The sequence below is a fragment of the Myxocyprinus asiaticus genome, chromosome 47 (assembly GCF_019703515.2).
Source record: "Myxocyprinus asiaticus isolate MX2 ecotype Aquarium Trade chromosome 47, UBuf_Myxa_2, whole genome shotgun sequence".
NCBI classification, from domain to species: Eukaryota; Metazoa; Chordata; class Actinopteri; order Cypriniformes; family Catostomidae; genus Myxocyprinus; species Myxocyprinus asiaticus.
The window spans coordinates 6692203-6954229 of NC_059390.1; the positions used below are offsets into that span (position 1 = coordinate 6692203).

At 39.0% G+C, this 262027-nt stretch overlaps 3 protein-coding genes and 1 long non-coding RNA gene across 4 annotated transcripts; 1 reads left to right on the top strand and 3 right to left on the bottom strand.

Moving 5' to 3' along the window:
- Nucleotides 1-12507: 12507 nt before the first annotated feature.
- On the bottom strand, nucleotides 12508-15759 carry LOC127436666 (probable G protein-coupled receptor 85). Its single transcript, XM_051690957.1, has 2 exons — nucleotides 15512-15759; nucleotides 12508-14342 (listed from the first exon to the last, which is right to left on the bottom strand). The coding sequence occupies exon 2, from the start codon at nucleotides 14172-14174 to the stop codon at nucleotides 13038-13040; it is 1137 nt and encodes a 378-aa protein (XP_051546917.1). The 5' UTR covers nucleotides 14175-14342; nucleotides 15512-15759; the 3' UTR covers nucleotides 12508-13037.
- Nucleotides 15760-62558: 46799 nt separating this feature from the next.
- LOC127436652 (uncharacterized) lies at nucleotides 62559-69949 on the bottom strand. Its single transcript, XM_051690931.1, has 4 exons — nucleotides 68631-69949; nucleotides 67772-67824; nucleotides 67588-67688; nucleotides 62559-65803 (listed from the first exon to the last, which is right to left on the bottom strand). The coding sequence occupies exons 1-4, from the start codon at nucleotides 69422-69424 to the stop codon at nucleotides 63956-63958; spliced, it is 2796 nt and encodes a 931-aa protein (XP_051546891.1). The 5' UTR covers nucleotides 69425-69949; the 3' UTR covers nucleotides 62559-63955.
- Nucleotides 69950-72187: 2238 nt separating this feature from the next.
- LOC127436653 (forkhead box protein P2-like) lies at nucleotides 72188-223090 on the top strand. The gene is made up of 19 exons (XM_051690932.1): nucleotides 72188-72355; nucleotides 85819-85879; nucleotides 86287-86343; nucleotides 136548-136725; nucleotides 166724-166813; nucleotides 180076-180213; nucleotides 182883-182972; nucleotides 186622-186796; nucleotides 188168-188381; nucleotides 191379-191483; nucleotides 197522-197609; nucleotides 202392-202475; nucleotides 208826-209036; nucleotides 209636-209712; nucleotides 209841-209942; nucleotides 213695-213816; nucleotides 213914-213983; nucleotides 215370-215584; nucleotides 220456-223090. Exons 4-19 carry the CDS (start codon nucleotides 136558-136560, stop codon nucleotides 220598-220600), a joined length of 2094 nt encoding a protein of 697 aa, XP_051546892.1. The 5' UTR covers nucleotides 72188-72355; nucleotides 85819-85879; nucleotides 86287-86343; nucleotides 136548-136557; the 3' UTR covers nucleotides 220601-223090.
- On the bottom strand, nucleotides 123065-126409 carry LOC127436682 (uncharacterized). The gene is made up of 3 exons (XR_007896449.1): nucleotides 126282-126409; nucleotides 125119-125288; nucleotides 123065-124309 (listed from the first exon to the last, which is right to left on the bottom strand). It is a non-coding gene; the product is annotated as an uncharacterized LOC127436682 (long non-coding RNA).
- Nucleotides 223091-262027: the final 38937 nt, after the last annotated feature.

Genomic DNA, 262027 nt, shown 5'->3' on the forward strand with positions numbered 1-262027 from the left:
AACATAATCAAAGCTGTGTGAGCTCCGAAACACAATCATTTGGGATGAAAAAAGTGTAGTGCTCTAATTTTGGTGAGGTTTATAAAGGTGACACTGTGATAATTGCCTAATTTGTGTCAGATGAGGAATGCCATCGCCATTGAACTAGTTTCTCAGGAAGCACGAAAATGCAAAAAAATATGAGCAGCCTGAGTGAGCACTCTTGAGACATTTTTTTTCTTCACCGAGCAATGATGGCTGTATTCGTCACAACAGAGAGCTTCCAGAAATAAAGTGGGATGCGCAGTGATGGACATGTCATTCATAAAGAGTACATGGTTATGTAAACCATATGGTTTGGATTAGCCCTGTAGACCTACAATTCAAAAGATAATAATAGTATAAATGCATTTTTCAAAGAATAGCCCTTTATAGGTAATTCATTTTAAAGGTATGTAATTTCTGAATGCAGTGTACTATGCACTGTATGCTGCCTACTATTTGATAAAACAGTATACATTATGTAAGAGTAAACATTTTAAACAGACTGTAGTATGCTACAGTACACTGATGTCACATTAGTTCATGTTTAACAGTGAGTGCCATACAGTTATGTCAGAAATAAAAACTTTGTGTGTGTGTATTTAACTGGAATTGGAGAAAACATTTTAACTTTGAAATAAAGTAAAAATCACATATCAACTTGAAATATTGAAAACATTTAAATGCTAAAAATCCAATGTAATTTCACATTATTGAGGCATACTGTACTGTAGTTCACAACACGAGCCACATAACACAAACTCTTATTGGTACACAATATTGGCCATATAGTATACACAAATGCATAGAAAGAGTTTGAAAAATCAGCAGTTTTTTAAAAGGAGGAATTTCATCCTTTCCTCAAAAGAAAATAAGGAATCTGAATTTATCCCCCCTGAGTGGCTTCTAAATATTTCATACAGCAAAGAGAAAATATTTGCAGTGGACAGTTTCATCCTGCTAGCGTTTGAACACATCGTTTTAACCAACAAAACCAAGGCCATGTTTGTTGGTTACCGAAGAGCTTCTGGTTAGCCACAATCAAAGCTTCCCATTCAGTTTTCCTGTGACCTTAATATTCCTCTTGCGTTCTGCCCTGCACTTCATTCCCATCTGCCAGGCATGAATCCATGTGTTTTACAGCCCGGATTATAATCTGTTCAATGAGAACACCATGTAAACTCCTCGTATTCCAGCTCAATCTAAAGATACTGGGTTATTCCAATTAACTTCCATTGGGTAATTGATAGTGGTGATGGTGTATATATTGATAGTATAGAGATTACTCAGATATACAGTATTTAGAACCATATAGCTCTTTCACTGAGAATAGAAGATGGTAAGTAATCCATATTTGGGATTATCATCCCAATGTCCATTCCAGCCTTTCAACACGTGTTGGCCCAATCCATGTTTGAAATAGCCTTCTTTCTTTAAGTGAAACCAACAGCAGTGATTATACTTCAGCTATTAGCAGTAGTCTATTTTTACTCCAGGTACAGATTTTTCTATAATCATGGGCCTAAAAAGTACTTGGACACTTTAACCACACTTAAAAATGTATACATGTCAACATTTATCAAATCAATTATAAAATCAAGTGGCATTTATTTTAAAGAAACATAACACAAGCACACTTTTCAAGCAAAACTTTTTACAAAAAGAAGTTTGTTAGGTTTAAATCATACCATATGATACAATAAATTATTCCATTCAGAAATTAAGACAAACATTTTTTAGACTTCATGGTTATCAAACGTTAGTGGAATCCAATATGTCCATAGTTCCCACCTTTGTGGGAACATGAGGGGAACAGACTTCATACCCACTAAAAATGACTGTAGGAAAAATCTTTAAAAAAAAAAAAAAAAGAAGAAAAAAGGTCTAGCATCTAGAAACAGATGCCACTTATTTTGTTGGCTTGGCTTTCTCAAGCTAGTATCAAAGTCACAAGCTTTGCCTATCTAGTCATATTATGTTTTCTAATTCAATGACATGAATGGCTTAATACTTTTTGGGGCCACTGTATGTCCTCTCCTTGTGGTCTTGATAATGATAATTGATGCTGGGTCACTGTAACCGCAAAGAGATGACATGATGAAAATGGCATGCTGTTTTCGCATTTCAAACATGTCAGCTTGTTGTACAAGTGCATGAGGCTGGAAATGAGATGACATGACTTTCTTACCATTAAACAGTATTTAACATATTCACCGTGGGCATCAACATCCTTATATAAAAGCTCTACAGCTGAGATTCTTAAAGGAATATTCCAGGTTCAATACAAGTTAAGCTTTTTTTTTCTCCCCTTTTCTCCCTATTTTGGAATGCCCAATTCCCAATGCGCTCTAATTCCTCATGGTGGCATAGTGACTCGCCTCAATCCAGGTGGTGGAGGACGAATCTCAGTTGCCTCCGCGTCTGAGACCGTCAATCCGTTACCGCGGAGACGTAGCGTGTGTGGAGGCTTCACGCTATTCTCCGCGGCATCCACGCACAGCTCACCACGCGCCCCACCGAGAACGAGAACCACATTATAGCGACCACGAGGAGGTTACCCCATGTGACTCTACCCTCCCTAGCAACTGGGCCAGTTTGGTTGCTTAGGAGACCTGGCTGGAGTCACTCAGCACGCCCTGGATTCGAACTTGCGGCTCCAGGGGTGGTGGTCAGTGTCTTTGCTTGCTGAGCTACCCAGGCCCCAATACAAGTTAAGCTTAATTGACAGCATTTGTGGCATAATGTTGATTACCACAAAAATTAATTTTGACTTACTCCTCCTTTTCTTTATAAAAGGCAAAAATCTGGGTAACATTGAGGCACTTACTATGGAAGTGAATGGGGGCCAATTTTTCAACAATAAATTACTCACTTTTTCAAAAGTATAGCCACAAGACATAAACGATATGCATGTAAACATGATTTTAGTGTGATCAAATCACTTACTAACCTTTTCTGTGTAATGTTATAGCCAATTTTACAACTTTGTTGCCATGACGATGTAATGTCAACAAACCCTAAAACCCTGAAATAAACCAGCTTTTAAAAAAGAGGTGAAAAATGCTTCCAATATCTTTTGTTGTAGGATGTTCATCAAATCAAACTCCTGTTTGGGTAGCCACTAGTTGTCCAGTGTAAAATCTGACTGCTGACGCAAAACCATTTGAAAACCAAATATCATCTGGTAAATTGCTTTGAAACACTTACAAAAGAGAATATTAAGTATATCAAAGAACATTGTTCATTGTTAATTTGTCTGTGTTTTAAAAAAAACAAAGTGCTTTACAAAGCTGACTCATTATTTATTTTATGCCATTAGCCATCACAGTCTGAGACCTGAAAATGCTGCATGCACAGAAGCAGCTACGGTTGAGCGTTCATTCGTTGACTAGTCACCCTAAAGGGGTTTTGAGGGCACATTGTATGAAAAAAATAAAAATGAATGCTGACTGAGACTAACATTCTGCCTAACATCTTTTAATGAAAATTAAGTCAGAGGGGTTTTGAATAACATAAGGGTGAGTAAATGATGACAGAATTTTCATTTTTGAGTAAAATAGAGTATCCATTTAAAATGCTTTGGAACAGAGCAAATGTCTGAATTCCTTAGGGATTGTTAAATGTAACTTGGGGGTTTGGTATGGCAGGATCTGTGTTGCTAGATGGAGAGTATCTTTTCAATCCTCTTCAGTCCTTTATTCAAAAGAGAAATGATACACTTTGAATAAGCTGAAGTGAACATTTGAAGCTTGTGCTATTTATATCCTGCTATTTAATCAGTTAATATTTAAAAAAAAAGCTGGTCTTTTTTTTTTTTTTTTTTGTCAAAGCCAGCAGCATGACAGACAGATAAAAAGAAATTCAGAATTTTTTTTAAAGACAAAAATATAATCTTTCCAAGCACAAATACTTCAGGTCCAGTCAATCTGACCATTTGTATTCATAAGCCACGGTAGCCTGTAACAAGGATGAGAATGACGATAAATACAGCAACACAGCGGGTCCCAAGGGAACGACCATCATCATCTCGTTTTTATTGGCCTTTTATTCAAGCACCACCATCTTGTACTCACTGTTTGTTTTTTTCTCCCAGATAAAGGGCATTCTAAACCCATCCAGGCATCTTCCAACTAGAGCCCACGTGGCTTTTTCTGGACAGCTTGTCAACAAACCAGTTTGCTTGTTGTGCAGCTGTTTTCATGTACTGCTTGTGTAGAAATCCAGCTGGACATGTTCTAATTTCCGTTAACTCACTCTCCGATTGCTGTGTCATAAAATAGTATTGCTAATATTTTGACTTTAAAAGGAATAATTCACCCCAAACTTAAAATCCTGTCATTATTTATTCACCCTCATGTCATTCTAACCCAGTATTTTCATTCTTTCATGACACACAAAAGGAGGGGTCAGGTAAAATGTCCAAGCTTCTGTTTTACATACAGATGGTACTCAACCAGAATGGGCTTTTTTTCTGCTGCGGTTGCCACGGCAATTATGCATTAGCAGCTCTTAACCACTAACTGGCACTATGACCATAGTAATAAAAATGGCCAGAACCAAATGCTGTGGCATCATTTTTACTAAATGATATTACGGCTGTGTCCGAAACCAGGAAAGTGCTGTTTATGGAGGTAGGAAGGGATCAAGGCACATCTGAATCCAATGTTCACGTCAAATCCTGTCCACTGAGATACCTTCATCTGATCGATTTTTGAAGGCAGCAAACATATATCCTCCGCTGCATTTGAAATCTCACAATCCTGTGTGTGCGGTTCCTCAACGGATGAGCTGAGAAAAAAAATTACGGCCGATGAGGTGGTTGATTTTTTTTTCCCCACTTTTCCAACTTTTGATTCCATTTCTAGCAAGAAATTAATATTGTAGTAATGAAATATACACTTGGTTATCACCCAAACTCTCTTGATTTTTGTTTAGATTATTAGACCATTGTGGTTAGTTGAACTAAATGAAGCAGACATGTTACCTTTAGTGGACACCAGATGGCGATAATCAGTTGCTTGTATCCTAGCAACGATGTGATATTATACTGCCTCAGTAGCCTGTCCACTAACCAGTTTCTGGAGGTACCTAAACTGTCTGTTGAGTCATTGACTGATTGGGCAGCCTTTGGTTTCGGATCCAGCCTACGTGGTTCCTTGCAAGTCAGTGCAGCAGTTCTGAGGTGAAATGTCCACTGTGTGCCGCTTAAAGTTAGTGAAATGTTCTCCCAAAGAGATGTTTAATGTTAATTTTCGAGTTTTAAATCAACCAAACCAAACTTTCTACCCTAAACCTAAACGATAGTGTGATAAAAAGCAAATGTGAGATGAAAAACAATGGGTAATGCAAACACATCATTTTGCGGTGCTTCTATGACCCTTGGCTCATGTGTTGACTTGCATCGCAGTTGAGCTACCGCGCAATATGATTGTGTGCAAACAGCTTGTAAATGTATTTGGTTATGTAATGCAAATGCTAAAATGTATCATCTTAGAAGTCATATGCTATTGTAAAAGTGTTTGTCATAAGATATCATTGTGTAAGGAACAGTGTGAAAAGTAAGTGTTTATGAACTGATAATCTGACGTTTTACTCGTGATTTGTAAGGAAATTAAAGTAATTGTTGTTGAAGCGCCTCTAGTGTTCATTTCACCAGGAAATTGCTGTGATACGTAGCCTACAAGACATGAGAAAATAATTTTGCAAAAATGTTGGTATAGTAACCTGATTCTATGAGACCCGATTTGCCACATCCCTCTACTGTAGTAAGTATCGAGTCAATTTTCTTTGTAGGGCACTAATTCAACAACCTATTACAATGACTTCTGCATTATTTTTCACTTTAGGTACTGATCTGCCAGCCTTGCATTCGAGGTGTTCTGTGCCCACCCGGAAAGCTGAATAACCCCCTGTTGTTCCGGCTCTGCCTCAAAAGCACCAGGCTTCTCCTGAAACATTGATAACTGTTAGCCGCCTCTGTGATATTTCACCAGGGATGCTGAGAGACGTGGGGACCTTGTGGCTCCAATTGTGCTTTACAGCTCAAGCTAACAGTGTGGTAATGAACTCCCCCCGCCTGTCCCCGTCCACTCCGCTCCACCTGCCTCGTGCTCGTTTGGTAATGAACTGATGGAACACATGCATAAAGCCAGTGCAGTCCATTAGCATGTTGCACTCTGCATACATTAACGTGGCCTGGTTTGTCAGCCATGTTATGGACTACCGCCACTCACAGAAGTCTGTTTGAGGTTTATTTGAAGCTGAAGGCAGCAACACAAAAGGCAGAGAACAATTGTTGTTTTTTCCAATTTACAAATTCAAGCAGAAGCCTGCGTCAGATTTGATAACTAGAACTCATTTTGCTGTGGTCACATTGTGCTTTGAACAGAAATGTCATCCACTGTAACTGTACGTCTGGAATACGTCATGAACTTGGCAGAGGTATTAGACATCTGCGTTTTGAGTGTTCATTGGAAGCACACAGAATTCTCATTTTTGTTATGCATTGTTACATTCCCTGATGAATAAAAAGAACATTTCAACAATCATGACGTATTTCTGAGTGTATAGGATTTTCAACGAGAAAAAAAAAAAAAAATGGGTGACACTTTACAATAAGGTTCAATTTGTTAACATTAGTTTCTGCATTATGTATCATTAACAAACAATTAATAAAATATAACATTTTACAGCATTTATTAATCTTTGTTAATGTTAGTTAATAAAAAAAAATGTTTTCATTGTTAGTTCATGTTAGTTCATACTGTATTAAAAGTGCACTCAGTACCTTTTTGCTTGTGTCATCTTAGACTTACAGTGACACCTAGTGGTGTGGATGCAGCATCATTCAAAACCAATACTTTTCAGTTACAGATGCCATTGTAGAAATTCACTATTCACAATCAGCCATGATTAATTTAATAGAAGAGAGTAAGTCTCCAATAACAATTACTGAAATTAAGCGAGTAGTATTCAGCTGGTCGTGTGATTCTAAAATGGCAGCCCCCATGAGGGCACCCCTGCCCCATGTAGAATAAAAAAGCTTTTATAAGGTTACTGATATGCCTAGAGTCTTCATCTCATGTGAGTGGTCATGATTTTATACATGTTTCAAAATTACAATTCATTTCTTTAGGAGTAACACTTTTTAATGGGGAGTGCACCTTTAACCAATGTTAACAAATTCAACTTTTTATTTTAAAAATTAGTACTAGTATGTTGAAATTAACATTAACCAAGATTAATACATGCTTTAAAAGTATTCTTCATTGTTAGTTCATGTTAACTAATGTTAACAAATGTAACCTTATTGTAAAGTGTTACCAAAAAATGTAGGGCGGGACTTCACATTTCCTGGTCTGGAATGCGTAAGTATTGCAGGGTAAACCTCTAAAGCGGTGAATGGGAGACCAGAGCAGATATTATTTTTGTGTTCAAATATCATTCACTTTATCTCAGTCTTTATCTCTTTATCCCACCATACTTTTGGTTGCAGAGTAATACTGTAGGTAATATTTAGGCTAGCAAAACATAAATAAAAAATGATATAGTGCACTTAAAGCAGGGATGGGGAAGGTCAGGCCTCAGGGCCGTATAAAGCCTATGAGACCATTTTGCCCAGCCCGCTAGGCCATTTGAGGCAGAATTTGAAAAGCAAAAAATGGCCTTGATTCCATTAACTGTAAAAAATAAAAATGAAAAATAAATAAATAAAGAATGTTTTTTTATATATATTAAAAATAATTGTAAATAATAACGCAAAATACTTTATAGTGTGTGAGCACGTAACAGAAGTGTACGTTAATTTCAAAAACGTTTTTATTAATACTCGAATGGCCCTTAATGGGAAAAAGTTTCCCTACCCCTGACTTAAATGGAAAGTTCACCTGAAAAGTTAAATTCTCTCATCATTTACTCACCCTAATGTTGTTAAAAATCTGTTTGACTTTTTTCTTCCATGGAACACAAAAGGAGAATATAGAAGAAGTATAGAAAAATGATGCAATGAAATTGAATGGTATATGAGGCTAAAATTTAGCCTAAATTCTCCTTTTGTGTTCCACAAATGAAGGAAAGTCATATAGGTGATGACAATTATCCTGTACATGATGACACAATTTTCAATTTTGGTTGAACTGTCCCCTTTAAGTAAAAAAATATTAAATTAATACAGAGACAAATGATACATCATTCATTCTAATTAGCACCCTTCAGAAAACAGTTAATTTAAAGAATTCTCATTCAGTCATCTCATAAGTGAGCCATCCACATATGCATACATCCAGTTGTGCTCATAAGTTTGCATACCCTGGCAGAAATTGTGAAATTTTGGCATTGATTTAGAAAATATGACTGATCATGCAAAAAAAAAAAAAAAAAAAAAGTCTTTTATTTAAGGATAGTGATCTTATGAAGCAATTTATTATCACATAGTTGTTTGGCTCCTTTTTAAATCACAATGATAACAGAAATCAGCCAAATGGCCCTGATCTAAAGTTTACATACCCTTGAATGTTTGGCTTTGTTACAGACACACAAGGAGAAATACAGGCTGCTCTGGAAAAAGACAGTGTGGTTGTTTCAAGGAGCACAATACTTGTTGACCCCTCTCCAAACATAGCGTTTATGGTTGTGACCATAAAGCTATTTTGGTCTCGTCACTCCAAATTACAGTGTGCCAGAAGCTATTGAGGCATGTCAAGGTGTTGTCGGGCATATTGTAACCGGGCTTTTTTGTGGCACTGGCGCAGTAAAAGCTTCTTTCTGGCAACTCGACCATGCAGCTAATTTTTTTCATGTATCGTTGTATTGTGCTCCTTGAAACAACCACACCGTCTTTTTCCAGAGCAGCCTGTATTTCTCCTGAGGTTACCTGTGGGTTTTTCTTTGTATCCCGAACAATTCTTCTGGCAGTTGTGGCTGAAATCTTTCTTGGTCTACCTGACCTTGGCTTGGTATCAAGAGATCCCTGAATTTTCCACTTCTTAATAAGTGATTGAACATTACTGACTGGCATTTTCAAGGTTTTGGATATCTTTTTATATCCTTTTCCATCTTTATAAAGTTCCATTACCTTGTTACACAGGTCTTTTGACAGTTCTTTTCTGCTCCCCATGGCTCAGTATCTAGCCTGCTTAGTGCATCCACGTGAGAGCTAACAAACTCATTGACTATTTATACACAGACACTAATTGCAATTTAAAATGCCACAGGTGTGGGAAATTAACCTTTAATTGCCATTTAAATGTGTGTGTGTCACCTTGTGTGTCTGTAACAAAGCCAAACATTTAAGGGTATGTAAACTTTTGATCAGGGCCATTTGGGTGATTTCTGTTATCATTATGATTTAAAAAGGAGCCAAACAACTATGTGTTAATAAATGGCTTCATATGATCACTATCCTTAAATAAAAGACAGTTTTTTGCATGATCAGTCATATTTTCAAAATCAATGCCAAAATTTCACAATTTCTGCCAGGGTATGCAAACTTTTGAGCACAACTGTACAACAAAACCTAGAAGGAACTTTGATAGATCTGCATGCATATCAGCTTCAGACCCATGGGAAACAGTGTAGTGTAATCAACATTATATTTGTATCTCCTGTTAATGTATTTTGATAATCTAAAAGACAAGTTTCATTATGAATCGTAGAGACAGAAAATGCCCCAATTGAGCACTAAACATACTGTTCTATAATCATAAGGCAAAAGACAGTTTTGACATTTACAAATGAAACCACTAAACACACACACACACACACACACACACACGTTGGTGCAGCTGAGGACTCTCCATAGACATTATGGTTTGTATACTGTACGAACTATAGATTCTATCCCCTCACCCTGACCCTACCCCTAAACCTAACCCTCACAAAAAACTTTCTGCATTTTTACATTTTCCAAAAAACATTGTTTAATATGTTTTTTAAGCGACTTGAATTATGGGGACACTAAAAATATCCTAATAAACCACATTTATAGCATAATACCGTTGTAATTACTAGTTTTTAACCTAAAAAAATGTCCTCATAAACCACCCAAACCCGCCCACACACACAATGACTTTACCAAGCCTAGTGCGGGAATCTCCATAGCGCTCTTTGGAAGTGCAGTTTCCCTTGTAAAATGAATATTCAATAAATATTTAATTTATAAATAATATATGTGTAAATGAATACTTATATATTAAAATCAATAAATAAATAAAATTCACAGTTCACACATTTGGTCAGATCTACCCAGAGGAAAATATTATTGCAGAGGAAATGATCAGACGTTGCTCTTTCATAGCACAGGAGGTTTTATGGAGTTCTCATACTGTCTATGTTTCATTTCAGTATTAACACTGTCCTTAAATTTCTTAGGAGCGCTATAAATAGACACAAAAGAAACAATTGTTGACAAAAAGTAAGAGTATAGAGCTATAAAATGAATGTGAATAGCATAATCTTTGAGGAATTTTATGAGTCATAACAAAATCTTTTGATTGCAGACTTTTATATCATGGAAATCTTGGAAAGCACAGTTTGTGACATGGTTGAGATCTCTTCTGAAACTCTAGAGTGACCCTTTTTCTCAGGAGAAAAATCTGAGAAGCAGAAGACTTCATTAAAAGTCTCCATTTGCTCTCCATTTAATCTCATTGATGCCTAGAAGAAAAATTGAGATATTAAAGAGATCTCATCTGCAAATTCTGTTTCCTGTGGGTATTCTTACTAGCATCCTATTTAGTGTTAACAGACTCAAATGAACGCGTAGCAGGTCGCCTACGAAATGTAAATGGATTTAGACCAAGTGTGCAGTTAAATGAAGAACTTCTCAGCAATATTAATGACACTTCTCACAATATAACAGTGTGTGCTTTGTTGCAAATGCATGCCTGCTCAAAGCCTTTTTTCAGGTCAGCTAGAAATATGCATTGAAATTATACCATTTAACAAAGGAAAATCTCTGTAATATTGTATTGCAGAATGCAGAGATAATAAATCACTTTGAACACAGAGCTCACAAGGGAAAAACTGCATCAAAACAAACTCCACATAGCCTGCAATTACCCAAAACTAAAACAGAGAGGATGAAGAGGTAAAATGACAGAGCAAAAAGCACATAATTGCTAAAGCGAGTCTTGTTTCAGAGAGAAATATTAAAAGAGAGACAAGTGGACATTTTTAACAGTGATTAAACAGAAACACAAACAGGCCATAGAAACATATTAGCGGGAGACTAATCACGAAAGTTCAATGCAAAACGATCATTAATAGCAAAGATAAGCTTGTTACGCTGCCTGGTCAATATTTATAATTTTTCCTGCTAATTGAGCTTTCTTTTTGCTTTGGGGCTGCTAAACCAGCCGTAGAAGGGACATAGGTCCACGTTTTGGAGTGACGAGAAAGAACAGGCACTGCAAAATGTAAAATTTTATTTTCAAAAATGTAAGCAGATTACACAGTTAACTTTCAGCAATTGCAGTCCTAACTTAAACAGTACTCACATTCGGGACTTCAAAATGAAAGACTCACAAACTTACACACTATCTACCTAGAATATACAAAAAGAATACAGAATAAATATTAAAATGGCCACAAGAGAAAAAAGTAAGGAGTTCAAAACAATTAGTAGAGAGCAAATGTTGGGAAAGTAGAAACAAGACTCTGTGCCTTAAATACAATGTTTTTTGTTTTTCCTAGTACATTTTTTACAAATTGTGCAAGATTTCAGACTAAGGCTCTGGTCTTTACATGACAGCTGTTCACCTAAACACACGCACACACACACACACTCACACATACATCCACACACACATGCTCCCTGTGCTCTGTGCACTCAGTGGCATGTAGCAAACATTACAGGATAAGAAATGGGCTTTCGTTGCATGATCAGTAATGATGTGATCGTGGATATTCTTTTTAAGATGAACATGCACTTGACCCTGATGTGATACCCTTCCTATTTGACTACATGAGACATTTTAGAGGAGTAGATTAAGAAACCCTCGCCTTGCAAATGAATAATAATGAACAAACAACATCAGAACCATTAAGGCAAGAACAGCTGGAGTGGTATCAGCAATACTGTAACAAAATGTGAGCGTTCGGGTACATGGATATGACAAACTGAAGTTAGCTTAACTGGTTCTCCACTGTCAATTTAAGTACACGGTTCTCAAGAGCAAGTTTTAAAATTCAAACATTTCATTTTAGACTTAGAAAAATGAGATAAGAAAATAACATTGCCAGACAACAGAGACATACCATATGGATCATAAAACTACAGGAAATAATTTAAGTTGCAATTCCGGAAACCGCACAACAGTACCGCCCCTTTAGACCCGCCCCGCCCCGCCCGAGCCCCACCCAAACCCACCCTAGAAGAAAAAAAAAGATATCACTTACATTTAAACCAATTTATCCTCCTGTGAAGGTATATTCCAACAGAGAAAAGTCACCCCACATGTTTTGTTTACTTACAGTGAAAGAAGTCTGTTGCAATTTAAAGCATTCGTATTTCAGTTAGAGAAAACACAAGACATCCTTTCAGTGTAACTTGTCTTCTCTTTAGTGCAACTTTAAACACACCAAACAATTCCAGTGATTCCTTTAGGTAAGGTAAGCGTTTATTCATTTTCTTTACACCCTTGAGTCTTTGAAATATCCAAAGCAAATTTCAGTTCCTTCTTGATGTATCCATTTTTTCTTTTCTTTCATTTTTTTTTATTTTTTTGTAGATTTTTTTGTAGATTTTTATTTATTTATTTATTTTTGCTTATTGGGTTTCAAATGGCCTTTCGCATTGGTTGTTTACTAGAACATAAACACAGGTGTCCTCTGTCCGTGTATCATTTTATTCCATTCAAGCTCCACGGTTTAAGCTGACGATTCAACTACAGGCCTCAAAAAGGTAGAAGAAGAGGAAGAGGAGGAGAAGGAGAGAGAGAGAGAGCTGTACAACAGAACACATCCCCGATTGACCAGGGCATCCAAATAAAAACCACATCAAAAAACCCACAGAGCCTTCATATAACACAGTAGGGTTCCCTAGGTAACCTGGATTTTCTGCAGTAGAGGAGTGTGGTGCTGAAGCATCTTCTGAGCTCCCTGTTGGAGAAGATGCAGATGAAGGGGTTGACTCCTGCCTGAGCGAAGCTCATCCACACAGCAGCCGTCAGGTAGCCTCCCGGTATCACCGGGCCCCTGGCGAAGACCCTCCAGTAACAGGCGACCAGGTAGGGTCCCCACAGGCTCAGGAAGAAGAATGTAATGATGTAGAACATCCTGCTTATCCTCTTTTCAGTCTTAAACTCGTCCAGCACCAGCAGACGCCTGCGGCCCGCCGCATTGCTGTTCTGCCGGATTCCCAGCAGGGTAGGAGGTGTTGGGCCTCGACCGAACCCGGCCAGCCAGTTCGCCGCTGCCTGGCCGCTCGCCCCCGGGCCATGGAAGGTCCAGTTCTGGCTGACGGCGGGCACAAACTGGACAGGCTTCATCTTACGGCGGTCATGAACGAAAAATATGAGCTTGAGGTAGACGAGCTGGGTGGCCAGGAGGATGAGTGCAAGGAGCAGCATGAAGCCCAATGAGTCATTGGCACGGAATGAGCGGTGCTGGAACGTGCACTGGTCCTCCTCGCGGATGAAGGAGTAGGTGCCCACGTCCAGCACTGGCGGAAACGCCATGGCGACCGACAATGTCCATACCATGCATATGACTGCCAGGCAGGTCCAGAATGTCAGCCGCTTGGTGTAAAAGCGATGGTGGGCGATCGCCAGGTATCGCGTGACGCTAACACAGAACAGCATGAAAGCAGTGTGGAAACAGGAGAGCACGCCCAGGAAGGCGATCACTTTGCAAGTCAGCGTCCCGTACGTCCAGGCCGAGCCATTTTTGACAGATGTGAACACAAACGGGAAGCAGATGGCCGAGCGGAGGATGTCCGAAGCACAGAGGTCCAGCAGGAAGTAGTAGGGCGCTCGATGGAGGCTCTTGTCTTTGACAAGCAGTATGGAGATCAGGAGGTTTCCAACCACGCCGACACCGATGATGAAGCCCAGGGAGGTCAATTTAAGGAACGTGGCGAGCGGAGAGACATTCTGCAAGATGTTGTTGTGGTCCCCTGCATGGCTATAGTTCGCCATAGATGGAGAAGGGATCATAGAGAATGCTTAAAACTTTAGCCAAGTATCATGATCTGGATGGAGAGGGGAGCGATAGATCCATCTGCTGTGTATGCTTTGAAGCAGGTCCCAGCAGCTTGTTCGTAGCTGTTGCCTTGCTTCTAAGGCATCCTTTGTTCCTTTGTCTCATCACACCTAAAAAGATCCCTGAAAAACACGATCCACCCATTAGGACTCGCTCACACAAAACAAACCAGGGGCTTTCCGTTGCATCGCTGGCTATGTGTGGAGCCATTGCATGAGAACCATTCTTTTGTCATTGAAATTCCTTTTTGCTAATTGCACATGAAATTGCAGCTGCAATGGTATGCAGTCATGAGCAGTAGCTTAATTCAGCAGAGGGATTCAGCATTAGACAAAAATATAAATCCTGGTTAAAATGATACCGCCAAAAAAAACAAAACACTACCCTTTTCCAAAGAAAATAAAATAAATAAATGAAAAGAACGAGAGAACGCTAGACAAGAGGCATTTGTCTGGAAATTAATTTATCTGTGGTGTCATCGAAAAGGATTTGAAATCTATAGATTTGTATTGCGTTAAAGCGAATGGAACATTTGTCGAAATGCTGCAAGAAAAGCTGTTGATCACACCCAAAGATCCTGCACAATCTACCCGTGTTCTTTCACTTATTTTATCATGCTACTGTTGAAAACATATCATGCACCCACAAATCCATATTATATGATCGACTGTAAAAAGGAATATTGAGTTTTATCTCACAAATATAAAGTATATAGCCTATTGGCTTTAAACAGTGACGTTCGGTGTGCATCAACAGTCGCGCGATTAACACAATTTAACGCAAGTCATATGAAAAAAAAAGAAGAAGGGAAAAGCACCTGCTTTAGATTTAAACGACGGAATTTCTCTTTAATAACCTAGATGTATTAATATGAGCTATTTGTGTGATGACAAATTCGAGTAGGTAAATGCAAAATAAACAAACAATGGATTGCATCTACAAACCGACTCCGTTGTGCATTTCCCGCGTGCATTTCCCTATATTAACCTATAAAATAATAAACATTTGTGCCTGCAATATTTACAAAATGATCCATGACTGCATGATGTTTCGGTGTGTTGGATCAAAATAAGCAGTTTATACAGGATCTTAAGTGTGATTGCATGCTATCTCAGCATACAAACAGTAGTTAGATTTATTTTTATTTTATTTTTTTAAATAACGGAATGATTTTCGGATGGCTCTGGCCAAGATGCGCGTCCATTATAGGCACAGCAATTCCTCCAAATACATGCATGCAAATAACGAGTGCAATAGACACAACGGTACGAAATATCAATTAAAAGCATACCTGTTGATATACCCCCTTTGTTTCCCTGGCGGTTATTTACATAGTAGCTGTCACTTTGCCGTAAAAAAAAGGTTTAGTTTTGTTGCCTGCTCTTTTTCCCCACACTGTGATTATACAGTAAACGGTGCGGACGGCGCATGCGCACTGGCGCTATTTGTGATCCCAGCCGCGTCTCGAGTCTCTTGTTGCAGCAGCAGCAGCAACATCATCTGCACTGATGGGTGCAGCAGCATCGCGGATCCCTTTTGCCCTTCATCAGTGTGAACTAGTGTCTTATGCACCATCACATGAAGGATGATAAATGCACATTGTATCTGAGTAGCAGTTTCTTCTTCTGTGTAGCTATATTGTGTCTGTGTTGTGTAATATCTCTGTATGGTGTAAATATTGTGGTCTAACTCATGCATATGTAGTGTAAGTGTCTATCTATCTATCTATCTATCTATCTATCTGTCTATCATCTAACACTTGACTCTTCTGGTTTGCAACATTTTTTTTTTTTTTTTTTTGTAAATTGGAATTCTTTATTCATTGTACTCTTATGGAGGGAGGAAGTAGCCTACATTATATGTTACATATGGGTCAGCTTAGGATAAACTTACTCATCATACTGTACATAATTAACACCGCCTAATGCCTATTGTGTTTTATTCACCTCATTGCCCTCAATAGGAGCTCATACAGAAATATGATATATGGCAATATATGCAAACGTATATGAAATATATGTTCATTTATTGTTTTCAATTATATAAAAAAAGTTACATACTTGTACATATATGCAACACATATTTAAAAATACTACAAAATAGCAGTTTCATACATGTAGCATATATTTTCCCAAATACTTGTGGAATTTTAAGTTGTGCATATTTCCACAACTATATTAAATATAAATGTATATACATGTTCATTTATGGCCATATGTCAGATTTCTGTATGGGCAGTTCTCTAGTTCTGTTGTACTGGCTCTGGACATACAAAGGCCTTAGAAAGTATTTAGATGCTTATTCTGAAATTTAAAATCAGTGATATGTAATTGCATTAGATAATATTATAAACCAAGTGGAATCTGCATATGATGCAAGACACTTGCATCTACATATAATCTGCATACATGAGCTATACTTTTTTTGCCTACTTGTCTAATCAGCAAATAGGATATTATGCATGTAACTTCTAACATGATGCATTCAAAATCAATACATCTAATGTCTCGGACACAACAGGTACATAAAGATCATAAAGTTTATTACATTTAACATATAATGTCTGCAGCATCAACTCCATTTGCAATACAGCGGCATTGACATAAAATGTCTTATTAGCAAGTGACAGATGAGGAATCAGCCTTTCAACAATTTCAGTAGTGACTTCACTGAACAATGTTGATAATGAAGATTATCAGAAGTCATGGAGTGATTATAACATGACAGTAGACCAACACAAAGCACACAATGTCCAAGTCCACAGCAATGTTTCAAAGATCTTTTGCATGTTCTTTGGGTCTTGTTCTGATGCAGTAACAAACTACTGGACTTTTAATAACGTTGATAATATTGCAGAAGCTTCCCAAATGGTATACAGGGGCTGACAGGTACTTCCTATTGTACCATAAGTGGCATGAATGTAGGTCCATCCTCTCCATGCATTTCCAAAGGAGATTGGATTGTGATTTTCACTGCAAATGCATGACAGTCAATATGCATTCAGGAACATTGCCGGATGGGCCCTTGGTCATCAAAACTGGCCGTTTCGTCTGCGCGCGTACCAGCCCAGGCACGCGCAGAAGCCCACGAGCGTCACGACCGCGCCCAGCAGAAGAGCCAACGCATCGCCTCCGTCAAACGCCTCAGCGGTCCGGACAAGCATCAAGAGGAAAATAATAAGCATCGTGTTGGTATTTTGGTCATTGGAAGCCATGTTGTCGGTCGGCTGTAGATAGGGAAGCGCACCGGTTATGACGACGCGTCATATGATCTCGCTGCATTTCCTGCTTTTAAGAATCCTACTATGCGGAAGATTTGGTAAGTAATATTCATAAGCTACGACGAGCCATTGGAAGATCACGACGCCACGTCTGTATCATGTAAGCAATATTTATGACCTAGATTTTCGCAATTGGACGGCAACCGGCAAAGTTTACAAAGACTAATTAATATTTATGAGACTAAGTCTTTGCCATAGTAGGATTCGCAATTTCGCAACTCCATACTGCATTTTCTGTGTAACAACAGGTGCATGGATGTTTGGTAAATTTGTTTTGGTTGTGTCACACACACACACACACACACACACACACACACACACACACACACACACACACACGTTGATGCGGCTATCCTTATGAGGACTCTCCATAGACATAATAATTTTTATACTGTACAAACTATAGATTCTATCACCCCCCCCCCCCCCCCCACACACACACACACACAAACAAAACCCTCATCATCATCATGTGTCTTTTAATGTGTTTTTTACAGACATTGTCAGAGTTGAAACACAGTACACTGAGTTAAATTCACCATAGAGAGACTTCACGCATGTTAAAAATGTAAACTTAAAGATTTTTTTTTTTTTTTTTTTTTTTTAAGGTTTAAAGTTTCAAACAATTATGAAGTATGAAACACTGAGTTTAAGTCTCAGATTAACTGAGTTGCAATTAGTTTAAAAAGACATCAAAGACATTAGTCTTATTAAGTCGGAAATTTCATACTTCTATTAACTAACTCAGGCCAAGAAAAAATCTTCACAATCCATCACTTGGTTGTGTAATAAGGTAATTAGCTTTTGACTGGATTTTAAATTGAATTGCATTAGTAGTTCCTTTGGAAACAGACATTCTGAATGGCTCTTATGGGGAGAGCCATGAAAATAGTAATTGGGACAGGAAATTCAGATAAAAGTATAACAGATTATTCATGAATGCTTAATGTGAAACCATTATTGTGGATCTAGAACCAAGATAAATTGTCCATACAGCTGATAGTAGACTGAGAGCTCACTCTTATTTAATACAATACATCTGTGATGAAACCCAAGTAAACCCAACAACTCATTAGTAGCTTAATGTCTGTGTTTATAAAGCCAAACAATATCTAAAGCAAATGGGCCAGACAAGAACATTTCCAGCAAGGAAACCTCTGATACACAAAGTCAGGAATGGTAGCCTAATATGACATTATACTTTAATAATGAAAATAATGTGATTAATGCATACATTTAGACATAATTTCATAGACATCCATACGCATAATTTCATAGCAGAAGATCTTACAGTGCATGAAAACATTTCCAGTGCGCATTTCACACTGTGCTGATTGAAATTAAATGAATCAGGGCACAATTTAACATGGAGGGTATGATTTGAGTAAACTGCTTGATTGAATTCTGATAGGTTTCTGAGGAGACCTCTTGGTTTGAGGTTATGGAATGACAAAAAAAGACCTACTTTTGTGCTAATAACATAATCCCCAGTTATTAAGTTGTTCACAATGGACCAGTGCAGTGGTTCCCAACCCTGTTCCTGGAGGCCCTCCAGCACTGCACATTTTGTAAATCTCCCTTATCTTCACACCCAATTCAGGTCGTGGGGTCTCTACTAATGAGCTAAGGAGTTGAATCAGTTGTGTTTGATTAGGGAGATTTCCAAAATGTGTAGTGCTGGGGGGCCTCCAGGAGCAGGGTTGGGAACCACAGGACCAGTGCATGCTTAAAGGTGAAGTGTCATCAAAATGACCCTAAACATTTTAAAACAAGATTAATTACTCAAGTTCTAAATGTTATTTGCTTTAATGTCATGCCTACTGACCTACATGTCCCTTCTGACCAATCTTTTTATACAGTTGTAGAGGCGGAGGCGTGGCTGAGCGCTGTACTGTGGAGAGTGAAGCAGGGGAGATGAGTGTTGAATGATTACCACCTGTGCTTAACATCTGTCTTGTGTTTCAGTGAGGAGTAATTGGGGCTTTTAAGGAGAGGAGACAGTGGCAGTCGGGAGAGAGAGTCCAGCTGAGAAGCTGCTTGTGTGTTGGCTGCTGCCGTTTTTCATTAAAGAACTTTGAGTTATTTATCTGAAGCTACACCGTTGCACACTGAAGCAAACATGTTTTGTTGTTCATAAAAAGTGACATTCCTGAGTTGGAATCACCGTCTCCCGCTTTCTCATTCCTTGAACCTCATTACACTGGTGCCGAAACCCAGGACTGAGGGAGATACATTGTCATGGAGTCCTCGCCGTCCTGGCCTCCAGCCAGACATTGCATATACTTGCATATCCGTACTTTTCTATTATAAATGACCGGTTGTATTGAGTGACGCAGGACGCTCAGACAAAAGAAGATGCAACCCAGTTGTTGATACCAAAGAGCCCTCGGGAAATGTTATTCCAGGCAGCTCATCATAATCCGATGGTGGGTCACTTACGGAGAGAAAAAACACTGAGCCGTCTAATGGCACATTTCTATTGGCTGGGCATTCACGGAGATGTTCGCAGGTTGTATGCGGCATGCTGTGAATATCAGCTGGTAAATCTGCCGGCCACCGCAAGAGCGCCTTTGCGCCACTTCCTTTGATCGAGGTCCCCTTTGAAAGAATTGGTATGGACCTCGTCAGGCCATTAGAGCGGATGGCACGTGGACATCACTTTGTGTTGGTTCTGGTGGACTATGCAACACGATATCCGGAAGCAGTGCCTTTATGCAACATTTCAGCATGTAGTGTTGCAGAGGCACTCTTCAGAATCATCTTTTAGCACCATATTTTAGAGCGTGTCATTGCCTCTCAGTTGTACAATAATCTCACTGCCAATAATCTCTTTGATCCACTTCAGTCTGGTTTTTCAGAAATTCCAAAGTACAGAAACGGCTCTGGTTAAGGTCACCAATGACTTATTAATGGCATCTGATGCAGGATCTCCTTCGATCCTTATCCTCCTTGACCTTAGTGCCGCATTTGACACTATTGACCATAATATTTTACTCAACCGCCTTGAAACTGTCTTTGGTGTTTCTGGGACAGTTTTGAATTGGTTCAGGTCTTACGTTTTTAGAGCGTAGACAGTTTGTTATTTTGGGTGAGCACAGGTGGGTGGACGGTTCCCCAGCCTGAGTCGGGCGGTAGGGGTATGTGGAGGCGGAGGCGGGGCCGGGCGCCATGCTGTGGAGAGTGAAGCAGGGGAGATGAGTGGTGAATGATTTCCACCTGTGCTTAACACCTGTCTTGTGTTTCAGTGAGGAGTGATTGGGGCCTTTAAGGAGAGGAGACAGCAGTAGTCGGGAGAGAGAGCCCAGCTGAGAAGCTGCTTGTGTGTTGGCCGCTGCTGTTTTTCATTAAAGAACTTTGAGTTATTTATCTGAAGCTACACCGTTGCACATTGAATCAAACGTGATTTGTTGTTAATAAAAAGTGACATTCCTGAGTTGGAATCACCATCTTCTACTTCCTCATTTCTTGAACCTCATTACAACAGAAAAACACTCTCTTATTCGATATTTGGTGATTTGAACACTGATCGATGATCAGGGAGCCTGCGGGATGTACATAGCCAGGTGGGATGGCAGGATTATGGAGAACACTAAAATAAAGACAGGTAGGTGGTACAAGAGAAATATGCGAGTAGGAGCTATGTGATTATGAGGGTATATCTTCGAAAAAAGATAAGCGGTAGAATGACAAATAGCATGAAACGGGTGGTGCTGAGTGACCCAGAAGTTGTCTCTATTAGTCACGTATGATTGGTGTATTATTTCTCCTGATTTAATAGGGCATAGTTCACCCACCCCCCCAAAAAAATATGTCATCATTTACTCACCCGAACTCGACTTACTTTCTTCCTCTAAACACAAAATTTAATGTTTCATACAATAAAAGTGAATGGTGAATGATGCTGTAAAGCTCCCAAAAATGACAAAAGGTTTCAGCATTGTGGAATGTACTGAACTCTATGATCCCCATTGGTGCTGACCATTTGAATCATTGGTAAATTTGCATATACACAAAGTCTATCTTTGCAATTACAGGTCCAACTTCATACCTGTAACAGCTGAGCGGTCTCCCGTCCACCAGAGGGAGCCCTCACCTGAATTCTGAACTGTCACTTCCTGTTTCCTGCCACATCAGTTCCTGCCATGTCACGTCCTGTTTGCCTTGTATATAAGCCATGCATTCACACTCCCATATTGTGACGTATTGCTAGTTCACCTGCCTTACCATGTGTTTATCAAGTGTATTCCCGTTCTGCCTCTTTATTGGATTCATGTTTCTGGATTACCCTTTCTCTCTTGTTGACCTTATTGGATTGTTTGCCTGTTACCTACCTCTGCCTGTTGTATTGACCACGTTTGAGCCTTCTGATTTGGATTTGTTCATCAAACTCTTCTGCATAATGGATTCTAACCTGACCTCCAGTCTGAGTTCGTTACAATACCAAAGGGATTTTCACACACATTTTTGCCTCACTAATGATGTCTTTCAGTGTATAGGGTAACAATAAATATTTTAAAACTCTCAAACTTTATGAAGAGATATTGAATGGCTCATTATTTTTTTATACATATTTACCTTATTGTTTACCAGCATCCAGAGACAGTTGTGTGTGTGTGTTGACGCCCTTGTGTGAGTCAACTAAAAGCCCCTTAAAAATACAATTAAAGTAGTCCATATGAATTGTACACCATATTTCAAGTCTTCTGAAGCTATGCAATCGCTTTGTGTGAGGAACAGAGCAATATTTAAGTCATTATTATTAAGTCCTCCACTGACTATTGTGTGTAAGGCACGATCTTTAAGCCTATTCACAAAAGAAGGTGTGTTTGCAATAAAAAGAATGACAACAACAATATTAGCGCAGATAGCACTTGGTTAAACTGAATTGTGGGTGGATAGTGCATATGGTGAAGGTTTTTGCATTGAAACATTGCATGCAAAAGTGGCTCAACTGTTTAGTGAATTCACCAATGAGTGTTTAATTACCATCATCCACTGTGACTACAGACCAAACCACCTGTGTTGGACCACAGCAAAACACACGCGCTCTCTCTCAAGATTAATTGCCAGCTGAAATAGGTTTCTTAGCACAGATGAGAAAAAGCTTTGGAAATGATGGCTGCCTTTATACTGTATATATACTGTAATACATATATATATATATATAACTTTTGGTACATCCATTATGAATTCCTTTGAGGGGACATGGCAAATGGATTGTCCTGTGGCTTTTGTGCTGATGTTCTGGGTGTTAAATACTTAACAGTGCTCAGATGCTGGCAGAGACGAAGGGCGACTGGTCTCACTGATTCATTGGCTGGACATCTGATGGAGGGCTGCTGTGATCAGAAATGAATTCAATGTATGCTTCTTCCTCAAAGCATGTTGTTGCTCTGTGATGACTTTGCTTTTTCGTCTGTTATTCTGCTCCAACTGTCTGATGATGAATATGTTAAAGGGATAGTTCACCCAAAGAGAAAATTCTGTCATAATTTACTCCCCCTTATGTTGTTCCAAACTTGTATGACTTACTTTCTTATTTTGGAACACAAAAAGAGATGTTTGGCGGAATCCTAGACAAAGTCACTATTCACTTTAATTGCATTTGTATTCCATACAACGGAAGTGCTAAGTTACTGAGGCTGTCAGTCTGTAACATTCTGCCTAGTAAGTAAATGCTGACAGAATTACAATTTTGGGGTAAACTAACACTTTAAACAGCTATTATTTTCACTAATAATCTGTGAGGTGCTGGTTTATAATCAAGAAATCAATTCATCATAGAGTAGTTTGCTTGCCTTTTTATCCAATTATGTCTCTAATTTCACTTCTTTACTCCATATTGTTCCATCTTTAGGTGCAAGAAGCTCTCTGCCCTAGTTCCAATCCGGTGCGCTGTCAAATCTTAATGGATTTTATGATCAATGGTTTTGAGACAAACCACTTTATTTTCTTGTTTTGTTTGTGTACTGTCTGGTGTTTTTTTTTTTTTTTTTTTTTTATTTATTTATTTATTTATTTATTTATTTATTTTTTTAACAAAGATAAATTACTCAGAAGCTATTGTGCTCCTTTTTCTTCTGCGGCTTCTAAATTCACCCCTCGAGTGCAGCAGGCCTTAAAGACAAAAATCCAAAATCATTTCATGAGCTAATGCCTTAGTGTTACAACAGGACCTTTTTGAATCTTAAATGCTAAACTGTGTGGATGCTCAGGCAAAATGTCTTAGTTTTCCATCTTTATAATGTATACTGTGTGTGTATAATATATATATATATATATATATATATATATATATACTGTATACTGTGTGTGTGTGTGTGTGTGTGTGTGTGTGTGTGTGTGTGTGTGTGTGTGTTAATATATCAGCTAGAACTGTTTGGTTTAGGCTGTACATGCAGATATATTGACATGTTGTAAAGGCTTAGTACTACAGTGCTAAGTCGAGATCATTTAACCTACCCTGACTTTATATGTGTCAGCATCACTTTATCTGAATTTCTTTGACAGTGGGACTGTGGGAAGCCATGGCATTCTCCACACTGGGAAACTTAATCTAGTGTCAGAATCGCTTAACGTGGACTATCCAGATTATTTCCAAATACCATATTTCTAGCAGCGCAAACTGTTTTTTTTTTTTATTTATTTATTTTTTTCCCTTGATTACTGTTTGTTGTTGGTTGACGAGTGAGATGAAATGAAGAAAAAAAAAAAAAAAACATGACATAATTAAATTCCAGGAATGCTTCTTCAAAAACATATGCAGAACACAGGTCTTGTGTCAGTTGTTTTACTAGTGGTATGGAAGTTTTGAGGAAATCCCACTCCAAAACAGATGCAAACTGAAGATTTGTCATATTTATTTTTTTTAGAAACCTCTCCTTTAGTCCTTATTGTCTGCTTCATGTACTGTACAGTATTTACCCCTACTGATTGGTCAACATTGAAGCTAGATCTGAAAACAGCTAGTCAGTGGGAACTAAATACTTCAAAACACCAACATAAAAAAGCCTTTTGGCTCTCTAAAATATAGTGTTATACCCAAGTTGCTTGATAAACCGAGGAGGCAAAAACAGCCATCAAATTGTTAGCATAAATGCTTCCATCATGTAGTGATTGAATGGAGTGTATTTCTGTTTGCAGGGTAGAGAGAGGTAACATTTCAACGGTTTCACTGTTTCCATGGTGATGCAAACTAAAGCCTCGCTCTCACTGTTGTCATGAAGCTCTTTGCCCTCACTCTGAGTTCACAGTCCATATGAAATCATCAGTAGAGGATTGTTGGCTGTTTTGGAGTAGGATGTCAACAGACTAATAATCGGGCCATCACGCCCTGGGTGAACACATGCAGGCAATATCCTCAAAGCAGATTACATAAAATATTCTCATTGTCATATGGATTCACTACAGTGACTATTGTAGCTGTCAAAATGTTACATGTGGTTGCAAGCCACAGTTTTGTACCATTACGAATGCAATGTCATAAGTGCTGCGCTTTCCCAGAACTAGGGCTTTCAACACAACTACTCATTTACTAGTCAATTAAATATTACTCATAATGCACCATGTAACATGTGTTGATGGAGAGTATGTAAGTGGAGTGAATGTTAGACATGGAGCTGGAAACGGAAGTTTGCATATGCTCATTGTCAGATTAATGTTTTAATATCCAATCGCTTTTTATTTCAGTTAGCATCTGGGCAATTCTTATTAGTTTCAGGGTTGTTGGAACCCAGAGAACTCCAAATGAACTTTGATGTCTGCAGCGCATGCAGCATGGTACCCCTTAAAAAATGCTTTATGAGCACGATGCACTCCGGGATCACTTTATTTTCACTTTTGCATTATTCTAAATATATCTGGCTGTTACAGTGTACTACAAAAATGTCGCGCAACTAACTGGGATGCAGTCAAATAATCAACTAGTGTAATGCCTGCCCACAATGCTTCACCATGCTATGCTATGTTATGTCATAAATGCTAATGCTACCCCAGAATGCCACTTTACTCTACACTATCTCATGTGATAAATGCTATGCTATCCCAGAAGGACACACTACTCTACACTCCTCATGTCATAAATGCTACACTACCCAGAAGGCCATATTAGTCTGCGCTATCTCATATCGTAAATGCTACGCCACCCACAATGCTTCACCATGCTATGCTATGTTATGTCATAAATGCTAACACTACCCCAGAACATCATCTACCCTACACTATCTCATGTGATAAATGCTATGCTATCCCAGAAGTCACACTACTTTTCACTTCCTAATGTCATAAATGCTACGCTACCCAGAAGGCCACATTAGTCTGTGCTATCTCATATCGTAAATGCTATGCCACCCCAAAGCGCTATGCTATCTCATATCATAAATGCTATGCGATCCCAAAATGCCAAATTATCCTATGTTATCTCATGTTATAAATGCCATGCTACCCCAGAATGCCACAGTACACTATCCTACACTACCTCATATCATAAATACTACACTACCCCAGAATGTCGTTCTACCCTACGCTATCTCATGTTAGAAATGATATAACCACAAAGTTATGCTACCCCACGGTATCTCACATTGTAAATGCTACGTTATCGCAGAACGACATGCTACCCTACGCAATGTCATGTCATAAATGCTGTGCTTCCGCAGCACTCCACGCTACTCTATGCTATCTCATGTCATGAATGTTACATGATCCCAGAACGCTACACAACTCTATGTTGTCTCATGTCATAAAACGTTATGCTACCCCAGAACACCACACTACTCTACACTATCTTATGTCGTAAATGCTACGCTATCCCAGAACACCATGGTACTCTACGCTGTCTCACATCATAAATGCCACACCATCCCACAGCACTACCTTATCCCATGTCATAAACACTAATTAATTCCAGAATTCTCTCTGCAGCCCAGTCCGCAGACATCTGGTACTCTCCCTTCCATGAATCATGTCCAAGTGTGGTAAACAACCTATTAAGTGACCTATATGTCCATGGTCAGTTTTGCTAGCTCACTCACAGCAATTACTTTGGCTGAATGTCTGCGGCAGAGCACTACAGAATGCTTTGCTTTCAAATCGATGACAGCCCTCCTCCGTCGCAGCGCCTCTTTTCAAGCATGAGCAGTCTACTGTAATATTAAGATTATGTGGAGTGGTCCAAGACTGGGAGGGGAAGGTAATTGCTGTGTAGATCAAGACTATGCAGTCAAAATAAAAGAGATTCATTGGCTTAGACTCAAAAGCATTACATCTCTTTGACTTGACTACGCAAAGTTTTGACTGGTAAATTCCATCGGGGTTTGACGTCTGTATTACTTTACCACTTCAAGACTTGCTGTAGAGTCCATAGCAGGTGATCTTTTAGATTAAGTCTGATGGATACTGAACTGATGCTTAGCGGTCAGGTGTCACATGGTGGAACAATCTCATGGTTGCACTGAGAGGTGCATGACGTGCACGTACATGTACTGTAATTGAGCCGTCAGCGCTTGTCAATCAGGGAAATGAACAACACTGCTGATTGCACCACTGGTAATTACAGAGTGCAGGGTAACTGTTGCTGTGTCAGAGAAGTGGGTTATTTTTAAGTAGGCATTTCTCGCATCCTCAAATATTCATAGGACTTAATGCACAGGAAAGGACAGGAAGTTACGTCTTCGAGAACATAGGCAATTATTATCGTTCTTCACAAAAGCAAAAAATATTTATTGGGAGAATTAAAAATAAATAAATAAACAGTATAAATATGCACAAATGTAAACTATTTATGTTTTTTGGCCAGGACAGTTCGGAGGGATTTCTTCAAAACATATATATTGGAATTATTCATAAATGTATTATAATATTTATAATGTAATATCATTATATTTATTATATCTATTAATAATATTGTTAGTAAATTATATTACATTATAGTAGTGACCGAGCATGAAATTGACTTATTAATCTCTTGCTATGGAATAATAAATGGACTTTATTAATATTGGCTCAAAAAAAAAAAAAAATAAATAAATAAATACATGGCAGCATGCAGTTTGCATACGGAGCTTGTAAACTACCTGCCAGGCCAAGTCTCTAACATTTTAAATGTTGGAATCTTAATGCTACACATTAAATGTGGGACTCATGTTGAGTACCAGAAAAAGTCCTTGGATAATTATCGGGATTGTGTTAGTAATTCTCCTACTTTATCAACTAGGAACTGCAGGGGGAGGATGAGGAAAAAGTAGAAAAAATAAAAACAAAAATAAACATTATATTTTATTTAGTGGTTTGGAAAGACTGGAACTACATAGCTGTGCCCAGTAAAGAGGCAGACAGTTATTTAACACTTGCTTTAGGACAAAACCTATCCTATCAGGCATAAACTGAAGGTCTGCTGTGTTTGACTATTCAAACATGTTTTCCACATTTCTGATTTATTTTTGGCAGAAATGTATGACATGCTGAGTCACGTTTCTAGCACCACATGGGCCTCTGATTAATCAATGACTCAGTCCAATCTCCAGAGCTCTCGATCCAAGAAGACTCAGTCCATTGTGTGCTGCTTCTTTTATATGACAGTACAAGATTCATTCTCATCAGTTAGTCATTTTAATAGTGCATGAACTGCATTACAATTTGCATTCAACAGAACATGTGAATGTACTGAAGTTATTGGTCAGTGGTTTATCAACTGCCTCATGTGTTGCAGTCAATTAAACATCAAATCCAAATTGACCCTATTTACTTTGTTTAAACATGTTCCATATTCCACTTCTTTTTCTCTCCGAATATTCAGTGTTACATGTAAATATGTCACATTACAGAAGTGAAATTGGATGTGTATGCCGTTTCATATTGACTTTAAAACAGGTAAAAGACACAGACACACACACTATTTGAGATGATAGAATCCTTTGTTTTGCCTCCTGAGAGACTCTTGGTGTCATCAACACAGGAAGAAATTGTGGCTACCAGTCATCCTAATGCAATTAGCATGTTTTTTTAGCCATAATTTGATGTTTAGGTGCCCTATTAAGCAAAAATTCCCAAACTTTGCTGCTCGAAAATGGAAAGAAGACCATTTTCCTCCCAAGGTTTTCCTTCTTGATTATCTTTACCATCTGCACAACTAGTTACTGCAAAGTAATCCCAATCAAAAGCTCTTTTTGTTAATGAGTTATTACGGAAAAGAGTATGCGTGCCACATGCACATATTCAAAGATAAGAGCTATCAAGACCCATGTGTCATTTAGTATGTGATATTAAGTTTGCATTAAAATTCCTCCTGGAATCCCTCTCAAGACATTCAAGTGAGGTACTTAAATCCATAAAACAGCTCTGTCCATTAGAACAGTGATTCTTCAACCAGCAACTTTATCTAAGAGTTCTACATAAAATCTGATTAAAATGGTGGTACCATCTAAAACTCATTTATATTCTTAAAGTGCTTCATTGAAACTTCAACAAAGAGGTCTTGAAGATTTTTCATAGTAATCTCAAAGTTTACATCAGGCCCTCTTAAAATAACTCTTTAAATTATGATAGTTTAATGGTTCTGTCTATAACAGTTGGCAGAGCTTTTTTTTTAAATCCATTATTTTAATTTTTATTTATTTTTTTATTTTTTGCAAATAACAAAAGCTCTATGAAGTATACAGAAGGTTTTACAAAAAAGAAAAAAAAAAAACCTTTAATTTCCCAAGGGTTCAGTCGAGACCAATGATGCCTTTAAAAGATGGTTTTAAAAAGGTCTCCAATAAGTTTAACCACTAAAGAGAAAACTTTTTGTTCAGTGAAAAAAGGTTTAGCTGGTTAGCGTTAGCAGTTGGCCCCTGATGGTAGTCGTTGTAACTGTACCATTATGCTAGCAAAAAGCATCTTTCTGCATTGACAGCCATTCAAAAGTATCCAAAAATGTGTCATTATATTATCGTAGATGTTTCACAAATAAATTTACAGTGCAAACAATGTACTGTATACATTTAGCCAGTAGGCATGTCCCCTGGGAATTGAACCCACATCCGCTTTTCATTGCTGGCGCCATGGCCAGTGCAACTACAGGAACATTTAAATTTATCATCAGCAGACAAATTATAAATAATTATCAGTAGACACAACAAAGTTTAATGACAACTCGTAAGAATTTGTGTGAGATGGCAAAATCGTAGTATTTTGTATAGACACCAACCAATCAACATGCATTACATTTTGGCTTACCTCCTATCCAGCACTTTATTTTTAGAAAGGAAATGTCTGTGAACAAATTTGGTTACACATTCCATATTTATTTGTGCAATACAAATGACTGACATTTCAATGACCTGTAATAAGTTTCCTTCGTCTTGTTCTGAACCCTGTTGCTCTCTTTTCTCTGTGGTTCACAAAAGTGATTTTCCTAATAAATCATTGATAGGTTTAGGGTTTGAAAATGGTGTTACACTTTATGGTTAGATTCTATTTAGGGTTAGTAAGCATCTCAAGCATTTTTAGAAAACTTAACGTCATACTCTATGAGAAAAAGCAGTGATAACACTTAATCACATGATGAGTTTCCTAAAATTGTTGGCATATCCACATGCCGCCGTGGGCCCCCGTCATCGTGTAATGACTCTCTTAGATTGCTTTCTGTGTTCGGACAGAGTAGTGTCAAATTAATGAGGTTGACCAGCTGTCAGCATCTGTGTTTTTTTGTATGTATGCTACCGGCTGCGTTTGATGCTGCTGTGTCACATGGGGACACGTAAGGAGGAGTAATCCCTTCGGATTTAATAATTTAATCCAGCCACCTCATTAGAATAGCAGAGATGTCTTCAGCCTCAAATTTAGCTAGGCGAAGAAGAAATATTTTTTCCTTGTTTTCTAATTGATATTTATGGCTTCCCCTGATTTGTATGTCTACAGAGCACGATGCCCGGCAGATATATTTGTAATGCAGAGAATTATCAGACAAACATTGGTGAATTACAGCAGCGATCTGTTTATAAGTCCCTGGCTTAATCTATAAAAACATGATTTTGTACACAAGGCTTACATAGATTTTCCCCAACGTTGCCATTGATTTCACTTCAACCATAAAGCTTTCTCCTGTAGGTGATTTTGTGTAGTGAATGGTCTTAGCTGCTCAATGGTTAAACAAACAAGAAAAATGAAAAATCACATAAAAATGTAGAGAGTGGGTGGAAGATATATTCACAAATGTCAATTTTCAGCTTTTACAGTAAATGGTAATATCATACTGACAAAGACTAGATGCGCTGCAGTGGCGGAAATCTTTTTTCTCTCAGTGAAGGTAGAGGACATGAATAACAGCAGAGTACAGGGAACATTTGACGTGCTCAGAGGAAGAAAGCAATTCTAGGATTACGCAAGGTGTTTGGAAACCCTAAACAATACTCCATCACCCACAATACATTGAAAATGTGTTCCTGTGACAAATATTGCACAGGTGACAAAGGTATGCCAACGAATCTTACATAATGATCTCTTGACGCACAGCAATATCCAGGGCCAGTTTTACGAAGGCACGGAAAGGAAACGACTCTTTTATTTTTATTATTATTATTATTATTATTATTTTTATTATGATTATTACTCAACGGTTGTCCTTTCATAGCTCATTCTCAGAAAGGTTATTCCATGTAAAATCAACCAAATTTCAGAAACGTCCCCATATGAATTTTTTTATTTTCTGAAGAAAGATAAACATAAATGATCATTAAAACCAAAATATTAAATGCCATGGATCAATATTTATTTATTTATTTATTTTTACAAAGTATTTACCATTATTTTGTTAAATTTGTTTGCATATGAATTTGGAGAAAAAGGTTAAAGAAAATAACCTTAGAAAGGTTGAAGCATCATTATATATATATATATATATATATATATATATATATATATATATATATATATATATATATATATATATATATATATATACATATATATAATGATGTTTCTGATCAGAATCAGAATCAGAATGAGCTTTATTGCCAAGTATGCTTACACATACAAGGAATTTGTCTTGGTGACAGGAGCTTCCAGTGTACAACAATACAAAAACAATACAAAAACAGCAGCAAGACATAGATAATAATAAATAAAATAAAAAATAGTTATACACATACGTACAGACACACACAGACACACACACACATACATACACACATACACATACGTAGTGCAATCTAATACAAATCTGTTATCTGTTATGTACAGTGCAAATACAAATCTGTTATGTACAGTGCAAATGTTTTTTGTTTTGTTTTTTCCCAGAGGAATGAAATGGCAGAAGAGGTTGGATGTGTTGGATAAATATAAAAAAGACTAAACTGTGTATTGCACATAGTTATTGCTCAATGGGGCAATTTAACTGTTCATGAGATGGATAGCCTAAGGGAAAAAACTGTTCCTGTGCCTGACGGTTCTGGTGCTCAGAGCTCTGAAGCGTCGGCCAGATGGCAACAGTTCAAAAAGGTAGTGGGCAGGGTGAGTGGGGTCCAGAGTGATTTTTCCAGCCTTTTTCCTCACTCTGGAAGTGTATAGTTCTTGAAGGGGGGCAGGGGGCAACCAATAATCCTCTCAGCAGTCCGAATTGTCCTTTGTAGTCTTCTGATGTCTGATTTCATAGCTGAACCAAACCAGACAGTTACTGAAGTGCAGAGGACAGACTCGGTGACCACTGAGTAGAACTGTATCAACAGCACCTGTGGCAGGTTGAACTTCCTCAGTTGGCAAAGGAAGTACAACCTCTGCTGGGCCTTTTTCACAATGGAGTCAATGTGTGTCTCCCACTTCAGGTCCTGTGAGATGGTAGCGCCCAGGAACCTATATGACTTTACTGCTGCCACAGTGCTGTTTATAATGGTGAGGGGGGTCAGTGTTGGGGTGTTCCTCCTAAAGTCCACAATCATCTCCACCGTTTTGAGCATGTTCAGCTCGATGTTGTTTTGACTGCACCAGACAGCCAGCTGTTCAGCCTCCCTTCTGTATGCAGACTCATCGTCATCTCAGATGAGGCCGATGACAGTGGTGTCATCTGCAAACTTCAGGAGCTTGACAGACGGGTCCTTGGTGATGCAGTCATTGGTGTAGAGGGAGAAGAGTAGTAGGAAGAGCACATATCCCTGGGGGGCACCAGTGCTGATTGTACAGGTGGTGGAAGTGAGTTTCCCCTGTCTCACAAGCTGCTGCCTGTCCATCAGAAAGCTGGTAATCCACTGACAGATAGACAGATAGACAGGGAACAGAGAGTTGGTGTAATTTATTCTGGAGTATAGCTGGGATGATGGTGTTGAAAGCTGAACTGAAGTCCACAAAAAGCATCCTTGCCTATGTCCCTGGTCTGTTCAGATGTTGCAGGATATGATGCAATCCCATGTTGACTGCATCATCCACAGACCTGTTTGCTCGATAAGCAAATTGAAGGGGATCTAGAAAGGGTCCAGTGATGTTCTTCAGGTGGACCAACACCAGTCTCTCAAATGATTTCATGACCACAGACATCAGGGCAACAGGTCTGTAGTCATTAATTCCTGTTATTTTTGGTTTCTTTGGGACAGGAATAATGATTGAGTGTTTGAAGCAGCATGGGACTTCACACTGCTCCAGTGATCTATTGAAGATCTGTGTGAAGATGGGGGCCAGCTGGTTGGCACAGGATCGAAGACACGCTGATGAGACGCCATCTGGGCCTGAAGCTTTTCTCATCTTTTGTTTCCGAAAGACGCGGCTCACATCATCTTCACAGATCTGCCGGGCTATGTGCCCAAGGTTCCCACAACCCCCTTCAGGGATCAGGTGGTGAACCGCAAGCATTGTCCCAGGAGGGGGCAGACCCAGCCCTGTCGTTGCTGTGTCTGGTGCGTACTTTACGCATCTACTTGGATCGCATGCAGAGCTTTAGACGCTCTGAGCAGCTCTTTGTCTGCTTTGGCGGACAGCGGAAAGGGAACGCTGTCTCCAAACAGAGGCTTGCCCACTGGATCGTGGATGCCATCGCTATGGCATACCAGGCCCAGGCCGTGCCCGCCCCTTCGGAAATATGAGCACACTCCACAAGGAGTCTGGCATCATCGTGGGCACTGGCCCATGGCACCTCTCTAGCAGACATCTGCAGGGCAGCGGGCTGGGCGACACCCAATACCTTCGTGAGATTTTACAATCTCCGGGTTGAGCCGGTCTCGTCCCGTGTTCTGTCAGGTACGAACAGGTAAGTTTGGGAATACGAACAGCTGGCCGAGTGTATCGCTTGCATATAGCACCTTTCCCCTCCAAAGAGGCAAAGATGTGCGCTTCTTTTCCAATGCGAGTTCACGAACCCGTGAACCCTGGATGTCCTTCCTCCCTAGCCCTGTGGCTCGCGAATTCAGCGGAGGAATTCACAGCCGGAACCAGTACGTGTGCTAATATGCCCTTACTGAGGTAGGTGCTCCACAGGTGCCAGTTACTCCGGTAACCCCCTGTGATGTATTTTCCGCAGTACGGTCTCCCTGTCGGCAGACCTGCGTCTCCCTTCGACAGAGCCCTCTCTGTCCCGGTCGCCATGTTTGTAGAGCTCCTCCCCTTTCAGGCAGGACCTACCACCGCGCATCTTCCATGTGCGGCTCTGAGCCCACATGACGTGCTTGCCACATGTTACCTCCCCTCCAGGCAGCATGTAGTCTCCGCGGGGTCTTTTCCTCCTGAAAGAATAGGATAGGAATAGAACACCTTCCCCGGTGCATATATTGAGCGTTAAAATGGCCCCAGCCGAATAACTGAATACTCTGTGGAGAGAAAACATAGAGAGAAAAGGCCACGGCTGGCACGGCCTGCTCCCATACTAGATACGTCCCCCCCCCCCCAGGGATGTGGGGAACTATACAATGTTTTCTGGGGCACTGGGGGAGGCTACATGCAGACCGGTGCACCTGATATTACGCACGCAGCAGCTTGCTTGCACCTGCACCGGCAGTCCACGTAACACAGTTCAGCTAGTTGTGGCATTTTGTATAGGGACCCCTAGTGTCACTACATCAACACAACATCGAGTGAGTGACAGAAAGGGAACGTCTCAGTTACTGTCGTAACCTCCGTTCCCTGATGGAGGGAATGAGACATTGTGTCCCCCCTGCCACAACGCTGTACTACCCGCTGAAATTGCCGGGACCCTGTCTCGACTCCTCAGCACAAAACCTGAATGAGTGGTTGCGATCCAGCTCCTTTTATAACCGTATGTCCGGGGGGAGTGGCATGCAAATTCCACTCGCCAATTCTCATTGGCCTTTTCTCAAAGATCTGAGGTGTTTGGGGCTCCCAAGGGCAACCCCTAGTGTCACTACATCGACACAACGTCTTGTTCCCTCCATCAGGGAACGGAGGTTACGACAGTAACTGAGACATTAGTGCAATACCTATATCTAATTTGTGGATATCAGAATGCTCTGGAATAAATCATAAGGGGCCCAAGCACCAAAGATGCTGGAACCATAATGTTTCCTGTAGTGATCTTGTTCAGATGCTTCTCTTAAATTCCTTGGGGGAATAACAATAAATAGAAACGAGATAATTGTTGACACACAGTAAGAGTATATAGAGCTACACTATATTGCCAAAAGTAATTGCTCACCCATCCAAATAATTGAATTCAGATGTTCCAATCACTTCCATGGCCACAGGTGTATAAAATGAAGCACCTAGGCATGCAGACTGCTTCTACAAACATTTGTGAAAGAATGGGCCGCTCTCAGGAACTCAGTGAATTCCAGTGTGGTGCTGTGTTAGGATGCCACCTGTGCAACAAGTCCAGTCGTGAAATTTCCTCGCTACTAAATATTCCACAGTCAACTGTCAGTGGTATTATAACAAAGTGGAAGTGATTGGGAATGACAGCAACTCAGCCACGAAGTGGTAGGCCACGTAAAATGACAGAGCGGGGTCAGCGGATGCTGAGGCGCATAGTGCGTAGAGGTCGCCAACTTTCTGCAGAGTCAATCGCTACAGACCTCCAAAGTTCATGTGGCCTTCAGATTAGCTCAAGAACAGTGTGTAGAGAGCTTCATGGAATGGGTTTCCATGGCCGAGCAGCTGCATCCAAGCCATACATCACCAAGTGCAATGCAAAGCATCGGATGCAGTGGTGTAAAGCACGCCACCACTGGACTCTAGAGCAGTGGAGACGCGTTCTCTGGAGTGACGAATCACGCTTCTCCATCTGGCAATCTGATGGACGAGTCTGGGTTTGGCGGTTGCCAGGAGAACGGTACTTGTCTGACTGCATTGTGCCAACTGTGAAGTTTGGTGGAGGGGGGATTATGGTGTGGGGTTGTTTTTCAGGAGCTGGGCTTGGCCCCTTAGTTCCAGTGAAAGGAACTCTGAATGCTTCAGCATACCAAGAGATTTTGGACAATTCCACGCTCCCAACTTTGTGGGAACAGTTTGGGGATGGCCCCTTCCTGTTCCAACATGACTGCGCACCAGTGCACAAAGCAAGGTCCATAAAGACATGGATGAGCGAGTTTGGTGTGGAAGAACTTGACTGCCCTGCACAGAGTCCTGACCTCAACCCAATAGAGTACCTTTGGGATGAATTAGAGCGAAGACTGCGAGCCAGGCCTTCTCGTCCAACATCAGTGTCTGACCTCACAAATGCGCTTCTGGAAGAATGGTCAAAAATTCCCATAAACACACTCCTAAACCTTGTGGAAAGCCTTCCCAGAAGAGTTGAAGCTGTTATAGCTGCAAAGGGTGTGCCGACATCATATTAAACCCTATGGATTAAGAATGGGATGTCACTTAAGTTCATATGCGTCTAAAGGCAGATGAGCGAATACTTTTGGCAATATAGTGTATATATACAGTATATTGCAGTAGCAGTTCAGATAATTAAATCTTGAAAGAATTTAATGAAAAATACAGGTATTTAAGTTCACATTGAAATCTTTGACTTTTTTTTTTTTTTTGTGTGTATTTTTATTTATTTTTTCTCCTACAGGTACAGGTCATTTCCCATTCAGTTCTATTTTTAGCAGGCATCTGCAGGGACTGTTGTGAGAATCAGTTGACTTGTGGAGGACTGTCTCAGAATTGTATTAAATGGCTGAGGTTGTTCTTGCTTTCTGTTGGTTTGGTGATGGAAATCATTTGCATTTATTATTACTCCATAGCAGAGCAGCTATGGTGCACAAACACACATTTACCAAAGGACTACACAGAATAAGAATGATTTTGTCCCCTTTGTGTCTTTTAATGCTAGATGTGAGTCTCTCTCTCTCTCTCTCTCTCTCTCTCTCTCTCTCTCTCTCTCTCTCTCTCTCTCTCTCTCTCTCTCTCTGCTTTTAAATAAGGACTTTAAGCAAAAGCTCCCTACAGTACGGTAACTGCATTCTTTGTTCTTGTGCACACTTGTTCCTGGTGGTGTATTATTGCCCGTGCACCAGAGAAACTAGCGCGTAGCCATCTTGAAAAGTTTGTCTTTGTACTTCCGGTGTAGTGTTTCTATATAGATATCTATGGTGTTGATGTCAAAGAGTAATTAGCTGGTAAAATGGATTTATATATTGTAGAGTTGCTAGAAGTTATCATGAGTATTGTAATGTGTTTAGGGGATGTTATAACAACTGGAATTAGAGGTGAAAGAAACTCTAAAACAAGACTGCTTCATTCATATTTAGTTTAAAAAAAGTTTATTTTCCTTGAATGTCATGAAATTGCATGTATAATATTTTGATCTGTTGTTGTTTGAAATTTCATGTCAGCTACACATTTTAACACAAATTATTAACAAGTTGGAACCTGAAAAAATAAAAATAATTCCACGTATAACAATTAAATGCTTGTATCATGAAGACAGTGCAGTGTGTCATAGTTGTCCGAATGTGATCAGTGATCCAGATCCAATTCACCTTAGTGAATGTCAGAAAACAAACTTTTACACTGACAGCAAAACACCTCACTAGCTTTTTCATGTCACACTGGGGTTCACCTCTTGGTGGAAAATATTTTCTGTGCTTCCAGACGTTTTGCATTTTGATTGGCTGTTTTCAGTAGCTTCAATACAAACCGGAATTTAGAAGACAAAACCAGGAAGAACAGCGCACTGAAAAGTGGCAGGGCTGAATAAGGTGAATAACTGTCTACTACGGGACAATCACTACTTTGCCCTAGTCGATACTACATGACAGATTAGGTAGGAAAATGTTATGTTTCATAAGAGATGCTGTAAAGTGAGCACAGAAGGAAGCCTAACATCATCCTCAAACATAATGTACTGTTGGTTAGAATAAACTTACAAGAAATACATAGAATACAAAAAAAAATCTATAATATTATTAATAAAATTATAAGAGTAAAAATGTCCTGGTTACTTGCGTAACCTCCGTTCCCTGATGGAGGGAGCGAGACATTGTGTCGATGTAGTGACACTAGGGGTCACTCTTGGGAGCCCGAGACACCTCTGGTCTTCGATAAAAGGCAAAAGAAAATTGGCGAGTGGTGTTTGCATACCACTCCCCCGGACATACGGGTATAAAAGGAGCTGGTATTCAACCACTCATTCAGGTTTTGTGCTGAGAAGCCGAGACAAGGTCCCGGCCATTTCAACGGGTAATTCAGTGTTGTGGCAGGAGGGACACAACGTCTCCTTCCCTCCATCAGGGAACGGAGGTTACGCAAGTAACCAGGATGTTCCCTATCTGTCACTCACTCAACGTTGTGTCGATGTAGTGACACGAGGGGTCCCTATACAAAACGCCGCAACTGGCTGAACTGTGTTACGTGAACTGGCAGTGTGTGACAGGCAGACCACTGTGTGCCTCGTAGCCAGCACACCAGGCTGACACATAACCTCCCCCAACACTGTTATGAGTGTCGACCGGCCCTTTGGGGACAAGTCGATTGCCCAAAAGACAGAGACAGGCAAGCCCAGTCATGGCCTCTTATCCTCTTTTTTCTCCTCTCTCCCCCCAAAAAAAGGAATTAACCGACTGGGGCCACCAGGTCTAGTCACTCCCAAGGGGAAGACACCGCGGATACCACACCCTGCCCAAAGGGGGGGGGGGGGTATTGCCAAGCTTTGTCGGAAGTATGTCATGTGGAGAAGTCCCATGGCAGGTCCTACCCTGCGGGGGAGGAGTTTCTACAAGCATGGTGACTGGGGCAGAGGGGGTTACCTACGGGGAACCACCACATGCGGAGCACCTACCCCAGTACAGGGCTTAGTTAACACGTGTACTGAGCCGGCAGCGAGTTTCTCAGCAAACTCGTCTGCCACAGAGCTTGGAGAAAATCAACCAGGGAACACAGTTTGTGAACACTACTGGGAGTCAACAGAGCACGTCTTCAGCTCAGGGGAGGTGAAAGGTGCTATGCACAAGGGATACACCCGGCCAGCTGTCCCGGACTTACCTGCTTGTGCGTGCCACTACACGGGACGAAACTGGTTCCACCCAGAGATTGTAGAATCTCGCAAAGGTGTTGGGTGTTGCTCAGCCCGCTGCTCTGCAAATGTCTGTTAGAGAGGCGCCACTGGTCAAGGCTCAGGAGGCCACTACACCCCTGGTAGAATGGGCTCGTAGCCCTACCAGGGGCGGCACATCCTGGGTGTGATATGCCATTGTTATGGCGTCAATGAGCCAGTGGGCGATCCTCTGCTTGGAGACAGCGCTTCCTTTCCGCTGTCCACCAAAGCAGACAAAGAGCTGCTCAGAGACTCTAAAGCTCTGCGTGCGATCCAAATAGATGTGTAAAGTGCGCACCGGACACAGCAACATCAGGGCTGGGTCTGCCTCCTCCTGGGGCAGCACTTGCAGGTTCACCACCTGGTTCCTAAAAGGGGTCATGGGAACCTTGGACATGTGAGAGTAGCCTGGACCGAATTCCAGGCACGTTTCGCTGACAGAGAACGCTTGCAGGTCTCCTACCCTCTTGATGGAAGTGAGCGCAGTCAGGAGAGCAGTCTTCAAAGAGAGTGCCTTAAGCTCAACTGACTGCAAGGGCTCAAAGGGGGTCTCTGTAGACCCTGAAGTACTACAGAGAGGTCCCATGATGGAACGAGGTGCGGTCTGAAGGGATTCAACCTCCGAGTGCCTCTCAGGAACCTGATGATCAGGTTGTGCTTCCCTAAGGACTTACCATCCACTGTGTCATGGTGTGCTGCTATAGCGGTTACATACACCTTCAAGGTGGAGGGGGACAGCCACCCTTCCAACCTCTCCTGCAGGAAGGAAAGTACTGATCGAACTGTGCATCTCTGGGGGTCTTCGCGTCAGGAAGAACACCATTTAGCGAACAGATGCCAATTAAAGGCATACAGGCACCTCGTAGAGGGGGCCGTAGCCTGAGTGATCATGTCTACCACCGCGGGTGGTAGACCGCTTAAGTCTTCCGCGTCCCGTCCAGGGGCCAGACATGGAGATTCCAGAGGTCTGGTCGCGGGTGCCAGATGATGCCCCATCCCTGAGAAATAAGGTCCTTCCTCAGGGGAATTTGCCGGGGGGGGGGGCTGTCGTGAGGAGCATGAGGTCCGAGAACCACATCTGGGTGGGCCAGTAGGGTGTTACCAGGATGACCTGCTCCTCGTCCTCCCTGACCTTGCACATGGTCTGTGCAAGTAGGCTCACTGGAGGAAACGCATATTTGCGAAGTCCATGGGGCCAGCTGTGTGCCAGCGTGTCTATACTGAGAGGTGCCTCGGTCAGGGTGTACCAGAGCGGGCAGTGGGAGGATTCTTGGGAGGCAAACAGGTCTACCTGTGCCTGCCCGAATCAACTCCAAATCAGCTGGACCACCTGAGGGTGGAGTCTCCACTCTCCCATGAGGGTAACCTGCCGTGACAGCGCATCCGCTCAATGTTGAGGTCGCCCGGGATGTGAGTGGCTCGCAGTGACTTGAGGTGCTGCTGACTCCAGAGGAGGAGACGGCAGGTGAGTTGTGACATACAACGGGAGCGCAGACTGCCTTGATGGTTGACATATGCTACCATTGCCTTGTTGTCTGTCCGAACTAACACAAGCTTGCCCTGGATCAACGGCCGAAACCTCCGCAGGGCAAGCAAAATTGCCAGCAACTCGAGGCAGTTGATGTGCTAAGGCAGCCGCGGGCCTGTCCATAAGCCGGCGGCTGCATGCCTGTTGCATCAGGTCTACCGGCGTGAACCAATCTTGATCTAGAATGTGTTTTTGCATCAGCATCTTAAACGGGAGTCTGTGTTAAGCCCGGTTCAGTACTCGCAGGTCCAAGATTGGCCGCAACCCACCGCCTTTTTTCGGTACAATGAAGTAGGGGCTGTAAAACCCCTTCTTCATCTCGGCCGGAGGGACAGGCTCTATCGCATCCTTCCGTAGGAGGGTAACAATCTCCACGCACAAGGTAGCAGCATTCTCGCCCTTCACCGAGGTGAAGTGGATACCGCTGAACCTGGGCGGATGCCTGGTAAACTGAATCGTGTAGCCGAGTCGGACGGTCCGGATCAGCCATCATGATGGATTGGAAAGCACAAGCCACACGTCCAAGTTCAGGGTGAGGGGGACCAAGGGGACAATCTCGTTGGACGTACCGGTGGGTGGGGCCTCGCGGCGGGGTGGAGCCTGAGGTGCCACGCCATGTTGTGGCCTTGCTGAGTTTAGGGACATCAAAGCACTTACCTGGCTCCTTGTGACCACCCCCGGAACAGCCTGGGACAGGGGAGGAAGAGGCATGTCCTCGTGACCCGTGGAGACTGTCACATCGGGGGCAGATTTGTGCCACAGCTGGGTGCGCAGTGGCAGGGAGACCGCCGCTGGAGCGCCAAACCTGCCAAAATGGAATGGTGGATGGTGGTCACGATGACGGCCGTGCACACAGGGTATGTGACCCAGGGAACAAGGAAACCACTCTTTTGCTTAACTGTTGGGTACCGCAGCCACTTGGGCATGCAGCAAAATTAAATGAAAAGGCAACAAAAGATTTTCCTCCCGGCCCTCCACCGGGGGATGGAGTGGTCTGCTTACCAGATCCAAGGCAGTGGGTTTCGTCATCCCTGGGTTGCCCGTCAGGGATGACGTAAACCTACAGGCCTTGGACGGGAGCTTTGGGCGCCAGCGCCAGGTGGCAGCGCTCTGCGGGCATAGGTGCACCGCGAGCACCTTATCCACCGGGGGAATCTCCGAATAGCCCCTGGCCGCCCCACCATCGAGGGTAGTGAGGGCGGGGGAGCTGAAAGATCGGGACCGGGCAGTAAAAGGTGCCTCCCACGACCTTGTCAGCTCCTCGTGCACTTACGGGAAGAAAGGAACTGGAGTGGGGCGTGGCTGTGAGCGGCACCACGAGCCCAGGAACCAATCATCGAGCCGCGAGGGTTCAGGGGAGAGCGGAGGGTTCCACTCTAGCCCGACACTCGCGGCTGCCCGGGAAAGCATGTCTGTCATTTCCACGTCAGCCTGTGACTGGGTGACCGTATCCGAGGGGGGGAGCCCAGCTGAGGCTTCCACGTCCGACTGGACAAGCCCGCTCTCTGATGCTGTGCTCAAGAGCTCATCAGCTTTGCGGGCTCCGAACAAGAGGTCGAAATCGCCGTGAGACGAGCCGGCAGACACATCCAGAAGTGTCACTACATCGACACAAGGTTGAGTGAGTGACAGATAGGGAACTCTTCTTCTGACAGTGTGTTATCATCTAACACTAAAACAAGCATTCATTTGCTGTTTTCAATGAATTTTTGTACTTGAATGATTGAATGCTCTGTTCCACCGTCCTGTAGGATAGTGCAGCTTAATGATTTTTGCGTTTATTGTCTACGACGGTTGAGCAGTTTACTTCCGATTGCCTTAGCCCATCTGCAGCTGTTGCTTAAAGTCCCTAATTACATCTTTTAAGCACACTCACATTTACACCTCACAAACTAGCTTTTTGCTTTCCCATGCAGAAGTTGCTGCCACAATGCTAGGCAGTTCTGGGTGGTTGCAAAAGTATTACTATGCAGTTGCTAGGGTGTTCTGGGTAGTTGCTAGGTGGTTGCTCACTGGCCCAAGTCAACCTCCAAGTCTCCATGATATTCAGGTTCCTACTGTAGAGATGGCTCAAGTTCCTCTTTCAATGTAAGTCTAAGGGAATTTTATATCATGGTTTTACAGAGTGCTAGTCATGTATTTTCAATGAAAGATAATGCCTTATCACCTAACAATTTATAACACAATTACTTGCATCATTACTGTGTCTATTTCTGTCTAAATAATGTTTCTTGGAACCGTAATTGCACAACAAGGATGCCAAAGATGAGCCTATTTGCTAAATTTATCTCTCATTTTGTCAAGCCAAAGATTCTACAGTGGAGATAATGCAAGCCAAGACTGCTTTGATTAAAAGTCTAAAGGATTTGTCAGGCAAAATCATTTTCACTGAATGGAAAAAAGATACAATAAAAGTAAATGGTGACTGAGACTAACATCTTGCCTAACATTTCCCTTTTTTGTTTCACAGAATAAAAGTCGTATGGGTTTGGAATGAAGAGGTTGAGTAAATGATGGCAGAATTTTCATGGGTGAACTATCCTTTTAATATGCTGTAGATCACAGATGACAAAGGCACACAGAGGGTTATGTGCTGATGGAGTCATTCCTGTCGCGTTTATTAGCTGTTTGACATTCACCCAGAGGCAGTGGAGATGGTGGGAGGGGGTAGCCTTGGAAACCCTTCGCATCGCCACACATGTGAGCTGCCATTGGTGGAGTCTGTTGTGATGTGTTCGGTGTCTCTGAGCCGCTGATAAGTATTCATTGTGTCTGTGCACAGCGGAGGACATCCCTACTCTCTCTCTCTCTGTCTCTCCCTGAAGACACTTTGTGCCTGTTTAAACAGGAAATGAGGCCAGGTCCATTTCTGGCTTCTCACAAATAAATGTGGAGTATGGATGCAAATTTTGACCACTCACCGACCATTAATAATCAGTATAATGCACCCTTAAAATGGATTTGGAAATATCATAATAGCGCACAACACATGCATGCCCACTTTTTCATCCCTCTTGGTTCCGGAAGTATTTTTTCCCATTATTTTTTTCCATAGGAATTTCATAAAACAGTTCTAAGCCACCATCCAAACCAATCAGCTCCAAGGTGAATCACACCATAAAAAAAACTTTGATTTGAAGCAAAAAAGTTTTTGAAGATCAGACAAAAAGACAACGTTACAATACTGTGTTCTAAATGTCTTTAATGAGGAAATAAAGTAATCAAATTAAAAAGGATGGAAAACCAGACTATTGCACTCTAATGTGAGTTATGTGCACATGAATGACTAAGCAAAGTCGAATTTACCAATCAGAATACTCAATCAATACAATAATATTTTTAATCGTTAGCATAGACCTTTTTCACAGACTATAATGACGCGTTTCCACCTTATTTAGTAACGTAAATCTAGCAAACTTTTTTATATTATACATTTTTTAAATATTGAGTGCAAATTTAAAACATTATGCTTTGTGTTATATTACCCTGGCATTAGTTTTAAAAAAACGAGTTTCCACAGCTGCGAGGGGGTTTCTATTATAGCTGCTGCGAGAGTGACAGTAAATTTGGCATCATCTCCCTTCTGACTGTTGTAATCCACAACAAATTTTTGTCCTCCTTTGTAAAGTCATTCAAATGTAATAATGTATTTATTTATTTATATATTTGCTCTTGGAGCAAATGGGTAATTGAAAATAACAATTGCTGTGATCTCCCATTCACCGTTGTCAAAGGTAACCCTGCAATCATTTACTTCCACATTCCAAAACCCGGAGTGTGAAAAAGGTCTATTGCACGAACAAATTGTCAATCGTCAGTTAATGATTAATCAGTTAAATGTCTGCATGCCTAATGTGGAATGAGTGTAATTTTACTGACATTACAAGCACAAACCATTCTGCCTTTCAAGGCCGAAAACAGCCGGGTGTTTAATTTGGTAATTTTGGTAATGACTGAAAGCCAGTGTTTTCCTCGATCAGCTCGGCCGGAAATGTGAACATCACCCTGACAGCAAGGTGATCGCACTGCTTACTAAAACAGCTTTGACGAGCATTAGCAAAATCACTTGTACAGCAGCTCTACTAATCCTGTGTTTTTTTTGTGTGTGTGTGTATGTGTGTTGATGTAAAATTCCTTAATGCTCGTTAGCACAATATTTCACAGAGCTGAAAACTTAATAGATTTTGATGTCTTTCATGGGGAGGACGTTCCACTTGGCCAACCTATAAAAGTGGCACCTAGCCAAAAATGCCCCAATCTGACACATACACAGTTGTGTTTAGTCCATCCCCATCACAAAGAAAAATCACAACTGTGATCTCAAATGTCTCACATGTGTCTCCTCTAGTTTCAGAAGAGATCTCAATAGTTTCACAAACTGTGCTACGATTTGTCAAGACACTAAAGTCAGAGATTTCAAGATTTTGAACTCAATCAAATTCCGAGACTAAATTGTCTGAGATATGCTATCCACAATTATTAACAACTGTGTGCTCTTATGTCAACAACTGTCTGAAACAAAGTTGATGCATTTCTGTACATCTCTCTGTAACACAACAAATCCAAATGAGAATTATTCAAATGCCATTTGAATATTACGAGCAAACAGTCATATTTACAAATCAAGCTAAATCTCTTGGGCAGGCTGGAATGTTTCAGCAGATTTTCTGGGCTACAGCTGAATCGCATGGCTTTTTTTTTATATACATATATTGATTCAATGCAAAGACAGTCGCTATGGCAACCTATCGGGTCTGGAAGGGAGCTTTTCCGCCCCCTCATACACTTATGCCAGGCATAGGCCATGGAGATGTGATGTGTGATGGCTCCTATAGCTCAGTGCCAGCTGTGAAAACCATCTGATTGGACAGCTCCCATCTCTGCCATCATTACCTGCCTGTATGGGGTCCAGGAAACTTAGGAATTGCATGAACCAGCCTGGGGGAAGCTTGTGTTATCCTGTGTGATTAAGTACAGTATATGGGGGAAGCAAGAGTAGGTTGGGTTTCTATGCAGAAATGGTGTGGTTGGACCATCCTTCCAACCACACACTCTAACTATGTTCAAAAACCTAGTGAGGTGCCCATCTAGCCAACATTTTGAGGCATCAGATTAACTCTTGCTGTGAAGACGGTTCTCAACTGTTGGCAGCACAATTATGCTGCCTTCTAAGAATACTTGTTTTGGCCAAAATATAAAGCAGCACTACATGTATCCTTTACAGATAAGGCAATCCCACAGCACATAGCGGCAAACAAAGTCGAGAGAAATGTTTATTTTAAATATATTTTAGTCAGTACTGAAAATGCTATAAAACAGTTCCAGACAACAGGGATGGGTGATACCACTTATTTTCTTTTTGATCCAATACTAAGTACTATCAAGGTCAATATTGCTGATATTAATTCTAATACCTATACCTCTATTAAATTGATTTTGTTTGCAATTTCTGACAAGAAAATTGGTCATTTGTTTGCCATTTATTATTATAATACCATTGTTTAGCCATTCAATATTATATTTTATTGGAGCATGTATAGGCCTAAACTGCAAATTATTAGACCACCTTTTTATATATAATTTATTAACAACAATTAGAGAACAATAAAAAAGTTTTAACAATATTTAATTTACAGTTTATAAGCTTTCTTTAAAGTTATAGTACTATAAATAAATTACATTGCCCAAAATAAACAAACTTTACAAAAATGGCCTACATTTAGCTTTGTCGTTAACTGTTTGATTTAACTCCAGATGATGTTTCTCTGTCTTTCTGTCACAATCTGTCTTTCAGCATTTCTGTGTGTTAAGAAGGGTGGAAGAAGGGTTCAAAACAGTGTTACTATGCAAACTTTAATACAGTGAAAAAGACACTCTATTAGCATAACATAAATATATATAAATAAATAAAAATGTCCAACATTCTTTTGAATGTCCATGCACTAAAATAAAATATTTTATGCCATGAGTGTACCTTCATTTACTATTACTATTATTTTGAATGGCCAATGGAAAATGAAGCAATGTAATAACAATTTTACCTGGTTGCAAAAAGTAGTCCGTTAATTTACCTGATGAACTTTCACCTTTTGCTGACCCTTTATGCTTGGCAGAGCTAATGTGTGCTTCTAAATCACTTGCACCTTTATTAGCAACTAACACATAAGTGCCAGCTTTACATGTCATACTTTCTGCTTCCCACGGATCTCGACCTGGACGAAAGCATGGGAATTTTTTGTGCAGATCTTCTGCAAATTTGCACTTTTGTTTGGGCATTGTTTCCACTCAGCTGTCATTTGCTGCTTCTGTCAAGCAACTGTTTGATGCTGAACACAACAGCGCTTCACACATTCGCAGAGAGATTGACAGGCAGGAATTTGGCCAATAGTTGCTGCAAGCCTCTTATAATCGACCAGTTGGTGTGCGAGAAGGCGGGACTTACAAAGACGGGTTAAAGCAATGCAAATATGCATGCACACAATGAAGTATTGACCAGATGCACATCATAATGCAACTAAAGCCGAATCCCGGACATTTTCGCAAATTTAGAAAACCCAGCCGAATGCTTTTTTAAGGTCCGAAAAAGAGGACATGTCCGGGAAAAAGAGGACATATGGTCACCCTAGTTTAATAGGCTATACCTAAAATATCAAGTCGTTAGCTTAGCAACATGCTAACGTCAATCTATAAGGATGTTTGCACTTAAATTCATTTTTAACAACAGGTTAAAGTAATCCTGGGATGTCTTGTTCCACACTATAATTTACCCTGGGTTAGTCATTTATCCTGGGTAGTCAAGTTTCAAGATTTCAAACTGTACATTTGTAAACCCTGGGTTATCATTTGCATATTTTTAATAACTTCTTGTTTATCTGTAGTAGCGTCACCTTGTAGATCAGCTATACAGTAGTTGCCTTAGGTCTTCTGAAACATACTACAAAAATAATACTATCTCTTCTTAACTCCAGATAACTCATTGCTGTTTTCCTCTTATATGGAAACTAAACATGCACATGCAAGTTTCTGCGATAGTACACTATCCATCTTTTTACTGAATACGGAAGTGTTCCTCAATGTATAATGGACACCTGTTTTCAATTTACGGTCTCCAGTGTTTTCACTTGCATGTTTAGAGTATTACATTTAAGAACAATTGTCTCTATAGTGTTGATCGCTTGTTTTGGTAGTTTTTACTTGCTTCTTGAGACCAGAAATAGAAAACAGGCAATTAGAATAATCATGGTGCCACCCAGTGGTTGCTCAGGAAAACTGTGGAAAATTGAGCATTGTTTACTTTGTGATTGGTTATCTGTTGCTAAACAACAACACGCCCTAACATTCTAGCACTACATCATTTTACACTGTATCTTTAGCCCTATAATTCAGGGTTAGCAAGTTTTCTGGAGCATTGATTTATAACACTGGGTTATATATATATTCTTGTTGCACTCTAAGCTGTCTTGGATACTACTGTTCTGGTGTGAGTGAAACTTTGTAATGAAGCACTTTTCATACCACTTTCTCCTTAAGATGAATTGTTTATGATGTATTATTCCTCTTTTGTAAGTCACTTTGGATAAAAGCGCCTGCCAAATGAATAAATGTAAAATGTAAATGTAACCATCTTTTGAAATTTCAAGTGTGAAATGTTGCTTAACCCTGGTGTACCCGTAAAAGAGCAACACAGGATACAAAAATATATTTGGGGTTTTTTATTTAGATGGCTGTTTTTTTTTTAAAAAAAACAGCGGTCGATGGGGCAGTATTGTAGAACAGAACCTGAAATACGGTACAATGAAATACGGTAGAGGCTAATGTCCAAATCAAAGGAAAAACAGGGCATTATCTTACCCATAGACTTCAACATACATAATCTTAATACATGCTTATATAATTCACAGCATTTTATAAATTTAACACATGCTTAAACACACAGTATTTTATGCATTTAACACATGCTTAAATCCCTCAAATAATTTTATGCATTTCTAACCAGGCTTTAAGGACATTTTCAACAATTAATTGGAAAAAACTCTGGGCTATAAATCATTAAATAAGATATGATCAATACTAAATTTACATACCCAGTCCTCATATGTGTGTAAAAGTGGTCAAACTCCACACATGCAATCCACATGCATCCTTCAAAAATGATCCATGACAAACACTTAATTTTAACATACAGCTCTTCTGAACAGATATTTAATGCATTTTATAAGCAACTTGTGTGAAGTTTTATATTTACCCAAAGAATTCTCAAATGATGAGCAAAACCGGTAGCTCTATTTTGCAACGTATCTTCTCAGGTCTCTAACACGAGAGAGTGCAAGAAAACGGGTGCTGCAAAACTCCAGTGTCGCAAAACTCCAGTCTTAAAGGGGCCACGTCCAATTTATGTTAAATTACATGACATTTCTCCACTTGACTACACTGGATTAAAAGTAGCCTTAACCAGGGGATAAAAAAACATTAACCCAGGGTAAAGAATAATGTGAAAAGCATACAATATAGTAGAATAAACTGTTTTGCTGCCCATGAAGAACATCTCAAATCAGTCACTTATGAGTAGCGGTAGACCAATGTGTCGATTTTACCTATTAATCGGTGGCATTACGTTTTGGAAAGTAGTGAGTTTTTTCAGTTTTTTTCCCCCTTGGTGTTCCTTTGTGGCTGTAGATGGAGGATTCTACAGTTAGAACGGATTGGTTTTACAATATAACAGCGACTGCTAGAGGTTGAAATAAATAGATTTTCAAAACTATTGGCTGATTAATTGGTTATAGGTATCGGCAAAATCCACTATCGTTCGACCTGTACTAACGAGGTACAATTTTGGTTAGGATACTACCTAGGTAGCTGCATATGTAGAGAGCAGCCGTGTCTCTACATTAGGGGCAAGTGGGGCTAAGCCCCACCAGAGGTGCCGCTGTTGTTCAAATTGCATGCGTTGACATGAGCATCGGAAGTTACCGAGTGCAGAGTAGACCTGCGTATTGAACTTTATTGGTAAGGTTTAAAAGCAAATTTTTTCTAATGTGCTGCTGGTTGGATTAGTTAAAGTGCACTGTTCAACATTTCATTGAATTGTATGCCATTGTGTTGAGGTGTTGTGCTGTTGGTGCATTGATTTTTATTAGATTACAGTGACTGATAAATATTGGAAGTCTGTCGTTGTTTTGAATAGTTTTGTTATGCTGTTCATTCGAGTTAGTGTGATAATATGCACAACCCTTGACAATTTGCCTGTTTGTGGTTTACTTTTACGTTCACTTGAGCTTTTTGACGTGGATGTGCACGTCTTAGTGGTGTTTTGTGGTGAGATTAAATCATAAGGGATTTTTGTGTGGCATCATGTTCAGAGATTGCACTAGAAAAAAGTCTTTATTCGTCACTCTCTGTAAATTTTCTGTCATGATCTATTTTTATCATTCATACTTGTTTTCATTTTATAAGTACTAGGACATTGAGGGACGTAGCATCCATTATAATGGCACATAAATTACAGTAGATAGGCTTTTGTGATACATTTTTTGACTCCCCTTGTTTGAGTCTGGTGAAACCAATGAGTTCTAGTGTGAAACTTCTACTTGTCAATCAAGAGCTGCGCTAAAATGAGGTTTTTAAACTTTGCCGGTTGAAGCGCATACACACATGCACAAGTTCACAGAACTTCATAGTCCCTGATGTGAACATAAAGTGTAACATCTGAAGCACATCTGTGAAAGAATTTGGAATTATTCGTCAATGTTTCAAAGGTCGGTCAAATAATTGATTGTTAATTGATTGTTTTTGCCCCACACTAAATAATGACCCTGATACGCCACTGGTAGATATCATGGCAGCTGACTATGGTTTGCAACAGAGCTTCTCACACACACACACACACATACATAAGCAGGTGGACCACATCCGAGCTGTTGGCAGTAATTCTCAAGAGCTGACAGCTACAGGCAGAGGTGCTGTTTGTCTACCCTGCCATTCAAGGTAAAATCAATCACAGTGAAGCCGTGTAAGGAAATGTACCTTTTTCTCCCCTCATGCATACTAAGCATTAAACCTCCAGCAGAGCAATAAAAACAAGCCCACCGGTTTAAGAAATCAAGGACAGGTCCAAGTTGTGTCTACAGTGGAAGTCACTTTCCAGCATATGAGCATGCGCTCGTCAACGGAGGTGGAGTGTTAGCTGCAAGCGCTTGCAGAGGTGAAAGTCAGGGCTGTTGCCCTAGTTTTTTTTTATATCCTTTGGAAGCTGCGTACCCTGTTTCAGCAGCTTTCTGCTACCATTCAGCTGAGGTGAAAGAGATTGATTGCTTTTTTTTTTTACACAAGATCTCTTATTCACAATATCCACAGGATTTTATTTTGTTTCTTTCTATTCTAGACTTCAAATCTGTTATCATCTTAACAAAAAGGGCTGTGGCGTCGGTACCATGGTACAGTGAGGATTTCAGTTGGTAATACCATGGTACTTAGAGAGGATATATTATGACTGAATGATTAGCATATTCATATAGCATTATACTGTATATACTGCATATGGAACTTCAAGGTAGTGACAGACCGATAAATTGGCTGCTGAAGGATATTTGACCACTTTGAGATACTGTAACGATGCCTACTGAAGAAATGTTAGCTGTCACTTGTGTCAGTTCTAAAAATCTACTAACAGCCTTCTAAATGGATAATGCACATTTTCTGTTTTCTGCTAGTGAATATTTTTAAAGTATTTCTGTACATATCAGCATTATATCGGTCATCAGAGACCCAGCTTCCTAGATATCATCTGTCAAAAAACAAATAATAAAATATGATATTTCCATGGTACATGTCCAAAAAACATGGGAAAAAATATGGATTTTCTTCATTTAAATTGTTCTGATACAGATTCACAAAATCCCAAGATCGATCTTTTACTTTGAAGTTTAATTTGTTTTAGTTGTGTTGATTATGTATGATACTATGTCTGTTATTAGCAATTGAACTGCATAGTTAGGGCCCTTATTTATATTTTTGTGATGTACCAAATTAGAATGTTCCCTGCATAATTTAAAGCATAAAAGGGTTAGTTCACTCAAAATTTACTCACCCTCATGCCATCCCAGATGTGTATAACTTTCTTTCTTCTCCAGAACACAACTTATGATTTTTAGAAGAATATTTCCACTCTGTAGATCCATACAATGCAAGTGAATGGGTGCCAAAATTTTGACTCTCCAAAAAGCACATAAAGGCATCATAAAAGTAATCCATATGACTCCAGTGTTTTAATCCATATCTTCAGAAGTGATATGATAGGTGTGGTGAGAAAGACAGAACAATATTTAGGTCCTTTTGTGATTTTTGGAGCGTCAAATTTTTGGCACCCACTCACTTCAATTGTTTGGACCTACAGAGCTGAGAAATTCTTCTAGAAATCTTCATTTGAGTTCAGCAGATGAAAGAAAGTCATACATATCTGGGATAGCAAGAGGGTGAGTAAATGATAAGAATTTTCATTTTTGGGTGAACTATTCCTTTAACTTAGAGATATTTTTTTTAATATGAAAGCAAATTGACATGAGAACTGAAATACTTAAATGAATTACAATCGAATCAAATATTAAAATCTGTATCAAATCAAATGGTACCATTTGAACTTTTTTGTACAGTGTAAACCTTGAGTTCTGACATCCTAGTAAGAATTCCAAAGAGAAAGTCAACAAAATGTCATCTTCAACAATAATTAACATTGCTGATGTAATCATCAGCAACCTTAGCTTGTTTACAACATGGTTCAGTTCTTTACACATGCACGATGCGACACAATTCTTATTAATGTAACCAATTTTCTACCAAGTTGTTAGTATTCCATATGTCCCCTTTACCATTAGATGTGTTGAATTGAAATCTCCCTATAGTCTGATGTCTCTGTTGCATATTGCTGTAACATATGCAGCCTCAGGACCGTGTGATGTGACCCCATGTGAATCATTGCCAATGTTTTCCATGCTGTATGGAATGGATAAGGGTAGTGTGTATGTGTGTGTGCATCAAAAGTAGAAGCCAGACATCTGAGCCCGCCTAAAGCCTTTAATTCTGATTTTGTGCAACAAGACAGTCGTTGACGGCACTAGGGACAAAATGCACAGGAATAACGTCTCACCCAGGACGTCTCTACACTTCATCATTATTGTGAATCCTTGGGTGCTTTGTCACAGCGGGGATGTGTGTGTGGCCTCTGCTGTCGGGATATGCTAAAATATATTTTTAGCCAGTATAAATACAGTGAGTTTTTCACACAATGACATTTATCAATATAGTGTAAGCTTAGTTTCAGTCTCAACAGACCAATTAATACATATTGCACACAAAAATGGCAAGAATTTTCTTGATCTGGAAAGCTCTAATGTGATTGGCTGGCTGGATGTGTTTACAAAGTCATGCTTACAGTATAAGGTACCGTGTTGCGACAATGAGCAATTTTGAGGAAAAACAAATTACTGGATTTTTATTTTGTTTTGGAAGTTTGTGAAGTTAATGGCATCAAATCTTGAAAAATAAACTAAAAGTAAACTACACATCCACAAGCAGAATGGTATATTTTGCTTTGTGTACCGAATTATCTGTGAAATTATCTGTAATTTTTACTTTTGGATGAACAAAACTTCGACACACATTTCTGCATCTAGTAACAGACCGAGACTAAGACTGGGTAAAAATATCGAATTTCCATTTAGTCACGATTTCCATTTGAACAATCCCGATATTGATTCTTCATCTGTTAAATAAATAACTACATAAACTACATGGTTCATAATTGAACCCTGTTTATAATTTTCCATTTTAAATCTGTGATTTTAGCCATTCTGGAACTTCTATGAGACTGAGCCACTGAATTAGACATGCCCCACCTTTCCAAACCATCACCCTCCAACGACAACATTGAGATCGTCACTGCAGCCTGCGGTCACATTATTGTTTGCTGTCACAAAGACATGAAATATTCCAGGACACTTATTTCAGTGATGTCTTTCAGATATCTTACAGCACCTTTAACATTTTCGTAATGTACCAAGTTCCCAGTAATTTACCATTTTTGCCAAAAGAGAAGAAAATGTAAGTAAATAGACATTATAACTGACATATACCCACATGAATTAAATCTAAAGCCAGTGAAATGAACTCAAATCTAGAAGTCTGTATGGAATTTTATTCATGATGGTTGATTATTGTGATATCATTTCAGTTAAACCCACCCCTAAATATCACATAAAAACAAATTAAATAGTGATTGGTCACTTTACATGTCAGTCTTACAATCTCTGTCTAAATGAGTGGTTCTTGGCCAGAATAATCAATAAAGTGGGGTCAGACTTTATGCCAATAATCAAAGCCTGGCTACACAAGACTAGGCTTAGCATCAATCCCAGGGTGTATTTGTGTGTGTATATGTTTTAATCAAATCTAATCAGTGCTAATCTCCAGACGGTTCCACAAAATATGCCTCAGTTTACAAACACGCCACTTCTTAATTTAAACCGGCTGTTTCCACCCACACCCCTACACCAAATATACCCATCACAAACTAGCCATTATTATCCAGCACACCACCTCTTCATCTCTACACACAAATATCTTGCTGATACCATCCTTTCAGGCTGGACTGATAAGCCGCACAGCACCTCAGATAGACAGTGCCATCCTTTTCGCCTTCAACAGGGGAAATGATGGCAGAGCGCCTGTTTACACCGAGTCTGAGCACTTGTCAGGCAGTGAAAACTGCAGTGCAGGAGATGGATGTCATGTTGGAGCTCATGTGTTGGATGGGGAGGGATAATAAAGCGTTATTCGATGGCTGTGGAGCCAAGTGCTGACACAGAGTTGGGCTTGGAGCAGGTGATTGAAAGCTTTGAGGCTGGTGCACGGAACAATCCACAGAATTCAGTGTCACATCGTCTATAGATAGAGGAGACATTTACTTAATCCTTTTCCCTCCTTCTTTCCCTATTTGTACACTCTGTAGATGTGTGCCAATGTGTGTGAGCAGATATGTGACCCTAAAGAACCTGTATCAGTGGAGAAGACCTGTGATTTCACTAAAGAAATACCACAAAGTCCTGTAGTATTAGAATGTTATTTTGAATATGGCACTATAATACCACGTTTTCTTTATTATTTTTTATTTTGTACATTTTATGGTACTGTCATTTCTTTTTACATGTATCATGGTAATACTATGTTCTTTGGATATGTACCATTGTAATATACATATATATATATAGTAATAATACCATGTTTTTGGGATATGTATTATGATAAATTATAATTTTTTTGTATGTGGTACTATGATGTTTTGAACATGTACCATGGTAATACAATGGTATTCTTTGAAATACCTTGGAATGTCATTTAAATACAATGGTATTGCCATATTTTCTTGTACACATACCCAGTTAATACCATGTTTTTGAAGTTGTAGGCTACCACAACAATTTTAGGTTTTTGGACATAGTACTGAATTATTTCCACCGTGTTTTGGACATGTATCGTAATAATACCATGGTAATTATACCTTGGGACATCAAGTAAATATCTTAGCAAACAGGCATGTGCAGAGGGCCTTTGCTGAGGTGCCTCTGGAATGCCAAATGAAAGCTTGCAGACCCAAATAATAATAATATTTTTAGGGGTGTAAAAATGCGTCAATATTATGCTAACATTTCAATGCATTAATTACAAAATTTAATAATCAATTATAATGACTGTAATTGTTACAAAGGCCATCTCAGATTACATGCGCACTCTCGCAACAGATGCGGGGCGCGTGACTGAGGAAACAAATGCTCACTTTAAATTCAGAAAGTTTAGTTCGGTTTCTGCCTTATTGTTCAGAAATGTGCTCGTATATAAAAGCAAAATAAGTTCATTGTTATTCTTTTCTTCCCCAATAATGATATATTATGCATATTTTGGAATATTTGGAGAATACGCTTTGAAAGGCGATACTGTAGGCTACTGGGCCTTTACTCGCCATCATTATTTGTCCTTAGCGTTATTTGTTACACGCCATTATGTTTTTAATTCTGTGAGCCTGCTTGGTTTAAAGATCAGACTTATCTGCCTGTATAGATGACAGATTTTATTTATATTTCAGTTGTTGGTTCAGTAAATGTTCCTGTGCTGAAACGCAAATCTATAATCAGCAGTCTACTTACCATCTGTTTGTGTAAGTCTGCATAAAGTCAGACATGATATTATCCTTTATTTATATTGGCTCAATAATTAACTTAACAACAGTATTATTTTTATTTTATTTTATTATGAACCAAACCTCCCTGTCCTCTATAAGTACAATGAATGTTTGGAATATATTTTGAATCTTCTTACAGTTGTCATAAAACACAATGCATTATGCATTTATTTGTTTTCCACAATTAAGTTTTTGAACCAGTGAATGTAAACAAAACCCAGAAGTTTGTTGTTGTTGTTGTTTTTCCATCAGTTTTCCTGTATTGTGCAAATTATCCCACCATTCATATTTTCGTCTTTAGCATATTTTGGAAAATAAATATGAATACAAAATTATTTAATCCAATTTTATGACTAATTATTGATTAATTAATTAATTAAGCATAATATTTTTGTAATCATAATCATACATTAACAGGCTCACCTGCTCCATTTATAAAAGTGTCATTAATTTGTTTAGTTAAGGATTAAAACGTGAAACAGGGTTAAAAAAATAATTATAGCGAAAAAGAAATTGAGGTCACTCACTCACCCACCCAGTCCAACGGACAAATCTGAAGCGACTGCCCCTCAAAAAGGTTAAGAGCCCCTGCCCCTTAAAATGCCTGTGCATGTCCCTGCAAGCAAATAAAAATGATTCAGTATCATAATATAAATCAAAGTACCATGGTATTACCATCTGATACCATCACTACAAGATGGTACAGCCACAGTACCTATTTTTAAGTGATTGGCTTTGCTTGTGCTATCCAGTCAGGTATGTGTATAATCATATGTCACTGTGCGTACATCCACATTGCTATTGAGGTTAAGTAAGAAAGAGATAGAAAATGAGAGAGTGTGTAACAGAAAGAGCACTAGAATAAAAGAGAATGACACACTGAGACATAATCATCTGACATTCACAATCTCACAGTGTACATGTGCTCGAAACAGAGACTGAGAATGAGAGAGAACATTCAGAGTAGCGGGGGAGTGAAACACTCTCTCGGAACAGTTGGTATGAATCATCCAGTTTTCACCCCGTTCCAGCCCAAAACGCTTAGAGTCTTGCAGTAAACCGCTCCTATAATGAAACATAGTACACGGTAATGTTAACACCACTTCCTAAACAAGTGTGATGCGTTTCCAGCGACAAGTAATTTGTCTGTTCACACTGGCTAAATTCACACAGAAGCAGAATATGGTTATCAGTCCTGTTTGGAGTGCTAAATATGGTTCAGTTCATACACAGTTTTGATCTGAAAAAGAAAGACGACTTTATGTTTACTATAGTACATTATTGCTATTGTTGGAGCACAACTAGTACCATAGGGCTGGTTTTAAGCACTTTTTTTTAATGGGGGTGGGTGCATATTGACCTTTAAGGTGGGCATGTTGTTATGTTTTCATTGGACTGGAAGAGGGGTGTCCAAAGTTACTAAGTTAAAGGGGGGTGTCCCACCACTAGCTGCCCAGCCCATCTTGATTCATTCAGCGGGAGCTACTGCCATCAGGCACCACAGAGGCCTCTAGGGGTCCTTGGGCACACTTCCAAACACAATCAACACTTCAGCTCTCTCTCAACCCAAACTCTTTCTCTCTTTTGCCCTCTATTCTCAGTCAGCATTGACCTCATAGATGGGGTTTGGATCCACAAGACAACGTTGGTACTGGTCTTTTCATTTCTGCGGATACAAAGAGCGGAAATTATTGTCAACATTACCATCAGTATTGAATCAGATTCTGAAAGTAATCTGTGGCAAAGTCTTCCTAGCAAGTCAGTCCTCTGTTGGCCATCTTTGGAATGCTCTCGGGAGGCTATTTCCAGTCTTGCCAGTGCAGCTCCTATCTACTTGAATGGGGGGACACCGAAATCTCAAAAACGGTTGGTCAAGATTATGATCAAAGAACATATTTCAAATCAGCAATGAAATGTTATAATATTAGAGTCATAAATTGTGCTTCTTTACCTCATATTACGCTAAAACACATACATTTCCTGGCTTGTATAGCTAATGCGCATGCGTTAGCAAGTTGTTTGACAGGTGATGTCTGTATCTAAAAGGTGATTGGCTCTTTTACCTGTAAGGTGGGACTTCCTTTCTGCATCAGTTGACTGTTGGGCACTAGAGCTTTTTGGCTGTGCGTTCCAATTTCTCCCATTCATTTAAATAGCAATGGCCCATCTCTGCTAAATAGTCTCTGTCTGAGGCCACGTCCACAATAATCTGTTTTCAGTTTCCTAACGTCAGCAGTTTTCCCAAAGTATGTAGTAATAGAGAGTGTTTTCGAAACATAAGAAACATATTAGTGTGGACGTGGAAGTTTGGTGTAAAGATGGAACAGAATTAATAATAAAGATGGTTATGAAGCATTCTTCCTGTCAATTGGTCTAAAAAACAAACAGCCCCTCCCTAAACTCACAGATGATCCAGAAGTTGGCATGTAGCACAACTTAAACATATTGAGCAATGTTTTGAAAGTGCTACAGAGCAACTTTGTTTATACTTTTCATGGAAATCAACCTATGAATGAGTAAAACATATACTATATGCCGCACCTTTACTGAATTATTTAAATGCACCACCTTCTTCAGTTGGATATTTTTTGGTCCGATTCTGATTGAGGTGCTTACATGACAGCTTTTCATTCTGTCTGAGATGCAAGTTGGATTATTAATGGACTTTTAGGCCGCATCGTGTATTTTGATATGTAAGCACAGTAACGCAAACATGGTGTATGCGGCATATGCAATGTATAAAGGCACCATTCAAAGGGGGGCGCTGAATAAAAAGGGGGGCACTCGGCTGGCGAAACGGTTAAGGTGGAAGCCCCCTTGTCCAATGGTGAAACGTTGGGGGGGGGGGGTGCGCCTATGGTGATAATGCATACACCCATGTGAATAGGTAGCTGCACCCCTGTGTAAACACATCCATGTAAACATACTGTGTTAAAATAACAAAATTTGAGTTATCAGTAAGAAATCTAATTGAACGGAAACTCTCAATCAATTGATTAACCTGATTATTCTGCTTGAAGCGTTTGCAGAACACCAGTCTATATCCATCTGGTAATGTACACGACACAATATAAATGTGTACAAAAAGAGATGAGGTAACTTGGCCAGCCCATACGTACACCAGAGGGTTGGAGATAGATTGAGATTAGAGAGCGTTAGAGGGTACGGGTGATCTGTCCTCAGCAGCTCGGGACGTTTCAGTAATGATGTACGAGCACTCTACTTCCCGGGATACCCAGGATGTAACCCAGATTCTGTGCTTGGATGTGCGAGAAGACGGATGTCTGTGTCTTGTCTTTTGTGTATGAGAGAAATACAAGGCAGATGATACATGGCGCCATCGAGCGTCAGATAGCTTTCTATTGTTTAGCAGTGAGCTAGCACCCCTCAAGTACATCACCCAGACATCAATTTGATGTGTGTGTTTACATCTGGAAGATGTATTTTCAAGGTTGTTTGTTCATCTGCAACACGTCTATGCTTCCTCTCGGATGACTTTGAGATGTTTATGATTTAGAATGTTTGTAAATCTGATCTTTTTAAGATGTTTAGCAGGTGTTAATTAGATTGCAATACTTTTCAGATGCAAAGATTTAAAACAGACATCTTGGAGACATATGTGTGCTATCTGGGACTCTTCATTTTCACTTCAGTCCCCAAAACAAACATATTCAATCATTATTTATGTGTATTGCATTGTTTTACATGGCAGCTCAACATTTCATTGGCTTTCATTGCTGCCTGGCATGTAAACAGTGAGTATTTGACCCAGCAATATCTGTCACAGCATGTTTCCTCCAGACTGCCTTATTTCAGTTTGAACTGCCAGGAATAAAATGGTGTCATGGCTCCATCTAGTGGCATAAACAATCTTAAATTCAGTATTTAAAGAAATGTTTCGAGTTCAATTTAATTTAAAGGGAAAGTTCACCCAAACGTACAAATTCTGAAATCAGTTATCTGTGTTGTTCCCAGTCTTATTATAGTTTTGTATTTTTAATTTAGTTTTTATTTCTATTTTATATTCAATTTTTCATTACAATTTAGTTTAGTTTTCGTTAGTTTTCACAGTTTGTCTGTTAGTTTTAGTTTAGTTTTTGTTTTCTCAGTGTTTTGTAGTTTCAGTTTAGTTAGTTTTTGTTTTAGTATTTTTTATGGCTGCCAAAGCTGAGCATTTTCTGGTATAATTGAAAAAGTCTAACATCATTACATTTTTCACGGAAGTCTTGTGTTACCTCTATCTAGTGGTATTTTCATGTTTAATGATTGTAAATGTTGCACAGTTTATAATATAGAGTGAATATGGGTAAAGTGACAAAGGACATTTAAGCTTGATCCACATTGTATCCATACGTATTTCCTTAATGATTATAAATCATTACTAAACTAATCTTTGGGGAGTAAACAAGTAAAGGAATAATTCACCCAGAAATGAAACTTTTCTTGTCATTTACTCACCCTCATGCCATCCCAGATGTGTATGACTTTCTAAATGGATGAAACCAATTATGGATTACTTTTATGCTGCCTTTATGTGCTTAAATAAAGGTATTTTTTGGAAATAGCAAAGACACCAGAGAAAGTTCCAGCACTGATGGCTCAAAACTCTGTGGACTTGCATTGTATGGACCTAGAGAGCTGAGATATTCTTCTAAAAATCTTCATTTGTGTTCTGCAGAAGAAAGAAAGTCATACACATCTGGGATGGAATGAGGGTGAGTAAATGAGAGAATTTTTATTTTTGGGTGAACAGTTGCTTTATCTTTTTGAGGTTTTAAATTGATGATTTTACTTTGAGATGGGTAACAGAGCTCCTTTCATGATCACTGGTGGAAAAAGTAATGGTAAAGAAAATAACAGAAATTTGTGATGTAAAAGTGTATAAGAAGAAGAAGACAAATATATATATATATATATACACACACACACACACACAAATATTTTGTAGATGTCTTCTAGAGAATCATTTGTGATTCTCTGTTCCACTTTACCAGTACTTCTTAAAAACAAATCTGGAATTTGATCAAAAGAGGGTCTTCAAAGGTTATTCCTCCCAGTATTGAATTTTTCTTCAATTTTGCTTTTGACTAAGTTAGAAGACATCCTAAGCTTTCTTCAAAGGTATAATGTTAGGTTATGTGGCATTTGGATCATAATTCAAAGTGTCAAGAGAAGTACAATTTCCAAAAGTGTCCCACTTTGCCCAAACTCACCCTATAATATAAAAAACTAAACCTAAAATGAATTTGAGATCATTTTTTATTTTATTTCAGTTAGTTTTGGAGTTATGAAAAATAATTGTAGTTTCAGATTTTTCCAATAATTTCAGTTGCTATTTTTGTTTTAGTTAATGAACATGATTTTAGTTCATTTTCATTAACTTTAATAACACTGGTTGTTCCAAACCCATAGGTCTTTCTTTCTATTGTGGGAACGCAAAAGGAGATGTTTGGCAGAAGTTACCATGTATACCATGTCATCGTATGGGAAAAAGATACAATGAAAGTGGTTAATGGGAAATTTTAAGCTTTGCTTAGAGTATTAAGATACCTCTGCTTTTTAGGAGAAAAGAAAGAAAACTAAGTATGTTCCAAGACACAGCACATAATTAAATGTAAACCAGAATACCAAAGACACGTAGGAATCATGTGAAGTATTCTCACCTCAGAAACAATCCCTCACATGATGGTGTTGATATTTTATCAAGAGGCCCATCTGTCTTTCATCTATGAGAGTGTTTGGGAAGGTCATATTTCCCTTGAGTCATTTTAATAGCAAACCATGCTAAGTGCAATGGAAACACACAGGACATGTGCTGTATTCCCAATGAACATGGTTCTCTAATGTCAATACATTAGCTGTGGTTAGCACTCAATGTTTTTGCATCATTGGAACCACACATAAAAACCTATTCAGATGTCTGATTGTGCTATTTGTACCTTGGTTTTAAAATATAATTTGAATAAATGTAGGTCTTTTAGAATATTCGGTCTGGATGACTGTCATTTATTCACTTGATTTGTTTTTTTCTTCCACTGTCTGGTTGTCATTAGTCTTTTAATTGCCTGTTTGCATGTTAGACAGCAATATTTTTCATTTGCTTTTATTTTCAGTTCAGCATTTTCTCTGCAAACCAACAAAAATGGCATGTATGAATACCTGTATCATCTGCATAAACTTTAATAATTATTATTTTGATTTATTTTTTGTGAATGCTTAAATACAGTGTTGCAGTTATTATTAATAAAAAAGAAAAAGAAAGTGTAAACGTGTTTTGCAGTGGTCAGTGCAGAGCTTTCTGAAAACTGTTTCTGAGCAGATGAAGGACTCCAGCTGGAAGTGAGGTGAGCAGCCAGACACTGAAAGGTCAGAGCCAAAGCAGACTGGATCATATGACTACAGTGATACACACAGAACAGCTCAATTACACACACATAAACACAACATTATTAAAATTATGCACTGATGATGTCCCCAAAAGGAAGTTTTGTCAGAATTAGCCAACTTCTTGGGAAGTTTTTTCACAATTTTATCCCCAAAATAGTTACAAAAAAACAAAAAACAAAAGTAGATTAGGCGATTGTCCAAAACAGAAAGAAAGAAAGAAGCACACAACACATGGAGAAAACACAATCATATACAACTAAAAGCACAGATGTATTATTTCCAGTTTCTGGCCATATAGAAATCTTATATATGGCAATATACAGTATGTGAAGCATATATAACATAAATCATATGTGTGTTCATGTATGATTTTTGCTGAAATGTATAAAATGTATGTACTGTATATATTATAACATTTCTGCACCAACCCCCCCCCCCCACCCCCCTCTCTCTCTCTCTCTCTCTCTCTCTCTATCTATCTTCAGGGCCAGGCACATAGTGGGATTTAGAAAATGTCACGTCCATCACTCGCGTCCCCAGTGAGACACGTGTTTCTCTCTGTGTCTTTACTGTTAATGTGACATTTTTTTTAAGTGTAGCTACCTAGGCAATAGTGTTTTCTGTTATGTATTTTTGCTTTGACAGAACCGGCATTCAGTTTATCTGCTACTCTAGACTATGTGTTTTTGGTGTCTGCAATGTTGCTCCCAAAAGCTGCTCAAATTACTACTCAAATGGTAAAATTTCTAAAAGAAACAAAATAACGAAGCTCAAAACTGTTTTGCAACAAAACAGGCAAAGTATCCAAAATAAATTGGTTACGCCAGATTGCAAGAAAAGTGATTGGATGTAACCGGAGACCCCCTGAATGTAACCAGAGACCCCCTGTAAAAGCTAATTTGGACTTCACACAAGTGCTCTGCCATGCATCCCCTTGCGAGATTGAGACGGCCTAAGTTTTTAAAGCCAGGCGGCTTAGTTGCTTTCTCCCAACTGCAAGCACGTTGGAAAACTATTTGCTGACGACACAGCTTAATACTCAATGGATTAAACAACTATGATGTTTTATTCTCTTCTAAAATGTTAGATTGTTTTACTCAGATATCATGTTTTTATTTGTATAAATTATGTGTTAATATTCCCAAAACACTGAAAGTGCAATCTCTGTATGGGATGTGATTGTTATCATATTTCTAAAATATTTAAAACATGAGTCTATTAAACTAAAAATGGGTGAAAAAGACATGGCTTTTGGGGGGAATTTAGTAACAGGTACATTAGGTGGCATGTTCATCATATCATTTTCATTTAAAAGCAACAGAATTTAAACTACATCCACTTTATAAGCAACAAAGCACATGAACACGAAACACGTGATATCTGCGTTTGGCATCTCAAACAAGGGCTGTGTGTCCACTGTCTTCTATGGACATAATCATGTAGAAAAAGTGTATTGCATTACTAGAATGAGCAGCATGATGATGATATGATATATTTTACACTTTTGTTCACTAAAATATTTAAATGAGCAAATAATATGTAGTCTGATTATGTAGCTAATTTGTACATATATTAAACTCATCATTGCTGCTTTTCTAATGAAAGTTTAGGGGAAAGCGTCTGCCAAAATTATTATGTAAAGGTAATCTAAGTGCAGTTTTGAAAGATTTTGCTTCAAATGGGTCTTGATTGATTAACACTGACTGAACTTGAGTTAATTTTTTGTGTTAACACAAATGACAAGCGACAAACACAAAAAAGCCTCATAATAAATGGGACTCATTTTAAAACACTTTTTCTTTTTCAAGCGATGATGGGACCTTTGACATCAAGTTCATGTTATTTCAATTGACATCAAGTTCATGTCTGGACTCAGCCCCGTCCATACGTTGTTTCTTGCCTTTTCCACACCAACAGCACAGAGAAAAACAGATAGAGGGCCAAGCAGGTCGGTAGGTCATACAGATAAGCAGTTACAAAGATTACAAACAGAATGGCATACACATGACCAAGAGAGCAGAACTCTTGCCAACATGACAATAGCCTGCGGTTGCTGTCCGTGCCACCCACCCAGGACAGATGAACGCTAGGTAACGTAATGGGGAGTTTATCTACTTCGTCCAGGGATTCATGAGTTGCTCTGTTTCTGAGAGTACTTCCAAATTCAAAATCATCTTCAAGAGGGGTTGCCTCTTTCTCCTTTACAGATGTTGTCCAACTGAGGTGCTCAAATAGGTCAATATTAACTGTCTGATAGCTTGATATGTGGTCGGGTGTGTTAATGTGTGTGTTTTGGGTATCATGAGGCTGGTGACATGTCTTGAAATCATCATCATCTCTCCCTTCTCCATCTGTTTGATTCTCGCCCAACACTTTGGACTCCTCTACACGCTCTTGTTTGGTTTCTGAATACATTTCTTCCTCTTTATCGCCCGTTTTCTCCATTTGCAGTCCTTCATTTGCAGCTTCTAAATGCCTCTTGTCATCTTTCTGAAGCTCTGAATTGTCTTTCCAATTCTCATTCAACATGCCTAATTTGTTCTCAATGCACAATGGAATGCTCTTTATTCCTTTGCGCTCATCTAACGTCTTCTCATCCTGGTCTTTTCTAGTGTTTTCCATTTCCTCTTCACGTAGCTCTGTATGAAATGCCCATGTTTCCACCTGCTCCTCGCTCTCTTTTTCCTCGCCCATGTTGTCATTCACCATCTTTAGCTCTCTGTCTTTATCTATATCCTTCTTTTCCAAAGATCCCACTTTCTGTCTATCTTCAAATGGCTCGTCTATGATCCCTGTAAATGTCAAGGAGTCGTTCACGGCTCTATGTATGTTTTCTTTAACCTTTGCTTCAGCGTTTGAGGTGTCAAAGCGGCCCGTGAATTCTTCAGGCAAGATTCCATCTCTGACTTTGGAATTTGGAGTGTCTGTGTCAAATGTGCTAGGTACTGCCTCCCCTGGGCTCATGCCTTGGCTCAAATGTCCGCTTGTGTGCTCATGATGTGGGGTTCGGCGGTCACCAGACCTTTTTAACTCTCTCACCACCCTCTTTGTCTCTGATCCCTGAGCAGAACATGTGACAGGAGTGACTCTTGGCTCTTCCACATACTGGTAACCCAAAACTGGCTCTCTAGAAGGACCAGAGCTCAAGTCATTTGATTGCTCACTGGGAACCGATTCTAAAATTTCCGCTGCTCTCCAGTAAAAAGATTCTGGCTCACTAGTAGTCACGGATAGAGATGTATCTTTCTCAGCCCCTTCATTCATGTTTGAGACTGATTGCGATTGGCTAAAGTGAGAGCAAACAGACTCTTGAGGAATACACTGTTGGTCCTGTGTATCTTTTTGTCTGTGTATTGTGTCAGAGCCACTGAGAAACGCTTCCCAGGTATCACAAGCTGAATTTGCTGGCTGATTGTCAACTGGATGGTTTTCTGGGTTTGTTCCATTGCAGACATCTGTAGGGTTTGCTTGGGTAAGTGCTGTTGTGTTACCGCCCCAGTCCAGAGAAAGCAAAGGGATCTGGTTCAATAACATCGGTGATGTGTCCATACTGTTTCCTTGTAGGATGTGGACTATTGGCAAGTCTCTACTACTTGGCACATTCAGTTTTGGGATGGACATGGTTGATGATTTGGAGATGGTTTCTCGTTTCGCTTTTTGAGAGAAATAGTCCTGCACATGTGCCAAACGAGCAGCCCGACGTATCCTACGCTGGTCCACCTATCAATCAAAGATGGATACAAAGGCATCATTACCATGTCCTAACCAGGTGCAACATTATAAAGCGACAAGCAATGCAACACATTCATTTATCCATCCCTCCATCCATCCATCCATCTGAGGGAGTTAGTTTGGGGTGTGTCCCTGCTGGTCACAAGATCAAAATGCCCCATGACCAACACTATTTGATGTTTATTTTATCATTGGCTTCATTGACCAACAAGCTCATTCATATTAATAGTTGCACATGTGAAATACCAGACGTGCGATCTAGGTGTACTGTACAGCTTGCGACATTAGCAGCTGTTTGTACCGTGGCCAAAATTCTGCAGGAGGCCAAACATTCACTACTGTCAACAATGTTTATAATGAGAGGCACTTTCAGTTACATATCATGTTGAAAAACAGCGCAGCTTTCTTTCAGTATATCTCAACTGTATCTAGAGTTCACATGCAGTTCTGTGTTCTTAAAAGAATAGTTCACCAAAAAAAAAAGAAAAAAAAAAAAAAAAAAAAAAGAAAATCTGTCAACATTTACTCACCTTCATGTTGTTTTAAACACATACAGTATGGCTTTCTTTCTTCAATGGAACACAAAAGGAGCAACTGAACAGAAAGCCTAAACTGCCCTTTTCCATAAAAAAAATAAATGTGGAAAGTGATTTTTACTGTAAAGCTTCAAAAATAATATGCTAAAAAATACAAAGAATTACATAGTAAAAGAATTAAATAATAATAATAACAACAGTAATAATACACTTTATTTTTAAAAAGCACCTTAAAAGGTAGCATCTCTATATATAATAGTATACTGTAGAAGTAAAACAACAGTAGTCCATATAACTTGTGTATATGTGTATTTTGTATAACTTTTTTCTAAAGCCCAAAGTATACTTAGATTTTGACGCGAACGCTCAGCATGTGCTTACAGTCGAACGTGACCCTGTCAAAGTATACTCCATTTGACAGCATTCGCATACACAGGCGATTGTCGCATGCACGCTACGACTGCTATAAGACACCAAACTATTTCTCATCAGGAGTTTAGACCTATAAAGGTGTCTTATTATTCTTTCAGACTCGAGTTATACAAATGCAGGTATCTCCTGACCTCACACATGCGCTCTTGATGTACATATCTGCTGTTGTTGTTTTTACTTTTGTCTCCTGTTATTTACTGCCGATTACATCTTCTTGTGTTTTCGTGACAGTAACGGCTCAAATGTGAGTATCGCCACCTTGTGGATCCACTAATTCGTGCAAATAAATCCAGGCACAAAAATCTCCCCATTCACTTCCATTGTAAGTGCCTCACTGTAACCTTGATGTCTGCTTTTTATAAAGTAAAGGAGGGACGAGTCAAAATGTATTTTTGTGGTAATCAACATTATGCAACAAATGCTGTCGATTGAGCTTAACTTATATTGAACCCGGAACATTCCTTTAAGCCTTTGAAACCATGCAATAGTTTCGTGTGAGGAGCAGACCAAAATTTGGCATCGGAAGACTTGATCAAATGGGTCATAGGATTTATATGGAGCAATTTTGAGACTTTTATGGTACTTTTTTATCTTTTTTGGAGCTTGACAGCCCCTGGTGACTGTATGCTTTCATTGCATTGAAAAGATCAGCTTGAATATTCTTTATAATTTCTCCTTTTGTGTTCCACATTAGAAAAACATAGTTTCGTTAAAAATGAGGGTGAGAAAATGGTGAGAAAATGTCTTTTGTGTCAGAATGTGAATTGTATGTTTAAGCCTGGACAGGAAGCTCATTGACCATACCAGAGTTTTGCAGCAGTCCATTAGGGATTTGGGGGGAGTAATTCCTGCCTCTTCCTCTGTTGTGCTTTCCCTTCTATGCCCGATACTGGGTGTGACATGCTCTGGAAAAAAACAAACTTACACTCAGTCTCTCATCCTCTGAATGAAAACACCCTTTTCCCAGACCTCCACAGCAGAAACCCACCTGAGATCTCCCCACTCGCCTCTGCGTGCGTCTCCTCTGTGCAGATCTTTTTACTGTAAATATACAGCAGAATATCAATCATACTTACAAGCCATATGTCTAAACATACTGTCTGCAGTCAAAAAAAAAAAAAAAAAAAAAAAAAATGGTTGATTGGAGAAGCAGAAAAATACATCTGACTTTTAACCTTCAAACTTGAAGGTTTGTTATGCTTGTGTCTTGCCCAGAATATGCTGCTTTGAGAGTATATGTAGCACAAATTAGCAATTCAATGCAAAAGAGTTTCTGAAGAAAATGTGCAAAATGCTAAACTGTGATTGCCAGGTAATGGCTATGCAGTGTTCTGAGAGGTTTACAGTGAATTGCTAGGGCGTTGCTAGATAGTTGCTAGGGTCTTCCGGGTGGTTGCTTGGGCATTGCTTGGTGTTTACTTTCTGACCGAAGTCAAAAGAGCCCACCTCAAAGTCTCTATGATATTCTTGTCCCTATACTGTACTGTATCATCCACCACATAAAATCGTTAGTGTAACTGCTTAGAAACATAATTTGAGGTATCATTTATGTACTAAGTGCAACTGGTGTGGGATGAGTTTCATGCTGCAGTTAAATACTTACATTCTTTAAAGCAATAATAATAGTGATGCTTGCCTCAGAAAGCAACACTAGATAGACAGACAGTCATGATAGATAGATAGATAGATAGATAGATAGATAGATAGATAGATAGATAGATAGATAGATAGATAGATAGAAGGACGGATGGACGGACAGATGGATGGATAGATTTACAGACAGACAGACAAGATAGACAGACAGACAGGTGGACGGATGGATGGATGGATTGGGTGATGTTGCCCACCTGACTGTTTTCAGGCAGCTCCTGATACCTTTGTGGTTACTCTCTTCTTTTACCTTCTCCCTTTCTCTCTCTTTTTCTTTCAGATCTCCCCTATATCTTTGGTGGCAGAAGACAATGTAGTTTGTGCCTCCATTGTTGGCCCAAAAGGTCCCAGCAGAGCTCTCATAACGCAGACAAAACTCCACCCGCGTCCATTTAGCTTGGAATGGAGGCATTAACATAAGCTGGAAGGCGAAACGGTCCGTCTCGCCATCACTGGAGCCAGGCATATACTCTGCCTGCAGGTCGAAGTGGCTCTGCCAACTGTCCAGTGTTGTCCGGACGTATACGGCCTTGTGAAAGCAAATGTTGAGAACACGGATGATGCCTTGGATGGTTGTGGATCCAGGGAACAGCTCTATGCTCTCCAGCTCAAGCTTCTGCTTCTGAATTCTCATCTCCAGCTCCTGGTCTGAAGCCGGGACAGTAAAAAGGCAGGATATGTGATATTCCTCGCCCTCTCTGTTCTCTGTCCCTATTAACCCAAATAAATCTGGCCCTCTTGAATCTCTGCTGTCATACTTCTTCACAGAAACCAGGTCCAGGCCGAAAGCATCTGCAAAAGAGACCTTTCTCCGCACAGCTGCCGGTGGTGGCTCGGGTTCCAGCTCCTCAGATTCATCGGCAGAACTTCCTTTCCATGTCTGGTCCGATTTTGCCTCCTTTTCTTCTTTGCCTTGCCTTACCCAGTCTCTGCAGATGGGAGACTCCAGGTTGCAAGAGACCACAAAAGGTGCACGTTCTTCTGCAGACATGCCTCAATACTGGATGGGTAGTGTCAGGCAGAACAACTTAAGCTCCCTGAAAAATCCGACACGCAACGTGACTAGGCACACAGCGTCGGGTTGCTGCTGAACATTGTGAGGTTGCCAGGATTAAAAATAGAGGCAAGTGCTCCCATACTATGCTTGTGTTCCTGCAGTGGTCACAAGGGCCTGATGGATGTGGGGCACTTTGATGTGTCCATGTCATCTGAGAGCTCTCTTAAACCTGAAGCTTGCTTGAAGAAACGCTGATGAATTGAGTATATGCATTGATACCAAAACAATATTGTCCTTCCATTTGGACATCTAGGGGGACCGGGGCAAATTGTCACACAGGGTAACTTTCACAATTGCTATATCTCAGTAACAATAAGGTTTTAAATCAAAAGTCCAATGTGGTTATCTGGTTTCAAACAGATAAACTGGTCTTAAATTAGGATTTATTTTTGTGTGTGTTAATTCTATCCTCCAAAATAAATTCTAGTAATATCATATTTTTGTTATAGCTTATGGGTAAACAAGGGAATAATATAAAACCTGTGTCCACACTATGATCATATATATATATATATATATATATATATATATATATATATATATATATATATATATATATATATATATATATATATATAAAGGATCAGCTATCTAATAAAGTTATATTTTAACTGAAATGTTGGCCTTTGTACTCAGAACAAGGGTAGGTTTCCATAAATATCAGTTTGGGTCAAGTTGTCACACATGTTTTGTATGTAGTAATTATATACAGTTCATTAATTAAAAATGTTGCTGACCCAAACAATGGTTTCTTATTCATGTACAGTATGATAATTTGTTTCATGTTTGCTGTTTCATGAATTGTGTGTTTCATAATTTTATTTAATATTAAATACACATTGCACACAAGTTAAATTAGTGTAAATAGCAGGTTTCCATCATGTCTTCCTTATCCCAAATATTCCATATTCTCATGAAATTGTAAACATTTCCTAATTGTTTACCAGAATCAATGGGAGACTTCGGTGTGATGTAATTTCCAAACACACACACACACACACACACACACACACACACACACACACACACACACACACACACACACACACACACAAAACATACAAAACATCAAACTTTGTGTTCACTCTGTATTTGATGTTTTTATGCATTATCTCAATTCACCGCCACTAGGCGCCACTGTCTGATCACAGTTTATGCACTCCAGCTGGTTAATTGAAAATCAAATGTGGGTTACAAAACCTTCCAGTAGGTGTCAGCAAACCCTTATGATTCACCTCAGATCTTTAAGTTTAAATGTTCTACATTTCAAACGAATAAATACACGTTTTTTTCCCTCTTTCTTGTGATAAAAGCAATGGAAATCGGTCAAGTATTCGACTTTTTGCCTTTCGTTTATTGATGAAACTGGCACTTTTGCAAAATAATGAGACATTAAATATTTTTTTATCAATGGGGAAAAAAATCTTTAACACATATCTACAGATATCTGACACATATTTATTATCAGATTTTGCAAGTGTTAAAATGTCATCACAAAACAAAGACAAAATCTGCCATATCGCTCTATTATTCATTTGAATATTGTTCTTTATTAAGCAAATAAGCAACACATTTTTTATTTATTTATTTTTTTTTTTTATCATTATTCACCTGATGTATAATCCAATATCATTTTAAGTAATATTTGCTCGCAACAGAGACAATTAATTCACAAAGGGAGTCTTCGGATTTGATCATTCTTTTATCTGAAAATTCATAGGCTATATTTCCATGAGACAAAACATGCCAACAAAATGCATGAGTGCAACATACATTTATGTTTCTTCTTATTTAATAAATGTGGAATTTTCCAGGCAATGCAAAACAGTTACAGTATAGTACATATAATGTATATCACATAATTTTGTACATACTGTTCTATAAAAAGTTTATAATTTAAGCACTACTGAGTAATGCAGAAATATGTTTAAACACACTGACCATTGCAAAAGATGATTGCTCAAAATAATAATAATAATAATAATAATAATAATAAATTATAATAATTATATATATATATATATATATATATATATATATATATATATACATATATAGTATATATATATATATATCATCAAACTCCTTTTGGCAAAAATACCTTCTGATTTTAAATAATTACAATTGTTTGCCTAAAGGTTTATTTGAATGTTTTGGTGGATCTAATGCAATAAAACAAATATTTTAAGACAGCCACAATTGAAATTAAAAGAAAATAATTAAAAGAAAAAATACGCACACAATAATTCTCTGTTGTTCTTTTGTTGGAACACTCTTCCACATTGCATCACCACATTTTTTGTTTTGTTTTATTATGCATCCTCCATGAAAGCCTGGTTGCTAAAATAATGAGATTTCAACAATGGCCTGCACAAAACTTCTAATGACTTCATTGTTTACCTAGCAGGTGGACATGACGTCAAGTGGGGTCGCAGTAAGCAAAAACATAACAACATCCACCTCCGCGCAAGTGCCTCCCCGCATTCTATTAAGGTAGTCTCCCCCCCCCCCCACCAAACTTGGGCCGATACATTGCGGTGTATTGAATCGAAACGCAAAAAACAAGCCGCCGCTTCGCATTGCGCGTCATGCACGCGCATTCAAACAGGAGTCTGTGTTACTCTCGCGTGTTTTTTTTTACTGTTGCATCGGTAATAACAGCACCACACTGACTTGAAGACAGCAGCGGGCAGACAAACTCGTTTCGCGTCTCCGAGCGGAGGAATATCAACAGAGTTTATTTACAAGAAAACTTGTTGTTCTGTTTTAGCGTGTTTTTTTTATTTTTACGATTGACTAGTAAACACGTGCGCGCGCGTCCCTCGCGACTTTGCATCCGTGAAAAAGAGAATATCACTTGTTTTGGTGAGTTTTCCATATGTTTGTTTATGTCTTCTGTACACAAAGCCTCTGAGTTTCACGTTACTTACAGGTTATTGTCAGGTTGTTTTTTTGTGATAGTTGGATGTTCCTCGGTGGGTCTATCTTGTGTTTATTTCTTGTTTTGACAGTATTGGTGTTGTTGAGAGTTTTTGTCAGTCAGAAGTCAAATAGCGAAGTCTTTACTTACAGTTACATCTTTATAGTTTCAGTTAAAATTCAGTGAAACTAAGTATATTATTGTATTTTAACTTTATATTAACTTATATCAACTTTGTTTGTTTATTGTTATTACTATTTTATTATGTGTTAGTAGCATATGAAGAAGTTAGGCTCTGCGAAATATAAACATGCAATTGTTTTAATCGTAACCGACACATGTTTAAAAACCCTTTGACGATTTCTATGCATAACATAATAAGCCCAAGGAATTGAGTTAATGGATACAGTGATAAACTGTAAATATGCAGGAATTCCCTGATACACAATCGATCTGATGATGAAACTGTGCGTGTGTAAAAAGTGCTTTGAAATTTGCTCTCACAGACAAATTGATTTTTTACAGACAAGTGTTGCTTAAATTCTTTGCAAATGAACAGGTCAACATTTCATTAAAAGTCATAAAAAAATTATATATATATATATATATATATATATATATATATATATATATATATATATATAATTTTTTATCTTTATCAAATTAATTATTTGGTTTAATTAATAGCTGTCTGTTGAAATGTTTTATTATTATTATTATTATTATTTTAAAATTATTATTAGCTGTATGATTTACAATGATATTCATTAATGGTTTGTTATCAACAAAAAGTGTATATATATAAAAGTATATATATATATATAAAGTGTTACTGTATATTCTTAATATATATATTAGATAATAGTGTATTATTGATATTATAATTAGGTTTAACATTAATCTTACCGTGGTTGCTTGCTCCATATCCATAATCCAGCGTGAATTCTCCACTGCTTTAGTTCTGCTCATGTGCAGTGTGTGTCAGGACTCTTAGACTCTGGGTAATACTAAGACTGGTGTATTACAGTGTTAATGGACAGAATTCCTCTTAAGACAAAGGCTTATTTAATGCCAGTGCTGTCTCAGTGGGTTAAAGGGATCTGGGACTAAATCAATAGGATAGGCGATTTTTTTTTTTTTTTTTTTTTAAACGAGGTGTATAGTATAGTATTACAGCTCCAGTAATGGCTCTGATTATCTCTGGAGTTTTCACCTCCTTGTGTCTGTTGCAGAAGAACCCGACTTTTCGCTCTGGCAGCTGTGCAGGTGAAGTACAGGTGTGCGTCACTCGACGCTCTGTTGCTTCAAAGAGACCGTAATAGCAGTAGTAAAATTCTGCCGTACACACACACACCTCCACAGCTCCAGACGTTCTCTGTAACGTGAAGCCCGGCCCTTTGTTAGCTCCATGCAGGTCTTCCCATGTGATTTTAATTAGCACTGTTTCAATGAGCAGAATTTGGAGTGTGATGTTTCACGTACAACGCTCAAGTGATAGTTGACCTGTGATGACAAAAGGGGGACCCAAACTTGAATTATCCCCATATTTTTGCAGGCACTGCCTGATTACTGCATTCATCATTGGCTGTTGTTTGTGTGTAAGTGTGTATGCACTGTGCGTTGATAAAATAAAATAAAAAAACCTTTCAGGATTAATGTGTGTGCATTGAGTAAAATAAAAATAATTTGTCTAAATGAACCTGCCTAAGTGAGTTGACTAGTTATATGTTATGCTTTTGTCTAAATCGATTCTGTTTTGGATTGTAAGAGTCTTTTTGGTTTCGTGTGTTTGAAATCAGGCATCTAATTCATAGTTGTTTTTTCTTATAGTTAGGATCGCATCTGCCAGTAACAATTGAAAGAAAATGCCTCGCTCTCTGCACCCACATAAACTTCTTTGTGTGCCAACCCTGGCACCTCCGCTGTTTTTCGAAGGAACTGCCCTGCTATGTGAACTTGAGGTGTAGGACAGTTTTTGGGATAAAAAAAGAAACAATAAAAAGCCTGGAAAAGCAAAGGTTGGTGCTCGTTCCCGTTAGTACTCTTACCCTGTGTATGTTTTAGTTTAAACATCTCTAAACACGCTCATAGAACTCTAATGGCAATTAAGCCAGGAAAGCCTTCTGTTTGTATCCATGTTAACTTCACAGAAATGTTTCCATGACAACCTCCATGCACGTTAAGGCAACCAGAGGTGATCAAATCTCCCCCACCCCCTTTCTATCCCCGCCTCTCGCAAGAATGGAATTTGTGTTGACATTTTTGGCCTTTAATGGCACTTTGGTGCGGCGTGATAGTATTTGTTTACCGGGATCATATGCTGCTAGCTGTCAGCCCAGAAGAGATTGACTTCTTCAGATAAAAGACTGTATTACATGCTTAAGAGGTTCTTATGCACCGTAATTATCCACATCATCCTAATGACGTTTGGTGTGCTTCAGTAACTAAGAAGCTGAGTGCAGAGGCTTTTTGAGTGTTGTGCTGTAGCCTGGCTGTGGCTGCATGGCTTTACTAAGAAATACTGATGTCTCGCTGGAGAAAAAGCAGTGGACATGGATTTTATGTGTTGCAATCAAGAATTAAATGTTTAATGTGTTGTCTGAACTACAACCGGCCAAGGGAACTGATCCTTCTCAAGGCTACTAAAATATTTCATGGAGTTAAAACTGCATTTCCCATAGAAATTCATAGAAAATATTGCTTCAACTTTAAACAAATCAGAATTCTCAGCTCTAGGATTTGACTGTGGGCACTTGTCAACAGAAATGATATCACATGACCACATGGAGAGGTGTGATAATCCTCAAAAGCAACTTATCTCATGATATAAATGCTAGTGGTTGATCGATATGGATTTTTGTTTATGGCTGATGCTGATGTCTACAGCAGAGGGTGTCTGATGTCATGGTTATACACTTTTAATAATTCAATTTAATGATTGGATTTGAGATGTGCGTACAATTGCATAAATTCAATACTTATTTAATTACACATTTATTAAATATGTTTTGTCATCTGTAATTTTTTTGCATTAGTTTACACTGTATGTATATAAGAATGCATGACAGGATCTTGTTGGCTGAAGGCACAGATTCTTGACACTCTAGCACTGTTTAAATAGTTTTTCGGCCGCTGGTCCAGCTCAAGCCCTTAAGTCACTGGGGGCATGGAGAGGTGTCATTTGTAGTAAACGGCAAGGTCAACACCGCTCGGACCAAACTTGCCCGCAGCCCATCTGAACTATAAACAATAGGCCATGGGATGAGAGGAAGTAGAGATGTGGACTCGTTGTTTATGTGGTGCTGATTGGTTTAGTTATGCTCTAATCAAAGTGATGCTTTTGCAGTATTTGTCAGAGCTCTGTTTATTAAAATTATTTGGCCAATTGCTAAATGATCCTTTAGCTGAAAAAGTTGTTTCTCATCATGTTGTTCCAAACCTTTATGACTTTCTGTCTTCTGTGGAACACAAAAGGAGATGTTAGGAAACATATTAGGCTAGTCTTTGTCACTATTCACTTTTACTGCATCTTTTTTTCCCATACTATGGAAGTTGATGGTGACTGAGTCCGCCATTCTGCCTAACGTCTCATTTTGTGCTCTACATTAAAAATAGACCGAAATTCACACAGGTTTGGAATGACACAAGGGTGAGTAAATGATTATGGATTTTCATTTTTGGGTGAACTGTCCCTTTAAGAATGGTCGTGATTGAAATAACTAAGAAACCATTACAAAATTCTTTATGAAACAATAAGAATAGAGTAAAAAAGTGATGCTGTCAGTACAGTATAATCCAAAAACACTGACCTTCTTATAACTGGAATCTCTGAGGACAATTCTGTTAGCAAGGGAAAAAAAAATCTGTTTATGAAACACGTTGTAAAAAACAGAGGATTTGTGACAATAACTTCTCTTGACAGGCGAATTAGGCTGCAGAAAGAGCATCGGGCCTCAGGCAGCAGGCATATGGTGCTGCCTTCTGCTGGCATCGCTTTAGAACAAGTTGCAACACTGTGGCAGGGTCACGACAGGCTCAGGTTTGTTCCTCCTGCCCCGCTCTAAATAACAACAGGGCAGAAAAACAGGCAAATTAATGCCCCCTTTGTCTTTGACAAGGGCAGAGCAAATATTTTTAGTTTGACTTTTTAGCCCGAATTGTTTTCTAGGGTTCTCTCCTTGTTGTTGTGAATGTGTTTGACCTTCATGTTTGTCTATTGTTTGATGTTAACATTCATTTTCATAGCTGACTCTTTCGTATATTTATAGTAAAGTACCATGGTATTACCATGATTTTTGGGCGGGCATAGTACCATGATAATACTATGTTATTTATTTTTTTATGTACTATGGTAATACTGTGGTATTCTTTTAAAGTACCTTGGAGTTCCATATAAATATGATGGTATTTGCATATAATAATCATTTAGTGCCATGGTATATATCATAGTACTATAGTATTATGTACTATGGCATTACATACAATCACTGTACTGCAGTAATACCATGTTTTTTTTATTTATTTTTTTTAACATGTACTGTTGTAATACTCTGGTATTCTTTGAAGTACCTTGGAGTACCATTTAAATGTCATGGTATATGCGTATGATAATCAGCCAGAACCATGGTATCATAGTAAAAATGGTATAGCTGTCTAGTACTGCACTGTACCACGATAATACCATGTTTTTACATTCATTATGGTAATACCGTGGCACACTTTGATGTACTTTAGTTCTATTTAAATATCTAATTAAATATCTGTTTAAATATCTAATATCTAATGCAATTAATATGAATTTTTAATATTCATTCCGTACCATTGTTTAAAAGTAAATATGGAATTTCTGTCTAATACAATCAATGTACCAAGGTAATATTGTTTTTTTTTTTTATAACATGTACTATAAAAATACCAAGGTAGGCTTTTCTTTAACTCTAAAAAGGGCAAGCATATAAAGGTTAATTCATTGCTTTTGCTATGTTTTTGTTTTTGGTTTTTTTTGTTTTTTCATAAACAATGCTTTTATTTTAAACTTTATAGCTTGTAGAAATCATGAAAGTAACATTAGATAGGAGCTTTTGCCTCCAGGTCAGCTGCCATCTCAAAAATTGATGCGTTTTTACTTTTATATAAATAATGTGAGTTGATGCCAGACTTATATATAAGAAGTCTCATGTCCTTATTATTATAGGAACCCCTTTTAAATATTTTTTTCATTCATTTTTTAAAAATGTTTGTATCCCCCAGAATACAAAAAGCTTTTTTAGGGTTAAAGTACCTTGAAGTACCATGTAAATATCATGAATATTATGGTATATGCATATGATAATCATTCAGTACCACAGTATATATTAAAGTACTATGGGATTGTCATCTGATATCATCACTATACTATAATATCACCACAGTACATTATTTTTTGGAAGAGTAAGTACAGAAAAATTGGATTTTATTTTTGCTATTGTTATTTTATTATTGATCTTACATCTTCAGCTAATAAATTAATCTCAACATCTCTTAAACAGCTGTTGTGTTAAAAAAAACTCACTGATTATACTACAACAAAATAATGTACTGTATATAATTCATCAACATCATTCATTAAGACTGCTCTTATTTTGAATATTAAAACAACTGCCACACAATTATCCTTTCAGAAACGTTGCTACAACTCTACATTGTCTCTTCCATAAAGATTATGAATATGCATTCAGGTGCCTGCAGGAATGTGTGTGTGTATGTGTGTGTTTGTGTGTGTGTGTGTGTGTGTGTGTGTGTGTTTAGCAAAGAAGCCATTGTTTTGTTTGGTGCTCAGTGATGTCTTTGAATGGCCTGTGTTGCAGGCACCGCAGAGGGTTAATTATACTCACTCAGTCTCTCTCTGGATCACAGGCTTTTGTCTTTGATAGGGCCACTTACAGCATATGGCCACAGCAATACAATAGTTTATTTTTATGATATTTGATGAGTGGTTTTTAATTTAGATTGTCACTTCTGGCAACCAGCAAGGCAGATGGTGCAGATTTGAATGCCCACCAGAGCCTAAAACACCCTCCAGGCAGCTGTTGCTAATAAACTTTTTTATCTCCATGTGTTTTCCCATTTTCCCCCACGCAACACGTTTTAGGTCAAGAGGAGTCAAACCTGTAACAACACCTGTTTCTGCGTATGTAAATCTGTTGTTTTGTCATTTCATTAAACAAGAAAAAAAAGGCAACAGTCCCTTGTGGTTGCAAATGCGACTGGCATCCAGCCCACTTGGCAGTGTGAAGACAGCGAGAGAAAAGGAGGGGAGGGGGAAGATGTGGAAAAGACAACTGCGGTTTGTGTCGCACGACCACAGGGCCTTTTGATGCTGCCTCTGTTTGAGGATTTTTTTTCTAAAAGGCTTCCTCCACTTTGTAATTGGAAGTTTTTTGTTTTTCTTAGTTTTCCCAAAAAATACAATTCTGCCCCATTTACTCTCATTACCCTCATGTTGTCTAATGTGCAATCTCCACACAATAAAAAGTGAATGGTGACTAAGGCTAGCATTCTGCCTTACACCTCCTTCTGTGTTATATGGCCAAAAGAGAGACAAGTTAAGACTAAAAAGTCAAGTTAGGTTTGGAAAAACATGAGGGTGATTAAATGACACAATTAAAATTTTTGGGTGAATTATCACTTTAAAGGGGAGGTGCACTAAGAACACAATCCCCTCCTGCTCTTTTTCCTTTCTTGCCTCTGTGAGAAAAGGAAGCTGGAACAGGCAATGCCCAGGAGTTAGCGGCTGGCGCATGCCTGGCTGCCACACACTCTCGTTGCATGCATCTTGTCCTACCCGAACACCCCCCCCCCTCCCCCCCCTGTATTCCCAATGCCCTCCTATCATCTGTCGTAATGTCACAGTTCTGCTCCAAGCCACATGTGCTGGTCCTGCGTGTGCACTGCATCTGGGGGCGAATTGCACCCCTTCCCCCTTCCATCCTCGCCCCAGTCACCCCTCAAGCCGTGAACTGCTGGTGCATGTAGATTTTAACCCTAACCAGAGTCCAATAGTATCAGTGCTTCCTATATACACTTGAATTTTTCCCAGCCTGATCTTATAAAAAATATGGCGACATTTTTGCAAAAAAAAATTTTTGCAATTCCGAGGTGAGATGTCCACCGTGTGGTGCTAAAAGAGAGTGAAGTTTTCTCCCAAACAGATTTTTTTTTAAGGTTAATAATTTATCATGCTTTAAATCAACCAAACTTCTCAGTTACATACGTAACCTCGTTTCCCTGAGACAAAGGGAATGAGACATTGCGTGCTAACGCATATGGGGAGTTGTCCTTCCATACGACCTAGATGAAACCTCTCTACAACAACGCCAATATTCTAATATTGGCTATGGAGTTTGAGCCCCACCATTTTAGACATGAAGCTGTCTGCTATAAAAGCAGGTGCACAAACACCATTCCTCTGAATTTCCTGACTAAGGGACAAGGAGCGTATCGCTCGCACCTCAGAAGAACTCTGAGTCTTGTAATGTGTAAAAAGGCTGGCGCTGTCCATGGTGCTAGAGCAGCCAGACAGTGACGAGTTACCGCAATGCACAGGAAAATTAAATGACTTCAGTGGTAATGTTTTTTTCAGTTTGAAATGAAACAGACACCGAAGAATAGTCTGTATGCGCTCGTTCATGAGGTGCGCACGCATGAACTCCTAAAAAGGAGATTTACTGGCTGGGAAAAGTGTGCTTTTCGGCAGTTGACATTAGACCAGATTTTCCAAATGCAAAGCCGTAAGTCTCTGTGTTCACTCAGTAGTGCCTCTCATTGGCTAGTAATAACCAATCGCTGAGGTAATTCAAAACACACACACCGTTCATTTTCAATGGGACAAGCGCCGCATCGATACATTTCATGAACGTGCGGGGAGCCAGAGACAGACTGAAATGAAGGACTTAAAGTTGATACGCAGTTCCCTCGAACGCAAATCTAAAAAGCCGCCTGTATCGCGGTGCAATTGGTACATGAAGTACACGACTTGCGTGGCTTTACAAGCCACATTTGGCTGCGCTGAGTCAGCTGGTTTGGGTTTTTTAGCTGGGCGCTGGACCGAGAGAGCAGGAGTGAGCCGGTTGTGATGAAGTATTGCTCCGTTTTGGCATAAAATGTCTCATAGCCTGTGATTGTTGCTGAGTCGTGATGTAGCGTTCAGCAATTCTATTCACAGAGCCTCAGAAAAGGCCAGCTGGATACACCGGAGCATCAAATAGAGCGGCTTTTCCCACGTCACGCATTTCCGTGAGGGTCAGCCAGATGTGATGATCCAAAAACACCAGGTTGCTCATTGATTTGCCAATGGCCTGTGCAGTGACTTTCGTGGCACACAGCGCTAAGTCAGTAGTGGTGCAGAGCTCTTTGAACGTCTCTGGATCGTAGCCTTGCTCGTCCATTTGTTTGAGGAGCTTAGCTTGGAAAATTTGGAGCATCATCATCACGTGGAGTGCTGAACCAGTTTGGCCCACTGCTGATTATGCTCTTCCTGCCAGTGTGGACATTAGTTGACACGGCTTAGAAAGATAAATGGGGCGTGAGGTAGTTGGACATAACAGTTTTCTTCCCCATGATCCACATTGGAGAGGATGTAATCGCTGCACGGGTGAGCTGAATAGGGCGCACACCAGGATTTTGACAGTTCGTCATGAACTTCAGGGAACAATGGGGCAGATCTACGAGATGTGGTCGCTTGATGGCGTCCGGACTGCAGGAACCATTCATCAAGGCGAGATTGTGTTGGTATCGATATCGAGCTCTTCAGCTGCCCTTGAAAGGACATGATGCATCTCCTTGTCAGTGGCGTGTACACGATCCTCACCCTCGCTGGGGGGAGGGGCGGTAGCATCATCCACTGACCACTCGCCTGATGCAGCGAGAGACATGACATCGTCATCATCCCCAGTGTCAGAACTGCCGAATGAGATGAGGCTCAAATTCATCCTGCTGGACCTCGCAGCCCTGCCGTGCCTCCTCGTGTGACCCCTCAGGTATCACAGAAGAGGCGGGTGGGAGGGCACGTGAGGCTGAATCTTCCCTTGCGAGCGCAGCATCTTGAGACTCATGCCCTCACAGTGAGGGCAGTCTGTCTCCATGAGAGCTGACTCTGTGTGGGCGTGGCCCAGACAGAGAATGCAGTTCTTATGCTGATCTGACGGCGGGATGTGCCTCCCGCACAAGGAAAACTTACGGAACGACATCTTTAAAAAGGCGTGAACGTGTAAAGGACTCTTTTAGATACAATAATATATATATATATATATATATATATATATATATATATATATATATATATATATATATATATATATATATATATTTCACACAATACACAATACACATTATGCAGTTGCTTTGTAAGGATACACAACACCTGCCGAAGTGCTGCGGGGCATCAGGATGCTGAAGCGGCCCGTTCACCAATGAAGCGTGAAGCAGTGAGGTGGAGTGATGTTCGCCAGAACACAGCAGGGGAGCGGAGAGTCTTCTTGTTGCCGTGAAGATTCCGCCCGCTGACTCATGTAGTCGACGGCGAAGCAGTAGAGGGCTTCTAGACGAGAGATGTATCGCTGTCTTGTAAGAAGAAAATTCTGCAGAATGGTGTTTGTGCACCTGCTTTTATAGCGGACAGCTTCGCGCCTAAAAGGGCGGGGCTCAAACACCATAGCCAATATTAGAATATTTGCATTATTGTAGAGGGGTTTCAACTAGGTCATGTGGAAGGACAACTCCTCATATGCGTTAGCACACAAGTGTACTGAGTCATAAGGGAACCAATCTCCCTACCCTAAACCTTAAACTTAACTGAAAAGTTAAGAGTTTTAAAAAGCAAATGTTAGATTAAAAAATGCAATCTCATTACATCAATCTCACGTTCTGAATATGCTTCTCATCAGACACACACAGCTGTGTTTCCCGTGCGCACTGTCTCTGAAGCATTAAATTGCACACGTGTCCAGAAGGCTTCCAGATTGGGCTCCACAGACACTTGCGCTACTCATCCCGGTTTCTCTCTATCGCGGCACAAACTTCAAAACTTGCATGACCCATTTGAATTCTGCTGAGTTTTTAGTTTTTTACCTTAAATATGTCAAACATCTCAAACGGCGAGAGACCCTGACATTCTAACCAACACTGATGAGGAAAAGAGCTAAAACAATGTGTCATGTGGCAACAATTATGTGTCATCTGTCATGCAGATTTTTTAAACTACACATCATCACCCTTAATAAAATTCAGTTTGAATGATGTTAGATATTAGAAAACAAACCGGCTTTGCTTTCAGATATTCAAATATTGTCTATAGAGATGACTTATAACATTAAGAGCCTAATGAAGCATTTCATAATAATATTACTAGTCAATGACATCAGACAACATCAGAGGAAGTAGTTTTCATTTATAAAGTATTTAATTCAATGACTGGATTTTTTCAAAAATAGGCATTACAATATGGTTATTTAATATATCAATCAATTTTTATTATTGTTTTTTAAAATTGTAATTATATGGTAATATATATCGTTATCGTGATATATAATTAGTGATATTGTGATTTTGGTCATATCGCCCACCCCTAGTAGTTGGTTATGTAATGCAAATGTTAAAATGTATCGCCTTCCAAGTCATGCGCTATAGTAAAAGTGTTTTGATGTCATAAAAGAGCATTGTATGAGGGACAGGGCAAAAAGTGTTTGTGAACTCATAATCTGATTTGTGTGAAAGGGAATAAAACTCATTGTTTCAGCGCCCCTAGTGTTAATTTCACCAGGAAACTGTCGCTATAAATACAGCGAGCCACATAAAGATGATTTTGCACAATTGTAAGTATAGTAACGTGATTCTGTGAGACCAGGTTTATTTTTCCCTCTCTCCCTCACCCACCCAAGTAAGTTGTGGGATTTGACTTGTAATCCTGTCACCGTACTCAAGATGCAATAAATATGGCGTGAAATTAGAGGTTATTCCCCAAATATAATGGATCGGCTTTGAAGGTTACATCATCGTGGCGGCACCTCAGCAAGAACGGGGCTTTGTATGCATACCTGTGTCCTGTGGTCGCCATCCAAGATGTGCCAATGTGTACTTGTCTATTGCCACGGCAGTCTGTGTTTTGTTAGTTTCATGCATCCATCATACCTTAAAGTCCCCTCCAATACATACCGTCACTCTCCTACCTGAGTCTTTTAATTTGGTCATTAATCTTCAGTTAAACCACAAAGAACCCAGGCTGGGCTCAGAACGGCCCCCTTCGGCAGATTCACCGAGGGTTCCCGTCGCCTGTTAATCTCCCTGGTCTGTGGAGGTATCCTTTCTCCATTTTTTCCCTCCTCTCTCTCTCTCTCTCTGATACTCTCCGAAACGCCACACCAGCCCTCTCTAATATGGAAGTTCATTAGGGACATGCCTTTGATGGGGCAGATGTGACGGCGCTCTCAAATACCTTGATGCCGAAGCTTAAGAAGCCATTGTGCCGTGAGCGCGTCTTATTTAGATCTGCATAGTAAATCAAGCCGAGTAAATACCGACGAAGCAGATGGAAGCAAGGAGATAAGGCCCAGATGAACAATCGCATTTGTATTTTGTTATGATGTTGACAGCAGCTAAAATTCACTAATCTAGCACCACTGATCTGCATTTCAAAGAAATCTCATTTAGCAGCAGGGAGGATAAAGTTCTTTTCATTGTGGCTACTCTTTTTTTATTGCATTCTTCGCTAATTTATCTGCCGCAGATTTAATGTCGGGCCGGGCGCGAGCGGCATGCATGTTGCAAAGGGGATCTTAAATACCCTGAAAGTGGTAATGTCTAGACTGTGAGCCGGGGGTAATTACACGTCCACTGATAAATGGGAAGACTCATCTTTGTTCGGGGGGCCTGAATTGCTTGACTAACGCAGATAAGGGCCGTTTGGCCTCAGTCAAAAATATTGCGGCGGCTTCCACCTCCTAACGCCTCGTAACACGGGAAAAGGTATTTACTTGAAAAGGTAAAAAATTATTGTGTACTGTAATCTGAGTTGTTAGCATAATGTCTTCTTTCATCCATTTACTCAGCCAAGATGCTGAAAAGGTATTCGTGCCCTTGATATGAAATAGTATATCTCGACTTAACGTGGGGATTCAAGTAAATATCAGACCCTGTAATTAGCAAACCCTGTAAATAGGTAATGCAGTGTGTTTGTATAATTTGGTAGTATTTAGAGATCTCTTTTTATAGCGAATTGAAATTGGCCTGGTATTGTGTAAACTCTCCATAGTGAGGTCATGCAGACTAATAAAATTGGCGAGTTGAATTAAATTGTGAGTTTTCACAGTCCAAAGCTATTGTGGTATAAAAATAAACTCAGAGGCAGTTTAAAATGAATGGAACATTAACATAAAATAACATCTTTGCAGAATGATTATTTGGTGGGAGCCTGTAATATTGAATTTCATTTCCAAATTTAGTGTGTACACAAAAAGGCACACGCAGAACACTTTTAAATCTAATTTTGATAATCTCTCATTCAAATGTTGACTGAGCACATAAGCTTAAATATACCGCAAGTAACACACTGTTTGAGCTCCTAAACCATACATACTTCCTAAATTATGAGAACTGTATACATTTGTGTAATAAGCACATGTAATTGAGCTGGGAAGATGTGTATCTTAATACTTGGGCTAATAGACAGTTTGTGGTGTTTTCACCAAATACTCCATCTTAGCAGAAGTTCATCAAATACAGTTAAAGCAATGGAATTTGCCGGGTTTTGTTTGCAGAGATCCTATCCCAAGCAACCAACCTCCCCCCCACCTGTTTTTTTTTTTTACGTACAGTTCAGGGAGCACATTCCTCAGGATTCAGAAGTTGTTAGTTGCCTACAGGGGTCTTTGGAATTCTGCGAGTGAGAATCAGAGTCCACTCGGTTTGTGTGTGTGTGAAAGTGTGTGTGTTCTTTCCTTCCGTGCCATAGCTTTACAATGGAACTGTACTCTTTAAACAAAAGAAGAAATATGTTACAACTTGCAGTTTTTTTTAGAAACGAGGTGAACTTATCAGCACACGCTCATAGTCAGCAAAAAAATGGCAGAAGCCTTGATGGAAAGTTTTGATTGCTGCTCGGTTAGTTTTTACCTGCCAGGCATCGCAAGCTGTTATAAGGGCAAAAAAGAATTTCTCTAATTTTTGAAGCATATTATTATTCAAAATGTGATGTATGTCAGTCTGAAACTCAGAAGAAGATGCATTAAGTGGAACAGAAGGGTTCATTTAATTGAATTCAAGTCCTTTTTTCCAATCAAATCCAAAAAAGTTACGATTGAAATCGATAAAGCCACTGAAAAAAAATGTTGAAAATGATTTTCTGAATATGGCACTTTCTCCCCCCCCCCCACAGATTCTCTCAGACTCGCCTCTCCCAAACAAACACGGACATCAACTGAAAGTTTCCCCTCAGGGTAAGATTGAAAAACACAGATTCTCTTGTACTTCTGTCAACACTTTCATCTTTTTGGCAGTGCACTCTTTGAAAAAGAGATAAAAATGAGAGGGACACACACATTAAGACACGTTGATGTAAAACGAGCCCACATCCATTATTTGATTGACCTTTTCTACTGATGATGTTTGACAAGCTTTGTCGTAATTATTTTAGCAGGGAGAAAAACTATTTACATGAAACAAATATTGTAAAAACTCGCTAAAAATCACTGACTGGATGCTTACACTGTCAATTTTTGTCATCTTGCTACCAACAAGTTAAAAGGTAGCATTCAAATTGGTAATATGCAAACAATTGCATGCCTCAAGGACAAATCTACAAGTGTTTACATGGCTTTCTCATTCTATCTTGTGTGTTGGTTAGGATGAGACCTGGTATGGCTGTTGTTCATAGAGTACTCTGAAAACCAAGGTGAAAACGGTGAGTAAAAGCAATTTTTAAAGTGCTAATTTGCATGTTCTGTCAGTCTGTCTCAAACATAATTGATATGTCCTCTCAAAAATTACTTCCATTATACAGCTCTGGAAAAAATTTAGAGACCACTGCAAAATTATCAGTTTCTCTGGATTTAGATATGGTTTGAGTAAATTGAAAATTTTTTGTTTTATTCTATAAAGTACTGACACCATTTCTCCCAAATTCCAAATAAAATTATTGTCATTTAGAGCATTTATTTGCAGAAAATGACAACTGGTCAAAACAACAAAAAAGATGCAGTGTTTTCAGACCTTGAATAATGCAAAGAAAACAAGTTCATATTCATTTTTAAACAATACAATACTAATTTTTTAACTTAGGAAGATTTCAGAAATCAGTATTTGGTGGAATAACCCTGATTTTCCATCACAGCTTTCATGCATCTTGGCATGCTCTCTACCAGTCTTTCACATTGCTGTTGGGTGACTTTATGCCACTCCTGGTGCAAAAATTCAAGCAGCTTGGCTTTGTTTGATGGCTTGTGTCCATCCATCTTTCTCTTGATCACACTGAATATGAACTTGTTATATGAACTTGTTTTATTTGCATTATTCGAGGTCTGAAAACACTGCATCTTTTTTGTTATTTTGACCAGTTCTCATTTTATGCAAATAAATGCTCTAAATGACAATATTTTTATTTGGAATTTGGGATAAATGTTGTCAGTACTTTATAGAATAAAACAAAGATGTTCATTCTACTCAAACCATACCTAAATCCAGAGAAACTGATGATTTTGCAGTGGTCTCTTAATTTTTTCCGGAGCTGTGTATTCCATCAACCACATCCTGAGAGGAGTGTTAATAACAACAAGACCGGAGACCTCTTAAAGCCTTGATACATCATGCTAGTCAAGGGTCCACTTCCATTCTTGAAGTCTCCGATTAAGAGTAAGAGTGGTTACGGGGTTTTACGTTAAATGCTGTTTAACTCTGAAGAAATGAATGATGGTATATAATGCAGAAAGTAAATGTTTAGTGTGTATTGCACGGCACCGCACGCACTCTGGCCCTCCACTGAAGCCCTGATGATGGTTTGTCACCAAGTAAGTGCAATATGTGCATAAGGAATCCGGCCGTCTGTGAGAATGTCGTCACTAATTATGTGACAGAGGTTGTGGACATTGTCATTAGTGACAAAGACATTGCCAGACATGGGGCTACAGTTGCGAAGGGTAAATGAGAGTAACCGCTGATTTTCAAGCCGTGTAGAAATTCAAGCCAATACATGCAGATGGCATGTTTAGGTCTAAGATCATTGAAACATTAGATTTGTCGACTTCTGTAAGGGTTTTACGTAGTTCACCCAAAAATGAACATTTGGTCATCATTTACTCACCCTTATGTTGTTCCAAACCCGTATGACTTTCTGACTTTTGTGCAACGCAAAAGGAGAGGCAGAATGACAGCTTTAGTCCCATTCACTTATGTTGTAAAGAAAAAAGATGCAATAAAAGTGAATGGTGAGTGACTGAGACTAACACACCTAACAAATCCTTCGGATGAAAGTAAGGCCAGGTCCACACTAATCCACACTAAAACTGTTTTTACGTTTGCTAACATCTTAGTTTTCCAACGCTTGTGGTAATGGAGAGGGTTTTCTAAATGCTTCATTTTCGGAGGATGGAAATGCCATTTTAGTGTAGATTAGAGGCATAAACGTAGCAAAATTGGTGCGTTTTCAAATAAGAACGTATTAATGGGGACTTGGCCTATAATGGTGCATTCAAGTTGGAATTACAGTAATTAAAGTTATAAACTTGGAGTTCTATGAAAGCTCTGACTTGACCATCTTGATGTCATGTTAAAAGAACTAAAATGGCAGTGGCCTCCATAGTTAAAGGTAGTTTACAGATATTTTTAGTTTGATATAACAGTTTATTTTACCTACTGTTATGCACCATAAGTTGTACAGATTTGGGACAACGTGAATGTGCGTAAATGATGACGAAAAAAATTATGATGCAAAATTTTCATTTTTGGGTGAACTATCTCTTTAATAATTATCCTAAAATCATCATTGAGAATATATATATATAAATATATATATATATATATATATAAATATTTGTTTCAGGATGTACATTATTTATTGAGTAGACTTATTATGAACAGTGTTCTCACGGTTATAGAAAACCTGGAATTATCAGGGAAATTTAAATGACTGAAATTTTAAACATTCACAGCTATTTCTGTAGTCAGTATTTTTCAAGTAATGTTTTGCTCTAAAATATTTCATCTAGAAAAGATTTTTAAAAATCCTTATCCAGTAATTGACTGGAAATAGTATGGAAATTGATTGGTCAAAAGGTGTAGAAAGACAAAGCTTTTAAAGTTGGCTAAGATTTCAGTCCAAAGTCTTGCTTACATTTTTTCATATGAGTTAAGAAAGTTTCTCATAGCGCAAGCAATAACGGCCAGCGCTTTGCTGTCTGATTGATAAACCCGGCAGAGTCCAGCGAATCCTTGCACTTGACTCTGTTGAGAAGCATCCATCTGAGAGGGTATTCCAGCCCATTACTTTGCCTTTGAGGTGCAAGGCTGATTAAAGTTTGCATTTGCGCTGAGGTTGGGTGTCTTGGCTTCAAGCAGGGGCTGAAATCCCCAGAAGTCTCTGCCTCACAAGACTAAGCAAAAACCCAGCTCCTCTCTCCCCACCTTAAAGAGATTTGAATATTAGTTTTTAATTTGACGAGTATCCACTTAAATCTTCAAAGATGAACTCTTAAAGCATATCTGTTCTGGAACAGAAGTCCTCTGATCAGAGCGTTAAAAAGTATAATTGCCCCCCAACTTCATACTGCCAATGCACACACATTATAAATTCTACAGAAATTAAGCATATCTCACCCAAGTTTAAAGACGAGGGATGGTATTGCTCACTCTTCGGATGAACGTCCTTCACTTTGAAAATTGATTTCTTGTTCTAGCAGAGCAGCTGCCATTTCCATCTAAAATGGCTCAGAGAGAGCTCTTCCACTCCCTGGAGTGGAGACTAACCTCCATGGAGCTTTGCTCTGGACACTCGGAGCAGAGAGGACGGAAGAATATCAAAGGAACCAGGCTTCATCTCCATTGGTAGGTCTCATTGTGTGGCTGATTTGTGATTGGAAAGGGAAGGTGATTGGGGACGGAGATGAAGCAAAGCCTGGTTCCCCTTAATCTTTATCCCCCATTAACCTCCAAACCCGAGGAGCTCCTGGGATCAGGTCACTGGCCAATCCTGCCATTTCCCAGCCACATAGAATATTTTAAACTTAAGACCTTTTGTAAGGAAAAAGGAAGGCCATCAAAGGTTCCCTTCATGGTTCTGGTGTTGCAGTCATTACTAAACTCTTCGGTTCATTGTTTTGTCTCCATATTAGATATATTCCTGTTAAGCTAGGTTTGGGAAAGGGCTCATAATAAGAGGTTTGTAAAGCCAATTCTGGAAATCAATTTGACTGTATCAGAGGCGCCTTCCCTTCCTTACTTCCAAGCCTCTTACTTCTTACCTCTTACTAAGTACTTACTTTAGGCCAGATAAAACTTTTAAAAAAATTCTCAGTAACATCTTAATTATATAACTAACAGACAGCTTTATTTACTCAGTCTCTTTTCCTTGGCTTTCTGGTCAGTGATTTAGCAGCATTCAGAACAGGATAAAACAAAAAGATAAACCTTAATTTTTCTTAGAAGTGTACAGATAACTTCAGACAGCTTTATTTACTCACACCATCAAAGACAGAGAGACAGAAGGAAACAAATAGGGGCTGGCTTGAAAAATAGTTGAGTTTGTGGAGAATGGGCAGTTGCCCTGAGAATAGAGTTACAAAGGAGAGTCTGCGGCATGCTGCCATCAGTCCTTATAGAGGAGACAGGCCAAGTCAATGAGGTTATTGATCCAGCAGGAGTGCTATGCTAATCAACTGTCTGAATGGGCCGAGAGACAGTGCCCTTCACTGCGTCTTCTACCCAACTTGCTTTTCTTTAGCCTTTCAATACCTATCCAGCATCATCCACCAAACCAGCCCATTGCGTGTAAGTTTGAGTTGCATAGCTCCAAGTTTGTAGGAGAGATAGACAGATAATTGATTTGACTGATACTTACATTTTCCTACTTATTTGGTTATCAGTTATTCTAAAGAATAGAACCCAAAAATGCCATTGCACTACTGTACTTTGAACTGAAATCAACAGTGTTCACAGATAACTTGCTTATTTAATGTAATGATAGCATAAATTACTCAACTTTTTATGTTAAAGCCATAGAAACATGATGAAACAAAGATAAAAAGAAATGCGCAATAAAAAATTCATAATAAAATAATAACAAATAATACAAAGAATTAACAATAAGACAACAACAACAAAATATACAAATAAAATAAAATAAATGATGAAAATAACAATAAATTAATGAATACAATAATAATAATAAAATATATATATATATAACAAAACTTATGCATATACTATTTTATTTTTGTAGTTCGATTCATTTATAGTTGACAAACTGCAGAAATAAAAAAAAAAACGTATTAGAAAGTACTAGTTCTGCAAATCTGTTATAAAAATATAAAATTAAAATAAAATACATGAATGACAATTTAGATAGCAAAGGTTTGCCTACATTCATAATCAAATTAAAAATATATATTTTTATAAAATATTAAATAAATTGAGAAAATTAAATAAGTAATACAATAAAACCAATAAATATGAATGATAATAATAAATAAAATAATACATTTTTTTAATACATATTTTTTTAATAATATACTTTTGAAAATAATTTTTGATAATCTGTATTTTGCAGTATACTCATTTTTCGTGTGTGTGCCTGATGGCATAAAATTTATGCCGTTATTCCTTTGTGGGTTACTGTGGAGAGGTCTGGGCACGGAATCCCAAGTGTTGGAATTTTTCCAAGTGCCGAAATGATTGTGAAACGGGACCCTCTTTCAGGCATGACATCAGAGTGGCCTGACACAGGTCTGACCCCATCGTTCCATGTGGGGGGAATTATGCAGATGCTTTGCTTGCAGGTGATCATGTCCAATGCATTGGTCTCATACCGTCTCGTCCCCTGCGTGTCGCCTGGAGTATATTTTCCCAGTAGGGCTGAACTCCACGGGAAACTGAGTGATCATGAAATGAATCGCGGTCTAGAATAGACACGGGTGGATTAGGAGTTAATGGGCACAGATTGAATGAGAATTTGACTGTATAACAACGTTGCATAACTGCACTTGCCAATTTCGAAGTTAAGAGTGTGTATTAAACAACCAAAGTCAGATTAGAAACTGATGTTCGGACAATTGTCAAATCAACTCCAATTGAGTTTCAAATGCCAACAGCCTGGGATTACTGCATAAAACATGCGCTATTAGTGGCCATTGGTTTCTTGGAACCAATTTATTAAGAGGCTTTGAACTAAGTTGAGTCTGAAGGATTTTTGCCTCCTGTGGATTTGTAAGACTCCTAGATTATATGAATAATTGGCCACAAAAAGGATTCATTTAAATGAATATTAGATTAAATTAGCTAGTCTTTTATTTTTTGTGTGTTTTATAAAATATGATTCTTCTCACAAGAATTCCAATATTTCAATGCATTTCTCACATTGAAATGTTTGATATTTAATATAAAGAGCTGATATTGTTTTTGTTGGAATAAAGATATGTTATAAGCTAACAGAAATCTCCCCCACAATGCTTTGATAGTGCTGTTTTGAAATACTGTGTCCATTTGAATGCTTTGTCAATTCTCATTCACAGAAAAAGCTTTTACTACAAAAGATACAAGCCAACTGCTTTGGTCCTCACGATAATTTGATCGTGGCTTGAAAACTGATCTTGCGGAAGGAGAGGTTCTAGAGCCTGGAATTTGGCTTCCTCGCCACAAACCGCAAGCCTGTACAATCAAACCATGTTACGGCTACCTGGCTTGATAGATGTGAAACTGTTTGTTGTTGGGAGGAAAGCTACCCCGTTTCGGGTCACATGCCTGTCTAAGACTGGAATGTTGAGACTTGTGTTCTTGTAGTTAAGATTTGCGTGTAGACTGGTGTCTGTGTGTCGGACTGTTTGGAAAGGGGTCTCTGATTTCTCTCCATAGTGTACGATTTACTTTTGTAACCCCCTCTCATGAAAGCCATGCCTCTGGGCCAATTCTGTGGTCACACTACCTGATTCTGAGGCTCGTAGAGTGATGTTGACTGCTGAAGCCAGAGGGAGTCATGTGAGAGATATTCCGTCTGCATAAACATACTCTTCTTCTCTCAGAGACCAAGCAGACAGGGTGTCCCTCAACCTGCCACACCTGTGAAGGCTTTTAACTCTTTTAAATCTCTCTTTCGTTTTCGTCTGTCTCCTTCTCTCTTTTCTTAGATTTTATTTTTTATGCTTCTAGCTGTAGTCTTCAAATAATTTTAGATAAAACTCTTGGACATCAGTTCTCAGGCTGGTGTAGATGCTTTTAAAGCATTGTTCCAGATTTAATATAAGTTAAGCTCTATCAGCAGCAGTTTTGGTTTAATGTTGATTTACCACAGAAAATAATTTAAACTCTTTGCTTAGTGTAGAAAATACAAATCATAAAAAGTAAAATAACAGTGACAGTTAAGGCCCGGGGTATACTTAATTTTTGTGCGTTCTGGATAGGCTCGTGCCGGTCAGCCGCGTTGCCTTTTAACCACAAGCTAATATAAACGCGTTCGACGCATGCCCAAAGCAACTGCTTTGTGATGCTCTTTTAGTAAAGTCAGTGGCAGGCGCATGTGCCGACGATGCATACAGACGGAAACCGTGTCCATGGGTCGAGAAAATCTGGACCGTGCAGACTGCTGATGGCAAAATTTGCATCACACATACTGTGCACAGAGCGATCCGCAGTGCGGACACCCGAAGTATACTTTGGCCTTTAGGCACTGACTATGGAAGTTAATAGGGGCAGCAAAAAGTATAAGAGAAGATCTTTTTAAATAGAGCAAAATTAAAACACAGGAATTACATCAGTGGCAAATTATTAGAAGTTGAACTTCCTAGAAGAAGTAGTCTAAGAAGTAGTCCCACTGCAAAAATGAGAGTAGTCCCAATGCCAATTTAAATGCCAAAATTTTTTTTAAAAGAAAGAATTAATTTAAGTGCTTTAACAAAAACAATGAGCTTCGCATTTCTACTTTAAAACACTGCATGTCTCCATTTACTCTCTTCGAAAGTTTGACTGTAGCTGTACTTTTAATCTGCTTGTATCCATAAAAAATAGCTGCCCGGGAGCATTCCAAAGATGGCTGCCGATTGAACTGATTTTCTAAAAAGACTTTGCTGTAACCACTTTTTTTTGTTTTGTTTTTTATAAACAAGGGACAAGTTAAATGTTTTTTTTTTTGTTTTTTTTGTGGTAATCAGCATTATGCCACAAATTGAGCTTGACTTGTAATGAACCTGAAACATTCCTTTAATGTTAGTTAAAAAGAAATCTCAAAATTATTATCCTGGTGGTTGAGAACGCTTTGAGTCTAGTGTCAGAAAAGAGCTATATAAATGTAACATTCATTCGTTCATTCATTCAAAGTTTTCTCCATTTTCCAAATCTTTCTTTCATTCTTTCTCTAAACCTATTTCCATTGCTTAATTCTCTCTCTTTCATTCATAGCTTTTTCTGATTCAGTCTTCACTCTCTCTGTTATTAGACGAATTTAGCTCTCCCTCGCCTGTCTGTTCCTTCTGTTGCACCACACACACACACACACACACCAGCGCTGGATGCAGACTGACAGTGCTGCCACAGGACTGATTGAAACTCGTGTCTCAAAGTTGCTAATGCTCACTGAAGCATTTTATTGAAGATAAAGTAAATAAAATAGGTGGCCTTATGAGAATTCACTGAAAAAGACTAGAATGATTCAGAAAACACACTCGCGCACACACATACACTCTGAGGAGACGTAGCTCTGATTGGTTCATGGAATCCAGGCGAGTGATTGGGATGAGGTGTTTTCTAAAAGTATAAGAGACAGAAGGGCTGTTTTTATGGCCCAGGAATTTCAGAAGTCCAATGTTTTTTGAGAGGCTTGAGAGAAAGCAAACAGCCCAATTTAAATCCATTTCTAAGGAAAGACTTTTATAAATATACTTGAGGCATACCACAGAGCCCAGTCGTTCTTGACAGGTGATGTAATCCAGCTTTTCTGTTTACTTTGTTTTAAGTTGTTTTGAGGAACCTTACAGCTTGTTGGTACTGAACAAGTTCTTTCATGAAAGGCAGGAAGATGTTTTTGACATTGTTCAGCTCTCCAAAGAAGAAATCACACCATGTGCTGTACTTTCTACAGTATAAAGACAGCTTTAGTGTGTCAATAGGAAATATAAATGTTAGACTCACAAACTTTACTTTGGCAGATAGAAAAGATTAGAATAGAAGAACAGGGAGCCCTGTAACAGATATTTATATACACTGTATATACATAAACATTCATAAAAGAAACATCCCTTTTTCAGGACACTGTATTTTAATGTTAATTTTGTAAAAATCCAAATAACTTTACAGATCTTTATTGTAAAGGGTTTAAACAATGTTTTCCATGCTTGTCCAATGAACCATAAACAATGAATTAACATGCATCTGTGGAACGGTTGTTAAGACACTAACAGCTTACAGATGGTAGGCAATTAAGGTCACAGTTATAAAAACTTAGGACATTAAAGGGACCTTTCTACTGACTCTGAAAAACACCAAAATAAAGATGCATAGGGTCCCTGCTCATCTGCATGAACGTGCCTTAGGCAAGCTGCATGGAGGCATGAGGACTGCAGATGTGGCCAGGTCAATAAATTGCAATGTCCTTACTGTGAGACGCCTAAGACAGCGCTACAGGGAGACAGGAAAGACAGCTGATTGTCCTCGCAGTGGCAGACCACGTGTAACAGCACCTGCACAGGATTGGTACATCCGAATATCACACCTGCGGGACAGGTACAGGATGGCAACAACAACTGCCCGAGTTACACCAGGAACGCACAGTCCCTCCATCAGTGCTCAGACTGTCCGCAATAGGCTGAGAGAGGCTGGACTGAGGGCTTGTAGGCCTGTTGTAAGGCAGGTCCTTACCAGACATCACCGGCAACAACGTTGCCTATGGGCACAAACCCACTTTCGCTGGACCAGACAGGACTGGCAAAAAGTGCTCTTCACTGACGAGTTGCGGTTTTGTCTCGCCAAGGGTGATGTACTCTGGAGCGGGATCGATTTGGTGGCGGTGTGTCACAGCATCATCGGACTGAGCTTGTTGTCATTGCAGGCAATCTCAACGCTGTGCGTTACAGGGAAGACATCCTCCTCCCTCATGTGGTACCCTTCCTGCAGGCTCATCCTGACATGATCTTCCAGCATGACAATGTCACCAGCCATTCTGCTCGTTCTGTGCATGATTTCCTGCAAGACAGTTATGTCAGTGTAGCCAGTGAAGAGCCCGGATCTCAATCCCATTGAGCACGTCTGGGACCTGTTGGATTGGAGGGTGAGGGCTAGGGCCATTCCCTCCAGAAATGTCCTGGAACTTGCAAGTGCCTTGGTGGAAGAGTGGGGTAACATCTCACAGCAAGAACTGGCAAATCTGGTGCAGTCCATGAGGAGGAGATGCACTGCAGTACTTAATGCAGCTAGTGGCCACACCAGATACTGACTGTTACTTCTGAATTTGACCCCCCCTTTGTTCAGGGACACATTATTCCATTTCCATTAGTCACATGTCTGTGAAACCTGTTCAGTTTATGTCTTAGTTGTTGAATCTTTTTATGTTCATACAAATATTTACACATGTTAAGTTTGCTGAAAATAAAAGCAGTTGAAAGTGAGAGGACGTTTCTTTTTTTGCTGAGTTTATATACAGTTGTGTGCAAAAGTTTGCAGAAATTGTGAAATTTGGCATTGATTTTGAAAATATGACTGATCATGCTTTTATTTAAGGATAGTGATCATATGAAGCCATTTATTATCACATAGTTGTTTGGCTCCTTTTTAAATCATAATGGTAACAGAAATCACCCAAATGGCCCTGATCTGGTCTTTTTCCAGAGCAGCCTGTATTTCTCCTGAGGTTACCTGTGGGTTTTTCTTTGTATCCCAAACAATTCTTCTGGCAGTTGTGGCTGAAATCTTTCTTGGTCTACCTGACCGTGGCTTGGTATCAAGAGATCCCTGAATTTTCCACTTCTTAATAAGTGATTGTACAGTACTGACTGGCATTTTCAAGGCTTTGGATATATTTTTATATCCTTTTCCATCTTTATAAAGTTCCATTACCTTGTTACACAGGTCTTTTGACAGTTCTTTTCTGCTCCCCAAGGCTCAGTATCTAGCCTGCTCAGTGCATCCACGTGAGAGCTAACAAACTCATTGACTATTTATACACAGACACTAATTGCAATTTAAGAAGCCAGCTGTGTGGGAAATTAACCTTTAATTGCCATTTAAACCTGTGTGTGTCACCTTGTGTGTCTGTAACAAGGCCAAACATTCAAGGGTATGTAAACTTTTGATCAGGGCCATTTGGGTGATTTATGTTATCATTATGATTTAAAAAGGAGCCAAACAACTATGTGATAATAAATGGCTTCATATGATCACTATCCTTAAATAAAAGACTTTTTTTTTTTTTTTTTTTTTTTTTGCATGATCAGTCATATTTTCAAAATCAATGCCAAAATTTCACAATTTCTGCCAGGGTATGCAAACTTTTGAGCACAACTGTATAATATATATATATACAGATGGCAAGTTGTTTAGGACATCTACTTTGTGCATGACACAAGTAATTTTTCCAACAATTGTTTACAGAAAGATTGTTTCACTTTTAATTGACAATATCACAATTCCAGTGGGTCAGAAGTTAACTGTGCCTTTAAGCAGCTTGGAAAATTCCAGAAAATGACATCAAGACAATAAGCTAATTAGCCTCTGATAGGAGGTGTACTGAATTGGAGGAGTATTTTAAGGTGTACCTTCAAACTCAGTGCCTCTTTGCTTGACATCATGGGAAAATCAAAAGAAATCAGCCAAGACCTCAAATAAAAATTATTGTGAACCCCCACAAATCTTGTTCATCCTTGGGAGCAATTTCCAAATGCCTGAAAGTACCACATTCATCTGTACAAACAATAGTACACATATATATGCAAGTATAAACACCATGAGACCACGCAGCCATCATACTGCTCAGACGCATTCTGTTTCCTAGAGATTAACGTAGTTTGGTGCGAAAAGTGCAAATCAATCCCAGAACAACAACAACAACAAAGGACCTTGTGAAGATGCTGGGGGAATCAGGTAGACAAGTATCTATTTCCACAGTAAAATGAGTCCTATATTGACATTACCTGAAAGGCTGCTCAGCAAGGAAGAAACCAATGCTCCAAAACCACCATAAAAAAGCCATACTACAGTTTGCATGTGCACATGGGCACAAAGATCTTTTTGGAGAAATTTCCTCTGGTCTGATGAAACAAAAATGGAACTTTTTGGCCATAATGACCATCATTATGTTTGGAGGAAAAAGGGTGAGGCTTGCAAGCCGAAGAACACCATCCCAACCGTGAAGCATGGGGGTGGCAGCATCATGTTGTGGGGGTGCTTTGCTGCAGGAGGGACTGGTGCACTTCACAAAATAGATGTTATCATGAAGAAGGAATATTATGTGGATATATTGAAGCAACATCTCAACACATCAGCCATGAAGTTAAAGTTTGGTCGCAAATGGGTCTTCCAAATAGACAAAGACCGCAAGCATACCTCCAGAGTTGTGGCAAAATGGCTTAAGGACAACAAAGTCAAGGTATTGGAGTGGCCATCACAAAGCCCTGACCTCAATCTGATAGAAAATTTTTGGGCAGAACTGAAAAAAAGCATGTGCATGCAAGGAGGCCTACAAACCTGACTCAGTTACACCAGTTCTGTCTGGAGGAATGGGCCAAAATTCCAGCAGCTTATTGTGATATATATATATATATATATATATATATATATATATATATATATATATATATATATATATATATATATTTTTTTTTTTTTTTTTTTTTTATTGAAACAAAAAAGTTATCCAACACCTATATCACCCATGTGAAAAACTAACTGCACTCTTAAACCTAATAGCTGGTTGTGCCACCTTTAGCAGCAACAACTGCAACCAAACACTTCCGTTAACTGGAGGTCATCCTTTCACAATGCTGTGGTGGAAATTTTGCACACTCTTCTTTGCAGAACTGTTTAGTTCAGCCTCACTGGATGGTTTTTGAGCATGAACTGCCTGTTTAAGTTCCTGCCACATCATCTCAATCAAGTTCAAGTCAGGACTGTGACTAGGCCACTCCAAAACTTTAATTTAGCTTCTTTTGAGCCATTCAGAGGTGGACTTACTCCTATGCTTTGGATCACTGTCTTGAGCTTCAGCTCCTGGACTGATGACCGGACATTCTCCTTCAGGATTTTCTGGTAAAGAGCAGAATTCATGTTTCCCTCAGTTATTGCAAGTCTCCCTGGCCCTGAAGCAGCAAAGCATCCCCACACCATTACACTACCACCACCATGTTTGACCGTAGATATGATGTTCTTTTTGTGGAATTCTGTGTTTGATTTACGCCAGATGTAACGGGACCCCTGTCTTCCAAACAGTTCCACTTTCGACTCATCAGACCACAGAACATTCTCCCAAAAGGTTTGAGGATCATCAAGGTGTGTTTTTTTGCAAAATTCAGACGAGCCTTAATGTTCTTCTGGGTTAGCAGTGGTTTTTACCTCGATACACTTCCATGGATGGCATTTTTGGCCAGTGTCTTTCTGAATGTGGAGTCATGAACAGTAACCTTTATTGATGCAAGAGAGGCCTGCAGTTCCTTAAATGTTGTCCTTGGCTTTTTTGTGACTTCCTTGATGAGTCGTCTCTGTGCTCTTTGAGGAATTTTGGAAGTTCGGCCACTTCTGGAAGGTTCACTACTGTGCCAAGTGTTTTCCATTTGGAGATAATGGTGGTTCTTTGGAGTCCCAGAGCATTTGAAAAACCTTTTTCCTCATAATTTCTGGAATTTCTTTCCATCTTGGCTTAGTGTGCTACTGGGTGAGACCTTTTACCCAACTTCATGCTGCTAAAAAAGTTCTAATTAGGTGTTGATTTGATTGAACAGGTAGTAATCAGGCCTGGGTGTGTCTAGTCCAGCTGAATTATGAATGCAGTTTCATAGATTTGGGGATTTAGTAAATATTAGTAAAAACAAATACTTTTTCACACAGGCCCAGTTGGTATTGGATAAATGTTTTGCATCGATAAATAGCATTATCATTTAAAAATGGTATTTTGTGCTTACTCAGATCGCTTATGTTTTATGTGAGATTTTGTTTGAATTTTTGAAACAATTTAGAATGAGATATACACAAAAACAGAAGAAACCAGGATGGGGGCAAATACATTTCCACAGCACTGTAGCTGACTTTTTACAATCAGTTAAAATTGTACTGAATAAAATTAAGTCCTTTCTTATATTATTTCCCAAAAAATGTAAATGTTCTTTAAAATTGTATTTAACAGATATGTCACATTATTGAACTTACATTCATTGCGAATGCAATTAATGTTGTCTTTTAAATACAATGTTCTCAACCCATTGTACTTTCAATGTTACAGGATATTCAACAAGAAAAACTTATGTAGGACAAGGCTTGACTTTATTAATTGGGAACTGATTGAATCATGAAATGTTGTTGGAGGAGAGGTTTAAACACAGAAAACAAACAAAACAGGTCACATTCAATAAGCTCCTTGTACACATTCAACCATGTGAAAAATCATCCACATTCTCTATACATTTACATTCGTCCAAATTTCTACAAAACCACCTCCCAGCCCAGCATTCTCTTCTGGAAGATAAAGAGAACATTTGAATATGATTCCCTTTGGCTTAGAAGAGGTATAGGTGTCACCCTAATACATTAGCATTGTCCTCTGTTATAAATATTCTGCCAGCCCTTCCTCAGTCGGCTGCCTCTGAATGGTGCCACTCCATGCACTGGTCCTTCTGAATTCACTCTTTTATCAAACATCCCGCCGCTTTGATAGTTTCCTCATTTATATAGTGAATAGTTGGAGGGGAAGAAAGGAAGAGAGAATGAAAGAATGGAAGAAAGAAAGAGTTTTTACAGTATGTAAATGGTGGAGGGGGAGTTCTTCTGTAATCTCCCTCATGCTCATCACGGTAGACGTTCACATTCAGAGATGGTACTGCCCTCCTGGAAGCCATTGTTGAGATTTCAAGCGACTTTTCTGGCCAGCTCAAAGCCTTTAGGGGATTTTAATATGTGCGGCTTTCCGCAAAACAATGTTTGCAAGCCGCTGTTCAGAAAAATCTCAAGTACATCAATGTTTCCTTTGACTGGTGACAGGCAAAGCATTAAGCATTATGGATGATACAAGAACATAATAGTGGCTTTGAGTGTGTATGTGTGTGTTCTTTGTATAAATTGCACTAATGCACTCACGCATGCACAAAGGATCTAAAATAAAGCAATAAGTCACGAGAGGCTGTGCTTTACTGTGGTTTTACCATGGTTAAGGGGTGTTCTTGGGCACAACAGAGTGCCTTAAGCAGCCTTACTGTAAAAATCAAGATGAAATCATTATAAAACATGGCCTTTTTAAAATGGTAGAAACAGCACTATAATAAAAGACACCAATGTGCAATAAAGAGTTCTATTTATTAGTAATAATGAATTACCATAATAAACAATTCTTCCGCCAAGTGGTAGGCTGTAGGTTGGGTTTGCGGTTGCCAAGCAACATAGCAACTTGCCACATAAATGTAGAATGTGCCATCACAGGGGTACATTTATATATGATATGACGCAAACTTTTTCGAGAAAAAGCAAACTGGTCAATCCACACCACGGGAATCTTCCTGTAAGAGTACCACCCCTGCCCCCACCTGACTGGCATCCACATGGATTTTAAACGCTTGATCCAGCTGTGGAGCCATCAAAACTGGGTCAGATGCGAACAGAGTCTTAACCGCATCGAAAGCGAAAGAAATGAGGGAGTCTGAATACTTTATGAATGCACTGTATACAGGTGCATCTCAATAAATTAGAATGTCGTGGAAAAGTTCATTTATTTCAGTAATTCAACTCAAATTGTGAAACTCGTGTATTAAATAAATTCAACGCACACAGACTGAAGTAGTTTAAGTCTTTGGTTCTTTTAATTGTGATGATTTTGGCTCACATTTAACAAAAACCCACCAATTCACTATCTCAAAAAATTAGAATATGGTGACATGCCAATCAGCTAATCACCTCAAAACACCTGCAAAGGTTTCCTGAGCCTTCAAAATGGTCTCTCAGTTTGGTTCACTAGGCTACACAATCATGGGGAAGACTGCTGATCTGACAGTTGTCCAGAAGACAATAATTGACACTCTTCACAAGGAGGGTAAGCCACAAACATCCATTGCCAAAGAAGCTGGCTGTTCACAGAGTGCTGTATCCAAGCATGTTAACAGAAAGTTGAGTGGAAGGAAAAAGTGTGGAAGAAAAAGATGCACAACCAACCGAGAGAACCGCAGCCTTATGAGGATTGTCAAGCAAAATCGATTCAAGAATTTGGGTGAACTTCACAAGGAATGGACTGAGGCTGGGGTCAAGGCATCAAGAGCCACCACACACAGACGTGTCAAGGAATTTGGCTACAGTTGTCGTATTCCTCTTGTTAAGCCACTCCTGAACCACAGACAACATCAGAGGCGTCTTACCTGGTCTAAGGAGAAGAAGAACTGGACTGGTCCTAAGTCCTCTTTTCAGATGAGAGCAAGTTTTGTATTTAATTTGGAAACCAAGGTCCTAGAGTCTGGAGCAAGGGTGGAGAAGCTCATAGCCCAAGTTGCTTGAAGTCCAGTGTTAAGTTTCCACAGTCTGTGATGATTTGGGGTGCAATGTCATCTGCTGGTGTTGGTCCATTGTGTTTTTTGAAAACCAAAGTCACTGCACCCGTTTACCAAGTAATTTTGGAGCACTTCATGCTTCCTTCTGCTGACCAGCTTTTTAAAGATTCTGATTTCATTTTCCAGCAGGATTTGGCACCTGCCCACACTGCCAAAAGCACCAAAAGTTGGTTAAATGACCATGGTGTTGGTGTGCTTGACTGGCCAGCAAACTCACCAGACTTGAACCCCATAGAGAATCTATGGGGTATTGTCAAGAGGAAAATGAGAAACAAGAGACCAAAAAATGCAGATGAGCTGAAGGCCACTGTCAAAGAAACCTGGGCTTCCATACCACCTCGGCAATGCCACAAACTGATCACCTCCATGCCACGCCAAATTGAGGCAGTAATTAAAGCAAAAGGAGCCCCTACCAAGTACTGAGTACATATACAGTAAACGAACATATTTTCCAGAAGGCCAACAATTCACTAAAAATGTTTTTTTTTATTGGTTTTTTATATACTTATGATGTATTCTAATTTTTTGAGATAGTGAATTGGTGGGTTTTTGTTAAATGTGAGCCAAAATCATCACAATTAAAAGAACCAAAGACTTAAACTACTTCAGTCTGTGTGCATTGAATTTATTTAATACACGAGTTTCACAATTTGAGTTGAATTACTGAAATAAATGAACTTTTCCACGACATTCTAATTTATTGAGATGCACCTGTATGTTTAATCACTAAAAAACCCCAGAAGAATTCATAACAAGGGCATTTTTGACCACACATTTTGAATTTTTGGTGGCATTTTTGCCCCAGAGACCTCCTATATTGTTGACCCTGACTCAGACTATCATTTTAGGTGATCTAGCCTTGCCAAAAAATAAATAAATAAATAAATAAAGTTGCCAGCAAACTGGTGAGGAAATAATTTTACAATTTTTACAGTTACAACAACAACAAATTGACAAAACTAACGAAGGTAATTGTTACCTTTAAAGGTTCACTCAGTAAAGTTTTTTATTTGTGTCATCTTGGACTTACACTGACACCTAATGATGTGGATGCAGCATAATTCAAAAGCAATAGGAAAGAAAGTCATAGGGGTTTAAAACAACATATGAGTGAGTGAATGATGAGTTTATGCGCGTTTTAATGTTTGGGTGAAATATCTCATTAACCACACATTTGTGTTTACAGTATATACGTATATTTGCTTTTTCTCAGAGTTATCGACACAACTGTTTCTCTTATGAAACCATGCATATGCCAACTAATGAGCTTTCTAAATATATATTTTACCCACTTCTCCATGAGAATTAGGTTTTTGTCTGGCTTTTTTCCCTCCTCAAATTGTTTCCTTTCATTGCCTTGACAGCAGATAGGATTAGCAGCATAGCTGTGTTTTCACCGTCGTGTCACATAGCATGTTTTTTCCCCCCTCCCATTTTCTCACTTGATTCACACAGCAACTAAAAATGAAAAACAATCGCTTTGACCTCTGGTGACCCTTTTTGACGTACAGTGAGTTAAATGGTTTGTAAGACGTTTAATTACCAAATGGTATAATCATTATTCATCTCATGATGAGTTGTATCATATTAAGTGAATCTCCTCCCTTGGGTCCTGTGTTTCACAGATCAATAGATTTAAAATAGTAATGGGGGAAGGATTAGACAAAATATCCCTCTGATGTTTTTTTAGCAGACCAATCTCTAATTATTAGCTTTCATATATGTTTAATTAAATGCAAATTTGATCACACTGCAAACTGGATACTATGCAGTGTACGTTTTATATCGCATGCTATTTTTAATGTAGCGTGTAGTACATTATGCAATACAAATGTTTAAAACGGCAAATAGCCTAAAATTATTTAAATGCACATTTTCTGACGCAAATCAGACAGTTTGTCAGCTGATTTAAATGCTGTTTTAGTATCTTAGTCAACATAAAATATGATGTTTTTCCAAGTGAAACAAGATATTCAACAAGAAAAAAATGGTGGGACATGATTTTATCCTTTGAGAATTAATTGAATTGTGAAAAATGGGCATTACATACCAGAATGGAGCCCCATGATGTTAAATTAAGAGGAATAGGTGACATCAAGTGGAAAAGGAAAGTCATTTCAGAGCCGGGAGAAAATTATTACACTTTTTACTATTACTATTGCTAATACTACATTGCTATACTACACTGATGAAAGATTATTTTGCAATAACGTACACAGATAAATCATGCATAATAAGACTAGGAATGTTTATTAGGGTCAATTTTGTTGTCTTTAACTTCAAAAGTTTTTTTTTTTTTTTTTTTCTAGTTCACACAAAGGAAGCAACCCCATAGTAATTGAGGGTCACATGACATAACAAGGTTTAAATAACGGGGAATCTCTGCTGTCTGACGAAATCGCTTGGATGGGAAAACTTTTTCCACCCAGATGCTTCTGAAAAACTTTCATCATATGTTCCCATTTTTGCCTTTTTTAAAAAAATCGGACACAAATAAGTTAACCAGTTAGAGGCCAATCATTGTTTAGAAAATAACGTCAACCTTTTTCGTCACAGTTGAACATTTACCTGCAGATACTTTTTGTCAGCATGTTCAAGACTGAAACCATCTGCTTATTTTCCTCTACAAAGCCACAAATTAGATTAAGATGGATAAGTTTAGCTCCGGTTTTCCTGGTGTAACTCCCCAGCTACTCAAAATCACCACTTGTACTATCAAAACACACACGCATACAGGGCCTGACCATTATTCATTCTGATGTATTTTGCCCACCGTTCCACCGAGACAGATTTCTGTCTTTAGTCAGCACAAAGAACAAATGACAGATTACAGGCTTTTGCCTGTATATATGTGCTTCCTGGAGATCAAGACTTGGGTCAGGGTAATGCACTTGAGGAATGCCCAGAAACATCACTGGATGGCACTGTTTCCATTTTTCGCTCTCCTGAACCCCTTCGGCTGGATCAACAGGGTTTGTTTTATTCTGTCTGAGAGAGCTTAAAAAGGCAGGAGCTTTGAGAGAGCCAAGGGCTTCTTAAAAACCATGTCCCAGTACGGGAAGCATGAATCCTGGGGAAGAAGAACATACTAGACCACTGGAGTGGTTGGTAAAACCTAAGGCCTAAAGTGACAATAGGATATTGTAGTGTGCTATTTCCCTCCAAGAATCCAGAGCAAGTTGTGCATTTGTCAAACTATGCATTTGTTCAGTTCTATTGAAATTGAATTATGTGGTCTTATTTAGTGTCTGCAATTTTTCTTTTCTTTTTTTCTCTTTTTTTTCATAAGTACATGAGAGACTATCAAAATTTGATCAGGATTCTTATATTTAATAACTTAAAATAAAAAGTAAGTTTAGCATGTTAAAGAGAGGCAGTGAAAATTTTCTGTCAGTCGACTTAATCTCCAACAATTTAATTAACTGACATGTTTTGTTTTTCTTTTTAAATTTTAAATGATGCATACAGCTTTATTAACTTCCCCATAATGGAGAGACTAAATGGGTTATTTGTGCTTTTACATTCATTTGTAACACTGCAAGACCATTTAAAATATATATATATTTTATTTATATAGAAGTATAGAAGGCAAAATGTGATTAATATGATGAAAAGACAAAAGAAAACAATTGTGACCAGTTACAGGACATAAGATTTTATTATACATTCATATAAAATTTAACCTAAAATGTTTATGTTGAATAATAAAAAAAAAGAGGTTATGGACACATAATGCATCAACTACTCTTATTCGTTATGTTAAAAAAGCAACATTGATTTAAACATCTTAATCATATTGATGAAAAAAAGTGATTTTGTTCGTTTTTTGTTATTTTAAATTCATAAGACATTTGTCATCGGTTTTTGGATTTCTAACATTCATCTCTTCGCACATTTTTACAGTGAGAATTTTGTGGTTACTCATCCATTCAAATTAATTAAATTAGATTCGTCTGATGCTGCCAGGCGCTCAGATGATAATTGCATCAACACACCGAAACATAATAGCGTCCTGAGTGTTTCCAGTGCACTTCATTTCAATCTAAATCTCCAGGTCCTCTGGCGAGACCATCAGAGGGCCCAGCACGTTCACAAGATCCCCTCATCTTCATCTGAAACATCTCCAACAAAACATTTATCATGGGCCAACTTGTCAAACTGCATTCGGAGACGTTTTGTTAATGAACCATTTACAAAATCGTTGTAGCCAAATGGTAGGGCTGATATTTGACATGCTACAGCTCTTTGCTCCCTCTGAGGAGAGATCTAGCTCGACTTTTAGCGATTCTGAGACAAAAGCACGGTGAGTGGAAGAATGGACGTTTCAAGCGCTCTGTACAGTCACACCTTCATAAATAAAGGGGGGAGTGTAATTGAGTGATGTGCGCTGGGGGAACGGCAAGAGATTGAAGGCTGTGTACTGGTAAATAGATAATCACACAAAAGTAAATGGGTTTTTCAAGCCTCAATCTACCACACCAGCGTGAGTTCGTTTGCATGTTAATCACCACAGCGATTTCCCTCATCACAAGGAAGTCTGCACTCTTTCATAACCAGTTTTTAATTGCATCTAAAATGTCACAGAGGTGAAACACATGTAATTTAGCCATAACTGTGTCCAAATTAATGGCCTCTTAATGGCATCAGGCGTTCCATTCAGTGGATTTAAACGAGTCTGTCACTTTGGTATTTTGATCATTTATTTTTTTCCGCCTACTTAGATTTGTATTTATTTGAAATGCATTAGGCAGTTTCTGAATATATATAAGTGATGTTGTGCATGTCTGTAAAGAGTGTGTAAATTTACAGAATACAACCTTATTTACAGGTTATTATCCTGAATGCATTTGTGAACGTTTTGAAAAGATTGTCCAAATGTAACTAAAATGGATCAGATTAAAAATGAGTGCAAAACATCAACAGACAAAATTTAAAGAATCCCCCCCCCAAAAAAATAAAAAAATAAAGTTTATTATTCTTTATTACCAGGTGTTCAAGCACATATAAATTAATAAGATGATGTTTCCATAACAGAGCGGAGGGCACTCCAGAGAGCCAAACCTGCAAAACAGACTTTTTAAATTTTTCATAGAGATAGACCATCAGGAGCAATAAGCCAAAATTCTCCTTCCCTTTTTCCAGATGCTTTCTCTAGCCTTGCATCTTTCCAAACCCTAGCCTTTACATTTTTTCCAGAAAAAAAAGGCGTTTCTGCCGAGGCCTACATGAAAGAAGAGAACTGTTGAAATGTTAATTTTACCATCTGCTGTTGAGGCCTGCTACCTTTGTGTGTGAGAGTGTGCGCGAATGAGTGTGTGCATGCTCTCTCCATCTTAAATTCCCAGCGGTTCTGTTCTGTTTTATGAATGTGCTGGTATTTTGGTTGTTTGAAGTTTTTGGATCTGGGAGTTTGAAAGTCAGACTTAGAAAAACAGAATGCCACAAGATGCTCGGAGTGACGAACCCATTATCCTGCCCTCAAAGTCCTGAAAGCCCAAGTCCCTCACCTGCTCCAGTTAGCATCTGTGCCCTTGGTATCCCAGTAAATTCCTGTCCATGCACCTCTACCAATAGCTCACTCCATTACCAAATTGTCACTTGCCTGCCTCAATTTGGTCTTTTGTACCACATGGATGCAGAGCGTTTGAAGGATAGGAATGTGTAAGAATCGTTTTGAGATGTGGAAAGAGCCGGGTCAGTTTGAAATCATGCTGGAATATGGTGAATTGTATTTCTGAAGCTCTCTCCAAAAACTCTCCAAAATGAAAATTCTCATTGATCCATTGATGCCTATGTCAGAGTGCTATGCAGCAAAAGTTGAAGTGTTCTTATAGAACGTCATTTTCGTGAATCCTTTGGGATTATCCTCTATGTCGTTGCAATGTACAATCCCCAGTGAAATCAACAGCCTTGTCTGAAGTAGCATACATTCTAGTGTGTGAACTGTGTTTTGCTTATTAGATCGCTAGTCCCCTTTTAACTCTTTTTTATGATTTTGTCAACGTAACTAACATATTTACTTATGTTTAGGACACATTGGATAAAGCTCTGGCGGAGTTTTTGACGGATAGGAATTTGGGAGATCTGTTTTGAGGGTGTGGAAAGAGCCAAGTCAGTTTGAAATTAAGCTGGAATATAGTGAATTGGATTTCCAAAATCACAGCGGACCACCTTTCTGAAAATCTAATGGTCAATGGATGCCTATGTCAGAGTGCAATGCTACAAGAGCTGAAATGCTCTCAGTTTTTGGTTGCATGACGAAATATTACTTTCCAAATCCCTATGTCGTTGCAATGCACCATCCTATTAAAATTGTTGCAGTTTTTATTATAGTATGCAGGTGCCCCTAATGGTCGGTTTCATTTGAAAAATCTAATGCTTTTGCCCAAACTACGGGATTTTTGTAGGCTTTTGCACTGAAATACCATGTGCATCTTTGCGTATGGTGTTTGACTATTTAAATTAAGTCATTGTCATTCTTTTCAGCGCAAACACGCCTCCTTTTTATCTAATTTAGGCTCATTATAAATTGTGCTTCGTACTCAAAACTCTGTTCTATTTGTCCTACGCAGGCCGGGCAGGAAATTTCGCACTATGACTGCCCGAGGAAAGCAGGTGGTAAACTGTGTTTTTTAAAAAGAGATGCTTAAGATTATGATGGTCTGCTGTATCATCCACTATGTAGCGCTCAGAATAGGCCCACAAGATTGAAATTGCGGCGTACAAATTGCATTCAGTTCTATGGGCATATTTGCGGCGTTGCCTAAACTGCATAATTCTTTTAGTGAATCAGGCTCTGAATCAGCTCAGACAGCATGTGCAAAAACACCTTGCGCCATTAATTTATTGTGAATTCTCCCCTCTCTTTGTTTTAGGGCGCTTGTCTCCTTTTTAACTCTCTCCGTAATGGTTTTGCTACAGTAATTATGCTGATTTAGTTCCCCCTCTTAGTATAAAATCGAGAAACAAATGAAAAAGAGCCGAACACCGGTATTCCGTCAAATCGATTTTCTTCTCATTGTACGCCGAAGCTAACACTTTTAAAAACAACATTTTATCAGGTCCACTGGCGGGGCCTCTGCCAAATGGACAGATTCCATTGTGAGATTTGATAGTTGGCAATTAAGCCAAGACATCCTGAAATGTGACTGTGTGCAGAGTTGCACAGCGTTTGCCTTGGCCGGGATCGGATTGTTTAGTCTGCTCTCATTGTGAAGCAGCGCTGTTTCTGAGTAGCAGTTGACGGTTGTTTGCAAAGCGCAGGGGGAAAATGTTAGAGGCCACCATTCCCTGCCATTTATTTATTTTTCCCTGTCATTGGGAATGGAATCTGATTTTTTTCATGTTGCTCTATTCTTTGGGAGTTATTATCTTTTTCCTGTATATGGGCTGCTGAAATGTAGACTTTTCATGACCTCACTGAGCAGCCTGCATTTCATTAATGACCAGCTCTGTGGTTTGGGTAGAGGAATAGTTTTCATATGACACCGCCTTGCATTAGTGCAGCGCAGCAGCTGCAGAGAACCTAAAAGCAGCCAATTCTGTGGCTTTGAAAGGTGAGAAAAGTTCAACTCCTCATTGCGTTTATAATTTGTGTGTAAAATTCTGTTAGTGCATAGAAGTATGTGTGTGTGTGTGTGTGTGTGTGTGTGTGTGCGCATGGGTTAAATCGGAACTGCTGGAGAAAAAAAAGTTACCTGCCAATGAAATATTTGTCTCTCATTCTCGTGGCAAGTTGTCAGCCAAATTTGGACAGTGGCCCTTTCCCCTGTGCCAGTGTAATACATCAACAAGGTGTGATTCTACACCTGAAAAGTCAAATAAACCCAAAGAACACTTGAGATAATTAAAATACATTTAAGCCTGACAAACAACGGTATGAAGTCTACCATTTAACACTTGCTGTTTTTTGGACCAAAGCCTCTTCTTAGAGCAAGTTCTAAGAAGAAGGTTTATTTGTGGCTACGATAGTTTGGCACATGTATAGGTGGCAGTTATCCACCCTTGATGCATTTATTTATCAGGGTTTTGAAGGAGGAAATCATTTAAATCAGTCTTTAATTGACTGTGCAGCATTTAGTATACTGGACTCCATTATATAGGCTACACCTTTTCATATATGTGTGCTCACTGGACAACTGTAGCCACCAGTTTTTTTACTTCTGCAGAGTATTAAATGTCCTAAGGGGAAGCCCAGATTTGTCCGGGCCAAACAAAAGGCGCCTGTCTCCTGCTGCTCGAGTCTTCCTCTGGCCTTTCTTTGTGATAACGGAATGCAAGTCAAAAAATGCCCATCATTGCAATACTGTTATATGCATATTTCTCTGTTCATTTTACATATTAACTGTACTGCTGTTGGCATCCTGGCATTGAGGGATCTGTTTTTAGTCTAGGGTTGTAGTTTTAGCAGTAGGGAAGATGGGGGCCATCCATCGAAATTCAGCGAGCCTGAACAAAGGAAGGATTACCTAACAGTCCAGCTATGTATTTGAAGTTGAGTCTGCTGTTTGTTTGGGGAGGAGGGTGTGTTAGATGATCCAACTGCAACAGCTGTTGGGCACTTTTAAACTGTCAGAAAATCCTTCCATTTTTTCCTTCTGTTTTATATCTACATGGCAGTGTAACGTGGGTGTCTTGGAGAGGAAGAGAGGAGACGCAGGAGTAGATTCCTTTTAATCTTTTAATTATAAACATTGGAGTGGAAACAAACACTGGAGTGGAAAACAAACTATAAGGCTAACAATACAAAACCGTGACACTTCACAACGTAGCACTTCAAGGACTGACAAAGACTTAAAACTAGAGGGTATTTATACACTGAGAAACAAACGAGGGATTAGAAGGCTGGTGCAGATGATGATGAACTGATTGGAGTGATTAGGGCAGTGAATCCTGGGAAATGGAGTCTGCTGGAAAACTTCAAAATAAGAGTCCTTGACGAGAATGAGGGAGACAGACTGTGACAGGCAGAGAGTGTTGTCAGACTCTTAAGTGCAATATAATAAAGAAAAAGTTCCACGCATTTGGAAGTTGTGCATATCAGATGTGCCTTGATATTTTGGATGTGTAAAGTAGTTGTATCAACTTCCATTTAGAGTAATTAATCAATTAAATAAACAATTAATGCTCACTATGATGACATTATCTGCACAGAAATTAATTAAACCACAGTAGAACAGAATTAACACTTGTAAACATTTAAATTGCACATGAATGCAAAAATGCAGGTCTGTATGGAAAGTTAATTTGTCATGCAAATTGAACATAATTAAATTGAAGATATGCCTTTATCAAAACTTATCAAGAGACTTTCAGTACTATGTGCGGTAGCCAAAAATACATGCGTTCATTGCTTTCACATACATTAATTTCTTTGCTTTATATTTATTGGCATGCTTTAAAACCTGCACATCACATTCCATCTCTGAAAATGTGGTGTTTTAATTCTTGACTTTTTTATTTTATTTGGTTAATTTAGTTTATTTGAAACCAATTATTTCAGCTTTGATTCCTGTGCTTTTGGTGCAAATTGTATATGCGTTTTACAGAACAGAGCAATTTTCACTTTAAATTGAAGCTGCAGTTTAATACGTTTATTTTGCCATTTTTTATTGGCCTGCATTTGAAATGGGATTGGTACATATTTAATAGCAAATGCATCCATTTTTAACTCTTTTTTAATTGTTTTCTTCCTTTAGCATAAACAGTTAAATTTTTTTGTGCCATTTCAGGAATTAATGGAAACCATTTGCATCTGGGAAAATTTGTACATCAAGTGCTGTTTTCAATGTCATCACAGGCTACTTTTTGGTCGTTTAAATAGCAGAAGAGGACTGCTTTTAAGTACCACACAAGCAAACTGATAAGTGAATCATTTCACTCTAAACCCTTTTTATTGGGGCTTTAATAACCACTGTATTATAAATTATAATGTATTCCACCGTTTGCTAATGCCCTTCTGATGTGACTAAAACATGGCTTGAAAAGTTATTGTGGCTACCTTTTCAAAGGCAATCAATTACATGTTTTTGCTAATGCACTGTAATTCTGCCATCAGTGCCTTTATGGATGGAGGGATGAATTGAAGTGATTCATAGGAAGAGGTTGTTCAGTTGTAGCCAGCTAGATGTTTTTGTTTGTGCTCTGTTCTATTGACAGCATCCAATCAACAGCTCATATTCAGTCAGAATAAAAACTGTTGTCAGAGGGATGACCAACAGTTATGTTTGCCTAATGGAATATGGAGTTCTCACTCGCCATTGACCCCGGAATGTTGCTAAAGCAATCCCAGGCAAAAGTTTCCCCCAAACTTGACAGTAAAAGAGTTTGCCAATTCTGCCAAATTGCAGAGCTCAAAACTTAAGAAGGATATCGGTAGGGAGATCTTCAGGAAGTTAAAATTGCATATTGTCTTTGACTGAACGTGCCAAAGCTTAACCACTCCATGGGAGCATGTGCCATTTAGGAAGATATAAAGAAGTGATTTTATTACCGGTACATCTCTCCTAAGAAGCGATTTCATTTCTCCTTTCAACTGCCACAGGAGTCTTTATTTGATCTCATATTCCAGAGTTTAACTGCCTCAAACTGGCTGGCCTCTGTTTATTTTCATTTGGAAAACACATTTTCTGTTCAAGAGGACATGGGAGGAGGCAGGATTGAGGTGGGGGCTGTCAGGGTCTGTATCGAATGTAAATGTCTTCTTTTAGTTACTTTTTAAAGTAGATTATTGGAGTCCAAACTTTTCATGTTTTCCTCCTGGAGTGTGTGCGAAAAAAAACATCCACAATTGAGACCACCAAGTTTTAAGTCTTTCACTTCCTGTCTTTATAAGTTTTGAACTATTCAAGGACCCTGTCTGCTTGTTCACAGATCTTTAACATTCATTATTAAATGTAGAGTTCCAACTCTAAATTCTGATTGGATGAGACGCGTTCAAAGATGTTGTAAAAGGACTATAAAAGCACACCTGTAATTGCACATTTTATTTTAATGTACCACGTTCCAATGTTACACAGATAGCTAATGGACTACTGATCACACGGGAATTTGATATGTTGCTACCGAATGTTCCGGTACCGTGGAATCGACCCCATTTTGACGAATTACTGACAAGCGCCATGTACAGACACTTTTGCATCTTTTCAAATGTGTTTACTTTTTTCTGTGGCACTACTGATTGCATGTTGCATGAGCAGCCTTGGACACACGGGTTCTGGTCCCATGGAAACCAGAAAGTAATTGCGTTCACATAATTAATGATGAGCGTGATTCAGAGGTTGCATGTTCCTTCTAAGTTTTTACTCCAGTGATGGTTTTAAGGTTTGGGTTATGCATTCCTGTTGACTGCATTACATCATTTACAACTTAATCCAATTCGATTTACAACTCACTTTGGGCACCACTCTATGGACATTTCAACTGGAAACTGGAGCTGACATGTGCCCATACATTCAACAACATTTCTAGCTTTGGCCCTGGGGCAGTGGTTCAAATTTCAGGAAGCACAGACTGATTTCAGCTGCAGAACTTCCGACCTATGGTCAGCGAATTCAAAGTGAGACCAGTCTGGTTACTTTGCGGAAGAACTGTTTGTTACGATAATTATTAATGATGAATTTTCAAAAATCAATAAACCGCTCCAGTCTGTGCATTATGGTGATTTTACCACGGATAAGGAGGTTTCAATTCGAGTCACACGTAAGAACACCCATTACCTGTGGTAAAATTATCGTAATGCACAGCTTCTCATGGCTTATTGCTTTAATAAACAGGTCTCGACTGGGGTTGGGAATTGTAGTTCTTCACATGTTCTGGCATTCTCAAGCTGTCTGAAGCACCCCTCCTTCAGATTTTGTCATGTGTTGACACAGATGTTCAGATGTGCAATCCAACTTGAGATGTTTTAAATATAAGTGTTGGGGTGAGACAGTCTAGACCAGTGGTCGGCAACCTATGGTACACGTGCCAGCATTGGCATGCGGAGGGGTAATCGGGGCAGCTTGTTTTCATGAGCTGAATGGGAGGCTAATCAAAAAGTTAAAATGTGACGAGACTGCAGAATACCCAACAGACTCATGCAGCATGAGCCGGCAGCGCTTCGCTTTTGGTTAATTGTGCAAGTAAACGTGAACTCACTCAACGTTGTGTCAATGTAGTGACACTAGGGGTTCCTATACGAAACGCCGCAGGCACTGAACCGTGTCGCGAGGTACGGAGGAGCGGACACAGGCAGGCTGCTGCGTGCCTCGCAGCGAGCGCTCGACCACGTCGTGACCTTCCAGCGAGTTAGGTAAGGCGTCTCCGGGTCTCAATAAGGGTGGGAGGAGGCACTTACCCGAGGAAGCTACAGGCGGTGGCCTTTCCTGATTTTTGTATTAAGCAATTTCCCACCGAGCACCTGCTAGAATAGCGCTGGGGAAGTGCTCTTCCCTCTCTAGGAGAGAGAGCACTATGGAGACCACATCCTACCAGAGGGAGGTTAACATGTGGAGAATACCTCACATGGACTTACCGACGGGGATGTTCACATATGTAATGATCTACGGAGAGGGTGCACAGCAACGTGGCTGAGGCAGAGAAGAGCTCTGATGAGGGGAAACACAGGGTTCACCTGAGGGGAAACCGAACAGTGGAAACGCATCATACGGGATTACGGAGGGGGGAATACCCACGTATGGAACACTGAGCCCAAGTACACGGGCTCACCTGAAAAGAGGCATACCACGAGTACTGGGCCTGGTGACGTTACTCCTTCGCTGAGTTCTCCACCGAATAGTGCTTAAGGAATTAAAGAGGCATCCAGTTGTGGACAAGATAGCGCACATTATCACCTCAAAAGGGGAAAGGCGCAATACAAGCGATACACCGACCGGCTGCCCGGCCTACCTGTTGTTTCCCCATAACACTCGGTTCTATGCACAGGTTGTAGAACCTCGCAAAGGTATTGGCTGTAGCTCAACCTGCTGCTCTGCATATGTCTGCTAGAGAGGCGCCCCTCGCCAGTGCCCAGGAGGATGCAACACCTCTGGTGGAGTGCGCCCGGACTCCCAAAGGGCACAGAAGGTCTTGTGATTGGTATGCCAGAGAAATGGCATCCACAATCCAATGAGACAACTTCTGTTTGGAGACAGCTTTCCCCTTCTGCTGCCCTCCAAAGCAGACAAAGAGCTGCTCTGAGCGTCTAAAGCTCTGCGTGCGGTCCAGGTAGATGCGCAGGGCATGAACTGGACAAAGCAACAACAAGGCTGGGTCTTCTCCTCTGAAGGGAGCGCTTGCAGGTTCATCACCTGATCCCGGAAGGGAGTGGTGGGAACTTTGGGCACGTAACCGGGCCAGGGTCTCAAGATCACGTGAGAGTGTGCCGGCCCAAACTCCAGGCATTTGCTGCTGACAGAGAGCACCTGCAGGTCCCCCACCCTCTTGATAGAAGTGAGCACCATCAGGAGGGCCGTCTTCAGCGACAAAGTGCTGAACTCGGCCTGCTCCAGGGGCTCAAAGGGGGCTCTCTGTAAGGTAGGTAGGACCACAAGAGGTCCCCAGAGGGAATCAGGCGTGGTCTAGGGGGATTCAATCTCCTCACGCCTTTGAGGAACCTGGTGATCAGGTTGTGCTGTCGAGAGGTTCTTCCATCCAGTGTATCGTGATATGCTGCAATAGCAGCCACGTACACCTTCAGGGTAGAGGGAGACAGCCGTCTCTCCAGTCCCTCCTGTAGAAAGGACAACACTGACCTGACTGCGCATCTCTGTGGATCTTCCCCGCAGGAAGAACACCAGTTCGCGAAGAGACGCCACTTCAGAGCGTACAGCCGCCTCATGGAGGGGGCTATGGCCTGAGTGATTGTGTCTTCCACCGCTAGTGGAAGGCCTGCTAGGTCCTCCGCGTCCCATCCAGGAGCCAGACGTGGAGATTCCAGAGGTCTGGCCGTGGGTGCCGGAGCGTGCCCTGCCCCTGAGTGAGAAGGTCCTGCCTCAGGGCAATGCCAGGAGCATCAGGTCTGAGAACCAGGTCCGGTTGGGCCAGTATGGCACAACCATCAGGACTTGTTGCCCATCCTCCCTGACTTTGCACAACATCTGTGCAATGAGGCTCACTAGGGGAAACATGTACTTGCGCAGCCCCCGAGGCCAGCTATGCGCCAAGGCATTCGCACCGAGGGGAGCCTTGGACATGGAGTACCAAAAGGGGCAGTGAGAGTACTCTCAGAAGGCAAACAGGTCCACCTGTGCCTCTCTGAATCTCTCCCAAATCAGCTGGACTGCGCGGGGGTGGAGTCTCCACTCTCCACGGAGCGTTACCTGCCGTGAGAGCGCGTCCGCTGCACGGTTGAGGACGCCTGGGAGGTGAGTGGCTCACAGAGACTTCAACGTCTGCTGACTCCAAAGGAGGAGGTGGCGGGCGAGTTGCGACATGCAATGTGAGCGTACCCTGCCCTGGTGGTTTATGTATGCCGCAGGTGCTGTGTTGTCCGTCCGGACCAACACGTGCTTGCCCTGAATCAACGGCCGAAGCCTCCGCAGGACCAGCGATACTGCCAGCAACTCTAGGCAGTTGATGTGCCATTGCAGGCGGGGCCCTGTCCAGAGCCCCGATACTGAGCACCCCAGCCCGAATTCAAGGCATCTGTTGTGACCATGACGCACATTGAGACCTGCTCTAAGGGAACCCCTGCCCGTAGAAATGCCAGGTCTGACCAAGGACTGAAAGTTTGACAGCACCATGGGTGATAGTCACATGCTGGGTGCCATGGCGCCATGCCTACCTCGGGACTCGAGTCTGTAGCCAGTGCTGGAGCGGTCTCATATGCATCAACCCGAGGGGGAGTACTGCTGCCGAGGATGCATATGCTCCAGGAGCCTCTGAAATTGTTTCACTGGGACCGCTACCTTCTGCCTGAAGGTTTTCATAAGGCATGCCATCAGGGTGACTGAGTCCAACTCCATACTGAGAAAAGAGATGCTCTGTGCCAGGGAGAGCTTGCTGAATGAGCTAGGATCAGCCAGTCGTCGAGATAATTGAGAATGCGAATGCCCTTCTCCCTTAGCGGTGCCAGGGCCACCTCTGCGACTTTGGTAAAGACGCGAGGAGACAGGGACAGACCGAAAGGGAGGACCTTGTACTGGTATGCTCATCCCTTGAAGGCAAACCGAAGAAAGGGTCTTTGTCGAGGAAGGATCGATACGTGAATGTACATATCCTTCAGGTCGATGGCCGTGAACCAATCCTGATGTCATACAGACAACATCTTGAATGGAAGCCTGTGTAAGGCTCTGTTCAAGGCACGCAGATCCAGGATTGGGCGCATCCTGCTCGCTGACCAGAGACTTTCAGCGCCTGGCCGTCGCAGGTGCGAGGGCTGGAGGGACTGAGCATTGGAGAATGACCCAGGGAATGAGGAAACTACTCTTTTATTGACAATTTGAGTGCCGGAGCCCAGAAGGCATCCGGCGATGTTAGGATACCCTCGTGCTGCCGTCGAGGGTAGTTAGGGTGGACAAGCCGGCGAAGCGTGTACGGGCAGAGAAAGGTGCCTTCCATGAATTCATGAGCTCCAAGTGCACTTCCAGGAAGAAGGGCACTGGGGCGGGGCGTGGCCATGAGTCGCGCTCCGAGCCCAGAAACTAATCATCTAGCCACGAACGCTCAGGGCAGGGCGGAGGGTTCCACTCAAGCCCAATGTTCGCAGCCGCCCAGGCAAGCACGGCTGCCAACTCAGCGTCTGCCTCATCCTGAGCTGTACCACCCGAATCTTCTGAGCTGTAGAGCGGGAGCTCAGAAGATTCGTCCGCTTCCGAAAGCAGAAGCCCACCCTCCGATACTGCAACCGATAACTCATCTCCGTATGAGATATTAAATCTGCCCTGAGGCAGAACGCCTACCTCGCTTGTGAACTCTACTGGGCAGAACAAGTGTGCTGGGGGCTGGAAGGTCCACGGGGATTGAGCCGGCGGGAACACTCCCATATCCACATCCAGATCACCTGCGGCGCTCGCCGATGCAGCCACCTAAGTTTCAACCCAGGATGGACCGGCTCTGCTTCACAAAGAAGGAAGTGAGCTGTGACCGCAACGTTCTCATGGGCATGTTCTTGCAGTGAGAACATGACCCCTCCACGAAAGCTGCCTCACCGTGCTGGCGACCCAAGCACTCGAGACTGATCTCATGGCCATCGATGGGGAGAGATAATGGCCACACCCGGTAGCACAAAGGCGAAAGGACATCTTTAAAAAGACGGCAATCGTTTGTTCAAGCTCTTTTAGAGAAAATATACTCTTTTGGAATATACTCTTTTAACACCTGTGGACCGAAGAGCCCAGGGGAAGCACAACACTCGATCGTGTGAGGATGACCGCTGATATGCTCCGTAAATCCCAGCAGCAGAAGATAAGGTGACGGGACGAACACACACACACATACACATGCGCTCGGCTCCGAAGAACAAGTCTGAATGAGTGGTGCACGCCATCTCCTTTTATACCCATATGACTGGGGCGGAGAGTGGCATGCAAATTCCACTCTGCAATTTTCATTGGCCTTTTCTGAATAAAGCAAAAGTGATTGGGGCTCTCAAGAGCGAACCCTAGTGTCACTACATCGACACAACGTCGAGTGAGTGACAGACAGGGAACTTCATATAATTAAAATAGACTGCTCCTCTCTCGCTGTTGCTTGCATGCTAGTGATTACCTCTCAGTGTAATTTTGAAAAATGTATGACATAATATAAGAAATACTGGTCGACACAGCCATTGACCAGGAAAATAAGAATGGCACTCCATGTCAAAAAGGTTGCTAATGCTGACACCTGGTCTAGACCAAAGAGGGCTACAACCTGTCGAAGCAGCCTGATCATTTGGGACCGGGTTCCTTTATCAACTTAAAGCTTCAGTGTCCCTTTTGTCTAATTCTCCCTGCACACACCTGAGCCGTGTCTGATGACAGAACTATGAAAACATTCTGCAATTTTGAGACACTAGAAAGCCCCCCCCCCCCACCAAACCAGCCCCACCCCTCAGTCTTTCGCTCATATTTTTTTATTTGGCGAGCCTCCATGTAGCGAATTACCTCCAGATGTAATTCCTATCCCCGCCTCCACTGAATTAGTGGCTAGTAAAAATTAGGTTTAAATTAGCTGCGACATGGAGAATGGTTAAGTTTGAAATGTCCCTGTAATGAGTTTATTATTCTTTGGTGTGATGCCATTTTTCTGAATTAATTTTCTTTATTTCTTTTTGAGTATTTGGTGTCTGATTGAATAGAATCAAACTGCTGGATGGATGTAGCTCATGGAATGTCTGTTTTTTGTGTAATGTGAGTCTAGTTAAGATATGTCCAACTTACCCTCTGCGCTTAATAGCTTTCTCTCTCTCTCTCTCTCTCTCTCTCTCTCTCTTTCTCTCTTTCTGTTTTTTTAAAAAAAAAATTATGTTTGGAATAGATGTGATCTGGCTGTGTAAATCTTTACATTTAATTAGTCAGTTTTGATATTTGAAATTTGATACAAAAAAAAAAAACAGATTTCTTATTAGTGGTGCTTAGACTTGCAAAGACTTAATTAAACAGCAAAAAAATCCTATTGACTTGCATCGAAGGAGGGACCTAATCCATATCTAGAAAACACTAAACACTAAAAAACACTCAAAACACCTGAGCCACCACACAGCAACATGCAGGCAAGCAGAAAATAAAGGCAACACTTTACAAAAAGGTTGCATTTGTTAAAATTTAGTTAACTAAATTAGTTGAAATGAACTAACAATTAACAATGTTTTTACAGCATTTATTAATCTTGGTTAATGTTAATTTCAACATATATTAAGACCGTTTTAAAATTAAAAGTTGTATATGTTAGCATGAATTAATGCATTGTGAACTAACAAAGAACATTTGTAATTTCATAAATTAACAGTAACCAAGGATAAAAAGTGCTGTAAAGTATTTTCATTGTTAGTTCATGATTCCAAATGCATTCACTAATGCTAACAAATAAAACCTTATTGTAAAGTGTTACTGTTAAAATCTAGTTTTCTTTATTGTGGCTGTAATAACTACTGTTTTGTCTCCATTGTCTTTTATTTTGGATTTATTTAAGAGTCTAAAAAATGAAACTCATCAGTGTTTTTTTGAGTTTTTATGTTTTTTTCATATTTACGAACGTGTTGAGTGGTCATTGCTGAATTTTGTTGTGTTGCCTCTGATTTTTTTACAAATTTGGCAGCTCGGAATGCATCAAATACCCATTACCTGCGCTTCCCGAACAATGTGACTCTAATACAAATTGCAGCCTTTTACAGTATGATAATATCTCTTGAGTGAAAAAGGAAGTCGGCTGTCATTCCGCTTGCTTTCATCTGCCGCCAGTCTGCCGCATAACAGGTAAACTGCTGTGAGCTGCACTTGCTTGTATAAATTTACCCACACAGTCAAGTCTTTGATTTCATCAACTCATCTAATTCAAATGCGCTTTTGAAGAAGCCCACATTTTAAGGGTAGACACATAAGAGCCAATTTAACCTGGAGTGTCTGTCTCGTTCTGCGGGGCTTTCTGTTTGAAGTGGCCGGCCAACTTGAACTGTCTGACTTCTGTCATTTCGATCTCTTTTATTTCTCCACTGAAATGTATACTTCAATCCTCCCTGCTAGAGTGGAGCAGGTATCATTAAACAGAGAGAAAACGAGAAAGCGAGAATGAGAAAACACAGAAGAGCATTATATACGTGGTTCCTGGTGGTGTGTGTTGATGTTTCGGCCCTTGTGTGAGTGTGCGCTGGTTTATTTTCAATAGGAACTGGAGGCCGGGCCCTTTCCCCAGGCCACTTGCTGCGCCTGTTGATATTGAGTCGAGCAAACACTCACTCTGGGATGTCCTGTTGGGCGTCCGGCCAGAGTCGCAAATGGAAGACACATGTAAGGGGATCCATGGCCCGGCCCTGCTGGGGGGCCCCGTCTCACTCCCGGACCCCGAGCTTAATTAGCTTTATAACGGAGGTGCCTCCGAATGTAACTTATTTACCAGCGCAGATAGTGGCTTATTTTGATGTGCTTTATGTCCCCGAGTTCTTTGAGGCTTGGGGTTGTTATTTTCAGAGTAATGCTCCAGATTAAATGCACATCATATCTTGCGCTGTTGTGATTGTTGAGCTTTGCTCTGCCCCCACCCCCCCTTCCCCTGTCTTCTGAAGTATATATGCAAATACATTTGGAAACAATCATTATAGGCTACTTAATAGGACTTCATTAATATTCTGCCATGCTAGGCAAAGGGAGGTTGCCATGGATACCTTGGTGCTTAAGTACAGTATATTATAATGTTTAGCTGCCTGTTATATAATCATTGTGCTCTAATGGTCCATTTCAGGTCATATCGATCTGCGATGAAGAACATCATTAAGCTGAAGAGAGGCTGGTCTTATGAGTTTGCCATTAATCTTTCTTTTTCTGTTTTTTTTTTTTTTTCTTTTTTCACTCAAAAAGAAAATAGGTGTATACTTTTTTGTGGATAGATCAAACCATGTACTATAACTGGACTTAAGATGTTCTCACCTTTTGAAATGGTAAGAATGTTCTGAACACCATTGGAGCACAGATCTGTAGCACTCCTGGGCTAAAAACTAAGAGAAGTTTAAACCATAAATGTGAAGGAAAATAGGATAGTTCTTAAAGGGATAGTTCACCAAAAAATGAAAATTGTGTCATCATTAACTCACCCTCATGTGATTCCAAACTCATATGAATTTTCTTCTGTGGAACACAAAATAAGATGTTAAGCAGTATGTTAGGGGCTGACAGCCTCATTGGATAGAAAAAATATATAGTGAAAATGAATGATGACTTCTGTCAGTCCCTAACATTCTGCCTAACAAAGCCTTTTGTGTTCCACAGAGGAAAGAAAGTCAAACGGGTTTAAATGAGCATGAGGGTGAGTAAAATTGTACTGAATTTAAATTTTTGGGTGAACTATGCCTTTAAACGAATGGTCTGTTTGATTAGGGTTTTTCAATGGCTGATGCCGATACCAATATCTAGAGAGAAAGGTGATGAACGTGCAATATAATACCAATATAGGCCTATATTATACAGTTAGTTTAATGACAGTAAATGATACATATACAAAAAAAGTTGAAATTTTAGAAGTGTGTCAATTCTGTGTAACTAACTACGCCAAAGGGAAATGCAAAAATAATGGCAGTTTCAGCCAGGTTTTCTGAACACTCCCCCTGTCCTGAATTGGTCAGACTAAAACAGATGATGGAAACCAATACATTTGCAAATAAGTGAAACCGTAGGCAGACCCACACCTAAGATTTTATTAGGGCTGGTTACTGTGGAGTGTGGAGAGTGAGTTTCACAGGCTCAGTCATCAGCAGAATGCATGGGAGGTGGAGATGAGCTAGAGTGGATAACTCTTCAGCGAGAGAACAGCTTTAATGCTGCCAGCATTTCTGTGTGGCCTAAAACATGCATCAGACCCTCACTGAGTGCACACTAGCTCAGCTTAAGCTAAATCTATAGTAGTGGTTGATCAATATGGGGTTTTCAGTGGCTGATACCAATATCAAGAGAGAAGAGTGGCCAATATAATGCAGAAATATACATAATTAATGACACAATTAAATTTAATGAGAGCAAATTAGTTATTATATACTTATTTTATGCTTTGTTTACTTAAATTCAGAAACGGAAATTGTAACAAGTCCATTCATTCTTTCATTGCGGTGTTGGGGTTTTGAGGAGATGTCTGATTTCATTATGACATCAATCACTATGTCAGTGTGCTATTGTATGATAATAAACTGCATAAAAGTCATAAAGACAAAGAAAGCACGAAAAAACCGGTGCGCTGATTCTCCCAGATGCAGTTGCAATTTAAACTAAGCACAAACGCAACATTTCGAGCAAAATTATCCGTTGTTTTAGTGGAGTAGCCTACCTCTGTTAGTTCAGCTTCAGATGTGTGTGCTTGTCATCTTGTCACCCGACATGTTGATATCAGACAGACACACTCAGGAAGAGCCTTGAAGTTTTCGTCCTTGGGTATGTAATTGTTTTTTCAAGTTGTCCGATCAGACGATAATTTCTTTCTAAATTTGCACGTAAGTAAAACTTTTGTTTGGCGGGTGACTGCCAGGTGAGAGGTGGTGCTTCGCTGCCATCAGGGACGCATCAGGACAGTGTTTAAATGTGATGTGGCCACATGCTTTTTTTTTTTTTTTTTTTTGACTACCTCTGTATGTGTTTTTTGTGATCCAATCACAAAACGTTTTGCACCCCGTCTACAACTGTATATATTGCACTGACCATTTGCGATGAGATCATCCGAAACGCATCTTAATACCAGCTTTAAACAGAGTCTACAATGACTGCATCCAGAGCTAGCGAATGCTATAGAATGGCTTCCAGCGGATGTTGCACCCACATTAGTTTCCCCAGTAAGACCCCCAGGAAAAAGGTGTATCCACTTCACTATTAGCAGAATTTGGAACTGACACTGGGGGGAACTGACAAGATTTATTGGCCTGCCCATTATATCAGTCTGTCTTTAGCAAGCTTGTGTTTCAGCTGGGGATGAATGGTGTATTTGGTGTTGATTGTGATAGAAAGCAGGGCCTACTTAGGGTATTCAGTGTTGTGATTATGCTACTTTGAACCAGCAGTGTCAACATGGTTCCATAAAGGCTCCGTTCCCCCTTGAGAAAGAGTGCAGGTTTCATAGACAGGCTCTTGACACCTTATGCAGGCTCGGGGCAGGGCATTCTGTTTTTGCTTTAATTGAAAATTAATAGTTAGATGGGTTGCCATGGAAATTATGCCATCATTGGAGACAGAACGCTACATCAGCGTTGCCACCGCACAAGTCAACCCTCTCATTCCCCAACGACAGCCCGATACTTTCCTCTGTTCACATTCAGGAGCTGCTGCTGTCCAATTGTGGCCACCCAAAGCCCTGTGAATTGAGGAAAAAAGAGAGAGAAAGAGCTAAGTGAAAGACAAATCAAAATCTAGATATGAGGCATGACTTAGTGCGGCTAACATGCACCATGTTTGTCTTGTGATATGAAGGTTAGGGCACAACATAGCCTGCAGCTCTTTGGTCGAAATGTAAATTTGACACATTAGTGGCTATTCCTGCAGTAATACTGAGACCAGGAGGCCTTTTCACAACCTTTTACACTTCCTTGCTAAGCGTTTGCCCCAGCCTAGAGGAGTGGAGGCCAGCAGCAGCATTTTACTGTTCTTGGCTTGAGATCAGCAGTTTCTAATGATATCATACAGTTGAAATATGTTCCAGTAGAGCAGGAAGATAATGTGCTTTTCGGAGCTTGTTATATCATGCCAGCATAGCGCTCTGAGCAGGAGTTGAAGTGGTCTTACAATGCGTTGGAGGCTAGATCTTTAACTAAATAAATCTGTCGTGCCTGCCTTGGGTGTATTGTGCACAACATGAAAGTTCTTGCCAATCAGGATGTGTTTGCAGTGTGTGCATAATTTTAGCTTCTACAGTTGTAAGTAGGTTAATTGATTTTATAAGGGGGTTGATATAGCAATGTCTAGTTATCATTTCCATATAAATCTTGTGTAAAAAGCTTTCGAGTCAGTCTACATGTATTTTGTTAATTCATCTATTCGATATTCGTCTCTCACTCTCAGTCAAACACGTTCTCGTTCTACCCATTTACAAACAGCTGGTTCCTTGCTCATGTTCAAGCGCCATCTATACAAACACATCTAAACAAGCCTCACTTTTCAACCTACTTGTGGCGGAGGGAAGCCCATGGCAGATGGACTTGGTTTTGCATCTGCCACGTGCAGACTGGCCTTTGTACTCCTCTCCTAGGGGAGAGCGTGGCTTTCATCTTGCGAGTAGATTCTTGTCTGCGGGAGCAACTTAGAAAAACATCTGTGGCACGCAGGGAGAAAGAAGGCTATAAGGGAAAGGAAAAAATACAAGAGGATTGACAAACACCATTAGTTGAAAATGTTGCATGCCATGTGCACTGTTTACAGTACGACATATTTGTCAGTGTCATTGTGAGAGATTGCGAGCAGAACTGTGCTCTGTGGGTTTAATTATGGTTAGTAAATGGAAGAGTGTGTCATTCACTTAAGCTTGATTAACATCTGTGAAGACAAATTTCCCTATGCAAAGTGGTTTTCAAGCTTTATCTGATGCGGAAAAGCTGTGAAAAAGCTTTTCTGGTCTGCTTTTTTTCTTTATCACCCTCTTCCCTGTTCTACCACTCATATACTTACTTTGTAATACTCCCCCCCCCCCCCCCCCCCGAACCCTGACAATCAAACTGCTGATTTTTGTGTACGATTAGTCCTTGGGTGCCAAAACAATCAGTGGTCTAGTTGATTTGTTTTAAATACAGGCGTAAAATGCCATGAGTCCCGGACGTGATCGGGCACAGGCGCTTTGAGTTGTTCTTGTAAATACTGCTGTAAATAGTTCTTTGATGATGGCTTTGACAGTAAACGTCAGCTAGTATTTATCTTTCAACACCCCCCCCCCCCCCCCCTTCTATTTTTTTTTCTTGCTCTGATGATGTTGCCTACCAGTGGCATCTTATGCCTCATTTTTGATTCAAGTTAATGCTTCAAGGCTTCTAAGAATATCTTCAAATGACTCTACCTTCGGGGAGTGGGATTGTCAGTCGTTCTTTAAAAGGTAGGTTACTTCTTGGTTTTGCAATACATGCCTTGCAGGCTTAGAGTGTTGTTGATGTGTTTAGGCATTGCTCTGTTGTATAAAAAAATAAATAAATAAATAAATAAACACGCTCATGCTAATTGTTGTTTAAAGACATGCCTCCCTTAAGAACTTCTTTAAGAAGGTTGTATTCTAACAAGCCATTCCTGGTTAATCTCATTCAAACGCGCATGCAATGTGAAAATAAAAAGGCATGCACACTTACCTCTCTCCGGGAGCGTTTTAGAGAGTCCTTTGCGCTGGTTGCATGTGCATTAAATCCCCCTTGATAAGAGTCCACAGGAGCATGTGAGAGAGTGGGGAGAGAGAAAGTGTGTGTGCGTGTGTCGCCGCTGCTTGCTCAAATGAGAGCTGCGAGAGGCGCCTGGCAGAGCGCGATCCGAGCCTCGACTCCGCATGCAGGCTATGAGGAGAGCGCTCAGACGCTGGTGCACAGAGAACGCAGTCACACACACATGCACGCACACTCTCACTTCTTTCACTCACCAGCTACTCACCAAAGCTGAAAGACTTCCTTCAAAAAAAAAAGAAAAACCAAAAAAAAAAAAAAAGGAGAAGGGAGAGGGACACAATTTTTGAAGACCATTTTCTGACTAGAAAGCCTAGAAACAATAAGTAGCAATAATAGCAGGAAATTTGAATGTATTGCTTGTATTTAAAAGTTATTTTTATGTGTTTAATTAGAGAACACTCTAAAGATTGTATTGTTTCCAGTGCGTCAAGAAAGACAGGATAGACTCGATATATTTCCATTTTTGTGCTTTTTTCATCTCCATTATTCCTCGGCCAGTCGCTCGGCTTCCCAAAACCCCACGTCTCCTATTGGGCCCTGTCTTCATGCTGTCGTAATTGCTCGTTGACAAGTGGAGATGAAGGAATAATTGTCAGGAGATAGGGGTCGTTTTTTTTTAATGGGTGCACTGCTGATTTAAGTATGCATGAGCGACGCGTGAGGGACGGGGCCAAAGAGGCGCTTGTTTATGATGCGAGTCTGTATGAACACAGTTGGAGTGATGACACTGATAAACGCACGCTCTTTCCCGTGATGCCTGCCAACTCTCTGAGAAACACCCTCTCCAGCCAGCCGTCCCACGCCGTTCACCTGCAGGTATTAAAGCCACCTCTTCGGCCATCTATCCATCCCTCTTTCCATCCCTCCATCCTTCCATCTGTCTCTCTGTTTCTTTCATTGTGGTTGTCATTGCTCAAGGCTTGCGGCATGCTCCGGTTTGGTTTGTGGGCTGCTTTCATCTGTGGGTTAATTGCTGGTGATAATAGCAATGACGATAATGAATGTGGTTTTGTGCTGGTGTGTGTGTGTGCACGTCATTAAGTGTGCAAGTGTGTGTGTTCTTGTGCTGAGAACAGTGTGATTTGACTTTGCCTAGTAGATGATTTTATTTGAAATGTCCTCTGGACTTTTTTTGTGTTGTGGAGCTTACAATGTGCTAATGGGAAATTAAACAGTTAAAATCAGGAGGCTGAAACTAATGTATTTTTGTCTGTACACTGGTAATTAAAAAATCAAACAGCTATTTTCATATTTAATTAACTAATAATTGTTTAACAGTAATTTGATGTACTGTACATATGTCATTTTTTATTGTCATTTTTAAATTTTTTTTTTTATATATGTTAAGATTGTTAATTTTTTCATAGATGTCTAAAACTTTACAGAGCCTGTCCCATTTTGGAGGTGGGGTCAGTAAAATGATTAGCCCTCCAGTGCTAATTACCCCTATCAAAGGCGGGCAGATAATTTGTTTACTTAAATATTCATAAGGGTGTGCGAGGCTCGCTATTGGGCTATCCTGAGCATATGATTAACTTTTATGGCTTTTTGCTGGAATGTGGACGTGGTCTTCTTTATAATTTAAGCCCACGTGCATAATGAGGTACTTGATTAGTGTGTATGGTGAATTGGAAGGATAATTTACATTGTTCTCCAGAGTCTGTGTATAATAGCTTATTTAGTGCAATAAAATTAAATGCTACATATTGTTTCTTTCAAAAAATCCCCTTGGCAACGTCGTGTTTAGTGGGTTTTTTTATAAGCTTTTTTCACACGCTCTAAAAATAAAGCAAATAAAAAAAAATCACATTTCAAAATTATTTAACTAAAACACGTTTACGTATATGTTTTATTTAGAATGTGCCCATGCCAATTAACACCGCTCATTAGCCGAGGTGAGTATTTGTTTTGAAAGTTTAACCGATCACTTTGTTATGCTAATTGTGATGTAATTTAATTTGAGTCCCATAATGATGATGCCGCTATTATCCCTATAAATGATGCAGTTAAGCATCACGGCCTTATTTGCATGTGCTTGAAGGGGGATTCTGGTTGAGACGACGCCAGCATCACTCTCTCTCACTTTCTCCTGTCGTTTAACACTCCCTCTGTTCTCCTCGTCCCTTCAGGTCGTCCTAGCCTGTCTCTGCTCATTGATGATCAACCTTTTTATCTGATGTTTAAATGCAAAATAAGTTGACTGATTACTAGCAGTGCATAGATGAAAATTAAATAATTGAAATACCAGACTATTAAAAAATGCAAATGAATTTCTTCAGTGAAATTTCTTCACACAGTGAAGTCAGAGAAACTATTAATTTGTAATTATTATTTTTACTTCACTTTTTGGGTGCAATGTGCTAGTTTGCAAATCTTTGTTGGTGAGAGGTTAATTTTTTATCTATTGGTTTCATGGCCTCTGGTTTGGACATGTAGATGGTGGCTGATTAGTTAGTGTGCATGCTTGAGTTGTGCAGAAGTGTGGTTGAATTTGAAGAAAAATCTATTTGAAAGTCCTACAAGAACCGCTTCCCTCTTTAAATGCACTTGTGAGAGCCCTTCAGCCCATACGCTCTGTGACTAAGTCTCCCTTAAAGACTGCACATTATCTATATTGTTGAGATTTTAGACTTGGGTAATTTTCCTCAGGAAAGATTATTTTTCTCCCCACCAATCTTGCCTGTTACCACCCTAATTGGTTACATAAATCTTGTCTGGTATGAATGAGAAATGTTGAGGTGTTGTCATGTGTAATCTTCACCCTTATTTACCAATTCATTAAGATCTATTGATGTAGAACTGGCCCGAAAGAATGACAACATAAATCAGACTGGGGCACATAATGACCCTAATCAGTCCCAAATAAGTGGAAATGTCATGATGAGCTATGTCTTCGCAGCTTTGCGTCTGTATGGTGGGCGACCGGGCCGTCTCCCTCTCATAACCCCGATAGAACTCATAAGCACTACTCCACACCGTGCCCTCTCCACTCTTTTAATCTTGCCCCACGCAGCTACGCAACTGTCTCCCTCCTTGTGCAAAAAGCAGCTGGTGTCTCAGGATAATTGCGATGGAACAATGCAGAGCTGAAATATGCATTTGAATCAGGTAAATAGTCTAAGAAGATGGATAAATAGAGGTTTAACAGTGAGAATGAGAAAGAGAGAGAGAAAGAGAGCTTGCCTCCTGCCAAAGATGATTGGAGCTGACAGTGGGGTCTCCTTCTTTTATAGGTCAATTACTGGTGATTAGGTGGGCTGAGTTAATTAAAGAAATTAGCCAAAATGCAAACGGGATGACTGCTTGATGAGATAGCACCACTGTCTGTGTGTAACCCACTTTTGAAAGCTTTTTCGTTCGAGAGGGAGGTGCATCCTAGGCAAAATGTGAATTAAATGGAAAGTACTCAAGAATGAGAGAGAGAGCCTGAAACATTACCTTACTCTCTGTATTCTTTTATACTACAATATGCATATTTGAAGTGCTGCACGTCTGCTTGAAAGCAAACTGAAATCAGCTACCTCCACCTTTGCTGGTTGCAGTGTTGTTCAACAGTAATGAATTGTGTAAATGTTTTAATAGCATCTCAAGGACTTATTGCATTTTTCTTTCTCCCTCAGATTGAGATTTGAATAAAGATGTACTTTTATTCTTTCTGCTTTTTCTGTCTGTCTATTCTCTCTTTTATCTGCCTCTTTTCCTTTTAATGTAAATAGTGCAGAATTAAGTTCGGAACATTCGTTGCTGAATGAATTGAATCACAGATGGTCTATTTATCGTCAGCGGAAGCCGTTAATTGAAATATGGTGGCGGGCTTTTCTTGAATGTGTTCTCATTTTAACCACCGATAACAACTCTTCAGTTAGTCTGCATACTATTAATCCTGAAAAGCAGTGTATTCATCCTCCCTTTTCATTTTTGAACTCACGGTATAAATATGATTTCCATCACACTCTTTTCCTCTGTAATCTCGTCCATTGTGAATCACTTTGAAATCCCTCTATCTGAAAGAGGGGCCTGTAATATTACATTAAGGTTTAGATCATCAATTATCTGTATTGCCTTTGGAGCCAAAAAAGACTTAAGGTGTGTGTTGTTAAACTTAAAAGGTGTGTGTGTGTGTGTGGTGCGTTTTTAATGATCATATTTGCATATATCACTGTTTTTAAAGTGCTCGTGTAGTACAGATGCAAAGAATGAAATTAAACCTAAATGGAACTTTGCGTCATCATTTTGTGCCCTTATATTTTTGAATCTGTTCAAATTTGGCATTTTGATTTATTAAGTATTCCCGATCGTTTCATATTTGAATATACCATGGCGTTGCAATGCTTTATTTTGTATGCAAAGTAACTTATGGCAATGATGAATTAATTTCTGTGGAGCACAGAATTTGTGATTATTTTAAATGGTATATACGTATCTGAACTGAATCAGAGCGGGGTGAAGCTAGCAGACTGTGAAATGTAATTTTTAGCATTTTTCCCCCCGTCTTTTTTCACTCTTCCTTGCAATATTAGGATCCCTGGCACCTGAGCAATGCACTGATAATGACTAGTCTTCTTGGATCACAGAGTCTTCCTCTCCGATGCCTCCCTGAAATAATCATCAAGCTCTTTTTCCAGGTCTGTTCTCACGTCCTATCAGGAGAGAGGATCACTGATTTGTTCGGGAGGGGAAATATTTTGTGCATGTCTGTGATTTTGTGTGAGAATGTGCTAATGTCATAGTGGCAGCCTCCAGTGCCCGTCTTCATCGACTTGTATAAAACATATCCCACCATTTCTATGTGAAATGAGCTGTTTTCCCCCTTTAGAAGATAAAGAACTTTCTAGAAATGTGATATCCAAGCTCCTATGCCAATAAGGAGGGTGCCACATTTGATAACGAGGCAAACTTTGTGGTTGTAAAATCAGATCAGGTTTGCAAACGAGCTTGAGTAACTTTACTCCTCAATGATGAGAAGTGTGCGTGTCTATATGAGAAACATATGTGCTGTAAGTGGCTTCCCCCCACCCCACACCTTTCTTTGCCACTCCACCCACCCAAAATCACAGACGTAGTCCTGAATGCGTTGTTAGGATCCTGTATGGGATTTTTCACCTGATGCAAAGGACAGATTTGCACAGCCTACAATTCGAGAGCAAACATTTACACAGACAGAGACAAATCGCAAGTGGTACTGTTACAGCATTAAAAGAAAAAAAAAGAAGAAAAACAAAAAACAACTACACAGACAGAAAAGAGAAAAATGCTTTTAAGCTCACCAAATAATGCATCTTTATTCCAGACACAGAGTGATTTGGTTGTTTTTTGGAGCTGCAAATACAGATATGATGAATTAAAAATCTGACAGCTTTACCAGCGAACACTGCTGTGATTTCTCCTTTAGATAATATCCGTGAAATCACACCATACCCACACTAGTATATGTCGATGACTGTTATTGAGATGACTGTTATGAAAATAACGGCCCACAAGCTCTGTGTTTATCGTAGAAATGGATGTGGAGACACAAGACAAGGATGTTTTAGGGCTGGTGCCAAATGGGCCAGAGAAGCGTGTTCGCACACTAGCTAGGGGACAAGCAAGGGCTGTAAATATTGGTCTAGTGTAGATGACCCTAACCCCATGGGTTTTTAGGGAAGGACAGTCTGATACAGTGACAGGCGAGTGGCCCCTAGGGTCGACATGTCTGCCTGAAAAGAAAAGGGGGACCTACAATAGACACAAACAAAGACAGACTTTGGGTGCTGGCTTACTCTCTCTCTCTCTCTCTCTCTCTCTCTCTCTCTCTCTCTCTCTCTGTCTGTCTCTCTCGGCCGGTACAGTACTGTACAACTCCCTCTCCTTCACTCAGTGTCATTCAGACTCATACACCCGCCTACCGTCCGCTTCATCATGTGGAAACGATCGCAAACCAAGGATGTGTTTCTAATTGACACTGTAATTGGCAGATTTGGATGCTGCCTTCAGATGGCTAATTAATTTATCTCACCGCTGTCATTAATGTTAAAGCACCACCTGATCTCCCTGAATATACTTTGCATATATCTGCATGAGTATTACGTTCAGTTAGACACCTACATGCCAGTTGGGGATCATGTGGATTTAAGGGATACAGTGTTAATAATGTGTGTTTCCATAATGACAGCATCAGTATTCTGCGTCATTAAACCCAAAACCAAATTCAAGTTTGGAGAAAAAACTTATCCTGTTTTTTTTTTTTAACAAAAACATACATATTGTAGTTAATATTTAATTCTAAACAGCAAAAAAAAAAAACAAAAAAAAAAAAAAACATTTTTTTATTTCAAACACACAAATTGTGATTCAAATGATCTGAAATGTAATTTTAATTAGTGGCTTCCAGTTTGGAGTAGATTTTGGAGAAAGAACCCAAGGCTGTAACCATGTCTTGAACATTGGGGGGGACCAAACCATTTTGGGGGTGGGGGGTCGTGGGTGTTGAGGTTACAAATATAATGGTCCTCGGTCCTTTAAAATAGTAAAGGCGATAAAATTAAAATTTTCTGAAAAAGGCTTTAAAAGTGTTTATGTTTTTTAAATGTGACCAATTTTTTATTTTTATTTTTTATTTTTGTAGTTCACAGTACAAGACAAACACTTTGTCTGCATTGCTAGCAATTTGCCCGTTTTCAGTCATCTTTTGTTTCTTTTGTGTGCTATATCAAAGAAAAGATGAATATAATTTGAATTTCTTTTCATCACTGATGTATCTGTAAAATTACATGACTGTCAGCTGGCTAGCAAAAAGAAAATACAAAAATTATTTAGTGTCCTCAAGTTATGCCTCATTGTTTTTTTCCCCCCATAGGATCTTAAATCAATCTTTTCTTCAAGAATCCTAACAATGCTCTTTTGCATACAAAAAACAGTTCATTTTGACCACTGCTGTCAAGGTCCAAAGATAAAAAATAAAAATCATCATTAAAATACCATAAAATTAGTCCATACAACACTAAGCTTTTCTATGGCCCCAGAAAGCTTGGAATATAGTGCACAAGTCATATGGACTACTGTTATGATGTCTTTATACTTAACCTTTAATTACGCTTTATAGGATTTGTCCTTTTTGAATCCTGAAAGCTCCTGTTCACTATAAACTGTTATTATATGGAACAGAGCTGCTTAAAATATCTATTTTTATGTTCCAAGAAAAATTAACAGCATGTGGGTTTTGAACAAGTATGAGTAAATGAGTGAGTAAAAGTACATTTTCCATTTTTAGGTGAACTATTCCTTTAACTGGTGACTCATTTTTTGAGCACAAACCTGACAAGAACATACTCAAAATAAAATGTCTCCTTTTGTGTCTCTTTTAAAAGTAGACCCTTAGGAGGTGCTGTACAGAATTAATTAAAGACATAATGAAATTATTTAGAAAATCTTAAATTGATTTTAAATTATTACCTAATAATATTTGCACTAAAAATATATGACACTGTCCTTGCCACAACCTAAAAACACAATGGAAGCCACAAGTCACAAGTTTTACCATGTTCTATTTCTAATCTGATGGTGATAACGCTCTACTTTGTGTTTTTTTTTTATTTATTTTTTTTATGTATTTTTTTAAAGATAATATTTAAAATTCAATACAGCGAATTTCGTCAAATGGTGAATAGTTTGCATCCTTGAAAATTAATGTCGGTCGGTACAACATTTCAATCATAAAACAGTGGGCAAATATTGCATGTTTAGTTAGATACTTACATCTCATATGACACAAACACTCTTAACCTGAACTGCTTGCTGACGCGTGGCGCTGGAATAATCCACGAGGTTCCCGCCTAGCGTCTTAAACCGCCTTCACCGATTTGATTGGCTATCTCATATGACATTGACGAGTGGTGTTAAGACTACTGAGCATGGTTAAAATTAAACTTTTTTTTAAACCAATATGTTATTCTTACAACAACTTAATGACAACTAGACAGCGATGCATAATGGACTGCAACAGAACAGCAACAAACAATCAATTATTGGGGGGGACAATCTGGCCATATCTGATTATTGGAGGGGATTTGTCCCCCTCAGTGTATATTGCGGGTACGGCCCTGTCTTAAACTCTTTTTTGCAAGTTATATACTCCTTTATTGGTATTAAAACACAATCCATTACAATGTTCATAAAATTTGGGTAAAGGCAATCAAGCAGCCATTCTCTGAATATTTTAAACACAGGGCATGTAAAATTTATGCCTAATTTGAATACTTATTAGTCGCCTAATCTCTAAGGCAGTGTTTCTTCAGGAAAGATTCGTCAGCCCTCACACTGTGCAAGTCTCTCTTTCTCTTTCTCTTTCTCACTCTCTCTTTCTTTTTTCTCCCTTCTGAGTTTTTGTCCTTAAGTTGTTTATTTTTACCGCTCCGAGAGCTTTTGTCGCCCAAGTGCATGCTTTTTCATTTTGTTGTTAATTTTGCATTTTTGGACAGCCTTAAAAAAAAAAAAAAAAAAAAACTCTTTGCCTCCTCGGTTTTTTATAAGACACAAGCCGAGCTTTTAAAATGTCATTTGCTGATCTGAAAAGCAGGCACGGATTAGAACCCTACTTCTTTGTTGTGTCGAGCGTTTGATTAGCGGCGTTCTTTTTCATGGCTCGGCAGTCGAGTTATTGTACACTCTCATTCAAAGATCGCTGCTAATTGTCCGTGTGTAGCAGGTGACAAATTTGATGTGTTTAATCTGTGGAAAGAAGGATGACAGACCTGTCACAGAAATAAATGAAAGTGGTGCTCAAAAATGAATCCCCTCTAAACATTACATGAGATTAGGGAAATTGTATGAAGCGCAGTCACCATTAATGTAATTAATATTGTTTATATTTTAATGTGCTGAAATATGAGACAGTCAGTCATAATTTTCTGAGAGGAACAAGAGGGTTGTTTCGATTAATATGTGAATGAGAGAAAAGAGATGTGGAGTGTGTGTGTGTATTAAGAAGTCTTGTGGGTATATTAGCTATGCAGAACACACCTTGAATTGCGTTTGTTGGGTCGGACCGTTTCTTTAATTTATTGCAAGGATCTCCACAGATCTTAGGGCTCCAATGAATGTACAGAGCTTTTACTGTATGCAGGGGAAATGATAAAACATTTATTATAGAGAAGAGGTAATATGCATAATTTATGCTGTTTTTTAGCACAATCGTTAGTGATATTCGTGAAAGATTTTTTGTGGAGCCACCGCTGTTTCCATATCTAATAGATGCAAGGGAAATTAATTTCATATCTTTCATTTGTTTGTGAGAGTCAAATTGGACGTGTACGTTTTTTGTTCTGTTTAAATTTGGCTGTTTTAATTGTGTTCAGTGGACGGCACTAAATGTATGATTATAATGAATATTTTAAATGTGATTAAAATAAAGGAAAAGGAGACAGAGAACCAGCCTGTATGTGTCAAGCTTTTTTTCCCTAAGTTAGCTAGCAGGCAAATTTTAGTTAGCTACGTTAAAAAGGAAAGACCATTATATCGTTCATCACATAACGGAACCATGTGATTTGTACCCCCCCCCCCACACACACACACACAAACACACTCTCCCCTCACCTCCTGTACCAAATTTTAATTTTGCATGATTAGCTGCATGTCATTAAGCAACTCCATTCAGTCAAGACGCTGCGCTGGGCTCAAACACACTCAAGACGGTGTATTTTAGGACGTTTGAAGATGAACAGGAGTTAGCATGGGAAAAAAAGCTGAAAGTCTCACACATATCTTTTTAGCCCATTTCAAACATGTTTGTTTGAAAATTATTCACATAGTATACAAGTCACTGTACAAATTTTATTTTTAAACACAGTGTGATATATTTATCTGTGTGATGTTCGATATACAAAAAATACAAATTAAAAAAACATTTGTTTTGAATGCATTAAGCAAATTTATAAAATTAAGAAAGAAAAACAAAGCTCAAAGTAAAACGTGCATCTCTTTCTATTGCTTCATTTACACAGTGAATGCATAATTCCACCCCCTCCCCCCGTTAAATGGTTTTATTTGCAAAGGGAGCAGGGCTTGATAATGAAAAGCTTTTTTTTTCTCGCCACGTTTTTTCCTTTTTCTTTTTACCCCCCTCTTTTTTTTTTTTTTTTAGGAGGCAAATAAAGGGGATTGTAACAAGAGCCTTAACTGGTGCCTCTTAATCACTTCTAGGTATTAAGTCATGATGCAGGAGTCGGCCAATGAGACAATAAGCAACAGTTCAATGAGTCAAAATGGAATGAGCAGCCTAAACAGCCAATTAGATGCTGGCAGTAGAGATGGAAGATCAAGTGGGGAGATGTGCAATGAAGTAAGCGCAGTCGAGCTGCTGCATCTTCAACAACAGCAGGTAAGTTGTGTCTCTCTCCCCCCCATCAGTTGTCATCCTCCGCGCTCTCTGTCTCTCCCTCCCTCCCTCCCTCCCTCTCTCTCTCTCTCTCTCTCTCTCTCTGGCTTTCTCGCAGGGCTCAGATTTACGTGGGCATTTGACTGACACTCTTTGAAATTGTGTACATTTAGACAGGAACTGGACTATTTCTGTTATTTCTATGTGTGTTTTGGTGCTTTGTGAGGGATTGTGTGTTGTTTGCAGGGATGCATTTGTATAGACATGCTTTTGGTGTGTTTGCAGTGTTTTTGTTGTTTTTTTTTGTTGTTGTTTTTTTGCTGTGTGACATGTTTTGGAGAAGTGTCAGGGTTTCTGGATGAGAAACATGCCGGCTGAGGCCGTGTGTGGGTGTGTGAAGCACGGACCGTGTGTGTGTGTGTGTGTGGACCGTGAAGCTTGTTCTTTTGGCAGCCACTAGAGGGCCTCCTCATTTGCTTTTACTTCACCGTATGGGCTCCCAGGCAACCCATCTCACTCCAAAAACCTTTCTGTTAGCTCAAACCTTGTGAAGAATGCATGTTTTTCTCATTTGCTTGGTGTAAACTGTACATCAGTATTTGTGCAGATATGCTGTATATCAATGTATAAGTGCTGGTATATCAGATTGAAGGCTCTCGTTTGATAGTTTGGCTTTAGTAGGACTTTTAAAATGATGTGTGTGTATCTCAGTCCAGTGAATGATGGCTTTGACAGCTTACCAAAAGAGCAGCATCAGAGGTCAGGCAGAGCTCAGAGACTGTCTACGGGCAATGTGGCGTGTGTATTCGCTTATTCACTCATGAGTGTGTCATTGCATGTGAGTATTTGTCTGTGTGGAAACAGAATTTGTGGCTCCTTAGGCATAATTTGCGCTTGAAAAACTTTTATTATCATATTTTTTTTATTTTTTTATATCTAATGTTACCATGTGAACATGCATACTCCTGTTTTGTTTGTTTAACCTATATTTTAAATGCTTTAAATACTCAAAATATTACCAAAATGATAAAATTATTATAGTTATTTAAAATAATGGAATATTTTATTTGTTTTGTTTTATGCAATCAGTTTTATGTTAAAAACAATCAGTAATTAAAATAAAAAACTGTAGAGATTGTTTTTAGTTAGTGTTTGTTATTAACATTACAACTGATTGCATACAACAAAGTCACATAGCAAAAGCCAATTTTAATGTTTAGTTTGTACTTTTTAATGTTTATTTGTTTACTGAACTAAAATGTCTGGATGTTTACAACTAATATATACTGTATTAGCTCTCTTTATTATCTATATAGGTTATACACGTGTGTTTGTGTGTGCATGTGTGTGAGTGCCCGAGTACTGGTGAATGCAGCTGAAAGCAGCCTGTCGGCATGTGGGATCAGTGTAACAGAGTGAAGTGTGTCCCACGGCTCTTTGTGAGCCCCTTCGTTCACCCCCCCAACCCCCACCCCCGTTCTCCCTCTCCAGCTGGTGATTACAACAGCACCCCCATCTCATGGCCTCCGCCCCCCCCCCCCCCCCATTCATCATCACACTGCCTCTCTCTCTCTCTCTCTCTCTCTCTCTCTGTGTGCCACACACGCGTCTGATTGGGGTCAACCCCTTACTTTCTTATTACTGACTTGTGTTTTAACCTGCAGACTACACTAATGTTTTTGTGCTTAACAGTATACTTTGGGATATTGTTTTTGTACTTGTTTGTTGCAGAGCCATTTTTGTACATATTTTGTTAACATTTATACTTTTATATTCATGCTATTTATATTTATAGTTATAATAATAATGTTTGTATTTTATAAAAGTTAATCTTTTAATATTTCTATTTTTATAATATACTTTGAAATCTCCAGTATATTTATTTAATAATATATTTTATAAATATAAAAATATGTAAGATATAATGATTATAATACAATAATAATACTAAAAATATTATATTATCATAATGTAATACAATAATGCAATGTAATATATATTATTGCATATTTCAAACATCTGTAATATTTTTATGTATTTATGTGTAATAATGTAGTTGTATTTTGATTACTACTACTTTTAAATTTTATCATTATTTGTATTATTATTATTTATTACAAAAATAATAATAATTTAACAATTACAATAATAATAAAAATATGTTATTATTTTAAATAATAAATGTATATATATATATATATATATATATATATTTATAAAAATATTATATATTATTATTATTATTTGTATATACAAATATTGCATATTTTCACCATTTGTAATCTTTTTTATTTTTAAGTGTAACAATGTTTATTTTTTACTATTAATATTAGTACTACTTTTTAATATATATTATTGTTATTTCTGTATAGCTGCATCGTAGATTTTGTTATATCTGCCTGTAGATAATCTGCATGAATAGTAAAAGAAAAAGGCAGTTTAAGCAGAATGAGTGAAGAGAGGAGAGATAAGTGCCATAGATACTGAGGAGAGAGTGACAGTGTTCACTTGCAGAGAGAGAGAGAAAGAGAGAGAGAGAGAGAGAGAGACCGAGAGCGCAGACAGACACACTGAAATGAGTGGGCCAGCTAACATGCCTCGAGAGGCTTATAAAAGAGAGGCCAGGTGCTGTTAACTTCACACACTTCCTGGACAATTCTCTCTCACACACCACAGTCAGAGAATTCCGACATATCCACCTATTAACCACACAGACCTCTTTATGTTTTGACTGTGTATGTGTCTGTGTAAGAAATGAAAGAGTTCAATTCAAAATGTCATTATTAGTAAACTAATAATTTTGTACCATTTGGCGTCTAGGCTTAGGACAAAAAAGTGCATTTCTAAAGTTTTTTTATTAGTGGAAAAATCCCCAAAAGAACCACATTGCTTTGTGTTTTCGACTCCCAAATGAATTAGAGTAATTGATTAATTGATAAGGGCATTAAAAACAATGTTTTCTATATTTGAGCAAAAAAAAAAAAGAGCCTGTTTTTCTACCAGTAGTTTTAAGAGACATTTTGTTTTTTTGTTTGTTTGTTTTTTGCATAGCATATTAAATGGCATTAAAACCTTTTAGCTATTGAAGCTCTAAGATCCTGATGTTTCTGACAAGAACAGAAAGCGCCTTATGAATTCTTAGTTGTAAGGACTTGAAAATTATTGATTGTAGGCTGTTGTTAAATGAGCTTTTAATGTTGTTATATTTATAATGGTGTGTGTATACCACAAGGTTTGCATTGATCTGTAGATAATGTGATGTGATGTAATGGAGCCTCTGGATGATCGCTGTGGTTTATTAATCTCTGGTGTGTTTTATGGAATTGTAGTGTAGCTTAGTTAAACTCAAGCTCTGCTCTTGAATTTCTGTCTGAAGAGGAATTTCTTGTTTTGGGGAACACCAGACTCCGAGTTTTTTCAGCTCTTGTTTATGACGGCAGGAAGGGATGTCAAAAATCCATCCACCATTTTTCATCTGAACTGAATTTCAAATGTTTTTCTTAATTAAATCTGTCCACTATTGTGGAGTGTCACAGCATCTATATTTTGAAAGGCTCTTGGAATGATTTTACATTTATGCATTTGGCAAACACTTTTATCCAAAACAACTTAAAGTGTATTTAAAGTGTACGTTTATCAACATACATGTTGCCTGGCAACTGAACCTATGACCTTGGTGCGTGTTCTACCAGTTGTGCTGCAGGATACACTCTATATTTTTCCAGTATAGTTCTGTACTTCCCTTTGCTTGTTTGCAAAACATGCATATCAATTTTTTTTTTACATTTTGTGCACATGCAAAGGACACTGTTTTTTTTGTCCCCGCTCACTGCAAGACAGGAATCTGTCAGTAAGTCATGGCCCAGTGTAAAAATGACAGCAATTAACCATATATTTTAGCTTGAGGAGAATATAAGATGAGAAGCCTGACAGCCAATGCCAACCATATTTCCCTCCACTTCTTCGGGTGTAAGAGCAAATGAAATAGGTAGCAACACATTTAAGGAGAGGGGTGGGGTGTTTTCAGAAAACGAATTATCAAAATATGACTTGTGATATTTGTGTTTAGCACACTTATTTGAATCGATGTAGCCTTTTAACTTCATTTTTATAACAAATTTCCTTACAGAAAACTGGCAAAAATCCAGAAACATACCATAAACATGAGCATAACAGAGGAAAAACTACCATGTTAATTGATATTCAATGAGGCTGACTGTATCATCACCCCTCAAACACATTAACACACACACACTCGTGTGCGATCAGAGGAGGGTGGGGATCTCAAGGGGTCCATTGACTGTCATTCAGGAAAGGAAGTAACAAAGTAAAGCTGAGGTGCCACACAAACAACGGGTCTCGCTTCCATCTCCCTCGCCGTCCACCGGGAGCTGCGAGTGCAACATCTTCAGGCAGGGTGATGACGGCTTTCGCCGCTCATCAGGCAAATAAAAGCTCCTCTGATGCAAATAGTGCTTTGCCCTTGAGCATAATTTAAAGCAGTAATCACCCCTGGAGCCACTAGCATGCAGATAGCAAAAGCTGAGGTGTCTGTCTCATTTACACTCCAGCACAAAGAAGCTCATTAGCTTTATCACACCTGCCCGAGACTCCTCCACTACAGTGTGTAAATAACACACATACACACGCAGTTAAATTAGAGTCACATTTCATAAAGCTCTCTGAAATAGCCACTCAAAAATAAAAGAAAAAAAGAAACATGGTGACTGTAAAGTACTAGGCACAAGGAACAACATCCGGGAATTTTTAAATTGTGATTTCCAGTTCACACATCGCTGTTTACATCTGGTCGCTTAAATGCATCTCCTGTGACCACATGTAATCGGATGTCAAGGGGAGGGTCTCTGATTTTATGACGACTTACATCAATCACTATATCAGTGTGTAACTGCATGATAATAATTCACAAAAAATTCAGAAAAGACAAAGAAAGCGCAAAAAAGGCGCACTGTTTCTCCTAGATGGAGCTGAAATGTAATCTAAGCACAAACGCAACATTTCGAGCAGAATTGTCTGTTGTTTTAATGGATTACCTGTATTAAAGGAGCTTCAGATGTTTGTGCTTCTAAGAGTCCCTGCATATTGATATCAGACACACTGAAGGTGATCCATGAAGTTCTCGTGCCTTCATGTGTGGTTTTTGTGATCCAATCACAAAATGTTTTAGACCCCATTCATGTGATCTGATCACCCAAAACACATCTTAATACCAGGTGTAAATGGGGTCATGGAGAAAAAATAAAAATATCTATTGTGAATATCATCTTTGTAGTTCTGAAATATTTAATTGGCTTGAAATTGCTTTTAGTGAGTGCAGTCACTATAAAACGATTTTTAAAAATCTTTATTTACTAATCATGAAATTGAAGTTCATTGGTCAAAAGGTGTGGAAATCCTGAAAATTATTACCCTTGCAAAATATTACAATGGTAACCCTAGTTTCCGCCCAAAATATCGTAGTTAATACAATTGTTTTAACTAAAAGTGTGGGAACAGCCACATCCACATCCACACTAATCTGTTTTCATTTGAGAACTCAGTTTTCAGTTCCCTTGCGTCATTGTTTTTCAGAGTATGTGTTAATGGAGAATGTTTTCAAAATGCTCCCCTTTCGGTGGAGGAAACTTTTACCATGGTAAGATTGTTCTGCAGGAAACAAAATGACCAATGTGTGTTTTAAGCGCTCTTGATGACTTGCCGTTTTGCATGCCCGCAGTCTTGCGGACCCAGCCTCTTACACTTATGTTTTATTCCTAATATTTTACAGTTAACATTTCACTATCAGCAGACATCGTACAACATCATACAGGGAGCTTTGACATATAGAGGCGTGCTGCTTCTCGCGATGACACTGCAAGATATAGGGCTCACAGTAAGAGCTTCGTTGCCTCCCCCGACAACAGTGGCCATTATTCTATTATCGCCATGCACACACACAGAGCTTAGATACTGGAGTGGTCATTTGTGTTTAGGCACATTACATGTGGCAGCATGGAATTTACAGTGTGGCTGAAGTAGTAACTCCATTTCCCATCAGCCTCTCCCGAGACTGAGCAAAATGTCAAGCCGCGGCCTTGAAAGAGAGATCGAGCGGGGGACGGGGACAGGGGGTGGTGGAGGGGATAGAAAGAAAGAATCAGAGTGAAATCTGCTGGAAACAAACACTCATGACTGTTGCTCATGCTTGGGTGGCTCGCATATAGTCATAGGGGAAACACAGGTCATAAATGTTCACAGGTGGAAAACACACACACATCCTCAGCCTTAGAGTTGTATATGCAAGCTGTCTGCACATTTAGGCAAAGTGAAAATGCATGTCTCTTTTGTAGCATGCTTTTTGTTGTTGTTGTTTTTTTTTTTTTTTTTGTTCTTTTGGAGCATATGAACTAACCACTAGGCCACGACTCTGACCATCCCATTGTGTTTGCCAATTACATTTAACCTCTGTGTGTAAATAAAACTCCAGCCGGTCAAAATCAATGACCTCTTTACATCTCATTTCCTGCTGTTTTGATGTTTCCTAACTGCCCTGTCTGAGGAAATTAATGGCACTAAAATCTATAACAACCCTCAAGGCAGAAGCTTTTGCCGGTGCCAGAAGTCATATATTTTAACTCTGGATTATGCCATCAAACTGCTGTCTTAAAACTCTGCAGCAGGTAGTTATTGGTAGTGTAGTCCACTGCCCAAAACATGAGTGGTGAACATAGCAGTGAATTAAAATTTTTCCTTAAAGCAGATTATTCTGAGAAAGGCCCCTCAGAGCAAAGCTTCTATTAGAGCTGCATTGAGCTTAAACGCAATAAAAACAAGCAGTTTCTGTTTGGAGGAAACTGGAGCATTCTGAACCTCATACTCCCAGTGGCTCTGACAGCCTATGACACCACAAACCATTTAACAGAGCTTAAAAACCTCATATATGCAGATGCCCGGCATCTTAAGCTGACAACCAAGAGGCAGGATTTTCTAGAAGGCAGCTTTGGAGCCTTGTGAATTTAACAAGCATGTCTAGTATTACAGTTTCTCTCTGGTTTATCCATGAATAGTAACAAATCAGCCTGTGAAACGCCTGCCCGGGGATGTTTGTATGTGAAGGTTTTCCGGAACAAATATTAAAATGATGTAAATCTGGTTAAGGTGTTGAGGACTACGATTGCCAGTGCTGTTTCTCTCTACCACTTTCTCTCTATTTACTATGCACAATGTAGTCAGGTGTTGCCACTCTTCCTCTTGAATATTTGAATTCCATAATGCTGGAAGAGAGAGAGAGAGACAGAGAAAAAAAGATCAAAAGAGTGGCATCTGGCCAGGCTTATAGCTCGCTGCCCCCAGACACTGAATACATATGTAAGAGACCCTCTCAGCTTTCGGCTTTTCAGGGCTTTGTAAATAAGCCCAGCCTCTGTTTGCAGATACACAAGAGGCTTTTCAAACGCACGCATGTGTCATTTAGCCAGGGCTTCTAGTCATTCTTTTTTTGTGGGTGTTATTTTTGGGGGCTCGTCCGGTTTTTTTTTTTTAAGTATAGGATAGATGTTATTTCCCCTCTTTCCATTGCTGTCATTTTGGCCTGAACATTTTCATCAGATGCCAGAGAACAGCCAAGAGTGTTAGCAAGCACAGAGTTAGCAACCACTCTCTTAGCACACCATATTGCATGTGTATGTCTGTGTGTGTGAGGGAGCGAGTGAACACACGGCAATAAGGCAATGCTGTCATCATATGCAAAACATGAATTAATGTTGTGTGTGAGGCTTCATGCTTGATTTGACGCTAAGCTGATATTGCGTTCACGCTTAAATCTTCCAATGCTACTCCATTTCAATTGAAATGTGATTGTTATTGCTAGAGGTATTTACCAGAAGTTATTTGAGGCATGAATTTGTCCGCTAGGTATTTCCTCAGTTGTGAAACTGAAGACTGAAGTTTAAAAAGATGATGCTAAAGCTATCAGCCACAAGAGGCTGTTTTTTAAATGATTTTACCATATTTAAGAACACAAAGAAGAGCTTTTGAGTTTTTTGGCAGCAACAATAATATGATTAAAGAAACAGATGTTCTATAAAGAAAGAAATAATGATAATAAGAATATGGATTCACAAAATCACACTACTATACCTTAATTTTTGCAAAATTATTTTTATTATTTTTATTTACAAATTTTATTTGTACAAGTGTGATAAAATTGCACAGTAGCTTAACTGATGGAGCGTTGCACTTGCAATGCAAAAGACCAGTATATGAGTCCTAAAGGTCATGCATGTCAACACTTATGCCGAAGTGTCGTAGAAGAACCACAAAAGGACGTGGTTGCTTCAGCAATTGCGTTTTTCATCTCACTTTTGGTTTTTATGACACTGTGGGTTAGGTTTAAGGTTTAGTTTAAGGAGGTTGGTTGTGTTGATTTAAAACTTGGTAGAGCATTAACTTTAAAAACCTCATCTGTTTGGGAGAACATTTAACTCGCTTTTAGCATCACTGTAATATCATTTTGCAAAAATGTTGCCACAATTCTCAATTCTCAGTGTAATATCATTTTGCAAAAATGTTGCCACAGTTCTCTTGAGATCAGGCTGGAAGATAATCACAATAAACAATACGGAGTGAAATTAATAAGGTGTCATTTCTTTTTGATGTAAATTGTAGTCACTGGTTTCTTTTTAATAACCAATGTAATCGTTTATTAATGGTCAAAAGTGTTATGGAGGGAATGATGACGCTTAAGGGATGTTCATCAAAGCGTAGAAAAAAGAGAAAGAGAAGGTCGGGGTTGTCTCATGGTTTGACTGAGTTAGCGCCATTGATGAATTTTCTTGTTAGTAGAAATTACATCCACTAAGTTGAGGTACCTCAGCATGAAATTGAAAAAGAAGCATTTCTCTGGAATTTCCATTCTTGATTCAATGAAAAATTTTGATTAGCTGTTGGGTGGTTGTGGTGGTGGTGGGTAATGAAACTACAAAAGTATGACTTTGTTCATGCTAGGTTTGCGGAATAGGCCTGTCACAGGGTTTGTTTACAGGAGTGAGTGCAGTCAGGCAGTTTACCAGCTGATTGTAGCAGTGATACATGGGAAATGAATACACATACGGACATGTTTGACTGAACACATATGTTTATCTCTTTAATTATGTTCGTATGGGTACAGCGTTGAATGCATCCTAATCACTGCTTGTCTTCGGGTATGTGTAACAATCCATAGCTATTTGTAATCGGACTGAAACCCTTCTAGAGCATATCTGTCTCTCTTTCTCTCTCTCTCTCTCTCTGTCTCTCTCTCTCTCTCTCTCTCTCTCTCGCTAAAACCTTGACTGATAGCCACAGAGTGTCAGGAGTGAAGATAACTGTACCCCAGTTCTGCTCACTCAAAAGGTCAGGCACACGCTGTAATATGCACAAGACAAAGGCTGCAGATTGCTGGCACACGTAGCCAGGAGGGCCCTGAGCCCCAGTGCTCCATCAGGAGGTAGGATTGACGGAGATGTATTGGCCCTCCACCGGCGCAATGTAATGCTATTAACTCCGCTGATCTGCGGAGAGGCTCGGTGCTCATTGAGATGGCCCGGGAAGATCCATCATGTGGGATGAATTTACTAGAAGCCCACCACAAAATAATGACACTTGAGCACTCAGGTAAATGGGCTGAAAACAATGGTTTGTCTTCATCTGGCATATCACTGGGTCTTGTAGACTTTCTACGGAACCCGATTCCATTTTGCGGCGGTCATTTTTTGTGCTCTATTGAAAAGCGATAAGTTGGACCACCATTGTGGGCTTCCACCCCTCGCATATTCCACTGGAGAAGGAATCTGGGCAGGAACCATATGTTTTACCACAACATGCCATCTGAGGTTAGCAGCACAGTAATCAGGGTTATGATCTTCACTTCAAAGGTCACAGAGGGGCCTTTCGTCCTTGTGGGTAACAGTGTAAGAGCTAAGTGTGGACCACACACACACACTCAGACATATACTATTGACTTTTAGAGTGCTGCCAGGAGTGTGTCTAGGGTACACACACACACACACACACATATACAGTAAATGCATCTACCTAGCTATCTAAATACCAATGTATACTTTGGTTTTTCACGTGCAGGTACCCTAACCCTACCTATAAAACGTTTTGCATACTATAGCAAACTATAGTTTTTGCAAGTAATATAGGACATCTACTTTGTGCATGACACAAGTAATTGTTCCAACAATTGTTTACAGACAGATTGTTTCACTTTTAATTGACTATATCACAATTCCAGTGGGTCAGAAGTTTACATACACTAAATTAACTGTGCCTTTAAGCGGGCTTGGAAAATTCCAGAAAATTATGTCAAGACTTTAGACAATTAGCTAATTAGCTTCTGATAGGGGATGTACTGAATTGGAGGAGTATTTTAAGGCGTACATTGAAACTCAGTGCCTCTTTGCTTGACGTCATGGGAAAATCTAAATATATCAGTCAAGACCTCAGAAAAACAATTGTGGACCTCCACAAGTCTGGTTCATCCTTGGGAGCAATTTCCAAATGCCTGAAGGGTTCTCGTTCATCTATACAAACAATTGTAAGCAAGTATAAACACCATGGGACCACACAGCCATCATACTGCTCAGGAAGGAGACGCATTCTGTCTCCTAGAGATGAACGTAGTTTGGTGCGAAAAGTGCAAATCAATCCCAGAACAACAGCAAAGGATCTTGTAAAGATGCTGGAGGAAACAGGTAGACAAGTATCTATATCCACATTAAAATGAGTCCTGTATCGACATAACCTGAAAGGCTGCTCAGCAAGGAAGAAGCCAATGCTCCAAAACCACCATAAAATAGCCAGACTACAGTTTGCAAGTGCACATGGAGACAAAGATCTTACTTTTTGGAGGAATATCCTCTGGTGTGATGAAACAAAAACTGAACTGTTTGGCCATAATAACCATTGTTATGTTTGGAGGGAAAAGGGTGAGGCTTGCAAGCCGAAGAACACCATCCCAACCGTGAAGCATGGGGTGGCAGCATCATGTTGTGGGGGTGCTTTGCTGCAGGAGGGACTGGTGCACTTCACAAAATAGATGGCACTATGAGGAAGGAAAATTATGTGGATATATAGAAGCAACATCTTAAGACATCAGCCAGGAAGTTAAAGCTCAGTCGCAAATGGGTCTTCCAAATGGAAAATGACCCCAAGCATACCTCCAAAGTTGTGGCAAAATGGCTAAAGGACAACAAAGTCAAGGTATTGGAGTGGCCATCACAAAGCCCTGACCTCAATCCTAGAGAAAATTTGTGGGCAGAACTGAAAAAAGCATGTGTGAGCAAGGAGGTCCACAAACCTGACTCAGTTACACCAGTTCTGTCTGGGTGAATGGGCCAAAATTTCAGCAACTTATTTTGAGAAGCTTGTGGAAGACTACCCAAAATGTTTGACCCAAGTTAAACAATTTAAAGGCAATGCTACCAAATACAAACAAAGTGTATGTAAACTACTGACCCACTGGGAATGTGATGAAAGAAATAAAAGCTGAAATAAATCATTCTCTCAACTATTATTCAGACATTTCACATTCTTAAAATAAAGTAGTAATCCTAACTGACTTTACTTAATAAAGTAAATCCACACACACACTGCCTGAATGGTTCTGAAAGGCTAACTTCAGCATGCATGTTTATGAAGAGCATTTTAAATAAACATTTGGTGGTGACTACAATATGACAAAGGAACCAGATGTTCCATAAACAATTGTATTGATGATGATAATAACAACCTGGTGAAAATTATTTCGGCGTGGCTACTACAACAATTACTTATATTCCCTTTCACACAAATCATGAGTAAAAGGGCAGATTATCAGTTCATAAAAACTTTTGCCCTGTTCCTCATACAATGCTATATTATTTTATGACATTAAAACACTTTTACTATAGCGCATGACCTCTAAGCCAATATATTTTAACCTTTGCATTACATAACCAACTACATTTACAAGTTTATTCAAGCATGATTGAACTGTGCAGTAGCTTAACAGATAAGAGTGGGGGGCCTGGGTAGCTCAGCGAATATTGATGCTGACTACCACCCCTGGAGTCGCGAGTTAGAATCCAGGGTGTGCTGAGTGACTCCAGCCAGGTCTCCTAAGCAACCAAATTGGCCCTGTTGCTAGGGAGGGTAGAGTCACATGGGGTAACCTCCTCGTGGTCGCGATTAGTAGTTCTCACTCTCAATGGGGCGCATGGTAAATTGTGCGTGGATGAGAGTAGCATGAGCCTCCACATGCTGGGAGTCTCCACGGTGTCATGCACAATGAGCCACGTGATAAGATGCGTGGATTGACTGTCTCAGAAGCGGAGGCAACTGAGACTAGTCCTCCGCCACCCAGATTGAGGTGAGTAACCGTGCCACCACGAGGACCTACTAAGTATTCCAAATTGGGAGAAAAGGGGGTAAAAAAAAAAAAAACAGATAAAGAGTGCTGCAATTGCAGTGCAAAAGACCGGGGTACGAGTCCTTAAGAGCATGCAAGTTGACACATTAGTCAAAGCACCACAAAATTACGTGTTTGCTTCAGAAGTTTCATTTTTTATGTAACATTTGCTTTTTCAGTTAGGTTCAACACTATCAGTTAAGTTTAAGATTTAGGGTAGGGAGGTATGATTTGTTGATTTAAAACTCGACAGAGCATTAACCTTAAAATCCTCATCTGTTTGGGAGCACACTGAACTCGCTTTTAGTGCCAAGCAGAGGATGTTTAATTTCAGAACTGCCTGGATTCATGTAAAATGCCGCATAATACAATTTTTCTAAAAAAGTTTTGCAGCAGTCAAGAAACTTTCATGAGATCAGGCATGGGAAATAGGCAAGAAACACAATTTTTGAAAACCGAAAGACAAAATCAGCTCATCTGCATCTCATTCACTCATAACATTAATGTTTACTGCCTGCATCAATAATCTGCTATTTCATTCTCAAAGAACATGTGTGTCTGCACGAGACTCTTACAGTTTGTTTATCATCTTAGTTATGTGTATTGCTATCGACACCCAGCACAAACACTTCTTTGGTCGATGGGGCTGAAAGATCACCTGCTCTGCCCCCTACTGCGGAGAGTCTATACATCGCCTCTAGCCGTGTACTTGCCCTCTGAGCCTCTTAATAATTTCTTGTCAACAAACTCTACACCCCAAACAGATCCTCACAGGGAACGAGTTCATTTGCATGGGCTGACAAAAGCTCCGGTGCTACTCTTTTACTCCTTTTTTCCAGTGGCCTCACTCTAAGTGAAATGTGGTGCTCTTTCTCTCACCCCTCAATGCAACATTTATAAAGAGGCATTTCTCCGACTGTGTGACAATCAGTGGCTTGGAACTGTGAAAAAGAGATGGATCATAATCACTCGAAAAGAAGCCAAGTGCATCGAACGCACGCTAGGAAGTGGGCACTCGTTCACTGCCTCTTTTTTTGGCAGTAGTCTCTCTCTTACTTTTCCGCAAGCTCTTGGTTGTGGCTCTGTAAGGAACTCGGAGAGAAAGCAGATAAAAGGCCCGTAGAGTCACCTTATCTAAACCCAGATGATATACAGCAGTTGAAAGCAAGGGCTTTACCAAAGCCAGTCATTGAGAAGCAGGGATAGATCGAATTACATAATTGTAGAAGCAGGAGAAAAATGTGTAGAAACAATGTCAAAGCTCCCAGAGAGAGAAAGAGAGGATGGCAAAGATAAATGAGTAGAGACTCTTGGTTTTAAACTGATTTGTGATATGTATTTATGACGTTTAAAAGTTATTAAAGTGAGTGAGATTAGATGATACTAGATGGTGTACTAGGTTTTTTACCACTGGGTGCTTGCCAGGGCATTTCTATGGGGTTACTAAAGTCAGTGAAAATTCATTAAATCTTTAGTTTTAAATTTGTGGCATAGTTTGTTTACAAATGAAACCCTTCACTTTCACTGTAGGGGTGGAAAAAACAAAGAAAGTGAATGATGACTGAAGCTAACATTCTGCCTAACATCTTTTGTGTTCCGAAAATGAAAGAAAGTCATATTGCTTTAAAACAACATGATGGTGAGTAAATAATGACAAAACATTAATTTTTGGGTGAACAATCACTTTAAGTAATTGGAATATTCTATTTTGAATTCTGTTTTGCTCTGCACTACAATGTCAGCAGCTAGATATTGCTTTTTGTGGGAGTAAAATGTAAATCTCAGAAAAATGTTTGTGTTATTGGAGACTACTTACACTAATAAGTAGAGCCTTTTAATAAATTAATTAAAGTTCTTATTCAAAACCAGTTCCAGTTTAAAAAGAATATATATATTTTATCAGGTTAATCCCTTGAGATTAAAAATGTCTTTTTTGAAAGAGACCTGGCTAAAATGGCTGCATACAACAATTCACCAATAAAAGACAACATAAAATTAAAGCTGCAAGCAGCGATGAACGGGCCATCGCACCCTGGTGCACGTTGGGGCTGCTGTGCCAGGGGAATGTCACTCCAATTTATTTTTTATTTTTTAGCACTTAAATGTTGTTAAGAGTGTATCACAGTGTAAAACATATCATTTCCTGTTGCCAGTAGGTGGTGCTATGACTATAACTGAATACTGGCACGTAGGTGTATTCAGGCCGAGACTCTTATAAAACATGTAAAGTTTGGAGCAGATTGGACATTTTATGTTTGAGTTATAACAACTTCCTGTTTCATAGTGAAACATCGAAATTTGTCAGGACGCCACGGACACGGCGTTCAAAGAAAACTCAAAAGCTTCGCAATTTAGCATCACCAAGGCCTTTAGATTAGACTGACCGAATATGATGTTGATCTGATTTAATCTCTAGGAGGAGTTCGTTGAAGTACGAGGTCTGGAAATGGCAAAAACTGAGCAAAAATTTAAGAGAAAAATCACAGTGTCTAACTTCCTTTTGGGTTTAGGATATGGTTCTAAGAGACTTTTTTGTACGTGTTGACGTTACATATGCCTACCGATTTTCTTTCATGTAGGTGAAACGTGGCATGAGGGCTGCTTCGTTGAATTTTGTAGGTGGCGCTATCAAGCCATTTTGCCACAATTAATTCTAAAACCAGTATCAGATGTACATTTTCCCTACTTTTGAGATGTGTGCAATGTTTCATGAGTTTTCGAGCATGTTTAGGCCTCAAAAATGTGACTCGTTTCATATTGAACTTTGTCAGGCCACCACGGACACGCCCATCAACGAAAACTCAAAAGCTTCACAATTTAAAATCACCAAGGCCTTTAGATTAAGACTGGTCTAAGATACTTTTTTGTAGGTATTGGCATGTGTAGGTGAAACACAGCATAAAGCGCACATCGTTGAAAGTTTAGGTGGCGCTATTGAGCCATTTTGCCACACATAATTCCGAAACCCATATCAGATGTAAATTTTCGCCACTTCTGATGCGTGTGCAAAGTTTCATAAGTTTTCAAGTATGTTTAGGCCCTCAAAAATGCGATTCATTTGGGGGGGAAAAAATACACCATCGGTGCTCGGGCCCTAACAAGGGACAAACGATACAGGCACAGATGTGGTAAGCCTAACTGTACATTAACACACTGACACTGCCCAAATTTCTGGTAAAAAAAAAAAAATCTTGAACATGTCTCCTAAAATCACTTAAAGGCACCAAACATTGCAGTTTCAATGTTTGGTGAAGAGTGTTCCAAGACAAGGGAGTAGAAAAAGCAAAGGCCTTCTTTCTAAATTCTGTTCTCACTTTAGGCTCTTCTGTAAATCTTCCGATCATAAACTATAATGTATATTGCTCTGAATTTTAACATAAGTTGTAAGATACAATGGTAACAAATCAGCCAGTGCTTTATAAGTAAATACATATCAATGAAACAACCTATGCATATTTAATGAAGGCCTGTCAACCTTTCCATACAGTACACAATAATGAGTTAAACCTTTTCGTCCTGTAATGAGTCTCAGAACCCAATGATAAATTATATCAGGCTTTTCTAATGGTGAAGCTGAAGCATTTCTGTATAAAATATCACCATTGTCTAATGCAGGTAAAAAAGCATACAAAGAAATACACTATATTGCCAAAAGTATTCGCTCACCCATCCAAATAATTGAATTCAGGTGTTCCAATCACTTCCATGGCCACAGGTGTATAAAATGAAGCACCTAGGCATGCAGACTGCTTCTACAAACATTTGTGAAAGAATGGGCCGCTCTCAGGAGCTCAGTGAATTCCAGCGTGGCAATGTGATAGGATGCCACCTGTGCAGCAAGTCCAGTCGTGAAATTTTCTTGCTACTAAATATTCCACAGTCAACTGTCAGTGGTATTATAACAAAGTGGATGCGATTGGGAATGACAGCAACTCAGCCACGAAGTGGTAGGCCACGTAAAATGACAGAGCGGGGTCAGCGGATGCTGAGGCGCATAGTGCGCAAAGGTCGCCAACTTTCTGCAGAGTCAATCGCTACAGACCTCCAAAGTTCATGTGCCCTTCAGATTAGCTCAAGAACAGTGCGTAGAGAGCTTCATGGAATGGGTTTCCATGGCCGAGCAGCTGCATCCAAGCCATACATCACCAAGTGCAATGCAAAGCGTCGGATGCAGTGGTGTAAAGCACGCCGCCACTGGAGTCTAGAGCAGTGGAGACGCGTTCTCTGGAGTGACGAATCACGCTTCTCCATCTGGCAATCTGATGGACGAGTCTGGGTTTGGCAGTTGCCAGGAGAACGGTACTTGTCTGACTGCATTGTGCCAACTGTGAAGTTTGGTGGAGGGGGGATTATGGTGTGGGGTTGTTTTTCAGGAGCTGGGCTTGGCCCCTTAGTTCCAGTGAAAGGAACTCTGAATGCTTCAGCATACCAAGAGATTTTGGACAATTCCATGCTCCCAACTTTGTGGGAACAGTTTGGGGATGGCCCCTTCCTGTTCCAACATGACTGCGCACCAGTGCACAAAGCAAGGTCCATAAAGACATGGATGAGCGAGTTTGGTGTGGAAGAACTTGACTGGCCTGCACAGAGTCCTGACCTCAACCCGATAGAGCACCTTTGGGATGAATTAAAGCGAAGACTGCGAGCCAGGCCTTCTCGTCCAACATCAGTGTCTGACCTCACAAATGCGCTTCTGGAAGAATGGTCAAAAATTCCCATAAACACACTCCTAAACCTTGTGGAAAGCGTTCTCAGAAGAGTTGAAGCTGTTATAGCTGCAAAAGGTGGGCCGACGTCATATTAAACCCTATGGATTAAGAATGGGATGTCACTTAAGTTCATATGCATCTAAAGGCAGATGAGCGAATACTTTTGGCAATACAGTGTATGAGCAATAGCAATGTTAGCCTTAGCAAACACCTCTAATTGGCATCAATAGTAATGATTAAAAAAAATAACGGAACCAAATGATTTTCAAAAAGTCAAACTATTCTCAAACGAGCATTTTTCTACCTTTGTGTGCCGCGATGGCATCTACAGTACGAAACATACAGCGCAAACACTATAGCCCAATTCCCAAAAGTGAATGACTCATATCAGGCATTTTTTTTGTATCTATTTTTTTTATCTACACTGCATAACACATAACGCTGCCTTCTGAACTAATGACTCTTATGAGTCAGTTCATTTAGGTGAATCAAACAAGCTGAACCGCAAGTCATTCATTTAGCTGTCCATTCATTTAAATTAAGGGTATTTACTGTATTGAGAGTAATTACTGGATGGTTGTTGAAATGACATAGTGTGTAGTGAAGCATAGACATAATTAATTTTGTTGCAATCATCAATGTTTAAAAATAATTAATTAATAAAATATCTTAATTAAAAAGTCTGTTTAAACACCTGATGCAAAAATCTGTTCTATTAAAATATGAAATGATCATCGTTTGGTAACAGACTGCTGTGGGCAGTTTGCCCTAAATACAGAAAGAATTGCATTTCCAAATGTTTCTTTTAAAAGTACTAGAAAAGTTGTGAATGAAATCATTAAAGTACTAGAATTGTTAAGAGGAATTGGAATTGGAACCAAAATTGTTAAATTCCTTACGATTCCCATCCCTGATAAACATTTTGTAAGAATATGTTTAACCACAACTGACTGGAAAATCCATCGGTCAGTAGGTGTTGAAACCCGTCTGAAAAGTCTTAGCACATCTCTTCTCATCAAGCTCCACGATTTTAGGTATCATTCAACTTTGTAGCACAAAAAGGTCCCGAGTTTAAAACTTAGGGGGTTTGTTCAAATCCCTAATTCTAAGTATGAGCAATAGCAATAGTAATGCTAGCCTTAGTAAACACCTCTAATTAGCAGCAATAGTGATGATTGTTCAAACTCTGGTCTCTCTCACTCTCAGTATTTGTTGCATTTCTATGGGATACAGATGTTGTTTTCAGTACGGGGCCCCTGCAGTCTAATTCCCTCCACAGGTTGCTGGCAATACTGTAAACTATTATACATGCTCCAGTGCAAAACTGTGGTGTGGATTTGCAAAGAATATCCATAACAATGTCTGCAGGAGGCAGGGAAGTGTATGAATGTTTGTGGTTGCATTGAACGATGGAAGCCGACTCTGTTTGGCCTGTTATTGCTGGCACACATCACTGTTGTCTGCACATACACATGCACACACCCTGATGGGCTGGACAGACTTGTGTTTTGTCTCCTTGCACTTGAAAAAACAAGTGTGAGGTTACACAATGAAGCAGATCTCTTTTTCTCTCTCTCTTGCCCCTAAATAGCCAGCTTCCTGGGTTGGAAATGACTGAATTCATCTCGAATTCACAAGGGAGGCCTGAGCTATGCCTCTCTGTTTACAGTGGCAGAAAGTTAATATACATTTTCATCAGAAGGGGAAGTTTACACATATGATTCTATTTGTCCTTCATTATTAGCACCTGAGACTGGGCTGGGGAAGCATAATTGTCTACAGACACAGGCCAAATAGATGCAAGGGAAAGGCAAATAAGCACACCCCAAAATAATTTTATGGTTGTGTATTACGATCCCTCTCCATGGGATCCTTAATCTGGAAAATCAATAAACAAGAAACGAGCGAGTGAGAGAGATATGTGAGGCAAGGAAGAAAAAAAAACATGAACACATATGAGATTGAGAGGAAAAATGTGGAAAAAGAATGAGAGAGAGAAAGTGAGTGTAGCTCACAGAAGCCCATTGTTCTGCTAGTTAGCACGCGCTTGGCCCTGCAGCTGAGAAGCGTCTCCACGGACCGACCCACGAGCTGCACACACCGCTGATTTATTGAGTCATACATAAAAACACTCATTATTCCCACATCCTTTTCTCTTGTCTGAGAACTATGGTGGTTGGCTGAGGAAAAATACTCGGTGTCTGACTCCACAATAACTAAGATCCCTCTCTTTCTCTGCCTCTCTCGCTCTCTCTCCCCTCCTCAAATTTTGTTTGTGTCTGCTGCTGAAATGGATACTGTGTCTTCATGGTTCATCCGTACTGGACATGTTGTTTCTTTACAGAGTGTTTTCACAGTTGAATCCTCTTTCAAGAACTCAAGACTTTATAAGTAAACCTAGTGTAAAAGAACTCAGTTCTCTTTGCATTCACACTGTCCCTTAAAAGTGGACTCAGATTGAGTGTCAATCCTCTTTCAATTCAAACGTTTTTTTTTTTTTTTTTTACCACTTGAATATTATTTAAATTTAATTATTATATTCTTATTAGTTTTATTATTTTTAATACTTTTTCAAATATGTTTATTTTATTTTTCATTTTAATATTAATATCAATAATAACAAATATATAGTGAAATATTAGACTATTATTAATATTAAAATGTTGCTATACAATATGACTATAAATATTTCTATGTTAGAATATTACTATATTAGTAATATTTTGTTTTCTTAATTTCTTTATTTTAATGCAGCTAAATGCATACATGCAAGCTTTTATTTTTGCAAACAAACAAACAAGACACTTTTTTACTATGTTTTCAGGAGTGTTGGTTATTCATGTTTTTGAGACAATACAGACGTTACAGCTGATTTTCTGTAAAGCTGCTTTGGAACAATGTGTCTTGGGAAAACCACAAATAAAAAATATACAAATAAAAACTTGATTTGACTTTTATGTGACAATGTTTTTTTTTTTGTTTGTTTTTTTTTTTTCTACTTTGGAAACAAAATCTCAATGTTCTCTGTTTGCACTGTCAAACAAACAAGTGATAGCCAGTGCTGAAGCATTTTACCAATCAGAAATTAGCATAAATAATTCTGATTCAAAGTAATGGCCAGCATCATCCGTTCACTGGCAAACGTGTTAAAATAAAATTATACATTAGAAATTCTGAGTAACTGATCTAAGTACTGATTACCATTGTCCCATGCCTGACAAACATGTTGAGTGGTCCAAACATCATCTGCAGCCTAAAACTGAACTGAACTTGGTCGGATGTTGGGAGTGAATGCACTTGGCTGCATTGGAAAGCTATAGGATGCTCCCTTGCTCCCTTGCTCTCTATTTAGTGAATGACTTAACCTCCAGTGTGCTGTCTGTCTGCACTGGTCTCAGAACAGTTCGAAATGCACCATATTTTCATCCTCCATATAAAGCCCCTAAAAGCAAAATTTTTTTTCTTAATGTGAAAATGTACAGTAAATATAGGATTTCTTATGAAAAAATAGCGCTATTGTCCACTATAGTGGTCATTGTGTTTAACATCGTGGCGTTTTGCGATAAATCACTCAAATTTAAAAAATGGCATATCGGATGAAACTAGAGATTCTAATCTTTTGACTCAAACAGGTTTCGATGTAAAAACTTAATTAGGTTTCTTTCCAGATGTAGTTTTGTTGGTGTTTCTCCCAAAGACAAACTCCGCTGTGATCGGCGCCATGTTGTTTTATCACATGCCTTGGTGCATCAAAATTTTAACCCTTTACTGACAGTCCAGAGTGTTCTGAACTGAGATTAGTCAGTTTAGATTAAATAAAATGATGCATAGCGTATAGCGAAGACAAAACACAATGCCCATGCAGTAGGATGCGGGGTTGCACGAAGTTAAAGGGGTCTGAGTTTATTTGTATTCACATAATGTATAAGCCAAAATTCTCAAGCATTATTTTGGAAGATCCTTAAAACAAAGTTACTGTGAAAACTTTATACTTATCCTTTCCAGGCTGCTATTTTGAACTTTCCATTTGCCTCCATAGAGTCCATTGAGGTAGAAGCTTCTTCAGTTTGAGGCTCAGATAAGCCCTGTCTCGTAGACGACTGGTGCGCTAACACGCATCACAGCTATGGATGACCTTTGATAAAAGGCGGCCTTTTCTGCTCTTGTGTCAGTCAACTTCCTCACAACAGAGGTTTGGACACTTTCCACAGATTGACCTACTGCCGTTGTGTGTTCAAACAAACCTTTAACGTGCTCAGCTGTTATTCATACTGACGTCTGTGTGGTGTGTGGCGTGGCAAATCTGCGGGGCTGTTATGTCCTCAGCGCACGTCTTGTTTATGAAATCCGTGCCTGGAGCGCCTCTTTCTATTCATGAGTGGCCTGGCCTCTCATCAGACATTTGTGTCCAAAACACACTAACATAACAGATATGGTGTCAATATTTTGGTGTCAAGAGTGGGGTCCCTATCTTTGCACAGGCCTCACAGGCCACTGGCCAATCAGCTCTGTTTGTTTGTTCAGCTTAAACTGTTTGTCCTTTTGTTTTCTGTGGCAGCCGACTCCTGTCGGTTTGATAAGGGTTGTGCCCCCTCTCATTCACTCTATCTCGGATTTGTTGTGCCTGTTTTCTATAAACTGAGGGTTGATGTGCCCTCAGTGTCTGAAGGCCCGGCTGATAGGACCATGCAGTGCCCAAAACTTCCTGTGCAATTGAGATTCTGCAATATCCAAATTGCTTTCAGATAGATTTATGGATCTGGTACCTTTTCAGAAAGTGGCAAAATAATTTATCTCAATACATTGGTATAATTGTGCAGTAATTAAGCCAATGCAGGAGGAATGGTGGATGTGTGATTAAAACAACCATTGCCAGATTATAGGGTTAATCTGTGTTATGTCACCATGACAACAAAATCATGATATAACTTTGAACAGATGAGGTTAGTAAGTGTTTTTTAGTTTGTTTTTTCACACTAAACTCATGTTAACATGTATAACGTTTACATCTTGTGGCTATACATGTAAAACAGGACTGGCCCTGTTCACTTCTATTGTAAATGCCTTACTGTAACCGCAATTTTTCCTTTTTTTAATGAACGAGTTATAGTTATATTTTGTTGTAATTAACATTATGCCACAAATTATATCAATTGATCTTAACTTGTATTTAACGTGGAGCATTCCTTTAAACTGGTAAAAAATAGCAATAGCATCCAATGCTTCTATCTTTAACATTTATTGATCTCATGCCTCCCAATAAATAAGTTGTGATTTGAAATAGACATCAGAAGTTCACAAAACTACCCCACCCTTATTTATGCATAAGTATCAGTCGACTTAACATTCCCAGTGATCCAGATTATTTCACTGTATTTCCATTCTCAAACAAATCCACCTCCCTTTAGACCACATGAGGTATTTTTTTTCTCAGGCTATCATTGAAATGTTTGTATTTTCTGATAATGCGTTTGGTCACAGTTGCTCAGACCGTTTCGCCTCTAAAAGCCTAGTTCATGTGATGATCCAGGGGAATGAAGATGCGTTTGTAATGGTGTGCTGAGCTGTGACTGGCTGCTAATGTATTTCATGCTTGTTTTAGCATTGGAAATGGTCGTACAAAGGTGCATTGTGATGTATTCCTCATTACTCCGGTGTTAAGTCTAAACACAGACTTGCACGGTGAAGGGGTGGGAGAGTTGACATATGTTTCTTTCGTCTGTCTCTTTCTCTCTCCCTCTCTCCAGTGATCTCTGTCCGGCTATTAACGTAACCTAGGAATGCCTATGTAAACATTCACGTTTCTCCCTCAGTTTCGTATAATAGCGACTAGTATCGCCTTTCCCCCAACCCCACTATCTGAAACCAATTATGGCTGATCCATTTGGGCCGCATCATATTTTCATAAGGATTCTGAAGCCCTCGTCATTGTACAGAATGTGCAAGTTTGTGTCTTTTTTTTCCTCCCCAGTCCTTAGAGATAGATATCAACATCAAATATGTTCCTGAGTGCCTTGTTATTTACACTCCAGCCTGGGTTTTTGTCGCGCTCCTAGCTCTGTGGAATGTGATGCATTGTGCTGTTTATACAATGTGTGCATTAATGGATGGGAGCTCGCATTTCTTCGGCACAGCAACAAAACTTATAGGATGAAGAAAAGCAAAGCAAAGAAAGCAGAACAGGAGGATTTCGGCTGCTCCTAGTCATCCAGCAAAACTTCAGTGGTTGCTTTGCCTTTGTTGATTGTGGAAAGCACCTAATATTTCTTTGTGTTGAATTCTGGGTGTTAATATCAGGAATAAATTACAATACACTATTGTTACTAATAAGCAGGCCCAGTCGGACTTTAAAGACTTTTTATCACAGTTTCTACATTGATTTTGGGGAAAAATTTGAGAATTCGCAAAATAGATTTTGTATATCACAATAGATTTTGTTAAATGTGTTAAACAAAGCTCAGATTACAACAGTTGGAAGCTGAAAACATCAAATTAGCCAAAATGCTTGATTTACGAACACGAAAGGGGTGGGGATGTGCAATTCTTTGAAGTATTAAAAGAAAATATCATCACAGTTCTAAACAAATGTCTCTAATAAGCAAAATAGAGTTGATTACATTCCCCTGCCTTCCCGCTTTGCAGGGTTTGTATTGGAAAAGCCATTAAACGTGTGTTCATGTGCTATAGGAAGTGCCACTCTCCTGACCTCTACCGTGTATTGAATGACTTCTTTGACTTTGTCCTTTATTCATCAGGGGACAGTGAGTCTCTATTGATCGGATAAACATTTCCTTCTGCTAATTGTTGTGCTAAAGCGATTAGCCGACCACTAAAGCCACACAATCACCGCTTGGATGGGCGTGAAATCTCCCGCAATTTACAATCTCGTCCTCGTGGTCTCACCGATAATGACTTGAAATCCAGAGCATGGCAGGGCTACTTATAACTCACTCATGCATCCGAAAGTAATGCACACACCATAACAAATCAATAAATATGTCATTTAGAACAGAAAAATAAGGCACACTGAAGCACGGAAAGTTATTTTGCTGAAGCCTGTTGCATTGTTTGAAACTTCACAACTTGGGTTTGTAGTGCTTGAACATCTTTAAATGTAGCTGTTTACATTTTTGGATGACATAAGCTTGGAATATCTTCTGGAATAGTTTGAGCAAGTCAGAGCTGTTGCACTGGTAACATGGCGGAATTAACTTAAAAAGTCAACGTGAAAAAGCATTCGCAAGCCATTTTACTTTCATAATGTGTCATGTTTCAAAGTGAAAAGTGGTCTCTATATGACAGATGGTTGGAGGGGTTGAAAAATAATCGCTGAATCGCTCGGATGAATCATTCACAATAAGACCAAAAGAGAGCAAAAGTCTGGTTCCGGAAGTAAAAATCCCAGTCATTTTCTCCATAGATGAATTGATTTTTTACGATAAATGATATACCTTTAAAGACAGACCAACGTCGAGCTCTGAGGTTGTTAACCGATAGTAAATGCTTCTGTGGAAGCCACCAGTCCACAATATTTAAACTTTTAAAAAACAATTTATTTATTCATGTACTTGTATTAAACAGAGCAAATTACACAATTGAGTCGGTCTCCCTACACTCTCAAAATACAGTCTTGTACCTTGTCTTTTTGTCCGATATTCAAAAATGTTTTGCTTCGAATCAATGCATGTAATGGTGTAATTCACCTCTGCGCTGGTTGATTTGGTTAATAGCTTAGAATGGTTTTATGAAGGATTTTATTAAATCCCTATTGGAAAAAAAAATTAATGGGAAAAATACTTCTGAATCCAAGATGGATGAAAAAGTGGGCAGTCAGTGTTACAATCGATAACATGTATTAAGACAGTAGGGGTGTAACAATTCACCCGTTTTCTTGATGCATCGATTACTAATCCTGCCAATTGCAATATGCATCAATCTTGAAATATTATTTTTGTATCGAGAATCGTTCATGTTGGTCAATAATCGATTTAAACTATAAGAAATTTAATGAATCACGATTCAGCAAATGAGTATACAATATTTTAGGATATATAAATATTAAATTAGTTACATGTGTGATTTAAATGAGACATGCGTGGCTTGATTCTCTAGTGCATCCCGGAGCGCACGCCCTCACAACTCTCCCCTCACAGACGTGTGCTGCACTTTTCCATCACCCTTCACGGGATCGCACCTGCTCTCCATTCCATCCGTAACTCTCACTGAAATGTTTTCTGAGCAGCTTTCCAAGACTTTTAAACACCTTATGTCTGACATCTCCTCCGGATAGCCACTATCTCATAAGCAATTGACAGCCCGCATTAGCGCTCTTGTCGCGAGTCAAACGTGCTCAAACCTTTTGATACAGCTGCCAACTCTGCATGGTCACTACATGGTTGGAAATTAAGGGAGCTTGGGGCAAAAATGCCGTTAAAAATCATAAACATGCTCCCGAAATTCAAAATGTTTTGGCAAAAAATGCCCCATTCTTCTGTTTTTTATTTGTAACCACTGATATAGTTGATGTTGATGTAAATTTTAGGGTAAGACATAGTAATACATTCTCAGACTTAAGAATTGTTATTAATGAACTGATTAAATTGACATTTTGACATATAAGACACAGTTTATGTTTTAAATTGGTAGAAAAAAGTATGCCCTCATAAATGTAAAACATGCCCCTGAAAATCAAATACAGGGGACAAGTATTGACCCTAAATGTAAAAGTTAATTTCTGACACTGGGTCACTATTGAAGTAAAGCCGTTCTTTTCTATAGGATAAAATATTGCCATTTATCATTGTTTAGTTGGGGACTTGGTGTGACAGAAAACATTTAAATTGAAGTCATCTATATGATTGCTTTTCTCTTTTCTTTGAAACTGAATGTAGTCAGATGATGTTACTTTAATGTTGTAATATTTGGATTTGTTTACTGATTCAGGTTCCCTCGGTCATAGAAAACCTGGAAATATCAGGGAATTTTTAAATTGTGATTTCAAGGCCTGGAAAAAAAATAAAAATAAAAAAACTTTTATAGTGAAACAAAAATGCTTTTTATAGTGAAATATGGAATATTTTCTAGCCATGTTCATGTCTGAAATATTTTATTGGCACATTGTACTCTTATACTATTACACTATGTAACACAATTTTTGTTCCTGGGTAGTAAGTGTTATTTCCTAATTGCTTATGCCTCAAAAGTAGAGAAAATGTCTATTATTCCCCACAAACTTTGCTTTTGTGACCAGGACTGTGATATTTTGAAATTTACCAATTTCCAATGAGAAAACGGGCGAATTTGTGTCTTTTCGTTTACATAAAGTCAGAAAAAAACAACACATGAATCCAAAATCCTTCTTTATCTGTGGTCCGACGAAGACACCGGCTTTGACCTTTGCCTCAGACAGCTTAGGGAAGAATTCTTGAAGGTACTTGAAGGCTGACGGCTCCTTATCTAGAGCTCTGACAAATTGTTTCATAAGGCCCAATTTGATGTGCAGTGGTGGCATCAGCACCTTCTGGGGGTCCACCAGTGGCTCCCACTTGACGTTGTCCCTCCCCACAGAGAACTCTGTCCGCTGTGGCCAGTTCCGCTTGTGGTAGAGCAGCTTAGTGTCCCTGCTGTCCCAAAGGCAAAGATAGCAGGGAAACTTGGTAAAACCACCTTGGGGACCCATCAGGAATGCCAACATTTTGAAGTCTCCTATGACCTTCTAGCCATACTCATCATACTTCAAGGCATCCAGCAAGGTCTTGATGCTGTTGTAATCCTCTTTGAGGTGCACCGAGTGAGCCAGGGGAAGAGACGAGTATTTGTTACCATTATGGACCAGCACAGATTTTAATATTACTTTAGTTTAAATACATGTTAATTTGGATACATATATTGTTTTTTTTCTGATTTTATGTTAACAAAAAGACACAAATTCGCCCGTTTTCTCATTGAAAATAGGTAAATTTCAAAATATCACTGTCCTGGTCACAAAAGCAAGGTGTGTGGGGAATAATAGCCATTTTCTATACTTTTGAGACATAAGCAATTAGGAAATAACACTTACGACCCAGGAACAAACTAAAAATAAAAAATTGTTACACAGTGTTATTGTATTCCATGTAGCTTGTTTGTACATGTATTTAATGTGTTTTCTTTCAAGTTACTTTACAATAAACAATGTTAATTTGCCTTTCTTTTTCTAGCTTATGACACATTAGGGGAAGTATTTAAAAATACTATTCGTTAATCAGATCAAATTTCATTGCGAATCGAATTGAAATGTTTTGAATTCGCAAAAATCTTTTTTTAAATCTAATCGAAAACCTGTGAATCGTGAATCAAATTGATTCATTTTCAACCCAAAGATTCACACCCCTATAGACAGTAAATAGATATTAATTTCATGTTGACTTTAAGCTCATTTTGAAGAACAAAAAATCCTAAGTTTATGACAAGTTATCCCAAAACTTATCCAACTACTAAGCATATCAACTCCAAAGAACGGGACCCTGGTTGCCATCTTTGCATTTGTTGTTGTTTGAACAAAGAATTCAAAGACAGGACAGGATGGGGAACTGATTTAAAGTAGACCTTCACTCTTCTACATCTTGGTATCCTCTGAAGTGCAAGGCCATGGCTGAGGTGTGTGTGTGTGTGTGTGTGTGTGTGTGTGCACGTGCATCAGAGGAGACAGATCGATGCTGTTAGGACCCAGCGCCACTCTGTTGTGTTTGTTTACCAGGAGCTTGAGAGCCTGGCTCCGCCACCGCACAGCCAGACAGACAGTGGCAGCTCTTCACCCTGTCTCTTCATAATTGATCAGGGGGATGGCTGCCTTCCCAGAGGTTTAAGACATGGCAACTTTTCCCCTAGCTCTCACTTTCTTCCTCCCTGTTTGCTCAGCATCTCAATGTACCAGTTCAAACATTGTTCTCACCAGCTGGCAGAGCAGTGCCATATGTATATCCTGTCAAGGCAGCTGTTGTCATGGATACTGGCAAGCACCAGGAAATAAAACAAGCCCTTGATTCGCCTACATGATTTGTCACTCTTTATCTAGAGGAGCTTTTTTTTTTTCTCCCCTCGGCCTTCATGCTCCTCTCCTTGACTTAAGAAACGCCTGCAAAGTTATTGTGTTGTTTACATTGCTTTATTTATTTTGTTGCTTTCACCTTGTGTCTGGGCACCGGGGCCGTGTGCAGCTGTGTTCAGAGAACCGTTGCTCACTTCTGTCTCTGCATGGTCAACATAAAACTCCAGGAAGTCGAGTAAAGAGTTGCTTTTCTTTGTACGCTTGTATTAGTATTCCTACATGGACAACACTAAGAAAGTGCATACCTTTAAAACCTACCTGGAATCATGCTAGTATTGCACATATAGATAAAAAACAAACTACATTTTTATATTTTGAAGAAAATTCACCCTATGGCTTGGGTCGGACTTCATTTTAAGTCTATGGGATTTTTTCGCCTGTTTTATTCAGCCTGATTTAATAAAAATTGTGTGACTGTGGCAACATTTTTGCAAAAATTATGTTACTTGATTCCTTACACGTATCATGGCCGTTCCTGTGGCGCTAAAAATGAGTCAAATGGTCTCCTTAACAGATTAGTTTTTTTAACGTTAATGCTATATCAAGTTTTAAATCAACAAAACCTACTGTACATCCCAACCTTATACCTAAACCTAACCGAGTGTGTCATAAAAAGCACATGTGAGATGAAAAGCAGATGAGGTTTTAAGGTTAATTCTCTGTTGAGTTTTAAATCAACAAAACCGACATCCCAACCCTAAACCTTAAACCTAAACCTAACCGATATTGTCATAATAGCAAATGTGAGATGAAAATCACAACTGCTGAAGAAACCATGTCATTTTGTTGTGCTTAATTGACACTTTCGGCTCACGTGTCCACTCGTGTGCTCTTCAGGACTTTTAACCGGGTCCTTAACAATGCAAATGCAGCGTTCTCTGGACTGAGCTACTGTGCAAGTTGATTGCACTCAAACAAGCTTGTAAATGTTGTTGGTTATGTAATAAAACATTAAAATGTAAGTCATGTGTACTATAGTAAAACTGTTTAGATGTCATAAGAGAGCATTGTGTGAGGAGCAAGGTGAAAAGTAAGTGTTAATAAACTGATAATATGCCATTTTACTTGTGATTTGTTTGAAAGTGAATAAAAGTAATTTTTGGAAGTTGATACATAAAACGAGCCACGTATAAATAATTTTGCACACATGTAGGTATAGTAACAAGATTCTATAAGATGTTGTAGTATGAGCAATAGTACTCAAACTTACCAAGCACCGCAAACAAATCCCATCCCAAACATATACTCTTAACACAGATTTGTTATTTGGAGTGATTTGGCAGAGAAGGGCCGCTGCCACCCCTGTGCTCAGGGGCCCGGCTAATGCTTGGCTCCTTGTTAATTCACTCCCGTGGTAATCTGATGTTGATTTTGTCAACTTTAATTACAGCTTCTAGGAACACTTCACATCGCCTGTCTCTGCTTCAAATTGATATTATGAATATGCAAATGGAACGGTAATTTGCAGAGAAGTGGGTATTTCAGCTGAGCACACACTAGACAGGTCAATACCACTGACACACACTGTGTTTTCTCCCCCCTCCTGCTCTTCAAAGGTGCTAGACAAACTGTATTTATCTTTCATCACAGCTTTGTGGATTATCATGAAAAATGTATATCTAAGAGATGCTTCATGTCTCATCAAAAACAATGAATGGTCTAGTGGATGAAATGTGCAGGGTTGATGTCACCTTTCACAGTGTTTTATAGTTGGAAAAGAATGAAAAAAAAAAAACTAATTTCATGACTCTCTTTCTATTCTCTTCACAGGCTCTACAAGCAGCAAGGCAATTACTCCTACAGCAACCAGGCAGTGGCCTGAAGTCTCCAAAGAACAACGACAAACAGCGTCCGTTGCAGGTGAGCAGTTCCTCATTAATCTCTTAAGTCCATCCATAATACATGGCGCTCAGGAAAAGATTTCCTCTGTTCCAGCAACTGTTTGATTTGGCAATGTAATTCAGGAGCTGTCAGTAAAATTCTCAACCTGTCAGGCCTGCCCTTCTCCTGAAGAAACAAAACAAAATACCTCACACCTAAGACTTTCTGTTGTCTACAACTACATTACCTCACCATCTCTGTCTGACATGGCTGTATGACCCCAAAAGGTTCTGTACTGTGGAAAGATAATGACATATTACACTGGCAATGAAGAATTTCATGCTTAACGAAGAATAATAGGCCAGCTGTTGCTTTTGAAAATCTTCGGAAACACATCTCCTACAGTGAATTGTAAATAATCCCATTTATTACATTGTAATTACAATGATATAAACTGTAATAAAACTCAAACACATAACTAACCTGTACAGACCTAAACAGCTCTCTGAAAATGTGCTTCCTCAAGACGCCTCTGTAGCATTGCATATCTTAACTAGCTGTCATTTGTACCCCTCCAAGATAATTTGCCATTATTGATTCCAGCTGTACTGCATCGCTGTTGTCAGTGATTTGGTAAAGGTCACAGTGGCGTCGCACATGCTGCATTCCCTATTACCAGACCTGTTTACTTATCCGCCGACTGTCAATGTGTTATTTCTTTCACATCTCTGCAATACAAACGCGCTCAAATTATGTAAGCGTTTGACATCTGCCAGGCTCTGTATTTTTAGGTTTAAATTAAGTGCGAGTGAGAGAGCGCCCTCCTCCCTGCTAATAAGCGCTAACAGCTAGCAATGGTTTACCTCATTAGTAACCCATGCATTTAATTAAAGAAAGGGAAAATTTGTGCTAACTCTTGTTTTTTGGATTTACAGATTTCAATTCATAACAAAACTACATCCATTTGAATTGAGTAATTTTTAATAAAATAAAAGCTAAATATTTTAAATTTTATTTAATTCTGTTAAACATTTCTTATTTAAATTTGATAGATTTTTTTTTTAATGAAATTAAAATGCGTAAATCTTAAAAACTGGCTAAAATATTTTTTGTGCAATTCTTTTTTTAATTTATAGAAATCATTTTCACAACATAAATATTAAAATTATTTATTTTTATTTAATTCTTTGTTTAAATTATCATCATTTTAAATAAACAATAATTTTTAATTTTAGAATGGATTTTCATAGTTTAATATTGAAAGTCTGGGTTTGGGACGAGGCTTAAACATTTAAATATATACATAAAAGGCATTTTAAAAAGTACCAAAAATAAATGATGAAGGTCTGGTAGCAAAGTTTCAAATTCAGTTTTAATGAGACCTTCACATAACAAAAAGAAAAGGTTTAAATATGTCAGTTTTAAGAAAAATTAACCCCTGGGACACAAAATTGTCCGAAGTTGAAGAAACACCCAAATATGACTTTTGTATTCGAGAAATTAAAAAACCTGTGTTACACAAAGTTGTTCTTTATTTCTTTTCCCCTCTGTGCTACGATATTAGTTGTAAAACAAAGCCCAGGTGACTGCAGTTCCGTGTATCTATTGTAGTTTCACAGCCATTTGTATACTTAGAAGAATGGATTCCCGGCGCACTGCGTGACTGCAAATTGTCGTGCAACACTTCCGAGGAAAAAGAGTGCTATTGGATGAGGAAGTTCTGTGATAACTGGTGGCCCATGACCGAGCCCTTGACTCCAATAACACCACAGGATTGTAAATATTGAATATTTACATTTGCTTATGCCATCCTTGCCTCATGTTAGCCATATGAATCAATATGAATCAGGGCTTGTTGAGCGCTGTCTTTCTGCTGTAGTTAATCAATGCTGTCGATCCCATTTCTTTATTAACTTGTTCAGTGGTGTTTCAGTAGTCTAAAGGTCTAGTAATCCTGTTAAAACTTCTCGAAACAAGCCAATGAAATCTTCTACGGTTTAAAGACTTATTCAAAGTAACTTTAGTTATATAGTCAGATCACACTGTGTATACTTAGACATGCCAAGGAACAAGGAGTTTGAAAAATAACTTATTTACATAAATAAGTAAATGTACCGACACTGATAAATCTGCCACTTTTCTTGTCCAGGAAAGGCAGAGAAAGTGATTCACAGATCATGCCTTATAAATTATTTACCGCACAAGCATCTAAGTGCTGGAGCTCACAGTTTTAATTACTTGTATTAGTGTCTAAAGCCTGTCAGCTGACAAATTCTATCCACTGTCTCATCTCGTGCTTTTGACGTGCTCACAAGCTGCTTTTCCACATTTGCGTAATGTGACAAGTCTATTATTACCCCGTAAGCCCAGAGGAGAAGTCAATAAACACCTATTTCTTCCCCGTAAATCCTCGCGCCTTCTCCATGCTGCTTCCAAGGATTTCCCAAGGCACACAACAGTCCTCTCGCGTCGCAGAGCCTTTCCCTCTGAGTGGCAATATCTCCTCTGCATTTTATACACTGACATTTAAAACACAAATAAAAAGTGGCGAGGACGAAAGGGAAGGAGGATTACAGAGAGCTTGTGCGACTCACAATTGTGTCTCCCGCCCTCCAATTCAACCCAGATGCCATTCTTCATATAAGCTACATGCCAGTTTGTTTGTTTGGCATAGCCGTGCTCTGTGTGCCACCTAGGTATCTCGTCCTCATGGCAGAATGGGCATTTAACACAGAGAATACAGTAAGCGCCATGCTTACACATGTTTACGACCCACTGAATACCTATAAAAGGCGGCGGGGGATGCTGAACAAACAGATGCATCTCTTGCCCTGCCTAAGTGTGTGTGTGTGTGTGTGTGTGTGTGTGTGTGTGTGACAACAGGCTGTTATGGTGATATAATACAGCCGCCTGGGTGTCAGACTGGTGTTTAGAGAGGGAGGGTTGACCTTTGACCTGTTTACGGTGTGCACTCAGGGAGACTGATATACCACCATTAACAAGGTGAAACCTCACAATGGGAGAGTGAACAAAAGCAATTTCACCTTCTGTCCTCAGACATATGTGACTAGTACAGCACAAACACTCACTTTAAACTGGATTTCCATTTTCGACAGAAACAGACACCCATTGACCTTTTTGTTCACTCTAAACAACACACTGTGCCGATGTAACTTTTTCAAAACATTTGGAGCGGCGCCTCACAATTTTCCTAACTTCCACCCCCCTGCGTTCGGCTGAGCGGCTCGTTGCATCTGTGCATTCCTAGATGAGGGAAGTACGAGATAGCTCAACCCAATCACTTCCTGAGCAGTGAGCCATCCTTCGAGTGTCGCCAATTTAAAGGTCAGCAACGCACAGCTCATCTGAGCATCAGACTGCTGCGCCATGTTCCTTAAAATTCATCTACTCAGGCCATCAACTGGAACGTGCACAATGCCAGTGGAATTTATAAAGGAGATGGCTTCATATTTAACATTCATTATTAAAGGAATAGTTCACCCAAAACTGAAATTCTGTTATCATGTACTCACCCTCATGTTGTTCAAAACCCATATGACTTTCTTCCATGCAACACAAAAGGAGATGTTAGGCATTATGTAAGTCTCACTTTCACAGCACATTTTTCCATAAAAAAAGAGAATGGTGAGCGAGACATTCTCAGCCTGATCTCAAGAAAGTGATTAAACATTTTGTGGCAGTTCTGAGGGGAAACGTCCACTCTGTGGCGCAAAAAGTGTGTTACATTTTCTCTCAAACAGATGAGGTTTTTAAGGTAAATGCTCTATTGAGTTTTAAAACAACAAAACCGACCTACCTGCCCTAAACCTTAAACCTAAACCTAACCAGTAATGTAATAAAAAGCAAATGTGGTGCTTCTGTGACACTTTTGGCTCACGTGTCGACTTCAGGACTCCGGTCCTTTGCATCGCAAGTGCAACGCTCTATCAGTTCAGCTACCGCTCAATTTAATCACACTCGAACAAGCATGTAAATGTAGTTGCTAAATGTAACAAGTCATGCACTATAGTAAAATTGTTTTGATGTCATAAGAACAAGGTGTGAGGAACAAGGTGAAAAGTACGTTTAACTGATAATCTGCCGTTTACTCGTGATTTGTGTGAAAGGGAATGAAAGTCGTTGTTGTAGCGCCTCTAATGTTCATTTCACTGGGAAAGTGGCAAGCCAAGTAAAAATTATTTTGCAAAAATATAGGCATAGTAACTTGATTCTATGAGACCAGGTTTTAAAATTCTTAAATTTAAAAAAAATGTGTTCCATAGGGCTGTCACGATTATGAAATTTGGCTGACAATTAATTGTCAAAGAAGTAATTGCGATTATGATGATTAATTGTCATATACAGTTGAAGTCAGAAGTTTACATACACTTAGGTTGAAGTCATTAAAACAAATTTTTTTAACCACTCCATAGATTTCATATTAGCAAACTATAGTTTTGGCAAGTTGTTTAGGACATCTACTTTGTGCATGACACGAGTAATTTTTCCAACAATTGTTTACAGACAGATTGTTTCACATTTAATTGACTATATCACAATTCCAGTGGGTCAGAAGTTTACATACACTAAGTTAACTGTGCCTTTAAGCAGCTTGGAAAATTCCAGAAAATGATGTCAAGCCTTTAGTCAATTAGCCAGTTAGCTTCTGATAGCCTAATTGGCTAACTGGAGTCAGTTGGAGGTGTACCTGTGGATGTATTTTAGGGCCTACCTTCAAACTCGGTGCCTCTTTGCTTGCCATCATGGGAAAATCAACAGAAATCAGCCAAGACCTCAGAAAAAAATTGTGGACCTCCACAAGTCTGGTTCGTCCTTGGGACCAATTTTCAAACGCCTGAAGGTACCACATTCATCTGTACAAACAATAGTATGCAAGTATTAACACCATGGGACCACACAGCCATCATACTGCTCAGGAAGGAGACGCATTCTGCCTCCTAGAGATGAACGTAATTTGGTGTGAAAAGTGCAAATCAATCCCAGAACAACAGCAAAGGACCTTGTGAAGATGCTGGAGTAAACGGGTAGACAAGTATCTATTTCCACAGTAAAACGTGTCCTATATCGACATAACCTGAAAGGCTGCTCAGCATGGAAGAAGCCACTGCTCCAAAACCGCCATAAAAAAAGCCAGACTACAGTTTGCAAGTACACATGGGGACAAAGATCTTACTTATTGGAGAAATGTCCTCTGGTCTGATGAAACAAAAATTGAACTGTTTGGCCATAATGACCATTGTTATGTTTGGATCCCAACCATGAAGCATAGGGGTGGCAGCACCATGTTGTGGGGGTGCTTTGCTGCAGGAGGGACTATTGTACTTCACAAAATAAATGGCTTCAAGAGGAAGGAGAATTATGTGGATATATTGAAGCAACTTCTCAAGACATCAGCCAGGAAGTTAAAGCTCGTCAAAAATGGGTCTTCCAAATGGACAATGACCCCAAGCATACCTCCAAAGTTGTGGCAATATGGCTTAAGGACAACAAAGTCAAGGTATTGGAGTGGCCATCACAAAGCCCTGACCTCAGTCCGATAGAAAATGTGTGGGCAGAACTGAAAAAGCGTGTGCGAGCAAGGAGGCCTACAAACCTGACTCAGTTACACCAGTTCTGTCTGGAGGAATGGGCCAAAATTCCAGCAATGTATTGTGAGAAGCTTGTGGAAGGCTACCCAAAACGTTTGACCCAATTCAACAATTTAAAGGCAATGCTACCAAATACTAACAAAGTGTATGTAAACGTCTGACCCACTGGTTATGTGATGAAAGAAATAAAAGCTGAAATAAATCATTCTACTATTATTCTGACATTTCACATTCTTAAAATAAAGTAGTGATCCTAACTGATCTAAGACAGGGAATGCTTTCTATGATTAAATGTCAGGAATTGTGAAAAAATGAGTTTAAATGTATTTGGCTAAGGTATATGTAAACTTCTGTCTTCAGCTGTAAATTGTCATATTTATTAAGGTTTTTGTGTGCTTCATACATGTTAAATTATTTTTACATACACTGCCGCTCAAAAGTTTGGGGTCTTTTGCCTGAAATGTTTCTCATGATCTTAAAAATCTTTTGATCTGAAGGCGTATGCTTAAATGTTTGTAGACAAAAATATAATTGTGCCACCATATTAATTTATTTCATTACAAAACTAACATTTTATAAAAAATAAAAAAAAGTTTTTGAAATGGATGACTTAGACCAAATAATAAAGAAAAGCAGCCAATAAGTGCCCAGCATAGATGAGAACTCCTTTAAGACTGTTTTAAAAGCATCCCAGGGTGATACCTCAAGAAGTTGGTTGAGAAAATGCCAAGAGTACATTTCTGCTAAATCTAAGCAAAGGGTGACTATTTTGAAGATGCTAAAATATAACATGTTTTTTATTTATTTATTTATTTATTTAGTCACAACATAATTCCCATAATTCCATTTCTGTTATTCCATAGTTTTGATGACTTCACTATTATTCTAAAATGTGAAGAAAAAATAATAATAAAGAATGAGTAACCCCAAACTTTTGAACGGCAGTGTACTTAAATTCAAATTTATATATCAAATAATAAAATAGTGACATACGATTTCTTTTAAGACCTTAAAAACTTATGAATGACATGAAAATTATTGTTTTAAATAGCAAAATATTTCTAAAATGTATCTCTCTTTTTGGTCAACTTTTGTTTTGATCAATTTTACATTTACACCATTGTTTTTGGAACTTGTATATTTTATTTAATTTTTTAAAATAAAAAACAAAATATAAATGTTTTTTATATTTTTATTATATTATATTATGCAATAGTAAAATATTTCTGTCCTAATTTCTTCATTTTCACACATTATTTGAATGTTCTTTTATTAAACCCACAAGCCCTTATTTCTCATGAAGTACTGTATAACCTTTGAGATTTTGTTTTATCATTTTTATCACTCCACAGAAATAGAGTAACCATTTATCTCCTCCTCCGTCTCACTGCGTTTCATTAACACTGCATTTAAAAATCCGCATATGACCAGAAACCTTTGCCATTACACAATCATTAAATTTACGTGGAATAAAACTGGAGCCCTTTGCGTTCACAATCAAAGTTTATATTTGTTAGTTTAGATTTTCGCTGGAGTCTGGCACAAGCCTCTACTAATGGCGCATACATCAGAGCACTTGAGAAGTGTTTCACACGCTCTTCTGGACAGGAGCTGCTCTGGTTGATGTCCGCTGTGTGGCTCAATAACGCTCTGAGTTCAACTGAATGACACACAAACATGCCATTGATGGCATTTATACATTTGCTTAAAATTACATTATTTGGGCATTAAAAGGCGATTGGAATTTGAAGTGCACAATAATCTCAGTTAAATCACATTTTCTCTTAATAATCGCGACAGGCCTAGTATTCCGCATAAGAAAGTAAGTAATTTAACATTGTTTGTCCGGTGAGCAGAAATAAAGAAATTAGAAAAATTCGGCCATTGCAACAGGCTTGGAATAAGGTGGAAATCATGCTATTTCAGTGACACTTACACTTTTTTTGCTTTGGTAACCAGGAAAACAACCTACTTTACCCCAGCATAGGTAAATTGCATGGGACTCAGTTTGTGAGGACTCACATTGTGATGCAAAGGAATTGGAGCCTAACCCTAAGGCAAGTACCGGGAAGAGTTGAAATGGAGGGAGTGGGGAAAAAAATAGTGCCGTTGCACCGCTTTGATGTAGAAGCAACAAATGTACCTTCTGACAGAAGATGCATGGGAGTAATAAACCAGTTCCAGCGGCCCTTACGCATGCAGTCTGATTACTCTGGCCAGAGTGTTAATTGGATCCTAACTGGCAGATCTGATATGTGTAGCCTGGTGGTGGGAAGTCTTTCCAAGTGATGAACTATAATTCACCGAGCTGCTTGAAGCTTGTGTAATTTACTGCGTGTCACTTGACGAGGAGGGCGATCCATCCGACTCCCTATTACCTGCGACAACACAAAGCTTTCAGTGGCAAGAGATAGAAAAGTGTGGAGGGGTTGATGTGAAGTGAGCGAGAGACAGATTTCTGTGTTAATGCCAGATAATGTACCTTTGCAGATACTGTAGCAGGAAACAAATTCAAGGAAAATTAGCTTTTTAAAAAGAAAATTTTGTCACTGTTTACTCACCTTCATGTTGTTCCAACTTCAAATGACTTTCTATGAAGGAAGTCGTATGGATATGGAATGACATGAGGATAAGTAAATGTTTACAGTATTTTCATTTTTGAGGGAACTATTCCTTTTAAGTGCACAAAAACGTAGATTTTTCTGGGCTCTATTTATATTTGAAAGGATTTTCTCTTGACGTTTTCTTTGCATGAACTTTTCTTCCCCTTGGTGCTTAAAGCCCTCTTATAGTTACTTGGAAAGCATGCTCAGGCTTAGCTCCAGTCAAATCTCTTCCTGTAGTACATGTTTGATCTTTCCCTATATTGACAGAAATGAACGCGTGGTTATCTACATAGTGATAAGTCTTTGCGTAAGGCCTTTCTAGCTTCCCTACACTCCACTCTATCATCATTTGAAGTGCAGTACACTTCCTATACTGTTTTGCTGAACTGTAAAATAAACTGATTTGGGAAAATGGTCCTGTAATCTACTTAGCTCCGATCCCGAGGAGTGTCCATATTGATCCTCTAATCCAAACTATCACTGCTAGTACGGAGGGAAAATGTGTTTCTGGTTTAAATGAGTGTAAATGTGTGTTTGTTTGTGTTGTCAACAGCTCTTGAATACGTAAGTGTGTGTATTGGTGGTCTCTCAACTAAAGTAACTTCATCAATAACTTCACCCCTTGACTGCAGAGCCATTAATGATAGACTGATTAAGCAATGCTAGCTTTACTGAAATGGAAGGGTCAGCTTTGGGTCCCACATTCCCAACGTGGGAGTTGGATTGAGATGAATAAGTGAGACATAGAGTAACAGAATCATTGTTTCTTTTTCTATGACTTTTACATTCTCCAAGTAAAACAGGCTTTACACCTTAATTAACACGCTGTCTCTTTCTGGCAAACCGCTGAAGTAATTACCACCACATGCCCCTCCATTTCTCATTTTGTTTATCTGAATAGTATCTTTGGCAAGTGACACCACCAGTGCTACTCTGAAGTGGCCACATTATTCACTCCATTGAGAAGCCGACTGCCTGCACCACACATCTGATCCGGAAACTTTCTTCAACGAGCCAATGAATAGTGCAGAAGTGGAGCATTTAATCAGTTCTCTCTAATTGTTTTTCAGCTTGACACTTGCCCTTGTGCCAACTCTGGTAGTTTAGCACAGCACTTTCAACTGTTGTTGTGGGAACACCATGTCATGTATTGAAGTACTGCGGGAAGGCCAGGCTGCGTTGCTGTGGAATAGGAACCTTTATGGGGGGGGCTTGAACTTTGGGCACTTTTAGCACTGTGCACTTGTTGAAAGTAAGGTTCACACTCTTCATTTTTAACTTGTCTACAACTCCAACAGTGTATGTACATGCATCACAGGAGATTTATGTAATTTTTTGTGTCAGAAAAATTCAAACAACTGTGTAATTTCCACCACATCTCAAATTCTGTATTCTGTTTTAATAGAATTTCGCGGTGGAAATGACTGTGATGGAAACTACATTTTTTACGTCTCCTTTGTCTTGCTAAGGCTAGTTTAATAGCTATTATTTTATGTATCCTAAATACACATGATTAAATATTTTCATACTTCACAGCTTGACTGGAACTGACACCCAATAAAAATACTCTTCTCACAAGTGATGTTGACAGTGATTTTTCTTTTCTTCTTTAAACACTTTTGTTGACTTGTTTAACCTTTGAAAAAACATTGTTAGGAGCAAAATGGTTTGGTGTGCTGGAAATCACACCACAAATGTGGAACAATTGTAATGATTTAGAAATTGATAGAAATAATTTTTCCACATTAAATATTGAAATGGTTTGTGTTTATTTTACTCTTTAAGTTGTCATAGTTTTAAACATGTTATAGTTTGTATTTTTATAATTGGTTTTCATAGTTTAATATTGGAAGTCTGGGTCTGGGACAAGGCTAAAACAGGAAAATCTGTAAATACGAGGTATTTGAAAAGTACCAAATATAAATGATGAAGGCCTGGTAAAAAGTTTCCGTTTTAATGTGACCTTCAAATTACAAAACAAAAAAGTTGAAATCTGTTTTAGTAAAAATCAACCTCTGTGATATGAAAATGCCCTAAGTTGAAGAAATACCCAATTACATTTACAATTACGTCCAATCAAGCCAGCAAGTCACTGGTTTGGGGTTGACCTTTCTCATGTTGAGTCTCTTTTCAGACTTCAGCGTAGTGAGAGCCTCGTAATGATCTACTCGTTCTTCAGGAGGGCCACTGATGTTTTCTCATCATTGGCCAATTTAAAGCTATTTGTTCAGGTGCCAAGATACATGGTTCTAAAGAGCAGGTCAGTGGAGATCAGCTGGTCAACTTGCATTTTCATCGTTTTCCAATAGAAATCAAAGCAACCTCGCCTTATGGATTGCTATTTGTGGACATGCTTGTTGCTTACATAGATGTGAGTTGTTGGTTTGCAAGTAAGACTGTGCTCAGATATTCACAATTTTCTCAAGAACAAATGCTTCTTGGATTTTTTTCAAGTGCAGATGATTGAAGATTATTTTTTTGATTCTTCAAGAATCCCATTATCTGAGAGCACACGTTGGGTTTCATCAACACTATCGCAGACATTCTTCGTCTACTATCCTGCAAAGAGAAGGCCCATTGTCTGCTAATGTTTACGGCTTGACCCCTTGGCAAATGCTCATTAATTATGCCCCTTCTTGGCAAAATCATTTCGGGGAGAAGCAATTCAGCCTCTGTTCTTTTCAATTCACCCGGCTTGTCAATCATCGCCCCCCGCAGTATCCCGCGGAATGGAGGTGTTATATTCCGCCAATTATCATGTCATATACTCGAAAATGTAAATGAACGTGTGTGTAAAATTAAATTTATGGGTTGTCAGTGAAGAATAAGAACCAGGAGAGCAATTACTTATCTGCTTTCATCTTTCAAGCTCTGATATATCATGCAGAAAACGCTGGTGTTAAATGCTGGAATTAGCATTGTGCGTGTCACTGGGAAGTGAGTGGGATAAAGCTTCAACTTTGTCTCTCTCTTTTCTCATATTTTTGTTTGGAAGAACATGAAATGAAGATGCTTATCATCCATCGCTCTGAGAAAAAGCTAATGAGAGACTGAGAGGCATCTCCCGACTATGCTGTTGTCATTTTGAGCCTCTTTTTGGCTTTTATCTGTACATTTTGGCGAAAATGTAACACTACACTCCCTAGTTATGTCCTCCATGCCTTTGGAGTACACATAATCAGCTATGGTCGATAAATAAACGTAATGAATTGTTCTGAAATGTACATGTTTATTGTATTTGGTATGTTGGAGAGTAAGCGAGGTGATCGTTTGTTATTCAGCCAAGAGCTCATTTAAATATACAAATAATGGGCGTAATGAGAACATCTCCGCTTGTATTTTAATGCTTTGGTCTTTAGATTGTCATTTAGGCCAGCGAAGCGCCCTCGCTGAACCTGGGGGTAATTACACATCACAAATGTGTCTTAAGGTTTAATAACATTGAAGGTGTAAGCATATATTTGCATAATTACATGCAGCTGTTTAATTTGTGACTTTGTTGCTTTTGTTCCTTTGTTTTTTTCCCCTCTTCACACCTTTCCTCCCCAAAGACAGAAATGGAGAAAGAAAGTGTATTTGCACGCTCTTTCCTCCATAGTGGTGCTCGTTAAGATTTGGGGCCGGTCTATGGAAGAATGGTGCTTGGATTTGTTTGAATATGAATATGAGTGGGGATGGAGTGTGACCTTCAGCTCTGCTACTCAGTTCATCAGGATTAGTCAAGCTTGGCGCTCAGGAGCGCTAATGCATAATGACTTCTAAAATGAAAAATGTGTAGTGACCATGCAAATGTCTCGGCTAATCAAAGAGGGGAACCTGAGCTGGGCCGAGCCAGGAGACTAAAACAAGGACATGTCAAGGCCCTGAGAACTCAGACGTACGGAAAGCAATCAAGCAGTCTTGATTAGCCGCCGTGAGGAGCCCCATGCGTCACGCCTGGCTCCTGACATGACACTTGCACCACTCACATCGTTCTGATGGATCCCGAGTCCAGCCATCTCTTCCGTAACCTTAAAAACACAACAATAGAGATGTTTACCTGTCATGACACTAGAGGCGTCTTTATGATAGACAGATACACTGTTGGATGATGCATCTTGCAACACGCATCATCAAGTACAAAGAATGCCCTAAAGAGTCAGTTGACAGGTGACGTGTCCAGAAAAATGGAGGGAAAAATATTTCTCTTCGTCTAGGTTGTCTGTGAGACTATTCAGTGATCAATCTTGAAGAAACGAGGCAAATGAAAGTAAATGTTGCATGTTCCCCTGTTAATATGTGTGCTGGCAAGCGAGCGAGTGATGCTCTGAAAAAAGTTGCTTTATTGATCTGTGCATTTCAATGCCGTCTTATAAGAAGTGGGCTGCGAAAATATTTTCTTTGTTTTGTTTTTCTACAGAAAAATTCTCTCGCACAGTTTGACAGCTGCTATTTTAATGATTCCTATCATTTAAGAAATGACATGAATTTTTAAAAATGACATATCGTAGAAGGCATGCGCCTCTGGCTGCTTTCTTCCAAGCTTGCAACTTGCAAACTTCAATGCGCAGCATGCGGCAACTGGTAATTTGCCTCACCTCAGTAAAACAGAATACTTCACAGCAGCTCAGCTTCAATCTGGAGTTTCTCAACGGGTTTTCAAAGCGGAGCACTTTAAACACTCAGCTGTCTAAATCCATGTTGCATAGCTTAACTGCTCCTAAATAGGCCCTGTGTCCGCTTCCAAACCACTGTCCCTGTCCGCTCTGAAGATATGTGAATCTTCCTGCTGTCTTCTTGTGTCTTGCAGCACTTGAAATCGCCTAAGAGAGTTCAAAGGGTCATCTAATTAAGGTTTTCCTCTATTTAAAGCGCAGTGCTTTTCCCATTGGGTGTAGCTGACAAAATTTTTTAGTGTACAGTAAGAAAGTACACATGCACTGGCATATATACACATACATGATTACTTATGCTGCACTTACACGGTTTTGGTTTTATCAAATGTAAGAAGTGGTGAGAAGAGTTGAAGCCTTCTGTTCTATATGATCACATCACTTTATAGAAAGACTTGGCTAATATTCTGTCATTCTCTTTGTCTCTCTCTCAGGTGCCAGTGTCTGTGGCAATGATGAGTCCACAGGTTATCACTCCCCAACAGATGCAGCAAATCCTTCAACAGCAGGTTCTGTCCCCTCAGCAGCTCCAAGCACTCCTACAACAACAGCAAGCAGTCATGCTTCAGCAGGTACACACATACATTTACCTAGGTATCAAAATGGGGACATAACATAGACTTTCATTTTTTTTTATTTGCAAATAAATATGGTTAGTAAAGACCTAGGGGCCATTCAGACCGAATGTGTCCTTGCGCTAGAGAAAACTAGAGGCATCACAATGAACAGAGCAGAATGTGCTGCGCAGAGGAGCGCGATTGAAAAACAATTGAAAAACAGCGAATGGGGTCTAAAGAGCCCAGCTCTCCTGTGTGAGATGCTAAAAAAAAACAGTGGGATGCAGCACAACGCTCAGAGATGGCCATCAAACATATATTTACATTGAAAAACAATTGGAAAAAAAAGCACAGACAGTATCTAAGAAACACAGCTCTCTTTTGCAAAAACAGCAAGACTCTGCAGCAGTCAAAGACGTTCGTCTAGTGCATGTTTACACAGGAAAACAATAAAAAATCAGCGCAGATGGACACAAAAGGCATTCGGTATGAATGGCCTTTACCCTAACAATACCCTTAAAAAAAAACGTAATGCATTTTTTTTAATAAAAAAAGTTTGATACTTTATTTCACCTTTGATGGCATCCCAAACATCCCCAAAGGAAGGATTTGTCAGATTTAGTTTATTAAAGTAAGGACACACAAACAGTCTAACAAAAATATTCTGTCCCGAACACACATACACAGATCCATATCAACATACCCAAATCGTTCCTTTGGGGATGTTTGGGACATCATCAAAGGTAAAAATGCTTAATAAATAAAGTAAATAACTATTTTTTTTATTTATTCTGAAAATGCAATAGGTTTTCTCATGTTTTGTGTATATATTACACCATAATACAGATTCTTTCGTGGTCTCAATCTGTCCTTGACATAGTTAGATGAGGCAAACAAATACAGACATGCACATAATTAGCTGTTTTCAGCAGGGACATGTTTTTGGGACAAATGCAGCACAGAAATAAGCAAATACAACTGAATGGTTTGCTTCCCGACTAAACCGTCCATCCAGTAAATACATTAAGATTGAGTCGCATATTATTTTAGGACAGTGAGTACTGGATAATGGAGAGAAGAGGGAGGATTTGGGAAACAACATAAGCCAGACTCGAACTTGTGTTGCCGCATAAGCACTAAGGCTTAACTTGTCAAAGCATGTGAGCCAAGCACTAAACTACAGTTCCAACAATAGTAGTTTTTTAAGTAATTTTAAAAGCTCTCAGAGAGATCTCTTTATTGAAAACATCTCCATTTAACAGTTGAACTTGGTTGGCCTTGATTATAATTAGGTCTGGATTAACTGTGACGAGCGTCATTTACTGAAGTCGTCTCCTGCCGAACGCTGATCAAGACGGGAGAGCTGTGCTCCTGTACTCTGACGATGAGCTCCCGAGGACAGCACTCTGCGGAGGAGCGGAGAAGTGTGCTAAATGCATTAATTCACAATGATGAATTCTCTCCTTTGAGTGCTTCGCATTCATTTCAGAATTTCACTGCCTGTCAAGGCATCAGAGAGCGAAAAATATATAGGCAATAAGATTAATTGTTCCTTCAGCGGAAATGTGCAGCCGCATAAAAGTCTATATGGAGATGGTGCTGTTCTCTTTGTCTCTACCGGAGAGAGATGTTATTTATGATGTGACATGCAGAAGAACATCCTCAAGAGCCCACAGTAGGGTTGCAATTCTGTTTGTTTGTTAAATTGTACTTCAGCTCTTAGATTGTGCCTTATTTATGCCGAACTTCATGGTAGATGTTCTATTAATGGACCGGTGGGAAAATGAAAACAGTGGAATAAATTGTGCTAGAATATTAAAGTATTTTCAAGCCATATAAAACTATTTTGTTTTGTTGGAGCTGTGGCCTAATGGTTCAGGCATGTGCTCCAAAACATTGAGCCTTGGTGCTTATGGGGGCAATGCAGGTTTGAGTCCCATTTGCATCATATTCTAATCTCATTGCCCCATCTTCTCCCATCATCAGTTCTTGTTTCGACTGTCCAATAAAATACCCTTAGTAAAAAGTGACAAAAATGCCATATTGTTTTATACTGTATATTACTGGTCTAAAACATTGAGCCTTTGCTCTAAAGGAGGCAATGCAGGTTCGAGTCCCACTTGCATCATTTCCCATTCCTATCCCAAAAAGTTTCAAAAAAGCTGAAAAATGGCTGCTTTGTGTTATAGATTACCAGTTTTGATATAAGAGCATTGTTTAGGGGCATTCACACAGGACGTTAAACGGAATTGAAAAAAAAATTTTTATAGGGGTATTAACTCCCAAACATCGCTGCTAATGTACAAACTTTGTGCACTTGAGATGGTTATCCCGCTCCCAGATTCTTCTGATTGGTGTATGTGTTTTTTTTTTAAAAATCTGGCATTGATCCGCAGTGCTATGTCTCAAACGTCGAACAATTTTTAACTTTACAGCATCTTAAAAATGTGGCGCTCATGGCCGTAAATTCTGAAAAAGAAGTGAGAAGCGATGCAACGGCCAAAGACATCCATCTAATGTATTTGTATCTAGACCAACAAATGAAAAATAGTGCACACAGTCTGTAAGAATGTATCCTATCTGAATAGTCCTTACTCTGTCCCCTTGGCAGCAAGATTCTTGTACAGATAGTTTCTTTGCAGGTTTTGTTGTAATGGCGTATATCCATGTCTTTGTATCCACAGCAACACATGCAGGAATTTTATAAGAAACAACAAGAGCAACTTCATCTACAGCTTTTGCAGCAACAACACCCAGGCAAACAGGCAAAAGAGGTACGATACACACACTAATACACACATACATGAGGCAAATTGATGGTTTCCTCTGAATTTGCCACAATGAGCAACTTGTAAATCAGTCTCTGCTGTCATTTCACAAGAGAACGCTCTTTTAACACTGAGAAAACTTAGTCTATTTGTGGCCGGTTAACTAACGAAGCAAAGCGCTAAAATTAGGCAACCATGGAACAACTGTTTTCACGTGTCTCAACTCCATCCTTAGTGGCAATGTGGAGTTGCGTTGATGCTAAAAGGCCCACTTAAGCGTATAGCACAGGGTTCGTCCATTAATTAAGCACTGCGGTGGGCTGAAAAGTTGGGGCGGTGAGCTGAAAAGTTCGACCATAGCTAGCTCATAAATCAAACTGACACTCAGACTGCGCATCTATCTGACAGACAGACAGAAAGAGACGGAAAGAGCGTGTTTCTGACATGGAGGAGCAGGCATCAAAAAGCAAAGCCTGGTGGAGAGGGGGGGTGGCAAACCAAACAAGCGTGTGGAAGCAGATAAATTGATCAGCTATGTATCGCAGACACAACCCCCCCCAACTCCAGACGTCTCTCCAACTACTACCTTCCACCTTCAAGCAAGCCATTATGCAGGGCCTACAGAAAGCAGGACTGACCTCCCAAAGGCTTTGTTTCTGTTTGGATTTGCGAATAGATTTTTTTTTTCAGGCTCGTGCCATCAAATATGGAATAGAAATTGCTCACTTATTTCTCACGAGAGGACAAGGCCAATCCATGAGGCTCACTCCATTATGCAGTCTGTTTTCCAGTGAGCACATCACAAGTTTTGCCTCTCTTTTTCTCTCTCTCATCCCTAAACTAAGAGCGTGAGGTCTTCCTCACTGCCTTGACTCAAGGTCTTTCTCTGGAGTCCGCCCTGTTCCGCTCCTACCACTGATATATTTCTGTGTAAAAATTGGAAGCTTAACTTTTCTCCCATAATGGGGGTCTTTGCTTTCTTGTCATTGAGTAAGTTGTAATGTATTCTGACAGGAAGAGAGGAGAGGGGAAAAAAGGGTTGAATCTAATCTTAGTTGGTTTCTTGGCAGAAACCAACTAAGTTCGCTAATGGACTTCTGGAGACTTTGTCCACAGAAGCAAACTTCTGTCATTTTTAGCCAGACTTCCTAAAAATCAACTAATGAATAGAGTCTGTATGACATGTTAATTCAACTACTACTACAATGTACATATCCATACATACAAGACTACAGAATGATGCAGAACGACCAGAACTTCTGTATAAATCCTTTTTTAAAACACATTCTCGCGTAATTTGTCCCATTGAATTGATTGGGGCATTTAACATAAGAAATGTTTTGCGCAGAAATCCGTTCTGCCTGCGTTTCATCATTAAGCCCACTCTTACACAGATTTACACAGAAATTTGTTATACTTATGTTTCACAAATGAGGTGCTTTGTAACTGGGATTTTGCAACTTTAATTTTACTATGTTAAATGCTTTTTTGTTTGTAAAGTTATCATATATATGATTTACATATTTTTCATCCCTGAAACCATTTCAGCCATTTCAGTATTTTCAACCCTGAAACTATTTCAAGCACTATTTCAAAGTGGCACTTTTTTTTTTCAATTCAATGCGACAATTTACACAAGAAGGGTTTTATAAGCGATTTACGCAATTTCAAGGCCCATGCAAAAAATGTTGCTGTTCCGTTATTTTGTATTTGAATTACACTGTTAAATGCTATTTGTTTTGTGTTTTGTTTCGTAACATTATTGCTTATCTGATTTACAAGTATTTTTTGCCCATGAACTGATTTCAAGCACTGTTTAATGCAATTTAATTTCACTTCATTAAATGCTTTATTTGTTTTGGTTTTATTTTGTAACATTATCATTCACATGCATTTTACAAACGTGGAACCATTTTAAGCACTGCTGCCATGCACTGATCACTGAAGCGCTGCATTGTTTTTCAATTCATTGTGACAATTCAGCTCAGTGCAACAGTTTATATAAGAATGACTGCGAATGATTTGCACAGAAATTCATTCTGCTAGTGTTTTAAGAATTAGGCCCAATTGTACGAAAACATTGCTCGTAGTTAGCGATGGGATTTAGCGATTTTATTTTACTTTAATTGCTTTGCATTGTGTTTTATATCTAAAACAGAATGATGTCTTATAATTCCTACACATACGGAGTTGGACGAACATTGAGCCTCATTCATGAAATGCAGGCATAGCGAATTTCTGTGTAAATTGTTTATAAAAACCAAGGTAAATGCAACATTTTACGCATGAAGGACATTTTTAATGCTCGTGTTTCAAGAATGAGCCCAATTTGACCAAAAAATTTCTGTTTGTATGTTTGTAAAATCTATGGTATTTTGCAAATTAGTTTAAATAATTTTGTATTTTATTTTTTATTTTTTATTTTTTGGGGGTGTATTTCGTAAAATTACTGATATATGAATCACATGCACATTTTTCTGAACAGTTGCTATGCTTTGATCACTGAAGCGCTTCATTGTTTTTCAATTCATTTTGACAATTCAGCTCAGTGCAACAATTTATATAAGAATGACTTTGCAAGGGGGGCCTGGGTAGCTCAGCAAGTAAAGACACTGACTGCCACACCTGGAGTCACGAGTTCAAATCCAGGGCATGCTGAGTGACTCTAGTCAAGCTTCCTAAGCAACCAATTGGCCCGGTTGCTAGGGTGGGTAGAGTCACTTTGGGTTAACCTCCTCGTGGTCGCTATAATGTGGTTTCACTCTCGGTGGGATGCATGGTGAGTTGTGCGTGGATGCTGCGGAGAATAGCGTGAAGCCTCCACACGCACTAGGTCTCCATGGTAACGTACTCAACAAGCCACGTGATAAGATGCTTGGATTGACGGTCTCAGATGCGGAGGCAACTGAGATTCATCCTCCTCCACCTGGATTGAGCCAAGTCACTATACCACCACGAGGATTTAGAGCACATTGGGAATTGGTCATTCCAAATTGGGGAGAAAAGGGGAGAGAAAAAAAAAAATGACTTTGCAAATGATTTGCACAGAAATTTGTTCTGCTCATGTTTTAAGAATTAGGCCCAATTGTATGAAAATGTTGCTTGTTGTTAGCAATGGGATTTAGCTATTTAATTTTTTCGTTTTAATGTGCAACATTATCATATATCGGATGTACGAGTATTTTTCATCCATGGAACGATTCAAGCACTGTTGCTATGCTATGATCACTGAAGCACTGCATTGTTTTTCTGTGGTCTGCTGCCACCACTGCTGTTGTTGTTGTTGTTGTCTTTGCCAGCTTATGCAAGAGGCAGACTCGACTAGCGGTAAACAGGGCTCAGAGGGGAGGGGGTTTTTGCTCTAAATCTCTATCTCTCTCTGTTTCCCTCCCTCCATGTGGCCCCATAAGCTTTAATGAACCATTAGAAATGCAAGACATTTAACTATCAATGGTGGAAGGCGGGGGCAACCATCCCCCCCACACACCCACCCAAGACACGTGCCGGGGAGACGGAGAGAGAAAGAGCAAGGTTTGGGAGGCTGGGCGGCACTTGGGCCACATATACGCAGAGAGTACACTTTCTCGCCCATGTGTGTGATTAGTGTTTGTGTGTATGCACTCACTCTCTCTCTTTTTTCTCTCTCTCACTATAGCAACAGCAGCAGCAACAGCAGTTGGCAGCACAGCAGCTGGTCTTTCAGCAACAGCTCTTGCAAATGCAGCAACTGCAGCAGCAACAACACCTGCTCAACATGCAGAGGCAGGGCCTCCTCTCTCTGCCGCCAGGCCCAGGACAGCCCACCCTCCCAGGACAGACTCTACCACCAGGTAACGTCCTCACATGACCCTCATGAACCATCTGAGAGTGTATGTGTGTGTGTTAGACAAAGGGTGCTTTCACACTAGAGCCTGAATCCATCTGACGTCAGAGTTTGGTTCGGTTGGTAAGAGTGAACGTGGTTTTCCAAACTCGAATGCGCACCAGCGAACCACATCCATTTAAAAAAAAAAGGACGGAACGTTCTCAGTTGGTTTGACAACAATCTGTCCTTACTTGTGGAAGTGAAGCACTATTGATGATGTGTAATTTACGTATATGTGGCTGCTAGTCTCTGAATAAATTCTTGCTTGAATCACATCCGCAACAGACAAATGCAAGTGTAGTTCTGTACAGTTTTGGTGGTGAATCCAAAGAGATGAAAGCAGTGAAGAGGGATTATATATAAAATTCCCAGATGGTTATTTATTTTCAGTTTTAAACAGCTGCTGCTAGTAATCACGGTGGTACTTACATTGATAACGCAAACATACCGCGGTCCAGATGCAAATAATACAATTTGAGAAGAAAACTGAAGGGGGAGAGGGGTGAAACTGCACTCTGATTCAGACCAAGTGTGAAAACAGTCCTAAAACTGCTCACTGTGTGGCTCCTTCATTTTACCTTACCTCTCTTTTCATGCTGTATTTCTTTTCTGTTTCCCTGCTAGTGTTTTTTTTTTTTTTGTTCTATTTCTCTCTCTATCATGCCTGTCTGTGAGGTTGTTGTTTTCCTCTCTCTCTCTCTCTCTCTCTCTCTCTCTCTCTCTCTCTCTCTCTCTCTCTATCGCTTTCTCCCTCCTCCCCTCCTTGCCTGTTGTTGTTGTTTACTGACTCGCAGTGCGAGCTGAGAGCTCAGAGGAAGACGAGCTGTTGCCATTTGCTTTTCTTGGAACAAACACCTGGTGCTACCGTGTTTATCGAAATGGCGCTGGATGACAGTAGTTTGAGAAAGGTTCTTAATTGGAGTATCGCTGCGGCAAAATGGGGTGGAATAGTAATTTTATCATTGGAGGGATTACATGATGATTTGATTCTGCAGACAGAGGCTCGTTTATGAATGCATAATCATGCACAGATGAGTTCATGCCCTCCTGGTGAAGTCTAGTTGGTTTGCACTTCTGGATCCTGTGGAAACGAGGCAAGGGATGAGTGTCCAAGTCGATCTTGCGCCGGTTTACCTCCAGATGCTTAAGTGTGACACTCAAGTTTTGGATTATGAGAAAACGCAACAGAGCTGCACAGGTTTTTCTACTTTAATCATTATATGGGCCACCTGTAATAGGGCAGCACTTCAAAAAGGATGGAAATAACCTTATTTTGAGACGCTTTTTCGATGAGGATGCTCCTTAATGCATTTGTTACTCTGTTTGTGTGTTCCAGCCGGTCTGAGCCCCGCCGAACTCCAGCAAATCTGGAAAGACGTCACCAGCAGCCACACCATGGAGGACAATGGACTGAAACACAGCGGCCTGGACCTGAGCATCACTAACAGCTCCTCCACTACCTCCACCAACAACTCCAAAGCTTCTCCGCCCATCACCCATCACAGCATCTCCAACGGCCAGTCCCCAGCTCTCAACAGTCGAAGAGAGAGGTACCGTCATCACACATTCACATGTAGTGAAATAGCTAAAGCTTGGTATTGTCTATTAGTGTATGGCAAGTCTCTTTAAATAGAAGCGTCTGCTAAACGTGATTGTTTTTACTCAACATTAAGACTCCAGTTCCCATTTGTCATACTTTTATGATCACAGACTCATTCATGCATTGATGCAAAAACGCACTAACACAAACCGTGCAACCGTTTAAACTCTGCATTTCATGTGAGACACCAGCGATATGTGTTAAAAACAGAACAATTTATGTGTTTGTCCCCATTTGCAAACCCAGAAACAAGACATGCTTATTACTGGAGGGAGGACTGTGTGTTTTTGTTTGGTTGCTCATCAATAGTGTTTTAAACTCTAGGGGACGTTTTGCCTTATTTCAGCTGATATCCAGAGACCATACTCTGTTGAATGCAGTGTCTTCTTGTATATCAAACACAAACAGCACTTTTCTTGTGAAATTGCTTTGCCACCACAGCTTGTCATGTAAATACACTGAACAAAAATATAAACGCAACATGCAACAATTTCAAAGATTTTACTGAGTTACAGTTCATTTAATAAATAAATTAAATACATTAATTAGGCCCTAATTAATGTATTTTCACATGACTGGGAATACAGATATGCATCTGTTGGTCACAGATACCTTAAAGGTAGAGGCATGGATCAGAAAACCAGTCAGTATCTGGTGTGACCACCATTTGCCTCATGCAGCGTGACACATTTCCTTCTCATAGAGTTGATCAGGCTGTTGATTGTGGCCTGTGGAATGTTGTCCCACTCCTCTTCAATGGCTGTGCGAAGTTGCTGGATATTGGCAGGAACTGGAACACGCTGTCGTACACGTCGATCCAGAGCATCCCAAACATGCTCAATGGGTGACATGTCTGGTGAGTATGCAGGCCATGGAAGAACTGGTACATTTTCAGCTTCTTGGAATTGTGTACAGATCCTTGCGACATGGGGCTGTGCATTATCATGCTGAAACATGAGGTGATGGCGGCGGATGAATGGCACGACTATGGGCCTCAGGATCTCGTCACGGTATCTTTGTGCATTAAAATTGCCATCAATAAAATGCAATTGTGTTCGTTGTCCGTAGCTTATGCCTGCCCATACCATAACCCCACTGCCACCATGGGGCACTCTGTTCACAACGTTGACATCAGCGAACCGCTCGCCCACACGACGCCATACACGCTATCTGCCATCTGCCCGGTACAGTTGAAACCGGGATTCATCCATGAAGAGCACACTTCTCCAGCGTGCCAGTGGCCATCGAAGGTGAGCATTTGCCCACTGAAGTCGGTTACGACGCCGAACTGCAGTCAGGTCAAGACCCTGGTGAGGATGACCAGCACGCAGATGAGCTTCCCTGAGACGGTTTCTGACAGTTTGTGCAGAAATACTTCAGTTCTGCAAACCCACAGTTTTATCAGCTGTCCGAATGGCTGGTCTCAGACGATCCCGCAGGTGAAGAAGCCGGATGTGGAGGTCCTGGGCTGGCGTGGTTACACGTGGTCTGCGATTGTGAGGCCAGTTTGACGTACTGCCAAATTCTATAAAATGACATTGGAGGCGGCTTATGGTAGAGAAATGAACATTAAATTCTCTGGCAACAGCTCTGGTGGGTATTCCTGCAGTCAGCATGCCAATTGCACGCTCCCTCAAAACCTGAGACATCTGTGGCATTGTGTTGTGTGACAAAACTGCACATTTTTTAGTGGCCTTTTATTGTCCCCAGCACAAGGTGGACCTGTGTAATGATCACGCTGTTTAATCAGCTTCTTGATATGCCACACCTGTCAGGTGGATGGATTATCTTGGTAAAGGATAAATGCTCACTAACAGGGATGTAAACAAATTTGTGCACAAAATTTGAGAGAAATAAGCTTTTTGTGCTTATGGAACATTTCTGGGATCTTTTATTTCAGCTCATGAAACATGGGACCAACACTTTACATGTTGCGTTTATATTTTTGTTCAGTGTAGAATGCACAACACTGGTGTGGAAATTTCCAAGCATTTATACGCTGCACTGCTGCTGTAAAATATAGATGTGCATATTTCTCCATCCTTTGGCATCTATTATTCAGTCTGTAGCATCCATATGTTAGTACGTAGCAACAGTCGTCAATTACACTGGGGGTGAATGTTTTGTGTAATTGGTTTCAAGTACAGTGTGTCTTCACAGAAAATCCTTTTGTGAGAGAGATATCTTTAGAGTGAGAGAACAGCAAAGAAGATAAAGAAAAAAACATAAAGGGAAATGATTTAAGAAATAAGTTACACTCTTTTTTTCATGTGTTGCCGTAGTCTCTTGGGCCTATGGTTGTTCATGATCATGGAGTGTGTTGTGTTGTTAGAGCTGGCTGCTTACTAAGATGTGCTGGATCGATAAAGGCAAGATAAAACAGCCAGTGATATTTTTGTGTGTGTATGTGTGTTTGTGTGTGCTTTTCCTCACTTTCACCCGTTAGCCCCTTAGCACCATTACAAACTGCAGTGTTGGCTGAGGTTGTAACTTACCTCAATGTCATCTCTCAACAGGTTGTGTCCACTGCAAATTAATATCCTGCTGACAATTAAAGAGCAGGGGACAGTTTTTTGCACTGTTTACACAAGTTGCCCATAATGGCTTTGCAATGTGAAAGTCTGCGTAAAAAATGTCGACTGCAATTTTACTTGGCCACATCTCAAGGTGGCCTGATGTTGAGGGAGATTGTGTATGTTTTTCAAGCTTTTTGAAGCATCAGATCTGCTTTCACCTTTAATTGGCCACCCTTCCCTCTAACTAGCCTTGGAAGTTGAACCATTCCAGAAAACTGCACTAAATTGACCTGTTTTTACCTGACAGCAGTTGATTGTAACCTGGCAGGTGCTTGTAACCGCCAACCTCAAACGATTTGATGTGAATTTATGTTTTTGTCCCCCTGTTTCAATCCTTTTACTCATTCTCTCTCTGTCTCTTTCTTTTTCAGTTCACTGCATGAAGAGACCGGAGCGTCGCACTCACTCTATGGTCATGGAGTGTGCAAGTGGCCAGGATGTGAAAGTGTTTGTGAAGACTTCGGGCAGTTTTTGAAGTAAGTGACCAGTATGATAAAGTGTATGTCCATTCATTGGGTCTCATTCATGAAACATGCAGACCCAAACAGAAGACATTTTGGTGTAAATCATTCAAATTTAATGCTACAATTTACATAAGAATGGTTTTATTCAAGTATGTAATATAAGATTGGGACAGGACCAAATGTAAAAGTTTGGGAATCTGCCATGGAAAACCCATTTGGATCACCCAGTTATCAGTATATTGTAATAAATCAATGTTCAATGAATATATCAATGCCTGTTGTGGTTATGGCCCTGTTTTTACGAAAAATTAATTCTGCTTGTGTTTCATGTTTTTCGATTTTGTTTTTTAAAAGTATTTTAACACGTCATCAATGTCCCAGCCCTTTGTGTTTATCTCTATATTAACATTTTGAAATTAGAAGTTTAATTCTGTGTGATCTTTTCCCTCCATCAATAAAATCGTCATATCGACAGATTTTGTTATCAACTTTTTTAACTAAGATTTCAGCTTTCAGCTCTCACACATAGCTGTGAACGCGTTAAAAAACAAACTGTGAATCTCGCAGACAGATTATCCCAAAGTGTCTATCAGCCTGTCAGAGGCAAGGCTCAGAAATTACCTCAGACTGAGCATGCGTCTCCATGGCTATGGGAGTAGATGATAGGCTGGCGACGAATGGCAAAAGCTAATGGCAAATTGCGTAACCGTTCGAGCCCCCTCACAATGGCACGAATTCACCGTTGTCATGGCAGGGCTAACGGAGTGAAATGAACTCTTCATGCTCCATCAACAGTTTAGTTAATTAGTTCATTTGTAATTGGCCGGCTTTGTTGCCAGGATGTGAGTGGGGGGACATCAAAGGAAGAAGGTGTTTGCGATGCTGAAGATTGCAGGTTATCACAGTGCCATTCTGAGGAAAATGCCTCGCCACCAAAGAATGGAAAACAGTTAATTTTAATATTCTAATTGGATCCATAATTAACTGTGAAATAATAATCTGGCACGCGTTAGGTGGGTGTAAATGTCCACGTCAATAATAAATAATAAATGCCATTTGAGTTTTGTTTTTGTTTTGCTGAAGTGGGGGGGGGGAGGGGTTGTTATCGGACATCACAAAAGCTTTAGACATTATTTATAGAGTCCACCCCAAACAAGTCAATGGTATACGGCTTAACATTTGATATTAATAGAGGACTTAGTTTTAATTTAAGTGTCTTTCTGACCCTTTTTCTAAATTTTATCTGAATCTCTTGCTTTTTCACATTTGTGGGAAAATCTACAGAAGTCTGTGAAATGGATTTAAACATTTGGATTTATTGCTAGCTTTATTGGTAAACGAGAAGAATCATTTCCAGTTTTAAAAAATAAATCAACCAGAAGTGAATGGTTTTCATGATGTTCAGTTCCAGTAACAATGCGAACGGAATATTACTGCATAATAGTACTGAAATACTCAGAGAACATTTCCTACACCACTATTCAGTGGCAACACTCAAAGTGTTAGGCCACATCCCCACTAATCCGTTTTCATGTTCCCACCGTTATCATTTCCCAAAGTATGCGGTAATGGAGACACTCCATTTTCAGTGGAGGAAAAAGAGGCGTAAACGTAGCAAAATCAGTGCTTTTACGGCTAAAAAAACACATTAGTGTGGACGTGGCCTCAAAGTCCTAAAAGTACAAAAAAATTTGTTAATGAAATCGTTAAGTGGAATTGGAATTGGAACCAGAATTGTTACATTCATTACTCCCAGTGCTACTGTTTACCTCAGGCAAAGTACAGAGTAACTGTAATTCTGTCTTTTATGTTATTGACGCTCCTTGTATGTCATTTTTTACCTACATGGTGTCACACCATACATCAGAGATCATGTGATCATTTTCCTGCCAAACTCACTGGTAATCAGTGGTTAAAGAGAACAGCATGATCTGCTTTGCATCTGACAGCCTGTGTGAAAGGACACATTTATAGCAATCATCCTACAATGTGTTTCTCCGTTGCTGCTGCTAAAATAGGGACTAGACACCCTCGCAGAGTCAGAGACGCCCGTACTGTAACCCGTACATGAAAACACTCCAACAAAATACAGCGTGATCTGAGGTAGCGAGATGGCGGGTGGCGCCGTGCCTTGGAGGAGCGATTGTCGTGTCAAGAAGATGCTTTTAATGTCTTCCGGAGATGCCAGTCACTGCTGTGTATCATCCAGGTACACACGCTTAAAATGGTTTACATAAAATAGGTGTCAGATTCAAATGGCACCTTTGATGGGAAAGCGGAAGAGGGGCGGAGGGATTCACCCAGCTCGCGTGGCTCTTGTAGCTCACGGAGAAGAAACCAGGCTCAGTTTTGTAATCTTTGTTGTGTTGCTGAGAAAGTTGTCAAGATCAGCATTTAAGCGCAGCTCCGCGCTCTTTCATGCGGCTCTCAACTGGAGAGTGTAGCCAAGAGGTGCCTGGTACGTTATATTAGCTCTGAAGTTCAAATGGAATATTGCTCTACTGTGCATGTGCGTGTGAATGAGTGTGTGTGTGTGTGTGTGTGTGTGTGTGCGCAATTAGGTTTATGTGACTGCAAGATGTTGCTGCACGCATTTCACCTCAAGACATGTACTGTATATGCTACAGAGAATGCATTGTTCAGAGAGCTTCTTGTAGGTCAGATTTTGGGCAGCTTATTTGGAGGTTATGTAGAACTAAAATGTATGGCTAATGCATTCATAGCCATGCAGGCGAGTTTGTTATTGTTTAAGCTACAGATTGCTGCCCTAGATCTCATATTGATTTCCTCTCACATTAAGGAATGGAGAGAGAAAAATAGCGATATACCCAGTGGCCTGTAAAAAAGATTGACATGCTGTCATCGCAGTCGTTCCCATATGAACTCAATACGGGTTTATGTATTACAGTAAACAAACTCTTTCCAGACCTAATGGGGCTTTTGCAGGGAAATAAATCTTCTATCTTCCACCTGCCTAACATTTAACACCACTGGTGTTGTCCTTATTATAAACAGTACTGAGAAGCAACCTGCCAAGCTTCCACCACTAACCGGAGTGGTCTTAAATTGAGCACATGTCTGGTTGAAGGTCCTTTTGAAATTGCTAGAAATGGTTCAGTCATTTGAGAATTAGCTATTATTACTATTCAGGGGCAATATTTGCAATATTTTAATTCACACTCCTTTCATTTATAAATGAACTGCTTCATAGTATCTCAGCATTCAACAACACCTGCCTCTCAGACAGCAAATTCAGATATCTAAAGACTACAAGTCACTATGGTGGCTATAAAGCCACTTAACCTAAAACTACATAGGCCTAAAATAGACTACTGTGAAATATATCAATTATTATATGACATATATCAGGAGGAATTCACCATGTGGACATTTTTGTCACTTTCGGTGGCGTTTTTGACCCAAACCCTGATTCATTTCTGACCCTGGACCTCTGAACCTTGCAGTTTGTTTGGTCCATTTTGAATTCTCAAAACTGAAGAGGCAAATGTGAGATTTAACCATCTAGCTTTATCTAGTGTGGCTTTTGAATGCATATTAGTACCAGAGGTTATCAGCCCCTGTCAGTCTGTAATGTACCTGTTCGTCTGTTTCTTAGACTTCAGTTCCATCAGAGCCCTTATTCCCCATCTCAAAACAAAAATCAATATGCCTATAAAGCGACCCATAAATTACAGGCGGCTCCAGAGATATTTACTCAGAGCTAAGCGTGAGCAGGTGGCCCCTTCTCCTCTCACCTCTATGTTTGAACTAAACCCACCGCCACCAACTCGTTAAGAGATATTTGTGACTGAACCTAACCCCCCTCCAACCCCCTGCTTTTATCAGTGCATAGTCAAACACCTACAGCCTAAATATTTCATAGCAGCATGGTAATCTGCATGTAATTTCTCGCAAACTACACTCTGTTAGTATTAGAGAAAGATTTCATCCAGATTCCGAGATGAACACTTGTGAAACACCTAATATAAGTGAGAAAAAAAAATGGATTTGGTTAGTATTAAATAGAGTACAGTACTCACCAGTTAGCCAATAACTTCATTAATAACTGGAACATACTGTAATACATGGTTTCAAAGACAACATCTGCCGCGACTCGACAGACTTGCGGCAGCTTTATTAGAAATACAGTAGACATTTTATCATTGCATGTTTATCTAGGATGGCTAAAGTTTTTATTGTCCAACAATACTCAACACATGTGTGAAATTTTCTTTACAGTAAGCTACCAAATTTGAAGTATGAGGAACAATATCATATGTCTTGAGGTTTTTGAGACAGTTTCACCAAAGAATGGCTCATCTTAAATATATTGCTGTGAATGCTGCATTTTTGCACTTTTTGACGCACATATTCAAGAAAGAAAAAAATGCTTTATAATTTCGTTTTCATAGGGGACAAAATATTATTTTAATAAAAATAATGCATAATATGGTTTCAGGGCTTATTTCACCTACCATTGGCAGGTGTAGCAAGTTACTTTTGGGCCCTGATTACATTTTACTCACTTTGCTATGAAACAAGGAAATAAGATTAAAATCTAGATGGTTGCTAATGAGAAAGGGTGTGCGCGAGATAAGATGTGTTATTTAGCAAGCTACCTGTCGGGATGGCGGAACTAGGCAGTCGGCGCTTTTGAAGCAGCTGTAATTTATGACAACCACCATACATCAAGCGTGTAAGATAGCATTATGAGCATTGAAATGAAAAGGGTATTTGCAGCATTAGTTCCCTACGAGAGACCTGATTACATGATTAATGAAATGCCCCTTTGCATGCGCATTCTGAAACAGCAATTAGGCACGGGGCCGAAGGAAGGCACCAGCTCAAGTCATCCTCGCTGGCTTTTTTCTATGCTATCTCGCTCTTGATTTATAATGGAGAATATCTGAGCATTAGACCTGAAACGGTTACAATAGCAGAAACGGGCGTGATGGAATGAAATAATTTTAAATGGGAATGGGCGTAATTGAAAGGTAGCACAGGCTATTGTGTTCGCAAATGTCCTCTGCTTTGATTGCCGTGTTTGATGAGGATTATGAATACGTTGTTATTTTGCATATTGCACATAAACAATAGTGGTACAATAATACTCGGGCTGTGAATAGAGAATGAATAAGAGAAAATGCTTAGTAGTGTTAAAACTGTAGCTCTCTCTGGGTGTGTATTTGCGTGCGGGTGTGCGTGTGTGCACAATTTAAGCTCACACTAATGCATCGGAGGTTGTACTGTAAATGATCATTGAAGGGTCTGCAAGCTAACCTATAATTACAGGAAAGAAAGTGGCAGCTTTGGCATTTCACAAGCATGTCTCCTCAAAGAGCGCTTTGTGGGTTTGTCACCAATGATAATTTAGATAGAGGCTCATTACCGAACATCACAACACTTTTAAAAACCTTTTCGCCTCTGTGCATTCGCCGAGAATAAAGGTCTGTTTTAATGGCGGGCTTCTTTTGTGTCCTCCAGACAAAATCCAATCAAGGAAAACCACCATTGACTGCACCAGCAGTCTGAAGTGATTTTTTTTCTTCTAATATTCTAATGAAAGGATGAGTAGATACGTTTAATATGTCGGTGGAATGCACTCTTCGTAGGAGGCACATTTTAAACGCTACTCAAGTTAAATTGCGTTTATTGTATTTATTGCTTGATAAATGCAGAAGACAAAACCTCTGCGCGAGGCCTTTTGTACGCCAACATCTCTCATAAGCCATTCTGTTCTAAACGCTGCCTCGTACAAGATGACAGTCGCTCTATTATGATGTTAAACACCGGCTTTCAGCGAGCGGAGAACACACGTGTTAGACAGACTGTTGTTTGTTAAAAATCTAATGGGCTGGATGTGCTGTAATCCAAAAATCATATTCATCATCGTCTTTGGTAGCTGATCAACATAAATTTTTGTTACACCCTTTATTATCAAGTCAGCATATGTGTGTGTGTGTGACATAAATGCTGGAATTTTTATTAAAAAGGAAGTAGGCACTACGGTTGGTTTTATTGGCTGATGTGTTTCTTTTGTTTGCATACAGGCACCTTAACAATGAACACGCTTTGGACGACAGAAGTACCGCTCAGTGTCGGGTACAGATGCAGGTGGTACAACAACTAGAGATACAGGTATAGTTGACTTGCATATATAAACATATACATACAATGACTTGCATTTTAAAGGAGTATTCTGGGTTCAATATAAGTTAAGCTCACTCGACAGCATTTGTGGCATAATGTTGATTCCCACAAAAATTGACTATGACTTTCCCCTCCTTTTCTTTTAAAAAAGCAAAATTCTGTGTTACAGCGAGGCACTTACAATGGAAGTGAAGGGGGCCAATTTTTTTACGTTAAAATACTGTTTTTAAAAGTTTAGCCACAAGACATAAACAATATGAGTGTAAACATGATTTTAGTGTGATAAAATCACTTATTAACCTTTTCAGTGTAAAGTTATAGCCAATTTTACAACTTTGTTGCCATGACGATGTAATGTGAACAAACCCTAAAACCCTAAAATGACTATAAAAATGATGATTTAAACAAATTCACAGCTCAAATATTGCATGTTTTTGTTAACAGAAGAATTAATGTAAGTGCTTTTATACAATTATAAGCTTAACATTTCTGCCTTTAAACCCTCCAAAAATTGGCTGCATTCACTTTCATTGTCTCATTGACTTCCATTGTAAGTGCCTCACTGTAACCTCAATGTTTTCTTTTTTTAAAGAAAAGGAGGAACTAGTCAATATGCATTTGTGGTAATCAACATTATGCCACAAATTCTGTCGATTGTGCTCAACTTGTATAGAGCCTGGAATATTCCTTTAAGACCCTTTACAAAAAATCTAGAGTTTTATATTCAAATGAACTTGTGATTCGCCACAAATGTTTGCCAGAAGTTTGCAGCTCTGCACTGGTAGTGGTGAACCTGCCGCAAACCTTTGGCAACAATGGATAATTTGCCGCAAGTTTGATAGTGATGAATTTGCGGCATGTTTGCGGCAAATTTGCCATGAACTCTCGATTTTTGTAAGGGACAACATGAAATGGCTTTTGCAACACATTTAAAGGTGGTGTAATTTTATTGATGTTAAAAAACTTCCTCCTATCCCTGCTTAACATGCAGAATCAACTAAAACTAAGCCATTTATATATTGATTTCTCAGAAAATTTCACAACATTGCTAAGTTTGTTTGAGCAACCCAGCCAACACAACACAGCAATGTTTGCTCAGCCAGTGGCATGAGTTTGGGGGCTTGGCTTTTTGTTTTCTCAACCAATGGCTGCTGGAGGGTGTATTGGAAAAACCTGTTTAAATAACAGTTACTGTTTTTGTGATTCTGTTTAGTGAAATTTGTGGTGCAGGAATTACACACTTCACCTTTATCTTCCATAATGTGATGTATATCCATAATGGGACAAATTAAAAATAATATTAGACAGGAAATAATGTAGGACAGGACTTAATTTTATGTGTCAGGATTTGATTGGATCATGACATGTTGGTGTTTTATAGATACATATTAGGCTAAGTAAGAAAATAAGTAAGGTCAATTTCATATTGTCATAAAACACATACTCACAATTTGTCACAGTTTGCTCACTTTTGAACTGCTTTCTTGCAACAACACATCTAATGCATTTCATTAATTTGCTTATTTCCATCAAAAATTCACAGCACATAAAATGCACAAGGGACACCTGCATACGTAATCCATCCCAACAAAGGTGGAATCCATCACAGGCATTTATAGTTGAATCATAGTTTGGGCTTATTTTCTATGCCGTCCAATTAATATGGACGCATCTGAGCTAGTCCCTGCTAGGGTTCCGCGGTATACCGGTACTAACGTAATATCACGATACAAAATATTTTAAAGCAGTACGATATCATCTTGTTATTAATTTGAGTACCATATTAAAGTATGCTGCCATTAACAAAATGTAATGTAATGTGAGTTTTTGAGATGAAATCAAAGACCATTTGAAAATAATAATAAAAAAGCCTCTATATGGCCAAGTGTGATCATTAAACAGCAGAAGGATATCATTTAATGAAATAATATACAGTCATATGTGTTGCGCGCCACAGTATGAATAAGAGGCGCCTCTCTGTCATCTCCTTCACACACACACAAATGAACTCTTTCTCCATTGCAGCTCCTCGCAAGTCATGGGAAGCTCGATATAGCAAACCCTTCACAAACAGGAAGAACTTCAAAGATCTTTCTAAATAAAAGTCCAGCTGAAATGAGAGCACTATGCAACCGGATGCGTGAATTGGAAGACATTACGACAGAAAAAATATTACTGCTGTATAAAAGTGTAACATACAAAGCAGTCGCAATAATACTCATAGTAACAATAATATAATATTAAATGGTTATATCATTAGTATTATTATCTGTATGCAATATCACATGAGCAAGTGTACTGAATATCAGCATGTTGTGATTCAGCCATGGCAGCCTTTTGACTGAGGTAATCAGATTGTTTTCATTTAATGTTTCCATTAACACTATAAAGCTCTGTTGTGCATCTATTTATTTTAATTTATTTTGTTTACCAAAAATAATATAAATATTGTTGAAAAGTATTTTCATTTGATTAAAGCTGTACAGTATGTATTTGATTAAACACAGTTTGATCATAACATTTAATTAAAACATTTAACATGGAATCCAGAAAAATTTGAATCTATAAGACTTTATGCAGTTCTTTTAGACAAATAATTTTCTGTGTAATTTCATCAAAAATCTGAGGTTTTTTTATTTGTTGCCTAAGTTTCGAGTTAGTATCGATACCAAGGTACCAGGGCTGGTATTGTACCGAAGCCAAAATTTTGGTATCGGAGCAACCCTAGTCCGTGTTAATTAAAGACACTTTGCACCTGGAGGAAGCTCTAAAGAGGGCCACTATTTTCACGAGCTGGAGCGTGACCTTATTAAGGTGTCACACTGACAAGATAATGAGAGCGGTGATTGAGAGATGCTATTATGCAGCGCTGCGGTCATCTCTCCTGCCAGTAAACGCTTGGTCCTGTCGTGAATTTGGGGCCGGGCTATCTGTTTGGCCCTTTGGAACATAGGGGGAGTGTTCAGGAAAACTGTTTGACATTCACTTTGGTGATGCTAGCAGTGCTTTTCACTGCATTAGTTTTTATGTTGATTACACAGTTCGAAAACAGTCCATGTTGTTTGCACAAATAACCGTGGCCCCTAAGCCCCCGTGATGCCCATCTGAATGTAAGCCATGCGTTCATCGAAACCTTTAAAGGTTTTTACGCAGTGCGAAACCCTCCCTATTTATTTGTTGGGCTCTTGAAACAGAATGAATGAATAATTCTTATTTATATGTAAAAATAACAAAAAGACATCACTAGTTCTTCCTTGACTTGTTCCCTTGTTTGCTGATACCTCAAAGCCCGACCCTCAGTTCTTACACTGTGACCAATTACAGCAGTGCTGCTGTTTTCTGTACTCTTAGTGGGGGTTTTTTTTGTGCTTTTTCCCCTCATCCCTGCTCCGTCAGTGGTAATGAGACCCGGTTTAGAGCTTGCACGCCGGCTCACTGCCAGAGTTCAAGGCGGTGCACTGCGCGGGCCGGTCCCTGCCACTCTCCTTGAGTTAGATTGATGATAGTGGATCGCCGGGGCACTAACTGGACCTCGGAGGACCCGCGAGGAGGCAGGGAGGCAGGACTGGCTGGCATTCTGTTTGCGGGACCCCTTCACCTCTCGGCAGCTGCTGGATTCAGTCCAGCCCTAACAGTGTCCACAGGACTTTGAGATGATGACAAGGACCCTCTAATTTATAGCCTGAACAGCTTATTACTGTCAGAGCTTTACTGACCTAAATTCTGCTATTGACAAAAAGATGAAGTGCTATTTGTTTTCTATGACCTCTGAGCACAACCTTTAGCTCTCCATCACCACGCCACAAGGAATGGTTCTCTTATCTTGGCTTTAATCTCCCTCTCTCTCTCTCTCTCTCTCTCTCTTTCTATCTCTTTTCCTCTCTTCTACTTAAGTCAGTGGTTCTCAACTGGTTTTGCTTTAGGACTCAGATTTTACATTGGACATCATGTGGTGACCCAACACCTGACAAATGTTTTTTATTTTTCTTAGCATATTGGCAAATAGTTTTTTCTTGGTTTAAGCATAGACCCCACTATGACTGAATATCTTATGTTATTCAACTTCTCAAATATTTTTTTTTTCTTCTTGTTGTTTTAAGAACGTTTAAACATATTCACCAGAAAAAAAAAAAAAAAAAAAAAGACTATTTTTCAGTAGTTTTTTTGCAGTAAAATTGTTAAGGCCAAATATTGTATTAGCCATATTACTAAGTAACAGGTGAATTTACGCCACAATAATGTAGAGGTTGATTGGACGCGTGACCTTTGACATCAACCACAAACAATATGGGAAGCATTTTTATTTTTTTTATTTTTTTTGCCTCTCTTACTTTAAATTGCTTTTTGTCTGGTCCTTGCGATACTTTCAGAACAGACCTGCAACGCTTTTTTGGGCACGACCCACCAGTTTAGAACCACTGGTTTATTGGGATAGTTTATCCAAAAATATAAATTCTGTAATCATTTACTCACCCTCATGTTGTTCCAAACCATATTACTTTCTTTCTTTCGTGGAACACAAAAGGTTTTAACTTTTTCTATGCAATGAAAGTTGATGGGCACCAGGATGACCATTTATTGTATGGAAAAGAGTAAGTCTCTTTCTTTGAGGCAGGCTTAAGGAAGCCAGTCCAGGCCATATCCAAGATTTATTACAAGCAGACAAGCTCGATAACAAGATGTATTACTGTGGTATTCTGGGGAAAATCACTCATTTCTAAAACTGGTCTGTTTTCTTTTTTTCTCTTCCTTCTCTCTTTCCGTTAACAGCTTTCTAAGGAACGTGAGCGTCTTCAGGCAATGATGGCACACTTGCACATGAGACCCTCAGAGCCAAAACCATCACCAAAACCGGTGAGTGCATATTGCTACATGTACAGTAAACAGAGCTCTCATAACCCAGCAGTTAACAGCAGAGAAAAAGAAAGGAAGAAATAGAACTAGAGGATAAGAGGAGAATGGGATTTGTAATGCCTAGTTTCATGGGACTCTATTATGGCGGATAATGTATTAAATCACAGCGCCCGATCTGAGACAAAAACATAGAGTCATTATTCTCTGATGGCTTTAGCACCGCAAAGAACCTGTTGGCCAGTGAAAGCTGTTTAGCACCGTGACCAGAGGCGCACTTAAGGTAGGGAGAAGATGTTTCGTTCAGAAAACAAACAGTTTGAAATGATGGAACCTGAAAGATGATGATCTGTGAAGAAATAACCCATAATCTGTAAACAGTCAAGATATAGCCAAAAAATGGAGCAAAATTTGAAAAAGGTCCAAATATCAGGTTCACTGTACAAAAAACATAGCAAATTGTAATTTGAAGATGTTTTTAAAGGGATTGTTTACTCCGAAATGAAAATGTTGTCATTATTTACTCACCCTCATGTTGCTCCAAACTTATAAGACTTTCTTTTTTTTTTTTCAGTGGAACACAGAGATATTTAGCAGAATATCCAAGTTGTCCTCTTCATTATATTGAAAGTTGATGGGGACTATGGGCTGTCAAGCTTTTAGGAAGGACAAAAAAATCTGTAGAAAAGCATCAGAAAAATAGTCTATATCTTGTGCACTGAATTCCAAGTGTTCTGAAGCCATAAGATAGTTTTGTGTGAGGAACAGACTGAAATGGTTGTTGTTATTCGCTAAAAATCACTTTCATAGTAACATACGAGCATCATAGACATTTTGCTTTAAAGGAATAGTTCACCCAAAAATGAAAATTCTCTTATCATTTACTCACCTTCATGCCATCCCAGATGTTTATGACTTTATTTCTTCTGCAGAACACAAATTAAGATTTTTAGAAGAATATCTCAGCTCTCTAGGTCCATACAATGCAAGTGAATGGTGGCCAGAAATTTGAAGGTCCAAAAATGATATAAAGGAAGCTTAAAAGTAATCCATATGACTCCAGTGGTTAAATCCATGTCTTCTGAAGAAATATGATAGGTGTGGGTGGGAAACAGATCAAAATTTAAGTCCTTTTTTTACTATCAATCTCCACCTTTGACCAGCTCTAACCAGTAGGTGGCTGAATGTGAAAGTCATTTCTCCACCAGAATGTGAAAGTTAAATTGTAGATTTACAGTTAAAAAAAGGACTTAAATATTGATCTGTTTCTCACTCACACCTATCAGATCACTTCAGAAGATATGGATTTAACCACTGGAGGCTTATGGATAACTTGTATACTGCCTTTTTAGACCTTCTGAGATCTGGTCACCTTTCACTTGCATTGTGAAGACCAACAGAGCTGAAATATTATTTTTTTATGTTTTGCAGAAGAAGGAAAGTCATACACATCTGGAATGGCATGAGGGTGAGTAAATTATGAGATAATTTTCATTTTTGGTGAACTATTCCTTTAACCATTACCAAAATACACCTAGGATTGTTTTGGAAATCAAATTATCTATAAAAGCGAGTAGACTGAAATAAATATTATTTATCAAAATTATTTATTGGGGATTCAATATTTTGCTAGGGAAAACATTGTTAGCGTGTTACCGCTGCTTAGAAAGTAGCTAATTTCAGTGGCATAATTTTCCTCATCACCACCATATAAACCAGATAATCACAAGACAGAATAATTATCCTGTAAATCCATCAGGAATCGACTGCTCACCTCTGTCGATTTATTATTCATATTTCTTTTTTTCCTGTCTCCATCTTCAAAACCCCAGCAGCTCGGTGAAATCAACGTTCAGCCCATAATCCACAAGCGCATATGAATGAATAATATTAATGAAGTATTACATTACATAAACCGCACATGAAAGGACTGCTAATTGCATTTGATGATGAGCAATTAATGACGAGTTCTTAAATAATCAGCGAGGGTCTCCTTTTTTTTTTATCTGGGTTCCTTCCTTTTTGTCTTACCATAAATGTCTGTCTCGTATGCGGGCATTTGTAAGTGCTTTAACGTTATCAGTTTTAGCAGGTACAAAAGAGAACATGTATCCCTCACAAATGCATTGCACAAAAGATGAGAGGTAATAGATAATATGGCAGTACTTTCACGCCCTCATATGCACAGGACAGAGAAAACCATCCCACACATTTGATAAATATTTATAGTGCGAATTTATTAGCACGGAAAAATGAGTACCGCCAAACCCTCAGCAGCTATCAGTAGCCCAACACAAGTTGCCTGTACACTGTTATAAGATCCCATTTAAACTCTGAATGGCACTTCATTAAATGTTACCTTTTGGCCATGCCATGGATGGCTGAAATCAAAGTTACCAAGGCTGCTAGTCCTGAATAATGAGGAGGTCTTTTTTTTTTTTAAGCCCTTCTCTTCCTCTTAGCCAACCTTGAATATGTATTCAGTTGAGCAGCTGTAGTAAAAGGCTGATCCCTGTGTCTCGTTCACTCCTGCACCGTTTAGCTTTAATAAATTCCATTTCGCAAACACTGGATTGTATGCCTACAAACATGTTACGTTTGTTGCCATAATAGGGGTGGGGGAAAAAATCGTTTCAGCGATGTATCGCGATTCATACTCAAACGATTCTGAATCGATTCTCAAAAGAATCAGAATAGATTCTGAGTTCAGTTTAAATCGCGGCAGAGCAGTGGCGCGCCAAAGACGTGATTTAAGTGCATACACTAAAGTCAAGTGCACAAACACGACTGTTTGCAGACCAGCTGTATCAAACACATGACCATTTGTGCCTGAATGAAACTACGATCGCAAAATTCTTTCACAAACCCACGCAAATAGCAACGGGAGAGTTTATTCGTGATGACAAGCCAACAAACAACATGAAAGACGAGCTCGCACCCATTATTGCACTGATTTGCACACAACGGGGGAAAACACAGAAGAAAATAATGATGAGGCAACGGTTCGGGAGATGTTGGTGATGTTTTCATTTAATGCTTTGTTCCCCCCGATGCCTTTCTCTACTATTGCGCGCTCTCCATTTCATTAGCTTTTGCTTTATTGCCGGTCACTCACTTGTCAGGACATTGCGCACACCTGATAATAAAGGTTTGAAATCCATCGTAGCTTTTGCGACAGGGTTGTGCAATCTTCTACTCGCAGAGCAAACAGATGGAACAGTGCATACGAGGCGCTTGATAAATTTCTGAAGCAACAACTGTGCAATTTAAACCACTTTACTATCACCTGTGCAGGTGAGGAGAAGATGACAGCTGCACTCTCATAGAAACAGATATATCTCTCATCCTGGAACAGCAACTTCCAGTTGAGGTTAAAAATTAAAATGTATAGCATGGTATAGATTAATTTTAAATAATAATTAAATACTAGTAAATTATTTACATTGTTTAAAAAATAATATAATCAGTTGAAGTAATAGTATTCAGTGGGTTTTGATGGAGAACCAATATTTGTTTCTTGTGCTTTTAAGAGATTTTTTATAAGGTTCTAAAGAAAGAAACTGAAAATCTGAGATAATCTTTTAAACTATAGAACTATTTATTTAATCTTGTGGATGTTCCATGTTTTTTTCACAGCTCATACTGAATGTAAAAGGCCAGTTTATGTAATGTGACTCGTTCTGATTTTTTAAAACAGCTGTTAAATACATTTTGAAGAAACTGAAAAAAGAAAGAAATTGAATGATAAGATGCATCGTGATGCATCGAGAATCGTTTTATAATCAAATTGTTACCCTTTGAATCGTAATCGAATCGAATCGTGAGGCCAGTGAAGATTCACACCTCTATGCCATAACCAGGTGAGAAGAGGAAAGGAAAATCTTGTTTTAATGTTTTAAATATACATGATATCTCCCTTGATAGGATTTATTATGGAGTGCTTTTTTTTTTTTTTTTTTTTTTTTTTTTTGCAGTATTTAAGAGTGGATCAAAAGCTTTTGTTGGTCTCTGTGTAGAGCGAGTAGTGTGTAATTACTGGTTGATGTGGTCATTCGGCCGCAATGAGAAAGACGTCATGAAAGAGACTCTTCAAATCTGGTGCCGTGACCCGACCCTGAATGAATTATACGGAGATGCATTATACACATCAAACAGTGCATTTTTGCAAGCAGGGAGAAAGATGGAAATACAAATGGCAATAAATATAATAGCTTTTCAACATTTCTGTTGTTAGGAAAACCCTTGCAATGACTGATATTCTGATTGTTTTTTAACTATAACAAGCCATAAAAAGCACAAGCAAAACATGAAATGCCATTTTCTACCCATTTTACTTGACATATCATGTTTTTGAGTGGAACCGGATATTCAAGAAGATTTTTTTTTTCTCATGTACCCCATTTCTAAGACTTCCCTTGATACAGAACACGTATTTGTCATTAATTTCCTTTCAAGGTCTTAGTTCCAGTCGTTTACCCGGGAAAGAACATTCCCCTAGAGGAGTCATTGATTTCCTCTGAAGCCGTTGAGTGGTATAGCGCGTGCCACTCTCTGTGTTGGCATTATCTCATTATCGTTAAGTGGAGCTGTAATTGTCTATAGAGTAGCACGCAGTCACCAGAGAATAGTCAACTTGACAGTTCATTGTATTTTGCATCAACACATGCCACAAACGATTGTTGTTGCCCAACCGGCCAGTCGTTTTCAATTCCAACAGCTCTGGAATTCCGCTTGCCAATTTGCAATTAAGACAATTTGGCTTGAATATGTAATGATGTCATTACTATTCGTTGCAATTAACGAGACTGAAAGGTCAGCATGGAATTTTCCAGTCGGATTAAGTCTTCTCACACAAGATTTGGGATGGGACACAAAAAATTGGAGCAATGGAAGATACAGTAAGTGGTATATCTCATGTAGGGATGTCCAAAGCTATATATTTTCAAACTCAACTAGTTGGTGGGTTGCCTGAATGGATAGTCCATCAGTCTTAAGGAAGCCCTGTGTAATTAGGGCTGTTTTCGGGTCCAACTGATACCAATCTGGGGCGATTACATATGATGCATTCTAAACAATCTATACAATCGATACTTCCGATACTGATGTTGTTTTGAGAGGATCAGTCCTCAAAAGGTTTTTACTAAACTAGTGATTCATTTACTCTGAAAATTGTGTTTAACAAGATCCAAAGTGACAATTAACATGCAAATAGTTGCAATCGGATCTATTTCTCCTTCCGCTCATCTAAATGTGCAAAAATGCTAAACGACACAAGGAGCCACAGACAGCACTCAATCAGCACTTGTTTGTTATAAATTTATTAAAATTAGAATTCATTTTCATTTAAAAGATTAAAGGATTGAAAATGTTCTGTTTATGTTAATAAATTATTGATATATGAAACTAAAATATGTCTGATAATTTGCAATTTAGGCCTATAAATTAAAGAAAGAAATAATGGCCTTTAAATATAATGTTCATTGGCTAAAATTACCAATTTTTATCCAGTGAAATCACCAAAAAACAAACAAACATCAATTTATAGGAGGTTTCGGTATTGTATCGATGTTGCAAAATTGGCTTTGATAGTACTTGATTTCAGATTGAAAATAAAATAAGTGGTATTGCCCATCCCTACTTGTTTTAAAACAAAGTTGGACTATTTTTTTACTTGATGTCTTCAGCTTAAACCCTTGTGGTAGGATACAAAAAAAAACATTTAGAGATACTCCACAACGCTGGAATATGTCTGTCTGAATGACGTAAAGACATGAGGGTTTTACTTTGCATGCTAACAGCTAAAGTGCAGCACACTGTTGGCATGCTAATTAAAGCGCTGCCACTGAAAATATCTAAACTAAAAAGGAAAAATCTAGATAAACTAGACGATCTCGCTAATCGACCATGACCTATCCTTAATCTCATATGTGTATTGATCTAAACCTGACACTGTGTGTTTGGGACAACAACAGGAAGAGAGAGAGAGACCGATCACTAGAGATGCACCATGAAATGGCAGAAAGCCAGGTTACGCATCTCTCTCTCTCAGTGTGTGTGTGTGTTTTGTACACACATAGACTCGCACCCAGGGAGCTCTTATGGGATAGAGATGGGCTGGGATAACTCACAGGCTGATCATTAGATAATCTTTAACAGCGTGCTCTAATTAGAATTCTTATGACACAATTTCATCCTGTAATTAGTGCAGATTGGCTGCTTCCTCCTTTGCTTATTAGGGGAAACACAGCTGTAGGATTGAGCCAGCACTAGTTCTCAGTCTTTTAAAACTGTCTACCTCTCTCTCTCTCTCTCTCTCTCTCTCTCTCTCTCTCTCTCTTTCTCTCTCTCTACAGCTCAATCTCATCTCCAGTGTCACCATGTCAAAGAACCTGCCATCTATCTCACCCCCCAACTTACCTCAGACTCCCACCACGCCCACTGCCCCAGTCACACCTCTTTCTCAGATACCCCAGGTCCCCTCCGTTCTCAGTCCAGCCAACGTACCCAGCATGGGTGCTATGCGCAGACGTCACACCGACAAATACTCCATGCCCTTATCTTCAGGTACAAACACAAACAAACAGCTGCATGCTTGAATTATACATTTATATTTTCTTATATAATATAACCTTTTTTTTTGTTTGTTCTAGTGAGAAACGACATGCAAGCGAAACTGTTTTGTTTAGTTTTTTCTCTTTATGCAAAACAGACAAAAATCACACTGTGTAGTACATCAATATTCAATGAAATTTAATTACAGTCAAATAGAAAATGATACAATATTTATCACATTTTACATTTTATGCTGTGCATGTAAAAACATTTCTGTTTGATGTTTATATTTACTGGTCTTCCACAACTGTTGGAAGCAGGAGGGAGGGCATGAATTATTCAAACACATACAAAATATCAACAGAGGCCCTAATTTCATGCGCGTGTTAATGTTTAAGATTTCTCCAGAGAGAGATTAATTAAAAATGTATTTAGTTGGACATGTAAAATGCTGATTTGAGGTGTTCTCCCTCCTTTCTCTCATTTTAATTTGATAAAATCCTGAGCGAATTCCTCGCGGAGACACATTTAGCAATTATCCCAGGTGGCGACACTGTGGTTTATTCATTTATTTATCTGCTTCACTTTATTTCTTTATTTATTTTTCACAGAGATAGCCCCAAACTACGAGTTTTACAAGAACGCAGACGTCAGGCCGCCGTTTACGTATGCAACCCTCATCAGACAGGTGAGTGGAAATAAATTAGCTTTAGCCTGATTAGATTCGAATTAATTGCTGCTTGAATTAAGTCTGGGTGAGGGTGCCTTAAACACACTCCAGTCTCTAACGTGTCGTTTAATGGCATCTCATCGCAGGCCATCATGGAGTCAAGTGACATGCAGCTAACACTCAACGAAATCTACAGCTGGTTCACGCGCACATTCGCCTACTTCAGACGCAACGCCGCCACCTGGAAGGTAAAGTCCTTCTTCCTCATAATCTTATCCTGAACAGTATGCAATAACTAAAACCGATTGATCATTTTAGAGGCAGTTCTGCGTTGTTTTTAAATAGTTTTTCTTGCGCTAAACAGATGTTTTTGACCATTGAGCCTCGTCTTGCTGTTTTTCAGCGTCTCGCACAGGAGCTCTGCATTTTTAAGATCGCGTAGCAAGTTAAAAGAACTTCAACTTTTTAAAAAACATGCATTGTGTTTGATTCATTCAAGCTTTTTTTAACGCTTTTGGTCTAAACGGCTCCTTACGTATCAGTCAGGCCAGTATAAGTTGTAGTCAGGCCTTATGCCGTAATCGAAGGTCTGCCTACGTGAGACTAGATTCCACTGGCCTTAGAGTTACGGTGGCCTTGGAAGGACATTTATTTTCTTGACGTGGGCTGATTAGCATCATGCTCACTTCTTTTTAACCTGCCTCCTGAAAAGGGCGAATTCTCTCTTTATCTTTCCCTGCTCTCGCTCCCTTTCTCTGTGACATGTGAAACAATAATTCAGCTTTAGATATCGTTTTCTAATTTGGTGCAATTAATAGCCAAGTCTTGACAGAGAGGTGTGCGTTCCGACACGCTAATTACTAACCAGCCACTCAATCATCAGCACCTTTTGTTAGATGCGGCGTATTACTGCTTCCTCGTTCTCTCTACCTCTTTTCTCCCCCACCATGCATATTATTGGTTAATTAGTTTGAAATATGGCTGTTTGCCTTGTAGACACACACTACGGCCTTTCTTGTTGTTGTTGATGGGGTGCGAGTCTTTGTACACACCGTAGATCATGTGCTGAGACAAAAAAACTAAAGACAAATGGAGGAAGGTTAAGACCCGTAAAGCGCTAATGCCCCTGTCATCCAGGAAACACACTTTATTTCCCAGGACAAAAGGCCTCATTTGTATCTCTGTCCCAACAAATACATTGTCAGACAGGAATAAAAAGAGAAGATAAAAAGAGAAGGAGGGTACAATAAAAACTGCACCTCTATTTTTATAGATGAGAAGGTTGCTTGTCGATAAGGGAACTGGAGATGCACTCTATTTATTCTATGGCCCCTTTTCATAGAGTTGAATAAGGTATTTCCATTTAAAGAGAAAATCATTTTGTTCTACGCCCTGTGGGCTCACAAAATTAAATATTAGGGCACAATGTTAAAATAGAATAGTCACCATTAACTTTCATTGTATGGAAAAAAGATGCAATGAAAGTGAATGGTGACTGTTCTATTCTACTACTCTATTCTGTTGTTTTTATGATATATTTTGAGGCAAACAGCTCCGCTCGAAGGCAGCAAGGTTTTTCTGACTCTCATTAGCATGCGAAGCATTTCCAAGCACTAGATTTAGCAAAGTGAATTAATTTGGATTTGGCTTGCTAATGATGCCGGTGTATGATTACAGCTCCACAAGGGTGTGCAATAGCTCCCCGTACAAATGCATGCTGGGCTACGACTCATTTACTGCCGGAGTGCCTGTGTGGAGACACTTGGATGAGCGTTTTTTAGCATTTTATAGCCACGTGTACATATGTACCTTTGTTTTTCCATGAGCCACTCTCTAAGACTGTCCTTATCAACCAAATGTTTTAATATGGTCCTGAGTGGAACAAAGAAGCCAGTACAGGGGCTTTCGGAATATTTGGGTCCCTCCTTTTACAATAACAGAGCAGGAATTTCCATTTGGAGCCTCCCCACTCTTTTGTGAGGGCCTGGGCAGGGGCTGGCTGGTGATGGGCTTGTCATTTGATTAACAGAGAGAATTTTTAAAAAGGAATGAAAGGTGATTTAATATCTGCGCTTGGTCTCATCAGCTCAGCTTGGGGATCGAGCTCTCAGCCCCGCCAGCTTATTAGTTATAACTATATAGCATGCATAATAAAACTGCTCATTTGCTCATTAATATTAAAATTATCATATTCAGAGCCATGGGCATTAAGATCAATCAAATCCTGGGATTTTCAGGTCAGATGCGAGATCTGCTTATGAGGGGTTTTTTTATATTCCTCTCTCTTCCTTTCTTACAGCAAAACACAGCCTCCCCTCAAATAAAACATGAAAAAATGTTATATGAGCAAAGGTTATTATATGGTGTCTTTGCTACATTTTTTAATTACATTATTTTATGCCTATGTGCAAAACTTGTCATATGTTATTTCTTTATTTATAATACATGGTCCTTGATTATAAATGCATATGTGCTTATTGGTCATTTTCATACTTCATATTTTGTGGTCTTATTATGTAAAATATTATGCACAGTTGTCATAAATTAAGGGGAGCCTTTATTTAATTATAGATTGTATGTTACAACTGAATCTCTAAACGCAACTAACATTGTTTTTAATTTCTTATTTATTGTGGCTTTAATTTTTTAATAACTGCTAAAACAATTCCCTTAATTCTGTATTCCTCCGAGATACATGTTCATTAACTATAATAGACTTGTAAATTGTTTGTTAAAAGTTAGAATGGTGCAAGAGTAGGTAGTTGGGCGTAACATGATTTTTTCCATTAGGATTTGATCATAAAAGGTAGGGTATGATATTACTGGATAATACTATTTTTTCCCACCCACACTTCCTTGATTACATTAACATAAAAAAACAAGTTATTTCAGAGGTGGAAAAAGTTATTACATTTTGACAAAATGAATATTATAAAAACAAACATGTTTCTTTTAAATAATGTGCTCTGATGAATTGATCACAATAAGACCAGCAATATTAAAGCAATGTTCCAGGTTCAATACAAGTTAAGCTCAATCAACAACATCTGTGACATAATGTTGATTACCGCAAAAATTATTTCGACTTGCCCTTGCTTATTTAATTTTTATATATATATATATATATATATATATATATATATATATATATATATATATCCCTAATTTGGAATGCCCAATGCGCTCTAAGTCCTCATGGTGATGTAGTGACTTGCCTCAATCCGGGTGGCGGAGGACAAATCTCAGTTGCCTCCGCACCTGAGACCGTCAATCCACGCATTTTATCATGTGGCTTGTTGAGCGCATTACCACGGAGACCTAGTGCATGTGGAGGCTTCACGCTATTCTCCGCAGCATCCACACACAACTCACCATGCGCCCCACAGAGAACGAGAACCACATTATAGCAACCACAAGGAATTTAACCCAACATGACTCTACCCACCCTAGCAACCGGGCCAATTGGTTGCTTAGGAAGCCTGACTGGAGTCACTCAGCACGCCCTGGATTCAAACATGCGACTCCAGGTGTGGTAGTCAGCGTCTTTACTTGCTGAGCTATCCAGGCCCCCTGCCCTTGCTTATTAAAAAAGTGGTTACAGTAAGGCACTTACAATGGGAGTGAATTGGGCCAGTCCATAAACGCTGTAACTTTACAGAAATAAGGTTAGTAAGTGATTTTATCACACTAAAATCATGTTAACATTTATATTGTTTACATATTGTGGCTATATTTTTGAAACAATGTGTTTAGCGTTTATGATCTGGCCCCATTCATTTCCATTGTAAGTGCCTTACTATTTTCATGATTTTACCTATTTTTTTTTTTTTTTTTTTTTTTTTTTTTTTTATGAAGAAGGGACATGTCGAAATTGTTTTTGTGGTAATCAAAATTATGCCACAATTGCTGTTATTTGAGTTTAACTTGTATTGAACCCAGAGTATTCCTTTAAGAACAATTTTTTTGTAATTTTTAATCTCACATATGTGTGTGTTAACAGAACGCCGTACGACACAACCTGAGTCTGCACAAGTGCTTTGTCCGAGTGGAAAACGTGAAAGGCGCCGTGTGGACCGTGGACGAAATGGAGTATCAGAAACGCAGATCTCAGAAGATAACAGGGTACACACAACACACACACAATATTAATGTCTTTCAGACACTCTTTTAACTGGATTGATGGTAATGTACTTCATTATCTGAATTGGGTTTTTTTTAGGAGCCCGACGCTGGTGAAGAACTTGCCGTCTAGTCTGGGTTATGGGGCGGCTCTCAACGCAAGCTTACAGGTAAACTCCCAGCTCTGATTCTGTGTGTTTGTGTGTGAGGCTGGATGGCACAGACAGTGAGAGTCTAGTAGGACACCATGTGGTAGAGGCAGGTACCTTCTCTGCCAGCCAAGTCTCAGATTGATAGCAGCCTGTGCAAATGCAAGGGCATAATCATTAATATTTATCCAAACTGTCATAAATGATTTGGCTTCGCAGTGTCAGCCAACGAGGTGCTCGTGGCGAAAACTTTAAAATTTAATTAGTGTATATAACTTTAATGTGCAGTAGGTGAAAATGTCAGGAGATTTTTTTTTTTTTTATTCGACTGTTTTGAAGTAAAGTTTTGGATGGTTTCATTATCATGTGGATGCTTGGGGTTTCTTGTTCACTGTTAATTTGAGACCTGTCTTTTAAGGTGAAGAGATTGTTTTTGCAACTTCAAAACTTTTCCATTGTTATTTTTTATTTTTTTGCTGCTGCTGTATGACAACTCTCATCCGTTTTAATCTCCTTGTTTCATAGGGTGAGATGCGGAAAACATTCATTCTTCAGGAATAGTTTGGAAGTAACTCTTAAAAAAAAAAAAAAGGGAAATACATTTTGAACGAGATAGAAACCATACATTGTGACATGTCAAGTGTTGAAAAAGGCTGAAAATGCAACACATTTACCTTCCATAGTGTAACGCATGTCTGAGTGAAACTGAATATTCAGCAGAAAATAATGTAAGGTAGGACTGATAAGTGGGCTGTGATATTATTGGTTAATATTATTTTCCCAGCCCGCTCAAACTTGGTGACATCATCAGAAAAGAAAAGCAATTCTCACCTGTTTGTATCTCTTGTATACAGAGAGAGATGACATGAAAAGATGTATTTTTTCGAAATAACTTGAAAATAAATCAATAAAAAAAAAAAAAAATTCAATGTGAATGTGGTGGAAACATGACATGCCTAATGCTGAAAGTGACATATTTTTGAGTTGAACAGAATAATCATCAGAAAATAATGTAGGGTGGGACTTGATTTTGTCCACCAGTGTTTAGGACTTGGTGACATCATCAAAAATAAAAAGTTGTTATTGTTGCGACTTCAAACTTTTAATTATTTATTTCCTGCACTATGAGACGATTCTTGTCTGTTTTAATCTCTTTGTGGCACAAGTAAAAAGATCAATTTTGAAAAAGATTGTAAACATACATATTTAATTGGACTGTGATAGGTGGGCAATGATTTTATTGGTTAATGTTACTCCCCCCCCCCCCCCCCCATATGATATAGAGAGATGTGGCATGAAAATATAGATTTTTTTGAAGTAATTTGGAAACCATGCATTATGACATGCCGACTGCTAAAAATGTTTGAATTTAAGTATTCTCTCTTGTTCTCTCTCTGTCTCTCGTAGGCTGCACTGGCAGAGACCTCTTTGCCGTTGCTGGGTAATCCGGGTTTGATGAACAGTAGCGCGTCTAGTTTAATGGGGTTGAGCCCCCCAGGACTCATGGGTGGCAGCCCCACTGGCCTATTACATGGCACCATGCACGAAGATCTCAACGGCTCGCTAGATCACCTGGACACCAACGGACACAGCAGCCCTGGTTACTCCCCACAGACCCAACTGTGAGTTAACACACACGCACATGGACACCTGCATGGGACTGATTGGGTGGTTATTCCAGATCAGGATTATTAGCAATGAATCTGATAGTTAGAATATTTGTAACATTCCTAAAATGCTATTTACAGTATGTCTAAAATACATATGCTCACTCAAAGGCTCCATAAGAAAACCAAAACTAAAAGTGTACATTCAGTTCTTGGATTACAGCTCATACCTATAAATAGGTAAGAACTGAATGACTTCCATAATTATAGATTCCCTTGTAATTAAACCACTGTCTGCATCACAAAGGTTTAGATGTTATATTTTATGCAAGACTGTTCCTATTAATATTTAGCAGCTAACTATATCATTAATTACTTTAAAATCTTTGCCTTTCCATCTTTTTTTAATGGCTCACAGAGAGAAAGAAGGAGAGAGAGAGAGAAAGAGAGAGAGAGCATAGGCTGATTAAAGATTAATGTGGTGCAGGTCGGACGAGTGGTAATATAGAACATGTGCTCGCCCTAATCAGTGATGTCACTCATGTTGGATGGCTGTGTTTACCAAGGCAAAGATAGTACCGTGAGCATTAAGGGAAGCAGGAAGTTTGTCGCACACCGTCTGACTCACTCACACACGCTCACAAACACACATAAACTGCATTGCATATCACTCTAGATCAGTGGTTCTAACTGGTTTTGCAATAGTTACAAGATTTTAAATTGGACCTCAGTCAGCAACAGAGTACTAATATTGTTTATCATACAAAAGTAAAATCAAATGTTCTTGACCATGTCAATGATGGCACAGCTTTGCTTGCACTAACCCAAAAACCCTATTATCTTAAAAACACTGTACATTTGAGGAGAGTTCCAGAAATGTGTGTTAATCGGAGTGTGTGTTTGATTCAGAAGTGGGGCAGTAGTGTGAAATGGGCCAAATCTGAGATCCAGACAGAATCCCTGTGTATTCATTCCCTCTGGTTATTTAACTTTTAACAACGGATAGTTGAGTGTATTTTTTAGACCCTTTCTGCATTTCTGTCTGACATTTATTTATTTTTTTTCCTCGTTTTCTCTTTCTCTCTGGTCGAAGCGTTAAGACATAAATGCTCAATAGACGCGGAATCTCTTTTACATGGCCTCTACATGGCCAAAATGGAAGAAATATGTTTTGTGAGTGGCTTCTCTGGGCTGCATTTAATAATGAAGAGGCTAAAGAGAACAACACATTCACATTAGGTCCCCTGTGAGAAACAGGAACAATTAGATTAGACCTTTCTCTGAACATGTTAAGGTTAATGCTGTCAGTCAAATGCTACAGATAACTTGGCTAGTATAGGGACAAATTTGTCCAAAGAAGTTAAAGCTAAATTTGACGAAACATCTCTTTGGGCATGTCCTTAATTGGAAATTGATTTGTAAATGAATAAGTCTTTTTGAATCTAAAATTCGAAAATATTTCTGTTATGATTTATTTAAAGGTTATTTTAAGTTTTATTAATTAGTCAATTTACATTTTGTTTTACATGTCCTTTTAATATCATTTACTCAGTTATTTACCAAATAACTAAATGGATATTAAATATTTGAGATTTAAGTTGAGTGATTTGAAGAAATATGTTGCTTTGAACAACGGTCAATTATACAGTTTACCTGTTATATTTGACCACAGAATGCAGCGATAGACCAATCAGTATCAAGTATTCCAGAGAGCCATGTGATATAACTTTTAAAGAACGCTTAAACACAATTTCACACACATACTCGCTGAAACACTCCTGAAAATGCTTGTGTTTGCAGTCATAGCATCATTGTGATTGTTGCTTATTTTGGGCAAGCACTCTGCCAATGTCTATGTCTACACACAGACTGGCACAGACTCAGGCTCCAGTTTTTCTTATGCCAGCCTCTCATTAAACACTAAATGAGTCATCCTGACATCTTGATATAGTGAAGAAGGGACAGCAAAGACTAATCATTACTCTCTCTCTCTCTCTCTCTCTCTCTCTCTTTCTCTCTCTGTCTGTCTCTCTCACTGTCTGCCGCCGTCTTCCTCCTCCGACCACACAAGCATGCCGCTGATTTATAATTAATGCAAATGAAAGCTGTAAGCCATGCTTCTTCACATTAGGAGTAAAGGCCTGTGTCGAGCTTAATGGCCAGTGGAACGGTGGACTGACTGGGATCATTTGTCTCGACGTAATATCCTTAAATGTGTATCTGTTTGTTATTGTACAATAAATACAGCTGACAGAACTTCAAGTGAGAAATGATGGTCAACGATGTCTTTTATAGCCTAATTAAAGGTTATGACAACAAAATGACTGTTTACTTATATTATAGAACCATTTTTACTCCCATTACAGAAATGAACAAATTGCACAAAAAAAAAAATATTTACAATTATTTTATTTATATGCGAAATATTCTGAAGATGAACTTTCATAATTACGAGAGCAGAGCATGATGGGTTATCATTATCAAAGATTGCATTGTTTGACAACAAGAGTAAGCAGTGATGATTCACAATGTCTTTTTTAAAGCCCAATAAATGTTATGTCGACAAAATAGATTTTTGCTAATATTATTGTATCTTTGTTATGCCATTAACGGCACAAAAATGAAGACAATTAAGTTATGTAAATGAAAAAATAAACTAATGAAAATTCTGTAAAATTACTAACATTACGATAATTAAAAATTAAAATCACATACAAGTACTAAATAAAATTACTTTTGAAATCAACCATTGTCTGCAAAATAATTTTTTACTAACATTATAGTATCTTTGTTAAGCCTGTGACATCAGTAAAATGTTGAAAATGAGATATGTACATTAAAAAATAAACTTATGAAGATTATGTAAAATGAGTAACATTACAACAATTTAAATTACATAAAATTGCTAAAAAATAATCTGTTGAAATCAAACATTATGTATACAAACTGGATTTTTGCTAACATTATAATATCATTGTTACACCTATGATGTGAGTAAAATGAGTATGAGTAAAATTGAAGTTATGTAAATGAAAAAGTAGTTACAGAAATTCTATAAATTCAAAATCAAAAAAGTTTTTAAATCAAAAGTTATTTTGACAAAATTGATTTTTACTGATGAGAATTGTTGTTACGCCTATGATGGCAGTAAAATAACAAAAACAAACTAGTTAATTAAGTGAAGTTACGAAAATTCTGAAAATGTAATAACATTACAAAAATGAAAAATGTAAATTACGAACAAACGCTAAAAACATATTTTTGAAATCAAACGTTATGTCTAAAAATAGGTTTTTACTAACCTACCGTTGTTACGCCTATGACAGCAGTAAAATGACGAAAATGAACTGACGTTAATATTTAAGAAAATTGTCAAATTAGTAAAATTAGTAAAATTATGTACAATTACTTTAAAAACAAAAAACAAAACTATCTTTTGAAATCACAAATGTACATTCCAACAAGAGCAGGAAAATGATGGGATATTTTTACCCAAGATTACACCGTCTAACAACCAGACGCCATTGCGCTTGAATTAATTGCTTTAATAAAAAAGGGAGAACTTTTAATCGTATATGCAGGTATTTCTTGAGGGTGTGCAATACATCAATATGGTGGTCAAATGTAGTTTAGGGTCCAACCCCAGTTCCTCCCCTCTTTCTCCACTGCACGTTGCCGGGTACAGGAGACAGAAACTTCCACATCTGAATAATAATCAATTTTGCTATAAATATTAAAGTAATCTGTACCTTTTAAAATTCTTTTCATATTCAAAGTTCCCTCTGCCATTGATGAATGCGGCCCAGGAGAGAGCAGCCAGACATGGCCTAATACAGAGACTAGTTGATAAGGGTTTTTCTCTCTCTCTCTCTCTCTCCCTCTTCAGTCTAGCGGGATTTCCTGATGCATCCGACGTGTCAGAAATAATTAGGTTTTGTCAGATTTATCATGGTAGCACAAACCTCTCTCTCTGCCAAGGGCCCGAGATCATGTTAAAGCCTTGTTTGTGTATGACAAGAGTTATTATTCTTGTTAGTAACCTCACTTCCGCCCTCTCGTCTGTATTTCGCCACCAAGAAACGTTCCTCGCCAAACGCCTTCATGTTTTTTCACGATTTTTTTTAGCCTCCTCCCTTCGTTTATTGACAGTCGGTAAAGATATTCATCCATTTGGAGTTAAAAACATGGATCATGGTGTCCGAGAGAACTGGCAGGCTGAAGTTGATTAATGGTGGAGTCTAGCTGCAGGTTGTCTCCCCACTTGAGAAGTGCCACCACAGCCCCTGCATATTAACGAAGGCCTGCACTTTCTATTAACAAGATAAAAAAAAAAGCTCCACTATCCACCCACCCAACAACCCCCCTTTGCTCTTGGGGCGAAAGGATGAAAAATCCTCCATTACTTAAAATGGGGCTGTAGCTACGCCCCCCCCCTCCCCTCCCCCCCCCTTTTTAAATAGCAGGTGCTATTAGAGATTTTACACAGCTGTCTAGAATACTTGCTTCTGATTGGTCAATCACAGCAGTCAGCGGTTAAAGGAATATTCCGAGTTAAGCTCAATTGACAGCATTTGTGGCGTAATGTTGATTACCACAAAAATACCTTCCGCATGCAAGTGATTTCTACATAGCTGTGCAAGTTTCATGTCTCTCTTATCACTCTGCAGCCTCTTTCTTCTCGCATTAATAAAATAGTTTCAACTCAAAACAATATTTTGGAGCTAGTCGTTTAGTAAGCAATCTTATGTGCAATTAGTCGATCATTATCGCAAAATAAGCCCTTAAATGGAGATAAAAGACTCAGATCACCCTGTTGTAGTTTGTGATTTGATTTGATTTTAACCAGGCTTTCCTCTAAATTCTTATCATTTGTTGCTTTGTAACAGGCCTCCAATTCACGTCAAGGAGGAACCACTAAATATGGACGACGACGACTGTCCAATGTCATTGGTGACTACAGCCAATCACAGTCCTGAGCTGGATGATGACCGGGAGCTTGAAGAGGGCAACCTATCGGAGGACCTGGAGTGACTATTTTGCCCCACCCTTCAACTGGGGCCTTACCCCTTTCAGGCCCCACCCCTTCAACTTATCCACAACCACAGAAACACAAAAGACTGGAAGCAGGGGGGAATATTTATTTAGCATGCGTCTGGCGACTGGCCCAAAGAAAATCTATTCTGCAGATCTTTAGGGACCACAGATGGACAGACACAAGACGTCTGCTTTTTAAAACAAAATAAAAGGAACAACAAAGGACAAGATTTCATTTTAAACAACTTGGCCACACAACTAACACAAGGCTCATGGACCGACTAAAAACTAAAACGGGAGTGAGTCCGTTCTGTAGAAAGCTAACGTCCACATATACTGCCAAAAACAGAAGTTTTAAGTTTGTGAATATCCAAGCCACAGTAGTCGTCGATATTAGATGAAATTGCTGGTTCAATTCAAGTTGTTTCTGTGTTATGTTTTGCACATGAGTAGTTTCAAAAATTAGTGTCACTTCCTGTATGACAAACTTTGAAAAAGAAAAAAAGCAGTATTGTTTTTGATTGTTTTCTTTCTTTTCATTCTTGTTTTATTTCCCCCTCCTGCAACATAGCTTATGTTCCTCTAAGTCACGTTTGCAGCACCACCAACTGTAAATGGCATTTCTGAAATCATGTCAATAACACAACTGTGGTATCACGACTGTTGCAGCTGTCCAAAAATGTTAAAAAATAGGACTCCAGTCAACTAGCTCTGTTTCTGCTGAAAAGTATGTGATTCTAACTTAAAACTGTTTGTGCATGCACCATGCCGAGAGAAAAAAAAAAGATGCATTTCTGCATATTCTTCTAGTCTCTTTACCTCCTTGTTCTAAAGCTTTGTCTACCTGCAAAGAGTCACAGGTGACAGCTAGAAACCAAAGCCAACACTATCAACGGCCAATAGCTTAGACAGAAGCACGCCAGACTCTTTGGTAAGCCTTCTGTGGCTTTAACTAGTACAAAGAGAAGCTTTTTTTCCACTAACTACCTTCGAATAACCTCTGGGATCGTCTCCTTTAGCCCTGTACAAAGATTCAAATGATTTTGATGTAATTTAATTGACAGATGAAGAGCTCACTCTAGCCAAGTGATGTCGGTCAACCCTGTTACAAATAGTATGGGAAGACCTTGATTCAGCTACCGTCATGTGGTTCGGGTCGAGCAAGAGAGCAGCTATAAATGGATCATGACCAAAATAACCATTTGTGTATCAGTGGAAGTGCAGAAAAAAAAATTGGATTGTGTTCAGTTTTTATTATTATTTGCATAACCCATCATGTCATTGTTTTTTACTAGTGTAATGTACTGTTCATTGTGGCTGTCCGACGTGTCATGTCTTATAACTGTACTTTCTTCAGAGCCGAAACCGAAAAATATCATAACCAAACTTTTAAGATATCTAGTGAAGCCAAAAAAGTCATAATTTCATGTCGATATGAAATGATGTGGCTTGGTTATATCGTAAAAGCAAATAACGTAGCCATTATGGAAAGGGAGAAATACGTTTCTTGCTGATGTTTGCTTTGCTCCATTGATTCAGACTCATTGTATAATTCATGGCTATACAGACACGGCTAGTGTTGGATCATGGGAAGGTTTGTGGTTTAAACCATGTATGGTGTAAAGTAGCAACCAGTTATTTGAGGTCAAACTTAGGAAAAACAGGAAGTGATTAGTCGCTTTTATTTGAACATTGCTGATGTCATCGAGAAAAGCGGATTCTGATTTCAGTCAAACCAAAGTTACACAGATTTCTGCCTCCTTGTATATCAGATGGTGATGAAAATAACACAAAGCCTTTTTTTTTCTTCTTCTTCTTCTGTTTTATTTCTGTTTAAATACCAACCCATCAGAAATGGATAATGGCTTTGTATTGTAATTGATAATGTCAAAGTTTGTCTTATGTGTATGGAAACGTACTGTGCAGTTGTTCCAGTTTTGTGCCAAACCGAGGGGTTGTGTGCTAGTTTAGCACACAAACACATACTTACACACACTCACACACACTAATAAGGTACCAGCTGGGTCCAGGAACAAAGCTTATCTCTTACCTTTGCTGGAGTCAGCAAATTGACTTGAAGATGACATTCATAATAATTTTATCACACCAAATATAAGGACGCAGCGTCTTTGAAAAAGAAGATATAAAAAAGGGTTCTCCCACTTATCCAAAAAGGCTTTCTACCTCTTCACAACACTTTCTGAACAAAAGAATGGCAGATTGCACAAGTCGTTAGAATGCCACAAACACTGACATTTTCTGCTTGATTCATCTAGGACATTGCCAACAGCCAGTTTACATTCCCAAAGGCAGATATGGAAGGTTTGCATTGAAATAGTTTGTCTTCAAACATTTATAGAATGAATATGTAAAAAATACCTGTAAGGGGATATTGTGTTATTAAAAAATGCATGTCTAAATTCATTTGGTGGACTGGAAATAAGAATTAATAAACACATATAATAAAAGTCAGGATGATGGACTAAGTATACAGTGCATAAAGTGTGCATACCTCAGCTATACTGGGGGGTGTCGACTAAAGAAACTTTCAGCCACAGAATGCATATTACCTGTAGAGTTTGCATGGGGTTTTGTAAAAACATTTGTAAAAAAATTTCTAAAATAGTTGCTTGCACATAACACCAGAAAAAAAAAAGAAAAAAAAAACTCCAGATAGGCAATCTCCTCCAATAGATTTTAGGATTGTCTGGATTTTATCTGGGATGATTTTGTCTGTATTTTGATAATTGTGCATATTATGTAAAAAGATACGAAAAAAAAAATTTGGTGGACCCATGAATTTACCAGACATTTTTTTTCTAAGCTAAAAACGATCAATGTTTTTTTTTTTTTTTTTTTTTTTGAATTTCATGACTTTTTACTGTTCTCTCATTGCTTGCTAAGAATAGCAAACCTGCTTTTCCTGCATCTGCGTTGCGTAGCTGTAAGGTTTTTCCTAATGTGTGTATTTATTGCTTGTACCTCTGTGCATACGTTCTGACGTATTACGTCTGGCCAGTTGAGTCATGTATCCTTTCTAATACTATCATTCTCCGGGATTATGAATCCTCTATGTATACAGTAAATTGGGACTGTAGCAAAAACGTGTTTCTGTAATTGGTGAATACCTTTTCGTTGTTTTTGCTTTTTTAATTTGGTTTAATTTCTTCTAATCGAGACTCATTTTTGATACTTTTCATTACCGTGAACTGTGTCCATATGTTAGCGATTTTTGCGCGAGTAGAGGTCGCAATTGAAGAACTGTAACAGGCGTTATTATTTTCTGTATTCATGGCTTTTCACTGCTGAATAAAATAAAGGACCAAAACTAGGATTTGAAAAGCAACTGTCTACCTCCAACATCAGGGAGTTCTCACTTTTTTGTACACGTATATCTTTTATTCTACAAAGACGCAGCGCATGGAAATGGGGCTGCATTATGCTTTTATGCAACGTGGAGGAGTTTGTCGCAGAACCTCAAAACAGCTCGACAAAGAGGCTGGAAAAACAATAAAACTTTAATGGCTAAGTTACAAGTCTTTGTTCCAGCTCCCAGTGTTGTTTAGATGAGGGGAGAGAGGCGCTGCCCGTGCAGGCAGAGAGGTGCATGTAATGGACGCGGTCCGTGTTCTCCAGTCGCGCCTTTGATCTGAGGATGAGAGCGTGGCCCAGCACAACTTACTTGAAAAGATTATTTGGGATGCAGCTAGCCTCTGTGGGAAATAACACATCTTCCATGCTATTTTTGTTGCGTTCTTTTGGTCTTCGGCCCTCAGTCAAATTGCAGTATGTGTTATGTGTTTACTAGTGCATAGGAAGCGTGCCGTAAGGGACCGATGGAGTTTATTCGCAAGAAATAATGCATAGTACTTAGCTTTAGCACTCTGTTGCTAGCATGTAGCCATGCTGTAACCACACTGAGGTCCTTTGTTATTGGTCTTATTGGCCTTATCTTTTAGGCTTAAATTCCCCATGAAAGGAATTTATTTGTGGCTTTAAGTCCATGTCCTTCAGCTTTGATGTCATCTATATGCTGGTGTACTTCTAAACGATGACCTTTAGCATATATGCATTTGAAAACAGACCTCTTCTGCCATGGACCAAAAACATTGATGACTCATCATGCACTACACAGATTTTTGTCCAATCGAATGCTCTCTAGAATGAGAATGTCCTTACACCTAATACCACCTGCCACTGACTAGAAAATAGCTAATCATAATAGAGCACAACAGTCGGGTTCCAGAAGTAAAAATCCCATACATTTTCCCATAGACATATTGATTTTTAACAGTAACTTATAAACATTTAAAGACCGACATTCTTTGAGGTACAAGGTTGTTAATCGATGGTATATGCCTCTGTGGAAGCCACAAATCCACATTATTTAAACTTAAGACAAAAATCAAGTTTAATTGCGGGATTTCTGCTGAAGAACTACACTAACCATCATCTTGAACCCTAAAGATCCACCAATCTAAGAATCGCGGCAAACAGTTGGTCTCCCAATCCTCTCAAACTACATGTATGTATACATCTGAATAGTTTGCAGTAAACTTAAAATACATTGTTACTATGCAACAGATAACAATTAACTAATTTAATCAAGAGTTTATTTGTCCATCGTTTTTAATTCAATTACGTCAGTGCTTGATGGGATTGTAGTACACAGAGTTGTACCTTTGTCTGTTTATCTGATTTTCAAATACTTTTTTGTTTTAAATCTAAGTTTGTAATAGCATGATTCACCTAGGAGATAGTTGGTTTGGTTCATGGCTTAGAATGCTTTTATGAAAGATTTGTTCAATCTCTTTAGGAAACATGAATGGGAAAAACATGTCCGGAACCAAGATGGCTAAAAAAAAAGTGGGTGGACACTGTTGCGCTCCATTCATGGCTGTGACAAATTCAACATACAATTCATACAATTCCCTGCAGTTTCCAGGAGAAATTAACAGTAGAGGCGTTACAACAACTGTGTGTTTTATTCACTCAAATTATGACTTTAATGGCTGATTATGACTTTATAAATACTTCTGTTTCTCTCATTTACTGAACCTGGCTTTTTATGATATCAACACACTTTTACTCAAATACGTCTTTTGAAAAACAATACATTTTAATGCTTTTATTACAGACTCACCTACATACACTTATTCCAACACAGATAGCTTGCGCGGTAGCTCACCTGATGGGGCGTTGGACTAATACTGCCTTCATGTGCTATCGGAATTATCCTACTTCCTGCTTCTGATGTGGTAATTACGAGTACGTCGTGTTCAAATGCTTTGTTGCCGGAAAAAACATTAATTCATATATATTTCTTGAGGAACTTTTATTTTGATACCATAAAAAATATTACTCATCTTGCTGACGATAATGGCATATTGGTCAAATAAATTACAAGCTATTTTACAGTGTAAAAATGTAAAACATGCATCAAATGTTTGCTGATATACATAAACGAATATGTCCAAAACGGTAAGCACTAACAATTAACTGTATTCAGAAAAATGAATAAAACCTGTCATTCTCTACAGAAACTGTACTCTCCTCCACCATGTTGAAAGTTTACGACTCAAGCTGACCCGTGACACTACAGAGTCATAGAAGCGGCACGAAATGAGGTGGTTGCTTCAAAAAAATTAGCTTTTTTGTTTTGCTTCTGCATTTTAAAAACTCATGGTTACACTGTAAAAAAAAATGTAATTTTAATGGTAAAAGACTGCAAAAATGCTACAGAAAAAACGTTAATTGATTAACGAGTATTAACTGTAAAATATACAGTAAATTGTTTTAATACATTTTAAAAGACATTACAGTAGTTTTTACAATAAAATGTTGTAAAAATTTTAGATGTTAAAAGTATGATTTTCCTGTATAATTAATGGTAAAAATTTACATTATGTTTAACAAGAGAGTACATGTACTTTTTACAGTAAATTATTGTAAAAATTACAGTAAAAAACAGTAATCGGGCGTTCCCACAATTACCTGCATGACCCATCATATTTCATTATATTTTACGGGAATCTTCTTATTTTTAATATCAGTTACGTACATTGGGGTGTTATGTTTTATATTTAATGTAGTTTAGTTAATGTTTATTGCATTATTTAAATGTGTTACCTTGATGGTGTTTAGTGTTTGTGTGAGTGACACTGAACACTGTCTCTACATGTTTATTGGTCATTGCTCCTGGAAGAGCCTCTATTCATGAACTTCATTTCATCATGTGCTCTTCTGTCATTTTTACAGTGATTAACAATACATTATAAAGTAAAAAGCAGATTTTTACAGTTTCAGAAGTTTAATATCAAGTTTATGATGCTTTTTTACTGTAAATGTAACATTTTTTTTTTTTTTTTTTTTACAGTGCCATCGTGGTCATGTAAATTACAACAGTTTTAAACTGTCAAATTTACAAGTTGTTCTGTAAAGTTGTTTACATTTTTATTGTATTTTTCCATAATTATTCTGGCAACCACAGCTGCCAGTTTTTTTTTTTTTTTTTTTTTTTTTTTTAAGGATTTTTTTACAGTGTAGATTTAGGCATTGATAAGTTAAGTATGTATTTTTTAACTTCTCATATATATTTGAAAACACTAATGGTTAAGTTTAGGCATTGATTTGGTAAGGATGTCTTTTTTAAACATCTCATTTATATTTTAAAACTCTATTGGTTAGGTTCAGGCAAAAGTTTTAGGTTAGGAAGATATGTTTAAAAAAATAATAAAACATTCTTAAAGTCACCTTAAAACCGTGTCTGAATATGACACCATTTTACTTGCTTCTGGCTCCCCCAGCTGGACATTTCACTGGAAACCTGCAGCCAAACGTGATATACAGCATGTCAATTTTGAAATGCAAAAATGTAGTCATGTTCATGTAAATTTCACGAGACCAGGCTGGATTTAAGGCCAACTGGCTATTTTAATTAAAGGGTGATATGTTGATATGTTGATATGTTTTGCCCAAACTTCCTGTTTCAATAGGAAATCCTTCAACACTGAAAAGAAATCTGCGCTCTGCAAGCAATTTCATGTGGTCTTTAAATGCTGTGCGTTGTTTTGTTTTTTCTGCACCAATAGTGTTACCAAATGGGGTTGCAAACATGTTTTAAACAGGTTTCCTAAACATGCCCCCTTTTTCCTATTGGTCGGCCAAACAGAAAATCCGACCCCAAACTCACGCCATTTCTTGAGTCAATGTTGAGTTTTAGTGCTGCCTTCAGCACTAAAGGTAGCACTTTCCTTCAGTGTGGGAAAATCAACCTATGAATAGTTTACTTATACTGTAGTTGACTTTGCACGTTAAGCTGGGTTAAGAGAAAGTATCTTAACATAAATTACACATTTCAGCTTTCCGCCACAGTATGTGTGTGGATCTTAAATTATCTTGCGGTTCATTTCCTATCCTAGTTTGACTCCGATCAAACAAATCAACCCTTTTCCCAAGGAAACTGCACTTTTTACTCAGGGGGTCATTGCAGACAGATGTGATTTAACCTCATTTCTGCCTTTGAAATTGAGATGCGTTGACCACAAGTTTGCAAGAAATTGTAAAAGGTGCGTAAAATAGTAAAAGCAAAGTCTTAACTCGTCAAAGTCACGAGTAGGTCTCAGGCAGGCCGTGATTGAACCCAAGTCCCTGGTGTGACCCAGCGCTCATTTTCATTCATAACAGTTTTATCTTGACTGATGGGCCGCTCTGGCAGTGGCCTTTCACTCTGAAGGGATTCGACTTTAAGATCGGCGGTCTAACAGTCCCCTGAGAATACGGCTCTTGGCAAATATTTAACTGCACTGCACTGCAAAAAAAAACTTTTTTTAATCAGTATTTTGGTCTTGTTTTTCTGTAAAAACAAAAACAGAACAATCTAAACATCCTTAAAACAAGATAAGTCATCTGAGAAGCAAACTTGAATTGGTATATCTTGAATTAAGTTTATTTGTCTTTTTTCCCAGTATACTGGTAAATTTGTCTTCTTTTAGATAATGTTTAGACAAAAATCACTTATAAATTATTTATTTTTTTGCAGTCCTATCAAAATGGCCTTCCCAACCACCTCCTGCCCTTGTGCCCACCATAGCAGTTTGCTACATTTACGCCTGTTTCCGTGGCTCCTCCATGGAGTTCTGCCACGGTACCTCTCAGGTCACTGTTCTTCCGTGCTGTTTATGCACTTGGAAGTGTTTGTGAATTCAAGTGAGGGATGGCATACGACGTGCAACAAGGGACGCTGTGTACCACACAACATCAGAGTGAGCGCAGACATTGAAGTTGTGAGCCACATTACAGACCCCTCTTTCAAAGGCCATGAAATAATAATGGCTTGTGGTTAGAGGTATCCGTGAGTCACATTCACTGCTTTTCATAAAGTGGAGTTATTTACAGAGCAATGAATAAAAGAATGGGATAGCGGTGCAAGAGAGAGAGAGAGAGAGAGAGAGAGAGAGAGAGAGAGAGAGAGAGAGAGAGAGAGAGAGAGAGAGAGAGAGAGAGAGAGAGAGAGAGAGAGAGAGAGAGAGAGAGAGAGAGATCTGAAATAGGTCAGCATACATTTTGTTCTTTAGGTAGAGGTCTCTGTTAGATCTTTGTCGCATTTTAAATCATGGTGTCTATAAACATCCACTGGTGCCCTAGTCATCTATTGACAGCTACATCTGGTCCTTATTGTTTTACACCCACAAGGAAACCCACGTTCAAACTCCCATCCAACCCAAAAGCTTTATTTTCTCTGTAACACTTTATAATAACTTTTATTAAGAACATTACTGTAACTAACTTTATTAAAGGAATGTTTCGGGTTCAATACAAGTTAAGCTCAATTGACAGCATTTGTGGCATAACATTGATTACCACAAAAATTAATTTCAGCGTGTCCCTCTTTTTGTTTAAAAACAAAAACAAATAATCTGGGTTACAGTGAGGCACTTTCAATTGAAGTGAATGGGACCAATCTGTAAATGTTAAAATACTCACTATTTCAAAAATATAGCCACAAGATGTAAACATTATGCATGTAAACATGATTTTAGTGTGATAAAATCACTAACTAACCTTTTCTCTGTAAAGTTATATCCAATTTTACAACTTGGTGGCAATGACGACGTAAAACCATAAACCCTAAAACCCTACAATTCTATAAATATTACGATTTAACAACTTTACAGCTCAAATAATACATAAGTTTTAACAGAAAAGTTATGTTAAGTTATTTTATATAATTATAAGCCTCTTATTTCAGCCTTTAAACCCTCCAAAAATTGGCCCCATTTACTTCCATTATAAGTGCCTCACTTTAACCTTGATTTTTGCTTTTTTTAAAGAAAATGAGGGACAAGTCGAAACTATTTTTTGTGGTAATTAACATTATGCCACAGATGTTGTTGTTGTTGCTGCGTATTGTGCTAAAGCTACTGTTTACCAGCTTTACATGGTCATAAAATGAGCTGAACAATTTGGAAATAACTGTACACAAGGTTAGCAAGTGATTTTATTAGTCTCATCTCATGTCAACATGTGTAATGTTTAAATCATGTGGCTACACTTTTTCGAAAAAGTGCTTATTTTAACATTTCTCACGGTGCAATACCTTGCTCCATAGACTTCCATTAGAAGTTTGTTGCCGTGCATTACTGTACACACGTTTTTTTGCTTATTTTTACAAACTGAGGGATGAGTCATGCTTCTATTGAACCAGGAACATTCCTTTAACATGTCTTTCTCTTCAAAAGCCAGCATGCATGCACATATAACAAAAGTAGCCCTCTCCGTTCAGCCCTGACATTGTGTGCCTGCTCTCCAGTGGGGACTTGCCCGCAGCTGCAGAATCGCCTGCTAAATAGTCAGAGGCGATGGCAACGCTGATTGAGATCATCGTTATTATAATTGCAGCTCCTAAAAAAAGTGCATCTTAAATAATTTGCATTGCTCTTGAGTTGATATTGGAATGCACTGCAGAAAATAATTGCATGGCTGCAAGGCACGTTTGGGTTGGACAGCTCCCTCTCTTTCTCTCTCTCTGTCTATCTGTCTCTCTCTGTCTCTCTCTCTCACCCCTCCCTTTGTCTCTCCTTGGGGTTGCTGGTGCACACCCTGTCTCCTGCTCTCAGCCGGGTATGGCCCCATTACTGATTTGCTTTTCTGCACAGCCACAACACCCCTGACACATTATATCACAGATCACTAAACCACTTAAATATGTGGAAGACCATTTTTATTAAAATGCAAAAAGTATTGTGGGTGTTTATAGCGCTATAAATTTCTGGGTGCGGGTGAAAAAATGTATGCATGAACTACTACCAAACTCACAAAGAAACAAACAAGAAATTATATTTTGCAGATAGAAAATGAAGCCTATTTTTAGGTGCCTTTACGATTTTTTTTTTACATTGTGACATTATTTTCATGACAGTTGTGCACATTTTAACCCTCCAATTCTCATTGCCGCAAGGCGAAAACATTATGTATTATTTAAATTGTAAAGTATTTATAAATCATAGTAGTACTAAGTCTTTGAACTGCCTTTCATTTTCGTTGATTTGAAATTAAAAAATAAAATCATTGTAGCCTACAACCACATCTTTCTAACTGTAATACAGTAAGAATTTTTATTTTTATTTTACAGTAATGAGAATCATCATTGAAAACAATGGGAATAGTAAAAGTAAAACGTCAGGATGAGTTATGGTAAAGCTAACGAGTTGAGCTAAAATGTCATGTTCTATATATATATATATATATATATATATATATATATGTGTGTGTGTATGTGTGTGTGTGTGTGTGTGTGTGTGTGTGTGTGTGTGTGTGTGTGTGTGTGTATTACACTGGCGGCCAAAAGTTTGGAATAATGTACAGATTTTGCTCTTATGGAAATACATTTTTACTTTTATTCACCAAAGTGGCATTCAACTGATCACAATGTATAGTCAGGACATTAATATGTCTGTGTTTCTTTGCCCACTCTAACCTTTTCTTTTTGTTTTTCTGTTTCAAAAGTGGCTTTTTCTTTGCAATTCTTCCCATAAGGCCTGCACCCCTGAGTCTTCTCTTTACTGTTGTACATGAAACTGGTGTTGAGCGGGTAGAATTCAATGAAACTGTCAGCTGAGGACATGTGAGGCGTCAATTTCTCAAACTAGAGACTCTGATGTACTTATCCTCTTGTTTAGTTGTACATCTGGCCTTCCACATCTCTTTCTGTCCTCATTAGAGCCAGTTGTCCTTTGTCTTTGAAGACTTTAGTGTACACCTTTGTATGCAATCTTCAGTTTTATTTATTTTATAAATTTTTTTGGCAATTTCAAACATTTTATAGCCTTCATTCCTCAAAACAATGATTGACTGATGAGTTTCTAGAGAAAGCTGTTTCTTTTTTGCCATTTTTGAACTAATATTGACCTTAAGACATGCCAGTCTATTGCATACTGTGGCAACTCAAAAACAAACACAAAGACAATGTTAAGCTTCACTTAATGAACCAAATAACTTTCAACCGTGTTTGATATAATGACAAGTGATTTTCTAGTACCAAATTAGCAATTTAGCATGATTACTCAAGGATAAGGTGTTGGAGTGATGGCTGCTGGAAATGGGGCCTGTCTAGATTTGATCAAAAATGACTTTTTTCATATAGTGATGGTGCTGTTTTTTTACATCAGTAATGTCCTGAGTATACTTTGTGATCAGCTGAATGACACTTTGGTGAATTAAAGTACCAATTTCCTTCCGAAACAGCAAAAACTGTACACTATTCCAAACTTTTGGCCACCAGTGTACATATATATATATATATACACGTATATGGGTTAAATATGACATTTTCTTGACAGATTTTGTTAGAAATGTCCATACAGTGCTTATTAAGGGCTCAGAATTTATTACACTACTGTTCTGAAGAATAAATTTATTATTAATCATAAATCATTTTTGGTCCATTCCAAAAATTAAGATTAGGCCTACTAAAAGGGATTTTAGGCACATTTCAAATCAGAATGAAATCAGATTAACTATCTAATCTCATAAATGAACAGTTATTGTACACTTTACCCACATCTAGGCTACACCAAAATATGAGATTTGATATTTAAAAAGGGCCTGAGTATATATCGCTCACGGACAACTGCTATCAATTTCAGGCCGACCTCGGGAATCAGACCACAACCTAATTGCCAATTCATCAGAATTTATTAAAGAATGATTTCAATTACATACCACCAGTATGGAGTACTGACACATCGAATTCAAATTAAATTAGGACACTTGATTGTATCACTCTCTTAAGTACCTGCATACATTTTTTTCTTTCTTTCTTTCAAAACTTCTGAAGATAAACTTTCAGTACGGTCTCGGTCTGGATTGGTAGGGAACATAAGAAAAGAAGGGGGAAAAACAAGTCTGGCATTAGTAAGGAATAGTGGGTTAAATCACTTACTGAAGATTTTTAATGACATTTCAGTGTTCCGCGCATAATTACTCTTCATCTAAGATATCCAGTAATGATGTTGGACAGTCTTGGTTCAGGCTGGCTGGCTCACTTCATTAGCGTGTCATTCCTATTTCACATCAGAAGATTTAATTGTAATGCTGAATATGCACAGCTCGTCGCGCTGGCCTAATCAAAGTGGATCCACTTGTATTATTAATATCGGAATATCGGACAGCTTGCTATTTTTTATAAATAAAAGAATACAGATGCATAAATCAGCTGTCATTTATTAGCATGATGGTGGCAGACATGCCAACCCAACCTTTCTCGCGCTCCTTGCCGGTGCATTCATCAAGACTGAGGAGTGAGGGATAAAAAAAGAAAGAAAATCCTGCATTAAATATGCATTCTAATTCTGGCATGAAGTAATCAGATTACAGAGCAGATGACACTGGGTGCTCAAATTCAAATGATTGGCAATAATGAGGCTTGGAAAGGTGGATGGAAAAGACAGGAGGAGGTGAAAAGATGGATTAAAGGTTTATGTTCAATGGAGAAACCTTCCTTTTTCTTCCAGCAGAGGAGTAGGATTCAGGGGTGTGAATGAATGCGGATGAAACCGAATTTTCAATAGTTCTGCTGACCAATGTTAAAAATGCAGCCGTGTTTTTGGATGATTTTGGCTGAGTCCGAGAGCACGCGCTCTAATCCGGCGCGTGAACCCTCTAATGCTGCTCTGGATAGCTGGCATTCACACTCCATGACTGGAGGATTTAAATGGCATGACTCCGTAGAGATTAAAGCAAATATCTTTTCTACAAAAAAATTAACTCCCTTTTTGGTGTCTGAATACATACACAGGGTTTGGCTGTGCCCTAGAACATCACATTAATAAGATTTTAAATGTATAACTTATTAAATTATCCATGCATAAACCTTTCAATTAAAGAAAGCTCTTAGAGCACAATTAATCACATGATTTCAGGGCCTTATATGTTGAATCTTTTTTTTTTTCTAAAAAAATAATAATAATACGTTTTCATATATAGGCTATGTATTTTTTGGCATTCAAATGTGTAAATAATTAACAGTTGTCGGGGAGACTAGGCTAGTTGTCACGTTTAACTGCAGTGATTTTTATTAAGTCAATTTCTATATACTTTTAAGTCTTGGCTGAAGAAAAGATACTGAGCATTTTCACTATTCTTGCTCAGTAAATAATAAAAAAAAAACTTCTGTGATAACATACACCAATAGCAGGGTATACTGTCACTTTCTATGTCACCTTTTTTTTCCCCTAGTGCACAATGGATCTTGCCCCAAAACCTGTTGGTTTTATGTGAAGAAAAAAAGGTATGGTACAAAAATATATCAAAATTATGTTATAAATTGATAAATTCTATTAATATTTAACATTGAAAACACAAGTGACAACATAGCCCGACTTGACTTTCAAGAAAAATACTTTTGTCTTAAGAACACATTTAAAACTTTCAGTAAAAATCTGCCTTCATAATATAGTTGACCCTTACCTTAATGTATGCCAGTGTGGCCAGTTGATTTTGTTCTCTTGTTCACTCAAGAGCTATAACAAAAATATGATGATAGTGAAAATGTACTTTAGGTAGAATTCACTAAAATGATTCTAATTTAAGAGGGCTTTGAACTAGGGGTTTGAAAACAACATACAAAAGCTCTACTTGATAAAACACACATTTGAACAATTGGATTTTTGACACTAAATCTTATCATTACTGAGGTATAGGGCTTGTGACAACTTCCCTATATGACAACTAGCCCCCGTACCCAATATACTCTTGGCCAGTGCCCCACATCTTTACCTTATTTAAAGATGCCACAGTGGAATTTATGTGACCACCAGTCAAGGTCATGTTTTATGAGCTATTAGCAGTAGTCACGGCAACGCAGTGTTTGGGACAAATTTTCATCAGCTCGTCAGATGTGCTGCTAAACACTGACAGAAGAACAGCACTAACTTTCACACTATAGTTAATGCAATAAAATTAATTTCAGTATTCTTCATTTATTTGATTGTGAATTTTAAATTTCCATAAAAATAAAAAAATACATTTCATGAAGAGGTGGACTTAAACTTTATAAATGTTACATATTCTGTGTGCATGTGTGGCCTGTGTCCTTGCCAGGTGTGTGTTGAAGGAATAGTTCACCCAAAAATAAAAATTCCCTCATCATTTCCTCACCCTCATGCCATCCCAGATGTGTATGACTTTCTTTCTTCCTCAGAACACAAATGAAGATTTTAGAAGAATATTTAATCTCTGTAGGTCCATACAATGCAAGTGAATGAGTGCCAACATTTTGACAGTCCAAAACACAAATAATGTCAGCATAAAAGTAATCAATACAACGCTAGTGTTTTAATCCATATTTTCATAAGTGATATGATAGGTGTGGGTGAGAAACAGATAAATATATATGTCCTTTTTTGCTAGAAATTGTTCTCCATGCCCAGTAGGGGGTGATATGAATGAAGAATCTCCAAAAACACAAGAAGAAGAATGTGAAAGTTAAAGTGGAGATTGACTGAGCAGGGAGGAGAATTTATAGTCAAAATGGCAAATATTGATCTGTTTCTCACCCATATCTATCATATCGCTTTTGATGACATGAAGGCATGGATTTAACCAATGGAGTCGTATGGATTACTTTTATGATGACGTATGTTATTTTTGGAGCTTAAAAATGTTGTATGGACCAAAAGAGCTGAGAAATTCTTCTAAAAGTTTTCATTTGAGTTCAGCAGATGAAAGAAAGTCATATACATTTTCATTTTTGGGGGAACTACTCTTTAAGTGTGTGTGCTTGTGTGTATTTTAACAGAAACAACTGTGCTGTTACAACAAAGGTGCTATCAGCAGAAATTGTCAAAATTGTTCCCAGTTGTGAGTCCCCTTCGAAATTTTAAATATTTTGGAAAGTATGCATGAAATCTTCACATATTGACTTTGTGATGCTTAACCTACATAGAGAAAACATGGTACCCAAAGACGCTATGATTTTTGTATTCATGTGAAGAGCTCTATACCTTCAGTAATGTTCTCTCTCTCTCTCTCTCTCTCTCTCTCTCTCTACACCTGGTCAGTGAGCATCAGCATCATTTTCCTCCAGTGCATGTAGTCCACTGCCTGATGATATTCACACCAATCTCCCTTTTTTCCATCCAGTATGCTTTTGATCTCATATTTGCATGTAACTGCCTTTAGGGCAAGAAAATTATTTGGATGAGATTTTTTTTTCTCTCTCAGTAACATCTCCTCAGTATACCAGAGGCATATGTGACACACACACAAACACACACAAACACACACACACACACACACACACACACACACACACACACACACACACACACATGTTGGTGCAGCTATCCTTATGAGGACTTTCCATAGACATAATTATTTTTATACTTTATGAACTATAGATTCTATCCCCTAACACTAAACCTAACCCTCACAAAAAAACTTTCTGTATTTTTGCATTTTCAAAAAAACATAGTTTAGTATGTTTTTTTAAGCTATTTGAATTATGGGGACACTAGAAATGTCCTCATAAACCACATTTATAGTATAATACCCAATTACCAGTTTGTAACCAAAACAATTTTTTCCTAAAAAATGTCCTCGTATATATATATATATATATATATATATATATATATATATATATATATATATATATATATATATATATTAATACACTGTGTGACCAGAAAAAGCACATTTCCTTACGTAAGGGAGTTTAACCTTTTTTTTTTCCATTTAGGGCCATTCGAGTATTTACGAAATTTGCGGGCCATACAATTGCTTGCAATATCTGATTGTTGGTTGAAATTAACGTACGCATTCCGTTATGTGCTCACGCACCAAGAAAATCACTAAAAGGTCTATCTATCTTACAATATTTTACATTATTATCATTTAAAATAATTGTAATCATTATTTTAATTGCGTTTATTTAACAGTTAATTTGATCAGGGCCATTTTTCTGCTTTTCAAATAATTTCTCAAATGGCCTCGCGGGCCGGGTAAAATGGTCTCACAGGCCTTATATGGACCTGAGGCCTGATGCTCCCCCCCAAACCCTGCCTTAAGGGGTGCCTTTAGCCCCATTGTACCCTATTTCAAATCTCAAATCGAAACTTGGGGTAAGTGAACCCTTTTGACCATTAAGCAACCTAGCAATCACCCAAAACACCCTAGCAACCACACAAAAAGGCACTAGCAACTATCCAGTTCACCTTAGCAACTAGTGACACACTGGCAACCACTCACAACAACCTAACATCTGGCTGCATGTTTTGCATGGTCAACCACGACTCCCCTTTATCTGAAAATCTAGTATTAAAACTAATAATTGACTGTATAAGAAAATGCATTGGTTGTATAAGAAAGCTATTTATGATCATCTGGCAAGGTAAAATTAAAAGCAAAAGGAAATTGTTTTCAGACAAGCATCCAAAGGGCCTGTAGACAAATTGCACCTTGAGTTTTTTTCGATAGACGCCATGTTACTTGTGTGGAAGTATAGTCCCAACTTCCCACGCATTTGATATTTTTAAACAATTTATATTTGTTATCATATCAAAGAGGATGCGTGCAGTTATCAAAAGCATGCAAGGAACACGCAGCCCGTGGGCGCTTTCCCAGCATCACATTCCTTATTCTATTTTATCTTTCTTGGTTTTGACTAATGTCAGTAACAGCTACCGGTAATAAAGTGCTTGTTAGGATTTTGCTGTTGCCTCCAAGCACCGGCTTTGATTCATTGTCAGCTTATTTGGCAGTGTTTCCTGATTACCTCTCGCCACGACTGCATGTTTATTGATTGGAAGTTAATAAAGCGTTCCACCACTCGGGCGACTTCATTTAAAGGCGTCATTCGCCTTTGATGTGCGGGGCGACGCATCTGGGGCACAATAAACTATCTTGGGTTGTAATGTAAGCACAAAACAGCTTCATTCATAGAGTTGCCGGGTGTTATGAGTATGAAAATGCTGTGGTTTCAGTACACTGCACTGAAGGGACTTTTTTTGTGTTCCATTGCCAGATCAAAACGCTCGGCTTAGTGCATATGCAGAAAAGCCTTGTCTTACCCTAGTGTTTCCGTCGCATCGGTGTCAAATCCCAAAAACATCTTTAAAAATTCAGTCGACAGCGTCTGGCAAACACAAGCCCCCTTGTTTGCTATTCATGTATGCCGGTGTACATTGTATAATGGTGTGTCTCGCCATGGGCCATGGATCTGCAACATGGCCATTCCATCAAATTTTGATGTATTCATTTATGGTTGTGAATGAGAGTGTTTGTTTATAGATGAGATGTTTGCTTGGCGGACATCGACAGCCATTCAGCCGGCAACTGCGGGGCTAGCGGCATTCCGATGAGTCTTATCTTGAATATGAGCTGGTTAACATGCCACTGGTGGGTTTGAGAACAGTGTCTAAGGAAGTTTCATGTCATATTCTCCCACAGCCTGCCCTCCCCACATGAAGGTACTGCTAGGGGTGTCTGTGTATGTGTAGCATAGCCTATGATGGTGACCAGGTTTAGAATCACACTGTCTGTGTATTTACATGATTGTTTAATGTTGTCTGTGCAGGGTCAATCTTAAGGGCTTGCTATGAGGTACTGTTGTATTTAGGGAGCGTTCCTTTATGCATGTGTTAGGGAAGCCACTTTGAAACTCTAGCTTAAAGCCAAACTAAAAGCTTCTCAAGCTATTTAAGGGAACAAAATCTTTAGATAATTATCAGACTAGTATTAGCCATATAAAAAAGGGTTCTACAAAATTTAAAAATCCTTCAATCAAGATTATTATCATTTAATTAAAGGTGCAATATGTAAGAATTTTCATGTAATATTCGCCTTTTTATTTGCCAAACGGCTTTTTAATCGCAACTTAAAAAATGAGCCCTTCCCGGACTTCCTAGGTTGCCTATTAAAGCCTGTAGACTGATTTTCATGCAAAAGGAGTGGGTCGTTTTGCCGGGAATCCAAAGGATGTGATGTTTATGCGCACTCCCGAGAGCCTTGCCTCAGTGCTTCTCTTCTGCTATTCAACAGCGACAACAAACTACAACACTAGGTAACATTATCTTAGAGATGGAATCCAGCAAACGTCAGGCTCCAAGCACAACACCGACTTCTACACAAACTCCAAGTAAGCCAAAAAAAAAAAAAAATGGAACTACTGAATCCCGTCTGGCTAAGCGAGAATGTGATCGTGGTCGAGCGAAAACTAGAGTGAACATCGGCAGGGCATTTGATTCCTGGAGGGACCTCGTTCGGTTTTGGGGATCAAAACCGACCCTGAATTGGCATTCTTCTTATTGGACAGGTAAGCTTACATAACTGCAAAGCATGTGAAATATAGTTCCATAAGGATTGATCTGTGTAATTTTAGCTAACTTGATCTTGCCTGCTAACGCTGACAAATTGCAAGCTACCTTGCTTCGTAACATTCAAATAATTTCAACGATCTTCTCTTTATACTAAAAGTCATGTATACAGGATAAATTTAAGCAAGTACGCTGGTTCCTTGATCGTAGTACAACATATGACGTACAACATAACTGCAGTGCAACAGTAAACTGTCTGGTATAGTTCGGTAGTATGTAGCTGTATATGTGTATCAGTATGCTATGTTAGCTGAAAAGTAGTTTTAGTTTAGTCTCAAAGTTTGTAGTAAAACAATCATAACTGTGTAATTTTAATTATGCTACCTCATCTGTCAGCATGATGCCGGTGAATCACGTTCAGTCACTTTGTACGTCATTGTTTTGGCTGACGCTCGCTCGCGTCCCTATGGAGTGTGTGCACGAGCGTGAACACGAGCAACAGGTAGCTGGCTGCAGTTCATTTAATGGCCACAGGTGTCATTAATAACAAGGGTTTCTGAATCTTACATACTGCACCTTTAAACTTTTATTAAAGGTTATTAAACTTTTAAAAAGACAAAGGCTAGCAGTGAAAAAATATGAAACAATAAATGTGAATAATAATAATAATAATAAAAACAGATTTTTTTGTTTGTGGCACAAAAACAGGATCTTAGGGTGACAGCATAAAATTTTAGCTTTAAATAGACTTAATAAAACTAAACAAGACTGGATTTAAAATACAATAATACAGAGCACAATTTCATTGAATATTCATTTTGCTACAAAAATGAGCATGTAAAATGACAAACAGAGATGTTTGTTGAAAATTGGTGCAACAGTCAGGTTCCGGAAAAATCCCATTCATTTTCTCCATAGGTGAATAGATTTTTTATGATAACCTATAAACCTTTAAGGACATACTGTGACCTCACAGGTTGTTAATTGATGGTATATGCTTATTTTGAAGCCATCAGTCCTTAATAAAAAAAAGAAATCATGTTTGATAGCACCATTTCGCCTGAAGAAAAACCATCCACCTATTAGTGAATTGCGGCGAACAAAGCGCGCCAAAAGAGCTCTGCAGCAACCACCTACTTCCATGAGTCGAGTCGGTATCAATAGACTCTCAAACTACTTATATACTGTATTTTTATAAATCTGAATATTTTGCAATGTTTCTATACTTATAATTAACAACTTTCAATCTCTAGTTTTAGATTGTCCCATTGTTTTTAATTTGATGACGTCATTCACAGATTGTACTTGGTGCCCTTGTTAAAGACGTGAAGTACACAGTTTTGCACCTTCGTTTTTTTGTCAGATTTTCAAATAATTTATTGCTTTATATCAAACTTTGTAATGTTGTGATTCACCTTGGAGCTGGTTGGCTTGGTTAATGGATTAGAACTCTATAATAAAGGATTTTATGGAATTCTTGTGGAAAAAACGAATGGGAAAAATACTTCTAGAGCCAAGACAGCTGAAAATGTGGGCGGGCACTGTTGCGCTCTATTGAGTGATGACTCAAATGATGAATTGGCGAAACTATTGTTTGAACCAGTTAATTGAAATTAACCATCTGAACAAACAAACAAACTTTTCTGGAAAAGTTAGTAGCACCACAAATTTAGTTACTCCCCAACACTGTTTTGTGTTAATCCATTTCTCCTCTCCTCTCCTCTCCTCTCCCTCTCCTCTCCTTTCCTCCAACCTTTAATCTTTTTCCTCAAGTTACTCATTATAAAATGGCAATATGGCTTACACTCATCCTCTGTAATATTTAAATACAGTTCATTTACACAACCCATAGTCATAGATAGCATATGAATCAGACTGCTACACACACATACACTTTTTTACACACATAAACACACACCCTTCCCTTCATGACTTCTCCAGCTGTCTCGTTTTATTTTTTTCTGCGTTTCTCTTTTTGGATCCAGTCCAAGTACCCATGGTGTCAAAATACATTACTAACATCTAAACATTTCTGTTTACAACATCACATTCGTGTCAATTAAATCTGATAAATTATTTAAACATTTATCTTCCATTAGCCGGGGGAATTTTAAATGAAGATTGGTATTTATTTTAAATTAGCACTGTCAAGTGTGCATTTGTGTAAAATCCCTGGTACCATTAAAGATTTATCAGCAGAAATCTGTTTGGCTTTATTTTACTGTTAATTGGCTAAGTGGAGAGCGCAAGCAATGTGCCAGCAACAAGTAAAGCTGAGAGCCGGCAGAGGATTGGACGAAACAGAGTCACATGGCAGGCTGAGTTAGCACAGTCGACAGACTTGTGAGTAAATTATGTTTTTAATAAACTTTCAATTTTGCTTCAATTTTGTTTCCAAGATATTGCACATCAAGCGATTGAGCGGTCTCAGTCTTGCCGTCAATGAGACACAGGCCAGAAGCGCTCAACAGGGGCGAGTCTAGAGGCATTATGAGAAATTTGGGTGGCCTCTTGTCTCATCACTGAAGGCCTGTAATATTAATTGGATGTGATAAGAGTTTCAGAGGGCTTGTCTGGGATTCACATACACACATACATGCTCTGCCCTTCAACTACTGCAGTAACCACAGCCAGGTGTTTGCCCCGAGCTATGCTCATGTCTTCAAGCTCGCAGACACTGATGTAATCGCTCTGTCCTGCGAACCGTGAAAAACAGAAAGAGAAGAATTGTGTTTTGAGACAGATTCAGGCATGAGAATGAGAAAAGTTGGTAAAATAAATAAACACCGACAGTTTATTGTTCAGTACTTTTGTAATTTTTTAAGTCAAATGTTTGGAGACACTTACAGTATTCATTCTGTTTTTCATATTTCTGAATTTTACATTCAGTGGTGGGTAGATTACTTCTGAAATGTAATCTGATATTGATTACAAATTGCACAGCTGAAATTGTTATCAGTAACAATATTTTAGATTCCATTTTTAGGTCATCTTATCTGATTACTTTTGGATTACTCATTGCATGTTTTGATAAATCGAATTATTAATTTTAAGTGTATTAAGTAGCAAAGGTACAAGTTAACACTCCTTTCATAATAAACAAGAAAAATACCCGCACACTGCTGTTGCTTACAAAAATATTACAAATGTATTGATTCAGTGTTTTGGTCATGCAGCCTTCGTCACGTATTAATGTTTAATTTTAAACTTATGAACAAAATCAGTAAATTTTGAAAAGTGCTTTATTGCTATTGTCTGATTTGCAATTTAATAAAAATGTAATCAAATAATTGAGAAGAACGCAATCTGTAATAATGTAATCCAGATGACATGCAATCTGTTACTACCCAACTCTGTCCACATTTTAGTTCAGGCATCAAACTTTAAAAAATACAGCAACACAAAAGGGCATTTGGGAATTATGGAGTGACCAAAAAAAAATTATTCTAAAATATTTACGTCCAATTCAATATCATCACTAAACCCTAAGCATAACCTTAAAGCACTTCATTATTTAATTGTATTATTATTATTTGAATAGGTTACTAAATAACCAAGATAAGCCAAAGATTTCATTGATAGTGAATGCAAATATAGTATATGTGTGTGTAACTGTGTGTGTGAGTCCGAGATTCTGCAAATGTGTCTTTTTGTCCCCAAGAGAGACAGCCATACAATGGCAACAAAGCTGCATGCTTTTTGAGGATGTGATGACAATATCAATTAATGTATTCATGATATTTATAAATTTAAATATATTTCTAAGTGAGTACCCCATAGGGGATGGTGGGCCCTGCTCTGCTAATGATATGCAAATGGTGTGTAATATCAGATGTTTTGTTCTGTCTCAAGTTTATTCTGGTGTGTTTTGCATGGAGGTGAGTAACACCATAGACCTGCAGGCAAGAGAGGTCAGATTTTTTTTTCGTGATGTTACAGTGGATCTGAGGAATTTGAGACACAGGCAGATCAGGTGCAATCACAGAGGCCTGAGTTTGTTACTTTGCACTTATTAACACTAAAGTGTTCTATAGAGCCAGTGGACCATATATTCCTTGATAATGCAGAGCATCTATCTATCTATCTATCTATCTATCTATCTATCTATCTGTCTATTTGTCTGTCTGTCTATCTGTCTGTCTGTCCAACCGACCGACTACCCACCCATCCATCCATCCATCCATCTATCTATCTATCTGTCCGTCTGACTACCCACCCATCCATCCATCCATCCATCCATCCATCCATCCATCTATCTATCTATCTATCTATCTATCTGATGTCTTTGGGTTTAGTGTTTGTATTATCAGCAGCAGCAACAGTCCATGAGTATACATTTTACAACCACATTAAAAAGAAAGCATTTTTAGACTATTCAGACTTCAAATGACTCCAAGTGCATTATTTTTGTATTTACAGTAATATCATTCTCTCTGATCACATTTCAGAAACCCAATGGTGAGTTTACTCTGAAAACCACATATGCCCTCATAAATTTCACTCAGAACCTTAGTGTCATCGGTAAGCACTCATGATTGTGTTATTTGATTGTGTTTTATTTGTTGTTGGACATCAATACAAGAATTTAATGAACATGCTGGAAGATCCCATAAGCCCTGTGCTCTGTGTCTACAGCAGGGTGGCCTGTCTTTCTGAGTATCTGTGAAATTGGGTCAGATTCTTGGCTACCACTGCCATCTGAGCACGCGTCGCCAAATTTACATTCCGCTGTCACCATGAACAGCAGATAAATGCCAAATAGCACAAATTCTTCACACACACACACACACACACACACACACACACACACACACACACACACACACACACACACACACACATAGACTCCGATAACATCTCAACAGCTGTTTGGTGGCAGCGCATCTATTCTTGAGAGTCCTTTGTGATCTTAGATAAGATTTCACAGATTGTGTCACAGTGACTTTAGTTGTATTAATTTTTGAAGAGCATTTTGAATTTACAGCAATACAGTGGCAAACAATATTACAGGTTACTAATAGAACAGATTATTATTTCTTGCATTTTCACTGTAAAACTTTTTTAAATTAACGTCTTGGTTTTGGGGGCATTTATAGCACTTTACTGGCAACTGCAGTTGCAAGATAGCTACTGTAATTCAGTGAAATTACTGAAAAAAATCTACTGTAAACTTCAAAACAATGTTATACTGTAAATAACAAAAATCTGTTGTATTTCACATGCAACAGTTAGCGGTAAATTGCTTTCTTGTATCACACTTTAGTTGCTGTTGTTTTTTCACCTATTAATAAAATTGTTACAGTACTTTGTTACTGTTTTTAACAGCTTGGCCTAATTCTTGTAAGTTCCAGCTTCTCTGGTATCCTCTTCAAAGGGTGATAGCAGAACCAAATCCATTTGACTGATAGTATTTGCTTTTTAAACCATTAAACTAACTACTGTAAATTTATTTAACTCTTTTTATAACTTAACCATCTCACTCAAACTGTGAATGCCAAATATGTTTTATTAGCTGTATTTTTTTGTTGATTCGTCTGCTTGATAGGTAATTTATCATTTACCATGGCAAATCCTAATCCTCTTTCCTAATGCTGACATTTGGAGAATTCATGATTTACATAATTAGACAACTTTGATCTGTGATTTGTGGAATCCTCGTTTTAACACGCATCTCTCGCGCCATACCCTGATGCTGCTAGTCCATGGCTTAGACATGACATTTAGAAGAACATGTTTAACTGAACGGCATAAAAAAACAAAAAAAACAACAAAAAAAAGTTTCAGGATGTGCCCAGCTTGATGTTTAAAGTGTTTGTTTGAATACACAATCATTCATCCAGAAAAAGAACGTGCTTTGATGACATAATTTATGGATGAATCTATCGAAACCTACCAATTATCATGCCAGGGTCATATTTCACTCCAAAACCAACAGAAATAAGAAATTATATTTTGCCTTAAAAACATGAAAAACTCATTACTTTAATGCAAAGAATAAATTGTGCATTCATATATAAATGATATACTGTATTTATATTTAAATTAAAAAAAATATCACAATCATTTTTTAGTCAAAAATAAATAAATAAATAAATAAATAAAAAACTCAATTGTATTACAATAACGAGAATGAAATGAGAACCACCACTGAGAATAATTTGAATTATTTGGAATGGGAATTATTATTATTAATAACTGACCTGGGCTTATTTTTGTGAGATTTAGCCTCATGTTCCTCTTTTAGGTCAGTTATCTCTGAGTATCTAGACCACAGAATGACAGAGAAGCAGGCAGAGAGTGAGACAGAGCACTGTGGTGTCTCATTGATTTCTCTTTTTGTTCTCTCGTGGGGGTTGAGTGGCAGACACAGGCCTCAGACTGTGATTCTGTGTCAAAGAGACCTATGCCTCTCAGCAGGGTTTAGGTAAAAGTACCACACACTTTCCCTCTCTCTCTCTGTCACACACACACACACACACACACACACGTAGCATCACAGCAGGACATCCTCAAGTAACACTGCAACGTGTCAATGTGTCAAAAAGAATTCATCTGAAAATCTGGGGCTATTTTGGTCAGCTTTGTTGTATAGTAGGTTAAGGGGGCATGGTGATCAAAATAACTGAAAGAGAAGTTTTTTAATACTCTGTTTTATAACACAACTCTCAGAAATACTTAATTCTGGTTGGTCAATTCTGGCATTTGGCCAGATGTTTTTGTGTATTGACCATTGTCTAAGGCAACTGATTTTTATCTCATATCACCAGTCTCTTTTTTCTTACAAAAAAAATAAAAAAATAAATAATAATAAAAACTCAATATTTCATGTCCATTTATTCATTTATTTGGAAAGATGTAATAAGTGGGATAATGTACAGTCAGATGATCATTATTGCAAAGTAAGCCCCTTTCTGGATGATAAAAGGCCCCTCCACTTCGTGTCGGTATACTGCCCTGCAAAACAAACAAACAAACAATTTAAAAATATGCTTAAACCAGCTGCTGCCAAGCTGGTTTGCTGGTCTTAGCCTGTTTATGGTGACAGCTGGTTTAAGCTGATCTCCCAGGCTGGTCAAGACAATGTTCAGCTGATTTAATTAAAAACTGCCCAAAAACCCTTTAAAACCAGACAACAGACCAGCCTGACCAGGCTGGGAGACAAGTTAACTTTCTTTGGACGGTTCATAATTTTTTATTTTTAGCAGGGTGTGGATGTCACATCTGACTTATATCCCTTACAATAACCTGAATGTTATTCCTAGCATTCTGGAAATGTTAGGTACTGACAGCCTCAGTCACCATTCACTTTCACTGAATTTCTTTCCATCTAATGAAAGTGAATGGTGACTGAGGCTGTCATTCTGCCTAACATCTCCTTTTGTTTTCCATGGAAGAAAGAGAGAAATTAATATGGGTTTGGGACAAAATTATTAAATCATGACAGAATTTAAATTTTTGGGTGAACTATCCCTTTAAACCATTAAATCGTTGATCCACATGGAAACATTCACTGTGACTAAATGTCAGGCTCAACATCCTTTGTTTACCACACTGTAAATGCACTTCAAACTGTGTTTTCATAGACAGTTACTGAAATCAACAGTGCCTGACCATAAGAATACAAACTATTAGAAAAGATCAGATTTGCACCTTTGTCTGGGCCGGATTTTAATTATTGTCAGTGCAGCACGCTGCATTTGCCTCATCAACTGGATAAATATTTGACTGCCATTCCATAAATTGGAACGGGGGCTCAATTTAAAGGCATGGTCTTGCCAAGCCCGGCTTGATGCGGTGTGGATTCTCTCTCCGCAGGTGACCAAGGCCACCACCACATGAGGTAAATTAAAACTGATTTCTTTTACAAAAAAAGAATTGAATATTCCTGCACTTTCATATTTTCAATATTTAATTACGACCTATTCCAGAGCCTAATCTTGGTCTTAGGGAGAGCATTAAATTAATCAGAGTGGGTGAAAATGCTAGTGTTTTTTCTATGTATTTCATAATGCATGTAGGCTTCTTAGTGAAGAGTGTGCATGTGTATACGGTATGCATACTGACTGATCTGTGGTTACCCAGGGGTGTGCTAACAGGACTCAGGGGTATGTGTGCACAGCGTGAGGTGGCTTACAGCAGGACAGTGTGAATATGGGGCATCACGTATGCCTGGAATAAATACCGCCCACCCCCTGCCAGAACGTAACCCCTGTCACCTACTAATGTTTATGATAAATCCAAATCTGTGAGTCACAATAAACAACTGAGATTAGAGCTGAAATATTACATACTGATCGCAGCAGTAAACATGATCCTGATACAATATGATGATAATGTACAGAGAAAAATGTTAAGGCTGAGATGAGAGGCGTAAATGTAGCAAAATCAGACCACATCATTTATTTTCATTTAAGAGTTTCATTTTTTTATTTCGTTAATATGCTGTAATAGAGAGAGACCATTTTCAGCTGAGGAAAACACCATTTTCAGTTGAAAACTGTTTTCCAAGTCTCTGGTCTTCGAAAGTCTCTGTTTTCGGGGGAGGAAAATGGCATTCCAGTATGGATGAGTGGTGTAAACGAAGCAAAAGCAGGCCACATCCACACTAATCTGTTAACGTCATTGTTTTCCAAAGTATGCGGTAATGGAGAGCATTTTCTAAACGCTCTGTTTTCAGTGGACGAAAACAACATTTTCAGTTGAAAAATCAAGTTTACATTTACTAAAGAGCTTTTCTGAAAGTTTCCATTTTCGGTGGAGCAAAATATCATTTCTAGTGTGAATGAGAGGCGTAAACGGAGCAAAATCAGGCCACACAAACACTAATAATGAGCATAATGAGCATTTTCAAAACACTCAATTTTCAGAAATAAAAGAGTATATTTCTCTAAAAGATCGGCATACACACGGAACGTCTTTTTAAAGACGCGCCTTTCTAAAGATGCTTTTCCGATTGTGTGTTATTCCTGGTTGCGCTCGTTATCTCTCGCCTTCTGACGGTCACGATAACTGTCTTTCATGTCTGGGCACTGCTTATGGGGAGACAGCGTTTGTGGATGGTCATGTTCTCATTGCGAGGATATGTCCATGGCAACATTGCGGTCGCGGCTCGCCTTTGTAAGAAAGCAAGCCACCCCAGAGGCTCCCCGCCTCGGTCCATTTACCCACGGGTATGAGGCCAGCGTGGCTAGCACTGGGGGCGATTTGGGGACCCCAATGGGACCGCCTGCGCCGGGTATCCCCCCGCGGACCTCCCATTCCCCAGCACGCTCATCTGCCCCGATCGGGCTTCCGGATGAGTCCGCCGGCTCGTCTCACGGCGAGTTCGACCTCTTATTCAGAGCCTGCGAAAGTGATGAGCACTCAAGTGCAGCATCGGAGAGCGGGCTCGTCCAGTCGGAAGCCTCAGCTGGGCTCCTCCCTTCGGGGACGATTGCCTAGTCACAGGCTGACGCGGAGATGACGACATGCTTTCCCGGGCAGCCGCGATCGTCGGCTAGAGTGGAACCCTCTGCTCTTCCCTGAACCCTCACGGCTCGGTGATTGGTTCCTGGGCTCACGGTGCCGCCACCTGTGGTGGTAGACATGACCACTCAGGCTAGGGCCCCCTCTACGAGGCGCCTGTATGCCTTTAAGTGCCGTCTGTTCGCTAAGTGGTGCTCTTCCCGTCGGGAAGACCCCCAGAGATGCGCAGTCGGATCAGTGCTTTCCTTCCTGCAGGAGAGGTTGGAAGGGAGGCTGTCCCCTTCCACCTTGAAGGTGTACGTTTCCGCCATAGCAGCACACCACAACACAGTCGACGGTAAGTCTTTAGGGAAGCACGACCTGATCATCAGGTTCCTAAGAGGCGCCAGGAGGCTGAATCCCTCCAGACCGCGCCTCGTTCCCTCATCGGACCTCTCTGTAGTTCTTCAGGATCTACAGAGAGCCCCCTTTGAGCCTTTGCAGTCAGCCGAGCTTAAGGCACTCTCCTTGAAGACTGCCCTCCTGACTGCGCTCACTTCCATCAAGAGGGTAGGTGACCTGCAAGTGTTCTCTGTCAGTGAAACGTGCCTGGAGTTCGGTCCAGGTTACTCTCACGTGATCCTGAGACCCTGACTGGGCTATGTGCCCAAGGTTCCCACCACCCCTTTAGGGACCAGGTGGTGAACCTGCAAGCGCTGCCCCAGGAGGAGGCAGACCCAGCCCTGTCGTCGCTGTGTCCGGTGCACGCTTTACGCATCTATTTGGATTGCACGCAGAGCTTTAGAATCTCTGAGCAGCTCTTTGTCTGCTTTGGTGCACAGCGGAAAGGAAGTGCTGTCTCCAAGCAGAGGATTGCCCACTGGCTCATTGACGCTATAACTATGGCATATCTCGCCCAGAACATGCCGCCCCGGTTGGGCTACGAGCCCATTCTACCAGAGGTGTAGCGGCTTCCTGGGCCCTGGCCAGAGGTGCCTCTCTAACAGACATTTGCAGAGCAGCGGGCTGGGCAACACCCAACACCTTTGCAAGGTTCTACAACCTCTGGGTGGAACCGGTTTCGTCCCAGGTAGTGGCATGCAATACAAGCGGATAAGCCCGGGATAGCCGGCCGGGTGTATCGCTTGCACATAGCGCCTTCCACCTCCCTTGGAGCTGAAGACGTGCGCCATTAATTCCCAGTAGTGTTCACAAACTTTGTTCCCTGGTTGACTTCCTTCGAGCCCTGTGGCAGTAGAGTTTTCGGAGAGACTCGCTGCCGGCCCAGTACACGTGCTAAGAGCCCTGTTCTGAGGTAGGTGCTCCGCATGTGGCGGTTCCCTGTAAGGCTAACCCCATGTGATATATATATCTTACGCTAGTTCATTTCCCTGCTGGCAAACTGCGTCTTCCTTGGGCAGAATCCCTCTGCCCCAGTCTCCATGTTTGTAGTAACTCCTCCCCTATTGGGCAGGATCTACCTTGAAGGCTCTCCACATGGTTGGAAAGACCATGTGATGTATTCTTCCACTTAAATATCCCCCCTCTCTTTGGGTGAGGTGTGGTCTCCGTGGTGTCTTCCCCTTGGGAGGGACACCCCCTGACTAGACCTGGCGGCCCAGTCGAATAATCCCCCTTCTTTTTTAGGGAGTGGAAAAAGAGAAGGGGAAAAGAGGCCACGACTGGGTTAAGCCTGTCTCTATCTTTGGGGAGTCGACTTGTCCCCAAAAAGGGCCGTCCGACACTCATAACTATGTTGGGGGAGGTTACGTGTCGACCTGGTGTGCTGGCTATGAGGCACACAGCAGTTCAGCCAGTTGTGGCGTTTCGTATAGGGACCCCTAGTGTCACTATATCGACACAACATCAAGTGAGTGACAGATAGGGAACGTCATGGTTACTTGTGTAACCTCCATTCCCTGATGGAGGGAACGAGACGTTGTGTCCCTCCTGCCACAACGCTGAACTACCCGCTGAAATGGCTGGACCTTATATCGGCTCCTCAGCATAAAACCTGAATGAGTGGTTGCATATCAGCTCCTTTTATACCCGTATGTCCGGGGGAGTGGCATGCAAATACCACTCGCCAATTTTCATTGGTCTTTTATCAAAGACCAGAGGTGTCTCGGGCTCCCAAGAGTGACCCCTAGTGTCACTACATCGACACAATGTCTCGTTCCCTCCATCAGGGAACGGAGGTTACACAAGTAACCATGACGTTTTCCAAAGTATGAGCTACCAAAGAGGTTTTTTAAAAAATCTTTGTTTTCAGTGGAGGAAAACAACTTTTTCAGTGGAAAAATCCGTTTTTCATTTCCTAACGTCGTTGTTTTCCAAAGTATGCAGTACTGAGGAGCTTTTTCAAAAGTTTCCATTTTCTATGGAAGAAAACACCATTTCCAGTGTGGATGAGAGGCGTAAACATGGCAAAACGTAGCCTCAGTGTGGCCACAAGGTGTGCTATGGACCTTTGTCAAAGTGGATGTCATAATTTTACAGTTGTATCATAATTTAATTTGATGTTCAAGAAAATGAGGCCGTGAGTGATAGGCGAATACAATGCATTTTTGTTGACAGATAAAGAAGAAAAACATTTTATTATTTGAAATAACATGCGCCAATTAATCATGCACAATAAGACGAAGAGCATGCATTTAGAACGTAAATACAACCAATGGAAATCACGTTGACTTTAGGGCTTTCCAGAAAGTATGCTTCTCCGTTCCATCTTCCATCCAAAATCCAAGATTCCAAGTCATCTCTCTCTCCTTCAATATACATGAACACCCACACCCTTAAAAGCGAACTTGACTGGATAATTAGACATGTATTTTGGGGTTTTCAGTGAAATGTCAACAGGGTCAGATTGGCTGCATATGGGTCAGCACTTTGATCTCTGGCTTCTCTATTCACAACCTGTTAGCTATTTTGCAGCTGTTCACGAGTACGACTGCAGATTTTGCACACTCCTGCATTTTCCAGCGAAGACAGCACGATGGCCTTTTACTTTAAAATATGTTATTAGTCGTCTAGCAACTCACAGGCCCTGAGCAAACAACATTCCTTTTATTTAAGAGATACATATTTATGAACTTGAGACATGTCGGTGCGGACATTTGCTACTGATTATACCTGCATATTTCAGAGGTTGCACAGTTCTCTCCAGATGTGTGCCAGTGAATACAAGCCGCCAAATCGTAACTTTTTTTAACTGCCATGCTATAAATGGTGTTTGTTTTCGTTTCTATCAAAGCAATTACACATCGTTAATCATGAGGCCTATTGCTTTAATGAGTTTATTTATGCGTTCCACCTTTGCGCTGCCCTGATAATGTCCCTTTGGCCTGCCATGACTGAAACAACATGTCCCTGCTGATAAAATGGATGATAAAAAGCCTTTAGCATGTTGCTCACACAGTGACCTAAACAAAAAAAGCAGACAAAGTCAGAAAAAATGGTAAAAATAACCCTAACGCCATTAATCATCCAGGTCGTCAGGGTTCGTCCAGTTTTCACGGTCCGCTTGAGGAGTGGGGGGGGGGGGGGGTGGTTCTCTCTCAGCTTCAAAGCATGACTTATTAAGTTCTTTTCATTCAGTGGAGACTTCTGTAAGCTTTCTTTGAAGATTTGATCAGTTTCTTATGTGCATTGTGGCTGTACCGTGGTTCAAAGTGACACCTTTCTTTTGCTGGCCATTAAAGCCGAGATGGGAAAAGAATCGGTAAGTCTCCCATTTTTATTCCAATCACAGAGCCCATGAATAAGCTCATTAGTGCTAATTACAGGTTTCCTATTCCATCACATTTCCTTCTACCCATTTGGTGGGAAATTTTAATTCCATAACAAAAACCAAATGGTAAGAACACAGAGAGGCAAGTCACGGCACTCTGCAAGGGGCCCTCTATGCCTTTTTGTTAGCTACAGGTAACCCTCCCTCCCTCCCTACCTGCCTGCTTGGAGAAATTTGTTCTCCTTGATGGTAATAATAATAATTGAGTGGCACAGTTTTTTCTCTAGAAGTTGGAGAAATCGCCAACTTCAAAGTGGCTATCTTCCATCAAAATGGCACAAAAAACCTTACTTGCTTCCGTAGGCGGGTCTCAAAGTGCGTGACTAGACTTTTCCTACTCATAAGATCTTTATGAATGCAGTTATTCATATGGTAATTACTTTGCAGTTTTGGAGTCACTCAGAGACCAACTTAAAGTGGGCACTGGATTGGTGTAACTTCCTAAAAAAAACTGTAAGGTTTTGAATGCTTTGCAAAGCGACAGCAGAAAAAGGAGGGAATATTATTTCACTTTATCCAGTGATTGTTCCTCTGTTGCCATGTATGTATGCATGCATGCCTGATGTGTTAGCGCAAATATTTACTAAATCATGGTTGGTGGCTTTTTGTTAGGGATGTCGTCGTGACAGGCGGTTTTACTGCATGCATGCACTGTACACCCCAGTGTTTGGAGGGACTTCATCGGGCAGGATTACCCAGCGTCATTTGGCAGTGTTTTAGCAATCAGGCATGCTGCAACACAAACAGATGAAGTCAATAGAGACATTTGCTCTTTCCTCTAAAATGTGATTTTGACAGATGCTCTGCTGACACAACAGTAACTTGACTGCAACACAACATGATGGCTTGATGCACTCTCTGTGACTTCAGTTCCTTATTTGGGCTCGGAAATGCACGATTTAACACAAGATAAATGTTTGTCAGCTGTGTCATCACAGAATACACAGGAAATCACAGAAGCGCTGTCCCTTTGTGAATTAAACACAATGATATGTTCAAATGGCAATGTGTGATATTGGCTTTTAGGAAACTAGAGTGTTTTTTATTCTACTTGTGGTATGTTGAAGGATTAATTCTGTCATTATTTATTTACACATTATTTAGAAAATTCTGTCATCATCTGGTGCCAGTCTCTACCTAGCTCATAGTGCAATATACTGCACATTCCAACCTATTTTAGCTTGTGTATATTATATTATATTTGTACTCTATTTCTTACTATTTAATTTCTATTAATATAATACTGTTAATATTTAGTATATTTCTATTTATTTTTATTCTCTTTCTTTTTGAAGTAGTATGTCCACTGTTCCTCTTTCTGAGGGTTGCCACTCTAAATTTTCTTGTATTGCAATCAATGACACTAAAGTGTCTTATGTTATGTCTTATGCATTATTCGCATTATTTACACATTCTTGGAATGGTAAGTTAAAGGGTCAGTTCACCCAAAAATTAAAATTCCCTCATCATTTACTCACCCTCATGCCATCCAAGATGTGTATGACTTCCTTTCTTCTGCTGAACACAAAGAAAGATTTTTAGAAGAATATCTCAGCTCTGTTGGTCCATAAAATGCAAGTGAATGGGTGCCAAAACTTTGACGCTCCAAAATCCACATAAAGGCAACATAAAAGTACTCCAGACGACTCTGGTGGCTAAATCCATATCTTCAGAAGCGATATGATAGGTGTGGGTGAGAAACAGATAAATATTTAAGTATTTTTTAATATATCAATCTTCACTTTCACTTTCCCATTCTTCTTCTGTTTATAGTGATTCACATTCTTTGTGCATACCACCACCCCACTGGGCAGGGAGTAATATTTATTATACAAAATTACTTATCAATTTCTGTTTCTCACCCACACCTATCATATCATGTCTGAAGACATGGATTCAACCACTGGAGTAGGGTTGCATGGTTTACCGGTACTCACGAAGTATTGTGATACCAAAAAAGGAAAACGGTACAATATCATCTTGTTGCTAATTCCGGTACCATATTACAGTATGCTGTCATTAGCAAAATGATATGAGATGTGACAAATTTGAGATGAAATCAATGACAATTTGAAAATAAAAAAACCTCTGATATGGCCAAGTGTGATCTTTAAACAGCAGAAGGATGTAATTTGAATAAATAATATGCAGTCACATGCGCTGCACGCTACAGATTGAGCACACACACACACACACACGGGCGCATGCATGCATACACTCTCACAAACACAACACACACTACTGGAGCTTAATTTTCTTGCAGTGTGTTTAGAGTATAAATGGCTGTTAACACTTAAATGCACTCCTCCGGTGCAGCTCGGAGATTTCAGCTCGAGAGTCTAGATGGGATTATTCCAGCATTAATGGGAAGCTTGATATAACTAACCCATCAAAAACAGGAAGAAATAAAAATAAAAGTCCCGCTAACACGAAAGATCTATTCAACTGGATGTGTGAAATTGAAGACAGAAAAATATAACTACTGTATAAAAATGGAATATTCATAAGTAGCAATAATACTCATAATAACAATTATGTAAGTTTAAATGGTTGTATTATTATTATTATTATTATTATTATTATCTTTCACAAACGCAAGCAGTCTTGTGCCGCAGGTAATCAGATTTTCTTTTTCATTAATGTTCTCATTAATAATGTGAAGCTCTGTTGTGCAGCAACTGACCAAAAATTTTATTGCAATTTTTTGTAAAAAATTATTATAATATTTTTATTTGATTAAAACTGTATGTATCAATTACAGTAAACACCATCTGATCATAACATTTAATTAAAACATTTAACATGGAATCCAGAAAAATTTTATGGAAAACGCAAAATTTGTATCTGTAAGACTTTATGCAGTTCATTTAATCAAGTCATTTTCTGTGTAATTTCATCAAAAATCTGAGGCTTTTTATTTGTTGGTAATAGTATCAATTTAGTATTGATACTGAGGTACCAGGGCTGGTATCATACAGAGGCCAACATTTTGGTATCTGAACAACCCTACATTGGAGTCATATGGATTACTTTTATGCTCCCTTTATGTGGATTCTGGAGCTTCAAAATTTTGGCAGCCAGTCACCTGCATCGTGAGGACCTACAGAGCTGAAATATTCTTCTAAAAATCTTAATTTCTGTTCTGCAGAAGAAAGAAAGTCTTACACATTTGGGATGCCAGAAGGGTGAATCATGAGAGAGTTTTCATTGTGAGGTGAACAATCCCTTTAATTGTCTCTATATTACCCTGCTTTCTGATACTATTACACTATGGTATCTATTCTTCTACGATGACTACATGATCAGTTCAACAGAGCTACATTATTGAGAAAAAGAAGGATAACTAATCTCATGATGGTGAATTCAACTAAAACACCACAATTGAAAAAACAAAACAAAACAAAAAACAGCATGGGTAATACTAACAGAACTGTAAACCTAACTACAACCCTTATTAATTATCAACAGTAACATTTTACGCTCCACATAAGCCCCCATACCTTACCCAGGCCCACATAATAAAAAAAAAATCAGATGCATAAGTCTATGGCCACTCCCACAAACACAGCTCTGCTCAAACAACCCAATTTTTTTTTTCTAAGTAACTTTACATAATTGAAATAAGTCTGTTAAAAACTCAGATAATACATTTAGACCAACATATTATTATTCAGTAAAATGAGAAACATAATTAAAATGAATAAAAACAGCTAAATTTGATAACGTATAACTTACCAAGGGCCTAATTAATATTTTTCAGTGTATCTTACTGCTTCAGAAGCCTTGGGATATAGTGCATCAGTGATATGGACTAGTTTTTTGTGCTTTTATGTTGTTTTATGTCCCTTTAGTGAGTAAATAATGACAAAATTATAATTTTTAGGTGAACTATTCCTTTAATATACAACGATCAAGCTGTGCTTTGCGTAAGTTTCAAAACTGATAACTTTTAAATCAAGGTGGGTCAGCTAAGCCCTGCTGATGCCGAGTTTTACCAATCGTGCAGAGTCTCAAAGAGCATCAGTATCTGAGTAATTACCGTCTAAGGGGCGCAAAGGCCGAAAGTTATTACCAATCAGTGGAGTAATAGATTCAACGCTTATAAAAGGAGAATGCAGCATTTTTCTGCAGCGCGGAGGGTCTCTGCAAGATGGATTAGGTGGGGTTTGTGAGTTCAGCATTGACACAGATTCATCGTAAATCATTATGCCACAGACCTGGAGTGATTTCTGTATTAGGAGCCGAAAATGGAGTTCACCTAGTCAATGAAGAGGGCATATTTCACATCAATCACTTCCATGCTCATACATAGGCTTTATCCACCAGCAAGGCCACTGCGAGAATGGACTAAATGGGTTTAGGGCTATTTGTGTTCAGTATGTGTGTGTGCGGAATTCAGGCAGCTTAGAATGTAAAGCATTGAGCATTGCAACCACATTACACAATAAATGAGCACATCTGCATTAAAATGGTAAACTCTTGATTTTCGTTAGTCAGAATTACTGTTTCTCACTTTTGTAAGTGTTCTTGTGTTACACGCCTTTGTCCTTTATCAAAACAATATTCCATTGCTATTTAGTGTATGTGTTTGTAACTTTGGGGATGTCCTCAAAGATAAAAATGATTAAAAAATAAAAATAAAAATTTCTAAAATGCAAAAAGATCTCTATTAGGAGTAGAGTTAGCTTTAGTAATTATAATTAGCTTTATATAAAAACAATAAAAGTCTACTGTATGTCTTCATTTAGGTTAGACAGCTAGGTAAACGTCTAGTATATACTGTATATTGGGGATGTCCTCAAAAGCAGTGGCGGCCCATGCATTTTAAGTCTAGGCCTTCAGTGCGATTCATGCCATTAAGAAAACACAGTTTCACAATCAATAAGACACCGTATTTTATCGTACATTACGTGGCAGTGAACTAATATAACCAATTGACATTTTAAAAACACATCCATGCACGAAAGTCAGAACCAAGGAGGTCTAATACCAAGAAAAATCTCTCTAATAATATTTGCGATTTAAATTTTGCTTACACTAAATTTGTTTCGTCAGGGTACATGGTTACTTTTCAAAACTTGATCTGACACTGAATGCTCAAGCAGACTAATTCACACTTAGAAAACTCCTAATGTTGCTATAACAATGCAAAAAGCACTTACCAATTTGTTTTTAGTGAAAATCTGTCCTCCTTTCCTGTTTAATTAATCAATCGCATGATCATGCAGAACATCTCAGGTTTTTAAATCCATAAGGATCTCTTTCTCAACGGCAATACTAGCAGTGATGACAGCCGTCTCGTCAGCAAGATCTCACGGTCTTCGCTTTCAAATTACGTACATAACTTAAAGCGTGATTGCGTCACTCAAGGCCAGCTAAAGGGCCTGGGGCACGTTCAATCTCAAAACGGTGTGCACCATTTTGATACGGTTTCCGGGTTGAACGACATGTTTCCTCGAAACGGTGTGAAACGGTGTGCAATTGGCTTTGAGGTAAGTTTTCTCTCGTTTGGTGGGTGTGTCAGAGGTGTTACCCAATCAGCAGCGACATGTATATAAACCCCGCCGTATTAAAAAGGCAATGGATCCAACTAAAGTCCTTTACAAATGTGTCCACTGCAGCTTGGTGTATGCAACAATTGAAGACATTAGAAGAAATGTTTGCCTTGTCATCCTGAAATGCGAGGCAAATGTTGGATCCACATATCCCTTCACTCGATTGGGATGTACTCTGCTATTCTGGACGGCAAGGGCAGTGACTGTAACATCGAGTGTATTTTGTATTATTAAACATGTATTTAAACCGATTTCATCAGGCTCCGAAAATTCTTCGAAAAGAACGCAAAGAATGGCCTTCTCAGCTGCCATAGTTGCAACGCTTGCATAACACAACAGGGTGTTCAATGCACCGTTTCTGTTTAAATAAATGTTTTGCTACGTTTGTCAGGGCTGAAAGTGCCCCTGGACTGGGACATATCCTAAAGACCACACCAACCAATAACAAATAAATAAATCTGATTGGCTGATGAATCTGAGAATCTGACTTTAGATGTCTATTCACTGCAGTGTTGAGGGATTCTGTGGAAATTCTGAAGGCCTGACGGGGTGGAGCTCAGACTCACGCGCTGCTTTTGCTAAGGAGCGTGGCTTCCGGCTTGCGATTTGTGAAACAGTTGTCACACTTTGCTTGAAAGCATTGAGGAATAAATTCTGATTGGATAAACATTTTGTTTTTTTGCCATTCATTTGTAGATGAATTAGGAGTGGAAATCAATTGAAAATACGTAGGCAAAAAGTCAATGAGAATGGAAGGATGAAAAAATATTTATTTATTAAGCATGTTACCAGGGTTGGGAGGGTTACTTTTGAAATGTATTCCACTACAAATTATAGAATACATGCTGTAAAATGTAATTTGTAACATATTCCGTTAGATTACTCAAGGTTAGTAACGTATTCTAAATACTTTGGATTACTTCTTCAGCACTGGTAGATTTTTTGACTTGTTTTGACTATAAAAACTCTGCCAGTACAGTAAGACAAAACACACATGTTAAAAATACATTCTCTGAAAAACCGAAATATCTTGTGCAGTGTTGTTTCTAAAACATGAGAAATCAAATTGATCTTGTTTTAAGGATTTTTAAATATTTTTACAGGAAAACAATTCAAAAATTATTATCAAGAATATGATTTTTGCCCTAATATCAAAGGTCTTATGATCCAACGTGAATTTTCTTGATAGAAAATATGATTGTGCAATCTGTATGATCTGGTAACGTGCATGTAAAATGGCTAGAAATAGCATTTTAGCTTAGCATAAAGTTGACAATTTACACAAGGTTTATTTCTATTTCTTCTGCTCCAAACTTACTTCATACTTACTTCTCTGTCTGCTCGAATGAATGTAACACATCATAAGAAAGTGTTTCACTGCTGTTCAAATGCACTTTGGATCACATCATTTATATGTATAAATGTTTTCCATCTGAAAGGACTAAATATTAAATGAAACAAATGACAATAAAATGCAAAGTAATCTCTTCAGTAATCTAAATACTTTCTGAATGTAACTGTATTCTAAATACCAATGATTTAAATTGTAACTGTAGTGGAATACAATAAAAAGACTAAATAATGTCTTTATGGGGTTTAGTCTATACCCTGATAGCACACATAAATCACTTAAACGTCTATTTGATGTCTGTGCTTACATCTGGAAGACATATTTTTTACATTGTTTGCTAATCTTCAATACGTCTATAAAACGTTTCCTCTCGGATGCCAATAAGACATTCAGCAGATGTATTTGAGACGTTTATGATTTAGAATGTTGCTAATTCAGATCTTTTTAAGATGTTTAGCAGATATAAATTAGATTGTGATGCTTTCCGGATGAAAAGATCTAAAACAGACATCTCAGAGATGTATGTGTGCTATCTGGCGTAGGGTTGCCACCCGTCTTGTAAAATACGGGATCATCCCGTATTTAAAGATAAAACGACACGTCCCATATTGAATCAATACGGAACGCGATTTGACTCGAATTTAACATTGATACTGTGGATGGTGTGTTAAGGGACCATCTGAAAAGTCCACAAATGGTGGTAAAACTGTGGAGTTTTTTCTATATAAATGTTCAATAAGATCAAACAATGTATGAATACAATCATAAAGACAAGTACAGGTAAAGGAAAAAAATAAACAAATTAAAAAATATGTATAAACCATCCAAAATGTATACATAAATAAGATAAAGGAGACAAATAATCGAAAAAATGTAAATATATTTTTAACATATAAATGATGTATTTTTTTTTTTGAAGTCATGGGTCAGGGAAGTTCTCATTTTAGCATATAAGAAAGGATATACAATTTTTATTATTAACTCTTATTAAACTGTGGGGGATGTGGTTAGGGGCCGTGAATCCCGGGTAGGCTTCATACTAGGCATGAACTATGTACAGTAGTGGCCAAAAATATTGGCACCCTTGGTAAATATGAGCAAAGAAGGCTGTGAAAAAAAATCTACATTGTTCATTCAAAAAATTCACAAAAATCTAACCTTTAATTGAAGTAAATATTTTCTCCAAAACACGTTGGCCACTATTATTGGCACCCCTAGAAATTCTTATAAGTAAAATATATCTGAAGTATATTCCCATTCATGAAATTGTTCAGCCATGACTTTTCATAGGGGTATAAATATGAGCTAACACACAAGCCAAATTCCCTTAATCATCAATCACAGTGGGTTAGACTAAAGAATATAGTTCTGATGTGTGGCAAAAGGTTGCTGAGCTTCACAAAATGGGAAGTGGCTATAAGAAAATAGACAAAGCATTGAAAATACCCATTTCCACCATCAGGGCAATAATTAAGAAGTTCCAAACAATTGGAGATGTAAAGAATTGGCCTGGAAAAGGACGTGCGTATATATTGTCTCCACGCACAGTGAGGAGGATGGTTCAAGTGGCCAAAGAATCTCTAAGGATCACAGCTGGAGAATTGCAGGAATTATTTGGGTCTTGGGGTCAAAAAGTCTAAAAAAAAAATAAAGAAAAAAAAAAAAAAACAATCAGACATCACCTACATCACCACAAGTTTTTTGGGAGGGTTTCAAGAAAAAAAGCTTCTGCTCTCATCCAACAACAAACTCAAGAATCTTCAGTTTGCCAGACACTACTGGAACTTCAAATGGGACTGGATTCTTTGGTCAGATGAAACAAAAATAGAGCTTTTTGGCAGCAAACACCAGAGATGAGTTTGCCGTACACAGAGATGTAGTACCCAATGCCCACGGTTAAATGTGGTGCCGCATCTTGAATGTTGTGGGGCTGTTTTTCTGCCAGAGGTCCTGAACATCTTGTTTGGATACATGGCATCATGGACTCTATCAAATACCAACAGATAAAAAATACAACCTGACTGCCTCTGCCAGAAAGCTTAAAATGGGCCCTGGTTGGATCTTCCAGCAGGACAATGATCCAAAACAAACATCAAAATCAACACAAAAATGGTTCACTGACCACAAAATCAAGGTTCTGCCATGGCCATCCCAGTCTCCTGACCTGAACCCCATAGAAAACCTGTGGGGTGAACTGAAGAGGAGAGTCCACCAACATAGACCTCTGAATTTGAAGGATCTGTAGAGATTCTGTATGGAGGAATGGTCTCAGATCCCTTGCCAGGTGTTCTCCAACCTCATTAGGCATTATAAGAGAAGACTCAGAACTGTTATCTTGGCAAAGGGAGGCTGCAAAAAGTATTGAATAAAAGGGTGCCAATAATTATGGCCAATGCAATTTGTTGAAAAAAATATTTATTTAATAATTAGATATTTCCCGTTTCAATTGTTTTACTTCAATTAAAGGTT

Excerpts from the sequence above, each read along its gene's own strand:
- LOC127436666 (XM_051690957.1), bottom strand. The coding sequence starts at position 14,174 with ATGATCCCTTCTCCATCTATGGCGAACTATAGCCATGCAGGGGACCAC.
- LOC127436652 (XM_051690931.1), bottom strand. The coding sequence starts at position 69,424 with ATGTCTGCAGAAGAACGTGCACCTTTTGTGGTCTCTTGCAACCTGGAG. Across the intron at positions 67,825-68,630 it reads AGCTGCCTGAAAACAGTCAG|TAAAAAGATCTGCACAGAGG; the intron begins GTGGGCAACATC and ends GTATATTTACAG. Across the intron at positions 67,689-67,771 it reads GGCGAGTGGGGAGATCTCAG|AGCATGTCACACCCAGTATC; the intron begins GTGGGTTTCTGC and ends GTTTTTTTCCAG.
- LOC127436653 (XM_051690932.1), top strand. The coding sequence starts at position 136,558 with ATGATGCAGGAGTCGGCCAATGAGACAATAAGCAACAGTTCAATGAGT. Across the intron at positions 188,382-191,378 it reads CTCAACAGTCGAAGAGAGAG|TTCACTGCATGAAGAGACCG; the intron begins GTACCGTCATCA and ends TTTCTTTTTCAG. Across the intron at positions 209,943-213,694 it reads GCAACGCCGCCACCTGGAAG|AACGCCGTACGACACAACCT; the intron begins GTAAAGTCCTTC and ends GTGTGTTAACAG.